General features: G+C 40.5%; 1 protein-coding gene across 5 annotated transcripts; it reads right to left on the minus strand.

Annotated features, from left to right (window-relative positions):
- Positions 1–106,837: 106,837 nt before the first annotated feature.
- Positions 106,838–231,595, minus strand: LOC139566991 (spectrin beta chain, non-erythrocytic 1-like). Of its 5 annotated transcripts, XM_071388404.1 has the most exons (37): positions 231,477–231,581; positions 208,398–208,613; positions 198,672–198,761; positions 186,442–186,593; positions 168,861–169,034; positions 167,461–167,555; positions 167,080–167,160; positions 166,518–166,633; positions 164,495–164,607; positions 164,039–164,226; positions 163,323–163,440; positions 162,626–162,784; positions 156,099–156,401; positions 154,409–154,562; positions 153,251–154,121; positions 149,107–149,244; positions 141,285–142,041; positions 140,617–140,819; positions 137,174–137,264; positions 136,558–136,704; positions 133,118–133,381; positions 132,611–132,835; positions 132,034–132,123; positions 130,011–130,289; positions 128,348–128,478; positions 127,854–128,058; positions 127,103–127,477; positions 124,709–124,953; positions 124,275–124,413; positions 123,135–123,219; positions 119,483–119,679; positions 118,872–118,972; positions 112,798–112,852; positions 109,325–109,539; positions 108,986–109,159; positions 108,671–108,713; positions 106,838–108,255 (listed from the first exon to the last, which is right to left on the minus strand). In XM_071388404.1, exons 2-37 carry the CDS (start codon positions 208,546–208,548, stop codon positions 108,037–108,039), a joined length of 7,143 nt encoding a protein of 2,380 aa, XP_071244505.1. In that variant the 5' UTR covers positions 208,549–208,613; positions 231,477–231,581; the 3' UTR covers positions 106,838–108,036. The 5 variants fall into 5 exon arrangements, 4 of the variants coding, with proteins under 4 accessions (XP_071244505.1, XP_071244501.1, XP_071244502.1 ...); XM_071388400.1 differs by lacking the exon at positions 198,672–198,761 and having other exon boundaries at positions 231,477–231,595; XM_071388401.1 differs by lacking the exons at positions 208,398–208,613; positions 231,477–231,581 and having other exon boundaries at positions 198,672–199,108.
- Between the last annotated feature and the right edge of the window lie 43,020 nt (positions 231,596–274,615).

The following is a 274,615-nucleotide window of genomic DNA, read 5'->3' on the forward strand; positions in this document are numbered from 1 at the left end:
TATTTTTGTAACCCTTCGCCTGTTTTTCTGGCTTCGGTAAAAAATGTCAGAAGTTAGCAGATTCATTCAATTCAAAACAACTATCATTTTGACCACTAAACCAAAGAGTTTGACAAAAATATATTGGATTAAAACTTCCTCTAACTTCTCTGCTTGTCAAATGCGGAGAAGGTTTATTCAGTATGGAACTTACGTTACAGCAGTTTTACTAAATTCACTACCATGTGTTTTATAAACTTTCCCAAACAACTGCCGTTTTGACCCCTTTCCCAACTATTTACAGAAAAAAATGTTTGCTATATAAAATCTTCCCCTACTCGTCTGCTTTTCAAGCACGAAGTCGGATTTCAAATCGGGGCTACCAATCTGTAACTAGAGCTATTTTTGTAACCCTTCGCCTGTTTTTCTGGCTTCGGTAGAAAATGTCAGAAGTTAGCAGATTCATTAAATTCAAAACAACTATCATTTTGACCACTAAACCAAAGAGTTTGACAAAAGTATATTGGATTCAAACTTCCTCTACTTCTCTGCTTGTCAAATGCGGAGAAGGTTTATTCAGTATGGAACTTACGTTACAGCAGTTTTACTAAATGCACTACCATGTGTTTTATAAACTTTCCCAAACAACTGCCGTTTTGACCCCTTTCCCAACATATTTACAGAAAAAAATGTTTGCTATATAAAATCTTCCCCTACTCGTCTGCTTTTCAAGCACGAAGTCGGATTTCAAATCGGGGCTACCAATCTGTAACTAGAGCTATTTTTGTAACCCTTCGCCTGTTTTTCTGGCTTCGGTAGAAAATGTCAGAAGTTAGCAGATTCATTCAATTCAAAACAACTATCATTTTGACCACTAAACCAAAGAGTTTGACAAAAATATATTGGATTAAAACTTCCTCTACTTCTCTGCTTGTCAAATGCGGAGAAGGTTTATTCAGTATGGAACTTACGTTACAGCAGTTTTACTAAATGCACTACCATCGTGTTTTATAAACTTTCCCAAACAACTGCCGTTTTGACCCCTTTCCCAACATTTTACAGAAAAAAATGTTTGCTATATAAAATCTTCCCCTACTCGTCTGCTTTTCAAGCACGAAGTCGGATTTCAAATCGGGGCTACCAATCTGTAACTAGAGCTATTTTTGTAACCCATCGCCTGTTTTTCTGGCTTCGGTAAAACATGTCAGAAGTTAGCAGATTCATTCAATTCAAAACAACTATCATTTTGACCACTAAACCAAAGAGTTTGACAAAAGTATATTGGATTCAAACTTCCTCTACTTCTCTGCTTGTCAAATGCGGAGAAGGTTTATTCAGTATGGAACTTACGTTACAGCAGTTTTACTAAATGCACTACCATGTGTTTTATAAACTTTCCCAAACAACTGCCGTTTTGACCCCTTTCCCAACATATTTACAGAAAAAAATGTTTGCTATATAAAATCTTCCCCTACTCGTCTGCTTTTCAAGCACGAAGTCGGATTTCAAATCGGGGCTACCAATCTGTAACTAGAGCTATTTTTGTAACCCTTCGCCTGTTTTTCTGGCTTCGGTAGAAAATGTCAGAAGTTAGCAGATTCATTAAATTCAAAACAACTATCATTTTGACCACTAAACCAAAGAGTTTGACAAAAGTATATTGGATTCAAACTTCCTCTACTTCTCTGCTTGTCAAATGCGGAGAAGGTTTATTCAGTATGGAACTTACGTTACAGCAGTTTTACTAAATGCACTACCATGTGTTTTATAAACTTTCCCAAACAACTGCCGTTTTGACCCCTTTCCCAACTATTTACAGAAAAAAATGTTTGCTATATAAAATCTTCCCCTACTCGTCTGCTTTTCAAGCACGAAGTCGGATTTCAAATCGGGGCTACCAATCTGTAACTAGAGCTATTTTTGTAACCCTTCGCCTGTTTTTCTGGCTTCGGTAGAAAATGTCAGAAGTTAGCAGATTCATTAAATTCAAAACAACTATCATTTTGACCACTAAACCAAAGAGTTTGACAAAAATATATTGGATTAAAACTTCCTCTACTTCTCTGCTTGTCAAATGCGGAGAAGGTTTATTCAGTATGGAACTTACGTTACAGCAGTTTTACTAAATGCACTACCATCGTGTTTTATAAACTTTCCCAAACAACTGCCGTTTTGACCCCTTTCCCAACATTTTACAGAAAAAAATGTTTGCTATATAAAATCTTCCCCTACTCGTCTGCTTTTCAAGCACGAAGTCGGATTTCAAATCGGGGCTACCAATCTGTAACTAGAGCTATTTTTGTAACCCTTCGCCTGTTTTTCTGGCTTCGGTAGAAACATGTCAGAAGTTAGCAGATTCATTAAATTCAAAACAACTATCATTTTGACCACTAAACCAAAGAGTTTGACAAAAATATATTGGATTAAAACTTCCTCTACTTCTCTGCTTGTCAAATGCGGAGAAGGTTTATTCAGTATGGAACTTACGTTACAGCAGTTTTACTAAATGCACTACCATCGTGTTTTATAAACTTTCCCAAACAACTGCCGTTTTGACCCCTTTCCCAACATTTTACAGAAAAAAATGTTTGCTATATAAAATCTTCCCCTACTCGTCTGCTTTTCAAGCACGAAGTCGGATTTCAAATCGGGGCTACCAATCTGTAACTAGAGCTATTTTTGTAACCCATCGCCTGTTTTTCTGGCTTCGGTAAAACATGTCAGAAGTTAGCAGATTCATTAAATTCAAAACAACTATCATTTTGACCACTAAACCAAAGAGTTTGACAAAAGTATATTGGATTCAAACTTCCTCTACTTCTCTGCTTGTCAAATGCGGAGAAGGTTTATTCAGTATGGAACTTACGTTACAGCAGTTTTACTAAATGCACTACCATGTGTTTTATAAACTTTCCCAAACAACTGCCGTTTTGACCCCTTTCCCAACTATTTACAGAAAAAAATGTTTGCTATATAAAATCTTCCCCTACTCGTCTGCTTTTCAAGCACGAAGTCGGATTTCAAATCGGGGCTACCAATCTGTAACTAGAGCTATTTTTGTAACCCTTCGCCTGTTTTTCTGGCTTCGGTAGAAAATGTCAGAAGTTAGCAGATTCATTAAATTCAAAACAACTATCATTTTGACCACTAAACCAAAGAGTTTGACAAAAGTATATTGGATTCAAACTTCCTCTACTTCTCTGCTTGTCAAATGCGGAGAAGGTTTATTCAGTATGGAACTTACGTTACAGCAGTTTTACTAAATGCACTACCATGTGTTTTATAAACTTTCCCAAACAACTGCCGTTTTGACCCCTTTCCCAACATATTTACAGAAAAAAATGTTTGCTATATAAAATCTTCCCCTACTCGTCTGCTTTTCAAGCACGAAGTCGGATTTCAAATCGGGGCTACCAATCTGTAACTAGAGCTATTTTTGTAACCCATCGCCTGTTTTTCTGGCTTCGGTAAAACATGTCAGAAGTTAGCAGATTCATTCAATTCAAAACAACTATCATTTTGACCACTAAACCAAAGAGTTTGACAAAAATATATTGGATTAAAACTTCCTCTACTTCTCTGCTTGTCAAATGCGGAGAAGGTTTATTCAGTATGGAACTTACGTTACAGCAGTTTTACTAAATGCACTACCATCGTGTTTTATAAACTTTCCCAAACAACTGCCGTTTTGACCCCTTTCCCAACATTTTACAGAAAAAAATGTTTGCTATATAAAATCTTCCCCTACTCGTCTGCTTTTCAAGCACGAAGTCGGATTTCAAATCGGGGCTACCAATCTGTAACTAGAGCTATTTTTGTAACCCTTCGCCTGTTTTTCTGGCTTCGGTAGAAAATGTCAGAAGTTAGCAGATTCATTAAATTCAAAACAACTATCATTTTGACCACTAAACCAAAGAGTTTGACAAAAGTATATTGGATTCAAACTTCCTCTACTTCTCTGCTTGTCAAATGCGGAGAAGGTTTATTCAGTATGGAACTTACGTTACAGCAGTTTTACTAAATGCACTACCATGTGTTTTATAAACTTTCCCAAACAACTGCCGTTTTGACCCCTTTCCCAACTATTTACAGAAAAAAATGTTTGCTATATAAAATCTTCCCCTACTCGTCTGCTTTTCAAGCACGAAGTCGGATTTCAAATCGGGGCTACCAATCTGTAACTAGAGCTATTTTTGTAACCCTTCGCCTGTTTTTCTGGCTTCGGTAGAAAATGTCAGAAGTTAGCAGATTCATTAAATTCAAAACAACTATCATTTTGACCACTAAACCAAAGAGTTTGACAAAAATATATTGGATTAAAACTTCCTCTACTTCTCTGCTTGTCAAATGCGGAGAAGGTTTATTCAGTATGGAACTTACGTTACAGCAGTTTTACTAAATGCACTACCATCGTGTTTTATAAACTTTCCCAAACAACTGCCGTTTTGACCCCTTTCCCAACATTTTACAGAAAAAAATGTTTGCTATATAAAATCTTCCCCTACTCGTCTGCTTTTGAAGCACGAAGTCGGATTTCAAATCGGGGCTACCAATCTGTAACTAGAGCTATTTTTGTAACCCATCGCCTGTTTTTCTGGCTTCGGTAAAACATGTCAGAAGTTAGCAGATTCATTCAATTCAAAACAACTATCATTTTGACCACTAAACCAAAGAGTTTGACAAAAATATATTGGATTAAAACTTCCTCTACTTCTCTGCTTGTCAAATGCGGAGAAGGTTTATTCAGTATGGAACTTACGTTACAGCAGTTTTACTAAATGCACTACCATGTGTTTTATAAACTTTCCCAAACAACTGCCGTTTTGACCCCTTTCCCAACATTTTACAGAAAAAAATGTTTGCTATATAAAATCTTCCCCTACTCGTCTGCTTTTCAAGCACGAAGTCGGATTTCAAATCGGGGCTACCAATCTGTAACTAGAGCTATTTTTGTAACCCTTCGCCTGTTTTTCTGGCTTCGGTAGAAAATGTCAGAAGTTAGCAGATTCATTAAATTCAAAACAACTATCATTTTGACCACTAAACCAAAGAGTTTGACAAAAGTATATTGGATTCAAACTTCCTCTACTTCTCTGCTTGTCAAATGCGGAGAAGGTTTATTCAGTATGGAACTTACGTTACAGCAGTTTTACTAAATGCACTACCATCGTGTTTTATAAACTTTCCCAAACAACTGCCGTTTTGACCCCTTTCCCAACTATTTTACAGAAAAAAATGTTTGCTATATAAAATCTTCCCCTACTCGTCTGCTTTTCAAGCACGAAGTCGGATTTCAAATCGGGGCTACCAATCTGTAACTAGAGCTATTTTTGTAACCCATCGCCTGTTTTTCTGGCTTCGGTAAAACATGTCAGAAGTTAGCAGATTCATTAAATTCAAAACAACTATCATTTTGACCACTAAACCAAAGAGTTTGACAAAAGTATATTGGATTAAAACTTCCTCTACTTCTCTGCTTGTCAAATGCGGAGAAGGTTTATTCAGTATGGAACTTACGTTACAGCAGTTTTACTAAATGCACTACCATGTGTTTTATAAACTTTCCCAAACAACTGCCGTTTTGACCCCTTTCCCAACTATTTACAGAAAAAAATGTTTGCTATATAAAATCTTCCCCTACTCGTCTGCTTTTCAAGCACGAAGTCGGATTTCAAATCGGGGCTACCAATCTGTAACTAGAGCTATTTTTGTAACCCTTCGCCTGTTTTTCTGGCTTCGGTAGAAAATGTCAGAAGTTAGCAGATTCATTCAATTCAAAACAACTATCATTTTGACCACTAAACCAAAGAGTTTGACAAAAATATATTGGATTAAAACTTCCTCTACTTCTCTGCTTGTCAAATGCGGAGAAGGTTTATTCAGTATGGAACTTACGTTACAGCAGTTTTACTAAATGCACTACCATCGTGTTTTATAAACTTTCCCAAACAACTGCCGTTTTGACCCCTTTCCCAACATTTTACAGAAAAAAATGTTTGCTATATAAAATCTTCCCCTACTCGTCTGCTTTTCAAGCACGAAGTCGGATTTCAAATCGGGGCTACCAATCTGTAACTAGAGCTATTTTTGTAACCCATCGCCTGTTTTTCTGGCTTCGGTAAAACATGTCAGAAGTTAGCAGATTCATTAAATTCAAAACAACTATCATTTTGACCACTAAACCAAAGAGTTTGACAAAAATATATTGGATTAAAACTTCCTCTACTTCTCTGCTTGTCAAATGCGGAGAAGGTTTATTCAGTATGGAACTTACGTTACAGCAGTTTTACTAAATGCACTACCATCGTGTTTTATAAACTTTCCCAAACAACTGCCGTTTTGACCCCTTTCCCAACATTTTACAGAAAAAAATGTTTGCTATATAAAATCTTCCCCTACTCGTCTGCTTTTCAAGCACGAAGTCGGATTTCAAATCGGGGCTACCAATCTGTAACTAGAGCTATTTTTGTAACCCTTCGCCTGTTTTTCTGGCTTCGGTAGAAAATGTCAGAAGTTAGCAGATTCATTAAATTCAAAACAACTATCATTTTGACCACTAAACCAAAGAGTTTGACAAAAGTATATTGGATTCAAACTTCCTCTACTTCTCTGCTTGTCAAATGCGGAGAAGGTTTATTCAGTATGGAACTTACGTTACAGCAGTTTTACTAAATGCACTACCATGTGTTTTATAAACTTTCCCAAACAACTGCCGTTTTGACCCCTTTCCCAACATATTTACAGAAAAAAATGTTTGCTATATAAAATCTTCCCCTACTCGTCTGCTTTTCAAGCACGAAGTCGGATTTCAAATCGGGGCTACCAATCTGTAACTAGAGCTATTTTTGTAACCCTTCGCCTGTTTTTCTGGCTTCGGTAGAAAATGTCAGAAGTTAGCAGATTCATTAAATTCAAAACAACTATCATTTTGACCACTAAACCAAAGAGTTTGACAAAAGTATATTGGATTCAAACTTCCTCTACTTCTCTGCTTGTCAAATGCGGAGAAGGTTTATTCAGTATGGAACTTACGTTACAGCAGTTTTACTAAATGCACTACCATGTGTTTTATAAACTTTCCCAAACAACTGCCGTTTTGACCCCTTTCCCAACTATTTACAGAAAAAAATGTTTGCTATATAAAATCTTCCCCTACTCGTCTGCTTTTCAAGCACGAAGTCGGATTTCAAATCGGGGCTACCAATCTGTAACTAGAGCTATTTTTGTAACCCTTCGCCTGTTTTTCTGGCTTCGGTAGAAACATGTCAGAAGTTAGCAGATTCATTCAATTCAAAACAACTATCATTTTGACCACTAAACCAAAGAGTTTGACAAAAATATATTGGATTAAAACTTCCTCTACTTCTCTGCTTGTCAAATGCGGAGAAGGTTTATTCAGTATGGAACTTACGTTACAGCAGTTTTACTAAATGCACTACCTCGTGTTTTATAAACTTTCCCAAACAACTGCCGTTTTGACCCCTTTCCCAACATTTTACAGAAAAAAATGTTTGCTATATAAAATCTTCCCCTACTCGTCTGCTTTTCAAGCACGAAGTCGGATTTCAAATCGGGGCTACCAATCTGTAACTAGAGCTATTTTTGTAACCCTTCGCCTGTTTTTCTGGCTTCGGTAGAAAATGTCAGAAGTTAGCAGATTCATTAAATTCAAAACAACTATCATTTTGACCACTAAACCAAAGAGTTTGACAAAAGTATATTGGATTCAAACTTCCTCTACTTCTCTGCTTGTCAAATGCGGAGAAGGTTTATTCAGTATGGAACTTACGTTACAGCAGTTTTACTAAATGCACTACCATGTGTTTTATAAACTTTCCCAAACAACTGCCGTTTTGACCCCTTTCCCAACTATTTACAGAAAAAAATGTTTGCTATATAAAATCTTCCCCTACTCGTCTGCTTTTCAAGCACGAAGTCGGATTTCAAATCGGGGCTACCAATCTGTAACTAGAGCTATTTTTGTAACCCTTCGCCTGTTTTTCTGGCTTCGGTAGAAAATGTCAGAAGTTAGCAGATTCATTCAATTCAAAACAACTATCATTTTGACCACTAAACCAAAGAGTTTGACAAAAATATATTGGATTAAAACTTCCTCTACTTCTCTGCTTGTCAAATGCGGAGAAGGTTTATTCAGTATGGAACTTACGTTACAGCAGTTTTACTAAATGCACTACCATCGTGTTTTATAAACTTTCCCAAACAACTGCCGTTTTGACCCCTTTCCCAACATTTTACAGAAAAAAATGTTTGCTATATAAAATCTTCCCCTACTCGTCTGCTTTTCAAGCACGAAGTCGGATTTCAAATCGGGGCTACCAATCTGTAACTAGAGCTATTTTTGTAACCCATCGCCTGTTTTTCTGGCTTCGGTAAAACATGTCAGAAGTTAGCAGATTCATTAAATTCAAAACAACTATCATTTTGACCACTAAACCAAAGAGTTTGACAAAAATATATTGGATTAAAACTTCCTCTACTTCTCTGCTTGTCAAATGCGGAGAAGGTTTATTCAGTATGGAACTTACGTTACAGCAGTTTTACTAAATGCACTACCATCGTGTTTTATAAACTTTCCCAAACAACTGCCGTTTTGACCCCTTTCCCAACATTTTACAGAAAAAAATGTTTGCTATATAAAATCTTCCCCTACTCGTCTGCTTTTCAAGCACGAAGTCGGATTTCAAATCGGGGCTACCAATCTGTAACTAGAGCTATTTTTGTAACCCTTCGCCTGTTTTTCTGGCTTCGGTAGAAAATGTCAGAAGTTAGCAGATTCATTAAATTCAAAACAACTATCATTTTGACCACTAAACCAAAGAGTTTGACAAAAGTATATTGGATTCAAACTTCCTCTACTTCTCTGCTTGTCAAATGCGGAGAAGGTTTATTCAGTATGGAACTTACGTTACAGCAGTTTTACTAAATGCACTACCATGTGTTTTATAAACTTTCCCAAACAACTGCCGTTTTGACCCCTTTCCCAACTATTTTACAGAAAAAAATGTTTGCTATATAAAATCTTCCCCTACTCGTCTGCTTTTCAAGCACGAAGTCGGATTTCAAATCGGGGCTACCAATCTGTAACTAGAGCTATTTTTGTAACCCTTCGCCTGTTTTTCTGGCTTCGGTAAAACATGTCAGAAGTTAGCAGATTCATTAAATTCAAAACAACTATCATTTTGACCACTAAACCAAAGAGTTTGACAAAAGTATATTGGATTCAAACTTCCTCTACTTCTCTGCTTGTCAAATGCGGAGAAGGTTTATTCAGTATGGAACTTACGTTACAGCAGTTTTACTAAATGCACTACCATGTGTTTTATAAACTTTCCCAAACAACTGCCGTTTTGACCCCTTTCCCAACTATTTACAGAAAAAAATGTTTGCTATATAAAATCTTCCCCTACTCGTCTGCTTTTCAAGCACGAAGTCGGATTTCAAATCGGGGCTACCAATCTGTAACTAGAGCTATTTTTGTAACCCTTCGCCTGTTTTTCTGGCTTCGGTAGAAAATGTCAGAAGTTAGCAGATTCATTAAATTCAAAACAACTATCATTTTGACCACTAAACCAAAGAGTTTGACAAAAATATATTGGATTAAAACTTCCTCTACTTCTCTGCTTGTCAAATGCGGAGAAGGTTTATTCAGTATGGAACTTACGTTACAGCAGTTTTACTAAATGCACTACCATCGTGTTTTATAAACTTTCCCAAACAACTGCCGTTTTGACCCCTTTCCCAACATTTTACAGAAAAAAATGTTTGCTATATAAAATCTTCCCCTACTCGTCTGCTTTTCAAGCACGAAGTCGGATTTCAAATCGGGGCTACCAATCTGTAACTAGAGCTATTTTTGTAACCCATCGCCTGTTTTTCTGGCTTCGGTAAAACATGTCAGAAGTTAGCAGATTCATTAAATTCAAAACAACTATCATTTTGACCACTAAACCAAAGAGTTTGACAAAAGTATATTGGATTAAAACTTCCTCTACTTCTCTGCTTGTCAAATGCGGAGAAGGTTTATTCAGTATGGAACTTACGTTACAGCAGTTTTACTAAATGCACTACCATCGTGTTTTATAAACTTTCCCAAACAACTGCCGTTTTGACCCCTTTCCCAACATTTTACAGAAAAAAATGTTTGCTATATAAAATCTTCCCCTACTCGTCTGCTTTTCAAGCACGAAGTCGGATTTCAAATCGGGGCTACCAATCTGTAACTAGAGCTATTTTTGTAACCCTTCGCCTGTTTTTCTGGCTTCGGTAGAAAATGTCAGAAGTTAGCAGATTCATTAAATTCAAAACAACTATCATTTTGACCACTAAACCAAAGAGTTTGACAAAAGTATATTGGATTCAAACTTCCTCTACTTCTCTGCTTGTCAAATGCGGAGAAGGTTTATTCAGTATGGAACTTACGTTACAGCAGTTTTACTAAATGCACTACCATGTGTTTTATAAACTTTCCCAAACAACTGCCGTTTTGACCCCTTTCCCAACTATTTTACAGAAAAAAATGTTTGCTATATAAAATCTTCCCCTACTCGTCTGCTTTTCAAGCACGAAGTCGGATTTCAAATCGGGGCTACCAATCTGTAACTAGAGCTATTTTTGTAACCCTTCGCCTGTTTTTCTGGCTTCGGTAGAAACATGTCAGAAGTTAGCAGATTCATTCAATTCAAAACAACTATCATTTTGACCACTAAACCAAAGAGTTTGACAAAAATATATTGGATTAAAACTTCCTCTACTTCTCTGCTTGTCAAATGCGGAGAAGGTTTATTCAGTATGGAACTTACGTTACAGCAGTTTTACTAAATGCACTACCATGTGTTTTATAAACTTTCCCAAACAACTGCCGTTTTGACCCCTTTCCCAACATTTTACAGAAAAAAATGTTTGCTATATAAAATCTTCCCCTACTCGTCTGCTTTTCAAGCACGAAGTCGGATTTCAAATCGGGGCTACCAATCTGTAACTAGAGCTATTTTTGTAACCCTTCGCCTGTTTTTCTGGCTTCGGTAGAAAATGTCAGAAGTTAGCAGATTCATTAAATTCAAAACAACTATCATTTTGACCACTAAACCAAAGAGTTTGACAAAAGTATATTGGATTCAAACTTCCTCTACTTCTCTGCTTGTCAAATGCGGAGAAGGTTTATTCAGTATGGAACTTACGTTACAGCAGTTTTACTAAATGCACTACCATGTGTTTTATAAACTTTCCCAAACAACTGCCGTTTTGACCCCTTTCCCAACTATTTACAGAAAAAAATGTTTGCTATATAAAATCTTCCCCTACTCGTCTGCTTTTCAAGCACGAAGTCGGATTTCAAATCGGGGCTACCAATCTGTAACTAGAGCTATTTTTGTAACCCTTCGCCTGTTTTTCTGGCTTCGGTAGAAAATGTCAGAAGTTAGCAGATTCATTAAATTCAAAACAACTATCATTTTGACCACTAAACCAAAGAGTTTGACAAAAATATATTGGATTAAAACTTCCTCTACTTCTCTGCTTGTCAAATGCGGAGAAGGTTTATTCAGTATGGAACTTACGTTACAGCAGTTTTACTAAATGCACTACCTCGTGTTTTATAAACTTTCCCAAACAACTGCCGTTTTGACCCCTTTCCCAACATTTTACAGAAAAAAATGTTTGCTATATAAAATCTTCCCCTACTCGTCTGCTTTTCAAGCACGAAGTCGGATTTCAAATCGGGGCTACCAATCTGTAACTAGAGCTATTTTTGTAACCCTTCGCCTGTTTTTCTGGCTTCGGTAGAAACATGTCAGAAGTTAGCAGATTCATTAAATTCAAAACAACTATCATTTTGACCACTAAACCAAAGAGTTTGACAAAAGTATATTGGATTCAAACTTCCTCTACTTCTCTGCTTGTCAAATGCGGAGAAGGTTTATTCAGTATGGAACTTACGTTACAGCAGTTTTACTAAATGCACTACCATGTGTTTTATAAACTTTCCCAAACAACTGCCGTTTTGACCCCTTTCCCAACTATTTTACAGAAAAAAATGTTTGCTATATAAAATCTTCCCCTACTCGTCTGCTTTTCAAGCACGAAGTCGGATTTCAAATCGGGGCTACCAATCTGTAACTAGAGCTATTTTTGTAACCCTTCGCCTGTTTTTCTGGCTTCGGTAGAAAATGTCAGAAGTTAGCAGATTCATTAAATTCAAAACAACTATCATTTTGACCACTAAACCAAAGAGTTTGACAAAAGTATATTGGATTAAAACTTCCTCTACTTCTCTGCTTGTCAAATGCGGAGAAGGTTTATTCAGTATGGAACTTACGTTACAGCAGTTTTACTAAATGCACTACCATGTGTTTTATAAACTTTCCCAAACAACTGCCGTTTTGACCCCTTTCCCAACATTTTACAGAAAAAAATGTTTGCTATATAAAATCTTCCCCTACTCGTCTGCTTTTCAAGCACGAAGTCGGATTTCAAATCGGGGCTACCAATCTGTAACTAGAGCTATTTTTGTAACCCTTCGCCTGTTTTTCTGGCTTCGGTAGAAAATGTCAGAAGTTAGCAGATTCATTAAATTCAAAACAACTATCATTTTGACCACTAAACCAAAGAGTTTGACAAAAGTATATTGGATTCAAACTTCCTCTACTTCTCTGCTTGTCAAATGCGGAGAAGGTTTATTCAGTATGGAACTTACGTTACAGCAGTTTTACTAAATGCACTACCATGTGTTTTATAAACTTTCCCAAACAACTGCCGTTTTGACCCCTTTCCCAACTATTTACAGAAAAAAATGTTTGCTATATAAAATCTTCCCCTACTCGTCTGCTTTTCAAGCACGAAGTCGGATTTCAAATCGGGGCTACCAATCTGTAACTAGAGCTATTTTTGTAACCCTTCGCCTGTTTTTCTGGCTTCGGTAGAAAATGTCAGAAGTTAGCAGATTCATTAAATTCAAAACAACTATCATTTTGACCACTAAACCAAAGAGTTTGACAAAAGTATATTGGATTAAAACTTCCTCTACTTCTCTGCTTGTCAAATGCGGAGAAGGTTTATTCAGTATGGAACTTACGTTACAGCAGTTTTACTAAATGCACTACCATGTGTTTTATAAACTTTCCCAAACAACTGCCGTTTTGACCCCTTTCCCAACTATTTACAGAAAAAAATGTTTGCTATATAAAATCTTCCCCTACTCGTCTGCTTTTCAAGCACGAAGTCGGATTTCAAATCGGGGCTACCAATCTGTAACTAGAGCTATTTTTGTAACCCTTCGCCTGTTTTTCTGGCTTCGGTAGAAAATGTCAGAAGTTAGCAGATTCATTCAATTCAAAACAACTATCATTTTGACCACTAAACCAAAGAGTTTGACAAAAATATATTGGATTAAAACTTCCTCTACTTCTCTGCTTGTCAAATGCGGAGAAGGTTTATTCAGTATGGAACTTACGTTACAGCAGTTTTACTAAATGCACTACCATGTGTTTTATAAACTTTCCCAAACAACTGCCGTTTTGACCCCTTTCCCAACATTTTACAGAAAAAAATGTTTGCTATATAAAATCTTCCCCTACTCGTCTGCTTTTCAAGCACGAAGTCGGATTTCAAATCGGGGCTACCAATCTGTAACTAGAGCTATTTTTGTAACCCTTCGCCTGTTTTTCTGGCTTCGGTAAAACATGTCAGAAGTTAGCAGATTCATTCAATTCAAAACAACTATCATTTTGACCACTAAACCAAAGAGTTTGACAAAAGTATATTGGATTAAAACTTCCTCTACTTCTCTGCTTGTCAAATGCGGAGAAGGTTTATTCAGTATGGAACTTACGTTACAGCAGTTTTACTAAATGCACTACCATGTGTTTTATAAACTTTCCCAAACAACTGCCGTTTTGACCCCTTTCCCAACATTTTACAGAAAAAAATGTTTGCTATATAAAATCTTCCCCTACTCTTCTGCTTTTCAAGCAACAAGTCGGATTTCAAATCGGGTCTACCAATCTGTAACTAGAGCTATTTTTGTAACCCTTCGCCTGTTTTTCTGGCTTCGGTAAAAATGTCAGAAGTTAGCAGATTCATTAAATTCAAAACAACTATCATTTTGACCACTAAACCAAAGAGTTTGACAAAAGTATATTGGATTCAAACTTCCTCTACTTCTCTGCTTGTCAAATGCGGAGAAGGTTTATTCAGTATGGAACTTACGTTACAGCAGTTTTACTAAATGCACTACCATGTGTTTTATAAACTTTCCCAAACAACTGCCGTTTTGACCCCTTTCCCAACATATTTACAGAAAAAAATGTTTGCTATATAAAATCTTCCCCTACTCGTCTGCTTTTCAAGCACGAAGTCGGATTTCAAATCGGGGCTACCAATCTGTAACTAGAGCTATTTTTGTAACCCTTCGCCTGTTTTTCTGGCTTCGGTAGAAAATGTCAGAAGTTAGCAGATTCATTAAATTCAAAACAACTATCATTTTGACCACTAAACCAAAGAGTTTGACAAAAGTATATTGGATTCAAACTTCCTCTACTTCTCTGCTTGTCAAATGCGGAGAAGGTTTATTCAGTATGGAACTTACGTTACAGCAGTTTTACTAAATGCACTACCATGTGTTTTATAAACTTTCCCAAACAACTGCCGTTTTGACCCCTTTCCCAACTATTTACAGAAAAAAATGTTTGCTATATAAAATCTTCCCCTACTCGTCTGCTTTTCAAGCACGAAGTCGGATTTCAAATCGGGGCTACCAATCTGTAACTAGAGCTATTTTTGTAACCCTTCGCCTGTTTTTCTGGCTTCGGTAGAAAATGTCAGAAGTTAGCAGATTCATTCAATTCAAAACAACTATCATTTTGACCACTAAACCAAAGAGTTTGACAAAAATATATTGGATTAAAACTTCCTCTACTTCTCTGCTTGTCAAATGCGGAGAAGGTTTATTCAGTATGGAACTTACGTTACAGCAGTTTTACTAAATGCACTACCTCGTGTTTTATAAACTTTCCCAAACAACTGCCGTTTTGACCCCTTTCCCAACATTTTACAGAAAAAAATGTTTGCTATATAAAATCTTCCCCTACTCGTCTGCTTTTCAAGCACGAAGTCGGATTTCAAATCGGGGCTACCAATCTGTAACTAGAGCTATTTTTGTAACCCTTCGCCTGTTTTTCTGGCTTCGGTAGAAAATGTCAGAAGTTAGCAGATTCATTAAATTCAAAACAACTATCATTTTGACCACTAAACCAAAGAGTTTGACAAAAGTATATTGGATTCAAACTTCCTCTACTTCTCTGCTTGTCAAATGTGGAGAAGGTTTATTCAGTATGGAACTTACGTTACAGCAGTTTTACTAAATGCACTACCATGTGTTTTATAAACTTTCCCAAACAACTGCCGTTTTGACCCCTTTCCCAACTATTTACAGAAAAAAATGTTTGCTATATAAAATCTTCCCCTACTCGTCTGCTTTTCAAGCACGAAGTCGGATTTCAAATCGGGGCTACCAATCTGTAACTAGAGCTATTTTTGTAACCCTTCGCCTGTTTTTCTGGCTTCGGTAGAAAATGTCAGAAGTTAGCAGATTCATTCAATTCAAAACAACTATCATTTTGACCACTAAACCAAAGAGTTTGACAAAAATATATTGGATTAAAACTTCCTCTACTTCTCTGCTTGTCAAATGCGGAGAAGGTTTATTCAGTATGGAACTTACGTTACAGCAGTTTTACTAAATGCACTACCATCGTGTTTTATAAACTTTCCCAAACAACTGCCGTTTTGACCCCTTTCCCAACATTTTACAGAAAAAAATGTTTGCTATATAAAATCTTCCCCTACTCGTCTGCTTTTCAAGCACGAAGTCGGATTTCAAATCGGGGCTACCAATCTGTAACTAGAGCTATTTTTGTAACCCATCGCCTGTTTTTCTGGCTTCGGTAAAACATGTCAGAAGTTAGCAGATTCATTCAATTCAAAACAACTATCATTTTGACCACTAAACCAAAGAGTTTGACAAAAGTATATTGGATTAAAACTTCCTCTACTTCTCTGCTTGTCAAATGCGGAGAAGGTTTATTCAGTATGGAACTTACGTTACAGCAGTTTTACTAAATGCACTACCATGTGTTTTATAAACTTTCCCAAACAACTGCCGTTTTGACCCCTTTCCCAACATTTTACAGAAAAAAATGTTTGCTATATAAAATCTTCCCCTACTCGTCTGCTTTTCAAGCACGAAGTCGGATTTCAAATCGGGGCTACCAATCTGTAACTAGAGCTATTTTTGTAACCCTTCGCCTGTTTTTCTGGCTTCGGTAGAAAATGTCAGAAGTTAGCAGATTCATTAAATTCAAAACAACTATCATTTTGACCACTAAACCAAAGAGTTTGACAAAAGTATATTGGATTCAAACTTCCTCTACTTCTCTGCTTGTCAAATGCGGAGAAGGTTTATTCAGTATGGAACTTACGTTACAGCAGTTTTACTAAATGCACTACCATGTGTTTTATAAACTTTCCCAAACAACTGCCGTTTTGACCCCTTTCCCAACTATTTTACAGAAAAAAATGTTTGCTATATAAAATCTTCCCCTACTCGTCTGCTTTTCAAGCACGAAGTCGGATTTCAAATCGGGGCTACCAATCTGTAACTAGAGCTATTTTTGTAACCCATCGCCTGTTTTTCTGGCTTCGGTAAAACATGTCAGAAGTTAGCAGATTCATTAAATTCAAAACAACTATCATTTTGACCACTAAACCAAAGAGTTTGACAAAAGTATATTGGATTCAAACTTCCTCTACTTCTCTGCTTGTCAAATGCGGAGAAGGTTTATTCAGTATGGAACTTACGTTACAGCAGTTTTACTAAATGCACTACCATGTGTTTTATAAACTTTCCCAAACAACTGCCGTTTTGACCCCTTTCCCAACATATTTACAGAAAAAAATGTTTGCTATATAAAATCTTCCCCTACTCGTCTGCTTTTCAAGCACGAAGTCGGATTTCAAATCGGGGCTACCAATCTGTAACTAGAGCTATTTTTGTAACCCTTCGCCTGTTTTTCTGGCTTCGGTAGAAAATGTCAGAAGTTAGCAGATTCATTAAATTCAAAACAACTATCATTTTGACCACTAAACCAAAGAGTTTGACAAAAGTATATTGGATTCAAACTTCCTCTACTTCTCTGCTTGTCAAATGCGGAGAAGGTTTATTCAGTATGGAACTTACGTTACAGCAGTTTTACTAAATGCACTACCATGTGTTTTATAAACTTTCCCAAACAACTGCCGTTTTGACCCCTTTCCCAACTATTTACAGAAAAAAATGTTTGCTATATAAAATCTTCCCCTACTCGTCTGCTTTTCAAGCACGAAGTCGGATTTCAAATCGGGGCTACCAATCTGTAACTAGAGCTATTTTTGTAACCCTTCGCCTGTTTTTCTGGCTTCGGTAGAAAATGTCAGAAGTTAGCAGATTCATTCAATTCAAAACAACTATCATTTTGACCACTAAACCAAAGAGTTTGACAAAAATATATTGGATTAAAACTTCCTCTACTTCTCTGCTTGTCAAATGCGGAGAAGGTTTATTCAGTATGGAACTTACGTTACAGCAGTTTTACTAAATGCACTACCTCGTGTTTTATAAACTTTCCCAAACAACTGCCGTTTTGACCCCTTTCCCAACATTTTACAGAAAAAAATGTTTGCTATATAAAATCTTCCCCTACTCGTCTGCTTTTCAAGCACGAAGTCGGATTTCAAATCGGGGCTACCAATCTGTAACTAGAGCTATTTTTGTAACCCATCGCCTGTTTTTCTGGCTTCGGTAAAACATGTCAGAAGTTAGCAGATTCATTCAATTCAAAACAACTATCATTTTGACCACTAAACCAAAGAGTTTGACAAAAATATATTGGATTAAAACTTCCTCTACTTCTCTGCTTGTCAAATGCGGAGAAGGTTTATTCAGTATGGAACTTACGTTACAGCAGTTTTACTAAATGCACTACCATCGTGTTTTATAAACTTTCCCAAACAACTGCCGTTTTGACCCCTTTCCCAACATTTTACAGAAAAAAATGTTTGCTATATAAAATCTTCCCCTACTCGTCTGCTTTTCAAGCACGAAGTCGGATTTCAAATCGGGGCTACCAATCTGTAACTAGAGCTATTTTTGTAACCCTTCGCCTGTTTTTCTGGCTTCGGTAGAAAATGTCAGAAGTTAGCAGATTCATTAAATTCAAAACAACTATCATTTTGACCACTAAACCAAAGAGTTTGACAAAAGTATATTGGATTCAAACTTCCTCTACTTCTCTGCTTGTCAAATGCGGAGAAGGTTTATTCAGTATGGAACTTACGTTACAGCAGTTTTACTAAATGCACTACCATGTGTTTTATAAACTTTCCCAAACAACTGCCGTTTTGACCCCTTTCCCAACTATTTTACAGAAAAAAATGTTTGCTATATAAAATCTTCCCCTACTCGTCTGCTTTTCAAGCACGAAGTCGGATTTCAAATCGGGGCTACCAATCTGTAACTAGAGCTATTTTTGTAACCCATCGCCTGTTTTTCTGGCTTCGGTAAAACATGTCAGAAGTTAGCAGATTCATTAAATTCAAAACAACTATCATTTTGACCACTAAACCAAAGAGTTTGACAAAAGTATATTGGATTCAAACTTCCTCTACTTCTCTGCTTGTCAAATGCGGAGAAGGTTTATTCAGTATGGAACTTACGTTACAGCAGTTTTACTAAATGCACTACCATGTGTTTTATAAACTTTCCCAAACAACTGCCGTTTTGACCCCTTTCCCAACTATTTACAGAAAAAAATGTTTGCTATATAAAATCTTCCCCTACTCGTCTGCTTTTCAAGCACGAAGTCGGATTTCAAATCGGGGCTACCAATCTGTAACTAGAGCTATTTTTGTAACCCTTCGCCTGTTTTTCTGGCTTCGGTAGAAAATGTCAGAAGTTAGCAGATTCATTAAATTCAAAACAACTATCATTTTGACCACTAAACCAAAGAGTTTGACAAAAGTATATTGGATTCAAACTTCCTCTACTTCTCTGCTTGTCAAATGCGGAGAAGGTTTATTCAGTATGGAACTTACGTTACAGCAGTTTTACTAAATGCACTACCATGTGTTTTATAAACTTTCCCAAACAACTGCCGTTTTGACCCCTTTCCCAACTATTTACAGAAAAAAATGTTTGCTATATAAAATCTTCCCCTACTCGTCTGCTTTTCAAGCACGAAGTCGGATTTCAAATCGGGGCTACCAATCTGTAACTAGAGCTATTTTTGTAACCCTTCGCCTGTTTTTCTGGCTTCGGTAGAAAATGTCAGAAGTTAGCAGATTCATTCAATTCAAAACAACTATCATTTTGACCACTAAACCAAAGAGTTTGACAAAAATATATTGGATTAAAACTTCCTCTACTTCTCTGCTTGTCAAATGCGGAGAAGGTTTATTCAGTATGGAACTTACGTTACAGCAGTTTTACTAAATGCACTACCATCGTGTTTTATAAACTTTCCCAAACAACTGCCGTTTTGACCCCTTTCCCAACATTTTACAGAAAAAAATGTTTGCTATATAAAATCTTCCCCTACTCGTCTGCTTTTCAAGCACGAAGTCGGATTTCAAATCGGGGCTACCAATCTGTAACTAGAGCTATTTTTGTAACCCATCGCCTGTTTTTCTGGCTTCGGTAAAACATGTCAGAAGTTAGCAGATTCATTCAATTCAAAACAACTATCATTTTGACCACTAAACCAAAGAGTTTGACAAAAGTATATTGGATTAAAACTTCCTCTACTTCTCTGCTTGTCAAATGCGGAGAAGGTTTATTCAGTATGGAACTTACGTTACAGCAGTTTTACTAAATGCACTACCATGTGTTTTATAAACTTTCCCAAACAACTGCCGTTTTGACCCCTTTCCCAACATTTTACAGAAAAAAATGTTTGCTATATAAAATCTTCCCCTACTCGTCTGCTTTTCAAGCACGAAGTCGGATTTCAAATCGGGGCTACCAATCTGTAACTAGAGCTATTTTTGTAACCCTTCGCCTGTTTTTCTGGCTTCGGTAAAACATGTCAGAAGTTAGCAGATTCATTCAATTCAAAACAACTATCATTTTGACCACTAAACCAAAGAGTTTGACAAAAATATATTGGATTAAAACTTCCTCTACTTCTCTGCTTGTCAAATGCGGAGAAGGTTTATTCAGTATGGAACTTACGTTACAGCAGTTTTACTAAATGCACTACCATCGTGTTTTATAAACTTTCCCAAACAACTGCCGTTTTGACCCCTTTCCCAACTATTTTACAGAAAAAAATGTTTGCTATATAAAATCTTCCCCTACTCGTCTGCTTTTCAAGCACGAAGTCGGATTTCAAATCGGGGCTACCAATCTGTAACTAGAGCTATTTTTGTAACCCTTCGCCTGTTTTTCTGGCTTCGGTAGAAAATGTCAGAAGTTAGCAGATTCATTAAATTCAAAACAACTATCATTTTGACCACTAAACCAAAGAGTTTGACAAAAGTATATTGGATTCAAACTTCCTCTACTTCTCTGCTTGTCAAATGCGGAGAAGGTTTATTCAGTATGGAACTTACGTTACAGCAGTTTTACTAAATGCACTACCATGTGTTTTATAAACTTTCCCAAACAACTGCCGTTTTGACCCCTTTCCCAACTATTTTACAGAAAAAAATGTTTGCTATATAAAATCTTCCCCTACTCGTCTGCTTTTCAAGCACGAAGTCGGATTTCAAATCGGGGCTACCAATCTGTAACTAGAGCTATTTTTGTAACCCATCGCCTGTTTTTCTGGCTTCGGTAAAACATGTCAGAAGTTAGCAGATTCATTAAATTCAAAACAACTATCATTTTGACCACTAAACCAAAGAGTTTGACAAAAGTATATTGGATTCAAACTTCCTCTACTTCTCTGCTTGTCAAATGCGGAGAAGGTTTATTCAGTATGGAACTTACGTTACAGCAGTTTTACTAAATGCACTACCATGTGTTTTATAAACTTTCCCAAACAACTGCCGTTTTGACCCCTTTCCCAACTATTTACAGAAAAAAATGTTTGCTATATAAAATCTTCCCCTACTCGTCTGCTTTTCAAGCACGAAGTCGGATTTCAAATCGGGGCTACCAATCTGTAACTAGAGCTATTTTTGTAACCCTTCGCCTGTTTTTCTGGCTTCGGTAGAAAATGTCAGAAGTTAGCAGATTCATTAAATTCAAAACAACTATCATTTTGACCACTAAACCAAAGAGTTTGACAAAAGTATATTGGATTCAAACTTCCTCTACTTCTCTGCTTGTCAAATGCGGAGAAGGTTTATTCAGTATGGAACTTACGTTACAGCAGTTTTACTAAATGCACTACCATGTGTTTTATAAACTTTCCCAAACAACTGCCGTTTTGACCCCTTTCCCAACTATTTACAGAAAAAAATGTTTGCTATATAAAATCTTCCCCTACTCGTCTGCTTTTCAAGCACGAAGTCGGATTTCAAATCGGGGCTACCAATCTGTAACTAGAGCTATTTTTGTAACCCTTCGCCTGTTTTTCTGGCTTCGGTAGAAAATGTCAGAAGTTAGCAGATTCATTCAATTCAAAACAACTATCATTTTGACCACTAAACCAAAGAGTTTGACAAAAATATATTGGATTAAAACTTCCTCTACTTCTCTGCTTGTCAAATGCGGAGAAGGTTTATTCAGTATGGAACTTACGTTACAGCAGTTTTACTAAATGCACTACCATCGTGTTTTATAAACTTTCCCAAACAACTGCCGTTTTGACCCCTTTCCCAACATTTTACAGAAAAAAATGTTTGCTATATAAAATCTTCCCCTACTCGTCTGCTTTTCAAGCACGAAGTCGGATTTCAAATCGGGGCTACCAATCTGTAACTAGAGCTATTTTTGTAACCCATCGCCTGTTTTTCTGGCTTCGGTAAAACATGTCAGAAGTTAGCAGATTCATTCAATTCAAAACAACTATCATTTTGACCACTAAACCAAAGAGTTTGACAAAAATATATTGGATTAAAACTTCCTCTACTTCTCTGCTTGTCAAATGCGGAGAAGGTTTATTCAGTATGGAACTTACGTTACAGCAGTTTTACTAAATGCACTACCTCGTGTTTTATAAACTTTCCCAAACAACTGCCGTTTTGACCCCTTTCCCAACATTTTACAGAATAAAATGTTTGCTATATAAAATCTTCCCCTACTCGTCTGCTTTTGAAGCACGAAGTCGGATTTCAAATCGGGGCTACCAATCTGTAACTAGAGCTATTTTTGTAACCCATCGCCTGTTTTTCTGGCTTCGGTAAAACATGTCAGAAGTTAGCAGATTCATTAAATTCAAAACAACTATCATTTTGACCACTAAACCAAAGAGTTTGACAAAAATATATTGGATTAAAACTTCCTCTACTTCTCTGCTTGTCAAATGCGGAGAAGGTTTATTCAGTATGGAACTTAAGTTACAGCAGTTTTACTAAATGCACTACCATCGTGTTTTATAAACTTTCCCAAACAACTGCCGTTTTGACCCCTTTCCCAACATTTTACAGAAAAAAATGTTTGCTATATAAAATCTTCCCCTACTCGTCTGCTTTTCAAGCACGAAGTCGGATTTCAAATCGGGGCTACCAATCTGTAACTAGAGCTATTTTTGTAACCCTTCGCCTGTTTTTCTGGCTTCGGTAGAAAATGTCAGAAGTTAGCAGATTCATTAAATTCAAAACAACTATCATTTTGACCACTAAACCAAAGAGTTTGACAAAAGTATATTGGATTCAAACTTCCTCTACTTCTCTGCTTGTCAAATGTGGAGAAGGTTTATTCAGTATGGAACTTACGTTACAGCAGTTTTACTAAATGCACTACCATGTGTTTTATAAACTTTCCCAAACAACTGCCGTTTTGACCCCTTTCCCAACTATTTACAGAAAAAAATGTTTGCTATATAAAATCTTCCCCTACTCGTCTGCTTTTCAAGCACGAAGTCGGATTTCAAATCGGGGCTACCAATCTGTAACTAGAGCTATTTTTGTAACCCTTCGCCTGTTTTTCTGGCTTCGGTAGAAAATGTCAGAAGTTAGCAGATTCATTCAATTCAAAACAACTATCATTTTGACCACTAAACCAAAGAGTTTGACAAAAATATATTGGATTAAAACTTCCTCTACTTCTCTGCTTGTCAAATGCGGAGAAGGTTTATTCAGTATGGAACTTACGTTACAGCAGTTTTACTAAATGCACTACCATGTGTTTTATAAACTTTCCCAAACAACTGCCGTTTTGACCCCTTTCCCAACATTTTACAGAAAAAAATGTTTGCTATATAAAATCTTCCCCTACTCGTCTGCTTTTCAAGCACGAAGTCGGATTTCAAATCGGGGCTACCAATCTGTAACTAGAGCTATTTTTGTAACCCTTCGCCTGTTTTTCTGGCTTCGGTAGAAACATGTCAGAAGTTAGCAGATTCATTAAATTCAAAACAACTATCATTTTGACCACTAAACCAAAGAGTTTGACAAAAGTATATTGGATTCAAACTTCCTCTACTTCTCTGCTTGTCAAATGCGGAGAAGGTTTATTCAGTATGGAACTTACGTTACAGCAGTTTTACTAAATGCACTACCATGTGTTTTATAAACTTTCCCAAACAACTGCCGTTTTGACCCCTTTCCCAACTATTTTACAGAAAAAAATGTTTGCTATATAAAATCTTCCCCTACTCGTCTGCTTTTCAAGCACGAAGTCGGATTTCAAATCGGGGCTACCAATCTGTAACTAGAGCTATTTTTGTAACCCATCGCCTGTTTTTCTGGCTTCGGTAAAACATGTCAGAAGTTAGCAGATTCATTAAATTCAAAACAACTATCATTTTGACCACTAAACCAAAGAGTTTGACAAAAGTATATTGGATTCAAACTTCCTCTACTTCTCTGCTTGTCAAATGCGGAGAAGGTTTATTCAGTATGGAACTTACGTTACAGCAGTTTTACTAAATGCACTACCATGTGTTTTATAAACTTTCCCAAACAACTGCCGTTTTGACCCCTTTCCCAACTATTTACAGAAAAAAATGTTTGCTATATAAAATCTTCCCCTACTCGTCTGCTTTTCAAGCACGAAGTCGGATTTCAAATCGGGGCTACCAATCTGTAACTAGAGCTATTTTTGTAACCCTTCGCCTGTTTTTCTGGCTTCGGTAGAAAATGTCAGAAGTTAGCAGATTCATTAAATTCAAAACAACTATCATTTTGACCACTAAACCAAAGAGTTTGACAAAAGTATATTGGATTCAAACTTCCTCTACTTCTCTGCTTGTCAAATGCGGAGAAGGTTTATTCAGTATGGAACTTACGTTACAGCAGTTTTACTAAATGCACTACCATGTGTTTTATAAACTTTCCCAAACAACTGCCGTTTTGACCCCTTTCCCAACTATTTACAGAAAAAAATGTTTGCTATATAAAATCTTCCCCTACTCGTCTGCTTTTCAAGCACGAAGTCGGATTTCAAATCGGGGCTACCAATCTGTAACTAGAGCTATTTTTGTAACCCTTCGCCTGTTTTTCTGGCTTCGGTAGAAAATGTCAGAAGTTAGCAGATTCATTCAATTCAAAACAACTATCATTTTGACCACTAAACCAAAGAGTTTGACAAAAATATATTGGATTAAAACTTCCTCTACTTCTCTGCTTGTCAAATGCGGAGAAGGTTTATTCAGTATGGAACTTACGTTACAGCAGTTTTACTAAATGCACTACCATCGTGTTTTATAAACTTTCCCAAACAACTGCCGTTTTGACCCCTTTCCCAACATTTTACAGAAAAAAATGTTTGCTATATAAAATCTTCCCCTACTCGTCTGCTTTTCAAGCACGAAGTCGGATTTCAAATCGGGGCTACCAATCTGTAACTAGAGCTATTTTTGTAACCCATCGCCTGTTTTTCTGGCTTCGGTAAAACATGTCAGAAGTTAGCAGATTCATTAAATTCAAAACAACTATCATTTTGACCACTAAACCAAAGAGTTTGACAAAAATATATTGGATTAAAACTTCCTCTACTTCTCTGCTTGTCAAATGCGGAGAAGGTTTATTCAGTATGGAACTTACGTTACAGCAGTTTTACTAAATGCACTACCATCGTGTTTTATAAACTTTCCCAAACAACTGCCGTTTTGACCCCTTTCCCAACATTTTACAGAAAAAAATGTTTGCTATATAAAATCTTCCCCTACTCGTCTGCTTTTCAAGCACGAAGTCGGATTTCAAATCGGGGCTACCAATCTGTAACTAGAGCTATTTTTGTAACCCATCGCCTGTTTTTCTGGCTTCGGTAAAACATGTCAGAAGTTAGCAGATTCATTAAATTCAAAACAACTATCATTTTGACCACTAAACCAAAGAGTTTGACAAAAATATATTGGATTAAAACTTCCTCTACTTCTCTGCTTGTCAAATGCGGAGAAGGTTTATTCAGTATGGAACTTACGTTACAGCAGTTTTACTAAATGCACTACCATCGTGTTTTATAAACTTTCCCAAACAACTGCCGTTTTGACCCCTTTCCCAACATTTTACAGAAAAAAATGTTTGCTATATAAAATCTTCCCCTACTCGTCTGCTTTTCAAGCACGAAGTCGGATTTCAAATCGGGGCTACCAATCTGTAACTAGAGCTATTTTTGTAACCCTTCGCCTGTTTTTCTGGCTTCGGTAGAAAATGTCAGAAGTTAGCAGATTCATTAAATTCAAAACAACTATCATTTTGACCACTAAACCAAAGAGTTTGACAAAAGTATATTGGATTCAAACTTCCTCTACTTCTCTGCTTGTCAAATGCGGAGAAGGTTTATTCAGTATGGAACTTACGTTACAGCAGTTTTACTAAATGCACTACCATGTGTTTTATAAACTTTCCCAAACAACTGCCGTTTTGACCCCTTTCCCAACTATTTACAGAAAAAAATGTTTGCTATATAAAATCTTCCCCTACTCGTCTGCTTTTCAAGCACGAAGTCGGATTTCAAATCGGGGCTACCAATCTGTAACTAGAGCTATTTTTGTAACCCTTCGCCTGTTTTTCTGGCTTCGGTAGAAAATGTCAGAAGTTAGCAGATTCATTCAATTCAAAACAACTATCATTTTGACCACTAAACCAAAGAGTTTGACAAAAATATATTGGATTAAAACTTCCTCTACTTCTCTGCTTGTCAAATGCGGAGAAGGTTTATTCAGTATGGAACTTACGTTACAGCAGTTTTACTAAATGCACTACCATCGTGTTTTATAAACTTTCCCAAACAACTGCCGTTTTGACCCCTTTCCCAACATTTTACAGAAAAAAATGTTTGCTATATAAAATCTTCCCCTACTCGTCTGCTTTTCAAGCACGAAGTCGGATTTCAAATCGGGGCTACCAATCTGTAACTAGAGCTATTTTTGTAACCCTTCGCCTGTTTTTCTGGCTTCGGTAGAAACATGTCAGAAGTTAGCAGATTCATTAAATTCAAAACAACTATCATTTTGACCACTAAACCAAAGAGTTTGACAAAAGTATATTGGATTCAAACTTCCTCTACTTCTCTGCTTGTCAAATGTGGAGAAGGTTTATTCAGTATGGAACTTACGTTACAGCAGTTTTACTAAATGCACTACCATGTGTTTTATAAACTTTCCCAAACAACTGCCGTTTTGACCCCTTTCCCAACTATTTTACAGAAAAAAATGTTTGCTATATAAAATCTTCCCCTACTCGTCTGCTTTTCAAGCACGAAGTCGGATTTCAAATCGGGGCTACCAATCTGTAACTAGAGCTATTTTTGTAACCCTTCGCCTGTTTTTCTGGCTTCGGTAGAAAATGTCAGAAGTTAGCAGATTCATTCAATTCAAAACAACTATCATTTTGACCACTAAACCAAAGAGTTTGACAAAAGTATATTGGATTAAAACTTCCTCTACTTCTCTGCTTGTCAAATGCGGAGAAGGTTTATTCAGTATGGAACTTACGTTACAGCAGTTTTACTAAATGCACTACCATGTGTTTTATAAACTTTCCCAAACAACTGCCGTTTTGACCCCTTTCCCAACTATTTACAGAAAAAAATGTTTGCTATATAAAATCTTCCCCTACTCGTCTGCTTTTGAAGCACGAAGTCGGATTTCAAATCGGGGCTACCAATCTGTAACTAGAGCTATTTTTGTAACCCTTCGCCTGTTTTTCTGGCTTCGGTAGAAAATGTCAGAAGTTAGCAGATTCATTCAATTCAAAACAACTATCATTTTGACCACTAAACCAAAGAGTTTGACAAAAATATATTGGATTAAAACTTCCTCTACTTCTCTGCTTGTCAAATGCGGAGAAGGTTTATTCAGTATGGAACTTACGTTACAGCAGTTTTACTAAATGCACTACCTCGTGTTTTATAAACTTTCCCAAACAACTGCCGTTTTGACCCCTTTCCCAACATTTTACAGAATAAAATGTTTGCTATATAAAATCTTCCCCTACTCGTCTGCTTTTGAAGCACGAAGTCGGATTTCAAATCGGGGCTACCAATCTGTAACTAGAGCTATTTTTGTAACCCATCGCCTGTTTTTCTGGCTTCGGTAAAACATGTCAGAAGTTAGCAGATTCATTAAATTCAAAACAACTATCATTTTGACCACTAAACCAAAGAGTTTGACAAAAATATATTGGATTAAAACTTCCTCTACTTCTCTGCTTGTCAAATGCGGAGAAGGTTTATTCAGTATGGAACTTACGTTACAGCAGTTTTACTAAATGCACTACCTCGTGTTTTATAAACTTTCCCAAACAACTGCCGTTTTGACCCCTTTCCCAACATTTTACAGAATAAAATGTTTGCTATATAAAATCTTCCCCTACTCGTCTGCTTTTCAAGCACGAAGTCGGATTTCAAATCGGGGCTACCAATCTGTAACTAGAGCTATTTTTGTAACCCATCGCCTGTTTTTCTGGCTTCGGTAAAACATGTCAGAAGTTAGCAGATTCATTAAATTCAAAACAACTATCATTTTGACCACTAAACCAAAGAGTTTGACAAAAGTATATTGGATTAAAACTTCCTCTACTTCTCTGCTTGTCAAATGCGGAGAAGGTTTATTCAGTATGGAACTTACGTTACAGCAGTTTTACTAAATGCACTACCATCGTGTTTTATAAACTTTCCCAAACAACTGCCGTTTTGACCCCTTTCCCAACATTTTACAGAAAAAAATGTTTGCTATATAAAATCTTCCCCTACTCGTCTGCTTTTCAAGCACGAAGTCGGATTTCAAATCGGGGCTACCAATCTGTAACTAGAGCTATTTTTGTAACCCTTCGCCTGTTTTTCTGGCTTCGGTAGAAAATGTCAGAAGTTAGCAGATTCATTAAATTCAAAACAACTATCATTTTGACCACTAAACCAAAGAGTTTGACAAAAGTATATTGGATTCAAACTTCCTCTACTTCTCTGCTTGTCAAATGTGGAGAAGGTTTATTCAGTATGGAACTTACGTTACAGCAGTTTTACTAAATGCACTACCATGTGTTTTATAAACTTTCCCAAACAACTGCCGTTTTGACCCCTTTCCCAACTATTTTACAGAAAAAAATGTTTGCTATATAAAATCTTCCCCTACTCGTCTGCTTTTCAAGCACGAAGTCGGATTTCAAATCGGGGCTACCAATCTGTAACTAGAGCTATTTTTGTAACCCTTCGCCTGTTTTTCTGGCTTCGGTAGAAAATGTCAGAAGTTAGCAGATTCATTAAATTCAAAACAACTATCATTTTGACCACTAAACCAAAGAGTTTGACAAAAGTATATTGGATTCAAACTTCCTCTACTTCTCTGCTTGTCAAATGTGGAGAAGGTTTATTCAGTATGGAACTTACGTTACAGCAGTTTTACTAAATGCACTACCATGTGTTTTATAAACTTTCCCAAACAACTGCCGTTTTGACCCCTTTCCCAACTATTTTACAGAAAAAAATGTTTGCTATATAAAATCTTCCCCTACTCGTCTGCTTTTCAAGCACGAAGTCGGATTTCAAATCGGGGCTACCAATCTGTAACTAGAGCTATTTTTGTAACCCTTCGCCTGTTTTTCTGGCTTCGGTAGAAAATGTCAGAAGTTAGCAGATTCATTCAATTCAAAACAACTATCATTTTGACCACTAAACCAAAGAGTTTGACAAAAGTATATTGGATTAAAACTTCCTCTACTTCTCTGCTTGTCAAATGCGGAGAAGGTTTATTCAGTATGGAACTTACGTTACAGCAGTTTTACTAAATGCACTACCATGTGTTTTATAAACTTTCCCAAACAACTGCCGTTTTGACCCCTTTCCCAACTATTTACAGAAAAAAATGTTTGCTATATAAAATCTTCCCCTACTCGTCTGCTTTTGAAGCACGAAGTCGGATTTCAAATCGGGGCTACCAATCTGTAACTAGAGCTATTTTTGTAACCCTTCGCCTGTTTTTCTGGCTTCGGTAGAAAATGTCAGAAGTTAGCAGATTCATTCAATTCAAAACAACTATCATTTTGACCACTAAACCAAAGAGTTTGACAAAAATATATTGGATTAAAACTTCCTCTACTTCTCTGCTTGTCAAATGCGGAGAAGGTTTATTCAGTATGGAACTTACGTTACAGCAGTTTTACTAAATGCACTACCTCGTGTTTTATAAACTTTCCCAAACAACTGCCGTTTTGACCCCTTTCCCAACATTTTACAGAATAAAATGTTTGCTATATAAAATCTTCCCCTACTCGTCTGCTTTTCAAGCACGAAGTCGGATTTCAAATCGGGGCTACCAATCTGTAACTAGAGCTATTTTTGTAACCCATCGCCTGTTTTTCTGGCTTCGGTAAAACATGTCAGAAGTTAGCAGATTCATTAAATTCAAAACAACTATCATTTTGACCACTAAACCAAAGAGTTTGACAAAAATATATTGGATTAAAACTTCCTCTACTTCTCTGCTTGTCAAATGCGGAGAAGGTTTATTCAGTATGGAACTTAAGTTACAGCAGTTTTACTAAATGCACTACCATCGTGTTTTATAAACTTTCCCAAACAACTGCCGTTTTGACCCCTTTCCCAACATTTTACAGAAAAAAATGTTTGCTATATAAAATCTTCCCCTACTCGTCTGCTTTTCAAGCACGAAGTCGGATTTCAAATCGGGGCTACCAATCTGTAACTAGAGCTATTTTTGTAACCCTTCGCCTGTTTTTCTGGCTTCGGTAGAAAATGTCAGAAGTTAGCAGATTCATTAAATTCAAAACAACTATCATTTTGACCACTAAACCAAAGAGTTTGACAAAAGTATATTGGATTCAAACTTCCTCTACTTCTCTGCTTGTCAAATGCGGAGAAGGTTTATTCAGTATGGAACTTACGTTACAGCAGTTTTACTAAATGCACTACCATGTGTTTTATAAACTTTCCCAAACAACTGCCGTTTTGACCCCTTTCCCAACTATTTACAGAAAAAAATGTTTGCTATATAAAATCTTCCCCTACTCGTCTGCTTTTCAAGCACGAAGTCGGATTTCAAATCGGGGCTACCAATCTGTAACTAGAGCTATTTTTGTAACCCTTCGCCTGTTTTTCTGGCTTCGGTAGAAAATGTCAGAAGTTAGCAGATTCATTAAATTCAAAACAACTATCATTTTGACCACTAAACCAAAGAGTTTGACAAAAGTATATTGGATTCAAACTTCCTCTACTTCTCTGCTTGTCAAATGCGGAGAAGGTTTATTCAGTATGGAACTTACGTTACAGCAGTTTTACTAAATGCACTACCATGTGTTTTATAAACTTTCCCAAACAACTGCCGTTTTGACCCCTTTCCCAACTATTTACAGAAAAAAATGTTTGCTATATAAAATCTTCCCCTACTCGTCTGCTTTTCAAGCACGAAGTCGGATTTCAAATCGGGGCTACCAATCTGTAACTAGAGCTATTTTTGTAACCCTTCGCCTGTTTTTCTGGCTTCGGTAGAAAATGTCAGAAGTTAGCAGATTCATTAAATTCAAAACAACTATCATTTTGACCACTAAACCAAAGAGTTTGACAAAAATATATTGGATTAAAACTTCCTCTACTTCTCTGCTTGTCAAATGCGGAGAAGGTTTATTCAGTATGGAACTTACGTTACAGCAGTTTTACTAAATGCACTACCTCGTGTTTTATAAACTTTCCCAAACAACTGCCGTTTTGACCCCTTTCCCAACTATTTACAGAAAAAAATGTTTGCTATATAAAATCTTCCCCTACTCGTCTGCTTTTCAAGCACGAAGTCGGATTTCAAATCGGGGCTACCAATCTGTAACTAGAGCTATTTTTGTAACCCTTCGCCTGTTTTTCTGGCTTCGGTAGAAACATGTCAGAAGTTAGCAGATTCATTAAATTCAAAACAACTATCATTTTGACCACTAAACCAAAGAGTTTGACAAAAGTATATTGGATTCAAACTTCCTCTACTTCTCTGCTTGTCAAATGCGGAGAAGGTTTATTCAGTATGGAACTTACGTTACAGCAGTTTTACTAAATGCACTACCGTGTGTTTTATAAACTTTCCCAAACAACTGCCGTTTTGACCCCTTTCCCAACTATTTACAGAAAAAAATGTTTGCTATATAAAATCTTCCCCTACTCGTCTGCTTTTCAAGCACGAAGTCGGATTTCAAATCGGGGCTACCAATCTGTAACTAGAGCTATTTTTGTAACCCTTCGCCTGTTTTTCTGGCTTCGGTAGAAAATGTCAGAAGTTAGCAGATTCATTAAATTCAAAACAACTATCATTTTGACCACTAAACCAAAGAGTTTGACAAAAGTATATTGGATTCAAACTTCCTCTACTTCTCTGCTTGTCAAATGCGGAGAAGGTTTATTCAGTATGGAACTTACGTTACAGCAGTTTTACTAAATGCACTACCATGTGTTTTATAAACTTTCCCAAACAACTGCCGTTTTGACCCCTTTCCCAACTATTTACAGAAAAAAATGTTTGCTATATAAAATCTTCCCCTACTCGTCTGCTTTTCAAGCACGAAGTCGGATTTCAAATCGGGGCTACCAATCTGTAACTAGAGCTATTTTTGTAACCCTTCGCCTGTTTTTCTGGCTTCGGTAGAAAATGTCAGAAGTTAGCAGATTCATTAAATTCAAAACAACTATCATTTTGACCACTAAACCAAAGAGTTTGACAAAAGTATATTGGATTCAAACTTCCTCTACTTCTCTGCTTGTCAAATGCGGAGAAGGTTTATTCAGTATGGAACTTACGTTACAGCAGTTTTACTAAATGCACTACCATGTGTTTTATAAACTTTCCCAAACAACTGCCGTTTTGACCCCTTTCCCAACTATTTACAGAAAAAAATGTTTGCTATATAAAATCTTCCCCTACTCGTCTGCTTTTCAAGCACGAAGTCGGATTTCAAATCGGGGCTACCAATCTGTAACTAGAGCTATTTTTGTAACCCTTCGCCTGTTTTTCTGGCTTCGGTAGAAAATGTCAGAAGTTAGCAGATTCATTAAATTCAAAACAACTATCATTTTGACCACTAAACCAAAGAGTTTGACAAAAATATATTGGATTAAAACTTCCTCTACTTCTCTGCTTGTCAAATGCGGAGAAGGTTTATTCAGTATGGAACTTACGTTACAGCAGTTTTACTAAATGCACTACCATCGTGTTTTATAAACTTTCCCAAACAACTGCCGTTTTGACCCCTTTCCCAACTATTTACAGAAAAAAATGTTTGCTATATAAAATCTTCCACTACTCGTCTGCTTTTCAAGCACGAAGTCGGATTTCAAATCGGGGCTACCAATCTGTAACTAGAGCTATTTTTGTAACCCTTCGCCTGTTTTTCTGGCTTCGGTAGAAAATGTCAGAAGTTAGCAGATTCATTAAATTCAAAACAACTATCATTTTGACCACTAAACCAAAGAGTTTGACAAAAGTATATTGGATTCAAACTTCCTCTACTTCTCTGCTTGTCAAATGCGGAGAAGGTTTATTCAGTATGGAACTTACGTTACAGCAGTTTTACTAAATGCACTACCATGTGTTTTATAAACTTTCCCAAACAACTGCCGTTTTGACCCCTTTCCCAACTATTTTACAGAAAAAAATGTTTGCTATATAAAATCTTCCCCTACTCGTCTGCTTTTCAAGCACGAAGTCGGATTTCAAATCGGGGCTACCAATCTGTAACTAGAGCTATTTTTGTAACCCTTCGCCTGTTTTTCTGGCTTCGGTAGAAAATGTCAGAAGTTAGCAGATTCATTAAATTCAAAACAACTATCATTTTGACCACTAAACCAAAGAGTTTGACAAAAGTATATTGGATTCAAACTTCCTCTACTTCTCTGCTTGTCAAATGCGGAGAAGGTTTATTCAGTATGGAACTTACGTTACAGCAGTTTTACTAAATGCACTACCATGTGTTTTATAAACTTTCCCAAACAACTGCCGTTTTGACCCCTTTCCCAACTATTTACAGAAAAAAATGTTTGCTATATAAAATCTTCCCCTACTCGTCTGCTTTTCAAGCACGAAGTCGGATTTCAAATCGGGGCTACCAATCTGTAACTAGAGCTATTTTTGTAACCCTTCGCCTGTTTTTCTGGCTTCGGTAGAAAATGTCAGAAGTTAGCAGATTCATTAAATTCAAAACAACTATCATTTTGACCACTAAACCAAAGAGTTTGACAAAAATATATTGGATTAAAACTTCCTCTACTTCTCTGCTTGTCAAATGCGGAGAAGGTTTATTCAGTATGGAACTTACGTTACAGCAGTTTTACTAAATGCACTACCATCGTGTTTTATAAACTTTCCCAAACAACTGCCGTTTTGACCCCTTTCCCAACTATTTACAGAAAAAAATGTTTGCTATATAAAATCTTCCCCTACTCGTCTGCTTTTCAAGCACGAAGTCGGATTTCAAATCGGGGCTACCAATCTGTAACTAGAGCTATTTTTGTAACCCTTCGCCTGTTTTTCTGGCTTCGGTAGAAAATGTCAGAAGTTAGCAGATTCATTAAATTCAAAACAACTATCATTTTGACCACTAAACCAAAGAGTTTGACAAAAATATATTGGATTAAAACTTCCTCTACTTCTCTGCTTGTCAAATGCGGAGAAGGTTTATTCAGTATGGAACTTACGTTACAGCAGTTTTACTAAATGCACTACCATCGTGTTTTATAAACTTTCCCAAACAACTGCCGTTTTGACCCCTTTCCCAACATTTTACAGAAAAAAATGTTTGCTATATAAAATCTTCCCCTACTCGTCTGCTTTTCAAGCACGAAGTCGGATTTCAAATCGGGGCTACCAATCTGTAACTAGAGCTATTTTTGTAACCCATCGCCTGTTTTTCTGGCTTCGGTAAAACATGTCAGAAGTTAGCAGATTCATTAAATTCAAAACAACTATCATTTTGACCACTAAACCAAAGAGTTTGACAAAAGTATATTGGATTCAAACTTCCTCTACTTCTCTGCTTGTCAAATGCGGAGAAGGTTTATTCAGTATGGAACTTACGTTACAGCAGTTTTACTAAATGCACTACCATGTGTTTTATAAACTTTCCCAAACAACTGCCGTTTTGACCCCTTTCCCAACTATTTACAGAAAAAAATGTTTGCTATATAAAATCTTCCCCTACTCGTCTGCTTTTCAAGCACGAAGTCGGATTTCAAATCGGGGCTACCAATCTGTAACTAGAGCTATTTTTGTAACCCTTCGCCTGTTTTTCTGGCTTCGGTAGAAAATGTCAGAAGTTAGCAGATTCATTAAATTCAAAACAACTATCATTTTGACCACTAAACCAAAGAGTTTGACAAAAGTATATTGGATTCAAACTTCCTCTACTTCTCTGCTTGTCAAATGCGGAGAAGGTTTATTCAGTATGGAACTTACGTTACAGCAGTTTTACTAAATGCACTACCATGTGTTTTATAAACTTTCCCAAACAACTGCCGTTTTGACCCCTTTCCCAACTATTTACAGAAAAAAATGTTTGCTATATAAAATCTTCCCCTACTCGTCTGCTTTTCAAGCACGAAGTCGGATTTCAAATCGGGGCTACCAATCTGTAACTAGAGCTATTTTTGTAACCCTTCGCCTGTTTTTCTGGCTTCGGTAGAAAATGTCAGAAGTTAGCAGATTCATTAAATTCAAAACAACTATCATTTTGACCACTAAACCAAAGAGTTTGACAAAAGTATATTGGATTAAAACTTCCTCTACTTCTCTGCTTGTCAAATGCGGAGAAGGTTTATTCAGTATGGAACTTACGTTACAGCAGTTTTACTAAATGCACTACCATCGTGTTTTATAAACTTTCCCAAACAACTGCCGTTTTGACCCCTTTCCCAACTATTTACAGAAAAAAATGTTTGCTATATAAAATCTTCCCCTACTCGTCTGCTTTTCAAGCACGAAGTCGGATTTCAAATCGGGGCTACCAATCTGTAACTAGAGCTATTTTTGTAACCCTTCGCCTGTTTTTCTGGCTTCGGTAGAAAATGTCAGAAGTTAGCAGATTCATTAAATTCAAAACAACTATCATTTTGACCACTAAACCAAAGAGTTTGACAAAAATATATTGGATTAAAACTTCCTCTACTTCTCTGCTTGTCAAATGCGGAGAAGGTTTATTCAGTATGGAACTTACGTTACAGCAGTTTTACTAAATGCACTACCTCGTGTTTTATAAACTTTCCCAAACAACTGCCGTTTTGACCCCTTTCCCAACATTTTACAGAAAAAAATGTTTGCTATATAAAATCTTCCCCTACTCGTCTGCTTTTCAAGCACGAAGTCGGATTTCAAATCGGGGCTACCAATCTGTAACTAGAGCTATTTTTGTAACCCATCGCCTGTTTTTCTGGCTTCGGTAAAACATGTCAGAAGTTAGCAGATTCATTAAATTCAAAACAACTATCATTTTGACCACTAAACCAAAGAGTTTGACAAAAGTATATTGGATTCAAACTTCCTCTACTTCTCTGCTTGTCAAATGCGGAGAAGGTTTATTCAGTATGGAACTTACGTTACAGCAGTTTTACTAAATGCACTACCATGTGTTTTATAAACTTTCCCAAACAACTGCCGTTTTGACCCCTTTCCCAACATTTTACAGAAAAAAATGTTTGCTATATAAAATCTTCCCCTACTCGTCTGCTTTTCAAGCACGAAGTCGGATTTCAAATCGGGGCTACCAATCTGTAACTAGAGCTATTTTTGTAACCCTTCGCCTGTTTTTCTGGCTTCGGTAGAAAATGTCAGAAGTTAGCAGATTCATTAAATTCAAAACAACTATCATTTTGACCACTAAACCAAAGAGTTTGACAAAAGTATATTGGATTAAAACTTCCTCTACTTCTCTGCTTGTCAAATGCGGAGAAGGTTTATTCAGTATGGAACTTACGTTACAGCAGTTTTACTAAATGCACTACCATGTGTTTTATAAACTTTCCCAAACAACTGCCGTTTTGACCCCTTTCCCAACTATTTTACAGAAAAAAATGTTTGCTATATAAAATCTTCCCCTACTCGTCTGCTTTTCAAGCACGAAGTCGGATTTCAAATCGGGGCTACCAATCTGTAACTAGAGCTATTTTTGTAACCCTTCGCCTGTTTTTCTGGCTTCGGTAGAAAATGTCAGAAGTTAGCAGATTCATTAAATTCAAAACAACTATCATTTTGACCACTAAACCAAAGAGTTTGACAAAAATATATTGGATTAAAACTTCCTCTACTTCTCTGCTTGTCAAATGCGGAGAAGGTTTATTCAGTATGGAACTTACGTTACAGCAGTTTTACTAAATGCACTACCTCGTGTTTTATAAACTTTCCCAAACAACTGCCGTTTTGACCCCTTTCCCAACATTTTACAGAAAAAAATGTTTGCTATATAAAATCTTCCCCTACTCGTCTGCTTTTCAAGCACGAAGTCGGATTTCAAATCGGGGCTACCAATCTGTAACTAGAGCTATTTTTGTAACCCTTCGCCTGTTTTTCTGGCTTCGGTAGAAAATGTCAGAAGTTAGCAGATTCATTAAATTCAAAACAACTATCATTTTGACCACTAAACCAAAGAGTTTGACAAAAGTATATTGGATTCAAACTTCCTCTACTTCTCTGCTTGTCAAATGCGGAGAAGGTTTATTCAGTATGGAACTTACGTTACAGCAGTTTTACTAAATGCACTACCATGTGTTTTATAAACTTTCCCAAACAACTGCCGTTTTGACCCCTTTCCCAACTATTTACAGAAAAAAATGTTTGCTATATAAAATCTTCCCCTACTCGTCTGCTTTTCAAGCACGAAGTCGGATTTCAAATCGGGGCTACCAATCTGTAACTAGAGCTATTTTTGTAACCCTTCGCCTGTTTTTCTGGCTTCGGTAGAAAATGTCAGAAGTTAGCAGATTCATTAAATTCAAAACAACTATCATTTTGACCACTAAACCAAAGAGTTTGACAAAAATATATTGGATTAAAACTTCCTCTACTTCTCTGCTTGTCAAATGCGGAGAAGGTTTATTCAGTATGGAACTTACGTTACAGCAGTTTTACTAAATGCACTACCTCGTGTTTTATAAACTTTCCCAAACAACTGCCGTTTTGACCCCTTTCCCAACATTTTACAGAAAAAAATGTTTGCTATATAAAATCTTCCCCTACTCGTCTGCTTTTCAAGCACGAAGTCGGATTTCAAATCGGGGCTACCAATCTGTAACTAGAGCTATTTTTGTAACCCATCGCCTGTTTTTCTGGCTTCGGTAAAACATGTCAGAAGTTAGCAGATTCATTAAATTCAAAACAACTATCATTTTGACCACTAAACCAAAGAGTTTGACAAAAGTATATTGGATTCAAACTTCCTCTACTTCTCTGCTTGTCAAATGCGGAGAAGGTTTATTCAGTATGGAACTTACGTTACAGCAGTTTTACTAAATGCACTACCATGTGTTTTATAAACTTTCCCAAACAACTGCCGTTTTGACCCCTTTCCCAACATTTTACAGAAAAAAATGTTTGCTATATAAAATCTTCCCCTACTCGTCTGCTTTTCAAGCACGAAGTCGGATTTCAAATCGGGGCTACCAATCTGTAACTAGAGCTATTTTTGTAACCCTTCGCCTGTTTTTCTGGCTTCGGTAGAAAATGTCAGAAGTTAGCAGATTCATTAAATTCAAAACAACTATCATTTTGACCACTAAACCAAAGAGTTTGACAAAAGTATATTGGATTCAAACTTCCTCTACTTCTCTGCTTGTCAAATGCGGAGAAGGTTTATTCAGTATGGAACTTACGTTACAGCAGTTTTACTAAATGCACTACCATGTGTTTTATAAACTTTCCCAAACAACTGCCGTTTTGACCCCTTTCCCAACATATTTACAGAAAAAAATGTTTGCTATATAAAATCTTCCCCTACTCGTCTGCTTTTCAAGCACGAAGTCGGATTTCAAATCGGGGCTACCAATCTGTAACTAGAGCTATTTTTGTAACCCTTCGCCTGTTTTTCTGGCTTCGGTAGAAAATGTCAGAAGTTAGCAGATTCATTAAATTCAAAACAACTATCATTTTGACCACTAAACCAAAGAGTTTGACAAAAATATATTGGATTAAAACTTCCTCTACTTCTCTGCTTGTCAAATGCGGAGAAGGTTTATTCAGTATGGAACTTACGTTACAGCAGTTTTACTAAATGCACTACCTCGTGTTTTATAAACTTTCCCAAACAACTGCCGTTTTGACCCCTTTCCCAACATTTTACAGAAAAAAATGTTTGCTATATAAAATCTTCCCCTACTCGTCTGCTTTTCAAGCACGAAGTCGGATTTCAAATCGGGGCTACCAATCTGTAACTAGAGCTATTTTTGTAACCCATCGCCTGTTTTTCTGGCTTCGGTAAAACATGTCAGAAGTTAGCAGATTCATTAAATTCAAAACAACTATCATTTTGACCACTAAACCAAAGAGTTTGACAAAAGTATATTGGATTCAAACTTCCTCTACTTCTCTGCTTGTCAAATGCGGAGAAGGTTTATTCAGTATGGAACTTACGTTACAGCAGTTTTACTAAATGCACTACCATGTGTTTTATAAACTTTCCCAAACAACTGCCGTTTTGACCCCTTTCCCAACATATTTACAGAAAAAAATGTTTGCTATATAAAATCTTCCCCTACTCGTCTGCTTTTCAAGCACGAAGTCGGATTTCAAATCGGGGCTACCAATCTGTAACTAGAGCTATTTTTGTAACCCTTCGCCTGTTTTTCTGGCTTCGGTAGAAAATGTCAGAAGTTAGCAGATTCATTAAATTCAAAACAACTATCATTTTGACCACTAAACCAAAGAGTTTGACAAAAGTATATTGGATTCAAACTTCCTCTACTTCTCTGCTTGTCAAATGCGGAGAAGGTTTATTCAGTATGGAACTTACGTTACAGCAGTTTTACTAAATGCACTACCATGTGTTTTATAAACTTTCCCAAACAACTGCCGTTTTGACCCCTTTCCCAACTATTTTACAGAAAAAAATGTTTGCTATATAAAATCTTCCCCTACTCGTCTGCTTTTCAAGCACGAAGTCGGATTTCAAATCGGGGCTACCAATCTGTAACTAGAGCTATTTTTGTAACCCTTCGCCTGTTTTTCTGGCTTCGGTAGAAAATGTCAGAAGTTAGCAGATTCATTAAATTCAAAACAACTATCATTTTGACCACTAAACCAAAGAGTTTGACAAAAATATATTGGATTAAAACTTCCTCTACTTCTCTGCTTGTCAAATGCGGAGAAGGTTTATTCAGTATGGAACTTACGTTACAGCAGTTTTACTAAATGCACTACCATCGTGTTTTATAAACTTTCCCAAACAACTGCCGTTTTGACCCCTTTCCCAACATTTTACAGAAAAAAATGTTTGCTATATAAAATCTTCCCCTACTCGTCTGCTTTTCAAGCACGAAGTCGGATTTCAAATCGGGGCTACCAATCTGTAACTAGAGCTATTTTTGTAACCCTTCGCCTGTTTTTCTGGCTTCGGTAGAAAATGTCAGAAGTTAGCAGATTCATTAAATTCAAAACAACTATCATTTTGACCACTAAACCAAAGAGTTTGACAAAAATATATTGGATTAAAACTTCCTCTACTTCTCTGCTTGTCAAATGCGGAGAAGGTTTATTCAGTATGGAACTTACGTTACAGCAGTTTTACTAAATGCACTACCTCGTGTTTTATAAACTTTCCCAAACAACTGCCGTTTTGACCCCTTTCCCAACATTTTACAGAAAAAAATGTTTGCTATATAAAATCTTCCCCTACTCGTCTGCTTTTCAAGCACGAAGTCGGATTTCAAATCGGGGCTACCAATCTGTAACTAGAGCTATTTTTGTAACCCATCGCCTGTTTTTCTGGCTTCGGTAAAACATGTCAGAAGTTAGCAGATTCATTAAATTCAAAACAACTATCATTTTGACCACTAAACCAAAGAGTTTGACAAAAGTATATTGGATTCAAACTTCCTCTACTTCTCTGCTTGTCAAATGCGGAGAAGGTTTATTCAGTATGGAACTTACGTTACAGCAGTTTTACTAAATGCACTACCATGTGTTTTATAAACTTTCCCAAACAACTGCCGTTTTGACCCCTTTCCCAACTATTTACAGAAAAAAATGTTTGCTATATAAAATCTTCCCCTACTCGTCTGCTTTTCAAGCACGAAGTCGGATTTCAAATCGGGGCTACCAATCTGTAACTAGAGCTATTTTTGTAACCCTTCGCCTGTTTTTCTGGCTTCGGTAGAAAATGTCAGAAGTTAGCAGATTCATTAAATTCAAAACAACTATCATTTTGACCACTAAACCAAAGAGTTTGACAAAAGTATATTGGATTCAAACTTCCTCTACTTCTCTGCTTGTCAAATGCGGAGAAGGTTTATTCAGTATGGAACTTACGTTACAGCAGTTTTACTAAATGCACTACCATGTGTTTTATAAACTTTCCCAAACAACTGCCGTTTTGACCCCTTTCCCAACTATTTACAGAAAAAAATGTTTGCTATATAAAATCTTCCCCTACTCGTCTGCTTTTCAAGCACGAAGTCGGATTTCAAATCGGGGCTACCAATCTGTAACTAGAGCTATTTTTGTAACCCATCGCCTGTTTTTCTGGCTTCGGTAAAACATGTCAGAAGTTAGCAGATTCATTAAATTCAAAACAACTATCATTTTGACCACTAAACCAAAGAGTTTGACAAAAGTATATTGGATTCAAACTTCCTCTACTTCTCTGCTTGTCAAATGCGGAGAAGGTTTATTCAGTATGGAACTTACGTTACAGCAGTTTTACTAAATGCACTACCATGTGTTTTATAAACTTTCCCAAACAACTGCCGTTTTGACCCCTTTCCCAACATTTTACAGAAAAAAATGTTTGCTATATAAAATCTTCCCCTACTCGTCTGCTTTTCAAGCACGAAGTCGGATTTCAAATCGGGGCTACCAATCTGTAACTAGAGCTATTTTTGTAACCCTTCGCCTGTTTTTCTGGCTTCGGTAGAAAATGTCAGAAGTTAGCAGATTCATTAAATTCAAAACAACTATCATTTTGACCACTAAACCAAAGAGTTTGACAAAAGTATATTGGATTAAAACTTCCTCTACTTCTCTGCTTGTCAAATGCGGAGAAGGTTTATTCAGTATGGAACTTACGTTACAGCAGTTTTACTAAATGCACTACCTCGTGTTTTATAAACTTTCCCAAACAACTGCCGTTTTGACCCCTTTCCCAACATTTTACAGAAAAAAATGTTTGCTATATAAAATCTTCCCCTACTCGTCTGCTTTTCAAGCACGAAGTCGGATTTCAAATCGGGGCTACCAATCTGTAACTAGAGCTATTTTTGTAACCCTTCGCCTGTTTTTCTGGCTTCGGTAGAAACATGTCAGAAGTTAGCAGATTCATTAAATTCAAAACAACTATCATTTTGACCACTAAACCAAAGAGTTTGACAAAAGTATATTGGATTAAAACTTCCTCTACTTCTCTGCTTGTCAAATGCGGAGAAGGTTTATTCAGTATGGAACTTACGTTACAGCAGTTTTACTAAATGCACTACCATGTGTTTTATAAACTTTCCCAAACAACTGCCGTTTTGACCCCTTTCCCAACATTTTACAGAAAAAAATGTTTGCTATATAAAATCTTCCCCTACTCGTCTGCTTTTCAAGCACGAAGTCGGATTTCAAATCGGGGCTACCAATCTGTAACTAGAGCTATTTTTGTAACCCTTCGCCTGTTTTTCTGGCTTCGGTAGAAAATGTCAGAAGTTAGCAGATTCATTCAATTCAAAACAACTATCATTTTGACCACTAAACCAAAGAGTTTGACAAAAATATATTGGATTAAAACTTCCTCTACTTCTCTGCTTGTCAAATGCGGAGAAGGTTTATTCAGTATGGAACTTACGTTACAGCAGTTTTACTAAATGCACTACCATGTGTTTTATAAACTTTCCCAAACAACTGCCGTTTTGACCCCTTTCCCAACATATTTACAGAAAAAAATGTTTGCTATATAAAATCTTCCCCTACTCGTCTGCTTTTCAAGCACGAAGTCGGATTTCAAATCGGGGCTACCAATCTGTAACTAGAGCTATTTTTGTAACCCTTCGCCTGTTTTTCTGGCTTCGGTAGAAAATGTCAGAAGTTAGCAGATTCATTCAATTCAAAACAACTATCATTTTGACCACTAAACCAAAGAGTTTGACAAAAATATATTGGATTAAAACTTCCTCTACTTCTCTGCTTGTCAAATGCGGAGAAGGTTTATTCAGTATGGAACTTAAGTTACAGCAGTTTTACTAAATGCACTACCTCGTGTTTTATAAACTTTCCCAAACAACTGCCGTTTTGACCCCTTTCCCAACATTTTACAGAATAAAATGTTTGCTATATAAAATCTTCCCCTACTCGTCTGCTTTTGAAGCACGAAGTCGGATTTCAAATCGGGGCTACCAATCTGTAACTAGAGCTATTTTTGTAACCCATCGCCTGTTTTTCTGGCTTCGGTAAAACATGTCAGAAGTTAGCAGATTCATTAAATTCAAAACAACTATCATTTTGACCACTAAACCAAAGAGTTTGACAAAAATATATTGGATTAAAACTTCCTCTACTTCTCTGCTTGTCAAATGCGGAGAAGGTTTATTCAGTATGGAACTTAAGTTACAGCAGTTTTACTAAATGCACTACCTCGTGTTTTATAAACTTTCCCAAACAACTGCCGTTTTGACCCCTTTCCCAACTATTTACAGAAAAAAATGTTTGCTATATAAAATCTTCCCCTACTCGTCTGCTTTTGAAGCACGAAGTCGGATTTCAAATCGGGGCTACCAATCTGTAACTAGAGCTATTTTTGTAACCCATCGCCTGTTTTTCTGGCTTCGGTAAAACATGTCAGAAGTTAGCAGATTCATTAAATTCAAAACAACTATCATTTTGACCACTAAACCAAAGAGTTTGACAAAAGTATATTGGATTAAAACTTCCTCTACTTCTCTGCTTGTCAAATGCGGAGAAGGTTTATTCAGTATGGAACTTACGTTACAGCAGTTTTACTAAATGCACTACCATCGTGTTTTATAAACTTTCCCAAACAACTGCCGTTTTGACCCCTTTCCCAACATTTTACAGAAAAAAATGTTTGCTATATAAAATCTTCCCCTACTCGTCTGCTTTTCAAGCACGAAGTCGGATTTCAAATCGGGGCTACCAATCTGTAACTAGAGCTATTTTTGTAACCCTTCGCCTGTTTTTCTGGCTTCGGTAGAAAATGTCAGAAGTTAGCAGATTCATTAAATTCAAAACAACTATCATTTTGACCACTAAACCAAAGAGTTTGACAAAAATATATTGGATTAAAACTTCCTCTACTTCTCTGCTTGTCAAATGCGGAGAAGGTTTATTCAGTATGGAACTTACGTTACAGCAGTTTTACTAAATGCACTACCATCGTGTTTTATAAACTTTCCCAAACAACTGCCGTTTTGACCCCTTTCCCAACATTTTACAGAAAAAAATGTTTGCTATATAAAATCTTCCCCTACTCGTCTGCTTTTCAAGCACGAAGTCGGATTTCAAATCGGGGCTACCAATCTGTAACTAGAGCTATTTTTGTAACCCTTCGCCTGTTTTTCTGGCTTCGGTAGAAAATGTCAGAAGTTAGCAGATTCATTAAATTCAAAACAACTATCATTTTGACCACTAAACCAAAGAGTTTGACAAAAATATATTGGATTAAAACTTCCTCTACTTCTCTGCTTGTCAAATGCGGAGAAGGTTTATTCAGTATGGAACTTACGTTACAGCAGTTTTACTAAATGCACTACCTCGTGTTTTATAAACTTTCCCAAACAACTGCCGTTTTGACCCCTTTCCCAACATTTTACAGAAAAAAATGTTTGCTATATAAAATCTTCCCCTACTCGTCTGCTTTTCAAGCACGAAGTCGGATTTCAAATCGGGGCTACCAATCTGTAACTAGAGCTATTTTTGTAACCCTTCGCCTGTTTTTCTGGCTTCGGTAGAAAATGTCAGAAGTTAGCAGATTCATTCAATTCAAAACAACTATCATTTTGACCACTAAACCAAAGAGTTTGACAAAAATATATTGGATTAAAACTTCCTCTACTTCTCTGCTTGTCAAATGCGGAGAAGGTTTATTCAGTATGGAACTTACGTTACAGCAGTTTTACTAAATGCACTACCATCGTGTTTTATAAACTTTCCCAAACAACTGCCGTTTTGACCCCTTTCCCAACATTTTACAGAAAAAAATGTTTGCTATATAAAATCTTCCCCTACTCGTCTGCTTTTCAAGCACGAAGTCGGATTTCAAATCGGGGCTACCAATCTGTAACTAGAGCTATTTTTGTAACCCATCGCCTGTTTTTCTGGCTTCGGTAAAACATGTCAGAAGTTAGCAGATTCATTCAATTCAAAACAACAATCATTTTGACCACTAAACCAAAGAGTTTGACAAAAGTATATTGGATTAAAACTTCCTCTACTTCTCTGCTTGTCAAATGCGGAGAAGGTTTATTCAGTATGGAACTTACGTTACAGCAGTTTTACTAAATGCACTACCATGTGTTTTATAAACTTTCCCAAACAACTGCCGTTTTGACCCCTTTCCCAACTATTTACAGAAAAAAATGTTTGCTATATAAAATCTTCCCCTACTCGTCTGCTTTTCAAGCACGAAGTCGGATTTCAAATCGGGGCTACCAATCTGTAACTAGAGCTATTTTTGTAACCCTTCGCCTGTTTTTCTGGCTTCGGTAGAAAATGTCAGAAGTTAGCAGATTCATTCAATTCAAAACAACTATCATTTTGACCACTAAACCAAAGAGTTTGACAAAAATATATTGGATTAAAACTTCCTCTACTTCTCTGCTTGTCAAATGCGGAGAAGGTTTATTCAGTATGGAACTTACGTTACAGCAGTTTTACTAAATGCACTACCTCGTGTTTTATAAACTTTCCCAAACAACTGCCGTTTTGACCCCTTTCCCAACATTTTACAGAAAAAAATGTTTGCTATATAAAATCTTCCCCTACTCGTCTGCTTTTCAAGCACGAAGTCGGATTTCAAATCGGGGCTACCAATCTGTAACTAGAGCTATTTTTGTAACCCTTCGCCTGTTTTTCTGGCTTCGGTAGAAACATGTCAGAAGTTAGCAGATTCATTAAATTCAAAACAACTATCATTTTGACCACTAAACCAAAGAGTTTGACAAAAATATATTGGATTAAAACTTCCTCTACTTCTCTGCTTGTCAAATGCGGAGAAGGTTTATTCAGTATGGAACTTACGTTACAGCAGTTTTACTAAATGCACTACCATCGTGTTTTATAAACTTTCCCAAACAACTGCCGTTTTGACCCCTTTCCCAACATTTTACAGAAAAAAATGTTTGCTATATAAAATCTTCCCCTACTCGTCTGCTTTTCAAGCACGAAGTCGGATTTCAAATCGGGGCTACCAATCTGTAACTAGAGCTATTTTTGTAACCCATCGCCTGTTTTTCTGGCTTCGGTAAAACATGTCAGAAGTTAGCAGATTCATTAAATTCAAAACAACTATCATTTTGACCACTAAACCAAAGAGTTTGACAAAAGTATATTGGATTCAAACTTCCTCTACTTCTCTGCTTGTCAAATGCGGAGAAGGTTTATTCAGTATGGAACTTACGTTACAGCAGTTTTACTAAATGCACTACCATGTGTTTTATAAACTTTCCCAAACAACTGCCGTTTTGACCCCTTTCCCAACATTTTACAGAAAAAAATGTTTGCTATATAAAATCTTCCCCTACTCGTCTGCTTTTGAAGCACGAAGTCGGATTTCAAATCGGGGCTACCAATCTGTAACTAGAGCTATTTTTGTAACCCATCGCCTGTTTTTCTGGCTTCGGTAAAACATGTCAGAAGTTAGCAGATTCATTAAATTCAAAACAACTATCATTTTGACCACTAAACCAAAGAGTTTGACAAAAGTATATTGGATTCAAACTTCCTCTACTTCTCTGCTTGTCAAATGCGGAGAAGGTTTATTCAGTATGGAACTTACGTTACAGCAGTTTTACTAAATGCACTACCATGTGTTTTATAAACTTTCCCAAACAACTGCCGTTTTGACCCCTTTCCCAACATATTTACAGAAAAAAATGTTTGCTATATAAAATCTTCCCCTACTCGTCTGCTTTTCAAGCACGAAGTCGGATTTCAAATCGGGGCTACCAATCTGTAACTAGAGCTATTTTTGTAACCCTTCGCCTGTTTTTCTGGCTTCGGTAGAAAATGTCAGAAGTTAGCAGATTCATTAAATTCAAAACAACTATCATTTTGACCACTAAACCAAAGAGTTTGACAAAAGTATATTGGATTCAAACTTCCTCTACTTCTCTGCTTGTCAAATGCGGAGAAGGTTTATTCAGTATGGAACTTACGTTACAGCAGTTTTACTAAATGCACTACCATGTGTTTTATAAACTTTCCCAAACAACTGCCGTTTTGACCCCTTTCCCAACTATTTACAGAAAAAAATGTTTGCTATATAAAATCTTCCCCTACTCGTCTGCTTTTCAAGCACGAAGTCGGATTTCAAATCGGGGCTACCAATCTGTAACTAGAGCTATTTTTGTAACCCTTCGCCTGTTTTTCTGGCTTCGGTAGAAAATGTCAGAAGTTAGCAGATTCATTAAATTCAAAACAACTATCATTTTGACCACTAAACCAAAGAGTTTGACAAAAATATATTGGATTAAAACTTCCTCTACTTCTCTGCTTGTCAAATGCGGAGAAGGTTTATTCAGTATGGAACTTACGTTACAGCAGTTTTACTAAATGCACTACCTCGTGTTTTATAAACTTTCCCAAACAACTGCCGTTTTGACCCCTTTCCCAACATTTTACAGAAAAAAATGTTTGCTATATAAAATCTTCCCCTACTCGTCTGCTTTTCAAGCACGAAGTCGGATTTCAAATCGGGGCTACCAATCTGTAACTAGAGCTATTTTTGTAACCCATCGCCTGTTTTTCTGGCTTCGGTAAAACATGTCAGAAGTTAGCAGATTCATTAAATTCAAAACAACTATCATTTTGACCACTAAACCAAAGAGTTTGACAAAAGTATATTGGATTCAAACTTCCTCTACTTCTCTGCTTGTCAAATGCGGAGAAGGTTTATTCAGTATGGAACTTACGTTACAGCAGTTTTACTAAATGCACTACCATGTGTTTTATAAACTTTCCCAAACAACTGCCGTTTTGACCCCTTTCCCAACTATTTACAGAAAAAAATGTTTGCTATATAAAATCTTCCCCTACTCGTCTGCTTTTCAAGCACGAAGTCGGATTTCAAATCGGGGCTACCAATCTGTAACTAGAGCTATTTTTGTAACCCTTCGCCTGTTTTTCTGGCTTCGGTAGAAAATGTCAGAAGTTAGCAGATTCATTCAATTCAAAACAACTATCATTTTGACCACTAAACCAAAGAGTTTGACAAAAATATATTGGATTAAAACTTCCTCTACTTCTCTGCTTGTCAAATGCGGAGAAGGTTTATTCAGTATGGAACTTAAGTTACAGCAGTTTTACTAAATGCACTACCTCGTGTTTTATAAACTTTCCCAAACAACTGCCGTTTTGACCCCTTTCCCAACATTTTACAGAATAAAATGTTTGCTATATAAAATCTTCCCCTACTCGTCTGCTTTTCAAGCACGAAGTCGGATTTCAAATCGGGGCTACCAATCTGTAACTAGAGCTATTTTTGTAACCCATCGCCTGTTTTTCTGGCTTCGGTAAAACATGTCAGAAGTTAGCAGATTCATTCAATTCAAAACAACAATCATTTTGACCACTAAACCAAAGAGTTTGACAAAAGTATATTGGATTAAAACTTCCTCTACTTCTCTGCTTGTCAAATGTGGAGAAGGTTTATTCAGTATGGAACTTACGTTACAGCAGTTTTACTAAATGCACTACCATGTGTTTTATAAACTTTCCCAAACAACTGCCGTTTTGACCCCTTTCCCAACTATTTACAGAAAAAAATGTTTGCTATATAAAATCTTCCCCTACTCGTCTGCTTTTCAAGCACGAAGTCGGATTTCAAATCGGGGCTACCAATCTGTAACTAGAGCTATTTTTGTAACCCTTCGCCTGTTTTTCTGGCTTCGGTAGAAAATGTCAGAAGTTAGCAGATTCATTCAATTCAAAACAACTATCATTTTGACCACTAAACCAAAGAGTTTGACAAAAATATATTGGATTAAAACTTCCTCTACTTCTCTGCTTGTCAAATGCGGAGAAGGTTTATTCAGTATGGAACTTAAGTTACAGCAGTTTTACTAAATGCACTACCTCGTGTTTTATAAACTTTCCCAAACAACTGCCGTTTTGACCCCTTTCCCAACATTTTACAGAATAAAATGTTTGCTATATAAAATCTTCCCCTACTCGTCTGCTTTTGAAGCACGAAGTCGGATTTCAAATCGGGGCTACCAATCTGTAACTAGAGCTATTTTTGTAACCCATCGCCTGTTTTTCTGGCTTCGGTAAAACATGTCAGAAGTTAGCAGATTCATTAAATTCAAAACAACTATCATTTTGACCACTAAACCAAAGAGTTTGACAAAAATATATTGGATTAAAACTTCCTCTACTTCTCTGCTTGTCAAATGCGGAGAAGGTTTATTCAGTATGGAACTTAAGTTACAGCAGTTTTACTAAATGCACTACCTCGTGTTTTATAAACTTTCCCAAACAACTGCCGTTTTGACCCCTTTCCCAACATTTTACAGAAAAAAATGTTTGCTATATAAAATCTTCCCCTACTCGTCTGCTTTTCAAGCACGAAGTCGGATTTCAAATCGGGGCTACCAATCTGTAACTAGAGCTATTTTTGTAACCCTTCGCCTGTTTTTCTGGCTTCGGTAGAAAATGTCAGAAGTTAGCAGATTCATTAAATTCAAAACAACTATCATTTTGACCACTAAACCAAAGAGTTTGACAAAAATATATTGGATTAAAACTTCCTCTACTTCTCTGCTTGTCAAATGCGGAGAAGGTTTATTCAGTATGGAACTTACGTTACAGCAGTTTTACTAAATGCACTACCTCGTGTTTTATAAACTTTCCCAAACAACTGCCGTTTTGACCCCTTTCCCAACATTTTACAGAAAAAAATGTTTGCTATATAAAATCTTCCCCTACTCGTCTGCTTTTCAAGCACGAAGTCGGATTTCAAATCGGGTCTACCAATCTGTAACTAGAGCTATTTTTGTAACCCTTCGCCTGTTTTTCTGGCTTCGGTAAAACATGTCAGAAGTTAGCAGATTCATTAAATTCAAAACAACTATCATTTTGACCACTAAACCAAAGAGTTTGACAAAAGTATATTGGATTCAAACTTCCTCTACTTCTCTGCTTGTCAAATGCGGAGAAGGTTTATTCAGTATGGAACTTACGTTACAGCAGTTTTACTAAATGCACTACCATGTGTTTTATAAACTTTCACAAACAACTGCCGTTTTGACCCCTTTCCCAACTTTTTACAGAAAACAATGTTTTCTATATAAAATCTACCCCTACTCTTCTGCTTTTCAAGCACGAAGTCGGATTTCAAATCGGGGCTACCAATCTGTAACTAGAGCTATTTTTGTAACCCATCGCCTGTTTTTCTGGCTTCGGTAAAACATGTCAGAAGTTAGCAGATTCATTAAATTCAAAACAACTATCATTTTGACCACTAAACCAAAGAGTTTGACAAAAGTATATTGGATTCAAACTTCCTCTACTTCTCTGCTTGTCAAATGCGGAGAAGGTTTATTCAGTATGGAACTTACGTTACAGCAGTTTTACTAAATGCACTACCATGTGTTTTATAAACTTTCCCAAACAACTGCCGTTTTGACCCCTTTCCCAATATTTTACAGAAAAAAATGTTTGCTATATAAAATCTTCCCCTACTCGTCTGCTTTTGAAGTACGAAGTCGGATTTCAAATCGGGGCTACCAATCTGTAACTAGAGCTATTTTTGTAACCCATCGCATGTCTTTCTGGCTTCGGTAAAACATGTCAGAAGTTAGCAGATTCATTAAATTCAAAACAACTATCATTTTGACCACTAAACCAAAGAGTTTGACAAAAGTATATTGGATTCAAACTTTCTCTACTTCTCTGCTTGTCAAATGCGGAGAAGGTTTATTCAGTATGGAACTTACTTTACAGCAGTTTTACTAAATGCACTACCATGTGTTTTTTTTACTTTCACAAACAACTGCCGTTTTGACCCCTTTCCCAACATTTTACAGAAAAAAATGTTTGCTATATAAAATCTTCCCCTACTCGTCTGCTTTTCAAGCACGAAGTCGGATTTCAAATCGGGGCTACCAATCTGTAACTAGAGCTATTTTTGTAACCCATCGCCTGTTTTTCTGGCTTCGGTAAAACATGTCAGAAGTTAGCAGATTCATTCAATTCAAAACAACTATCATTTTGACCACTAAACCAAAGAGTTTGACAAACGTATATTGGATTCAAACTTCCTCTACTTCTCTGCTTGTCAAATGCGGAGAAGGTTTATTCAGTATGGAACTTACGTTACAGCAGTTTTACTAAATGCACTACCATGTGTTTTATAAACTTTCCCAAACAACTGCCGTTTTGACCCCTTTCCCAACATTTTACAGAAAAAAATGTTTGCTATATAAAATCTTCCCCTACTCGTCTGCTTTTCAAGCACGAAGTCGGATTTCAAATCGGGGCTACCAATCTGTAACTAGAGCTATTTTTGTAACCCATCGCCTGTTTTTCTGGCTTCGGTAAAACATGTCAGAAGTTAGCAGATTCATTCAATTCAAAACAACTATCATTTTGACCACTAAACCAAAGAGTTTGACAAAAATATATTGGATTAAAACTTCCTCTACTTCTCTGCTTGTCAAATGCGGAGAAGGTTTATTCAGTATGGAACTTACGTTACAGCAGTTTTACTAAATGCACTACCTCGTGTTTTATAAACTTTCCCAAACAACTGCCGTTTTGACCCCTTTCCCAACATTTTACAGAATAAAATGTTTGCTATATAAAATCTTCCCCTACTCGTCTGCTTTTGAAGCACGAAGTCGGATTTCAAATCGGGGCTACCAATCTGTAACTAGAGCTATTTTTGTAACCCATCGCCTGTTTTTCTGGCTTCGGTAAAACATGTCAGAAGTTAGCAGATTCATTAAATTCAAAACAACTATCATTTTGACCACTAAACCAAAGAGTTTGACAAAAATATATTGGATTAAAACTTCCTCTACTTCTCTGCTTGTCAAATGCGGAGAAGGTTTATTCAGTATGGAACTTAAGTTACAGCAGTTTTACTAAATGCACTACCTCGTGTTTTATAAACTTTCCCAAACAACTGCCGTTTTGACCCCTTTCCCAACATTTTACAGAAAAAAATGTTTGCTATATAAAATCTTCCCCTACTCGTCTGCTTTTCAAGCACGAAGTCGGATTTCAAATCGGGGCTACCAATCTGTAACTAGAGCTATTTTTGTAACCCTTCGCCTGTTTTTCTGGCTTCGGTAGAAAATGTCAGAAGTTAGCAGATTCATTAAATTCAAAACAACTATCATTTTGACCACTAAACCAAAGAGTTTGACAAAAGTATATTGGATTCAAACTTCCTCTACTTCTCTGCTTGTCAAATGCGGAGAAGGTTTATTCAGTATGGAACTTACGTTACAGCAGTTTTACTAAATGCACTACCATGTGTTTTATAAACTTTCCCAAACAACTTCCGTTTTGACCCCTTTCCCAACTTTTTACAGAAAAAAATGTTTGCTATATAAAATCTTCCCCTACTCGTCTGCTTTTCAAGCACGAAGTCGGATTTCAAATCGGGGCTACCAATCTGTAACTAGAGCTATTTTTGTAACCCATCGCCTGTTTTTCTGGCTTCGGTAAAACATGTCAGAAGTTAGCAGATTCATTAAATTCAAAACAACTATCATTTTGACCACTAAACCAAAGAGTTTGACAAAAGTATATTGGATTCAAACTTCCTCTACTTCTCTGCTTGTCAAATGCGGAGAAGGTTTATTCAGTATGGAACTTACGTTACATCAGTTATAGTAAATGCACTACCATGTGTTTTATAAACTTTCCCAAACAACTGCCGTTTTGACCCCTTTCCCAATATTTTACAGAAAAAAATGTTTGCTATATAAAATCTTCCCCTACTCGTCTGCTTTTGAAGTACGAAGTCGGATTTCAAATCGGGGCTACCAATCTGTAACTAGAGCTATTTTTGTAACCCATCGCATGTCTTTCTGGCTTCGGTAAAACATGTCAGAAGTTAGCAGATTCATTAAATTCAAAACAACTATCATTTTGACCACTAAACCAAAGAGTTTGACAAAAGTATATTGGATTCAAACTTTCTCTACTTCTCTGCTTGTCAAATGCGGAGAAGGTTTATTCAGTATGGAACTTACGTTACAGCAGTTTTACTAAATGCACTACCATGTGTTTTTTTTACTTTCACAAACAACTGCCGTTTTGACCCCTTTCCCAACATTTTACAGAAAAAAATGTTTGCTATATAAAATCTTCCCCTACTCGTCTGCTTTTCAAGCACGAAGTCGGATTTCAAATCGGGGCTACCAATCTGTAACTAGAGCTATTTTTGTAACCCATCGCCTGTTTTTCTGGCTTCGGTAAAACATGTCAGAAGTTAGCAGATTCATTCAATTCAAAACAACTATCATTTTGACCACTAAACCAAAGAGTTTGACAAACGTATATTGGATTCAAACTTCCTCTACTTCTCTGCTTGTCAAATGCGGAGAAGGTTTATTCAGTATGGAACTTACGTTACAGCAGTTTTACTAAATGCACTACCATGTGTTTTATAAACTTTCCCAAACAACTGCCGTTTTGACCCCTTTCCCAACTATTTACAGAAAAAAATGTTTGCTATATAAAATCTTCCCCTACTCGTCTGCTTTTCAAGCACGAAGTCGGATTTCAAATCGGGGCTACCAATCTGTAACTAGAGCTATTTTTGTAACCCTTCGCCTGTTTTTCTGGCTTCGGTAGAAAATGTCAGAAGTTAGCAGATTCATTCAATTCAAAACAACTATCATTTTGACCACTAAACCAAAGAGTTTGACAAAAGTATATTGGATTCAAACTTCCTCTACTTCTCTGCTTGTCAAATGCGGAGAAGGTTTATTCAGTATGGAACTTACGTTACAGCAGTTTTACTAAATGCACTACCATGTGTTTTATAAACTTTCCCAAACAACTGCCGTTTTGACCCCTTTCCCAACTTTTTACAGAAAAAAATGTTTGCTATATAAAATCTTCCCCTACTCGTCTGCTTTTCAAGCACGAAGTCGGATTTCAAATCGGGGCTACCAATCTGTAACTAGAGCTATTTTTGTAACCCATCGCCTGTTTTTCTGGCTTCGGTAAAACATGTCAGAAGTTAGCAGATTCATTAAATTCAAAACAACTATCATTTTGACCACTAAACCAAAGAGTTTGACAAAAGTATATTGGATTCAAACTTCCTCTACTTCTCTGCTTGTCAAATGCGGAGAAGGTTTATTCAGTATGGAACTTACGTTACAGCAGTTATAGTAAATGCACTACCATGTGTTTTATAAACTTTCCCAAACAACTGCCGTTTTGACCCCTTTCCCAATATTTTACAGAAAAAAATGTTTGCTATATAAAATCTTCCCCTACTCGTCTGCTTTTGAAGTACGAAGTCGGATTTCAAATCGGGGCTACCAATCTGTAACTAGAGCTATTTTTGTAACCCATCGCATGTCTTTCTGGCTTCGGTAAAACATGTCAGAAGTTAGCAGATTCATTAAATTCAAAACAACTATCATTTTGACCACTAAACCAAAGAGTTTGACAAAAGTATATTGGATTCAAACTTTCTCTACTTCTCTGCTTGTCAAATGCGGAGAAGGTTTATTCAGTATGGAACTTACGTTACAGCAGTTTTACTAAATGCACTACCATGTGTTTTTTTTACTTTCACAAACAACTGCCGTTTTGACCCCTTTCCCAACATTTTACAGAAAAAAATGTTTGCTATATAAAATCTTCCCCTACTCGTCTGCTTTTCAAGCACGAAGTCGGATTTCAAATCGGGGCTACCAATCTGTAACTAGAGCTATTTTTGTAACCCATCGCCTGTTTTTCTGGCTTCGGTAAAACATGTCAGAAGTTAGCAGATTCATTCAATTCAAAACAACTATCATTTTGACCACTAAACCAAAGAGTTTGACAAAAGTATATTGGATTAAAACATCCTCTAACTTCTCTGCTTGTCAAATGTGGAGAAGGTTTATTCAGTATGGAACTTACGTTACAGCAGTTTTACTAAATGCACTACCATGTGTTTTATAAACTTTCCCAAACAACTGCCGTTTTGACCCCTTTCCCAACTATTTACAGAAAAAAATGTTTGCTATATAAAATCTTCCCCTACTCGTCTGCTTTTCAAGCACGAAGTCGGATTTCAAATCGGGGCTACCAATCTGTAACTAGAGCTATTTTTGTAACCCTTCGCCTGTTTTTCTGGCTTCGGTAGAAAATGTCAGAAGTTAGCAGATTCATTCAATTCAAAACAACTATCATTTTGACCACTAAACCAAAGAGTTTGACAAAAATATATTGGATTAAAACTTCCTCTACTTCTCTGCTTGTCAAATGCGGAGAAGGTTTATTCAGTATGGAACTTAAGTTACAGCAGTTTTACTAAATGCACTACCTCGTGTTTTATAAACTTTCCCAAACAACTGCCGTTTTGACCCCTTTCCCAACATTTTACAGAATAAAATGTTTGCTATATAAAATCTTCCCCTACTCGTCTGCTTTTGAAGCACGAAGTCGGATTTCAAATCGGGGCTACCAATCTGTAACTAGAGCTATTTTTGTAACCCATCGCCTGTTTTTCTGGCTTCGGTAAAACATGTCAGAAGTTAGCAGATTCATTAAATTCAAAACAACTATCATTTTGACCACTAAACCAAAGAGTTTGACAAAAATATATTGGATTAAAACTTCCTCTACTTCTCTGCTTGTCAAATGCGGAGAAGGTTTATTCAGTATGGAACTTAAGTTACAGCAGTTTTACTAAATGCACTACCTCGTGTTTTATAAACTTTCCCAAACAACTGCCGTTTTGACCCCTTTCCCAACATTTTACAGAATAAAATGTTTGCTATATAAAATCTTCCCCTACTCGTCTGCTTTTCAAGCACGAAGTCGGATTTCAAATCGGGGCTACCAATCTGTAACTAGAGCTATTTTTGTAACCCTTCGCCTGTTTTTCTGGCTTCGGTAGAAAATGTCAGAAGTTAGCAGATTCATTAAATTCAAAACAACTATCATTTTGACCACTAAACCAAAGAGTTTGACAAAAGTATATTGGATTCAAACTTCCTCTACTTCTCTGCTTGTCAAATGCGGAGAAGGTTTATTCAGTATGGAACTTACGTTACAGCAGTTTTACTAAATGCACTACCATGTGTTTTATAAACTTTCCCAAACAACTTCCGTTTTGACCCCTTTCCCAACTTTTTACAGAAAAAAATGTTTGCTATATAAAATCTTCCCCTACTCGTCTGCTTTTCAAGCACGAAGTCGGATTTCAAATCGGGGCTACCAATCTGTAACTAGAGCTATTTTTGTAACCCATCGCCTGTTTTTCTGGCTTCGGTAAAACATGTCAGAAGTTAGCAGATTCATTAAATTCAAAACAACTATCATTTTGACCACTAAACCAAAGAGTTTGACAAAAGTATATTGGATTCAAACTTTCTCTACTTCTCTGCTTGTCAAATGCGGAGAAGGTTTATTCAGTATGGAACTTACGTTACAGCAGTTTTACTAAATGCACTACCATGTGTTTTTTTTACTTTCACAAACAACTGCCGTTTTGACCCCTTTCCCAACATTTTACAGAAAAAAATGTTTGCTATATAAAATCTTCCCCTACTCGTCTGCTTTTCAAGCACGAAGTCGGATTTCAAATCGGGGCTACCAATCTGTAACTAGAGCTATTTTTGTAACCCATCGCCTGTTTTTCTGGCTTCGGTAAAACATGTCAGAAGTTAGCAGATTCATTCAATTCAAAACAACAATCATTTTGACCACTAAACCAAAGAGTTTGACAAAAGTATATTGGATTAAAACTTCCTCTACTTCTCTGCTTGTCAAATGTGGAGAAGGTTTATTCAGTATGGAACTTACGTTACAGCAGTTTTACTAAATGCACTACCATGTGTTTTATAAACTTTCCCAAACAACTGCCGTTTTGACCCCTTTCCCAACTATTTACAGAAAAAAATGTTTGCTATATAAAATCTTCCCCTACTCGTCTGCTTTTCAAGCACGAAGTCGGATTTCAAATCGGGGCTACCAATCTGTAACTAGAGCTATTTTTGTAACCCTTCGCCTGTTTTTCTGGCTTCGGTAGAAAATGTCAGAAGTTAGCAGATTCATTCAATTCAAAACAACTATCATTTTGACCACTAAACCAAAGAGTTTGACAAAAATATATTGGATTAAAACTTCCTCTACTTCTCTGCTTGTCAAATGCGGAGAAGGTTTATTCAGTATGGAACTTAAGTTACAGCAGTTTTACTAAATGCACTACCTCGTGTTTTATAAACTTTCCCAAACAACTGCCGTTTTGACCCCTTTCCCAACATTTTACAGAATAAAATGTTTGCTATATAAAATCTTCCCCTACTCGTCTGCTTTTGAAGCACGAAGTCGGATTTCAAATCGGGGCTACCAATCTGTAACTAGAGCTATTTTTGTAACCCATCGCCTGTTTTTCTGGCTTCGGTAAAACATGTCAGAAGTTAGCAGATTCATTAAATTCAAAACAACTATCATTTTGACCACTAAACCAAAGAGTTTGACAAAAATATATTGGATTAAAACTTCCTCTACTTCTCTGCTTGTCAAATGCGGAGAAGGTTTATTCAGTATGGAACTTAAGTTACAGCAGTTTTACTAAATGCACTACCTCGTGTTTTATAAACTTTCCCAAACAACTGCCGTTTTGACCCCTTTCCCAACATTTTACAGAAAAAAATGTTTGCTATATAAAATCTTCCCCTACTCGTCTGCTTTTCAAGCACGAAGTCGGATTTCAAATCGGGGCTACCAATCTGTAACTAGAGCTATTTTTGTAACCCTTCGCCTGTTTTTCTGGCTTCGGTAGAAAATGTCAGAAGTTAGCAGATTCATTAAATTCAAAACAACTATCATTTTGACCACTAAACCAAAGAGTTTGACAAAAGTATATTGGATTCAAACTTCCTCTACTTCTCTGCTTGTCAAATGCGGAGAAGGTTTATTCAGTATGGAACTTACGTTACAGCAGTTTTACTAAATGCACTACCATGTGTTTTATAAACTTTCCCAAACAACTTCCGTTTTGACCCCTTTCCCAACTTTTTACAGAAAAAAATGTTTGCTATATAAAATCTTCCCCTACTCGTCTGCTTTTCAAGCACGAAGTCGGATTTCAAATCGGGGCTACCAATCTGTAACTAGAGCTATTTTTGTAACCCTTCGCCTGTTTTTCTGGCTTCGGTAAAACATGTCAGAAGTTAGCAGATTCATTCAATTCAAAACAACAATCATTTTGACCACTAAACCAAAGAGTTTGACAAAAGTATATTGAATTAAAACTTCCTCTACTTCTCTGCTTGTCAAATGTGGAGAAGGTTTATTCAGTATGGAACTTACGTTACAGCAGTTTTACTAAATGCACTACCATGTGTTTTATAAACTTTCCCAAACAACTGCCGTTTTGACCCCTTTCCCAACTATTTACAGAAAAAAATGTTTGCTATATAAAATCTTCCCCTACTCGTCTGCTTTTCAAGCACGAAGTCGGATTTCAAATCGGGGCTACCAATCTGTAACTAGAGCTATTTTTGTAACCCTTCGCCTGTTTTTCTGGCTTCGGTAGAAAATGTCAGAAGTTAGCAGATTCATTCAATTCAAAACAACTATCATTTTGACCACTAAACCAAAGAGTTTGACAAAAATATATTGGATTAAAACTTCCTCTACTTCTCTGCTTGTCAAATGCGGAGAAGGTTTATTCAGTATGGAACTTAAGTTACAGCAGTTTTACTAAATGCACTACCTCGTGTTTTATAAACTTTCCCAAACAACTGCCGTTTTGACCCCTTTCCCAACATTTTACAGAATAAAATGTTTGCTATATAAAATCTTCCCCTACTCGTCTGCTTTTGAAGCACGAAGTCGGATTTCAAATCGGGGCTACCAATCTGTAACTAGAGCTATTTTTGTAACCCATCGCCTGTTTTTCTGGCTTCGGTAAAACATGTCAGAAGTTAGCAGATTCATTAAATTCAAAACAACTATCATTTTGACCACTAAACCAAAGAGTTTGACAAAAATATATTGGATTAAAACTTCCTCTACTTCTCTGCTTGTCAAATGCGGAGAAGGTTTATTCAGTATGGAACTTAAGTTACAGCAGTTTTACTAAATGCACTACCTCGTGTTTTATAAACTTTCCCAAACAACTGCCGTTTTGACCCCTTTCCCAACATTTTACAGAAAAAAATGTTTGCTATATAAAATCTTCCCCTACTCGTCTGCTTTTCAAGCACGAAGTCGGATTTCAAATCGGGGCTACCAATCTGTAACTAGAGCTATTTTTGTAACCCTTCGCCTGTTTTTCTGGCTTCGGTAGAAAATGTCAGAAGTTAGCAGATTCATTAAATTCAAAACAACTATCATTTTGACCACTAAACCAAAGAGTTTGACAAAAGTATATTGGATTCAAACTTCCTCTACTTCTCTGCTTGTCAAATGCGGAGAAGGTTTATTCAGTATGGAACTTACGTTACAGCAGTTTTACTAAATGCACTACCATGTGTTTTATAAACTTTCCCAAACAACTTCCGTTTTGACCCCTTTCCCAACTTTTTACAGAAAAAAATGTTTGCTATATAAAATCTTCCCCTACTCGTCTGCTTTTCAAGCACGAAGTCGGATTTCAAATCGGGGCTACCAATCTGTAACTAGAGCTATTTTTGTAACCCATCGCCTGTTTTTCTGGCTTCGGTAAAACATGTCAGAAGTTAGCAGATTCATTAAATTCAAAACAACTATCATTTTGACCACTAAACCAAAGAGTTTGACAAAAGTATATTGGATTCAAACTTCCTCTACTTCTCTGCTTGTCAAATGCGGAGAAGGTTTATTCAGTATGGAACTTACGTTACATCAGTTATAGTAAATGCACTACCATGTGTTTTATAAACTTTCCCAAACAACTGCCGTTTTGACCCCTTTCCCAATATTTTACAGAAAAAAATGTTTGCTATATAAAATCTTCCCCTACTCGTCTGCTTTTGAAGTACGAAGTCGGATTTCAAATCGGGGCTACCAATCTGTAACTAGAGCTATTTTTGTAACCCATCGCATGTCTTTCTGGCTTCGGTAAAACATGTCAGAAGTTAGCAGATTCATTAAATTCAAAACAACTATCATTTTGACCACTAAACCAAAGAGTTTGACAAAAGTATATTGGATTCAAACTTTCTCTACTTCTCTGCTTGTCAAATGCGGAGAAGGTTTATTCAGTATGGAACTTACGTTACAGCAGTTTTACTAAATGCACTACCATGTGTTTTTTTTACTTTCACAAACAACTGCCGTTTTGACCCCTTTCCCAACATTTTACAGAAAAAAATGTTTGCTATATAAAATCTTCCCCTACTCGTCTGCTTTTCAAGCACGAAGTCGGATTTCAAATCGGGGCTACCAATCTGTAACTAGAGCTATTTTTGTAACCCATCGCCTGTTTTTCTGGCTTCGGTAAAACATGTCAGAAGTTAGCAGATTCATTCAATTCAAAACAACTATCATTTTGACCACTAAACCAAAGAGTTTGACAAACGTATATTGGATTCAAACTTCCTCTACTTCTCTGCTTGTCAAATGCGGAGAAGGTTTATTCAGTATGGAACTTACGTTACAGCAGTTTTACTAAATGCACTACCATGTGTTTTATAAACTTTCCCAAACAACTGCCGTTTTGACCCCTTTCCCAACATTTTACAGAAAAAAATGTTTGCTATATAAAATCTTCCCCTACTCGTCTGCTTTTCAAGCACGAAGTCGGATTTCAAATCGGGGCTACCAATCTGTAACTAGAGCTATTTTTGTAACCCATCGCCTGTTTTTCTGGCTTCGGTAAAACATGTCAGAAGTTAGCAGATTCATTCAATTCAAAACAACTATCATTTTGACCACTAAACCAAAGAGTTTGACAAAAATATATTGGATTAAAACTTCCTCTACTTCTCTGCTTGTCAAATGCGGAGAAGGTTTATTCAGTATGGAACTTAAGTTACAGCAGTTTTACTAAATGCACTACCTCGTGTTTTATAAACTTTCCCAAACAACTGCCGTTTTGACCCCTTTCCCAACATTTTACAGAATAAAATGTTTGCTATATAAAATCTTCCCCTACTCGTCTGCTTTTGAAGCACGAAGTCGGATTTCAAATCGGGGCTACCAATCTGTAACTAGAGCTATTTTTGTAACCCATCGCCTGTTTTTCTGGCTTCGGTAAAACATGTCAGAAGTTAGCAGATTCATTAAATTCAAAACAACTATCATTTTGACCACTAAACCAAAGAGTTTGACAAAAATATATTGGATTAAAACTTCCTCTACTTCTCTGCTTGTCAAATGCGGAGAAGGTTTATTCAGTATGGAACTTAAGTTACAGCAGTTTTACTAAATGCACTACCTCGTGTTTTATAAACTTTCCCAAACAACTGCCGTTTTGACCCCTTTCCCAACATTTTACAGAAAAAAATGTTTGCTATATAAAATCTTCCCCTACTCGTCTGCTTTTCAAGCACGAAGTCGGATTTCAAATCGGGGCTACCAATCTGTAACTAGAGCTATTTTTGTAACCCTTCGCCTGTTTTTCTGGCTTCGGTAGAAAATGTCAGAAGTTAGCAGATTCATTAAATTCAAAACAACTATCATTTTGACCACTAAACCAAAGAGTTTGACAAAAGTATATTGGATTCAAACTTCCTCTACTTCTCTGCTTGTCAAATGCGGAGAAGGTTTATTCAGTATGGAACTTACGTTACAGCAGTTTTACTAAATGCACTACCATGTGTTTTATAAACTTTCCCAAACAACTTCCGTTTTGACCCCTTTCCCAACTTTTTACAGAAAAAAATGTTTGCTATATAAAATCTTCCCCTACTCGTCTGCTTTTCAAGCACGAAGTCGGATTTCAAATCGGGGCTACCAATCTGTAACTAGAGCTATTTTTGTAACCCATCGCCTGTTTTTCTGGCTTCGGTAAAACATGTCAGAAGTTAGCAGATTCATTAAATTCAAAACAACTATCATTTTGACCACTAAACCAAAGAGTTTGACAAAAGTATATTGGATTCAAACTTCCTCTACTTCTCTGCTTGTCAAATGCGGAGAAGGTTTATTCAGTATGGAACTTACGTTACATCAGTTATAGTAAATGCACTACCATGTGTTTTATAAACTTTCCCAAACAACTGCCGTTTTGACCCCTTTCCCAATATTTTACAGAAAAAAATGTTTGCTATATAAAATCTTCCCCTACTCGTCTGCTTTTGAAGTACGAAGTCGGATTTCAAATCGGGGCTACCAATCTGTAACTAGAGCTATTTTTGTAACCCATCGCATGTCTTTCTGGCTTCGGTAAAACATGTCAGAAGTTAGCAGATTCATTAAATTCAAAACAACTATCATTTTGACCACTAAACCAAAGAGTTTGACAAAAGTATATTGGATTCAAACTTTCTCTACTTCTCTGCTTGTCAAATGCGGAGAAGGTTTATTCAGTATGGAACTTACGTTACAGCAGTTTTACTAAATGCACTACCATGTGTTTTTTTTACTTTCACAAACAACTGCCGTTTTGACCCCTTTCCCAACATTTTACAGAAAAAAATGTTTGCTATATAAAATCTTCCCCTACTCGTCTGCTTTTCAAGCACGAAGTCGGATTTCAAATCGGGGCTACCAATCTGTAACTAGAGCTATTTTTGTAACCCATCGCCTGTTTTTCTGGCTTCGGTAAAACATGTCAGAAGTTAGCAGATTCATTCAATTCAAAACAACTATCATTTTGACCACTAAACCAAAGAGTTTGACAAACGTATATTGGATTCAAACTTCCTCTACTTCTCTGCTTGTCAAATGCGGAGAAGGTTTATTCAGTATGGAACTTACGTTACAGCAGTTTTACTAAATGCACTACCATGTGTTTTATAAACTTTCCCAAACAACTGCCGTTTTGACCCCTTTCCCAATTATTTACAGAAAAAAATGTTTGCTATATAAAATCTTCCCCTACTCGTCTGCTTTTCAAGCACGAAGTCGGATTTCAAATCGGGGCTACCAATCTGTAACTAGAGCTATTTTTGTAACCCTTCGCCTGTTTTTCTGGCTTCGGTAGAAAATGTCAGAAGTTAGCAGATTCATTCAATTCAAAACAACTATCATTTTGACCACTAAACCAAAGAGTTTGACAAAAATATATTGGATTAAAACTTCCTCTACTTCTCTGCTTGTCAAATGCGGAGAAGGTTTATTCAGTATGGAACTTACGTTACAGCAGTTATAGTAAATGCACTACCATGTGTTTTATAAACTTTCCCAAACAACTGCCGTTTTGACCCCTTTCCCAATATTTTACAGCAAAAAATGTTTGCTATATAAAATCTTCCCCTACTCGTCTGCTTTTGAAGTACGAAGTCGGATTTCAAATCGGGGCTACCAATCTGTAACTAGAGCTATTTTTGTAACCCATCGCATGTCTTTCTGGCTTCGGTAAAACATGTCAGAAGTTAGCAGATTCATTAAATTCAAAACAACTATAATTTTGACCACTAAACCAAAGAGTTTGACAAAAGTATATTGGATTCAAACTTTCTCTACTTCTCTGCTTGTCAAATGCGGAGAAGGTTTATTCAGTATGGAACTTACTTTACAGCAGTTTTACTAAATGCACTACCATGTGTTTTTTTTACTTTCACAAACAACTGCCGTTTTGACCCCTTTCCCAACATTTTACAGAAAAAAATGTTTGCTATATAAAATCTTCCCCTACTCGTCTGCTTTTCAAGCACGAAGTCGGATTTCAAATCGGGGCTACCAATCTGTAACTAGAGCTATTTTTGTAACCCATCGCCTGTTTTTCTGGCTTCGGTAAAACATGTCAGAAGTTAGCAGATTCATTCAATTCAAAACAACTATCATTTTGACCACTAAACCAAAGAGTTTGACAAAAATATATTGGATTAAAACTTCCTCTACTTCTCTGCTTGTCAAATGCGGAGAAGGTTTATTCAGTATGGAACTTAAGTTACAGCAGTTTTACTAAATGCACTACCTCGTGTTTTATAAACTTTCCCAAACAACTGCCGTTTTGACCCCTTTCCCAACATTTTACAGAATAAAATGTTTGCTATATAAAATCTTCCCCTACTCGTCTGCTTTTGAAGCACGAAGTCGGATTTCAAATCGGGGCTACCAATCTGTAACTAGAGCTATTTTTGTAACCCATCGCCTGTTTTTCTGGCTTCGGTAAAACATGTCAGAAGTTAGCAGATTCATTAAATTCAAAACAACTATCATTTTGACCACTAAACCAAAGAGTTTGACAAAAATATATTGGATTAAAACTTCCTCTACTTCTCTGCTTGTCAAATGCGGAGAAGGTTTATTCAGTATGGAACTTAAGTTACAGCAGTTTTACTAAATGCACTACCTCGTGTTTTATAAACTTTCCCAAACAACTGCCGTTTTGACCCCTTTCCCAACATTTTACAGAAAAAAATGTTTGCTATATAAAATCTTCCCCTACTCGTCTGCTTTTCAAGCACGAAGTCGGATTTCAAATCGGGGCTACCAATCTGTAACTAGAGCTATTTTTGTAACCCTTCGCCTGTTTTTCTGGCTTCGGTAGAAAATGTCAGAAGTTAGCAGATTCATTAAATTCAAAACAACTATCATTTTGACCACTAAACCAAAGAGTTTGACAAAAGTATATTGGATTCAAACTTCCTCTACTTCTCTGCTTGTCAAATGCGGAGAAGGTTTATTCAGTATGGAACTTACGTTACAGCAGTTTTACTAAATGCACTACCATGTGTTTTATAAACTTTCCCAAACAACTTCCGTTTTGACCCCTTTCCCAACTTTTTACAGAAAAAAATGTTTGCTATATAAAATCTTCCCCTACTCGTCTGCTTTTCAAGCACGAAGTCGGATTTCAAATCGGGGCTACCAATCTGTAACTAGAGCTATTTTTGTAACCCATCGCCTGTTTTTCTGGCTTCGGTAAAACATGTCAGAAGTTAGCAGATTCATTAAATTCAAAACAACTATCATTTTGACCACTAAACCAAAGAGTTTGACAAAAGTATATTGGATTCAAACTTCCTCTACTTCTCTGCTTGTCAAATGCGGAGAAGGTTTATTCAGTATGGAACTTACGTTACAGCAGTTATAGTAAATGCACTACCATGTGTTTTATAAACTTTCCCAAACAACTGCCGTTTTGACCCCTTTCCCAATATTTTACAGAAAAAAATGTTTGCTATATAAAATCTTCCCCTACTCGTCTGCTTTTGAAGTACGAAGTCGGATTTCAAATCGGGGCTACCAATCTGTAACTAGAGCTATTTTTGTAACCCATCGCATGTCTTTCTGGCTTCGGTAAAACATGTCAGAAGTTAGCAGATTCATTAAATTCAAAACAACTATCATTTTGACCACTAAACCAAAGAGTTTGACAAAAGTATATTGGATTCAAACTTTCTCTACTTCTCTGCTTGTCAAATGCGGAGAAGGTTTATTCAGTATGGAACTTACGTTACAGCAGTTTTACTAAATGCACTACCATGTGTTTTTTTTACTTTCACAAACAACTGCCGTTTTGACCCCTTTCCCAACATTTTACAGAAAAAAATGTTTGCTATATAAAATCTTCCCCTACTCGTCTGCTTTTCAAGCACGAAGTCGGATTTCAAATCGGGGCTACCAATCTGTAACTAGAGCTATTTTTGTAACCCATCGCCTGTTTTTCTGGCTTCGGTAAAACATGTCAGAAGTTAGCAGATTCATTCAATTCAAAACAACTATCATTTTGACCACTAAACCAAAGAGTTTGACAAACGTATATTGGATTCAAACTTCCTCTACTTCTCTGCTTGTCAAATGCGGAGAAGGTTTATTCAGTATGGAACTTACGTTACAGCAGTTTTACTAAATGCACTACCATGTGTTTTATAAACTTTCCCAAACAACTGCCGTTTTGACCCCTTTCCCAATTATTTACAGAAAAAAATGTTTGCTATATAAAATCTTCCCCTACTCGTCTGCTTTTCAAGCACGAAGTCGGATTTCAAATCGGGGCTACCAATCTGTAACTAGAGCTATTTTTGTAACCCTTCGCCTGTTTTTCTGGCTTCGGTAGAAAATGTCAGAAGTTAGCAGATTCATTCAATTCAAAACAACTATCATTTTGACCACTAAACCAAAGAGTTTGACAAAAATATATTGGATTAAAACTTCCTCTACTTCTCTGCTTGTCAAATGCGGAGAAGGTTTATTCAGTATGGAACTTACGTTACAGCAGTTATAGTAAATGCACTACCATGTGTTTTATAAACTTTCCCAAACAACTGCCGTTTTGACCCCTTTCCCAATATTTTACAGCAAAAAATGTTTGCTATATAAAATCTTCCCCTACTCGTCTGCTTTTGAAGTACGAAGTCGGATTTCAAATCGGGGCTACCAATCTGTAACTAGAGCTATTTTTGTAACCCATCGCATGTCTTTCTGGCTTCGGTAAAACATGTCAGAAGTTAGCAGATTCATTAAATTCAAAACAACTATAATTTTGACCACTAAACCAAAGAGTTTGACAAAAGTATATTGGATTCAAACTTTCTCTACTTCTCTGCTTGTCAAATGCGGAGAAGGTTTATTCAGTATGGAACTTACGTTACAGCAGTTTTACTAAATGCACTACCATGTGTTTTTTTTACTTTCACAAACAACTGCCGTTTTGACCCCTTTCCCAACATTTTACAGAAAAAAATGTTTGCTATATAAAATCTTCCCCTACTCGTCTGCTTTTCAAGCACGAAGTCGGATTTCAAATCGGGGCTACCAATCTGTAACTAGAGCTATTTTTGTAACCCATCGCCTGTTTTTCTGGCTTCGGTAAAACATGTCAGAAGTTAGCAGATTCATTCAATTCAAAACAACTATCATTTTGACCACTAAACCAAAGAGTTTGACAAACGTATATTGGATTCAAACTTTCTCTACTTCTCTGCTTGTCAAATGCGGAGAAGGTTTATTCAGTATGGAACTTACGTTACAGCAGTTTTACTAAATGCACTACCATGTGTTTTATAAACTTTCCCAAACAACTGCCGTTTTGACCCCTTTCCCAACTATTTACAGAAAAAAATGTTTGCTATATAAAATCTTCCCCTACTCGTCTGCTTTTCAAGCACGAAGTCGGATTTCAAATCGGGGCTACCAATCTGTAACTAGAGCTATTTTTGTAACCCTTCGCCTGTTTTTCTGGCTTCGGTAGAAAATGTCAGAAGTTAGCAGATTCATTCAATTCAAAACAACTATCATTTTGACCACTAAACCAAAGAGTTTGACAAAAGTATATTGGATTCAAACTTCCTCTACTTCTCTGCTTGTCAAATGCGGAGAAGGTTTATTCAGTATGGAACTTACGTTACAGCAGTTTTACTAAATGCACTACCATGTGTTTTATAAACTTTCCCAAACAACTTCCGTTTTGACCCCTTTCCCAACTTTTTACAGAAAAAAATGTTTGCTATATAAAATCTTCCCCTACTCGTCTGCTTTTCAAGCACGAAGTCGGATTTCAAATCGGGGCTACCAATCTGTAACTAGAGCTATTTTTGTAACCCATCGCCTGTTTTTCTGGCTTCGGTAAAACATGTCAGAAGTTAGCAGATTCATTAAATTCAAAACAACTATCATTTTGACCACTAAACCAAAGAGTTTGACAAAAGTATATTGGATTCAAACTTCCTCTACTTCTCTGCTTGTCAAATGCGGAGAAGGTTTATTCAGTATGGAACTTACGTTACATCAGTTATAGTAAATGCACTACCATGTGTTTTATAAACTTTCCCAAACAACTGCCGTTTTGACCCCTTTCCCAATATTTTACAGAAAAAAATGTTTGCTATATAAAATCTTCCCCTACTCGTCTGCTTTTGAAGTACGAAGTCGGATTTCAAATCGGGGCTACCAATCTGTAACTAGAGCTATTTTTGTAACCCATCGCATGTCTTTCTGGCTTCGGTAAAACATGTCAGAAGTTAGCAGATTCATTAAATTCAAAACAACTATCATTTTGACCACTAAACCAAAGAGTTTGACAAAAGTATATTGGATTCAAACTTTCTCTACTTCTCTGCTTGTCAAATGCGGAGAAGGTTTATTCAGTATGGAACTTACGTTACAGCAGTTTTACTAAATGCACTACCATGTGTTTTTTTTACTTTCACAAACAACTGCCGTTTTGACCCCTTTCCCAACATTTTACAGAAAAAAATGTTTGCTATATAAAATCTTCCCCTACTCGTCTGCTTTTCAAGCACGAAGTCGGATTTCAAATCGGGGCTACCAATCTGTAACTAGAGCTATTTTTGTAACCCATCGCCTGTTTTTCTGGCTTCGGTAAAACATGTCAGAAGTTAGCAGATTCATTCAATTCAAAACAACTATCATTTTGACCACTAAACCAAAGAGTTTGACAAACGTATATTGGATTCAAACTTCCTCTACTTCTCTGCTTGTCAAATGCGGAGAAGGTTTATTCAGTATGGAACTTACGTTACAGCAGTTTTACTAAATGCACTACCATGTGTTTTATAAACTTTCCCAAACAACTGCCGTTTTGACCCCTTTCCCAATTATTTACAGAAAAAAATGTTTGCTATATAAAATCTTCCCCTACTCGTCTGCTTTTCAAGCACGAAGTCGGATTTCAAATCGGGGCTACCAATCTGTAACTAGAGCTATTTTTGTAACCCTTCGCCTGTTTTTCTGGCTTCGGTAGAAAATGTCAGAAGTTAGCAGATTCATTCAATTCAAAACAACTATCATTTTGACCACTAAACCAAAGAGTTTGACAAAAATATATTGGATTAAAACTTCCTCTACTTCTCTGCTTGTCAAATGCGGAGAAGGTTTATTCAGTATGGAACTTACGTTACAGCAGTTATAGTAAATGCACTACCATGTGTTTTATAAACTTTCCCAAACAACTGCCGTTTTGACCCCTTTCCCAATATTTTACAGCAAAAAATGTTTGCTATATAAAATCTTCCCCTACTCGTCTGCTTTTGAAGTACGAAGTCGGATTTCAAATCGGGGCTACCAATCTGTAACTAGAGCTATTTTTGTAACCCATCGCATGTCTTTCTGGCTTCGGTAAAACATGTCAGAAGTTAGCAGATTCATTAAATTCAAAACAACTATAATTTTGACCACTAAACCAAAGAGTTTGACAAAAGTATATTGGATTCAAACTTTCTCTACTTCTCTGCTTGTCAAATGCGGAGAAGGTTTATTCAGTATGGAACTTACGTTACAGCAGTTTTACTAAATGCACTACCATGTGTTTTTTTTACTTTCACAAACAACTGCCGTTTTGACCCCTTTCCCAACATTTTACAGAAAAAAATGTTTGCTATATAAAATCTTCCCCTACTCGTCTGCTTTTCAAGCACGAAGTCGGATTTCAAATCGGGGCTACCAATCTGTAACTAGAGCTATTTTTGTAACCCATCGCCTGTTTTTCTGGCTTCGGTAAAACATGTCAGAAGTTAGCAGATTCATTCAATTCAAAACAACTATCATTTTGACCACTAAACCAAAGAGTTTGACAAACGTATATTGGATTCAAACTTCCTCTACTTCTCTGCTTGTCAAATGCGGAGAAGGTTTATTCAGTATGGAACTTACGTTACAGCAGTTTTACTAAATGCACTACCATGTGTTTTATAAACTTTCCCAAACAACTGCCGTTTTGACCCCTTTCCCAACTATTTACAGAAAAAAATGTTTGCTATATAAAATCTTCCCCTACTCGTCTGCTTTTCAAGCACGAAGTCGGATTTCAAATCGGGGCTACCAATCTGTAACTAGAGCTATTTTTGTAACCCTTCGCCTGTTTTTCTGGCTTCGGTAGAAAATGTCAGAAGTTAGCAGATTCATTAAATTCAAAACAACTATCATTTTGACCACTAAACCAAAGAGTTTGACAAAAATATATTGGATTCAAACTTCCTCTACTTCTCTGCTTGTCAAATGCGGAGAAGGTTTATTCAGTATGGAACTTACGTTACAGCAGTTTTACTAAATGCACTACCTCGTGTTTTATAAACTTTCCCAAACAACTGCCGTTTTGACCCCTTTCCCAACATTTTACAGAAAAAAATGTTTGCTATATAAAATCTTCCCCTACTCGTCTGCTTTTCAAGCACGAAGTCGGATTTCAAATCGGGGCTACCAATCTGTAACTAGAGCTATTTTTGTAACCCATCGCCTGTTTTTCTGGCTTCGGTAAAACATGTCAGAAGTTAGCAGATTCATTCAATTCAAAACAACTATCATTTTGACCACTAAACCAAAGAGTTTGACAAAAATATATTGGATTAAAACTTCCTCTACTTCTCTGCTTGTCAAATGCGGAGAAGGTTTATTCAGTATGGAACTTACGTTACAGCAGTTTTACTAAATGCACTACCTCGTGTTTTATAAACTTTCCCAAACAACTGCCGTTTTGACCCCTTTCCCAACATTTTACAGAAAAAAATGTTTGCTATATAAAATCTTCCCCTACTCGTCTGCTTTTCAAGCACGAAGTCGGATTTCAAATCGGGGCTACCAATCTGTAACTAGAGCTATTTTTGTAACCCATCGCCTGTTTTTCTGGCTTCGGTAAAACATGTCAGAAGTTAGCAGATTCATTCAATTCAAAACAACTATCATTTTGACCACTAAACCAAAGAGTTTGACAAAAGTATATTGGATTCAAACTTCCTCTACTTCTCTGCTTGTCAAATGCGGAGAAGGTTTATTCAGTATGGAACTTACGTTACAGCAGTTTTACTAAATGCACTACCATGTGTTTTATAAACTTTCCCAAACAACTGCCGTTTTGACCCCTTTCCCAACTATTTACAGAAAAAAATGTTTGCTATATAAAATCTTCCCCTACTCGTCTGCTTTTCAAGCACGAAGTCGGATTTCAAATCGGGGCTACCAATCTGTAACTAGAGCTATTTTTGTAACCCATCGCCTGTTTTTCTGGCTTCGGTAGAAAATGTCAGAAGTTAGCAGATTCATTCAATTCAAAACAACTATCATTTTGACCACTAAACCAAAGAGTTTGACAAAAATATATTGGATTAAAACTTCCTCTACTTCTCTGCTTGTCAAATGCGGAGAAGGTTTATTCAGTATGGAACTTACGTTACATCAGTTATAGTAAATGCACTACCATGTGTTTTATAAACTTTCCCAAACAACTGCCGTTTTGACCCCTTTCCCAATATTTTACAGAAAAAAATGTTTGCTATATAAAATCTTCCCCTACTCGTCTGCTTTTGAAGTACGAAGTCGGATTTCAAATCGGGGCTACCAATCTGTAACTAGAGCTATTTTTGTAACCCATCGCATGTCTTTCTGGCTTCGGTAAAACATGTCAGAAGTTAGCAGATTCATTAAATTCAAAACAACTATAATTTTGACCACTAAACCAAAGAGTTTGACAAAAGTATATTGGATTCAAACTTTCTCTACTTCTCTGCTTGTCAAATGCGGAGAAGGTTTATTCAGTATGGAACTTACGTTACAGCAGTTTTACTAAATGCACTACCATGTGTTTTTTTTACTTTCACAAACAACTGCCGTTTTGACCCCTTTCCCAACATTTTACAGAAAAAAATGTTTGCTATATAAAATCTTCCCCTACTCGTCTGCTTTTCAAGCACGAAGTCGGATTTCAAATCGGGGCTACCAATCTGTAACTAGAGCTATTTTTGTAACCCATCGCCTGTTTTTCTGGCTTCGGTAAAACATGTCAGAAGTTAGCAGATTCATTCAATTCAAAACAACTATCATTTTGACCACTAAACCAAAGAGTTTGACAAACGTATATTGGATTCAAACTTCCTCTACTTCTCTGCTTGTCAAATGCGGAGAAGGTTTATTCAGTATGGAACTTACGTTACAGCAGTTTTACTAAATGCACTACCATGTGTTTTATAAACTTTCCCAAACAACTGCCGTTTTGACCCCTTTCCCAACTATTTACAGAAAAAAATGTTTGCTATATAAAATCTTCCCCTACTCGTCTGCTTTTCAAGCACGAAGTCGGATTTCAAATCGGGGCTACCAATCTGTAACTAGAGCTATTTTTGTAACCCTTCGCCTGTTTTTCTGGCTTCGGTAGAAAATGTCAGAAGTTAGCAGATTCATTAAATTCAAAACAACTATCATTTTGACCACTAAACCAAAGAGTTTGACAAAAATATATTGGATTCAAACTTCCTCTACTTCTCTGCTTGTCAAATGCGGAGAAGGTTTATTCAGTATGGAACTTACGTTACAGCAGTTTTACTAAATGCACTACCTCGTGTTTTATAAACTTTCCCAAACAACTGCCGTTTTGACCCCTTTCCCAACATTTTACAGAAAAAAATGTTTGCTATATAAAATCTTCCCCTACTCGTCTGCTTTTCAAGCACGAAGTCGGATTTCAAATCGGGGCTACCAATCTGTAACTAGAGCTATTTTTGTAACCCATCGCCTGTTTTTCTGGCTTCGGTAAAACATGTCAGAAGTTAGCAGATTCATTCAATTCAAAACAACTATCATTTTGACCACTAAACCAAAGAGTTTGACAAAAGTATATTGGATTCAAACTTCCTCTCCTTCTCTGCTTGTCAAATGCGGAGAAGGTTTATTCAGTATGGAACTTACGTTACAGCAGTTTTACTAAATGCACTACCATGTGTTTTATAAACTTTCCCAAACAACTGCCGTTTTGACCCCTTTCCCAACTATTTACAGAAAAAAATGTTTGCTATATAAAATCTTCCCCTACTCGTCTGCTTTTGAAGCACGAAGTCGGATTTCAAATCGGGGCTACCAATCTGTAACTAGAGCTATTTTTGTAACCCATCGCCTGTTTTTCTGGCTTCGGTAAAACATGTCAGAAGTTAGCAGATTCATTAAATTCAAAACAACTATCATTTTGACCACTAAACCAAAGAGTTTGACAAAAGTATATTGGATTCAAACTTCCTCTACTTCTCTGCTTGTCAAATGCGGAGAAGGTTTATTCAGTATGGAACTTACGTTACATCAGTTATAGTAAATGCACTACCATGTGTTTTATAAACTTTCCCAAACAACTGCCGTTTTGACCCCTTTCCCAACATTTTACAGAAAAAAATGTTTGCTATATAAAATCTTCCCCTACTCGTCTGCTTTTCAAGCACGAAGTCGGATTTCAAATCGGGGCTACCAATCTGTAACTAGAGCTATTTTTGTAACCCATCGCCTGTTTTTCTGGCTTCGGTAAAACATGTCAGAAGTTAGCAGATTCATTCAATTCAAAACAACTATCATTTTGACCACTAAACCAAAGAGTTTGACAAAAGTATATTGGATTCAAACTTCCTCTACTTCTCTGCTTGTCAAATGCGGAGAAGGTTTATTCAGTATGGAACTTACGTTACAGCAGTTTTACTAAATGCACTACCATGTGTTTTATAAACTTTCCCAAACAACTGCCGTTTTGACCCCTTTCCCAACTATTTACAGAAAAAAATGTTTGCTATATAAAATCTTCCCCTACTCGTCTGCTTCTCAAGCACGAAGTCGGATTTCAAATCGGGGCTACCAATCTGTAACTAGAGCTATTTTTGTAACCCTTCGCCTGTTTTTCTGGCTTCGGTAGAAAATGTCAGAAGTTAGCAGATTCATTCAATTCAAAACAACTATCATTTTGACCACTAAACCAAAGAGTTTGACAAAAATATATTGGATTAAAACTTCCTCTACTTCTCTGCTTGTCAAATGCGGAGAAGGTTTATTCAGTATGGAACTTACGTTACAGCAGTTTTACTAAATGCACTACCATCGTGTTTTATAAACTTTCCCAAACAACTGCCGTTTTGACCCCTTTCCCAACATTTTACAGAAAAAAATGTTTGCTATATAAAATCTTCCCCTACTCGTCTGCTTTTCAAGCACGAAGTCGGATTTCAAATCGGGGCTACCAATCTGTAACTAGAGCTATTTTTGTAACCCATCGCCTGTTTTTCTGGCTTCGGTAAAACATGTCAGAAGTTAGCAGATTCATTCAATTCAAAACAACTATCATTTTGACCACTAAACCAAAGAGTTTGACAAAAGTATATTGGATTCAAACTTCCTCTCCTTCTCTGCTTGTCAAATGCGGAGAAGGTTTATTCAGTATGGAACTTACGTTACAGCAGTTTTACTAAATGCACTACCATGTGTTTTATAAACTTTCCCAAACAACTGCCGTTTTGACCCCTTTCCCAACTATTTACAGAAAAAAATGTTTGCTATATAAAATCTTCCCCTACTCGTCTGCTTTTCAAGCACGAAGTCGGATTTCAAATCGGGGCTACCAATCTGTAACTAGAGCTATTTTTGTAACCCATCGCCTGTTTTTCTGGCTTCGGTAAAACATGTCAGAAGTTAGCAGATTCATTAAATTCAAAACAACTATCATTTTGACCACTAAACCAAAGAGTTTGACAAAAGTATATTGGATTCAAACTTCCTCTACTTCTCTGCTTGTCAAATGCGGAGAAGGTTTATTCAGTATGGAACTTACGTTACATCAGTTATAGTAAATGCACTACCATGTGTTTTATAAACTTTCCCAAACAACTGCCGTTTTGACCCCTTTCACAATATTTTACAGAATAAAATGTTTGCTATATAAAATCTTCCCCTACTCGTCTGCTTTTCAAGCACGAAGTCGGATTTCAAATCGGGGCTACCAATCTGTAACTAGAGCTATTTTTGTAACCCATCGCCTGTTTTTCTGGCTTCGGTAAAACATGTCAGAAGTTAGCAGATTCATTCAATTCAAAACAACTATCATTTTGAATACTAAACCAAAGAGTTTGACAAAAGTATATTGGATTCAAAATTCCTCTACTTCTCTGCTTGTCAAATGCGGAGAAGGTTTATTCAGTATGGAACTTACGTTACAGCAGTTTTACTAAATGCACTACCATGTGTTTTATAAACTTTCCCAAACAACTGCCGTTTTGACCCCTTTCCCAACTATTTACAGAAAAAAATGTTTGCTATATAAAATCTTCCCCTACTCGTCTGCTTTTCAAGCACGAAGTCGGATTTCAAATCGGGGCTACCAATCTGTAACTAGAGCTATTTTTGTAACCCATCGCCTGTTTTTCTGGCTTCGGTAAAACATGTCAGAAGTTAGCAGATTCATTCAATTCAAAACAACTATCATTTTGACCACTAAACCAAAGAGTTTGACAAAAGTATATTGGATTCAAACTTCCTCTACTTCTCTGCTTGTCAAATGCGGAGAAGGTTTATTCAGTATGGAACTTACGTTACAGCAGTTTTACTAAATGCACTACCATGTGTTTTATAAACTTTCCCAAACAACTGCCGTTTTGACCCCTTTCCCAACTATTTACAGAAAAAAATGTTTGCTATATAAAATCTTCCCCTACTCGTCTGCTTTTGAAGCACGAAGTCGGATTTCAAATCGGGGCTACCAATCTGTAACTAGAGCTATTTTTGTAACCCATCGCCTGTTTTTCTGGCTTCGGTAAAACATGTCAGAAGTTAGCAGATTCATTAAATTCAAAACAACTATCATTTTGACCACTAAACCAAAGAGTTTGACAAAAGTATATTGGATTCAAACTTCCTCTACTTCTCTGCTTGTCAAATGCGGAGAAGGTTTATTCAGTATGGAACTTACGTTACATCAGTTATAGTAAATGCACTACCATGTGTTTTATAAACTTTCCCAAACAACTGCCGTTTTGACCCCTTTCCCAATATTTTACAGAAAAAAATGTTTGCTATATAAAATCTTCCCCTACTCGTCTGCTTTTCAAGCACGAAGTCGGATTTCAAATCGGGGCTACCAATCTGTAACTAGAGCTATTTTTGTAACCCATCGCCTGTTTTTCTGGCTTCGGTAAAACATGTCAGAAGTTAGCAGATTCATTCAATTCAAAACAACTATCATTTTGACCACTAAACCAAAGAGTTTGACAAAAGTATATTGGATTCAAACTTCCTCTACTTCTCTGCTTGTCAAATGCGGAGAAGGTTTATTCAGTATGGAACTTACGTTACAGCAGTTTTACTAAATGCACTACCATGTGTTTTATAAACTTTCCCAAACAACTGCCGTTTTGACCCCTTTCCCAACTATTTACAGAAAAAGATGTTTGCTATATAAAATCTTCCCCTACTCGTCTGCTTTTCAAGCACGAAGTCGGATTTCAAATCGGGGCTACCAATCTGTAACTAGAGCTATTTTTGTAACCCTTCGCCTGTTTTTCTGGCTTCGGTAGAAAATGTCAGAAGTTAGCAGATTCATTCAATTCAAAACAACTATCATTTTGACCACTAAACCAAAGAGTTTGACAAAAATATATTGGATTAAAACTTCCTCTACTTCTCTGCTTGTCAAATGCGGAGAAGGTTTATTCAGTATGGAACTTACGTTACAGCAGTTTTACTAAATGCACTACCATGTGTTTTATAAACTTTCCCAAACAACTGCCGTTTTGACCCCTTTCCCAACATTTTACAGAAAAAAATGTTTGTGATATAAAATCTACCCCTACTCTTCTGCTTTTCAAGCAACAAGTCGGATTTCAAATCGGGGCTACCAATCTGTAACTAGAGCTATTTTTGTAACCCATCGCCTGTTTTTCTGGCTTCGGTAAAACATGTCAGAAGTTAGCAGATTCATTCAATTCAAAACAACTATCATTTTGACCACTAAACCAAAGAGTTTGACAAAAGTATATTGGATTCAAACTTCCTCTCCTTCTCTGCTTGTCAAATGCGGAGAAGGTTTATTCAGTATGGAACTTACGTTACAGCAGTTTTACTAAATGCACTACCATGTGTTTTATAAACTTTCCCAAACAACTGCCGTTTTGACCCCTTTCCCAACTATTTACAGAAAAAAATGTTTGCTATATAAAATCTTCCCCTACTCGTCTGCTTTTGAAGCACGAAGTCGGATTTCAAATCGGGGCTACCAATCTGTAACTAGAGCTATTTTTGTAACCCATCGCCTGTTTTTCTGGCTTCGGTAAAACATGTCAGAAGTTAGCAGATTCATTAAATTCAAAACAACTATCATTTTGACCACTAAACCAAAGAGTTTGACAAAAGTATATTGGATTCAAACTTCCTCTACTTCTCTGCTTGTCAAATGCGGAGAAGGTTTATTCAGTATGGAACTTACGTTACATCAGTTATAGTAAATGCACTACCATGTGTTTTATAAACTTTCCCAAACAACTGCCGTTTTGACCCCTTTCACAATATTTTACAGAATAAAATGTTTGCTATATAAAATCTTCCCCTACTCGTCTGCTTTTCAAGCACGAAGTCGGATTTCAAATCGGGGCTACCAATCTGTAACTAGAGCTATTTTTGTAACCCATCGCCTGTTTTTCTGGCTTCGGTAAAACATGTCAGAAGTTAGCAGATTCATTCAATTCAAAACAACTATCATTTTGAATACTAAACCAAAGAGTTTGACAAAAGTATATTGGATTCAAAACTTCCTCTACTTCTCTGCTTGTCAAATGCGGAGAAGGTTTATTCAGTATGGAACTTACGTTACAGCAGTTTTACTAAATGCACTACCATGTGTTTTATAAACTTTCCCAAACAACTGCCGTTTTGACCCCTTTCCCAACATATTTACAGAAAAAAATGTTTGCTATATAAAATCTTCCCCTACTCGTCTGCTTTTCAAGCACGAAGTCGGATTTCAAATCGGGGCTACCAATCTGTAACTAGAGCTATTTTTGTAACCCATCGCCTGTTTTTCTGGCTTCGGTAAAACATGTCAGAAGTTAGCAGATTCATTAAATTCAAAACAACTATCATTTTGACCACTAAACCAAAGAGTTTGACAAAAGTATATTGGATTCAAACTTCCTCTACTTCTCTGCTTGTCAAATGCGGAGAAGGTTTATTCAGTATGGAACTTACGTTACATCAGTTATAGTAAATGCACTACCATGTGTTTTATAAACTTTCCCAAACAACTGCCGTTTTGACCCCTTTCCCAATATTTTACAGAAAAAAATGTTTGCTATATAAAATCTTCCCCTACTCGTCTGCTTTTGAAGCACGAAGTCGGATTTCAAATCGGGGCTACCAATCTGTAACTAGGCCAGCAGCATACCACCCTGCATACCACTGCTGGCTTGCTTCTGAAGCTAAGCAGGGTTGGTCCTGGTCAGTCCCTGGATGGGAGACCAGGTGCTGCTGGAAGTGGTGTTGGAGGGCCAGTAGGGGGCACTCTTTCCTCTGGTCTAAACAAAGATCCCAATGCCCCAGGGCAGTGATTGGGGACACTGCTCTGTGTAGGGTGCCGTCTTTCGGATGGGACGTTAAACGGGTGTCCTGACTCTCTGAGGTCATTAAAGATCCCATGGCACTTATCGTAAGAGTAGGGGTGTTAACCCCGGTGTCCTGGCTAAATTCCCAATCTGGCCCTCAACCATCACGGTCACCTAATAATCCCCAGTTTACAATTGGCTCATTCATCCCCCTCCTCTCCCCTGTAACTATTCCCCAGGTCGTTGCTGCAAATGAGAACGTGTTCTCAGTCAACTTACCTGGTAAAATAACGGTAAAATAAATAAAATAAAATAAATAAAAATAAAAAACTTCCTCTACTTCTCTGCTTGTCAAATGCGGAGAAGGTTTATTCAGTATGGAACTTAAGTTACAGCAGTTTTACTAAATGCACTACCTCGTGTTTTATAAACTTTCCCAAACAACTGCCGTTTTGACCCCTTTCCCAACATTTTACAGAAAAAAATGTTTGCTATATAAAATCTTCCCCTACTCGTCTGCTTTTGAAGCACGAAGTCGGATTTCAAATCGGGGCTACCAATCTGTAACTAGAGCTATTTTTGTAACCCATCGCCTGTTTTTCTGGCTTCGGTAAAACATGTCAGAAGTTTGCAGATTCATTAAATTCAAAACAACTATCATTTTGACCACTAAACCAAAGAGTTTGACAAAAGTATATTGGATTCAAACTTCCTCTACTTCTCTGCTTGTCAAATGCGGAGAAGGTTTATTCAGTATGGAACTTACGTTACAGCAGTTTTACTAAATGCACTACCATGTGTTTTATAAACTTTCCCAAACAACTGCCGTTTTGACCCCTTTCCCAACATTTTACAGAAAAAAATGTTTGCTATATAAAATCTTCCCCTACTCGTCTGCTTTTCAAGCACGAAGTCGGATTTCAAATCGGGGCTACCAATCTGTAACTAGAGCTATTTTTGTAACCCATCGCATGTCTTTCTGGCTTCGGTAAAACATGTCAGAAGTTAGCAGATTCATTAAATTCAAAACAACTATCATTTTGACCACTAAACCAAAGAGTTTGACAAAAGTATATTGGATTCAAACTTCCTCTACTTCTCTGCTTGTCAAATGCGGAGAAGGTTTATTCAGTATGGAACTTACGTTACAGCAGTTTTACTAAATGCACTACCATGTGTTTATTTTACTTTCACAAACAACTGCCGTTTTGACCCCTTTCCCAACATTTTACAGAAAAAAATGTTTGCTATATAAAATCTTCCCCTACTCGTCTGCTTTTCAAGCACGAAGTCGGATTTCAAATCGGGGCTACCAATCTGTAACTAGAGCTATTTTTGTAACCCATCGCATGTCTTTCTGGCTTCGGTAAAACATGTCAGAAGTTAGCAGATTCATTAAATTCAAAACAACTATCATTTTGACCACTAAACCAAAGAGTTTGACAAAAGTATATTGGATTCAAACTTCCTCTACTTCTCTGCTTGTCAAATGCGGAGAAGGTTTATTCAGTATGGAACTTACGTTACAGCAGTTTTACTAAATGCACTACCATGTGTTTTATAAACTTTCCCAAACAACTGCCGTTTTGACCCCTTTCCCAACTATTTACAGAAAAAAATGTTTGCTATATAAAATCTTCCCCTACTCGTCTGCTTTTCAAGCACGAAGTCGGATTTCAAATCGGGGCTACCAATCTGTAACTAGAGCTATTTTTGTAACCCTTCGCCTGTTTTTCTGGCTTCGGTAGAAAATGTCAGAAGTTAGCAGATTCATTCAATTCAAAACAACTATCATTTTGACCACTAAACCAAAGAGTTTGACAAAAATATATTGGATTAAAACTTCCTCTACTTCTCTGCTTGTCAAATGCGGAGAAGGTTTATTCAGTATGGAACTTACATTACAGCAGTTTTACTAAATGCACTACCTCGTGTTTTATAAACTTTCCCAAACAACTGCCGTTTTGACCCCTTTCCCAACATTTTACAGAAAAAAATGTTTGCTATATAAAATCTTCCCCTACTCGTCTGCTTTTGAAGCACGAAGTCGGATTTCAAATCGGGGCTACCAATCTGTAACTAGAGCTATTTTTGTAACCCATCGCCTGTTTTTCTGGCTTCGGTAAAACATGTCAGAAGTTAGCAGATTCATTCAATTCAAAACAACAATCATTTTGACCACTAAACCAAAGAGTTTGACAAAAGTATATTGGATTAAAACTTCCTCTACTTCTCTGCTTGTCAAATGCGGAGAAGGTTTATTCAGTATGGAACTTACGTTACAGCAGTTTTACTAAATGCACTACCATGTGTTTTATAAACTTTCCCAAACAACTGCCGTTTTGACCCCTTTCCCAATATTTTACAGAAAAAAATGTTTGCTATATAAAATCTTCCCCTACTCGTCTGCTTTTGAAGCACGAAGTCGGATTTCAAATCGGGGTTACCAATCTGTAACTAGAGCTATTTTTGTAACCCATCGCATGTCTTTCAGGCTTCGGTAAAACATGTAATTAGATGTTTAGGACCTTGTTTATGGAAAACTATTTATAACTCTATTTCACGGTTGCAACATGCTGAAATTGTCTTAGTGTTCCTGGCATCTCGACAACCAGTTTCAACTTACAAATTGCATCAAACATGTTTTAGACCTTGTTTATGGAAAAGTATTTATAACTCTACTTCACGGTTGCAACATGCTGAAATTGTCTCATAGTGTTACTACCACATTGACTACCCAGTACTGCACTAATTTCAACTTACAAATTGCATCAAACATGTTTTAGAACTTGTTTATGGAAAACTGTTTAAATCTCTATTTCACGGTTGCGCGATGCTGAAATTGTCTCAGATTGTTCCTACCATATCGACTACCCAGTACAGCACTAGTTTTTACTTAATAGATTGCATCAAACATGTATTAGTGCTTCTGTATAGAAAACTATTTATAACTATTTCACGGTTGCAACATGCTGAAATTGTCATATAGTGTTCCTACCATCTCGACTACCCAGTACTGCACCAATTTCTACATACAAATTGCATCAAACATGTTTTAGACCTTGTTTATGGAAAACTATTTATAACTCTATTTCACTGTTGCAACATGCTGAAATTGTCTCATAGTGTTCCTACCATATCGACTACCCAGTACTGCACTAATTTCAACTTACAAATTGCATCAAACATGTTTTAGAACTTGTTTATGGAAAACTGTTTAAATCTCTATTTCACGGTTGCGCGATGCTGAAATTGTCTCAGATTGTTCCTACCATATCGACTACCCAGTACAGCACTAGTTTTTACTTAATAGATTGCATCAAACATGTATTAGTGCTTCTGTATAGAAAACTATTTATAACTATTTCACGGTTGCAACATGCTGAAATTGTCATATAGTGTTCCTACCATCTCGACTACCCAGTACTGCACCAATTTCTACATACAAATTGCATCAAACATGTTTTAGACCTTGTTTATGGAAAACTATTTATAACTCTATTTCACTGTTGCAACATGCTGAAATTGTCTCATAGTGTTCCTACGATATCGACTACCCAGTACTGCACTAATTTCAACTTACAAATTGCATCAAACATGTTTTAGAACTTGTTTATGGAAAACTGTTTAAATCTCTATTTCAAGGTTGCACGATGCTGAAATTTATAACTCTATTTCACGGTTGCAACATGCTGAAATTGTCTTATAGTGTTACTACCACATCGACTACCCAGTACTGCACTAATTTCAACTTAGAAATTGCATCAAACATGTTTTAGAACTTGTTTATGGAAAACTGTTTAAATCTCTATTTCACGGTTGCACGATGCTGAAATTGTCTCAGATTGTTCCTACCATATCGACTACCCAGTACAGCACTAGTTTTTACTTAATAAATTGCATCAAACATGTATTAGTGCTTCTGTATAGAAAACTATTTATAACTATTTCACGGTTGCAACATGCTGAAATTGTCATATAGTGTTCCTACCATCTCGACTACCCAGTACTGCACCAATTTCTACATACAAATTGCATCAAACATGTTTTAGACCTTGTTTATGGAAAACTATTTATAACTCTATTTCACTGTTGCAACATGCTGAAATTGTCTCATAGTGTTCCTACCATATCGACTACCCAGTACTGCACTAATTTCAACTTACAAATTGCATCAAACATGTTTTAGAACTTGTTTATGGAAAACTGTTTAATTCTCTATTTCAAGGTTGCACGATGCTGAAATTTATAACTCTATTTCACGGTTGCAACATGCTGAAATTGTCTTATAGTGTTCCTACCATCTCGACTACCCAGTACTGCACAAATTTCTACTTACAAATTGCATCAAACATGTTTTAGACCTTGTTTATGGAAAATTGTTTATATCTCTATTTCACGGTTGCAACATGCTGAAAATGTCTCATAGTGTTCCTGCCTTATCGACTACCCAGTACTGCACTAGTTTGTACTTACTCTCCAAGTTTTCCTACCATCTCGCCTAGACAAAACTGCACCAATATCTACTTACAAATTTCATCAAACATGTTTTAGACCTTGTTCATGGAAAATTATTTCTAACTCTATTTCACCTTTGCAACATGCTGAAATTGTCTCATAGTGTTCCTACCATCTAAATTACCCAGTACTGCACTGAACCATATCAGGCCAATATGACAAACCTAAACATAGAAACACAGAACATAGACTATACCCACCCAGCTCACGTCCTGATCAACTAAATAAAGACTAAACAAAGGAAAATAAGGTCAGGAACGTGACAGGTTGCAACAGGCTGAAATTGTCTCATAGTGTTCCTACCATCTCGACTACACAGTACTGCACTAGTTTCTACTTAATAAATTGCATCAAACATGTATTAGTACTTCTGTATAGAAAACTATTTATAACTATTTCACGGTTGCAACATGCTGAAATTTTCATATAGTGTTCCTACCATCTCGACTACCCAGTACTGCACTAATTTCTACATACAAATTGCATCAAACATGTTTTAGACCTTGTTTATGGAAAACTATTTAGAACTCTATTTCACGGTTGCAACATGCTGAAATTGTCTCATAGTGTTCCTACCATCTCGACTACCCAGTACTGCACCAATTTCTACATACAAATTGCATCAAACATGTTTTAGACCTTGTTTATGGAAAACTATTTAGAACTCTATTTCACGGTTGCAACATGCTGAAATTGTCTCATAGTGTTCCTACCATCTCGACTACCCAGTGCTGCATTAATTTCTACTTACAAATTTCATCAAACATGTTTTAGACCTTGTTTACGGAAAACTATTTAGAACTCTATTTCACGGTTGCAACATGCTGAAATTGTCTCATAGTGTTCCTACCATCTAAATTACCCAGGACTGCACTAATTTCTACTTAGTAATTGCATTAAACGTGTTTTAGACCTTTATGGAAAACTATTTATAACTTTATTTCACGGTTGCAACATGCTGAAATTGTCTAATAGTGTTCCTACCATATCAACTACCCGGTACCGCACTAATATCTACATACAAATTGCATCAAACATGTTTTAGACCTTGTTTATGGAAAACTGTTTATAACTCTATTTCACGGTTGCAACATGCTGAAATTGTCTAATAGTGTTCCTGCCATATCGACTACCCAGTACTGCACTAGTTTTTACTTACTCTCATAGTGTTCCTACCATCTTGACTAAACAATACTGCACCAATTTCTACTTACAAATTGCATCAAACATGTTTTACACCTTGTTTATGGAAAAAATTTACATCTCTATTTCACGGTTGCACAACGCTGAAATTGTCTCATAGTGTTCCTGCCATATCGACTAGCCAGTACTGCACCAATTTCTACATACAAATTGCATCAAACATGTTTCAGACCTTGTTTAAAAATAACATGTTTATAACTCTATTTCATGGTTGCAACAGGCTGAAATTGTCTCATAGTGTTCCTACCATCTCGACTACACAGTACTGCACTAATTTCTACTTACTAATTACATCAGACATGTTTTAGACCTTGTTTATGGAAGGGATCTTTTATAAGACGTTTCTAGGCTGTACGATGTCACTAAGTCCCCATAGCAGAAAATACGCTTGGAATTCAAGCTTTCTGATTCGATTTCCAGCCTGTGAGATAATTTCAGTGTTGCAAGGCATTGGTTGTTCAGTGGTAGAATTCTCTACTGCCATTCTCGACTGACTCCTGGGTTCGATTCCTGTCTGATGCAACATTTTCCGAACACGGATTTTTGATAAGTATGCAAACCCCAGAGGTAGAAATCTGTGTTTTATTTGCAGACTTTCCAGAAATCTCTGGTCATGGTAGAATTCTCAACTGCCTCTTATAAAGTAGAAGTTTGCGGGAGACCGAAGATCATTTCCCCATTGGGGAGGAATAACTGATTATTAAGGCGTATCTAGGCTGTACAATGTCGCAACGTCCACACAGCAGAAAATATGCTTTGAATTCAAGCTAATGCTTTCTGATACGATTTCCAGCCTGTGGAATTCTCCCTCCCGATGGGGAGGAAGAACTGGTTATTAAGTAGTATATAGGCTGTAAGATGTCACAAAGTCCACACAGCAAAAATATGCTTTGAATTCAATCTAAAGCTTTCTGATACAATATCCGGCCTGTGAGGTCATTTCAGTGTTCCAAGGCAATGGTTATTCAGTGGTAGAATTCTGGACAGCCATGCGTGAGTCCCGGGTTTGATTCCCTTCTAATGCAGCATTTTTCGAAATACATTTTCGACAAGTATGCAAACCCCAGAGGTAGAAATCAGTGTTTGATTTGCAGGCTATCCAGAAATCTCTGGTCATGGTAGAATTCTCGACTGCCTCTTGTAAAGTAAACCTCTTGTAATTCCAAGTTTGCGAGAGACAGGAGTTTATTTCCACTATGGTGAGGAAGGGTTATTTTATAAGCAGTTTCTAGGATGTACGATGTCGCTAAGTCCACATAGCAGAACATACGCTTGGAATTCAAGCGAATAGTTTTTGATGCTATTTCCAGCCTGTGAGGTCATTTCAGTGTTGCAAGGCATTGGTTATTCAGTGGTAGAATTCTGGACTGCCATGCGTGAGGCCCGGGTTTGATTTCTGTCTAAAGCAGCATTTTTCGAACATGTCTTTTCGACAATTATGAAATATGAAATAACAATGTATATTGTTTTTCTTACATCTAGGTAGCCTAGTTGACAGGGTTTCCATACATAAGGGACATCTGGTACGGGAGCCGTATGATCGGTGAAGATTCTCCCATTGGAAATGTACGGTCCCTTACCTGACGTCCGCGGACGGCGTCGGGCCGAGGGCGCGGGGGAGCTCTTTCGGGAAGTCATCTCGGAAATCGTTTCGGACGTTCGGTCGCCGTTTTATAAAAATAACAAATTTTTGACTTGCACTCCGCATTCTCGAAAATTCCCACAAGGCAGAAAATAAATCATATTGCAGGCGCACGAACACGGGGCAAACGAGCGCGGCCTTTTCTCCTAAACGGAAAATATTTCAAAGACGAAACTCGGCGAGCGTAGGTTTGGAGTAAAGGGAAGTTGGCCCCGAACAAGATGGCGTCGAGGCTTCGGCGCTTTTTGAGTTATGGCCATTTTGCTGGGATCAAAGGTCAAAAACGAAAAGTAGGGTGCAATTTGACCGCTTCACATCAAAGTACATAAGCATACGGTGTCAGGAAAAAAAAAACTGCCGTTTATCTATCGTAATTTAAGAGAAATAGTACATTGTCCCTTTGGTGATGTTCACGAAGAGGATTTTTTTTCTTCTAAAAAATCACAGATCCAGTTGCAGTTTGTTCACACGAACATTTTTAAAGTGGGTCTCGAAGCTCTGCGAGAATTCTGTGATTTTATGTGATTTTATGAAGTAACACACACTCATTTAACCCTCTGTTAATAAGTCAGTTCTTAACATAAAGACTTAAAGCTCAATATTATATAAGAGCCTACCCCAAGGAGGGTATGTGTTCACGTTCAGCTTCCTATGTCAACTGGAAGTACCTTAAAATGGTGCATAGGGTCAGGTTTGAAGGGTAATAAAGGTCAGATCTTTTCAAAACTTCACTTGTGTGATTAGACAACCCTCATGAACTGTAATCAGTCATTTTTCCCAACAGATGTCAAAGAAAAGCTCTCTCACACAAACACACACACACAAAAAGGAAGGATGGAGTGAAAAAGTACGGTGCTTAAAGACACACAAAGCCTGCAACGGTATTACTATTATCTCCAGGCCGTGCCGAGTTCAACGAGATGCCCCGCTTGACCGTAGCTCGTTCGGTCTGAGCGCAGCGACCGTTACAAGAAGACGGACCCAAATGACCTATTGACCTCATGTCAATTTTATTTGCTTTTGGGAGACAGAGAGAGAACCGTTAAGGTTAGAAGCACAATTTCACCTCAGGAATGTTCTTTAGGTCCTCCCGATCTGTGCAAGCCTAACCTTGACCTTGTGGCATTAACCCTTACCAGTTAAAAGCTGGTGTTTACATCAAACAATTTACAATGACATGTTGCCCCATAGGAATACATTGACTACACCTCTCAATTCAACCTGAAGCCTATGTGGGTTCTGAATGTCTTATGAACCTGTCTTTGATGTCAGTCCATCAGGCCACCATGAGGTCTACCTGTGTCGATTCTAAGCTTCCTGGAGCAACCGGAAGTGGTTAAATCACCCTAAAAGTGTTTGCAATACTCAACCTGCAGTTTGAGAGAAATAGTGCATTCAGCCCTATGTAAATCACTGAGTTCTTAACGTATAGACTTAAAACTCAGGATTCTGTAAAAGCCTACTCCAATGAGGATATGTGTTTACGTTCAGCTTCCTGTGCAAACCGGAAGTGCCATAATTGGTGTCAAAAGAGCTGTTTCGAAGGGTTAAAAAAGTCAAATCTTTCCAAAACTTCATATTTGTGATTAGGCAACCTTCCTGAACTGTAAATCAGTCATTAGTCCCATCAGATTTCAAAGAAAAATTTACACACCCAAACAGAAATGATGGAGGGACACACTGAGGGGCTAAGAGGCAGACAGTGCCTGTGGTAGTTACTTTTGTTCCAACTTTTAAAGAACCGTCAGACCTAGAGTTCTGAAAATTTACAAACCTGTTCTAGACCTCAGGTCGATTGTGCACGGTGAATTAGGTGGCTCTAGAAGGTTCTCGGATCGATAAAAAGCCTTGTGTATTTGCCATGTTTTCAAGTCATTTTGACCTCAACGAAACTGGCGACATTTAGAAAAGTCCCAGAGTCTCAAGACTAGGTGCATTGAAACCGGCTCGGCCCATAGAGACAAACCCCAACAAGCCTGTTCGATTTTGTATTTCTAAAGTATTTAAAGTATTTAAAGAATGCACGTTAAATTTGCAATATGATTCAACACATCATATTGCAAACGTAACAGTGTGTGTTACTTTTGCAATATGATGTGTTGAATCATATTGCAAACATAACAGTGTCTGTTACTTTTGCAATATGATGTGTTGAATCATATTGCAAATTTAACGTGCATTCTTAAAAATAAACCCTATGTGGGTTATGAATGTCTTATGAACCTGTCTTTGATAACAATCCATCAAGCCACTATGAGGTCTACCTGTGTTGATTCTAAGCTTCCTGGAGCAACCGGCAGTGGTTAAATCACCCTAAAAGTGTTTTGCCATACCCAACCAGCAGTTTGTGATATATAGTGCATGCAACCCTGTGTAAATCAGTCAGTTCTTAACGTATAGACTTAAAACTCAGGATTCTCTAAGAGCATACCCCGATCAGGATATCTCTTTACTTATAGCTTCCTGTGACAACCAGAAGGGCCTTAAGATGGTGTCATAGATGCTGTTTTGAAGGGTTAAAAGGTCAGAACTTTTCAAAACTTCATATATGTGATTAGACAACCCTCATGAACTGTAATCAGTCATTTCTCCCAACAGATGTCAAAGAAAAGCTCTCTCACACAAACATACACACACAAAAAGCAAGGATGGAGTGAAAAAGTACGGTGCTTAAAGACACACAAAGCCTGCAATGGCATTACTATTATCTCCAGGCCGTGCCGAGTTCAACGAGATGCCCCGCTTAACCGTAGCTTGCTCGGTCTGAGCGCAGCGACCGTTACAAGAAGACGGACACAAATGACCCTTTGACCTCAATGTCAATTTGATTTGCTTTTGGGAGACAGAGAGAGAACCGTTAAGGTTAGAAGCACAATTTTACCTCAGGAACACTCCTAAGGTCCTCCCGATCTGTGCAAGCCTAACCTTGACTCTGTGGCATTAACCCTTCACAGTTAAAAGAAGGTGTTTACATCAAACAGTATACAATGAAATGTAGCCCCATAGGAATACATTGAGTGCACCTCTAAATTCAACCTGAAGCCTATGTGGGTTATGAATGTCTTATGAACCTGTCTTTGATAACAATCCATCAGGCCACTATGAGGTCTACCTGTGTTGATTCTAAGCTTCCTGGAGCAACCGGAAGTGGTTAAATAACCCTAAAAGTGTTTTGCCATAGCCAACCAGCAGTTTGTGATTTATAGTGCATTCAACCCTGTGTAAATCAGTCAGTTCTTAACGTATAGACTTAAAACTCAGGATTCTCTAAGAGCATACCCCGATCAGCATATGTCTTTACCTATAGCTTCCTGTGCCAACCGGAAGTGCCTTAAAATGGGGTCATAGGTGCTGTTTAAAAGGGTTAAAAAAGTCAGATCTTTCCAAAACTTTAAGTGTGTGATTAGGCAACCTTCATGAACTGTAAATCAGTCATTTCTCGAAACAGATGTCAAAGAAAAGCTCACACACACACAAACAAGTCCAAACTGTTTGTGCACCTGGCATTATTTTTAGGTTACCAGATGCCCTGGTTGAAACTGCGTTTAGGGGGCATCCAGACTTCCAACCCGCTCTGGGAGCACTGTTCGACGGACAAAAATCAGTGGGTGTTGGCCTGAGTGATTTATGGAGGTTTTCCAAAAAAGTCAGAAAATATTCTGTTTTTTTTCTGAAAAATATTTTTTGTTTTTTATTCTCGAGTCAATGGCCTGAGTGATTTATGGAGTTTTTCCAAAAAACTCGAAAAATATTCTAAGTCCAAACTTTTCGTGCACCTGGTATTTTTTTTAGGTTACCAGATGCCCTGGATGAAATTGCGTTTAGGGGGCATCCGGACTTCCATACCCGCTCTGGGAGCACTATTCGACGGACAAAAATCAATGGGTGTTGGCCTGAGGGATTTATGGAGGTTTTCCAAAAAAGTCAGAAAATATTCTGTTTTTTTTTCTGAAAAATATTTTATGTTTTTTATTCTCGATTCAATGGCCTGAGTGATTTATGGAGTTTTTCCAAAAAACTCGAAAAATATTCTAAGTCCAAACTTTTAGGTTACCAGGTGCCCTGTTTCAAGACGGTTGAAATTGCGTTTAGGGGGCATCCAGACCTCCATACCCGCTCTGGGAGCACTATTCTACGGACAAAAATCAATGGGGGTTGGCCTGAGTGATTTATGGAGGTTTTCCAAAAAAGTCAAAAAATATTCTGTTTTATCTTCTGAAAAATATTTTATGTTTTTTCTTCTCGAGTCAATGGGGTCTGGCCTGAGTGATTTAAGGAGGTTTCCAAAAAAAGTAAAAAAAAAAAATATTTTTCATGTTTTCATGTCATTTTTCAAAACGGTTTAAAATGCTTTTAGGTGTCATCCAGACGTCCATGGGAGCACTATACTACGGCCCCAAATCAATGGGTGCTGGCCTGAGTGATTTATGGAGGTTTGGGGGGTGATAAGTACAAGTAAACATTTATAAAAAATGATGATAGTAAAATGTGACTAAAGTATTTTCATACAGTTCTTATACATGTGTAATTGACGTAAAAATCGAAAGAATTTCAAAAAACGGTCCAGAAAGCACTTTCTTAAATGGAATATATGTTTTTTCCACATTTTTAACATTTTTGACTTTTAACTTTTGACTTTTGACTTCCTATGAAATCACATTCCAAATGCACAAAACATATTCCTTAAGTCCAAGTAAACATTTATAAAAAATTATGATAGTAAAATGTGACAAAAGTATTTTCATACAGTTCTTATACATGTGTAATTGACATAAAAATCGAAAGAATTTCGAAAAACGGTCCAGAAAGCACTTTTTTAAAGGGGGTGATACGTTTTTTCCAAATATTTGACATTATTGACTTTTGACTTTTGACTTTTGACTTCCTATGAAATCACATTCCAAATGCACAAAACATATTCCTTAAGTCCAAATAAAAATTTCAAAAAAATTATGTTAATAAAATTTGACAAAAGTATTTTCATACAGTTCTTACACATGTGTAATTGACATAAAAATCGAAAGAATTTCGAAAAACGGTCCAGAAAGCACTTTTTTAAGGGGGTGATACGTTTTTGCCAAAATTTTCAAAATCTCAAAATTTGACTCTTGGGTTTTGATTTGCGTTACAGTAAGCCTATGAAAAATTAACATGGAACTCACTCGCCCACTATAGGAATTTTGGGGTGTTACACAGCTCATTTACAATATGGCATTTGCCATTAACTTTGGATGAAACACCGCCGCTTGCAATGTGAAATCCCACACAATCCCATCGTGTGTATGGTTCGCTCTCTGCCAATAAGTTGCCATGTTATTTTGTACAATTGGGGGGGGAGTTCCCTTACACTAGATAGCACAGCCACAAAGTCAAAATTGACTTGGCGATTAGAAATAGAAAAATTCAGAAATTCATGAAAAGAAAACATTTAGGGTTAGGGCTAGTCATAAGTTTAGCAGCAGTGGTGTAAACTACCTAAGTAAAAATACTTTAACTTCTTTAAGATAGGGGGCAGCATTTTCACTTTTTTATGAATTTCGTGCCCATAGGGAACTGCCTCCTACTCTGTCCCAGATGCTAATATATGCATATTATTATTACTATTGGATAGAAAACACTCTGTAGTTTCTAAAACTGTTTGAATGATGTCTGTGAGTATAACAGAACTCATATGGCAGGCAAAAACCTGAGAAAAAAATCAAAACAGGAAGTGAAAATCCCTGTAAAATATCCCTGTAAGATATGGATCTGTTTGCACTTCATACGCCTTCCACTAGATGTCAACAGTCAATAGAACGTGGAATGAAGCTTATGCTGTGTTGTGGGACCAGATGGGAGGGGAATGAGTCAGTGGTCTGGCAGATGGCCAGTTCCTGGTCACGCACTTTACTCATCGTGTCGTCTTGCGTTCCATTACTTATAGAGACTGAAAATAATTCTCCGGTTGGAACGTTATTGGATATAAATGATAACAACATCCTGAAGATTGCTTCTCTACTTAATTTGACCAGTTTATTCGACTTGTAATATAACTTTTAGAAGTTTTCGTCCGACGTTTGCCTGCATCTGTGCCAGCGTTTGGACACTGAACTACACATGCTAGCAAAATTAGCTAATTGGACATAAGTAATGGACATTATCGAATAAAACAATGATTTATTGTGGAACTAGGATTCCTGGCACTGCATTCTGATGAAGATAATCAAAGGTAGGGAATATTTATGATGTAATTTCGTATTTCTTTTGACTCCAACATGGCGGCTAATTTGGCTATTGTTCTGAGCTCCGTCTCAGATTATTGCATGGTGTGCTTTTTCGTAAAGTAAAAAAAAAAATCTGACACAGCGGTTGCATTAAGAAGAAGTGTATCTTTAATTATATGTAAAACATGTATCTTTCATCGAAGTTTATGATGAGTATTTCTGTTATTTGACGTAGCTCTCTGTAATTACTCCGGATATTTTGGAGGCATTTCTGAACATGGCGCCAATGTAAACCGAGATTTGTGGATATAAATATGCACATTATCGAACAAAACATAAATGTATTGTGTAACATGATGTCATATGAGTGTCATCTGATGTTCAAAGGTTAGTGATTCATTTTATCTCTATTTCTGGTTTTTGTCACTACTATCTTTTGCTGGGAAAATGGCTGTGTTTTTCTGTGGCTATGTACCGAGCTAACATAATTGTTTGGTGTGCTTTGCCCGTAAATCCTTTTTGAAATCAGACATATTGGCTGGATTCACAACATGTGTAGCTTTAATTTGGTGTCTTTCATGTGTGATTTCATGAAAGATTGATTTTTATAGTAATATATTTGAATTTGGCGCGCTACATTTATTCTGGATTTTGGCCAAGTGGGACGCTACCGTCCCACATATCCTAGAGAAGTTAAAGAACTACTTAAGTAGTTTTGTAGGGTATCTGTACTTTACTTAACTATTTATATTTAACTGTAACTTTTACTTCACTACATTCCTATAGAAAATAATGTACTTTTTACTCCAAACATTTTCCCTGACACCCAAAAGTACTTAGCAGGACAGGAAAATGGTCCAATTCACACACTTAAAGGAAAGGTTCACCCATTTTGAATGTTATATTGTTTTGTGCATCGCTGAGTGCATCTATTGCTCCCTGGGTCATTTCATGGTTTCATGTCTAGCTGAGTTATTGGCATTTAAGCAGGCAGACATCTGGCCGGTATGACGTAGCACTGTGATAAAGTTGCTCTCACTACACTGGAAAATGACATTTAGATCGCGAAAACGTCTATTCTACATGTCAGATTTCAATAGTCACCCATGTCATAACTCAGGAGGATGTCTTCTCTTGTGATATTCCTACCTCAAGATATTAGAACTTTAACTGAGGATCTAGCACATTTTTCCGATTTGTCTGCCTCTTCAGTCCAGGGTGCATTGCATGGTGCCGTTCCCAGAGATATTAGAGAAAGGTGATAGGAATCCAATAAATGAAGGAACGTATAACGTCCCACCCAGCAGACTGTTGACCAATTGCGTTCACATTGTTCACTCATGACTGCATGGCCAGGCACGACTCCAACACCATCATAACATTTGCCGATGACAAAACAGTGGTAGGCCTGATCACCGACAACAACGAGACAGCATATAGGGAGGAGGTCAGAGACCTGGCCATGTGGTGCCACAACCTCTCCCTCAACGTGATCAAGACAAAGGAGATGATTGTGGACTACAGGAAAAAGAGGACCGAACACGCCCCCATTCTCATCGACAGGGCTGCATTGGAGCAGGTTGAGAGCTTCGAGTTCCTTGGTGTCCACATCACCAACAAACTAACATGGTCCAAGCACACCATGACAGTCGTTAAGAGGGAACGACAAAACCTATTCCCCCTCAGGAGACTGAAAAGATTTGGCATGGGTCCTCAGATCCTCAAAAGGTTCTACAGCTGTACCATCGAGAGCATCCTGACTGGTTGCATCACTGCCTGGTATGGCAAGCGCTCGGCTTCCGACTGCAAGGTACTACAGAGGGTAGTGCGAATGGCCCAGTACATCACTGGGGCCAAGCTTCCTGCCATCCAGGACTTCTATACCAGGCGGTGTCAGAGGAAGGCCCTAAAAATGGTCAAAGACTCCAGCCACCCTAGTCATAGGCTGTTCTCTTTGTTACCACATGGCAAGCGGTACCGGAGCGCCAAGTCTAGGTCCAAGAGGCTTCTAAACAGCTTCTACTCCCAAGCCATAAGACTCCTGAACATCTAGTCAAATGGCTACCCAGACTATTTGCATTGCACACACCCCTCCCTTCTCCACACCACTGCCACTCTCTGTTGTCATCTATGCATAGTCACTTTAATTAACTCTACCTACATGTACATACTACCTCAACTAACCGGTGCCCTCACACATTGACTCTGTACCGGCACCCCCCTGTATATATTGTACATTTTTTACTGCTGCTCTTTAATTACTTGTTACTTTTCTTTTATTCTTATCTGTATTTTTTTCAACTGCATTGTTGGTTAGGGGCTTGTAAGTAAGCATTTCACTGTTGTATTCAGCGCATGTGACTAATACAATTTGATTTGATTTGACATTGTCATGCTGGGTCACACGGTTGCTATTCTAATCATCACAAAGTCAGTGTATACATCGATATTCCTCAAAAGTACGTAATGCCACGATTCCAAAGCTATACGATATTACAGATAGCAAGTTCATTATCTCACATCTTGGAAAGTATTGGTAATGTTTTATTTTATTTAAATTTTTATTTAACCTTTATTTAACCAGGAAGGGCTCACTGAGATTTAAAATCTATTTTTCAAGAGCGTCCTGGCCAAGATAGGCAGCACCAAGTCATTACAAAAATTACAGACAGACAACATGAAAAACTACAAGTAATCTAGTAAAAACCATTGCATTCACAAGAGTATAACAAAATCAAAAACAGCAAATTAAAAACATTGACAGGTCAGGGAATCAGCCTCAAAATCCTTCATCAGGGATTTAAAAACACCAATCGGGACAAGTTCTTCCAGTTTAAAATTATTTTGTAAGGTGTTCCAAGACGATGGCGCAGAGTACATAAAAGACCTTTTACCAAATTCAGTTCGGACATTTGGAACAGTTAGCAGGATAAAGTCTAGCGAACGAAGAGAGTACCCACCACATTTCTGATCAATAAAAATGCCCAAATAAAAAGGTAGTAAACCCAAAATGGCTTTATAAATAAAAGTATACCAGTGACTGAGCCTACGAGTGACTAGTGAAGGCCAGCCAACCCTGGTATACAAAGTGCAGTGGTGCGTAAGGGTTTTGCAGTTTAAAATAAATCTCAAAGTGCCATGGTAAAGAGTGTCAATTGATCTCAAACACTGAGCGGAAGCATTCATATATAAAATATCCCCATAGTCTAGTAAAGGCATAAATGTAGCTGATACTAGCCTCCTCCTCATGCACTTCATACGCCTTCCACTAGATGTCAACAGGCAGTGAGAGGTGGAATGGGGTGTCTAGCTTGATCTGAGGTCGAACAAGAGCTCTTGGAATGACGTGACCCCAAATTTCCTTTGTTCAGCAAGGCGCGGGAAGGAACCCTGGATTGCCTTCTGAAAAGCTTTCGGTATAGACGGCTATTATCTCCGGCTTTGATTTTATTTGATACATGTGATAATATCATCGTAAAGTATGTTTTTTCAATATAGTTTTATCAGATTATTGAACGTTTATCGGGAGTTTTGGCGTTTTCCGTTCTCTGCGTTTGGTGAAGATGGACAACTTCGCGCCACTTGGCTAGCTTTGGTTGCTAATTCGACAGGAGAAGAGGACATTCTAACACCAAACAACGATTATTCTGGACAAAGGACTCCTTGTACAACATTCTGATGGAAGCTCAGCAAAAGTAGGAACCATTTATGATGTTATTTCGTATTTCTGTGGAAAATGTTTAGTACTATTTTCCGCCCTCATTGCAGGCGTTGTCTCGTTATAACGTAAGCTGTATGTCGTACTAAAGTTATTTTTAGAATTCACGGCGATTGCATTAACTTCTTGGAACTATAGGGGGTGCTGTTCCGCATTAGCATATTTGGGTCTCCAAATTAAACTGCCTCGTGCTAAATTCTTGATCGTACAATATGCATATTATTGTTATTATTGGATAGAAAACACTTTCTAGTTTCTATAGCCGTTGGAATTTTGTCTCTGAGTGGTACAGAACAATATCTACAGCACTTTTCATGACAGGGGTCAGATTTCAGAAATTTTTACCCCTGATCTGGAGTCTGTTTTTAAGGCGACAGTGAATGCTATGAAGAAACCGACACTGCCTACGTCTTCCTCTGGGTGTCTGTACGTCATCACGTTTTGAATGGAGTCTATTGCACAATCCCAGCCACTATAAAACAAGAAAACGTAGAAGTACCGCTCTCTTCCTGCATGCGTCGTGCGCAAGATGGGCATCAGACCTGCCTCCTTCCAAATCGTTGTTTAGAGAGTGATATTTCTCCGGTCATGTTTTTAGTCGTTATAGTTGTTAAAAACATCATAATGTAGTTAATTTGAACCGTTTTATAGCAATTTATATCCGTTTAGTGCGATTTTGAGGAATTTCTTTGTTGTGCACTCTGAAACTTTGGACACGTTTTGGGGTCCCGTTCGATCGTTAGTGGATATTTCGAAGGACAGAGGACATCTATCGACCAAAAGAAGATTACAACATAGAAAGGATACATTGCCCAAGAATCTGATGGAAGAACAGCTCAAAGTAAGCAATATTTAATATGATAAATCGTTGTTCTGTCTAAATATTTTAAACGCATATTTCGCCATTTTGTTTGTTATCGCGTCACTTGGCGAACCCTGTATTGAAAAGTAAGGATAATTTTAAAAATGTAAGTCAGCGGTTGCATTAAGAACTAATTTGTCTTTCGATTCCTGTCAACCCTGTATTTTTTAGTCAAGTATATGATTAGCTTTCGATTAAACTAGATCACTCTGAAAGCTGACGTCCCTCATTTTGATGCTTGAGTTGCTACTATTTTCATTGTATAACCACGGTTTTGTATGGCTAAATATGCACATTTTCGAACAAACTGTATATGTATGTTGTAAAATGATGTTACAGGAGTGTCATCGGAAGAATTCTGAGAAGGTTAGTGAAAAAATTAATATATTTTGGCGGTGATTACGTTATAGCGCTCTTTGGCTGGAATCGATGCTCTGGTAACGTTTTCACATGTGGTATGCTAACTTATCGATTTATTGTGTTTTCGCTGTAAAACGCTTAGAAAATCTGAAATATTGTCTGGAATCACAAGATCTGGGTCTTTCCATTGCTATGCTTTGTCTATTCTTATGAAATGTTTTATTAAGAGTAAATTGGTCATACACGTTGCTCTCTATAGTAATTCTAGTCGTCTTGTGATGGTCGGTGCAATTGTAAACTGTGATTTCTACCTGAAATATGCACTTTTTTCTAACAAAACCTATCCTATACCATAAATATGTTATCAGACTGTCATCTGAAGAGGTTTTTTCTTGGTTAGTGGCTATCAATATCTTAGTTTAGCCGAATTGGTGATAGCACCTGAAGTAGTAAGAAACTGATGGAGTTAGAAAAGTGGTGTATTTTGCTAACGTGTTTAGCTAATAGATTTACATATTTTGTCTTCCCTGTAAAACATTTTAAAAATCTGAAATGGTGGCTTTATTCACAAGATCTGTATCTTTCATCTGGTGTCTTGGACTTGTGATTTAATGATATTTAGATGCTACTATCTACTTGTGAAGCTATGCTAGCTATGCTAATCAGTGTGTGGGGGGATGGGGGGTGATCCCGGACCCGGGGTAGAGGCTCGTTAGAGGTTAAGAACTAGTGTATCTTTCATTTGCTGTACAACATGTATTTTTTAGTAAAGTTTATGATGAGTTCTTTGATTAGATTAGGTGAGTGTCAGAAATATATCCGGATAATTTTGTGCAGTTTGGCTACGTATTCACATTGTAAAACCACGATTTGTACCGCTAAATATGCACATTTTCGAACAAAACATATATGTATTGTGTAACATGATGTTATAGGACTGTCATCTGATGAAGTTTGTCAAGGTTAGTGAAGAATTTTATATCTTTTGCTGGTTTTTTGCGATCGCGGTTGTGTGGTTGGCTATTGTGGTATGCTAATATAATGATATATTGTGTTTTCGCTGTAAAACACTTAAAAAATCTGAAATATTGGCTGGATTCACAAGATGTTTATCTTTCATTTGCTGTACACCATGTATTTTTCATAAATGTTTTATGATGAGTATTTAGGTATTTCACGTTGCTCTCTGTGGTTATTCTTGCTGCTTCGGTGCTATTTGTGATTGTAGCTGCAATGTAAAACTATGATTTATACCTGAAATATGCACATTTTTTGAACAAAACATAGATTTATTGTATAACATGTTATAAGACTGTCATCTGATGAAGTTGTTTCTTGGTTAGTGACTAATTCTATCTCTATTTGGGGGTTTTGTGCAAGCTACCTGTGCTGTGAAAGAAATGTCTGTGCTTTTTTGTATTTGGTGGTGAGCTAACATAAATATACGTGGTGTTTTCGCTGTAAAACATTTTAAAAATCGGACATGTTGGCTCGATTCACAAGATGTTTATCTTTCATTTGCTGTATTGGACTTGTTAATGTGTGAAAGTTAAATATTAAAAAAAATATTTTTTGAATTTCGCGCGCTGCCTTTTCAGTGGAATGTGGGGGGGGGGTTCGGGGCTAGACAGGTTAATAGCCTTCCAAAACTTTCTAGGGTCATTCAGGTTATCAGTGGTAACAGACATAAAATATTCAGACTTGGCCTTCCTGAGAAGAAAAGAGCACTTGTTTCATAACTGCCTAAAAATAAGCCAATCAGCATCAGAACAAGATTTCCTTGCTTTAGCCCAGGCTAGATTACGGTCGTGAATAATACAAGACAGCTCAGAAGAAAACCATGGATTATCCCGCCCTTTAACCCTGAACCTGCGGAATGGGGCATGTTTGTTTACTATTTGGAAAAAACCATCATGAAAGAATATCCAGGCAGTTTCCACATCAGGGAAAAGCTCAATCTTGCTCCAGTCAAAATAAAACAAATCATGAAAGAAAGCCTGCTCACTTCAAATTTCTCTTACGAATAAAACGTGGATTTGTCTTTGGAACCTTAGTATTTCTAACAGCAACAACAGCACAATGGTCACTTAAATCATTACAAAAAACACCAACTGCAGAATATTTATGTGGAAAATTTGTCAATATCAAATCAATCAGGGTAGATTTATCTGGGCATTTAAGATTTGGGTGAGTGGGTGAGTTAATCAACTGGGTAAGATTCATAGAATTACAAAACATTTTTAAATCATCAGACACCGGCTTTAACCAACACCAGTTGAGATCACCAATCAAGATCATTTCACTGTAAAGAAGTTTAGACATAAGGTGCGTCAAAGAAGAAAATGCATCACCGAGAGCAGAGGGGGGTCTATAACAGCCAATCACAGTTAATGAGAGGCCTTTGAAACCTCAATATTCAAAGCAAGAAATTCCAACTGTTTACAAATAGTTTCAGACTTTGCCACACTTACATGGAATTTAGATTTTACATATATAGCCACACCCCCACCTTTCTTAACCCGATCAGTGCGATAAACATTGTAACCACTTATCTTCTTGTCACTACAGGGGGTGCTGTTTCAACTTCGACATTTAGCGTTCCCAAATTAAACTGCCTCGTACTCAATTATTGCTCGTACAATATGCATATTATTATTACTATTGGATAGAAAACAATCTCTAGTTTCTAAAACCGTTTGAATTATATCTGTGGGTGAAACAGAACTCGACTTAGAGCAATTTTCCTATGTGTATGTCAGAATGCAGAATTTTACTGGCTGTTCTGAGACCTGTGTATTAATTTGCCTGTCCTCTATTGGTTGAGATGCACTGCATACGCCTTCCCCTGGGTGTCAGCGAATAGGGAGACTTGAAATGGACTTTCTGCGTAGTTCCCAAAGGTTATAAATTGATTGGAATCACGGTGGCCGTTCTTTTGGATCTTCGCTCGGGCGCAAAGAGGAGCTTGGCATGTCGTTGTAGAAGCTCTGGTTTTAGCTCCTTAGATAATTCCGGTCATGTTTTTATTCGATATAGGCTTTAAAGACATCATAATCTTGTTATTTTGAACCGAATTATTTCAGTTTATGTCAGTATATTGCGATTTTCGGGTATTTATTTCCTTGGCGCTGTAGGAACTTGGGTATCTCTCTCTTTCGTGCTAATGTTTACTGTTAATTGCAACTCTGAAGACAACGTTCTCCAACCTAGCAACGATTCTTTTGGACAAAGGACACCTAATCCTAAAATTCTGATGAGAGTTCATCGAAAAGTAAGAACTATTTATGCTGATAATTCATTGTTCTGTTGAAAAAAGTAAAATGCATGAGACGCCATTTCTTGCAGTGTAGCCTTGCGTTATCGGACCCTGTATTGCACAGTAAGGTTAATTTTAAAAATGTAATTCAGCGATTGCATTAAGAACTAATTTGTCTTTCAATTGCTGTCCACGCTGTATTTTTTTGTCAAGTTTATGATTATTTATTGATTAGACTAAGTCACTCTCCAAGATGGCGCCCGACATTTTCTGGCCAGTTTGGCTACTTTTCTCGTTGTATAACCACGATTTTTGTGGCTAAATATGCACATTTTCGAACAAACTATATATGTATGTTGTAATATGATGTTGATGTCATCGGAAGAATTCTGAGAAGGTTAGTGAAAAAAATTATATATTTTGGTGGTGATAACGCTATCGCTCTTTTTGCCTTGAATCAATGCTGGGGTAATGTTTGCACATGTGGTATGCTAATATAACGATTTATTGTGTTTTCGCTGTAAAACATTTAGAAAATCTGAAATATTGTCTGGATTCACAGGATCTGTGTCTTTCAATTACTGTACGCTGTGTATTTTTAAGAAATGTTTTATGATTAGTAATTAGGTAATACACGTTGCTCTCTGTAGTTATTGTAGTCGCTTTGGTGAGTTTTGTGATAGTGGCTGCAATGGTAAACTATGATTTATACCTGAAATATGCACATTTTTCTAACAAAACATATGCTATACAATAAATATGTTATCAGACTGTCATCTGATGAAGTTTTTTCTTGGTTAGTGGCTATTTATATCTTTATTTGGTCGAATTAGTGATGGCTACCTATGCAGGGAAAAATGGTGGACAAAAAAAAGTTGTGTCTTTTGCTATGGTGGTTAGCTAATAGAAATACATATTTTGTCTTCCCTGTAAAACATTTAAAAAATCGGAAATGATGGCTGGATTCACAAGATCTGTATCTTTCATTTGGTGTCTTGGACTTGTGATTTCATGAACATTTTATTTTATGATATCCCTGTAGCTTTAGGCTAGGCTATGCTAGTCAGCTTTTGTGATGGGGGGGATCCCGGATCCGGGTTTGGTAGCAGTGAAAGGTTATACAAATATCCTTATCAAAAATAGACTTGCTGAGCCAGGTTCCAGAAAACACAACTACATCAGCATCAGTTGATTTAGCCCAAATCCTAACCCCATCAATTTTTGACAACAGGCTGCGTACATTTAAATGAAAAATACCAAAACCAGATCTTGATTTAAAATCAGAGGGGGTTTGGAGACATTGCATATCAGGGCCAGGGTTAGGTTGCACGTTACCTGATATTAACAACAGAAGAATAACTAGGCACCTCTGTTTAATAACCTTGCACGGCTTCTCTTTTTTAAGAGACCTGCTGCAAGCGAATTCTACAAGTGAGTTTCCAGACAATACAAAACAGTAATTTAAAACCATTAGACTTTGGTAGTGACACATTCGTACTGTTCACATCATGCCACAAATGCATCGGCACTTGGACGAGTGGACCGAGTAAAAAAGAGCGAGTTCCTGCAGACAAAATGTCTAATGGACGGGAGAGCACATTGTCAGATGTACTCACCCGGCGACAATGTTCGTTTTTTGTGCGTTGCACAAAGCAATACCACGTAAATTGTCATTTTCTCTGCCAAAAAAAATAAGAGGCCAACGAAGGTAAGGGGAAAGAGGGACAGCGTGTATGTGAGTCAATGTGAGTGTTTGCGCGTGTGAGTAGATTGGGTGTTGAGGGTGATAGAGAGAACGGGTTGAGCTGCCACTGACAGCCAGGCGAAGAGCAAAAAGGAGCAGCTTGGACGAGACACTCCGCGGACGAAGGAGGAACTCAGGCCAACCAGAGATAGGGTTACTTTGGTTAACTTCAAGTAATGAAGTGCCGAGTTGAGGGAGACCCGTGATCTTTACACCAGCAAAAATAAAATAGTTTGCACTACACAACAACGAAGTTACGCAACCATAAATAAATAGATTATTAGTAGGTTAAAATGTACTAGTCACAGACAAACGACTTGACATTCTGCCATCTTGGAGATCATTACACCGGATCATGTTATACTTCTTTCTGACGAAATTCGTGCTATTGTTGGTTTTTTGAGCTAGCGCCCAATAGCCCAGAATGCACCGCACGGCCCATTGACGTAGCATGGGCAAGGTTTCCCATCTCCTCAGAAGTATATCTGCAGTTGTGAATGTCAGACTCCATTTTGTGAGGCACATCAATTTGCAGGTTGAACATGGGGAGATAGTGCAGTATGTTTAGTTGATTTTACAGCTAACCAGCTACTTTACATGCTGATATTGTCTTTGGTATTATTGTGTGTAGCTACATTTGCATTGTTGATTTTGTAGTCGACTTGAGCTGCAACATATTTTCACAGTGATTTTCCATGTTACTACCACCCTTATTATAATGCCAAAATGACATTTGTTCACAAAAAATATTGTTCTTACATATTAGTTTTATTTAACACTGTAAATTAAAGGAATGAGAGGTTTTGGGTGGATTTTTCCTTTAATATAATATGAATTCCTGCAGAATTAAGCAGTTCTTGCAGTAAAATGATTAACCAGATGTACATTTTGACACGGGAACAGGAGTGGAGAAATATTATTTCTTTCATTAGGCATCTTTGAAGAATGAATCCATAGTTAGGGACCATCTGTAAATGGGCTATCTTTATCAGCATGATAAAAGCTGATAGTATTTCAAACACATAAAATATGCTTACAAGCCGAACTGAAAGCTTGTCAGAAACATGTTGGGTCGTTTTCACAGCTTTTAATTCCCGTAAAACCGGTCAAACGGATGTCATTTGGAGATTTTGCACAGAAAATCTTTCGTATTTTTTTGTTTTTGATTTATTGCAGTTTCTCCCTGATCCTTAAACGCCTTTGCTGCAGGAGAGAAGCAGAGATAAGAGAGAGAACTTTACCGATGTCAACTAGATTGAAGCATTCATTCTATTGATGTATGACACATTTTCTGGTGAGCAAGGGTTTATTCAGAAATAATTCACATCTCTTTACTTTTTCAAAAATGTGTTGTGTTAGTCTGAATAAAAAATGTATTACATTTAGATTTTGTGTCACTGATCTACACACAATATCCCATAATGTCAAAATGGAATTATGTTTTTAGAAATGTTTACAAGTCAATAAAACATTTAAAACTGAAATGTATTGAGTCAATAAGTATTCAATCCATTTGTTATGGCAAGCCTACAAACTTGCTTAACAAGTCACATAAGTTGCATGGACTCACTCTGTGTGCAATACTAGTGTTTAACATGATTTGTAAATGACTACCCCATCTCTGTACCCCACACATACAATAATGTGTAAGGTCCTCAGTCGAGCAGTGCATTTCAAGTACAGATTCAACCACAAAAAACAGAGATGTTTTCCAATGGTTCGCAAAGAAGGGCAAAAAAAAGCTAACATTCAATATCCCTTTGAGCATGGTGCAGTTAATAATTACACTTTGGATGGTACACCCAGTCACTACAAAGATACAGGCGTCCTTCCTAACTCAGTTGCCGGTGAGGAAGGAAACCGCTCAGCGATTTCACCAGGAGGCCAATAGTGATTTTTAAACAGTTACAGAGATTAATGGCCGTGATAGAAGACAACTGAGGATGGATCAACAACATTGTAGTTACTCCACAATACTAACATAAATGACAGAGTGAAACGAAGGAAGTCTATACAGAATAAAGCTATTCGAAAACATGCATCCTGTTTGCGATAAGGCACTAAAGTAATCTGTCAAAAATGTGGTTAAGAAATTCACTTTTTGTCCTGAATACAAAGCGTTATGTTTGGGGAAAATCCAACACAACACCTCACTGAGTACCACTCTTCATATTTCCAAACATGGTGGTGGTTGCATCATGTTATGGATATGCTTGTCATTGGCAAGGACTATGGAGTTTTTTTAGGATACAAATAAACGGAACAGAGCTAAGCACATGCAAGTTGCTTACTCGAGTGATCTAGTTACAGTTTTGACTTAAATCGGCTTGAAAATACAGTTGAAGTTTACATACACTTAGGTTGGAGTCATTAAAACTAGTTTTTCAACCACTCCACAGATGTCTTGTTAACAAACTATAGTTTTGGGAAGTCAGTTAGGACATCTACTTTGTGCATGACACAAGTAATTGTTCCAACAATTGTTTACAGACAGATTATTTCACTTATAACTCACTGTATCACAATTCCAGTGGGTCAGAAGTTTACACTAAGTTGACTGTGCCTTTAAACAGCTTGGAAAATTCCAGAAAATTATGTAATGTCTTTAGAAGCTTCTGATAGGCTGATTGACATCATTTAAGTCAATTGGAGGTGTACCTGTGGATGTATTTCAAGGCCTACCTTCAAATTCACTGCCTCTTTGCTTGACATCATGGGGAAATCTAAAGAAATCAGCCAAGACCTCAGACAAAAAATTGTAGTCTGGTCTGGTTTATCCTTGGGAGCAATTTCCAAACGCCTGAAGGTACCACGTTGTACAAACAATAGCACGCAAATATAAACACCATGGGACCAAGCAGCTGTCATACTGCTCAGGAGGGAGACGTGTTCTGTCTCCTAGAGATGAACGTACTTTCGTGCGAAAAGTGCAAATCAATCCCAGAACAACAGCAAAGGACCTTGTGAAGATGCTGGAGGAAACGGGTACAAAAGTATCTATTTCCACAGTAAAACGAGTCCTATATCGACATAACCTGAAAGGCCGCTCAGCAAGGAAGAAGCCACTGCTCCAAAACAGCCATAAAAAAGCCAGAGTACGGTTTGCAACTGCACACGAGGACAAAGATTGTACTTTTTGGAGAAATGTCCTCTGGTCTGATGAAACAAAAATAGACCTGTTTGGCCATAATGACCGTCATTATGTTTGGAGGAAAAAGGGGGATGCTTGCAAGCCGAAGAACACCATCCCAACCGTGAAGCACGTGAGTGGCAGCATCATGTTGTGGGGGTGCTTTGCTGCAGGAGGGACTGGTGCACTTCACAAAATAGATTGCATCATGAGGGAGGAAAATTGTGGATATATTGAAGCAACATCTCAAGACATCAGTCAGGAAGTTAAAGCTTTGTCACAAAAGGGTCTTCCAAATGGACAATGACCCCAAGCATACTTCCAAAGTTGTGGTAAAATGGCTTAAGGACAACAAAGTTAAGGTATTGGAGTGGCCATCACAAAGCCCCGACCTCAATCCTATAGAGAATTTGGGGCAGAACTGAAAAAAACGTGTGCGATCAAGGAGGCCTACAAACCTGACTCAGTTGCACCAGCTCTGTCAGGAGGAATGGGCCAAAATTCACCAGACGTATTGTGGGAAGCTTGTGGAAGGCTACCCAAAACGTTTGACCCATGTTAAACAATTTAACGGCAATGCTACCAAATACTAATTGAGTGCACTTCTGACCCATTGGGAATGTGATGAAATAAATCATTCTCTCTACTATTATTCTGACATTTCACATTCTTAAAATAAAGTCATCCTAATTTTTACTCGGATTAAATGTCAGGAATTGTGAAAAACTGAGTTTAAATGTATTTGGCTAAGGTGTATGTAAACTTCTGACTTCAACTGTATATGGCAAGACTTGAAAATGACTGTCTAGTAATGATCAACAACCAACTTGACAGAGCTTGACATTTAAAAAAAAGAATAATTGGAAAATATTGTACAATCCAGGTGTGCAAAGTTCTTAGAGACTTACCCAGAAAGACTCACAGCTTTAGTTACTGCCAAAGGTGATTCTAACATGTATTGATTCAGAGAGCTGAATACTTGTGCAACAACTATATTTCAGTTATTTAATTTGTATTAATATTTAAAAAAAATATTGAATAGTTATCTAATCAAGATATAATAGTATTTTATTTTCCATAATAAAAATAAATGTAAATACATTTTTTCTTCCACTTTGACATTACAGAGTATTTTGTGTAGACTTTGACAAAAAAATGACAATTACATCCACTTGAATCCCACTTCGTAAGACAACAAAATGTGGAAAAAGTCAAAGGGTACGAACACTTTCTGAAGGCACTGTATGACAGAAGATAAGCTGCATGTAGCTAATTATAGACAAGTTGACGAACAAATAACCCATCTGCAACTGCCCTACTATATGTGATAAAGTAAAAATCTGAGGCCCACACCGCACCCTAACCCACAAACACAGAAAATGCACTGTAGAGATGCTGGAAAAATGTTTTGACGGGGTGCAGGATATTTTTTTTACCGCCACTAGGCTTTGTTTCTTATAATTTCCAACATTTTGATAGGCTATTAGGAATTGTGGGCTGTTGCGGGTTAACAAAAATATGACCCGCACATCACAATAAGGTGCTCTGTACTGAAGTTATAGACTAGGGCATTGAACTTTGAATGTGTATTTACAGTTACATTGATTGCACAGAGCCGACAGAGTAGACTTAAAGTACTCATTAGATTACAGCAAGGTTCAACATTTTCAAGCAGACGCGCTCCACTTTTCCAAAACCATAGATAGCACACAAACTCTAATGTTTAATCGCATTTTAATGACATCGCACATATTTGAGGGAGAGAGAGAGAAAAAAAGTCTACAGGTGCAGTTTCATACATCAGAAATCCGGGTCAATGTTCTATATATGCCCAAAGACCCAGGCATTGCAAAGCATTTCATTCCTATTACATAATTTATGATTGTACAGTAAGATGTTATTTTTCTCAATACAATAGATAAAGTGACAAAGAAATGCACACTATGTATCTATTAGCAGGATAACATAGCAAAAATTATAATGTGCATTGCTAGAGCCAACAAGCAAGCAACCTTTTTTTGCAGTAAATGCTGAATTTCCACATTTCCATTTAACATCAATGCTTTAAAGTGTTTGTTATACATACTCATTTTATAACCTGTAGCCAACTATTATTATTTGGAAACATATTATGATGCAAATCAAGAGGGACAAAAGTAAACAAACAAAGGAAAAAAAATTACTGGTCCATGATGTATATAAAACATTACTCCATGAGGGAATAATTTAAAGATATTCATCTTGTTTCAATTACAGGTGTATTATTAGGCTTATCTTGACCTAAAAAGAAATGCGCTTATTGATAATATTGGCTAGCTATGCCCTTTTGGAGCCTGATATTTTCTCGAGGTTGTTTGTTTTCAATTTAAACTCAAGTAGGAATCATAGTAAATTATGTTGAAAAGTTTCATAAAATTCTTTATTCAATATGTGTATGTCCAGTCACAAAAATGATTTATTTTGAAGTAATGTTGTCTCCCTTTTCAACAGAAAAAAAATGTAGGCCTGCCTCTTGAAGACACCCTCACAAAATTGAGGAAATGTTTAAATACTCAGACCCATTTTAACAAAACACAATGACAAGGAAAAAGCACAAAAACACACAAAACACATTTTTACAAGTAAATAATTAAGGTTAAAAAATAAAATGGTCCTCATGATATTTGATATTACCAAATCTATTTCATGATGGAACCTGCCAGATACACCTTGACACTAACAAAGTTCAAATGTTTCATTTACATTTGTATTTCAAGTTTCAATCGTTTTACCCAATTCAAGGAACATTAAAACACAGCATGTGGTATAGTTGAGCAGGAATATCATTGTGGCTGGACAGACAAAAATTAAAAAGAAGTAAAGAAAAAAACAATACTGCACTAATAAAAAACAGAATGTCTTCATTGCTGAGAAACTTTATAGTTTTTTCTTGCCAAAGAGGCTGAATCGCTTCTCCTTGTCCTTTTCCTTGTCTTTCTCCCGCTTGCCCGGGCTGGATTCGGTGGTGAGGGTGACGGTGGCGGGCAGGGTCTGGGCTCGGCTCGACGCCGGAGTGCTCTGGTTGCTGGGCGTAATCGATACCTTGTCAGGTGTCCCCGCATTCAGAATGGCCTGGATCCATGTGCTCATCTCCTCCTGTAAGGGGTCATTGAAAGGTCAGTTTCCTAAGCACTTTTTAGCTAATGTTGTGCTTTCTGTCTCAAAAAGAGAATGGCAATTGTAAAGATCTATGTTTATAAGTGAATGAAATTTGCCAAAGAAGTACTTTTCTTTTCTACAAGTGGACTGAGTCTGGGTCGTCATGAGATTTAAAGTGCCACATTAGCTAGGGAATTTTGGGGAAACTCACCCTAGAAGAATAGGTGAATGCAAGGTGGTGGAGGCCAGTTTAACAACTAGCCCAAGAATTAGGTTGGGTAGTCAAGACCAGGGCCTCTATACAAAAGTTGTCGTTCATTTGTTTTACAGTATACCCACTGTTTTGTTTTGGCCTACTGAAACAATCTTTAACACGATTACACAAAATGTTAAACAAAGGAAGCCAACTTACTTCTTCTTTGGCTTGGAAGAGATACTCATTTCCATCAGCAACTCTGAAAGAAAAATGAAAAAAAAATTGGTAACTTTATAAACATATATATTTCAGATTCAAAAGAGATTCGGATAGCAACATTTGCACAAAAAAAAACATTCTGAAGTGGCAGTCATTAAGCTGAACTGGTTTGAACAAAATGAACTAGAACATTAAGAAATCCGATTTAGACTGAAGCAGATAGCGTAATGAAGTGCAACTGAGAGGATCCACTTCTGGGGTGATTCCGTGAGAAGAACCATGAACACAACTCAAATTTTTATCATTTTTAACCTGAGTTTGAAGACATGCTTCTTTTTTTTGTAGTCCATGGCCACATCACACACAGCCCCCATTAGACTGATCGGAATCGCATTATGGTAGGGGATGCCTTGACCAGCACCCTTGTTGTCTTTGTAGAAGCCCATTTCCTGATTGTTGATAACGCAGTACACGTTATGCCAGGATCTGAAAAAGAGAGCCGAATGAGTCATTGTGAGCCTGGGATGTATTGTACAACACAAGTTAACTTCCTTAAAATAATATATTTTACATAAAAATAAACTGTATAATTAAATTACGTCTTCAAAACAATGCTATTTGGATTCTCTCTTTTGATCCAGTTCACCATACCTGCTTGAGGCCTTCTTGTTGTGTCCCTCCCATTCATGCTTGCGATGCAGGAAGCCCTCCAGCTGAGCTGCAGGCGAATCGTGGTTTTGGGTCAGCAACGTGGAGGACAGGCTGCCCTTGCCCTGCCGGCTGGCTGTGGGTGAGGGAATGGGGCTCGGGTCCTTTGAGTTCTGCTCCGCCACTCCATTCATGATCTCAACTCTATCCAAGCCATTCTATGTGTGAGAGAGAGAGAGAGCCCAATCATTTCCCCAATCATGCCTTAAAACTAGAGTATGCAACGCTAATAGCTCATTTTGGTTTCTGAATTGTATTTGGACAAAGAATGTTGTGACTGAGTAGGCCTCTTGTTGCCTCGGGCTGTGATTGAGCCCTAGACCTGTTGGAGTGTTGGAACACGCTGAGCCAGGAGCTTCTGTCTACATCCAAGGAGCCTGTGCGCATGGACTACTCGTCGGCTGTGAACGGAGAAGCGTAATAAGCCATGTAAGTCATTAGAGCAGCCTCGAATGATGCTGACATCTAAACTATAATTTCCCCTTCCAGAAATGAGCCCAATATAACATATTGGTCCATATTATTAGCAATAGGCATTATCACCTGATGTAGCTAACCTGATCAGTGGTGTAAAGTACTTAATTAAGTAAAAATACTTTAAAGTACTAAACTCTGCAAAAAAGAAATCTCCTCTCACTGTGAACTGCGTTTATTTTCAGCAAATTTAACATGTAAATATTTGTATGACCATAACATGTGACTAACAGAAATGGAATAATGTGTCCCTGAACAAAGGGGGGGGGGTCAAAATCAAAAGTAACAGTCAGTATCTGGTGTGGCCACCAGCTGCATTAAGTACTGCAGTACATCTCCTCTTCATGGACTGCACCCGATTTGACAGTTCTTGCTGTGAGATGTTACCCCACTCTTCCACCAAGGCACCTGCAAGTTCCCGGACATTTCTGGGGGGAATGGCCCTAGCCCTCACCCTCCGATCCAACACGTCCCAGATGTGCTCAATGGTATTGAGATCCGGGCTCTTCGCTGGCCATTGCAGAACACTGACATTCCTGTCTTGTAGGAAATCACGCACAGAACGAGCAGTACAGCTGGTGGCATTGTCATGCTGGAGGGTCATGTCAGGATGAGCCTGCAGAGGAAGGGTAGTCTGACCACACTCATTGGGTTGCCGGCCAGCCTGTCCTCTCACAGCCCTTTGTCTCCTGTTTCTAGGCCCACCCCTCTTATCGATGGCCAACCGGTGTACACGGGGAGGCGCCTCCTGAAGGTTCGACAGCGGGGCAGGGGATTCCAGTACCTGGTTGACTGGGAGGGTTATGGCCCGGAGTAGAGGTGCTGGGTCCCCGCTAGGGACATCCTGGACTGTCACACAGTACAGTCCAGGATGTACTGTCACACCGTGGTCTGTTTCACATGTCTCTGTGCTTGTTTCCACCCCCCCTCCAGGTGTCGCCCATCTTCCCCAGTGTACTTATACCTGTGTTCTGTCTGTTGCCAGTTTGTTTTGTTTGTCAAGCCTACCAGTGTTTTTCCTCTTGCTCCTGTCTTTTTCTAGTTCCTGTTTTCTAGTTTCCCCAGTTTTGACCATTCTGCCTACCCTGACCCTGAGCCTGTCTGCCATTCTGTAACTGGTCACACCCTCCTGGATTATTGACCTCTGCATACCCTGACCTTGAGACTACCTGCCGTTCTGTACTTGATGGACTCTGATCTGGATTACTGACCTCTGCCTGCCCTTGACTTGTCGTTTTGCCTGCCCCCTGTTCTAGTAATATACTTTTGTTACTTCGACACTGTCTGCATCTGGGTCTTCTCCTGAAATGTAATAAAATGCCTGGGTTACATGCATGGAAGTGTATTTGAGTTTTAAAATACATTCCAATTGTATTTCCTAATACATTCCAATAATGAACTATTTGTAGTAAAAATTAAAAATAATACATAATTTACTTTGGAATGTCTTTGAAAGTAATTAAATTACCCTAAATAGTATTTGAACCCTAGGCTGCACTGTAGCACCATACCAATGCTGTCTATTTGTATTTGTATTTATTATGGATCCCCATTATCTCTTCCTGGGGTCCAGCAAAATGAAGGCAGTTATACAATTTGAAAAACATTACAATACATTCACAGATTTCACAACACACTGTGTGCCCTCAGGCCCCTACTCCACCACTACCACATATCTACAATACAAAATTGATGTGTACGTGTGTGTATAGTGTGTATGTTATCATGTGTATGCATGTGTCTCTGTATATGTTTGTGTTGCTTCACAGTCCCCACTGTTCCATAAGGTGTATTTTTATCTGTTTTTTAAATCAAATTGTACTGCTTGCATCAGTTACTTGATGTGGAATAGAGTTCCATGTAGTCATGGCTCTATTTAGTACTGTGCACCTCCCATAGTCTGTTTTGGACTTGGGGACTGTGAAGAGACCTCTTGTGGCATGTCTTGTGGGGTATGCATGGGTGTCCGAGCTGTGTGCCAGTAGTTCAAACAGACAGCTTGGTGCATTCAAAATGTCAATACCTCTTATAAATACAAGTAATGATGAAGTCAATCTCTCCTCCTCTTTGAGCCAGGAGAGATTGACAAGCATATTATTGATGTGAGCTCTCTGTGTACATCCAAGGGCCAGCCGTGCTGCCCTGTTTTGAGCCAATTGCAATTTTTTTAAGTCCCTTTTTGTGGCACCGGACCACACGACTGAACAGTAGTCCAGGTACGACAAAACTAGGGCCAGTAGGACCTGCCTTGTTGATAGTGCTGTTAAGAAGGTAGAGCAGTAGCGCTTTATTATGGACAGACTTCTCCCCATCTTAGCTACTGTTGTATCAATATGTTTTGACAATGACAGTTTACAATCCAAGGTTACTCCAAGCAGTTTAGTCACCTCAACTTGCTAAATTTCCACATTATTTATTACAAGATTTAGTTGAGGTTTAGGGTTTAGTGAATGATTTGTCCCAAATACAATGCTTTTAGTTTTAGAAATATGTGACAGGCATGCACAAGCAGGAATTGCTGCTTCATTGTTCTACATATACTTGGGTCTTAGTTTGTCGTTAGTAGTTATTGAAGAAGTACTGTAATGACAGGGTAGCGCAGGACAAAATGCAGATTAACCTACATAAGAGGTGGCCTTGACACCAGTGGGGTCATGCACCAACATGAATTATTATTATAATTTGAAGGGGCATGGATGGGCCTTCACACCAAAATAATTGAATTTATATATTTTTTATACATACATAAAATATTTCAATATATTAATATTTCATTCTTCAGCTTTAATGCAATTATGTTTTCTGGGAAACACCTCAGATGCAAACAAGGCACCTTAGGTGAGATTTAACAATGTAATGCTCTGAGAAGTAAGGCCCTAGTCAGTCTATTGACCCTAAAAGCTGGCATATTTTTGGTGGTAAACTTTGGAGCAGTAACTTACCTGTGGAGAATCTTGGTCTGAGGGCAGTCCGTTCTGCAATCCGTTCTCTACCCCACTGTGGAGAATATAAAGTAGAAAGGGATAATCAGGAAGCAAGTCAACGAAGATAAGTAAGTGTCCATGAGCTACCTAACAACTTGTCTGTGGTGATTTTCATAGCTAACTTGATTTACTTGAAAGAGTCACAATTGTTTGATGAGTGCACATGTTGGTTCTTTGCCCTAGCACTACACAGATTATTCAAATAATCTAAGCTTAATGATGAGTTGACTATTTCAATCAACTGTGTGGTGCTTGGACAAAAACCAAAATGTGCACCCCTTGGGGTCCCCATGACAGAGTTTGGGAAACACTGAAATACGTAAAAGGAAGCACTTTGTTATTCTACGATTGGAATGAGTCTGGGAGTGGAATGAGTCTGGGTCTTTGAGATAAGTAACAAACTACATTAGCTATGATGACTTTGGGAAACACACCCTTGTCTGTTTCTTTACCAACACCGCTACTAGGGCGGTGACAGTTACAACATTTCGTCAGCCAGTGATTGTCAAGGAAATAACTGGTCTCACCGTAATTGACCATTCATATCCTGGCTTTCACACATAGCCTACCAATGCAGACCTTCAGAACATCTACATTTTAAAAAGTATAGTAAATCCATGTAATATAGCCTACACCTTCACAATAAATCCCTTATTTATTTTAGACAGGTCTAAAAAATCATGATATGAAGAAAATGTAGTCTATTTCAGAAGAACAGAATAACATACTCTGATATGTCCTTGTGTCACGTTCATTATAAGGATGAGACCAAGGCGCAGCGTGAGTAGAGTTCCACATATTTTAATAAACTGAAACTCGCCAATACAATACAATACAATACAATACAATACAATACAATACAATAAAGAACAACCGAAACGTGACGCTACTGGTATGCACTCAGGCATCTCAATGTAGACAAGATCCCACAAACACAAAAGGAAAATGGCTGCCTAAATATGATCCCCAATCAGAGACAACGATAAACAGCTGCCTCTGATTGGGAACCATATCAGGCCACCATAGACATACAAATTTACCTAGATAACCCACCCAAGTCACCATCACGCCCCAACCAACACAGAGAAAAAACAGCTTGGCTGTGGGCTACACTTGTTCATTTAACAGACAAGATTTGTTTAGAATTCTGTGACATTATTTTATATTATTTTATAGTATGAAGAACACAATTGAACAAAGCTGAATAAAATCGAAATATTTTTTCCAAACGATTTGAGGGAGTGCGCAAATTCGGCTATTCTGTATTGAGCGATTAGCAAAGAAATAGGTACTCCTATATGCTTCATTTAGAGTTATTAATGTAACTTTAGTTGTTCTAGAAACGTTGTGCTATATGTTTTGATGTTTAATACATTGTAAGGCTGCATGATGCGACTAATGATGATTTGAAAACAGTAGCATGAGCTCTGCTTTGTTTTTTGCACAGGCTGTAAACACTTCACTAGTCTTTCATTCACAATTTGACAAACACTTGATAATGCCTCGATTTCACTGTGGCATCCCCTTTGTGGCCGTAATGCACTCTAAAAAAATCCATGCCTTTTGCGGCCAGTGGCCGGAGTGCTGCGTTGTGCCCTTCTCCCTGAGTGCTGCATTGTGCCCTTCTCCCTGAGTGCTGCATTGTGCCCTTCTCCCTGAGTGACGAGCTTCAATGCCATACAACTCTCCTTCCGTGGCCTCCAACTGCTCTTAAATGCAAGTAAAACTAAATGCATACTCTTCAACCGATCGCTGCCAGCACCTGCCCGCCCATCCAGCATCACTACTCTGGACGGTTCTGACCTAGAATATGTGGACAACTACAAATACCTAGGTGTCTGGTTAGACTGTAAACTCTCTTTCCAGACCCATTTTAAGCATCTCCAATCCCAAATTAAATCTAGAATCTGCTTCCTATTTCGCAACAAAACATCCTTCACTCATGCTTCCAAACATACCCTCGTAAAACTGACTATCCTACCGATCCTCGACTTCGGTGATGTAATTTACAAAATAGCCTCCAACACTCTACTCAACAAATTGGATGTAGTCTATCACAGTGCCATCCGTTTTGTCACCAAAGCCCCATATACTACCCACCACTGCCACCTGTATGCTCTCGTTGGCTGGCCCTCGCTTCATACTCGTCGCCAAACCCACTGACTCCAGGTCATCTACAAGTCTTTGCTAGGTAAAGCCCCGCCTTATCTCAATTCACTGGTCACCATAGCAGCACCCACCAGCAAGCACGAGCTCCAGCAGGTATATTTCACTGGTCACCGCCAAAGCCAATTCAACCTTTGGCCGCCTTTCCTTCCAGTTCTCTGCTGCCAATGACTGGAACGAACTGCAAAAATCGCTGAAGCTGGAGACTCATATATCCTTCACTAACTTCAAACACCAGCTGTCAGAGCAGCTCACAGATCATTGCACCTGTACATAGCCCTTCTGTAAATAGCCCATCCAACTACCTCATCTCCATACTGTATTTATTTATTTATTTTGCTCCTTTGCACCCCAGTATCTCTACTTGCACATTCATCTTCTGCACATCTACCACTCCAGTGTTTATTTGCTATATTGTAATTACCTTGCCACTATGGCCTATTTTATTGCCTTACCTCCCTTATCTTACCTCATTTGCACACACTGTATATATACTTATTTTTTTTCCTACTGTATTATTGAATGTATGTTTGTTTATTCCATGTGTAACTCTGTGTTGTTGTATATCTGTATATCTCTGGCACCCCAATGGTGGAACAAACTCCCTCACGACGCCAGGTCAGCGGAGTCAATCACCACCTTCCGGAGACACCTGAAACCCCACCTCTTTAAGGAATACCTAGGATAGGATAAAGTAATCCTTCTAACCCCCCCCCCCCCTTAAAAGAGTTAGATGCACTATTGTAAAGTGGTTGTTCCACTGGATATCATAAGGTGAATGCACCAATTTGTAAGTCGCTCTGGATAAGAGCGTCTGCTAAATGACTTAAATGTAATGTAATGTAAATGTATATGTCGAACTGCTTTGCTTTATCTTGGCCAGGTCGCAGTTGTAAATGAGAAGTTGTTCTCAACTAGCCTACCTGGTTAAATAAAGGTTAAATAAAAAAATAAAAAATTGGAGGTGTACCTGTGGATGTATTTCAAGGCCTACCTTCAAACTCAGTGCCTCTTTGCTTGACATCATTGGAAAATCAAAAGAAATCAGCCAAGACCTCAGACAAGAAATTGTACTCCACAAGTCTGGTTCATCCTTGGGAGCAATTTCCAAATGCCTGAAGGTACCACGTTCATCTGTACAAACAATAGTATGCAAGTATAAACACCATGGGACCACGCAGCCGTCATACCGTTCAGGAGGAGACGCGTTCTGCCTCCTAGAGATGAACGTACTTTGGTGCGAAAAGTACAAATCAACAGCAAAGGACCTTGTGAAGATGCTGGAGGAAACAGGTACAAAAGTATCTATATCCACAGTAAAACAAGTCCTATATCGACATAACCTGAAAGGCCGCTCAGCAAGGAAGAAGCCACTGCTCCAAAACCGCCATAAAAAAGCCAGATTACGGTTTGCAACTGCACATGGGGACAAAGATGGTACTTTTTGGAGAAATGTTCTCTGGTCTGATGAAACAAAAATAGAACTGTTTGGCCATAATGACCATCGTTATGTTTGGAGGGAAAAGGGGGAGGCTTGCAAGCCGAAGAACACCATCCCAACCGTGAAGCATGGGGGTGGCAGCATCATGTTGTGGGGGTGCTTTGCTGAAGGAGGGACTGGTGCACTTCACAAAATAGATTGCATCATGAGGGAGGAAAATTGTGGATATATTGAAGCAACATCTCAAGACATCAGTCAGGAAGTTAAAGCTTTGTCACAAATGTGTCTTCCAAATGGACAATGACCCCAAGCATCCTTCCAGAGTTGTGGTAAAACAGGGCTGTCCCGCAAGCGGGACACCTGTTGACAGCTTCCGGTGAAATTGGAGTGCGCACAATTCAATTAAATAATCATAAAAATTATGGATATTAAACATTTAGGTACATACAAGTGTCTTATATCGGTTAAAAGCTTAAATTCTTGTAATCTAACTGTACTGTTTTACAATAGGCTTTACAGCGAAAGCATGTCATGCGATTGTTTGAGGATGGCGCCCCACATCAACATATTTTTCCACCGGCACAGGCTTCATAAAATCACAAATAGCGATGAAATATTCACTTACTTTTTTAAATCTTCCTCTTATTTGCGATCCAAAGGGTCCCAGCTACAACATGTAGTGTCGTTTTGTTAGATAAAATCCTTCTTTATATCCCAAAAAGTCTGTTTAGTTGGCGCCATCGATTTGAGTAATCCACTCGTTCAACATGCAGAGAAAGGAATCCAAAAAGCTGTCGCTAAACTTTGTTAAAACAAGTCAAAATACATTTCTATATAATCCTCAGGTACCCTAAAATGTAATTAAACTATAATATTTCATACGGAAAGCAGTATGTTCAATAGGAAAACGATATTAACAGATGCGCGTCCTCTTCGTCGCGAGTGCACAGACTGATTTCCAACTCTGAGTCCCAGTACTAAAACTCGTACTTCTTCCTCGTTTGGGAAGAAACAAGCCTGAAACCTTGAACAAAGACTGTTGATATCTAGTGGAAGCCATAGGAATTGCAATATGGGAGCTGAATTTGGATATGCCCCTATACTTTCCATTGTAAGAGCATAGGCTCTCAAAAAAAAAAGAATCTGGTTGGTTTTTCTTTGGATTTTCTACTCCCATATCTATTGTGTGGGAGTATATATGCATATACATTATTTTAACATTTCTACAAAATTCAAAGTGTTTTATATCTAATGGTACCAATGATATGCATATCCTGGCTTCTGGGCCTGAGTAACAGGCAGTTTACTTTGTGCACGTCAGTCAGACAGGAAGTGGAGAAAAATAGACCCTAGCCTGAAAAAGTGTTAATGACAACAATGTCAAGGTATTGGAGTGGCCATCACAAAGCCCTGACCTCAGTCCTATAGAGAATTTGTGGGCAGAACTGAAAAAGCGTGGGAGAGCAAGGAGGTCTTAAACCCTGACTCAGTAACACCAGCCCTGTCAGGAGGAATGGGCCAAAATGCAGCCCTTATTGTGGGAAGCTTGTGGAAGGCTACCCAAAACGTTTGACCCAAATTAAACAATTTAAAGGTAATGCTACCAAATACGAATTGAGTGTATGTAAACTTATGACCCACTGGGAATGTGATGAAATAAATAAAAGCTGAAATAATTAATTCTCTCTACTATTATTCTGACATTTCACATTCTTAAAATAAAGTGGTGATCGTAATTGACCTAAGACAGGGAATTTTTACTAGGATAAAATTTCAGGAATTGTGAAAAACTGAGTTTAAATGTATTTGGCTAAGGTGTATGTAAACTTCCGACTTCAACTGTACTAAATAATATATGTGTGATTTTTTTTAAATATAGAATGGACCATTATCATGCACCTGTCTCGAAACAGGGGCAGCGGGAAAAAATACAAGTCATCTATGCACTTAAATAACAAATGGAGGACGCTTTTCCCTTGGTTCATTTTCATGCCAGCCAGGTAGGCTATACTCCTGTTGAAAAGATAAACAATGTGGTTAATATTAGGAATGTTGAGAATTAAATATAGTAGGCCTAGCCTATGTAAAGCTGATGGGATCCTCCTCTTTTTAGTAGAGGCCATCACTCTGTTTTTTGGCGAAAATGCAAAGGCTATAGAAATGTTGCTCAACATGAGCTCATGGGCTCTCATGAAGTGTTTGATTAGATTTTCGAAGACATTTGCATTGATGTCAGCGTGATTACAGGGACAATAGAGTGCTGAGTAAAAGGCAGTTAGCAAGTTTGGTAGGCTACTAATGATCATAAGCAGCATCAGAGCTTACCGTGACAAAATGGTCACGTGGAATTTGCTGCATTCATGACTCGTGACCGCCGGTGTGGAGGGAATATGGTCACCGCAACAGCCCTAACCGTTACACTTACCTCTGCAGTGGTGAGTCCTGCACCGGTAAAGGCTCCGGCGAAGGGGGTTTTCTCCTTCTCTCTTCTTCCTCTTGCTGTCTTCTCACTTCCAATAACTCCAACTGGAAGAACAAGACACAACGGAACCTCAGTCTCATTTTACCACCTTTATCTGAGTAAATTTGGCAATGCCACCTTCAAAGAGTGATGGGTCACACATCAATTTTAAAGTTTGCTATTTACTTGGGACTTAAGACGTGAAAAATGGTAGCTCATTTAATTACATTGTAGTTTCTTTGGGATTCATTGGAACATGCAAAACGTTGTACCAATTATGTTGAATTCTTTGAACTTTGTATTATATTATTACTACCAAATTTTTCATGAAATATTGGGTAAATACTGTAATGACATGCAGTTAACACTAGGTGTCAATGTTAGTATGTGAACTTAAATAATTGACTAGCACAAGATAGCTGTTCACTAAACAATGTTTTATGAACATTACAAATACCCACTGGAATAGAACTGAAAAAGTAACTGTCTATGAGTAAGACTAATGTCTAAGAATAATTTTATCATAAACATTCGTGACACGTGACAGAAAAATTGCAACCCGCCAAAACACTCACCGTAGTCAACCTCTCCAGCGCTGAGAAGCGCTCCTCCCAAGTAGCGGCTGACTTCTCGAATGCCTCGTGCCTCTTGATCAGTTTCTCCACTTCGTCCACGCTCTGCCCCAACTCCCGGCCAAACAGGTATGGTTCCTGTCCCAGTAGCCACGCCTCTGCCACCCCTGCATCCCTCCCAAACTGGTGGACTTCCAAAACTAGACCATGCAGAGCAAAGAGAAGAAAGTCAGCAGGGAAAACTGGAGGAGAGAAGGCCCAACTGAAATTGTTTCCTTACAATGTTGTAGCTAACTTATGGCCTCTGCCATGGGGGAACAGGTAACCTGAGCACTCATGACTAATATCCACCCTCCCAAAACAGAAACACTCACTTTAGCCCACAAGCATTAGTTATCAGCAGAGCCAACATGGTCTCAGAGCATTTCGTATTATTCTGTATGTAAATCCGAGACAATCCATTTAGTATAATATTTCATGTGGTATGTATTAATTTGTTGATTTGCATCATCAATTTCATATATGTTACAAATGACAATTTCTATGATATGTTATGAATTGCAATTTGTACAATATATTACGAATTTGCAAAACATATTATATGTTACGAATTTGCAAAACGTACAATATGTTATGAATTGCAATTCATACAGTATGTTATGAATTTGCAAAACATACAATATGCTACGAATTTGTTAAACATACAATGCATTCGGAAAGTTTTCAGACCCCTTGAATACTTTTTGTTACGTTACAGCCTTATTCTAAAATCGGTAAAATATTTTTTTCTTCCCCTCATCAATCTACACATAATACCCCATAATGACAAAGCAAAAACAGGTTTTTCGATTTTTTTGTAAATGTATGAAAAATAAAACAAATACCTTATTTACATAAGTATTCAGACCATTTGCTGAGACTCGAAAATTAGCTCAGGTGCATCCTGTTTCCATTGATCATGTTTCTACAACTTGATTGGAGTCCAACTGTGGTAAATTAAATATTCCAGTCTGTGCAAGCAAAACAGTCCTGTAATTTAGCATCTGCTTCATCTGACCACTTTCTTTATAGACCTAGTCACTAGTGCTTCCTGCTTTAATTTTTGCTTGTAAGCAGGAATCAGGAGGACAGCATTATGGTCAGATTTGCCAAATGAAGGGCGAGGGAGAGCTTTGTAAGCGTCTCTGTGTGTGGAGTAAAGGTGATCTAGAATTTTTTTCCCTCTGGTTGCACATTTAACATGCTGATAGAAATGAGGTAAAACTGATTTAAGTTTCCCTGCATTAGAGTCCCCGGCCACTAGGTATTTTATACATAGATTCCAAATCAAATCAAATTATATTTGTCACATACACATGGTTAGCAGATGTTAATGCGAGTGTAGCGAAATGCTTGTGCATCTAGTTCCGACAATGCAGTAATAACCAACGAGTAATCTAACCTAACAATTTCACAGCAACTACCTTATACACACACAAGTGTAAAGGGATGAAGAATATGTACATAGAAATATATGAATGAGTGATGGTACAGAACGGCATAGGCAAGATGCAGTAGATGGTATTGAGTACTGGCCACCCCTCATAGCCTGGTTCCTCTCTAGGTTTCTTCCTAGGTTTTGGCCTTTCTAGGGAGTTTTTCCTAGCCACCGTGCTTCTACACCTGCATTGCTTGCTGTTTGGGGTTTTAGGCTGGGTTTTTTGTACAGCACTTCGAGATATTAGCTGATGTACGAAGGGCTATATAAAATAAACTTGATTGAGTACAGTATATACATATGAGATGAGTAATGTAGGGTATGTAAACATATAAAAGTGGCATTGTTTAAAGTGGCTAGTGATACATGTATTACATAAAGATGGCAAGATGCAGTAGATGGTATAGAGTACAGTATATATATATGAGATGAGTAATGTAGGGCATGTAAACATTATATTAAGTGGCATTGTTTAAAGTGGCTACTGATACATTTTTTACATACATTTTTCCATTATTAAAGTGGCTGGAGTTGAGTCAGTATGTTGGCAGCAGCCACTCAATGTTAGTGGTTGCTGTTTAACAGTCTGATGGCCTTGAGATAGAAGCTGCTTTTCAGTCTCTCGGTCCCTGCTTTGATGCACCTGTACTGACCTCGCCTTCTGGATGATAGCGGGGTGAACAGGCAGTGGCTCGGGTGGTTGTTGTCCTTGATGATCTTTATGGCCTTCCTGTGACATCGGGTGGTATAGGTGTTCTGGAGGGCAGATAGTTTGCCCCCGGTGATGCGTTGTGCAGACCTCACTACCCTCTGGAGAGCCTTACGGTTGTGGGTGGAGCAGTTGCCGTACCAGGCGGTGATACAGCCCGACAGGATGCTCTCGATTGTGCATCTGTAAAAGTGTGTGTGCTTTTGGTGACAAGCCGAATTTCTTCAGCCTCCTGAGGTTGAAGAGGCGCTGCTGCACCTTCTTCACCACGCAGTCTGTGTCGGTGTACCAATTCAGTTTGTCCGTGGTGTGTACGCCGAGGAACTTACTACCCTCTCCACTACTGTCCCGTCGATGAGGATAGGGGGGTGCTCCCTCTGCTGTTTCCTGAAGTCCACGATCATCTCCTTTGTTTTGTTGATGTTGAGTGTAAGGTTATTTTCCTGACACCACACTCCAAGGGCCATCACCTCCCTGTAGGCCGTCTAGTCGTTGTTGGTAATCAAGCCTACCACTGTAGTGTCGTCTGCAAGCTTGATGATTGAGTTGGAGGTGTGCATGGCCACATAGTCGTGGGTGAACAGGGAGTACAGGAGAGGGCTCAGAACGCAACCTTGTGGGGCCCCAGTGTTGACGATCAGCGGGGTGGAGATGTTGTTACCTACCCTCACCCTCACCACATGCAATGATGTGTATAAACCCTGGATTGGTTTTGCTATGTAATGGCCAATGTGAGGCTTTGAAGCCATTGGCCTCCATAGGAATGAATGGAAGTCTACAGTATTTCAATAAAACATTTCTAGGACAAAAAACATGTATTTAAGTATGTCTTTGTTATGGGGACAGTAACATTAGTACTCTACCCCCAAAATGTTTTTAAGTAATATATTTATATATATATTTTTATTTTCTCTTTCATGTTCAGTTCAGAAAATATATTTTTTAAGTAAGCATTAAGGTGTCTGTAATAGAATAGACTTGTCAAAAATGAATATAGACATACAAAATGTGATTTATATAGCTAAAATATTTTTTTAAATGGAGGGAGGAGGTACCAAAATGGCTGCTCGGTGGCTTCAAAACAGTGCCCTGTCAGTCATCTAGGGTTAATACATATTTTTTATTTATTTTTCCGTTATTTTACCAGGTAAGTTGACTGAGAACACGTTCTCATTTGCAGCAACGACCTGGGGAATAGTTACAGGGGAGAGGAGGGGGATGAATGAGCCAATTGTAAACTGGGGATTATTAGGTGACCGTGATGGTTGAGGGCCAGATTGGGAATTTAGCCAGGACACCGGGGTTAACACCCCTACTCTTACGATAAGTGATAAATTAATATGATTAATTGCATGTCATAATACATTGACAAATTATGTTGTAACAATGTTGATTGAATCAGTTTGGTGCCCAGTAGTGACAAGATTCCATCCAATAGCATGTGGGAAAGTATGAACAAAAATCCTTACTTAGTCTTAACCACTCCCGTCGGTCCTCCCACTTGTCAATCATGTCTTTCCTCCTGTCCATCAGCTGTAGTAATTTATCTTTGATCTAAACAGAGGACAGAGCAGCAAGTTATTATCTTTTAACATTGGGTATCATCACATACAAACAATGCAATACACTAAAACCTGAAGAGGCTACGATGCAGTATGGTCAATCCACAAAATGAGTGCCTTTGATATTTTAAGAAGAAATGGTGCCCTTTAATAAATCAGATTTTTATATCAATAAAGACGTGCTAAAGTGCGAAGATTCAGAACTTTGACGTCCCTCATTGCACCCTCTGTGACTTCCAGGAACCCACTTCACCCCAACATTTCTCCAGGTTTTCACCATCATTGTAAAGCCCTAGTTATTAGTTTTTTTTGACAAAGCCATTTCTGAAGATGATTATTTATTTAATATGATTAGTGATTCATTTTAAGGTAAAAAACAACCTGTCCCTCATTTGAAGGTCAACCCTGTTATGTGAACTGAACTCTCGTTTTAATATGGCGAAACTGTTCCTTAAAAAAAATACAAATCAAAAGAAACATTAAACATCTGAACAGTCAAATCATACTGTAAAAGCAGGTGAGATGGATCTACTCTTTTAGGGCATGTTCTGGTGTTTTGTGGTGAGAATCTGAGTGGGTCGAGCATAACATGTCAATCATGTTAAATATTTTTTATGAAACCTGCATTCAATTGCACCTCCCTGTTGCATATAACAAGCTTCAATTTCCCCTGTCATTTAATCCCAATTTCCCCTGGGATTTATAGTCAACCATGTTCTGGTCAACACTGTTACTTTATTTGGCAGTTAATAGGCACTTACTATTGTAGTTTTTTTCATTTAACCTCTTGAGATGTAAAAATATGTTTTTTATTAAGTTGAACATGTACTCTTTATGACACAATGTTAAAATTAGGTGAAATCAAAAGTTTATTTTCACCAATTTACACATCTCAAAAGGCACCAAATTGGTGGAACCACCCAATAACATCGGCCTGTCAAATTAATTCACCCAAATGGACCATTTCTTTGAGAAAGAGCAGTGGTCCTCAAATGGCTCATGAGCTGCCCTGCAGTAGCATAGCATTGGTTCGGCAATGGAACGTACCTCCTCTGATGCATAGTGCTTTCTGGCTAGCAGAGACTTGCCCAACTCAATGCAGGCGGTGAAGCTGTCATTGCGGGCGTCGATCTCAGCCTTGATACCCTGGTGGTTGTTCATCAACAACTCCACGGAGGACACGTCCCTGTGCAGAGAAAAAAAATGCGCATGCACGCAGACAGGCACACACACACACACACACACACACACACACACACACACACACACACACACACACACACACACACACACACACACACACACACACACACACACACACACACACACACAGATCAGGATATCAGTATACAAACCTAAGATTGGAATAGGAATTTCAGTTTACAAACCTAAGATTGGAATAGGAATTTCAGTTTACCTCCTGAATTGACTGAATTGAAATTGAACTGACCCCCACCTAGCTAAGTACAATAATAATATACCTTGGATTCTCCTGGGCTTCGATGAGACGGATGACGTCCTCCATCCACAGCATGAGGTCGCGCACCATGCTGAAGAAGCGGAATTTGTCGCCCGTGTCCAGGAGGTGGACTCTGCGGATATCGCAGGCCTCCAGCAGGGTATTCCAGGCCTCCAGCACCTCGCTCTCCCTCCGCTGGATGTCGTCTGCCTTGTCGCCGGCGTAGGCCGACTGGAGGCGGACGGCATCCTCCTGCAGCTGCCTCACCTGAAGGTCCAAGCACAAGTCGCTTTAATGCATTTTATTCTACAATTACACTACCTTTTGCTGCCTGGTATTAACATGAAATTACAGGCTATGTGTATTTAACAGGTTAATAATTACTAGTGATGTGCATCGATATGGAAAATCTATATTGATATTGGTAAAAAAAAATTATAACCGATACCGATATCATAGCGGTTTTATGAATAACATTGTGTGATTGTTTCATTTTCTGTTCATTTCCATGGCTTTGTGAAGCTCAGACAACTGCTTTCTTATTGCCTATTGGGATTGCCTATTTGGATTGCCATCTGGGGGCCAGTTTGAATACAATGGGAAGCCAGTTGTTGACCCATCAGCAGGCAGTTAAGTACAGCGCATTCTGAAAGTATTCAGACCCTTTGACTTTTTCCACATTTCGTTACGTTACAGCCTTATTCTAAAATGGATTCAATACATTTACCTCAATCTACACACAATACCTGATAATGACAAAGCAAAAACAGGTTTCTAGAAATGTTTGCAAATTTATTAAAAACAAAAAACAGAAACACTTTATTTACATAAGTATTCAGACCCTTTGCTATGAGACTCAAAATTGAGCTCAGGTGCACCCTGTTTCCATTGATCATCCTTGAAATGTTTCTATAACTTGATTGGAATCCACCTGTGAAAAATTCATTTGATGGGACATGATTTGGAAAGGCACAGAACTGTCTTTATAAGGTCCCACAGTTGACAGTGCATGTCAGAGCAAAAACCAAGCCATGAGATCAAACAAATTGTTCTTAGAGCTCCAAGACAGGATTGTGTCGAGGCACAGATATGGGGAAGGGTACCAAAAAATGTCTGTAGAATTGAACACAGTGGCCTCCATCATTCTTAAATGGAAGAAGTTTATAACCACCAAGACTCTTCCTAGAGCTGGCCGCCCGGTCAAACTGAGCAATCGGGGGAGAAGAGCCTTGGTCAGGGAGGTGACCAAGAACTCGATGGTCACTCTGACAGAGCTCCAGAGTTCCTCTATGAAGATGGGAGAAGCTTTCAGAAGGACAACCATCTCTGCAGCACTCCACCAATCAAGCCTTTATGGTAGAGTGGCCAGACGGAAGTCACTCCTCAGTAAAAGGAACATGACAGCCCGCTTGGAGTTTGCCAAAAGGCACCTAAAGACTCTCAGACCATGAGAAACAAGATTCTCTGATCTGATGAAAATAAGATTGAAGTCTTTGGCCTGAATGCCAAGTGTCACGTCTGGAGGAAACCTGGCACCATCCCTACAGTGAAGCATGGTGGTGGCAGCATCATGCTGTGGGGATGTTTTTCAGTGGCAGGGACTGGGAGACTAGTCAGGATCAAGGGAACGCTGAACGGAGCAAAGTACAGAGAGATCCTTGATGAAAACCTGTTCCAGAGCGCTCAGGACCTCAGACTGGGCGAAGGTTCACCTTCCAACAGGACAATGACCCTAAGCACACAACTACGACAGCACAGGAGTGGCTTCGGGACGAGTCTCTGAATGTGCTTTTGAGTGGTCCAGCCAGAGCCCGGACTTGAACCCGATCGAACATCTCTGGAGAGACCTGAAAATAGCTGTGCAGCAATGCTCCCCATCCAACCTGACAGAGCTTGAGAGGATTTGCAGAGCAGAATAGGAGAAACCCCCTAAATACAGGTGTGCCTAGCCTGCAGCGCCATACCCAAGAAGACACGAGGCTGTAATCGCTGCCAAAGGTGCTTCAACAAAGGACTGAGTCAAGGGTCTGAATACTTATATAAAATGTAATATTTCTATTTTCTAAAAACCAGTTTTTGCTTTGTCATTATGGGGCATTGTGTGTAGATTGATGAGGGAAAAAAAATATTTAATCCATTTTAGAATAAGACTGTAACGTAACAAAATGTGGAAAAAGTCAAGGGGTCCGAATACTTTCCGAATGCACTGTATGCTAAGTTGAGAGCCTGTGAGAGGGTTTTGTGTCTGCAAGAACAGTCATGTTTCCTATTTTACATAATAGTGTAGGTTATCAATATCAATATTACATTGAATGATCGATATTGGTGCCCACTACTAATAATAACATGAGATTTCATTTTCCGCAGTGCAGTGATCTGGTGAAGTGAGCTACAGGGAGATATTAGCTATATCTACCTGTGTTCCCAGGGCCTGGATGTCATGCTCGAAGGTGGTGTGCATCCGCTGCAATGTCTCCACCGTGTTCTGGTCACGTCCCAACTCCTCGGGAAGCTTCTTGTGTTTGTCCAGGATGCGGCCCAGGATCTCCTTGGCGTCGTGGTAGAACTTGTGTAGCTCGTAGGAGGCGGCCAGGATCTGCGTGCGCGTGTCGATGAGCTCCAGCAGGTCAGCCCAGGCCTCGTTGAGGCCGTCCTTCCACTCAGCCACCGTGGCGGCATCTGCGTGGCCCGCATTAATCAGCTCGTCGGACAGGCGGTTGAAGGCATCCACACGCTCCTGGCCGATGTTGCCTGTGTCGCGGGCAAACTCCCGGAAGCGCTCCTGGAGCATCTGTGGATGGATAGATGGATGGAGAGGAGGAGAATGAGGACCTTTAACACAAATATACATTGTACTGCCCTGTCTTACCTACTAAAAGGTAATGGTGGTATCAAATGGGCAGTACTGAAATCAGTCTACGGCCGTGTTACAGACTGTTTGCAAAGCAGTCACACACCAAAGCACACAACACCTGGATAAGTGTTAAACATGTCAACCATATCAATATGATATTGAGATATGATACCCAACTGCAATGCAGCATTCAATTATTGGTACATTTGTGCAATGTGCTGCTTTTTAGATGATCTGGACTGCAGACAGTTTTTCCTCCCTGACAGCACCAGGAGTGAAAGGGTAGGGTTTGAAGTCAGGTGACGTAGCTTACAGTGACATGCTCGTAGTCCTGTCCCAGCTCGTGAGATCCGGCCACCACCTCCCGCTCGGCAATCCACTGCTCCAAGTCGTCAACCTCGCGGTTGAGCTGGAACAGGCGGAACCTCTCATCCAGTTTGCCCCGCCTCTCCTCAGACAGGTCCTTCATGCCGGCATAGAGCTTGTCCACCTGAGACTGACGCATGCCTATCCTCTCACTGCCCACACAAACAGAAATCAAGACTTCAATGATCAGTGGATGGGTTTATCAAGAGTAATCTTTTTTGTTTTTTGCAAAAAATCAAGGCTTTCGTTAGTGAAATCAGGTCTGTTAGGGTTAAGATGAAACAAAAATATGCATACACACCACACTCTGGTCTACTGAATGCTCCACTCATAGAAATACTGTTTCTAGATCGGACATTCATATTCAGGTCAACGTTCCTTGACGGGTGGCAATAAGTGACATTCTACTTCAATGGCTTCACTCTGGGCTCTCTCACTGACCTCTCTGGATGTCCTGCAGCTGTCAGGCCTCTGCTGGTCTTGGAGAGCTGATGGACTGTCTCAGCGTAGTCCTCCACCGACTGTTCCACAATCTGGTGCTTCTTCAGCATGGCTACAGAGCTCTGCTCATCCTAAGAGGGAAAGACACTTGTTTTTAGCACTTTTGGGAATTCTATGTTAGAAGCAACATTATCAATACAGACACACACAGACAAAATTCCTCACAATAGGGCACACCCATGGCAAAAATATTATTTGTACAGCACCAAAACACTGTCAATAACACCAAGGCATTCCATGCTTTTCTTAACTCCTGTTCTGAACATTTGGGATTTACTATGCAATCTGATAAACGTCAAATCAATTTTCTTGATCTTCTGATCTTGTGTGAAAATAATGTTCTATACACTAATCTTTACAGGAAACCTACTGATCGTAACAGTTTGTTGAGGGCTGATAGTTGTCACCCACTTCCCTTGAAAAATAGTTTGCCCTACAGCCAATTCTGTCGAATCAAAAGAATTAGCAAAAAACTATCAGATTTCGACAGAAATATGGCTGAGACGCAAGGAAAGTTCAAGGAGAGGGGGTACAAAAATTATCTGATTAATATTGCCATTGAGAAAATTCAAAACAAAACATGACCTTTTTCAAGGGCAGTCTCGCAAAAAGACGCATTCTTGCATTCTAACTACCCGCTATTCAAAGCTCTCTGAACAAATTAAGGGAATCGTTCACAAACATTGGCACATTCTAAAATCCGATGACAGTCTCGGTAATGTGTTTTCGGACCTTCCCTTGGTCGTATTCTTGCGGGGCAGAAATCTCAGAGACCAATTGGTACACTCTGATTTACCACCCCAAGATATTACAGAACAACGTCTATTTGCGCCCCTACTGGATGGAAATTACAAGTGTAATGGCTGTGCTCAATGCAATGGCACTTATAAATGCAGATCCTTCAAACACCCACAAACAGGGAAATCGATCCCAATCAAAGGCAGTTATTTATCTTATAACTTGTCCTTGTGGTAAAAATGATGTGGGTAAAACAAAGCGCAAATTAAAAGTACGTATCTCAGAGCATCGTAGCACCATTAGGTGCAAAAACTTGACTTACCCAGTTGCGGCCCACTTTTTGGAGGCAGGCCACTCGATTTCGTCTCTGCGTTATATTGGCATCGAACATGTCAACCTCCCTAGGAGAGGGGGTGACCTTGATGATTTATTGTTAAAACGAGAGGCTGCCTGGATCTTTAACTTAAAGACCCTTGCTACCTTCGGTCTCAACGTAGACTTTGATCTGAAGCCATTCTTGTGATTATTGTGACTTTTCCATTGTAATTGTTTGTAAGCTTGTGTAGTCTAAAATGAATCTATGATCGTATGCTATCCATTTGTTTTTTGTATGCTGTTTTTTGTATGCTGTTCTTTTTATGCCATTTTAATATTTGAGAATTAACCAATGATATTAGGCCACTTTTGGCCATGATTACAGACACCTGTGTGTCTTTTGACACTATATAAACGAGTCATCCCGCAGTGTTTGTGATTATACCCTGATGAAGACAGCTTTGCTGTCGAAAACGTTGGATATTACATTTTTGCATCTGAGCTCCTAGAGTGTGCGGCTCTCCTTTATTTTCAAATAACACCCTAGTACCTTGGCCTTCTCCTCCGACATCATGTACAACTCCTGCTCGCTCATCCAGGCCTCAGCCTCGGCGGCATCAAAGTAGTACTTTTGGGCGTTGTGGGACTGCTCCAGTCGGGCGTGACGCTTCTCTGTCTCCTCAATCATCAGACCCCACAGCTGTTGCAGGTCGGCCAGGTGCTGGCGAATGGCCTCCACGGCAAGGCTGTCCTCCATCAGAAGGCTCTCGCTCCGCTCGAAAATGTCATCGAAGCGGGGCTGGTGTCCCTGAATCTCCTTCTGCAAAGTCTGAGAAGGGGATACAATACTTTTATTGCACATTTCCATGGAAATTAATTTTGTAATGTTAGCAATACATTAAAATACTAGATACACAAAACCAAGAGCACAATACAGTAGATACACTTCAAGTAAGTAAGTAAGCCTTGCCTGAACGGCTCAAAGGGCAGGAGCCCTATTTCTGTACTGTACACCCCCTGGAGAGGACACAAATCTGTCGTAGCCTATATCTCAATTAAAACTCAATAAGACAGTGATAGTCTTTGCTATGTATGATATCATTCAATATATTTGTTTAAATAACTTGGTAGGAATAGGATAACAGATCTAGGCAGGCACTATCCAGCCACCTTATCACCAAAATGATCAGCCTCATTGCTTTTAAAAGTTTTGTTGATGCGAGTGGTTGTATTAGGTTGGGATCTATCGCATCCCACAACTCTCCCAGACTATGTTAGGAATATTTATTTATTGCACAGAAGGACAAGTTGACCAATAGAATAGATCAACTTTTGTACTATGGGGGATAGTAGATTGACATAGGCTATAGTAGATTGACATAGGCTAGTGCTTTTGCTGTTCGTTAGGCCTAGTCATCTCGTTGGCTGACAAAAAGCAGGCTAAATGTGGACATATTCAATATGCGCCTCGGAATTCACAGTTGTGTCACCGTCTGTCATCATTCACTTGTAGCCTACGTCTTGCCTGAGAAGGACCCAATCACGTGATGGGCATTGGCTACATCTGAGAGACCCATGTGAGTGAGAGGTGCTACAGAGCTCGGCAGCCGGGAGAAGGGAATTATAAATCGCCTATTATATTCAGCCCAGGGGCACAACTGCCACTTTTTCAATTGTATTCCTCATACTGTAAAATAATGTCACGGAATTGTAAGTAAATCGTGTCTGCTAAATTAACTAGTGTAGCCCACAGCCATAGCCATATCAGGGCCTAACATAAGAACAACTGAGAGTATGCTATTCTGTTCTTCTGAAATAGACTACATTTTCTTTATATCATGTTTCTTTAGACGTGTCTAAAATACATAATGGATTTATTGTGATGGTGTAGGCTATATTAAATGGATTTATTAGACTTTATAAAATGTAGATGTTCCAAAAGGTCTGCATCAGTGGCTTGTAGGCTATGCCTGGAAGCCAGGAGATGCTAAACGTGTTTATGCTAATTACCAGGCAATTACCAGTGAGACCAGCAGTTATTTGCTTGACAATCACTGGCTGACAAAATTTAATGAACAACACAGCCCTAAACACTGACACTAGCAATTATAATTTTGCTTATAAATCAGTGCATAAACGTATTCACAACAATAGAATGGTGCTTATTTTGGGCCTAAGTGTGACTTCCTTGTAAAGTGACATTGTCACGATCGTCGTAATAACATTCGGACCAAAGCACAGCGTGATATGGGTTCCACATGTTTATTGAATGAAACGCACAAAAACAATAAAGAACAAACGAAATGTGACGTAAATGAAGTGCTCACAGGTAACTGCACATAAACAAGATCCCACAAAACACAGTGGGGAATGGCTGACTAAATATGATACCCAATCAGAGACAACAATAAACAGCTGCCTCTGATTGGGAACCATACCAGGCCAACATAGAAATAAACAACCTAGATTACCCACCCTAGTCACACCCCGACCTAACCAAAATAGAGAATGAAAAAGCTCTCTATGGACAGGGCGTGACAGACATGTTCAGTACATGAGAAAAATACACATACCTGATTTTTCTTGATAAGCAGTTGAACGGTCTGTAGGTTGTGACCATGCTCTGTGGAGGTTGCAATTGGCATCCTCTCTTCGACCCAAAGCTAAAATGGACAAGCCAAATAGATTATTAAGTGCATTGAATGAAAATACCAGAACAAATAAAGCCTCAGTAGAACATGTGCATGCATGCCCACACACAAACGTTTGTTTTACTATCCTTGTGGAGACCAAACAATTGAATCCCATTCAAAATCCTATTTTCCCTAACCTAACCTTAACCTAAAAAAAATGCCTGAAACTAGATGCCCTACATACTGGTCTTGACGAGAACAAAGACATTTGTTGAGGGAGATTCCCTTCTGTACCGTTCAACCAATCCAGTAAATGTGGGGGAGTTAAGATGGAGTGTCGCCTTGTTAACGTCCCAAAGTTGCGTCACAGGCTCTCTTTACATTTCCCCTGAAAACCAAAATGTCTCCACTTGTCTGAATTTTCCTTGTTTTACTATTGGAAAACCAAAAACACACAAACAAACAAACACACACACAGTACGCCCCCAGGAGGCAGCTCAATCAACTGTCAACTTACTATCTCGTCCTCCACGTCGCGGTTGAACTGGTGGATCTCGCGGGAGGCCACCAGGAAGTTCTTTCTCTTCCTCAGCGGGTCGAGCAGCTCTTTGAACTTGTGCTCCACCATCTGTCTCTGGCAATCCACCTCCTCTGTGACATTCCCTTCCTGGCTGAGGACCAGTGCCTGGCTCTGCAGCTGCACCACCTCCCTCTGACGGACCTCCACCTGGTTCTCCAATATCTAGGGGCCACCAGGGAGAGGGGGGAGAACATTTTGAACACTATGTTTCCCCTAGATGATGTTCTTGGCGTTGCCCAGGCCACTAAGTCCACATCCATGGTTTCGTATCCAAGATTTTCAGATCAGACCAATTGATGCCATACATTTTGTATTGTTTAAAACCAATTAAAGCCAACTTATTTCAATTATTATTAGTATTAATATTTGGCATTATTATTTTATTAATGCCAACATGATTTATCAATTTGATTACAACGACGCATGCTCCACCATGTACAGTACCTGCTGCTTCTTGAGCAGGATGTTGACGCTGGTCAGGTCTTTGCCATAGTCATCCGATTGAATCTGGCCCTCCAGGCCACCCAGCCACTTGTCCAAGTCAGCACAGCTCTGTGTTAACAGCTCGGCCTTGTTGGCGTCAAACAGGCACTGGGCTTTGGTCTGGGTGGTGGACTCCAACACTTCCCACATCTTCTGGAGGGCTGAGAGCTTCTCCTTGACCACCGACTCTGTCTCAGGCTTCTCCAACACCAGCTGCATCCCATCCTGGAGAGGAAAGAATTAGAATCACCTTTATTCGCCATGTACATTTTACAAGTACCAGGAATTTGACCTAGTGAAGTGGTGCTGCCATGCCTTACAGTAACAAAATATGCAGTATAAAATAGAAAAGGTAAAGTTTATGGATAATCTTTGTGTTTCTGCAGTTGTTGAAACACATTTTATGGTAGTGAAACACATTTAGTGCGGTGGGCAGGTACAGTCGGTTAGTTATGGTGGGGTAACCCCATGAGTTTTGGAGTGGGTATAATAGGGCAGTTAGTGAGTATAGGGTAGTCATAACCAGTTGGGGAGTTATTGTGGGTACATACACTCAATAGACAGTTTATTAGGTACACCCATCTAGTACCGGGTTGGACCCCCCTTTGCCTCCTGAACAGCCTGAATTCTTTGGGCCATTCTACAAGGTGTTGGAAACATTCCACATGGATGTTGGTCCATGCTGACGCGGTGGCATCACGCAGTTGCATCACGCAGTTGCTGCAGATTGGACGGCGGTACATTCATGCTGCGAACAGCCCATTCCGTCTCATCCCAAAGATGCTCTATTGGGTTGGGGTCTGGGGACTGCGCAGGCCACTCAAGTAAACTGAACTCGCTGTCATGTTCCAAGCGATGTTCTTCCACTCCTCAATTGTACAGTGTTGGTCATCTCGTGCCCACTGGAGCCATTTCTTCTTGTTTTTAGCTGATAGGAGTGGAACCCGGTGTGTTCGTCTGCTGCAATAGCCCATCCGCTACAAGGATCAACGAGTTGTGCGTTCCGAGATGCCGTTCTGCACACCACTGTTGTATTGTGCCGTTATTTGTCTGTTTGTGCCCCAACTGTTAGCTTGCACGATTCTGGCCATTCTCCTTCGACCTCTCTCGAAGCTATACAAGCTATTTTCGCTATACAAGCTATCCATTTTCGTGAACGGGGTGGTGTACCTAATAAGAAGTGAGTTGAATATTTTACATAAAGTAATGCTAAAGGAAATTGTGACAGTTTACCGTTATGTGCTCTGCCTGTACTTAAAACTTCTTGTCAATAGGGGGGGCGCTATTTTCACTTTGGAAAAAATCGTGCCCAATTTAAACGGCCTCATACTCTATTCTAGATCATACAATATGCATATTATTATTACTATTGGATAGAAAACACTCAAGTTTCTAAAACTGTTTGAATTATATCTGTGAGTAAACCAGAACTCATTTGGCAGCAAACTTACAGACAGGAAGTGAAAATTCTGAAAATGGGGCTCTGTTTCAGGGCCTGCCTATTCAATTGCCTTATATTTATCGATATGCATGCACTTCATACGCCTTCCACTAGATGTCAACAGGCAGTGGAAGGTGGAATGGGGTGTCTAGCTTGATCTGAGGTCGAATGAGAGCTTTTGGAGTGGCAGGTCAGGAATTTCCTTTGTCTACCAAGGCGTGAGGCGGAACTCGACATTAGCTTCTGAAAAGCTTTCGGTTTACACGGCGAATATCTCCGGCTCTGATTTTATTTGATACATGTGATAATAACATCGTAACGTAGGTTTTTTCAACCGAGTTTTATCAGTTTATTCAACGTTTATTGGGACTTTTGGAGTTTTCCATTCTTTGCGTCAAGAGAGAATGGGAACGTTACCAACCTTGGCTAGCATTGTGGCGCGAATTCGACAGAAGAAAAGGACATTCTAAAACCAAACAACGATTTATTCTGGACCAAGGACTCCTTGTACAACATTCTGATGGAAGCTCAGCAAAAGTAAGAACAATTTATGATGTTATTTCGTATTTCTGTGTAAATTGTTGAGTCCTATTCTGCGCCGTTTTGGTGAGTGCTGTCTCACAATAACGCAAGCTGTATGTTATGGTAAAGTTATTTTTAAAAATCTAACACAGCGGTTGCATTAAGAACCAGTGTATCTTTCATTTGCCATACAACAAGTATTTTTATGTAAAGTTTATGATGAGTTCTTTGGTCAGATTAGGTGAGTGTCCAAAATATCTCTGGAGATTCTGGTGAATCGATGCTACGTATTCACAATGTATAATCAGGATTTGTAGCTCTAAATATGCACATTTTCGAACAAAACATAATTGTATTGTATAACATGATGTTATAAGACTGTCATCTGATGAATTTGTTCAAGGTTAGTGATTCATTTTATCTCTATTTTGTCGGTTTTGTGCAAGCTATTTTTGCGGGGAGTAAATTGCGTTGTGTGTTTGGCTACTGTAGTGTGCTGAGTATTAAGTAAAGGTTTTAAACAAATGTGGTTCTTAAATGGCTCTTCCTTAGCTCTTAAAGTTCCTTGGAGAATTCTTGCTCGATAAAAAACTTTAAGTGTGGGGTTCTTGATGTGGCATCTATGGTTCTTCAGAATTCTAAAAGGTTCTTGAAACGTAACGAAGCCTGCAGATGTGTCCCTTTCATAGCACACAGAAAATTGGCCAGTGTTGATTTTTCAGTGTAACATATTTTAGTGTTGACACTGTAAAGAGTTAAATTAACACTCAGTGGTGTAAAAGAACCCCACTGTTGGTGTTAATAACCAGAGTTTAAAAAAAACACAGTTATCATTATCATATTTCCCAGCATGCTCTACTGCAGGTCGATTTTTGAAATTGTTTGTTTCAATATATATTTTTTTGCATGTACATTGATTAATTAATCGTATGCTACTCAGAAATAAATAACATAAATTTTCTAAACTATTCAAATATGTTACTTGGACTTATTGTACCCGTTACTGAAATTGTTGTTCAATTCTAGATGTTTAAGGTAGTCTCATACCTTAGTCTTCCCAACCCTGGAAGTCATTCTGAATGCAGGTTGCGGGTGAATAAAAATTCTAAATGTTGGATATCTCCACTCCAATAGGAGTTACACCACTTTGCAAGCCAGCATAATGTGGCTTGCAGGTCTGATGTGGCCTGTAAACTATGAATTTCAGGCCACTGTATAAGGGTAAAACTAGGCCCTCAAAAGAAGAACTTATAAAATATGTATTTTATTCTTAAAATAATGTAATTTTAATGACAACATACACTTAAGAATACTTAAGTCTCGATAACTGATCACGCTAATTTCATGTAATTGGAGGCGCTTATTAACTTGTGTTCATTCATGTAATACCCAATGCAAAATCATCAAGACAGAGTGAATCTTATTTTGGTTTGCTAACCTTCTCAATTTTGTCCAGCCACTCCTTGTTGGACTGCAGCTCGGCCATGAAGGCCTGATGCTTGAGCCATTTGCTGTGGAGGTTCCTGGCCTCGTCGTACGACATGTCCTGGGCCATGAGCATCTTCTCATTGATCCACAGGGACAGCTGCGCACACACACACACACACACACACACACACACACACACACACACACACACACACACACACACACACACACACACACACACACACACACACACACACACACACACACACACACACACACACACACACACACACACACACACACACACACACACACACACACACACACACACACACACACACACACACACACACACACACAGGTAGCTAGGTCATTGTATTTGACTGCCTTAGACTGTGAAAGCAGTCTGTCACTATGCATACATTGCCACACAACGTATTAAATATAAAACAGTGCAAGTAAGTATTCATAGTATCGGGACTGATACCAATGTTAGACTGTTATGAATGATTTCTCACATCCAGATTAAGCATATTCCTGGAATAATAAGCACTTTCAATGGAGAATCTCTATTTTAAAGGAGTAGGCTTAATCTGGGTCCGGGAAAGACATGTTAGGCAGCAGACCTCCTGGCAATCCTGTAGGAACTTCTGAAGGTCCCGGTTATCCTTCAGCCTCATCAGTAGCTCCAGAGCAGCTTCGCGGTTCTTCTTATGCCTGTGCAAATGTTGGGTAAACAGATTTGATCATGGATAATAGATCCCATGTTAATTGTGACTACCACAAGCAAGCTACCAGTTGTGTGTACCATATATACAGTTGAAGTCGTAAGTTTACATACACCTTAGCCAAATACATTTAAACTCAGTTTCACAATTCCTGAAATTTAATCTGAGTAAAAATTCCCTGTTTTAGTTCAGTTAGGATCACCACTTTATTTTAAGAATGTGAAATGTCAGAATAATAGTAGAGAGAATTATTTACTGAGTGTATGTGGGTCAGAAGTTCACATACACTCAATTAGTATTTGGTAGCATTGCCGTTAAAATGTTTAACTTGGGTCAAACATTTTGGGTATTCGTCTACAAGCTTCCCACAATAAGTTGGGTGAATTTTGGCACATTCCTCCTGACAGAGCTGGTGCAACTGAGTCAGGTATGTAGGCCTCCTTGCTCGCACACGCTTTTTCAGTTCTGCCCACACATTTTCTATAGGATTGAGGTCGGGGCTTTGTGATGGCCACTCCAATACCTTGACTTTCATGTCCTTAAGCCATTTTGCCACAACTTTGGAAGTATGCTTGGGGTCATATTTGCGACGAAGCTTTAACTTCCTGTCTGATGTCTTGAGATGTTGCTTCAATATATCCAGATAATGTTCCTTCATGATGCCATCGATTTTGTGAAGTGCACCAGTCCCTCCTGCAGCAAAGCACCCACACAACCTATCCCTCAACGTAACCAAGACTAAGGAGATGATTGTGGACTACAGGAAAAGGAGGACCGACCATGCCCCCATTCTCATCGACGGGGCTGTAGTGGAGCAGGTTGAGAGCTTCAAGTTCCTTGGTGTCCACATCAACAACAAACTAGAATGGTCCAAAGACACCAAGACAGTCGTGAAGAGGGCACGACAAAGCCTATTCCCCCTCAGGAAACTAAAAAGATTTGGCATGGGTCCTGTGATCCTCAAAAGGTTCGACAGTTGCAACATCGAGAGCATCCTGACTGGTTGCATCACTGCCTAGTACGGCAATTGCTCGGCCTCTGACCTCAACGCACTACAGAGGGTAGTGTGTACGGCCCAGTACATCACTGGGGCTAAACTGCCTGCCATCCAGGACCTCTACACCAGGCGGTGTCAGAGGAAGGCCCTAAAAATTGTCAAAGACCCCAGCCACCCCAGTCATAGACTATTCTCTCTACTACCGCATGGCAAGCGGTACCGGAGTGCCAAGTCTAGGACAAAAAGGCTTCTCAACAGTTTTTACCCCCAAGCCATAAGACTCCTGAACAAGTAATCAAATGGCTACCCGGACTATTTGCATTGTGTGCCCCCCCCAACCCCTCTTTTTACACTGCTGCTACACTCTGTTTATCATATATGCATAGTCACTTTAACTATACATTCATGTACATACTACCTCAATTGGGCCTACCAACCAGTGCTCCCGCACATTGGCTAACCGTGCTATCTGCATTGTGTCCCCACCCACCACCCGCCAACCCCTCTTTTACGCTACTGCTGCTCTCTGTTCATCATATATGCATAGTCACTTTAACCATATCTACATGTACATACTACCTCAATCAGCCTGACTAACCGGTGTCTGTATGTAGCCTCACTACTTTTATAGCCTCGCTACTGTATATAGCCTGTCTTTTTAACTGTTGTTTTATTTCTTTACCTACCCATTGTTCACCTAATACCTTTTTTGCACTATTGGTTAGTAAGTAAGCATTTCACTGTAAGGTCTACTACACCTGTTGTATTCGGCGCACGTGACAAATAAACTTTGATTTGATGCTGCCACCCACGTGCTTCACGGTTGGGATGGTGTTCTTCGGCTTGCAAGCCTCCCCCATTTTCCTCCAAACATAATGATGGTCATTATGGCCAAATAGTTATATTTTTGTTTCTTCAGACCAGAGGATATTTCTCCAAAAAGTACGATCTTTGTCCCCATGTGCAGTTGCAAACCATAGTCTGGCTTTTTTATGGTGGTTTTGGAGCAGTGGCTTCTTCCTTGCTGAGCGGCCTTTCAGGTTATTTCGATATAGGACTCGTTTTACTGTGGATATAGATACTTTTGTACCTGTTTCCTCTAGTATCTTCACAAGGTCCTTTGCTGTTGTTCTGGGATTGATTTGCACTTTTCGCACCAAAGTAAGTTAATCTCTAGGAGACAGAACGCGTCTCCTTCCTGAGCGGTATGACGGCTGTGTGGTCCCATGGTGTTTATACTTGCGTATTATTGTTTGTACAGTTGAACGTGGTACCTTCAGGCGTTTGGAAATTGCTCACAAGGATGAACCAGACTTGTGGAGGTCTACAATTTTTTGTCTAAGGTCTTGGCTGATTTTTTTAGAAATTAGATTTTTTTTTCTTTTTTCGATGATGTCAAGCAAAGACACACTGAGTTTGAAGGTAGGCCTTGAAATACATCCACAGGTACATCTCCAATTGACTCAAATTATGCCAATTAGCCTATCAGAAGCTTCTAAAGCCATGACATAATTTTCTGGAATTTTCCAAGCTGTTTAAAGGCACAGTCAACTTAGTGTAAACTTCTGACCCACTGGAATTATGATACAGTGAATTATAAGTGAAATAATCTGTCTGTAAACAATTGTTGAAAAAATTACTTGTCATGCACAAAGTAGATGTCCTAACCAACTTTCCAAAACTATAGTTTGTTAACACGAAATTTGTGGAGTGGTTGAAAAATGAGTTTTAATGACTCCAACCGAAGTGTATGTAAACTTCCAACTTCAACCGTAGTACATTTCTGGAGATAAAAAAAAAAAAAATGTACATCATGATACACAATACCAAGTAAATGCAAAGATCAATATCAAGTGTTGTACTGGCATTTGTGGTAGCTGTAAACCTAATAGCTGGGTGGTCATATATCTAACCATTGGTTGTATTCTGGGTAGTCTTTTTCGCAGTAAAGCTGTGCACGTAGCCTTACTGGTTAAGCATTTTGGGCCAGTAACTGAAAGGTTGCTGGTTTGAATCCCCAAGGTGGAAAAATCTGCTGCTCTGCCCTTGAGCAAGACAATTAACCCGGGCGCTGATGATGTCGATTAAGGCAGCCCCCCCGCACCTCTCTGATTCAGAGTGGTTGGGTTAAATACGGAAAACACATTTTAGTTGAATGCATTCAGTTGTGCAACTGACTAGGTATCCCATTACCAGTTAGATTGCTTTATCATATTAATGTGGTTCCTGGGGCATTAAATACTCCAACAGGTGTGGGATCTAATCTGCGCAGCAGAGTAACCGCAAAAATTACGACCTGTCCACCAGTGTCATTTGTAACTATATAGCAGAAGAGGCTTCTAACCTGTCATCAACAGACGTCGCTCTCTCCTGGATGCGGTCGGCGTTGATGTTGGCATCACTCGCCAGCCGCCTGCCAGCCTCCACCACACCGTTTATCTTCTCTTCGTTGGCGTCCATGGTGGTCATGAAGTCCTCCTGCTGCTTGATGGCTCCTTCGGCCCCCTCAAGCATAGTGGACATCTCTGTATGGGCCAGCATGTACTCCTAAGATTAGGGTTATTAAAAAGAGAGAGTAAGTGGGATTATTAGAAAATCCTGTGACTGAGACTGGATATCCAGGTTGGGGTCAATTCCATTTCAAATCAGTTAGGGAGTAAACTGAAATTCTTGAATTGACTGAACTGAAACAGAATATAGAACCCAACCATGCTGGAATTCAATCTAAAGCACATTGAACACTTTCTGAAATTTACTTTTTTGATTGGCAAAGCAGCATGTTGCGCATGAAAAATGACACATTTTTACCACATCCCTGCCTAGTAAAATTAGGTAATAACAGCTAAAAGAGGACTTTAAAATAAACTGTTACCAAAAATCTAATTTTGAATGAGTGGAATCAGTGAAATGAAATAATAGTGAAACGGAACCATTCACTTTGGATTCCTAGGCTAAGATTTTTCCACTCTTGGAATAGAATTTAAACTCAAATGAATCGACCAATCAACGTACCTGGTTGTTGAGGAAGGCCTCGGCCTGCGTGGTGTCCCTGAGAAACAGCTGGTAGGCGTGGGACTGGAACAGCAGGTTCTGCCGGTTCTCCCACATCTTGTGCAGCTCATTCCAGCCCGTGTCCAGGGCCTGTAGCCGCTGCCTCAGGAACATGTACTGGGCATCGGTCTGGCCCTGGGTCACCATCTCGCCCATGTCGCGCATCTTCTGGTAGTCCTCCTCGTAGTTGCGGATCTCGTTCTTGAAGCCCTCGTGCTGCGCTAGCAGCTTCTCTGCCTCGGCCAGCGTGTTGGGAGTCTCCTCCGAGGCGACGGCTGTCTGTGTGCGCGACAGCCACGACTGGAAGTCATCCAGCTCGCGCAGGAACTGCTGCAGCTTGCTGGCCTCACCAAGGGACTCCTCGCGATTACGCAGTGTGGCCTTCATCTCCTCCCACACGGCGGTGATCTCGGCCAGGCGGTCCTTGATGGCCTTGGCCTGGTCCGGGTGCTCGCCGGCCAGCCGCTCTGCCTCGCCGCGCAGGTCGCCCAGCTTGTCCTCGATGGCAGCCAGGTCACGCTCCATGCCAGTGAGTTTACGCTGCAGCGCCATGACACCCGTCAGGTCGTTGCCCAGCTCCTGGGTGGACTCGATGACCTTTGTCTTCTCGCGGATCCATGACTTGGTTTCGTTGCAGTCCAGGTGGTAGTTCTGCACACCCAGCGCCGAGATTAGAGACTCCTTCTTCTGGTCCGCCAGATCCCGGAACTGGCTCCATCTGAGGAACAAATTAATAAATAGAAATATGGTAATTTAGCAGACACTTTTATCCAGTTGACAGACAGTGGCACATATTTCAATATTTGTGGCCCGTACGGGAATCAAACCAACCATAACCATGTTGTTGCCAGACCAAGGCTCAAATTGACTGAACTAGCCAATTAATTTGATGATAACCAATATTATTGTCCAGCTCAATTCAAAGGATACAGTGATATCCAACACACAATAACACAATTTTGAGTCAATAGGTATTATTAACTCACCATGAGAAAAGTAAAGGTCAGGCATATTTAAAATCACATAACTGCTTAACTACATGATAATAACCTAATCATCTTTTGGTTTCTTCATTTGGCATCAGGTACAGTGCCTTGTAAAAGTTTTTTTCCTATTTTGTAGCATTACAACCTGTAATTTAAATGTATTTTTACTTGGATTTAATGCAATGGATATAAACAAAATAGTCCAAATCAGTGAAGTGAAAAGAAAATATTTTATTGTTTCAAAAAATTCTAAAAAATAAAGAAGTGGTGCATGCATATGTATTCACCCCCTTTGCTATGAAGCACCTCAATAAGATCTGGTGCAACCAATTACCTTCAGAAGTCACATAATTAGATAAGTCCACCTGTGTGCAATATAAGTGTCACATGATCTGTCACATGATCTCAGTATATATGCACACCTGTTCTGAAAGGCCCCAGAGTCTGCAACACCACTAAGCAAGGGGCACCACCAAGCAAGCGGCACCATGAAGACCAAGGCGCTCTCCAAACAGGTCAGGGACGGTCACGATCGTTGGAAGCATACTCGGACCAACGTGCAGCGTCATCTGGGATCCAGATCTTTTATTAGAAATAAGTGAACCACACAACAAAACAATAAAAACTAAACGAAACGTGACGACGATAGAGTGCTAACATGCAACTACACACAAACAATATCCCACAAAACACAGGTGGTAAAAGCTATCTAAATATGATCCCCAATTAGAGACAATGATTACCAGCTGCCTCTAATTGGGAATCATACAAAATCACCAACATAGAAAAACAAAACTAGAACCTCTCATAGAAATAATAAACTAGACTAACCCCCAGTCACGCCCTGACCTACTCTACCATAGAAAATAAGGGCTCTCTATGGTCAGGATGTGACAGTACCCCCCCCAAAGGTGCGGACCCCGGCCGCAAAATCGTGCGTGGCTCTGGTGCGGGACAAAGAACCCGCTCAGCTCGCGGATCCACCATCTTTGGCGGCGGCTCTGGTGCGGGCCGAAGAACCCGCTCATCCCGTGGATCCAGCCATGGACCCAGGCTGAACACTGTGCCTGGACTGGACCTAGATGCCGAGGAAGGCTCCTGCCATGGAGCGGGACTGGACGCCGTGTTTGGACTGGACATCGGCGCAGAGGAAGGCTCCTGCCTTGGAGCTGGACTGGACGCTGTTCTCGGACTGGGCATCGGCGCAGAGGAAGGCTCCGGACCGTGGACCGTCTCAGGAGGTTCCGGACAGTGGACCGTCTCAGGAGGTTCCGGACAGTGGACCGTCTCAGGAGGTTCCGGACAGTGGACCGTCTCAGGAGGTTCCGGACCAGGCACCGTCGCCGGAAGCTCTGGACTGGGGAGGCGCACTGGAGGCCTGATGCGTGGGGCCGGCACAGGTGGCACCGGGCTGGTGACACGCACCTCAGGGTGAGTGCGAGGAGCAGGCACAGGATGTACCTGACTTGGAAGGCGCACTTGAGGGAGAGTGCAAGGAGCAGGCACAGGACGCACCGGACTGGGGACACGCACTTCAGGGAGAGTGCGAGGAGCAGGCACAGGACGTACCGGGCTGTGGAGGAGTACTGGAGACCTGGTGCGTATAGCCTGCATCAATGGTACCGGTTCGATGACACACCTCGCACAGCAAGTGCGAGAAGCTGGCACAGGACGTACTGGGCTGTGAAGGCGCACTGGAGACCTGGTGCGTATAGCCGGCATCAATTGTACCGGACCTATGACACACTTAGCACGGTGAGTACGAGGAGCTGGCACAGGACGTACTGGGCTGTGGAGGCGCACTGGAGACCTGGTGCGTAAAGCCGACACACATGGCACTAGACAAATGACACGCTCCTCAAGATGAGTGTGGAGAGCTGGCACAGGACTTACTGGGCTGTGGATGCGTACTGGAGACCTGATGCGTGGATCCGGCACAGATTTCACCAGACTAATAACACGCTCCTCAGGACAAGTACGGAGAGCTGACTCAGGTGGCATTAAACTGATTACACGCTCCTTAGGGCAACTGTCATGCATCTTCCACCAACTCAACAACTCTCTCCGCTCTTTCTCCTCCAATACCCCCATCCACTCTCTGACTATCTCTTTTCACTCTCCTCCAGTTTTTCCCTCTTCTCCCAGACTGGCTCTGGTTCACTCCTCGGCTCCGCCGACCACCCCATGTTCCCCCTCCCCCCCCCAAAAAATTGGGCTGTCTTTTGGGCTATCTCTGTGGCCGCGAACCCCGGCGTCGTCGCTGTCCTCCGTTTTCTCCTTGCGTCTCCCGCCAAGGAAGGCGATCCTGTCCTGACAGGATTTCCACCCAAGTCCAGGATCCCTTCCCATCCAGAATCTCCTCCCAAGTCCATGTTACCCTCTCCTCCTGGGCACGCTGCTTAGTCCTGTTGTGGTGGGATATTCTGTCACGATCGTTGGAAGCATACTCGGACCAACGTGCAGCGTGATCTGGGTTCCACATCTTTTATTAGAAATAAGTGAACCACACAACAAAACAATAAAGACTAAACGAAACGTGATGACAATGGACTGCTAACATGCAACTACACATAAACAATATCCCACAAAACACAGGTGGAAAAAAGCTACGTAAATATGATCCCCAATTAGAGACAACGATTACCCCACATAGAAATAATAAACTAGACTAACCCCCAGTCACGCCCTGACCTACCATAGAAAATAAAGGCTCTCTATGGTCAGAACATGACAGGGACAACGTTGTGGGTAAGTACAGATCAGGGTTGGGTTGTAAAAAAATATCTGAAACTTTGAACATCCCATGGAGCACCATTAAATCCATTATTAAAACATTTAAAGAATATAGCACCACAACAAACCTGCCAAGAGAGTGCCGCCCACCAAAACTCACAGACCAGGCAAGGAGGGCATTACATCAGCGAGGCAACAGAGACCAAAGATAACCCAAAAGGAGCTGCAAAGCTCTACAGCGGAGATTGGAGTATCTGTCCATAGGACCCCTTTAAGCCGTACATTCCACAGAGCTGGGCTTTACGGAAGAGTGGCCAGAAAAAAAGCCATTGCTTAAAGAAAAAAATAAGCAAACACATGCCTTTGGTGTTCGCCAAAAGGCATGTGGGAGACTCCCTAAACATATGGAAGAAGGAACTCTGGCAGATGAGACAAAAATGTAGGTTTTTGGCTATCAAGGAAAACACTATGTCTGGCGCAAATCCAACACCTCTCATCCCGAGAACACCATCCGAGAACTCATCCCGAGAACACCATCCGATGTTTTTCATCGGCAGGGACTGGGAAACTGGTCAGAATTGAAGGAATGATGGATGGCTCCAAATACAGGGAAATTCTTGAGGGAAACCTGTTTCAGTCTTCCAGAGATTTGAGACTGGGACGGAGGTTCACCTTCCAGCAGGACAATGGCCCTAAGCATACTGCTAAAGCAACACTCGAGTGGTTTAAGGGGAAAAATGGAAATGTCTTGGAATGGCCTAGTCAAAGCCCAGACCTCAATCCAATTGAGAATCCGTGGTATGACTTAGAATTGCTGTACATCAGCGGAACCCATTCAACTTGAAGGAGCCGGAGCAGTTTTGCCTTGAAGAATGGGCAAAAATCCCAGTGGCTAGATGTGCCAAGCTTATAGAGACATACCCCAAGAGACTTGCAGCTGTAACTGAGTGGTAGGCAAAGTGGTAGGCATGTTGTGTAGATCAAATGATACAAACCCCGAAAAATCTATTTTATTTCCAGGTTATAAGGCAACAAAATAGGAAAAATACCAAGGGGTGTGAATACTATCGCAAGGCACTGTAGTTGCCAATCATATTGAATGGCATTAAATCAGAACCTGAAAGTGCTAACTTCAACCATAAATGTTGTGAATACGAGGGACATTAGTGATGCGCGGGTTGACTCCTAACCTGTGGTAATATCCGTTGAGCGGGAAGATTTAGGGTCATGAAATATTGTGTGGATGAAGGGCAGATGGGTGGCAGCGAGTGGTGAACTTCATCAACAACTACGCAGAGGATAATGCAATAGTATTACCAGGACGCCACCCAGGACACAAACACTTTGGTGGAAAGCTGCTGCCATCCCATGTGACAAAAGCAGCAGTGTGGCGTCTCTACAAGGAATCGATGACAAAACCCGGTATGTAAATCATAAACACGTTTTGATTATTTAATTGACCTCCAACATGATTGGCACTACTTTTATTGATGTCACATTATTTCTGTCGCTGGGGGCCCCTACTGAACCAGCAAACAGTCTGGACCTTCACATCCTGATCACAAGTTTGCCCCCGACTGGTGCTTCGGCCTCATCAAGCAGCGCTTCAGAAAGACCAGAGTGATCACTTTGTCTGAGATTGCTGGTATTGTGAAGGATAGCACTGTGACAGGGGTCAACATCCAACATTCCAGCTGGTTGGACTGGAAGATGATACGGTGCTGGTGGAAAGCAATGGATGGCAACAACACATGACTCCGCACTTCAGGCCGCTGCCACAGATCAAGCAGTACCAGCACTTCAGGTGAAAATCATTTTCATTGCATTGTATGAGGTTATTCTTCTTATCTAAACTTGGGGAGGTGAATTGATGTTGTGCATGGTTGTAATGTCTTCTGTTTTTTATTTTTTATTCCCTGTTTTACAGCTTCGATGCTCTGGAGCCTGGTGTTGTCGTCGCCAAGGTGCGTTCGGACTGTCAGGACCAGGTTTCAGCTGCTGCGCAACACTGACATTCTTCCTCCCATAGATGGTATGCCTGTACAAGCACCACCTGGACTGGACACAGCTAGACAAACTTATCTTTTTGAGAAGATCAGGGAGTTTTGTGACATAGAGGCTATGGACATCACATGCACTGCACCAAAGTCAAGGGCAGGACAGAAACAGGCTCTCCGAATATAGATTCCCTTGTTAATGTGTGGTTCGGAGGGACCAGTCATCAGCACTATCTGCAGTGCCTCTATTCAAATGACTCTCTCCTAATACGTTGCTGCTACAATTTTTAAAAAACTTTTTCCACCACTGGATGTGGCTGGGGATTATAGCATTTCTTTCACATGACCCATCAATTTAGATTTTTTTAAAGATTTTGTCTGGGTAAGCGTCATCTAATATTTATAAAATAGTTTTATCTGGACACTCTGTTAACCTTTAGAATTGTTCCTTATTGTAGTCGACTACCACGTTTAGATGTAATCTTTACTGCACTACTCACTGTTTAGCACATGACCTCACATGTTAATCCTTAAAGAGATGGGTGGGGCTGGCTTAAGAGGGTGTGAACAATGCTGAATGAGTGTAGACAAGGAGAGCTCTCCAGTAGGTACCAAAACATTCAAAGACCCTTTTCTCAAAAGTGAGTTTACAAGTATCAACTTTCAAAGCAGAAGTACTTTCCCATTGTTCTTCAAAAATAGTGTATAATATACCATTTTGTAGCTCTGATTCTCTACTTTTATCCAATGTAAAAAAAAAAAAACAAGACCGATTTGAGCCAGTCAGTCACAAATATGCACCCAAGCCAAATTGAAATGTTATCAGAAAGATGTTGGGTTGTTTTCATATATTTATATTTCCTTACAACCGGTCAAACTGACGTCATTTGAACATTTTGCACATAAAATCTTTTACGTTATTTTATAGTTATTGTATTTTCTCCCCGGTCCCTAAACGTCTTTGCACCGTGAAAGAAGCAGAGATCACTCAGAAAACTTCACTGAAGTTTTCACAACTACATTGAAGCATTCATTCCATTGATTTATGACATTATTCTGGTGAGCAAGGGTTTATTTAGTCTTCTAGGGCAACATATAATGACAGAAGAGAAGCTGCATGTATCTAATTCTAGACAAGTTGACAAACAAATATAATTTCCAACATTTTGGTAGGCTAAGTAGAAACATATCTAAATGTTCTATATTAGTGGGTTAGGGTCAACAGTGGGACTCAGAGTTTCACTTTATCACATATAGTCGGGCAACTGCGGATGGGTTATTAGCAATTGCGGCAGGGTGAGGGTGAACAAACAGCTGATCCACGTTCCACTGAGGGACATATCAGCTACAGATGTAGGATCTTAATTTGAGCCTGTTTGCTACTGCAGGAAAATAATCCTACAGCAACAGGAAATGTGGATTATAATTACTGGAAATTTTTTGTAGGGGTTGATACATTTTTAATTAGGGCAAATCAAGTCTGAACATTTTAAGTGGAAGTTAAACTTTAGAAGCCGTGATTTTTGATTATACATTTTTTACCCCCTTTGTTGTGATATCCAATTGGTAGTTACGATCTTGTCTCATCACTGCAACTCCCCCAACAGACTCGGGAGAGGTGAAGGTCGAGAGCCATGCGTCTTCCAAGCCGCACTGCTTCTTGACACACTGCTCACTTAACCCGGAAGCCAGCCGCCAATGTGTCAGAGGAAACACTTTCCAACTGACGACCGAAGTTAGCTTGCAGGCGCCCGACCCGCCAAAAGGAGTCCCTAGAGCACGATGAGCCAAGGAAATCCCACCTGCCAAGTCCCCTAACCCGGACGACGTTGGGCCAATTGGCGCCGGCCCATTGGGCTCCCGTTCACGGCCGGCTGTAACACAGCCTGGGATCGAACCTGAGGCTGTAGTAGCGCAGTGCCTTAGACCGCTGCACCACTCAGGAGGCCCCCTTGAAGCCATGTTAAACCTCGAATACACTACAAGTTTGCATTTCCTGCAACAGATGCAACGGCATCTGTATGACAGGAGATAGTGTGACGTCTGTCTGTGAATGGCTCAACTTGCCTGTTGTTGAGCTTATCTTGCTGGGATTTGATGTTCTTCTCACTGGGGTGTCCATTGTGTATCAGCTGCCTGGCGATCTGGTTCACAACAGCGACGCGTGACGCCTGGTTGTTCATCTCAGGCTCCAGGCTCTCGAACCTGGGAAAGAGAGAGCATGCCATGTCATGACCAATCAGTTCCACTTCAAAACAAACCATTTTCTCTTCAAAACTAATTTTAAGATAGCATACGGACATTGATGTCTTGGCCACGTTCAGGCCAATGTTGTGGAACGCTGCAGATAGAACTGTCATGAATAGAGCTGACATGATTCCTTCTACTACCTATAGCACCCAATGTCACAGGAAGGCCAAAAAGATCATCAAGGACAACAACCACCCGAGCCACTGCCTGTTCACCCCACTACCATCCAGAAGGCGAGGTCAGTACAGTTGCATCAAAACTGGAACTTAGAAACTGAAAAACAGCTTCTATCTCAAGGCCATCAGACTGTTAAATAGCCATCACTAGCACAGAGAGGCTGCTGCCTACATACACAGACTTGAAATCATTGGCCACTTTAATAAATGGAACACGAGTCACTTTTAATAATGTCTCTTTAATAATGTTTACATATCTTGCACTACTCATCTCATATGTATATACTGTATTCTATACTATCTACTGTATCTTAGTCTATGCTGCTCTGACATTGCTCGTCCATATATTTATATATTCTTAATTCCATTCCTTTACTTAGATTTATGTGTATTAGGTATTTGTTTTGACATTTTTAGATACTAATTGTTAGATATTGCTGCACTGTCGGAACTAGAAGCACAAGCATTTCGCTACACCTGCAATAACATCTGCTAAACACGTGTATGTGACCAATAAAATTGGATTTGATTAGATACATGTCAGAGGCATGTTTGTTCCACATACCATATTTTTATCTGAACGTTCCACAACGTTGTACCCTGATGAATGCACCTCAGACGTATTCCCCTGTTTGGGGATTAACCTAATTTTCTCCTTGTATTATCTGTCTTCTTCTGTCTGTTTCAAAAATCTATTTCATAATTTTCTTTTTAACTTCTTATGGCTGGGGGCAGTATTGAGTAGCTTGGATGAATAAGGTGCCCAGAGTAAACTGCCTGCTACTCAGGCCCAGAAGCTAAGGTATGCATATTATTAGTAGATTTGGATAGAAAACACTCTGAAGTTTCTAAAACTGTTTGAATGATGTCTGCGAGTATAACAGAACTCATATGGCAGGCAATAACCTGAGAAAAAATCCAACCAGGAAGTGGGAAATCTGAGGTTTGTATGTTTTCAAGTCTTTGCCTATCCAATATACGGGGGGTCATATTTTAGAACCTTGTTTTTAGAACCTTGTTTCAGGCTTCTACTGTGAAGGAGGAGAGAATAAGAGCTGATTGAGTAAGAGGTCTGGCAGAATGCCATGAGCTCAGTCAGGCGCGCGCCCGTGAGAGGTAGCTGCGTTCCTTTTCCTTTCTAAAGACAAAGGAATTCTCCGGTTGAAACATTATTGAAGATTTATGTTAAAAACATCCTAAAGATTGATTTTATACATCGTTTGACATGTTTCTACGAACTGTAATGGAACATTTTGACTTTTCATCTGACCTGCGCCTCGTGAATTTGGATTTGTGAACTAAACGTGCGAACAAAAATGAGGTATTTGGACATAAATGGACTTTATCTAACAAAACAAACATTTACTGTGGAACTGGGATTCCTGGGAGTGCATTCTGATGAAGGTCATCAAAGGTAAGTGAATATTTATAATGCTATTTCTGACTTCTGTTGACTCCACAACATGGCGGGTATCTGTATGGCTTTTTTGGGCTCTGAGCGCTGTACTCAGATTATTGCATGGTGTGCTTTTTCCGTAAAGTATTTTTGAAATCTGACACAGCGGTTGCATTAAGGAGTTTACATTTACATTTTAGTCATTTAGCAGACGCTCTTATCCAGAGCGACTTACAGTAGAGTGCATACATTTTATTACATTTTTACATACTGAGACAAGGATATCCCTACCGGCCAAACCCTCCCTACCGGCCAAACCCTCCCTAACCCGGACGATGCTATGCCAATTGTGCGTCGCCCCACGGATCTCCCGGTTGCGGCCGGCTGCGACAGAGCCTGGGCGCGAACCCAGCCCAGCCTGGGCGTGAACCCAGAGACTCTGGTGGCGCAGCTAGCACTGCGATGCAGTGCCCTAGACCACTGCGCCACCCGGGAGACCCGGTTTATCTAAAGTTCCCTGCATAACACGTGTATCTTTTATCAATGTTCATTATGAGTATTTATTAGTATTTAGTTCAGAAGTTCCAAAACATCCTTTGATTTTGCAGAGAGCCACATCAATTTACAGGAATACTCATAATAAACATTGCTAAAAGATACAACTGTTATGCATGGAATTTTAGATGCACTTCTCCTTAATGCAACCGCTGTGTCAGATTTCAAAAAAGCTTTACGGAAAAAGCAAACCATGCAATAATCTGAGTCGGCGCTCAGAGCCCAATCAAGACACAAATATATCCGCCATATTAGTCAACAAAAGTCATAAATAGCATTATAAATCTTCACTTACCTTAGCTGATCTTCGGCAGAATGCACTCCCAGGACTCCCACTTCCACAAGAAATGTTCGTTTTGTTCAGTAATGTCCATCATTTATGTCCAAATAGTTACTTTTGTTAGCGCGTTTGGTAAACAAATCCAAAGTCACGGATGCGAAAATACTGCCCCCTACCCCAAAGAAGTTAAAATGGTGTATAATACTTGAATGTTTGAGGAATTTTTATTATGAGATTTCTGTTGTTTGAATTTGGCGCCCTGCACTTTCACTGGCTGTTGTCATATCGATCCCGTTAACGGGATTTCAGCCGTAAGAAGTTTTAAGGTGAATTTCAGTTTCTAGAAAGGAACCTAACAAATAGGGCACCTAACGCCCAGTAGGAGGAGCTGTTGCATTATAACTCATTTGTATATTTACAGTTTTTCTCAATCGCGTAAAACAGTTTTTTGGAACTGTGGTCAAACGTGCCTATAGCAGAACATCAGTGATCAAATGCTCAAATACATTTGCAGATCTTCTGATCATTTTCTTTTCATTCTACTTGGATTGCATCTCTTGGATTGCATCTCTCTTTTGCTAAACCTGAAATACAACTGCCATCAATGAATACAAAATTCACAGTGAAGTGTTTTGTTCACATAAGAGAATTTTGCAAATCTGTCCATTGTTTCCAGAAATCAGTAAATACTAGTGCACAAAAGTGTAAAATGGCTCTATCAGTGTAAATTCACGTAAAATATAACAGAGTTTGGGCACGTGCCCCAGGGTAAAAAAAGTCAGAGTCAAGGCTAGTAATAGGGGTCAAGGCTAGTAATAGGGGTGGCACACATCTAAAGTGTTATTTATATTTACAATTACCTTCTTCAAATGGATGACTCATTTACTTAGCTGTTATCAATAGCTCTTATCAAGTTGTAAATTACATTGCATGGGGAATGGTGTTATTTTTATAGGAAGAAAATTCAGTAGATACTTTTTCCACTTGGAACTAATAGGTTCGCTAGACCTTATTAATTGCTTCCTCGTGTGTAAAGGTGGTGGAATGATTAGGAAATGAAGTCAAGGTCAGAATACGGCGTATGTGTAGACACAACTCTGCCACACTTTAACTTATTCGCCAAAATAAATAGCAGGTGAATAGCACGCTATTCTCATTCTTAAATTCAAGGTCAGAATACACATTTAGAGAAAAGTGCATAAAAAAGGAATTACGTTCCATTTTCACACACTTAACTCGGGTCGGAATCGGGCCTTTAATGTTTTGCAAATGGCCAGAGTTACGTGCCTTCTGTACAGTGTTTTGAAAATCAACAACATTGTTCCAAAAACTGCTTGCATGTGTGTTATTTCACGTCTTCACTATTATTCTACAATGTAGAAAATAGTAAAAATAAAGAAAACCCCTGGAATGAGTAGGTGTGTCCAAACTTTTGACTGGAACTGTATGGAAAGTATTTGAGTGGCACACTAAGCTAAATCAGGCCTAAAGGTGTAGGCGCTAGGGGTCGACTATGACTTCAGCATGCATTTATATATATATGGGTTCTCTCACCTGTGCTGAATGACCTCTAGGTCTTCCAGCTTCTCTGGGATCTCCATACTGTTGAGCCACTGCTCCTTCTCGTCGATCCACACCTCGCAGGCGTCCGCCTCGCTGAACATCTTGTAGAGGGCCAGGGCGTCCTGCAGTGCCTGCTTTCTCAACCGGGTCAGCTCGGCCACCTCCTTGTAGCGCTCCTCTATGCCTGCCAGGCGGCCCTTGACCTCTTCCGACTGGACCTGCTCCTCAGGCAAGGCGCCCGCCTGCTCATGGAGCGCATCGATCACCGGCCGATAGCTGGCCACCTCGGCGGTGGCGTCCTTGTGTTTGCGCACCAGGGCCTGTGTGGAGAACTCGTCATGGCCCACCTCGCCGCTGGACACGATGCGCAGGGCATCCAGGGTCCAGGCGTCGGCGTCATCTGCGTCCGCCTGGAACTGGTGCAGGGCACACGCTTCCTCCAGATGGGCCTTCCTCACGGCTGCCAGCTCCTCCAACGCTGCCCACTGTGCCCGCAGGTTGGTGATGCGTTCACGGATCTTGGCAGCGCCGAAGTGGCCGCCGTCGGCCATGGCCTGGCCCTCAGTGATGGTGTGCTGCAGGTGACCTGCACGGCCACTCATCTCGTCCTCCAGGGCGCGGTGCTGGCTCAGCAGGCGCACAGTGCCCGTCAGGTCCTTGCCGCTCTCGTCCAACGACAGGATCTGCTCCTTCTCACGGATCCAGCCCTCCTCCTCGGCCATCTCCCATAAGAACTTCCAGAGGCGGTGGGACTCCTCCAGGCGGGCCCGTCGCTCGGCAGCCAACTGGGTCAGTTCCTGATAGCAGAACTCCATGTGTGCCACGCGGTCGCGTATTACCTGAGGGTCACAGGGCTTGTAAACTGTAGAGGAGACAGAACAGAGGCCCAGTTAGCATCTTGCAGCACCCACAGATTTACATTGTACTGTATTGACTTACATGTTATGATATCATTCCGTTGATTATTCCTTTTATGTTTATTTTTCCATTTGCTTGTGTATATCTTGCAAAATGCTATGCTATACAACTGAACCGTAAAATTGTGTGTTGACATGTATTATCATCATCAGTTAATAATACAAACACAAGTGATAACAATATGATTCACAATTAGAATAATAGCAGTCGGAATGTTTAGGTCATTCTTACCATCGCCGTCGATGGCAAACTTCTGAGCATTGTTGTTGACAGCTTTGACTCGGTCGGCCTGGATGCCGATGTCAGCCTCCACCAGGGCATGTTTCTGCAAGAGATCCTCCACTCCGAGCAGATGCTTCCCATAGTCCTGGGACAGTAGCATCATCTGTGTGGCAGAGACATAAAGGAAAGACATACAGGCATGTGTGTTAGCAACATACAGGCACCTTCAATTACACTGGCCTTAGTTCGTCAGTTGCCAATATGAATCGTTTACTTGTTGTGCACTTTGAAACGCAATATGAGTATTTATTTCAAGGTGAGGAGAGGAAACTTTGAAACTTTTATAATTTAGATGAAGTGTCAAAATCAATCCAAATCAACCACTACTGTAAGGTTCTGTATTTATTTTCTTAGTCAACCTTGTGTTCTGTTTCGTTGGGTTCTTGAAGCCCTGTTTCTTTGTGTTCTTGAACATAGCCCTGTCTTTCATTTTTGTTCATTGATTTCACCTGGTCTCATCAGCTCCTTATTTAGTTCAGTTCATTCTGTTTGTGCCTTTGTGAGGTATTGTTTGTTTTGACTCTACTAAGCCTTTTCCTAGCTTGTTTGTGAGAACCAGTTATAGCCTTCAGTCCTAGTTTTGATTCACCTGCCTGTTTGCCTACCTGTGTAAGACCATTGCCTCCCTGTGTATGACCATTGCCTGCCTGTGACCACTGCTTTCTGTGAAGGTGAAAACCACCTGCCACGCTCTGCGTGTGAATCTATACCTTTTTCTCCCTGAGTATTCATTACAACTACCATCAACTCCCTTGTGACTCCTGTAAACCTAAGAGGATTCGATAGGTGGAAGCGATATGCGAGAATTCCACCCAGCCAATCAAAAAGGCAAGATGATACTTAGTGGCAACCCAATCCTCTTGTATCTACAGGAGGGCCTAGGATGAGGTTCAGGTGTGCCGATTTGGAATTATTCAGCATTGGACTGACATACGCCAGTTAGTTTCACCATTGATACTTGGTTAAAATTATTATTTAGAAGAGGGATGGGACATTAGGGTAATATTATCTGACAAGGTAACATGATATGACACCCCCTACCGGAAATTTCACATTTTAAATGTGTTCATGTGTTAGTGAATTTTTATTTATTTAACCTTCATTTAACTAGGCAAGTCAGTTAAGAACAAATTCTTATTTACAATGATGGCCTACCAAAAGACCTCCTGCGGGGGCAGGGTCTAGGATACTTTTTTTTTTTTTAACATATACATATAGGACAAAACACACATCACGACAAGAGACAACACGACACTACATAAAGAGAGGCCTAAGACAACAACATAGCAAGGCAGCAACACATGACAACACAGCATGGTAGCGACATGACAACAACATGGTAGCAGCACAAAACATGATTTCAAACATTATTGGGCACAGACAACAGCACAAAGGGCAAGAAGGTAGAGACAACAATACATCACGCAAACATGCTACAACTGTCAGTAGTGTCCATGATTGAGTCTTTGAATGAAGAGATTGAAGAGTAAGAGTGAAAGCAGGGTAGATGAGGTAGAATGCATTTTGAACAATTCAATTTCTGTTAAAATAAAAAATTAAATGTGCAATTATAAATGTTGTCTTGCCAACACAGTTTTAACAGATACATTTTCGGAAGGGTCCTCTCTCCCTCTCTTACCTTCATCTCGTCCATCCAGTCCATGATGTAAAGCATCTCCTGGAAGACCCTCTGCAGACCCAAGTTCATCTCCAGGCGCTGGCGCCTCGCCTTCAGAAGCTCCAGCAGGTACTCCCACAGCCGGATCACATTGTCCTTGCGTGCTGCGATTCGTTTGATGTCGTGGTATTTCTCTGCCTCCAGCTCCTTAGCGACGGACACCACGGCCTGCACACGCTCCTCGTAAGCCGTAATGTCCGTCTCGATGGCCTCATGCTTCTTGGTGGCCGCGTCCACCGCTGGAAGGTCGAAGCCAAAGTTGTCCTGCGAGATAGAAGTGATGGGAATGGAATAGATTAAAATACAATAAAATACAGTATATCCTAACAGTATTATATTGTATGGTTGGCAACATACTGGCATACAAGGAAGAAATACTCTCTATTTCTGTAAAGTTAATTGGGCTGCAGGGGCAGTATTGAGTAGCTTGGATAAAAGGTGCCCATTTCAAACGGCCTCGTACTCAATTCTTGCTCGTACAATATGCATATTATTATTACTATTGGATAGAAAACACTCTCAAGTTTCTAAAACCGTTTGAATTATATCTGTGAGTAAAACAGAACTCATTTTGCAGCAAACTTCCTGTCAGAAAGTGAAAAATCTTAAATCGAGGCTCTGTTCCAGGGCCTGCCTATAAATGTGCTTGATATCTATTAGTATACATGCACTTCATATGCCTTCCACTAGATGTCAATAGGCTGTGAGAGGTGAAATGGGGTTTCTAGGTATTTCTATGGTCAAAAGATAGAGCTTGGAATGACATGACCCCAGAATTCCTTTGTTCAGGAAGCGCATAAAGGTCACCAGTATTGGCTTCTGAAAAGCATTCGTTATAGACGTCTTATATCTCCGGCTTTGATTTTATTTGATAAATGTGATAATATCATCGTAAAGTATGTTTTTTCAATATAGTTTTATTAGATTATTGAAATTTTTTCGGGAGTTTAGGCATGTTGCGTTCTTTGCGTTTGGTGACGAAGGAGAGCTTAGCGCCACTTGGCTAGTTTTGCTTGCTAATTCGAGAGGGAAAAATGCCATTCTAAAACCAAACAACGATTGTTCTGGATAAAGGACCCCTTGTACAACATTCTGATGGAAGATCATCAAAAGTAGGACCCATTTATGATGTTATTTCATATATCTGTCGAACATGTTTACTATTAGTTTGCGCCCAGATTTTGGGCGATCTCTCGCTATAACGTAAGCTGCATGTCGTACTGAAGTTATGTTTAGAATTCTAACACGGCGATTGCATTAAGAACTAGTGTATCTATCATTTCCTATACAACATGTATTTTTTAGTAAAGTTTATGAATAGTTATTTGGTCAGAATAGGTGAGTGTCAGAAACATATACGGAGATTCTGGAAAATAATTGCTACATGGTCACATTGTTTAACCACGGATTTCAGCTCTAAATATGCACATTTTCGAACAAACCATATATGTATTGTGTAATATGATGTTATAGGACTGTCATCTGATGAAGTTTATGAAGGTTAGTGAAAAAATGTATATCTTTTGCTGGTTTATTTGCCATCGCTAACGTTGAATTGAATGAATGGGGTTGTGTGGTAGGCTATTGTAGTAAGCTAATATAATGCTATATTGTGTTTTCGCTGTAAAACACTTAAAGAATCGGAAATATTGGCTGGATTCACAAGATGTTTGTCTTTCATTTGCTGTACACCATGTATTTTTCATAAATGTTTTATGATTGTCACACCCTGGCCTTAGTATTCTTTGTTTTCTTTATGTTTTTTAGTTAGGTCAGGGTGTGACATGGGGAATGTATGTGTGTTTGTAGTGTCTAGTGTAGTTGTCTAGTTATGTCTATGGCTGCCTAGATTGGTTCTCAATTAGAGGCAGCTGTGGTTCATTGTCTCTGATTGAGAGCCATATTTAAGGCAGTCATAGGCATTGGGGCTTTGTGGGTAATTGTCTGTGTCTATGTTGCATGTTTGCACTTAGTCTTTGATAGCTTCACGTTCGTCTGTTTGTTGTTTTGTTTCGTTGTCCTTCTTCTAATAAAGAGAAGATGTATTTTCCACACGCTGCGCCTTGGTCCTCTCTCTCTCCCATTGACGATCGTGACAGAATTACCCACCAGAATCGGACCAAGCGGCGTGTCAAGCGGCAACAGGACCCACCTACACAGGATTTCTGGACATGGGAGGACGAATTGGATGGTAAGGGACCTTGGGCTCAACCAGGAGAATATCGCCGCCCCAAAGCTGAGCTGGAGGCAGCGAAAGCAGAGAGGCGGCGATATGAGGATGCAGCACGGAAGCAAGGCTGGAAGCCCGCGAGTACAACCCAAAATTTTCTTGGGGGGGGAGCTAAAAGGGAGTGTGGCGAAGTCAGGTAGGAGACCTGCGCATACTCCCTGTACTTACCGTGGAGAGCGAGAGTACGGGCAGACACCGTGTTACGCAGTAAAGCGCATGGTGTCTCCTGTACGCGTGCATAGCCCGGTTCGGTACATTCCAGCTCCACGTATCGGCCGGGCTAGATTGAGCGTTGAGCCGGATGTCATGAAGCCGGCCCAACGCATCTGGCCACCAGTGCGTCTCCTCGGGCCGGCTTACATGGCACCAGCCTTACAAATGGTGTCCCCGGTTCGCCAGCATAGCCCAGTGCGGGCTATTCCACCTCGCCGCACTGGCAGGGCTACGGGGACCATTCAACCTGGTAAGGTTGGGCAGGCTCAGTGCTCAAGGGAGCCAGTACGCCTGCACGGTCCGGTATTTCCGGCGCCACCTCCCCGCCCCAGCCCAGTACCACCAGTGCCTACACCACGCACCAGGCTTCCAGTGCGTCTCCAGAGCCCTGTTCCTCCTCCACGCACTCTCCCTGTGGTGCGTGTCTCCAGTCCAGTGCCTCCAGTTCCGGCACCACGCATCAAGCCTCCTGTGTGTCTCCAGAGTCCTGTACGCACTGTTCATTCTCCCCGTACTCGCCCTGATGTGCGTGCCCTCAGCCCGGTACCACCAGTGCCGGTACCACGCACCAGGCCTATAGTACGCCTTGAGAGTCCAGTGTGCCCTGTTGCTGCTCCCCGCACTAGCCTGAAGGTGCGTGTCCTTAGCCCGGTACCTCCAGTTCCGGCACCACGCACCAGGCCTATAGTGCGTCTCAGCCGGCCAGAGTCTGCTCTACTGCCCAGCGGTGCCTGAACTGCCCGTCTGCCCAGCGGCGTCTGAACTGTCCGTCTGCCAAGCGCCGCATGAACTGCCCGTCTGGACTGAGCCTTCAAAGCCGCCCGTCTGCCATGAGCCTTCAAAGCCGCCCGTCTGCCATGAGCCTTCAAAGCCGCCCGTCTGCCATGAGCCTTCAGAGCCGTCCGTCTGCCATGAGCCTTCAGAGCCTTCCGCCAGACAGGAGCCGCCAGAGCCTTCCGCCAGACAGGAGCCGCCAGAGCCTTCCGCCAGACAGGAGCAGCCAGAGCCTTCCGCCAGACAGGAGCAGCCAGAGCCTTCCGCCAGACAGGAGCAGCCCGAGCCTTCCGCCAGACAGGAGCAGCCCGAGCCTTCCGCCAGACAGGACCAGCCCGAGCCTTCCGCCAGACAGGACCAGCCCGAGCCGTCCGCCAGCCATGACCAGCCAGAGCCGTCCGCCAGCCATGACCAGCCAGAGCCGTCCGCCAGCCATGACCAGCCAGAGCCGTCCGCCAGCCATGACCAGCCAGAGCCGTCAGCCAGCCATGACCAGCCAGAGCCGTCCCTCAGTCCGGAGCTGCCGCCCCTCAGTCCGGAGCTGCCGCCCCTCAGTCCGGAGCTGCCGCCCCTCAGTCCGGAGCTGCCGCCCCTCAGTCCGGAGCTGCCGCCCCTCATTCCGGTGTTGCCGCCCCTCATTCCGGTGTTGCCCCTCAGTCCGGTGCTGCCCCCTAATCCAGTGGGGTTAATTTGGAGGGTGGCCATTTGGAGGAGGCTACCAAAGCGGGTATTGACAATGGTGGAGTGGGGGCCACGTCCCGCACCCGAGCCGCCGCCATGATGGGGCCCACCCCGGACCCTCCCCTTTCTATGTCAGTTTGTGCGGTCGGAGTCCGCACCTTTGGGGGGGGGGGTACTGTCACGCCCTGGCCTTAGTATTCTTTGTTTTCTTTATGTTTTTTAGTTAGGTCAGGGTGTGACATGGGGAATGTATGTGTGTTTGTAGTGTCTAGTGTAGTTGTCTAGTTATGTCTATGGCTGCCTAGATTGGTTCTCAATTAGAGGCAGCTGTGGTTCATTGTCTCTGATTGAGAGCCATATTTAAGGCAGTCATAGGCATTGGGGTTTTGTGGGTAATTGTCTGTGTCTATGTTGCATGTTTGCACTTAGTCTTTGATAGCTTCACGTTCGTCTGTTTGTTGTTTTGTTTCGTTGTCCTTCTTCTAATAAAGAGAAGATGTATTTTCCACACGCTGCGCCTTGGTCCTCTCTCTCTCCCATTGACGATCGTGACAATGATGAGTATTTAGGTATTTCAATTTGGTCTCTGTAATTGTTCTAGCTGCTTCGGTGCTATTTCCGATTGTAGCTGCAATGTAAAACTATGATTTATACCTCAAATATGCACATTTTTCGAACAAAACATAGATTTATTGTATAACATGTTATAAGACTGTCATCTGATGAAGTTGTTTCTTGGTTAGTTTGGTTGGTTTTGTGCATGCTACCTGTGCTGTGAAAAATGTCTGTGCTTTTTTGTATTTGGTGGTGAGCTAACATAAATATACGTGGTGTTTTCGCTGTAAAACATTTAAAAAATCGGACATGTTGGCTGGATTCACAAGATGTTTATCTTTCATTTGCTGTATTGGACTTTTTAATGTGTGAAAGTTAAATATTTCTAAAAAATATATTTTGAATTTCGCGCCCTGCACTTGGATGGGCTGTTGTCATAAGTGTACCGACACCGGCCTGCAGCCATAACAGGTTAACGTCTTTACAATTTGACAATGACATATAAAATACTATGCTTCCTTTAAAAGGGGCAATCAGCAGCTGCTATTTTTGGATTTATACATTGATGTACCCATTGATTCTTGAAGAATATAACTTAGAAATGCCTCATGAGGGGCCTCTCGAGTGGTGCAGTGGTCTGCGTCACTACAGATCTGGGTTCGATGCCGGCCGCGACCGGGAGACTCACGAGGTGGCGCACAATTGGGTTAGGGGAGGGTTTGGCCATCTGGGATTTCCTTGTCTTATCAAAAAACTATAAACAAAAAAAATGTTATGCCTCGTGACATTATTTCAACTGTCACACCACATCAGAACCCAAAATATAAGCTTGTTTTGCTCCATTGTAAATGTAAACAAACACTGTATAGCCTCAAAACATGGTTAAGGATCCACCCCTTTTTTCAATTTTCGCCTAAAATGACAGACCCAAATCTAACTGCCTGTAGCTCAGGCCCTGAAGCAAGGATATGCATATTCTTGGTACCAGTTGAAGAATGTGAAAGGAATGTAGGATAATATAACACAATAGATCTGGTAAAAGATAATACAAAGAAAAAACCAACCGTTCTTTTGTATTTTTTTGTACCATCATCTTTGAAATGCAAGAGAAAGGCCATAATGTATTGTTCCAGCGCAGGTGCAATTTAGATTTTGGCCACTAGATGGCAGCAGTGTATGTGCAAAGTTTGACTGATCCAATGAACCATTGCATTTCTGTTCAACATTTTGTATCAAGACTGCCCAAATGTGCCTAATTTATTTCTTAATAACGTTTCATGTTCAAAATTGTGCACTCTCCTCAAACAAGTATGGTATTATTTCACTGGAATAGCTACTGTAAATTGGACAGTGCAGTTAGATTAACAAGAATGTAAGCTTTCTGCCAATATCAGATATGTCTATGTCCTGGGAAATGTTCTTGTTACTTAGCTCAACCGTCCCGTGGAAGGGACACCACCAATCCCGAAGAAGATTTATTAACGATAATTTGTGATATCATGGATGGTCAAGCCTTGCATCCATAGCTCTGTCTATGAATTTGAGAGTGGTTACATTTTCCCGGCCCATCCCTCAGGATATTGCCAAAACAGAGGCGGGGTGTCCGCTTTGTTATTGTTTCAACTTCAGATTGGCCCTGATTTCATTTTGACAAAAGTAGGAAAGCAAATGAGATGTACCGTTTACATCTGCAGCACTTCATCTTAATGTGCACAGAGATGCTGCCATACCAGTGTATTACACTGAATCTGTGTGTCCACCAAGTGGTGCAAAACTGTGAGAAAACAATAGCTGAGACATTTGTATTAACAATGATGTGGTAAAGTACTGTATTTTGTGTAAATAGGAGGTAAAGTGTCACAATTGCTTTTTATAATTATTCTTTGTGTGAGTGTGTGTGTGTCTATGGCTGTGCGACAAGCCGTTGGATTTCATTTAGCCAGTTGTCCCTCATGGCTACTTTGAGTGTTTGTGTGAGTATGTGCATACATATGCATGTGTGTTCTTCTATTTGTGCGCAAGCGTTTGTTTTTACCTGTGAGACGAGGCGCTGGTTCTCACTCAGCCAGGTCTCCCTCATGGCAGCCTTGCGGTCAAAGCGGCGAGCCAGCTGCTCCAGTTTCTCCTGTCGAATCAGCTCTGTCCTCAGAGCCAGCTCCCGCTCATGCTCTGCCTTCTCCAGTCTCTCCCAGGTCTACCATAGACAAAGTTAAACACACAATATTAACTCAGGTATATCATATGGACAAGACAGACCAACATGAACATCGGACGTTATTTGTCTGTTCATTTCTAGACTATTCTACATGTTGAATTGCCACCATTTTCCACCAGTCTGTCTTGTACTACACACTATGCCAATGGTGGATTAAACTCTTTCATAATCTCACAGTTTTATGTCCGGATGCAAAATGTATGAGTTGGCTGTAATAATTATACCATAGGAAAACGCCTACTTACTAATAATAATACTACCACACACCAAAGAAAGACTACCAAACACCCTGACACAGACAAACAGGAGAGAGAGATAGTGAACAACTTGATGTTTCATGAAGACAAAACATTGGTCAAGGAGTAGGGTAACTTTGTCCCTAGACCCTGATCTTGAGTCAGTTTGGCATTTTCTCCGCTAATGGTAAAGGTTAGGATTGGGGGAAGGGAAACTGATCCTTAATCTGTACCTAGGGAAACGTCACCCTAAAGCATTCGTCAGAGACTACAGGCATCACCTTGTTAATGTCAGAGATGAGTTTGCCCTCCCTGGGCATGTAGACTTTCTGATTGTTGGCCCTCATCTTGCTCTGGATGGTAAACAGAAGCACCTCCAGGTTGCCCTTCTCAGTAAACCTGATCGATAAAAAGAGAAATGGTTTTGGGGGAGTGAAAATGTTGACAGCGTATAAAAAGGCTAATGTCTGAACACATCATATTACTTCAAGTTTGCAGGGTTGCACTTATTTCAAAGCGTTTTTGGAATGCAACAGTCATGTCTTATTTCTGCATCGTTACATACTGAACATGCATACTTTATCACTTCAATTCATGGACATAGCAGAACAAAAATTTTGAAGAACATTCCACTACAAGCAGGAGAGAGGCGTGCACCCAGAATGTTGTGCCATTCATTTAACATTAGGACTTGACATTTTTGCTTTAGGTAGTGACATACATTTTTCATAGAAATATTGGTTCAGAAGTTTGGAACAAAGAATTTGTGATGTTCAGGGAATGTCACAGGAACAGTAACCAAAAAAGGGGTCAAGGAATGGCAAGGTAACTGGACAATGTTATACCTTGAGTAAATATTATTAGACATTTACAAATATTCTTAAGAGGGTCTTAAAAGCTGAAGATTGCCCATCTTGTCAGATCTCCATAAGTGCATAGGGGTTGCATTGGGGTATAGGAGCTGATTTGGGATTGGGTGCTGGCGGGGGTTACTCACTTAGGGGGTTTCTCGACCGTGCGATATGTGTTGAAGGCTTGAAGCTGCTGCTGCACCCCGTTTAAAGAGTTGGCAAACTTGCGATTGTTGAGGATGATGATGGTCTGCTCGATCCACTCCAGCAGGTCTGAGGCCAGAGACTCGTACTTCTCAATCATCTTCTCTGTCTCAATGGCATTGTCTAGTACCTAGCGGAACAAAGAGTATTTGTTTTCTTTCTTTTAGTTTGGCCTTCCTGAAGTGCCAGATTGACAGTTTGCACTTTTGGCACTATTCCATTGGTTTCATTATGCCCTAAAAGCTCAATCAAGTACAGCTTGAAAGTTTTTATACTATTTGAATCCAAATCTGAAAAGCTCTTACTCTGCCCCGAACAACTGAGGCAACTTGTTGACAACAACCCAACAAACAAACATGGAATTTGAGATAATAAATTAAGAATAAACACTGAGTCACCTTCCCAATACGTTTCCCCTCCACTTTCAGGGCCTTCATTTTGGAGAAGTAGTGGTAGTATGTCACCACGTATGTGATGACAGACTTCTCATCGGGGTGGTCCACACTGATATCTGTGAAGCAAAAATTACATTTCTGATTGGTTAATACAATTTGTAAGTCATAGTGACAATGATTTGGAACATTACAAAAATATTAAAAGAAGATCTCCTTTTGTATTTCATTATTTTGTATGACAGGGCAGTGGGAAGGTAAAGCAGGTAGAAAGTGGAAAATGGCAGACATGGCTCAAATCCCCATCACCAGGGGGTATATGTAGTCTGGAGTCTGCAGCGCTATCACGAGACCAGACTCTGGCCCCTACAGTATTTTATACATTCCAGTTAAGAATTATTACTTTTTTATTACGTTTATTTGGATAACAAAAACATAAGTAACAGTACAGTCGTAGCCAAAAGTTCTGAGAATGACACAAATATTAATTTCTACAAAGTTTGCTGCTTCAGTGTCTTTAGATATTTTTGTCAGATGTTACTATGGAATACTGAAGTATAATTACAAGCATTTCATAAGTGTCAAAGGCTTTTATTGACAATTACATGAAGTTGATGCAAAGAGTCAATATTTGCAGTGTTGACCCTTCTTTTTCAAGACCTCTGCAATCCGCCCTGGCATGCTGTCAATTAACTTCTGGGCCACATCCTGACTGATGGCAGCCCATTCTTGCATAATCAATGCTTGGAGTTTGTCAGAATTTGTGGGTTTTTGTTTGTCCACCCGCCTCTTGAGGATTGACCACAAGTTCTCAATGGGATTAAGGTCTGGGGAGATTCCTGGCCATGGATCCAAAATATCGATGTTTTGTTCCCCGAGCCAACAGCAACAATGCTGGAAAAGGCATTGTCCGTCACCAAACTGTTCCTGGATGGTTGGGAAAAGTTGCTCTCAGAGGATGTGTTGGTACCATTCTTTATTCATGGCTGTGTTCTTAGGCAAAATTGTGAGTGAGCTCACTCCCTTGGCTGAGAAGCAACCTCACACATGAATGGTCTCAGGATGCTTTACTGTTGGCATGACACATGACTGATGGTAGCGCTCACCTTGTCTTCTCCAGACAAGCTTTTTTCCGGATGCCCCAAACAATCAGAAAGGGGATTCATCAGAGAAAATGACTTTACCCCAGTCCTCAGCAGTACAATCCCTGTACCTTTTGCAGAATATCAGTCTGTCCCTGATGTTTTTCTTGGAGAGAAGTGACTTCTTTGCTGCCCTTCTTGACACCAGGCCATCCTCCAAAAGTCTTTGCCTCACTGTGCGTGCAGATGCACTCACACCTGCCTGCTGCCATTCCTGAGCAAGCTCTGTACTGGTGGTGCCCCGACCCCTCAGCTGAATCAACTTTAGGAGACGGTCCTGGCGCTTGCTGGACTTTCTTGGGCGCCCTGAAGCCCAAGAAGTGGTTGATTTAGGTGCAATCTTACTGGCAGCAATATCCTTGCCTGTGAAGCCCTTTTTGTGCAAAGCAATGATGACGGCACGTGTTTCCTTGAAGGTAACCATGGTTCATAGAGGAAGAACAATGATTCCAAGCACCACCCTCCTTTTGAAGCTTCCAGTCTGTTATTCAAACTCAATCAGCATGACAGAGTGATCTCCAGCCTTGTCCTCGTCAACACTCACACCTGTGTTAACGAGAGAATCACTGACATGTTGTCAGCTGGTCCTTTTGTGGCAGGGCTGAAATGCAGTGGAAATGTTTTTGGGGGGATTCAGTTCATTTGCATGGCAAAGAGGGACTTTGCAATTAATTGCAATTCATCTGATCACTCTTCATAACATTCTGGAGTATATGCAAATTGCCATCATACAAACTGAGGCAGCAGACTTTGTGAAAATTAATATTTGTGTCATTCTCAAAACTGTTGGCCACGACTGTACACTGAGAAATGATGCGTTGCACCAGATGTATCTATTTTCCATATGCACTCCTCTATTACATAGAAGAGCATAGTCCAGAACTCACCCTCTGGGTCCAGGAGCTTGGTAAGCCCCAGATGCTGCTCAGCCAAATTGAAGGCATTCTGCAGGTTGTGGTGGGCATTGGACTTTTTCAGCTTGTCAAAGTCAATCAGGTCTGGCCTTTACACGAGACAAAGCATCATACAACAGCACCAGTCACACAGTATACCACCAAAGAATCAGAAGGTAAATACCCAGATGTCATTTACCTGTTGAAATGTTAGTTATGTTCCAATATCTCAAAGATTCAACACAATTATACCAAATGACGTACAGTAATGGATCAATAAATCCCAAAGACACCAAAAAGTAGTTATTTTAACATTACTCTATTGTAAATAAGAAAATAAATCGTCATAAATGCGGGGGGTTGGAGGTGGGATAAAAAAAAGATATATTGGGTCATTACATGTGACCATATAAAGTAAATAGCAGACTGTGACATAAATCACAAAGGATAATTGGTCTGAATTACATGAGAAAAATTATCTGAAATATGTTAGGAACGTTGTAAAATGTGACCCACAAGGGCATGAAGGATAGTTGATCAAACAGACTCTTGTTACCTGTGCTTATGGATGAGGGCATTGAATGCCATGCCGTCTCGCCAACTGGTGCTGAAGTTGTGAATGTTCACGTTTGGATAGCTATAAAGAACAAAACAGAGAACAACAGATATTACGATGTGTTCAATGTTCAAATTCATTCCCAAAGCAATTTCTATATAATTCAAGATGTGGATCTTCTTCTGGAATTTCTTTAATGACTTATTCTGAAAGTAAATGAAAATGTCACAATGGTGTTGCTGTCTAAATAAATGTATATCTTAAGGAGGATTGTTTCAGTCAAGTGGTGGAACTGAGAGCTGTAATATAGATGACCCAAGTCTAACTATTTCAAATCTCTAAGAAACGTGTCTGAAAGCAAGGTGACAGTCAATCACTCACCCAGCAGTCTTCATCTGGCACCAGAGGAGCAGGGCATCCTTGGCTGATCTCTTCTCTTTGTTGTCTCCATCAGTCTCAACACTAATGTCCTGGATCTGTCACACAGACAATGATACAACAGCACCCGTGAACAGTCTCAAATCAAAAATCGAATTTTATTTGGCACATTCGCCAAATATAACAGTTGTAGACTTTACTGTAAAATGCCTATTTACGAGCCCTTTCCCAACAATGGCGAGTTAAAAAGTAAGAAAATGTGATAAAAAAAGAAATAATAGTAATACATTAAAATAACAATTACACAGCTATGTACAAGGAGTACTGGTACCGAGTCAATGTGCTGGGGGTACAAGGTAGTTGAGGGGATTGAGGTAATATGTAAATGTGGGTAGGGGTAAAAGTGAGTAGGCGATCAGGATAGATAATAAACAGAGTAGTGGCAGCGTGTGGGAAGAGTGTGAAACAGTGTGAATGTGTGTGAGTGTGTGTATGTGTATGTTGAGAGTGTCAGTGTAGTATGTGTGAGTGTGTGGGTAGAGTCCAGTGAATGTGCATAGAGCCAAAGCAAGAGAGTCAGTGCAACAACAAAAAAAGGGAGTCAATGCAAATAGTCCGGGTAGCCATTTGATTAACTGATCAGCAGTCTGATGGCTTGGGGATAGAAGCTGTTCAGGAGCCTTTTGGTCCCAGACTTGGCACTCCGTTACCACTTTTCGGAGAGAACAGTCTATGACATGGGTGACTGGAGTCTTTGGCTTCCTCTGACACCGCCTGGTATAGTGGTCCTGGGCTTTATGCATTACCCGCTGTAGCGCCTTGCGATCTGATGCCAAGCAGTTGCCATACCAAGTGGTGTGCTCTCATACATTGCCTTACATATCTTATTCATGTTATAACAATCTTTATGTAAATAATTGACTGTGTAATATGTGTGCTGATAAGTACAAGTTAGTATTAGATCACTGTTATAAAGGATGAGGCCCTACAGTAAATACGCTTTTGACGCTCTGTTGGATTGAAATCAGCATACTGGCCAACTCTCCTCATGGAGAGCAACTGGGTTTGTTGCTCACATACCAATAACAACATACCTGATTCAGATAATCGGGACCCTGCTGTACACAATAGGTCTCCAGGATAATAATAGAACACTGGCTAAGTGAGCGTTCAAACCAGACAAATGGATGCACAAAAAACACAGCAATTCAATGGTTTTCAATGGGAGCAGTGCTTTGGGGGAGGCCCTCGGGTTGTGTTGCGCTGTCCGTTATATATGTTGCAAAGACTTATCCATCACCCAATTGAAAACCTAGAAAAGCATTTGTAGCAAATCATTTCTCCCCACCACACCTCTGCATCAGACATACGTTTCATGCGTTTTGGTTTGAAGACTCTCTTACCTGGAACCTGAGAATGATGGTCCAGATGAGGCCCAGGGTGAGGCGGTGGTTGCCGTCGACGATGTCATGTGAGCCCATGTTTTCCAGGTGGACCCTCTGCTCCTTGAGGAACTGCAGGGCCTTGTCCACATTCTCCAGGCAGTGGATACGCATCCGTCCCCTGGTGGGCTTGGGCTGGGGAGACAGGACAGGACACCGAACACGTCAGCTACAAGAGTTTCACACTCTTGAGAGTGGCCGTAGCTTAAAAAAATAAGTTGGTGACACTATTTCTTGTTATAAGCATGTACAGTATGAGCCCTTAACACTGTCTAATTATAAGTCTTCCCCAAAACATTATAGGATCATACATGCCCATGGCATCATAATGCATTATACTTGTTGGCCTAAAGTTAAAAAGGATAGTTCACCCATATTACAGAAAATTACACATTGCTTTCCAGTCTATGGACAAGGTATGACAGCCAGCCATGCTTTGGTTTAGTTTTCCTGTCACTGTTTTAGCATTTGTGGCATAAATCCCATACAAGTCATGGTAGCGATATTAGCATTTTTCGCACATCAAGTCCAAATCATCCAAAAGTATCTGAAATTTATTGTGAGGATAATATCTGTCCCATGACTTGAATGGGAATTGTGCCACAAATGCTAACACGTTAGCATGTGGAAACAGTGCCAGTGAAACTAAACCAAAGCATGGATTGCTGTCATACACTTTTTTTTACATTTTACAGACGCTCTTATCCAGAGCGACTTCATACTTTTAAATATTTTTTTTCATACTGGTCCCTCATAGGAATCTAACCCACAACCCTGGCGCTGCAAGCACCATGCTCTATCAACCAGCTCTACCAACATAGTTACACAGGACTGGAGTTACACTCCATACCTTTTCCATAGACTGCTTACAGGGTAAGGAAACCAATATGTCATTTAGTAATTTGGGTGAACTAACTATTATTCCCATGCCATTAAAAAGCGTGTTCATACTGATATGTAGTTCTGTTTTTGTTTGTATATTACATGACCAAAAGTATGTGGACACCTGCTCGTCAAACATCTCATTCCAAAATCATTGGCCTTAATATGGAGTTGGTCCCCACTTTGCTGCTATAACAGCCTCCACTCTTTTGGGAAGGCTTTCCACTAGATGTTGGAACATTGCTCCGGGGACTTGCTTCCATTCAGCCACAAGAGTATTAGTGAGGTCGGGCACTGATGTTGGGCTATTAGGCCTGGCTCGCAGTCGGCTATTCAATTCATCCCAAAGATGTTCAATAGGGTTGAGGTCAGGACTCTCAACAAACCATTTCTGTATGGACCTCGCTTTGTGCACGGGCACATTGTCATGCTGAAACAGGAAAGGGCCTTCCCCAAACTGTTGCCACAAAGTTGGAAGCACAGAATCGTCTAGAATGTCATTGTATGCTGTAGCGTTAAGATTTCCCTTCAGTGGAACTAAGGGGCCTAGCCTGAACCAGGAAAAACAGCCCCTGACCACTCCTCCACTAAACTTTACATTTGGCACTATGCATTGGAGCAGATAGCGTTCTCCTGGCATCCACCAAACCCAGATTAGTCCGTCGGACTGCCAGATGGTGAAGTGTGATTCATCACTCCAGAGAAAGCGTTTCCACTGCTCCAGAGTCCAATGTCGGTGAGCTTTACAGTACTTCAGCCGACGCTTGGCATTGCGCATGGTGATCTTAGGCTTGTGTGCGGCTGCTCGGCCATGGAAACCCATTTCATTAAGCTTCCGACAAACAGTTCTTGTGCTGACATTGCTTTCAGAGGCAGTTTGGTACTCGTTAGTGAGTTTTGCAATGGAAGACAGACGATTTTTACACCCTATGCGCGTCAGCACTCGCCAGTCCTGTTCTATGAGCTTGTGTGGCCTATCACTTCTCGGCTGAGCCGTTGTTGCTCCTAGACATTTCCACTTCACAATAACAGCACTTACAGTTGACCGGGGCAGCTGTAGCAGGGCAGAAATGTGATAAACTGACTTGTTGGAAAGATGGCATCCTATGACGGTGCCACGTTGAAAGTCACTGAGCTCTTCAGTACGGCCATTCTACTGCCAATGTTGTCTATGGAGACTGCATGGCTGTGTGATACATTTTATATACCTGTCAGCAACGGGTGTGGCTGAAATAGCCGAATCCCCTCATTTGAAGTGGTGTCCACATACTTTTGTATATACTGTATAGTGTATCACACTTTTACAATTGCCTGGTAGTCTACATGAAATCAAAAGTGCACTCATGGTTGCAAATTCAACCTGACAAAAAAAGTCCTAAAAGTGCAAACTTAAAGCTAATTCAAGCTCACCTCAAATACATTCAAGTTTAAGTATATGACATGTATTTGAAGGGTTTTATTTACACAACATGCCACTTCTTCACTCTCCTAAAAGCAGAGGATGCAGCTGACTATGTTAATCTGATGAAAGTGAATGAGTAACCTGGCAATAAAGCAGCCCTCTGCCCTCTGATGTGCGTGGAGACTTTACTCTGAGGTGTGGTTTTGGAGGAGCAGAAGAGGGGGGACAGGCCTTTGTGCAGGCAGGGGGAAGTCAACCCTATTCAATCAAAACCGCAAAAAATTGGAAGCAGGCACTTTTGGATTGAAGTACTCAGCAAAATAAAAAAAGGCAATAGTGTAAAACAAAAACATAACTGCTTATTTAATTTAAAATACAGCACTGTACATGCCTAGTTTTTCACTGTGTTGAAAGAAGAAAATGTATCCCCGAAAACGGATGATGGTTTGGATTGAAGAATTAAAAAATGTACTTACTGTATCTTAACACCATTTCATTGACACCCAAGTGAGAGTGAAAGCAAAATCCCTATTCAACTCCTATTGCTGAGTCAGTCAGCACAATACACTGCTGACCTCTAAGGCATGTGTGTTTGTCTCTATCTCTGTGTGTGTACATGTATGCCTGAGTGTGTGTCTCTGTGGAGACCCACTGGCATGCTGTGTGGTGGCGCAGCTCTTTGAGATGCAGATTTATACTCTGTAGGAGCGCCAGCTGAGTAGCAATGACATAAGCACTTTTCTACCAGACCATGAGATCATGTACAGGAAGCATCATTCCTACAGAATCTACAGGTTCACTTTACTTAATCATTGCTGAAAGATGACGTACAAAATGTGGGGAGACCATGGCTTGCATTTTATTTGCAATGTATGTACGTACACACACAGCTGGGTATTCTACATTTTAGCAGACGTTCTTATCCAGAGCAACTAGGGATAAGTGCCATGCTCAAGGGCACATCAACAGATTTTTCACCTAGTTGGCTCAGGGATTCGAACCAGTGACCTTTCGGTTACAGGTCCAATGCTCTTAACCGCTGGTAAGCACATTCTGTATGTATAGTATCTTGAATTATGTCATAAAAAAAGTGCTAGGTAGTGACAAAAAGATATTCAGTGCTTATGAGCAGTGATGTACTGGTAAAAACATAGGTGGGTAAACTCTTATAGCTGTAAATAAAGTAGTAGTCCCTATATTTTCAATACATTTTCCCGCAGTAAGTGGGTAAATGCTCGCACAAAATAAAAAAGGTCTGTAAATGACATTTAGGTGTATTTACCCTCCACTACACCACTACTTCTCAGTGCTTATTAATACATGACTTGTGTATGATCTATTTACTGGTTTCCATATCATGATACCTGAAGACACACATAACAGGGTCAGAAGAACATTGGTATGGGGCCTATGCAAGTCGAATCATCCTCCTATGTGTTGCACAATATCCTGGTAACCTAATATGGTACCAGACCTGGGTTCAAATAGTATTTACAATCTTTCAAATACCTGGAGTTTTTGCTTGAGCCTGCCTGCAGTGCCAGATGGGCGGGGTTTGCAGTTTTGGGACTATTCCATTGTTAACATTGCGCCAAGAAAGCTCAGTCAAGCGCAGCTTAAGTATTTGAACAATTCCAAATACTATTTGGTCCCATGCCTCTACCTGGCAAATAGCTGTTACCTGCTATGCCTAAACTCAAATCGAGTTACACATTGACCAGGAAAGTGACAAATTAAACCCGGCACAAGGCGTGCCCAGAGGAAGTAATTCATGTCTTGTAGTTCCTTTTTCACAATAGGAAAAGCAAAAATAAGAGTTGGGGATTACAACAGCCAATTACCTTAATACAATACAATACAAAAGAAAAAGCCCTTTGAGTTTTGAACATCAACTGCTGTTCGTAATTGCACACATGGATTAACCCAATAGCCACATGGCATAACGCCCACAAAGTCAACTCTGGACCTCAAAGTCAGTTCCACTGTCACACCCTGATCTGTTTCACCTGTCCTTGTTATTGTCTCCACCCCCTCCAGGTGTCGCTTGTTATCCCCAGTGTATTTATCCCTGTGTTTCCTGTCTCTCTGTGCCAGTTTGTCTTGTATGTTCCAAGTCAACCAGCCTTTTTCCCGTACTCCTGCCTTTCCTATTCTCCTTTTTCTAGTCCTCCCGGTTTTGACCCTTGCCTGTTCTGGACTCTGTACCCGCCTGCCTGACTATTATGCCTGCCTTGACCTTGAGCCTGTCTGCCACTCTGTACCTCCTGGACTCTGAACTGGTTTTGACCTTTTGCCTGTCCACGACCATTCTCTTGCCTACTCCTTTTTGGATTATTAAACATCGTAAACTCCAACCATCTGCATCTGGGTCTCACCTTGTGTCATGATATCCACTACATTTTTTTTCATTGTTCCCCTCTAATCAGGGACTGATTTAGACCAGGGACACCAGGTGTGTACAATACATTCAGGTAGAACAGAAAACCAGCAGGCTCCGGACCTCATAGGGTAAGAGTTGCGTACCCCTGCAATAGAGTATCCTTGGTAGATTACATTATGGGATGTGCCTTGTTGGGTATTTTCTAATAGAGTGAGATATCTTATCGGGCGCCTTGTACATGATAACAAGCCTGGACCCTTTGATGATATATGGCTCTGACCGTGTGAATATCTTTTCCCGACATCAGCAACAACAAAAAAATCCCAGACAGCCCACCTGCTTCAATAACTGCACTTTAGTAATATACACTGAATGTACAAAACAGACTGACCAGGTGAATTCAGATGAAAGCTATGATCCCTTATTGATGTCACTTGTTAAATCCACTTAAATCAGTGTAGATGAAGGGGAGGAGACAGGTAAAATAAAGATTTTTAAGTATTGAGACATGAATTGCGTATGTGTGCCATTCAGATTTTGAATGGTGTCATGACGTTGCCTGCGTGGGTATAGCAAACCCCATCCCCCTCTCCCTGCCTCCACTCCTTCAACCCATGCTGTGATCACAGAGAGATGTCGTAAATTCCTGAGGATCTCCTCATGGCTAAACAGTATTAAGAGAGAGGGTAAACTTTCAGGACAAAGGAATTCTCTTCCACCTCACAGAACTTGAGGTACGAACATATTTCATATTCCTGCACAAGTAGGAATGATCGGTGGACAGTCCAGCTATTAACATGTCCATTGGTCACCACGTGGGAAAATCACGTGAGACTCTGGGACCACATTACCATACCGCTGTTTATATAATAACCTCAGATATGAGGTTTACATCTGTGTGTTGTATAAAAGGAATGAGTGAGCATGATACTGTTTGTATAATTGTGTAATATGATTTTGAACTGTTTAATGAAGGAAAATACAACTATTTGGTTGTATTTGAACTAAATCCAAGGACCGCCCCTGAGCCAGTTGGGTCAGAGACCATGGGACCACCCCTCTCTGCTATCTGAATAAAAGCCAACTTTAAGAAATTACCAATCCAGACCATGTTTCTCTCAATCACGAGAGGACAAAGGTTGAGACCATGTTATCCTCCAAGGAGGAGAACGAAGGTTGAGTAGAATTACTTTCTATACCACGTGGTTAAACTCTTAAGACGAATGAGAACAAGTCTTTGATATTGACTTCTAGTCTGCAGCTAGGAATTCGGTATCATTGAACGCGAAGAAAGACAACCGCCGAAACAATCATTCTATAACGAATGTCCCTCTGAACAATCCACAACCGAGACAGAACTTCACTCCAACCAAAACGAACTTCTCTCCAACGACCAAGGACACACACACTGGACGTAACTATATATATATTGATTGCAATTGTTCCCGAATGAGTGAGCGTTCATGTGTAAGGATTAGCATGTTAATTGTTATAGTTATGGACTCTGTAGTGAATTCTTAGTCGAACGCAACTTTCCCTTTGTCTAACAGCCGCCATGCCGGTTTAGCCCACTAGGGCATATTCCTTCCACCATTTCATGTAACTATTTTAAGTTTGTTTGTTTATGCATTTCTGTGAATTAATTAGTTAGTAATAAATAAATGATTTAAGACAATTGATGTATGGATGACTCATAGTGAAGACTGGGTTCGTGCAGATCAGCGATTTACGACGTTTGGAATGAGACTGACGTAAGGTAGAGTAAATGAATCATTAATGAGAGGACTATTGATCAGATATTAAAATATCTGAAAGGTTATATTGGGAAATAATAACCTTGTAATCTAATAACTTTCCCTGGTGCCCTCGAATTCATAGTTAATTAGTTACGCTATTACTCAAGTGATCGCGTAACCCCTAATTATAGGAATCTATGATAAAAACTATAAGTCTTCAATTTAACGGTACCAAAGACACGACATATATGACGCCCCCTGTGAAGGATCTAAGATAGAATTAGACTCTGCTGTGTAATTCCAAATATCAATTGTGCAAACAGAAATCGTACAAAACAGACTACTTTCTATAAAAATTGGTTGCGTGTGTATTCCTATTTGAAGAGGCTGCATTGCGCCTCCGGTCTTTTAGCGTCAGAGCAGTGAGTGGTAAATTCCAGATTTAGTACGTTAGGCCAAACGGTACTATTTCTGTCGGTCAATATTAACTTCTAGAGCCAATAAGGTTAGAAATTAGAAGATATTCGTTCGGTGACCGAGCCGAAGTATTTGTCTGCCTACCACATGGTGGACTGACTAAAGGCATAGCTATATTTATGTACCGTGTCGCTCCGGTCAACATAACGCTAGCAAAGTAGGCCGAATGGTTTAATGTGAGACGTCACTAGTAAACCTACGAAACCTAAACCTATTTTGTGCTTAAAGCGTGATATTTCTGAACAACATAGGGTAAGCACGAGGTGGGAAATCCACGAGGTGCAAGCTAAAATAGAGGGAATTTTTTTTTTCACGTTCTGTGCTGTTTAAATTCCTCAGCCTCGCGCGACGGAAGTCCCGCCCTTTGTACTTCCGTTTGATTTCAGCATTTCGCATCCTGGTGGTAAAGAACCGCAAGTACATCCCTTAAAAGAAGTGGCGAATATCCAAACGTGGATCACGGTTAAATAATCCAGCAATTTCAATTGTGTGGGTCTCATTCAATTTATTTATTTAAATTGTCGGACATACCTTTCTAGGTTCTTCCAATTAAATGAGACATCTTAAACTTCTCATATTAACCTAGATTAAGCACTTCTCAGGTTAATTCAAGTTTAATTCACAAATTGCCTATACAGGTTTGATTTATCATTAAATTGATCAATCAGTAAAATTTGGGTTTTTCAAAACCCAGTCAGTAATCCACTACTGACAGAAGCCCCGCCCCAGCGGGAATCCCATGTGGTTTCGGCCTTAGGGGGAAGTGTACCACAGTGTTGAATGTTCCAAACATTTGGTCTACTGTTACACTTATGATATCCAATCAACAGAGATTGTATGGATTATCGTCTCATTCAATTTAATAAGTTAAATTGTTGAACATAATTTAATGTTCTTCCAATCAAATGAGACACTTTTAAACTTATCATAACCTAGATGAAGCCACATCTCATGTTAATTAAAGTTTAATACCCAGATAGCCTACACGGGTAGGATTAATCATTGGCATTGATTAATTAATTCAATTTGCTTTTAAAAATTCATTCACGTCCAACTTCCACAGTACTGTCCAGTACTGATCGCTCATTAACGTCTATAAATAGATTAAACTTGTCTTTGCAGCTTCCAATATATTCCAAAACCAAATTTAGGAAAATTAGGAAAAACATTTTTCCTTTCAAAATGTTCTAATAATGTGCAAGCCATCAGAGGGGGTAATCCCCACCCGCCCGCTAATTAGTGAACCTCCAGCCGCAAATGTATTGATCTCTGACCTCAGCAGCGATACCAACACTAATTATGCCCTTAGTGGAAAAGCAGACAGCACTTTCCAAAATCAACCATCAGGCGCAAGCCTCGTAAAGGTTCTCTCCAGTCTAGCCCTGATGTCTTGCCACCCGAGATTGGCATCTGTCCAACACCGCAGTGCACAGCTGAAGCACGAGCAGGTGATGGTAGACATGGAGGGACAGGTGGAGAGAACCAGGAAACTAATGACAAATGCAGAAAATGGAAGAATTCTGCTAGCTATGGAGCTGCGCTTGAAAACTGAACAATTAAATAAAATTGCAAAAACGTATGACGATGAACAAGCACAAGCTCTTCAACAAAATCGTTTTCTACAGGAACAAAATCAAATGCTACTGGAACAACTCGATTTATACAAAACTAAACACGATGATGTCCACGCCAAACTAGATAAATCTGAAGAATTATCTACAAACAGGAGCGCTCAACTTGATAACATGCATGCAGTTATGTTGAACGTTACTCAAAATAACACGGTTCTACTCAAAACGCTGCAGACCAAAGACGATCAGTTAATGAACATAATGTCAAAGTTGGATGACAAATCAGCAGAACTCATTGAAGTCGCTGACCAAATGAATGATGAGAGAACTCAGGTGATGAAGATGGAAATATTGATTTCTAAGCAAGCAGCGGAAATCTCATCACTGAATCTCTCGCTCCGTACTCGAGACCTCTATTTGCAAACCATGACAGATAAGTTTGAGACCGAAAGGAGCAAGTGTGACACTCACGTGTCCAAAATCAGTACTCTAAGCGCTCAAGTGGACTCTGCGATGCAGCAGAATACCACCCTTAGGTACCATCTGGATGAAGTCCAGAATGGTCACGCTCTACAGCGCGACTACCAATCCAAGCAACCGGAGCCCTGTACTCACAGGAGTAAAGACGATAGGTTTCAGACCTTGCCTCCCTCAGTCTTCTCCTCTTGGCCATTCGGCACCGAGTAATATTGCACCTCTTGGCCAACAACAACAAGGCTTGGCTTCTTCTCTTGGCCTTTCGGCCCCAATCTCTCCACAGGATGAAGCCAACCCTCTCCGCCCGCTTGGCGCGGAATACCTTGACAAACTCGTCAAGTATTTCCCCACCTTTGACCCCGTTCCAGGTCAGCCAAACGATACTGAGACGTTCCTAACTGACATAGAGGACGCGTTGGATGGCTACCCGAACGCTACAGCTTCTGACAGGGTTTACCTGTTGAAGCGAACGTCAAATAGACACGTGACAAGGTTCATTCGTCTACAACAGCAACACGTGCTAAATGACTACGCTAAACTTGCCACAGCTTTGAAAGTAGAATTCAGTGGTTCTGCGACTCGCAAACACAATAGCTCACTGGCTAACACCGTTAAACAAGCTCGGAACGAACACCCACAAGCTTACTATCATAGGCTTCGTTCAGCTTACTTTGGCCTATTCACTGAAACAGGCATGGAAGACCTGTTACCTTTTAAACAAATGTTCCTGTCGAACATGTATCCTACCTTCATTACCTACTTGGGCCCTGCCGCCCACGTTGGCTTGCCTATCTTACAACTCAGAGAGCTTGCAAGCACAGCTTTTGAGGCATCAAAAGTTCACAACGCTAAGAGCCCTGACCACTCGGTTTTGAAGTGTGACCAGGAGCACTCACTCCAGCTAGAGGGTGCATTATCAGGTATTGGAGCATTGAGAGATGACGCACAACAACAGTTTCTACCACGAAACCATGATTCCAATAACCTCCGCGGTCGAAATAACTGTAAAGTACGTCGCAATCAACATGACTACCGCTACAATCGACCTGTTCGCTACGTTCCTGCACCTAACCCACACAAAGTCTCAGAGCACAAGGGTAACAAAGGGTTGAAGGACAATCAAAACGTAGACCAATGTTCTCCAGCAGTTCCACTACGGGAAGAACTAAAGCGAGAACAATTTGAGAAAAGGGTAAAAGATAAGTCACAAGGACTAGACGGGGAATTACCGGACACCAGGTCCGCAGGAATTAACACCCATAGCAAGGACGTTAAAGTTCAAATTTCTCCCGCTCTCATTCAAGACCCTATCCAGGGCCCGCTTGATCAAGAAACAAGCCCCCGGGCTTTGTCTATAGACTCTGATACAAAGGTTGCGAAGAAAAAGGTCAAACGCTTCGTTAAAGCCAAGCCCACTCAAAATCGTAAAAGTCGATCTGCTTCCACCTTGAACAGAATTGACACATCACGTCGTTGCGAACAATCACTCCACTTTGTGGGGAATATGTCCACTAAACACGAATCTAAACGCCCGTACCTGGAAACAGTCCTGGAGGACTGCTTAACTTGTCATGCGCTAATTGATTCGGGTGCGACAATATCACTCATCTCTCAAACATTGTTTGATGATCTCAAAAAGGCTTTGAAGCCAACTAAACGTTGGTTAAAAGTGGAACGATGCGACACTACACTTCGAGGGGTCACTCAGACTACCTCGCCTCTCACATTGAGAGTCATGCTGAAACTACACTTCAAGGACGTATCGCTCGTCCACCCTGTGTACGTTACTAGCCTCGAAACTGTACCCCTGCTACTTGGAGCAGACTTGATGGATCGGTTACTCCCATTGATGGATTGGAAAACCAACCAGGTATGGTCACAGGCCACCCTGCCTTCTCCACTGACCACACTGTCTTCCCCTAACGCTAGCTGCAACGCAGTCAGTCACGAGGGATATCTGTCAAAAGCACCCCTTTGGAAAAAGACGTTTAAAAACCTCTTGGGGCAGAATCCGATCCAAAGAGATATTACAATATCTCGACACATTCCATCAGCCAACCTGATTGACCATTCTTTTCATGATTTCGAGCCAGCTGTCTCTGTTAATAAGCAACTTCCCTCCTCCGTGCAGTCGTGCAATACGGTAGTTGAGATGAACTCCTCTTGCCCTTCAGACATTTCCGCAAGTACTGCGGCCGTCTCAGCAAGAAAAACATCGATGCGCAGAGTATACTCTGCTTCCGATGATACACCTTCCGCTTTGTTGGGGACTGTCAACCCTTACAATGACACTAATGGCGTCAGTCCAGCAACTGACCCGATGATTCCCACTGGTGAAACACTTTGCGATATCACAGACCGATATCCTCGTCTCAGTTCGCAGTTATTGAAGAGGTTGCCACACGCGGTGGGGACTGACATGCCTCGACAGCCACTGAGCGTTTTGAAGCACAAACACCAGGAGATTTGGTTGAAAGGTTACAGCCATTCTCATAACAACGCGGCCGCTGACAACTCGTACATCGGGTCCGATCTTTTCATTTGCGCCTCGGACACCAACACCACCCGCTGGTGGGGGGGTCCCGAGACACAAAGGGGGGGAATAGTAGCCCAGACCCATGATGAGCCTCATCGAGGCCGGTGGGGGGGTCAAGACTATGGACAACACCGTACGAGGCCGCCAGAGCATAAATCAAATCTAGTTGTAAACTCCCCTATGAGAACATTGAGGAGCAGACAGGCCCCTAGACGGGGATTATCTTAGAGCACATCTAAAAATAGTACTGAGGTGTACCACACTGGTCGTAAAGGAAGTCCAGTGGACTTGTCCACCTCCAAAACAAATGGCAATAATAATCATTCCTTGCCATGCGTAGGTTCAACTACAATACAACTAGTAAAATGCTCCAATCATGTGTTCCGGTAGTATAATATTTCAAAATAAATCGGTAGGATAACTGGTCCCTTTGAGCACCAGTACCAATACCAGCAACAGTCAGTCTAGCTACAATCAGTAAGGAGGTTAGAGACCTAACCAATCAAATTACCCTTGACAATAGCGACATAGGAGTCACTCAGAGTCCAACACAGGGAAGGGAATCTCCAGTGCACTCTTCCAATGGTTAACACACATGCCACTAATAAATAGAATCCTTCATTCAGGAGGAAAATTATTAGAATCAACAACCATGATCACACCACGTACGACGGGTCTAATACTTAAAGAGTACTTCCGTCGTGAGGTCAGCTCCTCCGTGGATAACATAGCTATGAAATAGACTTCATACCTATCACCACTACAATAGTGGAAGACACAGTGACTTAGTAAAAACTACTACAGACTCCCTCGACACCAATTCTGACTGACCTCCAGGCATCGACCTGAAAATTACCTGACTACGTCAGACTCATTCTGAACAAGTGGTAATCGGCCAGGATACTTGGTTTTCTTCCCTTGACATGCGCGCTTGTTAAGCATAAACGCACATGCACAACGGAACATCCAATTAGGATTTATGCTAGGATCACTTAAGGGTCCAAGCAAAATACCAGCCTTAGTAAAGTTGAACATTTACTTCTAGGCCTTTGTCTCTACAGCACTCACCAGTTTCCTTCCCAGAAGTCCATAGGTCATCCCTGTAGACTGCCCAAAACTAGTGCCTTACAGCTGTAAAGTTATCATATAGTTATCAACTTAGGATAGTGCCTAAGCAACACACCAAGTAGGAAAACCCTAGATATGGCATTAGAGACAATGCCAGAACATTGGACGTATATAGAATACAGTCCAATTAGATGATTTTTGTGTGAGAACTATATTTTGTATCTTTTTGTTTATGCTTTCATTCCTTTTCGGTTCAGTTCCTTTGACAGTTAGGAAGTGATAGAGCCATAAACAACTTCCCCATACAACATTCACTTAGTGCCACAACGCCGCTCATTGGGGAATGAATGTAATTATATATATATTTCATGAGTGTGTGTGCGTTGTTAACATCTGCCTAAGTTACTGCTCAGATCTTCCAGTCTGGACGACAACCAGACGACGGGTGCGGAACGGCGACCCCAAATCCGGACACCCACGGCCCATCCTTGTGGCGGCATGCCCGCTGTCAGAGAGCCTACCAAGGTAAACCACCAAGGGGGGGACCGCAACGGCGATCACCAACCAGGACATCCCCTGGCCCTCCCTGGGGTACTTTGCAGCTTCCAGGGAACCTACCAAGGTACATCACTAGAAGGGACCTCCACGGCGATCACCAACCGGACATCAACTGCCATCCTTGTGGTGGACTGCTCCGCTTTCAGAGAAGCCTACCAAGTTCAACCACCAGAGGGGACTGCAACGATGATCTACAAGCAGGACACCACGTGTTCATGATTTTATGTTGATTTGTAACTTGCAGGACAAACAAGATCCAAACCACCAGGGGGGGTATGTCATGACGTTGCCTGCGTGGGTATAGCAAACCCCATCCCCCTCTCCCTGCCTCCACTCCTTCAACCCATGCTGTGATCACAGAGAGATGTCGTAAATTCCTGAGGATCTCCTTATGGCTAAACAGTATTAAGAGAGAGGGTAAACTTTCAGGACAAAGGAATTCTCTTCCACCTCACAGAACTTGAGGTACGAACATATTTCATATTCCTGCACAAGTAGGAATGATCGGTGGACAGTCCAGCTATTAACATGTCCATTGGTCACCACGTGGGAAAATCACGTGAGACTGTGGGACCACATTACCATACCGCTGTTTATATAATAACCTCAGATATGAGGTTTACATCTGTGTGTTGTATAAAAGGAATGAGTGAGCATGATACTGTTTGTATAATTGTGTAATATGATTTTGAACTGTTTAATGAAGGAAAATACAACTATTTGGTTGTATTTGAACTAAATCCAAGGACCGCCCCTGAGCCAGTTGGGTCAGAGACCATGGGACCACCCCTCTCTGCTATCTGAATAAAAGCCAACTTTAAGAAATTACCAATCCAGACCATGTGTCTCTCAATCACGAGAGGACAAAGGTTGAGACCATGTTATCCTCCAAGGAGGAGAACGAAGGTTGAGTAGAATTACTTTCTATACCACGTGGTTAAACTCTTAAGACGAATGAGAACAAGTCTTTGATATTGACTTCTAGTCTGCAGCTAGGAATTCGGTATCATTGAACGCGAAGAAAGACAACCGCCGAAACAATCATTCTATAACGAATGTCCCTCTGAACAATCCACAACCGAGACAGAACTTCACTCCAACCAAAACGAACTTCTCTCCAACGACCAAGGACACACACACTGGACGTAACTATATATATATTGATTGCAATTGTTCCCGAATGAGTGAGCGTTCATGTGTAAGGATTAGCATGTTAATTGTTATAGTTATGGACTCTGTAGTGAATTCTTAGTCGAACGCAACTTTCCCTTTGTCTAACAGCCGCCATGCCGGTTTAGCCCACTAGGGCATATTCCTTCCACCATTTCATGTAACTATTTTAAGTTTGTTTGTTTATGCATTTCTGTGAATTAATTAGTTAGTAATAAATAAATGATTTAAGACAATTGATGTATGGATGACTCATAGTGAAGACTGGGTTCGTGCAGATCAGCGATTTACGACGTTTGGAATGAGACTGACGTAAGGTAGAGTAAATGAATCATTAATGAGAGGACTATTGATCAGATATTAAAATATCTGAAAGGTTATATTGGGAAATAATAACCTTGTAATCTAATAACTTTCCCTGGTGCCCTCGAATTCATAGTTAATTAGTTACGCTATTACTCAAGTGATCGCGTAACCCCTAATTATAGGAATCTATGATAAAAACTATAAGTCTTCAATTTAACGGTACCAAAGACACGACAATGGGAAAGACAAAATATTTAAGTGCCTTTGAACGGTCTATGGTAGTAGGTGCCAGGCACATCAGTTTGAGTGTGATAAGAATTGCAACACTGCTGGTTTTTTCATAATCAACTGTTTCGTGTGTATCGAGAATTGTCCACCACCCATAGGAGTAGTAATTGAATGCGAACTTCACAAAAAAAATGGAATTGTTAAAACCTTTCTAGCCTGTCTATCTATGGGAAACAGAGTTGACGTGTTATGCTCAACCCGCTCAGTTTTCCACCACAAAACACCAGAAAATTGCAAAAGAGTAGAACGAAATGACAAGCTTTTACACTGATTTGACTATTAGATGTTCAATCTTTCTTTAGGAAAAAATATTCAAAAAAATAAAAAGTTTCACCTCCTTAAAATGAGTGTTCAGTTCACGTAATAGGGGTGACCTTAAAATGAGGGACAGATGTAAACGAATCAGTAATCACAAGAAATAAATCATCTTCAGAAATGACAAACTAAGGCTTTACAATGATGGTGAAACTTGGAGAAATGTTGTCGTTAAGTGGATTCAAATCTTCCTAGAATTACACAGGGTTGACGGAGGGACATGTCAAAATGCTGAATTTTGGCACTTTAGTATGTCTTTATTCATATTAATTGAAGTATTCAGTTACTGTGTATTATAAATACTGTGTATTAACTTCTTGCAACTATAGGGGGTGCTGTTCCGCATTAGCATATTTTGGTCTCCAAATTAAACGGCCTATTGCTCAATTCTTGATCGTACAATATGCATATCCTTACTAATATTGGATAGAAAACACTGTCTAGTTTCTAAAACCGTTTTAATTATGTCTGTGGGTGACCCAGAACTCCCTCTACAGCAAAAATCCTGACATGACTTGCGAAGGTCTGAGAATTATCCTCTGATCTGGGTTCAGTTTTAAAGCCTGTGTATATCCTATGGCTGGAATTGAACTGCACCCGCCTTCCCCTGGATGTCAGTAACCAATGAGAAGTGGAATGGTCTGTCTGCGTAGCTGTCCGAGGTTATAAAGCCGGATGGAACGAGAGTACCTTTCTTTGTCTCGTTCGTCATGGCGCCTGGCAAGAAGTCAGGATGAAATTTTGGAACGCTCAGTTATCGACCAGAGATGTATCCGTCTGTAATTTAATTAAATATAGGTGTTAGAAACATCATAACGATGTTATTTGAAACCGATTTATATCAGTTTATGCGAGTATAGTGCTATTTTTCTGAATTTCCTTTGTATCTAGTTTGAGGATTTGGACATGTGTGTGCGACATAGCTAATGGTAGCAGCTAGTTCCAAAGGTGAAGAGGACGTTTTACAACAAAGCAACTATTCTTTTGAAGAAAAGACACATTGCCCAAGATACTGATGGAAGCTCGTCCAAAAGTAGGAACTATTTATGATGTTATTATGTATTTATGTGGAAAAATGTCATAGTGTTTGCGCGCCACTTTTGCAGGCACTGGTCTGGCTGCAACGCACACTATATGTCTAGTAACGTTAATTTTAAAAATCTAACATAGCGATTGCATTAAGAACTAATTTATCTTTCGATTGTTGTCCAACTTATATTTTTTAGTCAAGTTTATGAATAGTATTTTTATAAGAATAGGCGCTAATCCAAAATGGCGCCGGCCAGAATACATGCAATGTTTGTAGTGATTACATAGTATAACCACGATTTGTGCTGCTAAATATGCACATTTTCGAACAAAAGCTATATGCATTGTGTAATATGATGTTACAGGTCTGTCATCTGATGAAGTATATCAAGGTTAGTCAAATTATATATCTTTTGTTGGGTTGTTACGATCGCTAACATTTACAGCTGGTAAATGCGGTTGTGATTCTGGCTATTGTGGTACGCTCATATAATGCTATATTGTGTTTTCGCTGTAAAACACTTAGAAAATCTGAAATATTCTCTGGATTCACAAGATCTGTGTCTTTCGATTGCTGTAGGCTGTCTATTTTTCTGAAGTGTTTTAGGATGATTCTTTTGGTAATTGACGTCGGTCTCAGTAATTATTCCGGCTGCTTCCAACGCTATTTCAGATTGCAGCTGCAATGTAGAACTGTGATTTCTACCTGAAATATGCACTTTTTTCTAACAAAAACTATCCTATACCATGAATATGTTATCAGACTGTCATCTGAAGAGGTTTTTTCTTGGTTAGTGGCTATCAATATCTTAGTTTAGCCGAATTGGTGATAGCACCTGAAGTAGTAAGAAACTGATGGAGTTAGAAAAGTGCTGTATTTTGCTAACGTGTTTAGCTAATAGATTTACATATTTTGTCTTCCCTGTAAAACATTTTAAAAATCTGAAATGGTGGCTTTATTCACAAGATCTGTATCTTTCATCTGGTGTCTTGGACTTGTGATTTAATGATATTTAGATGCTACTATCTACTTGTGAAGCTATGCTAGCTATGCTAATCAGTGTGTGGGGGGGTGGGGGGTGATCCCGGACCCGGGGTAGAGGCTCGTTAGAGGTTAAAGGGCACTTCATTTAATATAACACGCTTTTAAAATGCAATATAGGTGCAAAACTGCTATTTAAAATATCAAAATGGACGCAAAAGGCACTCTTTTCGTGGAACGACCCTCAAGTATCTCAGAATAGAAGTTCTGATCTAGGATCAGGTCCTCCCTGTCCATGTAATCTTATTCATTGTGATCTAAAAGGCTAAACTGATCCATATAAGCCCGGGTAGCACGGTACTCACCAGTTTCTCCCCAGACAGCACCTCCAGCAGTTTGATGAGCATGCGTCCATCACTCAGGTCCCTGTACAGGTCCGTGATGCGGCAGGACACCCGGGAGAGGTGAGAGTTCACCCATTTGGTGAAGGTCTTCTTCTGCACCGCTTCGCGCTCATCTGGAGAGAAAATAAGACAGGGAATAAAATGAAGGAAGAAATAAAGAGAAGCTATGTCAAAGTGATATGTCATTCAATTAATTGGGATATGAAACAAGTGAATTCCTGATGACGGATAAGCAGATTTGGGGTAAAAAAAAAACATTTTAGCAGACATGCTTATCAAGAGAGACTTACAGGAGCAGTTAGGGTTAAGTGTGTTGCTCAAGGGCACATCGGCAGATTTTTTACATAGTCGGCTCAGGGTTTTGAACAAGTGACCTTTTGGTTACTGGCCCAACACTCTTAACTGCTAGGCTACCATGCTGACCTATGTTTGCCAAATTAGCAGTGTTGGGGAGCAGTGAACTACATGTAGTTCAACTAGTAATTAAACTACATTTTGCAGTAGCTTGGTGGTAGATCAACTAAATTAAAATCTTGGTAGTGTTTGCAATCGTTAATTGCTTTTTGACCATGTAGCCGTGTAGCTAACTACTGGAACTACACACTACTTTTTTGGCGAAAAGAGAAGAAAATATGGGTGGAATACTCAGTATTATATAATTTTTGGGGCATCAGACGTTCCTAAATCTCACTTGAAATATCGTTTTTGTGTTTGAGAGGGATCTGTTCTTGCAATTTGTAATCTATGACTTTTAAGATATAGATATTATAATTACTCCCAATATAAGCTTTGATGTAGTGAACTACTTTGTCAAAGTAGCTTTAGTTAAGGCTATGGAAGATAATAATGCTGGAACAAGACATTGAAGTATAGTTAACAGTTCACACTGTCCCTATACAGCCTGGTCTTTTAATTTCAAGTCTGAAATACTATAGAGTAGTGATCTAACTAATCAACTACTGTAATCATCCCCTGATTAACTGAATAAGGTGTTTTAGTGCTGGGCTAAAGCATATTTAAAATGTGTACTCCCTGGGTCCCCAAGGTTAGATTGAAAATGTCAATAAGCTTGTAAGACTGCCCTTCAGATGTAACACTTTTTACCTAAAGAAAATACTGTGTAGCTAAGTATTGTGGTAAATGATGGAACCCATGTGTTGTTATATACAGTAACAGTAATGATACTCATTGTATAATTGTGTCATATGAGAGGTTTTGGTCATTGTGGGTGATTGGCCCGCTTTGTCACATGCAACTCATCATCCTTTCATGATCCAGATATTAAAACAACTAGACTGGATTGGGACTGGTGGCCTTGCCTCTTCAGACCAATTGCAGAATTTCTTACGGCTTCCTCTCCTGGTCTCTGGTCATCTCCACTGAGATGAAGGAAATGGACAGGTGAACGCAAATGCTTGATAGGGGGTCGACCATATTGTTTGCCATCTGTTCTGGGTTCTCAGGACAGTGTGCATGAAAGTGAGGAGACAAGGGGAGAAAGCCACTGCAGACTAATGAGATACAGCCATAGCTTTAAAATGTAAAAAAAAAAGTGAAGGTGGGAATCCTGTTTATGTTCGGGGCCCTTGACAGGGACAATGCCCCACCCTCTGGCTCAGAGTTCATATCCATGAACACAAGGCGGGTTTATTTATAATCCTCCCCAATTTTCCTGTTATTGCATTCCTTATCCCTGCAAAGACGTAAGCATGTGATTTGATTGTTCGTTTGCCACATGGCGGAATGAGAGAGATGACCTTGCCGCATGCAGGGCTGGCTGCACCTTGCGATGAACTCCAAGGCCCTCTAGACTTTTTTGTTATGAGTGATTTATTTGACACGTTTGACGATCTTGCCGAAAGAATAACAATTGGAGAAGGTCGAACCTATTCCTCACATCCCCCCCATTCCTGCAACATGAAACATTATATCAACATATGAAATAAAAAGGTATCCTTTGACTATAAACACTATTGATTTGGAATCGACCGCTCAGTTAATACTGAACCCTGACCACAATTGTACTGTGTATGACATCACTAACTAGACTCAGAGCCAACCTCCTGCCTGCTGCCCTACCCCTCGGGGGTACAACCAGCTATCATCACAGACGCTGCTGAGGAGAGGACGGCTCATAATAATGGCAGGAAAGGAGCGAATGGAATGGCATAAACACATGGAAACCATGTGTTTGATCTATTTCATAAATTTCCACTTATTCTGCTCCAGCCATTACCACAAGCCCATCCTCGCCAATTAAGGTGCCACCAACCTCCTATGCATCCAAACCCATTTCTGTGGCATTATTGCAACATGGTAACATCACCACAAGCGTTACATAGAGGTACATGCTAGTGGGGATTTTTTAAGGAGTCTTCTGTGAGACAGGAGGACAAGACAGAGCTGGACAGAACAACAGTGTTCCTCTCCTCCATCACTGCCCTAGCTCAACTCCGGGGAGGGCTAGCTAGAGGAATGTTGCACTAGCATCTGGTCTTATCGTTAGGTAAACACACAGCTCCCGTACTATTAACACAGCTTGAAGAGTAAGTTTTAGCTGTTTAACAACAAAAAACTGATGCCAATGAAGACGATTTCAGGTCGTTCATTAAAACAAGGCTACGTCAGGTCGTTTGTCATTTTTCAAAGACCTCGGGCTGATGGCCCTTCGAGATACTGCTAAGACAAATACATAATTTATTATGTGAAATGACAACCATATTTTTAAAATGATTCCAATGTCATCTCAATGCCATTTTTAGCAGATGATCGCTTTAGGACCTTTATGCAATAGAGGAAGTTCAATTCAATCAATACTACTAATATTTTTGGGGGGGTTGAGTACCACCAATTGAGATTCTTAGTTTGTGCTATAAAATGGCTCTGTTGGTATAAAGAGGTTTTAGTATCAATCGTTATAGTAAGTAGCTAGGTTTCCATCCAATTGGGGACAGATTTGAATGTGAATATTCAAAAATATGCATAAAGAAAATATGCACATTTTCCCACCAGTGTGTGTTTCCGGAAAACAGACTTTTTTCGGATAAAAATCAGTGCGTGATGATCTAAAGTTCAATGTGATTCAAACTCTACAAATAGTTTTGTCACAAAATAGCAGTGACGTAAAGTACTTAAGTAAACATACTTTAAAGTACTATTTAAGTCGTTTTTTGGGGTATCTGTACTTTATTTTACTATTTATATTTGACAACTTTTACTTTTACTTCACTACATTCCTAAAGAAAATTATGTGTTTTTTACTCCATACATTTCCCCTGACAACCAAAAGTACTCGTTACATTTAGAATGGCTAGCAGAACAGGAAATTGGTCAAATTCAGGCACTTACTGTATCAAGAGAACATCCCTGGTCATCCCTATTGCCTCTGATCTGGCGGACTCACTAAACACAAATGCTTCGTTTATGTCTGAGTGTTGGAGTGTGCCCCTGGCTATCCGTAAATAAAAAAAGAAAATGGTGCCGTCTGGTTTGCTTAATATAAGTAATTTTAAATTATTTATACTTTTACTTTCAATACTTAAGTATATTTTAGCAATTACATTTACTTTTGATACTTACGTATATTTAAAACCAAATACTTTTGACTTTTACTCAAGTAGTATTTTACTGGATGACTTTCACTTTAGTAATTTTTTATTAAGGTATCTTTACTTTTACTCAAGTATGACATTTGGATACTTTTTCCACCACTGCAAAACAGCATATGTGCCTACTCTGGTCTTGGCACGTGCGCTCTAGCCAACAGCTCGTAAATACAGTGTGGGTAGGCTAGTCTAGATGAAGAGATTATTATAGATAAGGGTGAAAATATTTATATTTGTCAAACAGCAGTCAAGCGTCGATCATCGTGTCACCAGAATAAGACCCTCGATATTTATTGGAAAGGAGAATCAAGATCACTATGAACTTCACAGGGTGGTGAATGTGCACAAGTTATTTCATATTTAGCCTAATAAACTGCATGGTTTCCCAAGTTGTAGTTTTATTTTTATTTTTTATATATAGGTTTTACTGACACACAAATATCCCACCCTGTCTAGCGTATTTCGTTTTGTCGACATTTGGAGAGTTTAACAACAAATTTGATGTTTCCATCAGGCCTGTCGTGACATGTACTTTACTAGCATAAAAAGGTTGGATACAGGCCTGTCGTGACATGTATTTTACTAGCATAAAAAGGTTGGATAAAGGCCTGTCGTGACATGTACTTTACTAGCATAAAAAGGTTGGATGGCAACCTTTTTAGTGTCACTAAAAAACATGCAAAAGGTAATTGCATTGGAACGTACATTCATTGGAGGGTACATTCATTGTACTTTGTACATCGTACTTACCCCTATTTGACGCTGTTCTAATCCAAATTTCATCTATATGAGCGCATGGAATACACTTTGTTTCACTTTGCACTCTGTGTCAGTTTCTGTGTCTTAAGTAGAAATTGTCCACAAATATTGAATTGAATATTGAATATTGAATATTAAAAGTCAGTTATATTAATTGAAGTGCCCTTTAATATGGACCACATGGAAAATTCAATAAATCTGATTTATCTGATTTTTTAAAGACTTGCTATTAGTGATACATTTTATGCAGACAAAAACCTGTCCCTCTTTTAAGGTCAACTGAGGGAAATGTTTATCATTTTATACAGGAGTAATAAAGGCCTAGGCACTAATTTGGTGGGAATGTATTTTTATTCATTTTTTAAATATTCATTATCTCTTTATTGTGATTTATCAGGGGGTGCCAGCACCCTCAGCACCCCTACTTCCCGCGGCTATGCAAATTGAACCTAATTTGTGGAATAACCCATATATTCAAGTATATCCACTTATTTATCGGAGGCTATTCATGAATTTCTTACTATTGCACTGATTAATAGTGTCCTTTAGTCCTAATCGTGTTGGATATCACTCTCTTCCAGAGAAAATCATCCCAAGTTGTGACCTTGACTTGACCCACAGCTCTATTGTCTTTGGAGTTCAGGAACAAAGAAGCAAATCTAACCAGCTGGGATATGAGCAGTCTGGTCATCATGACTGACACAGAATAGAAACTATTGATTTATTGACGCATCTTGTATCTCTATCCTGGGGGCTAACTCTCCGGTTCCCAAAAGCAAATCTCTCATCTTATCTCAACAGGGATACACATTCATTCAAATTCCAGTTTGGTTTCTTTTCTCTCAATTTTTTCCTCTTTCCAGGTTTCGGCAGGAAAGGTAGATCTTGATTAGGGCACTACTCAGGAATTGCAGAGTTCACTTTGGATCACTACCCCACCCTTAGCTGGTAGGAAATACTTAACGTGGTGAAAGATTCCATTCTGCACCTCTAAAGCACTGTTCATGTTCAAAGCTAATTACCTATTGACAAGATTTACTCCTCTCATATTCTGCAGTCTGTATCTCAACCACTCTTGTGAGGGAAGTCGAATGATTGGCAGAGACTGAAAACAATCATTCAGAGGGACAACAATAACAACAGCCATTTTGTTTAGGCCTAGATATACATATTATATGATATAGCATTCATTGACAAACTAACAAATTAACAGACTAGAAATCAGTATCCAAGGTTGAAAAACAAAGGTGGAAGACTGGACATCTTAGTGAAGCAGTTCAAAGCTTGCTTCCTTCTTCCCTCACTGTTGAATCAACATCCTGTGGTGTGTGGCGGGCCAGAAGATTGAAATTCTTCCTGTGTGTAAGGGCTGGATTAATGGATGAGGTCACACTGCCATGTTTAGGGGTGACTAACCTCAGGAAAAATGCGTTGTCAAATCAACATCCAACTTTGGTTGATATTTGATTGAGTTGTCAGACAGGAAGTCAACTTCATGTAAAACCTGAAATGCTATTGTTGATTGTTGTTTGAAAACTAAATCGAAATTATACAAAAACTGTATGTGTTAATGATGTTTTGCCAACAAACCAGCAATGTTGATGTAATAACATTATGCTGACAAAACACATGGGAAAACAAGGAAAACATAAATACCAGCTACCGTACTTGACAAGATGTCTCTATTTCATAAAGTGGATAAAGTCCCTCCATTGATAGAAGGGTAAAACAGATCATCAATCAGATAAGTCATGGTGTTATGGCAGATGGACTGTTTGTTCTTTAATAAGGCCTCAGATTATCACACAGGCAACTACCAACAGCTATATATTTCAAATCAATGACTCAACATCAACATTTCCCCGGCAGTCAATGCCTGGTAAAAGGGAAAACAAAGCACTAAACAGAACATGGCTTTGTGTCCATTTACACACAGTTAAAACATTCACTACATTTCGGTATCACTCACTCTTATTTATGTCTTTGGATTATCTGACATGTTTTATCATTACTTAAAGTAAAGATGTGTTTGAAAACCTCAAGATCATTCTTACTATTTTCAAAAGTCATGATAGCACTATATTTTACAGTACAGTTTCCACTGGTATTTACCTGGTATTAACACATTTCATTGCTACCCATCCCGGATCCGGGTTTTCTGTCATTAAAAACCCTGACTAGCATAGCCTAGCCTAGCGCCAGAGGGTAATCATAAAATACACTGCTCAAAAAAATAAAGGGAACACTTAAACAACACAATGTAACTCCAAGTCAATCACACTTCTGTGAAATCAAACTGTCCACTTAGGAAGCAACACAGATTGACAATAAATTTCACATGCTGTTGTGCAAATGGAATAGACAAAAGGTGGAAATTATAGGCAATTAGCAAGACACCCCCAAAAAAGGAGTGATTCTGCAGGTGGTGACCACAGAGCACTTCTCAGTTCCTATGCTTCCTGGCTGATGTTTTGGTCACTTTTGAATGCTGGCGGTGCTCTCACTCTAGTGGTAGCATGAGACGGAGTCTACAACCCACACAAGTGGCTCAGGTAGTGCAGTTCATCCAGGATGGCACATCAATGCGAGCTGTGGCAAAAAGGTTTGCTGTGTCTGTCAGCGTAGTGTCCAGAGCATGGAGGCGCTACCAGGAGACAGGCCAGTACATCAGGAGACGTGGAGGAGGCCGTAGGAGGGCAACAACCCAGCAGCAGGACCGCTACCTCCGCCTTTGTGCAAGGAGGTGCACTGCCAGAGCCCTGCAAAATGACCTCCAGCAGGCCACAAATGTGCATGTGTCTGCTCAAACGGTCAGAAACAGACTCCATGTCAGGAGTACAACCAGCCTTAAATGTATTAGATAAAACAGAAAAATACATGAGACCTGACAATGCACTTTCAATTTCCTTTCGGTTGATACAGCCACGGGACAGCTGTACAAAATTATTTGCTAAATGTTTTTCACAGTTCATGTCTGTTTGTAAAAGGTCACTGGCACAATGACACCACGTGGTTATGCTGAAAATATAACACTTTTATGAACTATGAACCAGAGAGCTCTGCCTAATATCAGGTCATGCGATAGACTAGATTCCTGTCCAGGGGGTGTATTTGTACATTAAGCTGTCTCACGCTACAGAAACAGGAGATAGGCTCCTGTTCTATGACCAGTTCTGGGTCGAACAAGGCTACTACTTACTCTGGCTAAAATCAAGGGTCACGGGGATACAACCAATGGTAATCCTACTCCCCTTACACTAGGTCTGAAATTTTCAGTTGAACGTTACTGTTCCTAGATCAACATTTGTTATTTATTGAACCTTTATTTAACTACGCAAGTAAGTTAACTTCTTGCAACTATAGGGGGTGCTGTTCCGCATTAGCATATTTTGGTCTCCAAATTAAACGGCCTATTGCTCAATTCTTGATCGTACAATATGCATATCCTTACTAATATTGGATAGAAAACACTGTCTAGTTTCTAAAACCGTTTTAATTATGTCTGTGGGTGACCCAGAACTCCCTCTACAGCAAAAATCCTGACATGACTTGCGAAGGTCTGAGAATTATCCTCTGATCTGGGTTCAGTTTTAAAGCCTGTGTATATCCTATGGCTGGAATTGAACTGCACCCGCCTTCCCCTGGATGTCAGTAACCAATGAGAAGTGGAATGGTCTGTCTGCGTAGCTGTCCGAGGTTATAAAGCCGGATGGAACGAGAGTACCTTTCTTTGTCTCGTTCGTCATGGCGCCTGGCAAGAAGTCAGGATGAAATTTTGGAACGCTCAGTTATCGACCAGAGATGTATCCGTCTGTAATTTAATTAAATATAGGTGTTAGAAACATCATAACGATGTTATTTGAAACCGATTTATATCAGTTTATGCGAGTATAGTGCTATTTTTCTGAATTTCCTTTGTATCTAGTTTGAGGATTTGGACATGTGTGTGCGACATAGCTAATGGTAGCAGCTAGTTCCAAAGGTGAAGAGGACGTTTTACAACAAAGCAACTATTCTTTTGAAGAAAAGACACATTGCCCAAGATACTGATGGAAGCTCGTCCAAAAGTAGGAACTATTTATGATGTTATTATGTATTTATGTGGAAAAATGTCATAGTGTTTGCGCGCCACTTTTGCAGGCACTGGTCTGGCTGCAACGCACACTATATGTCTAGTAACGTTAATTTTAAAAATCTAACATAGCGATTGCATTAAGAACTAATTTATCTTTCGATTGTTGTCCAACTTATATTTTTTAGTCAAGTTTATGAATAGTATTTTTATAAGAATAGGCGCTAATCCAAAATGGCGCCGGCCAGAATACATGCAATGTTTGTAGTGATTACATAGTATAACCACGATTTGTGCTGCTAAATATGCACATTTTCGAACAAAAGCTATATGCATTGTGTAATATGATGTTACAGGTCTGTCATCTGATGAAGTATATCAAGGTTAGTCAAATTATATATCTTTTGTTGGGTTGTTACGATCGCTAACATTTACAGCTGGTAAATGCGGTTGTGATTCTGGCTATTGTGGTACGCTCATATAATGCTATATTGTGTTTTCGCTGTAAAACACTTAGAAAATCTGAAATATTCTCTGGATTCACAAGATCTGTGTCTTTCGATTGCTGTAGGCTGTCTATTTTTCTGAAGTGTTTTAGGATGATTCTTTTGGTAATTGACGTCGGTCTCAGTAATTATTCCGGCTGCTTCCAACGCTATTTCAGATTGCAGCTGCAATGTAGAACTGTGATTTCTACCTGAAATATGCACTTTTTTCTAACAAAAACTATCCTATACCATGAATATGTTATCAGACTGTCATCTGAAGAGGTTTTTTCTTGGTTAGTGGCTATCAATATCTTAGTTTAGCCGAATTGGTGATAGCACCTGAAGTAGTAAGAAACTGATGGAGTTAGAAAAGTGCTGTATTTTGCTAACGTGTTTAGCTAATAGATTTACATATTTTGTCTTCCCTGTAAAACATTTTAAAAATCTGAAATGGTGGCTTTATTCACAAGATCTGTATCTTTCATCTGGTGTCTTGGACTTGTGATTTAATGATATTTAGATGCTACTATCTACTTGTGAAGCTATGCTAGCTATGCTAATCAGTGTGTGGGGGGGTGGGGGGTGATCCCGGACCCGGGGTAGAGGCTCGTTAGAGGTTAACCTCTTGACGCTAGGGGTCAGATTATATATATTTTTTAAAATAACGTTCCCAAGGTAAACGGACTATTTATCAGCTCCAGAGCGTAGAATATGCATATAATTTACAGATTAGGATAGAAATCACTCCAAAGTTTCCAAAACGGTCAAAATATTGTCTGTGAGTATAACAAAACTGATTCTGCAGGCGAAAACCTGAGGAAATCTAACCCGGAAGTGATTTTTTATTTTATTTTTTTATCTGTGTTTCCTGGCCCGTCTTTCTTCCATTTAAAGGGGTATCAACCAGATTCTTTTTCCAATGGCTTCCTCGGGCTGTGACCATGCTTTAGACATAGTTTCAGGCTTTTATTTTGAAAAATGAGCGAGATTTTTCAAAACTAGTCAGGTGTCCTCTGATTAGTTCCTGCGCGCGAGAGGGTTAGCGCTCCATTTTCTTTCTCTCTTTTATTGAATAGGTTACGGTCCGGTTGAAATATTATTGATTATGTTTGTTAAAAACAACCTGAGGATTGATTATAAAAAACATTTGACATGTTTCTATGAACATTACGGATACTTTTGGGAATTTTCGTCGAACGGAACGGGGCTTTGGTTTTTTTGTTAAAAAAGTTAAAAGTAATATTTATCGAACAAAAATAACATTTGTTGTGTAACTGGGAGTCTCGTGAGTGCAAAAATCCGAAGATTATCAAAGGTAAGCGATGAATTTTATTGATTTTCTGACTTTCGTGACCATGCTAATTTGGGGCTAGCTGTTGTAGCATTGATTGATACACTCACAAAAGCTTGGATTGCTTTCGCTGCAAAGCATATTTTCAAAATCTGACACGATAGGTGGATTAACAACAAGCTAAGCTGTGTTTTGGTATATTTCACTTGTGATTGCATGATTATAAATATTGTTAGTAATATTTTGCGCCCTGCAATTCAGCGGTTGTTTAGGAAAATGATCCCGCTAAAGGGATCCGTAGCGCAGAGAAGTTAAAGAACAAATTCTTATTTACAATGACAACCTACCACAGCCAAACTCTCCCCTAACCCGGACGACGCTGGGCCAATTGTGTGCCGCCCTATGGGACACCCGATCACGGCCGGTTGTGATACAGCCCAGGATTGAACCAGGGTCTGTAGTGACGCCTCTAGCACTGCGATGCAGTGCCTTACACCGCTGCGCCACTCGGGAGCCTGTTACAGTAGTAGTGTTGCTCCACAATTTCAATTATCAGCACACCAGGTCAATCCATAAATGTAGTCATATCTTCACTCAATTTAAAAAATAAATATGACGAAGCATAACTATTTCAAGCTAGCAGTACATGACACAAGAATAGTAATCAATAACGTTGACTCTGATGTTTTATCAATTCAGTCATCCCATGACTTAGTAAAAGCCAATAGACCAGAGGGTGAAAGTTCAAGTCTATATCTCTGTCTTCCTTTTCATTCTGGCTGCTTTACAACATTGGACGAGGTTTCAGCAGTCAGTAAAATCTACACAAAGCTACATATTAACAAACGGCACACATTCATCCAGTCGTATCCACGTAGTTGTTGTGGCCAGTTTATACCATTCAAGTGAGCCAAACTGGACACATTCTGACCATTGCTGTAAATTTAAAGAGCTATTAATGAAAAGGGGACTTACATATAAAATGTATAGAAGAGACACATTCAACAACACAATAGTGCATTCAGACACAATTATTCATAGAGAGACTGAGTTACTGACTGATATTATCATGTGGCAAAGACCACATTCTCTTTGGGATGAGAGAAACCCCAACAAAGATGTCAACAAAAGACATCTACATGTCATCAAGGACAGCAGGACTATACATTTTTTTTACTATGATAATGGTTACATTAGCATGTTAATTTCTAATTTTTTCTGTTGCAGTCTAACCTGGGGTTCATCATAATGAAAATATGAAAATGAATGTAAAAAATGTATTTAGAAAATAAGTAATTTTATAGTAATTATACTAAACAAGAGTAAACAATATCACACAATATAACACAATGACATACTGTATAACTAATAGTAATATATGCCTTTTTATGTAAAAGGCCCTTATACTAACTGTGTAAAAACATGTTGTTAAGCGCTATCATTTCCTAGAATTTGGCTCCTTGAAAGTGTATTTGCATGGGATAGCTGGACAAAACAACCACTCCCACCTTCCCTGTCCCCTCTCATGCTATTGTTGTCCTGACTACCCACTAGGAACTAGCATGCATGCCGTTTAGATAGCATTGTGGATTGTGTGTTTGTAGACAGAGGGCCTTTTTCGAAAACAGCTATTTAGTATTTTATTGTCAACACTAAATTAATATCCCCCAAAAAAGACAGCCTTATTATCCAGTCTGAGTCATCCTTTTGTCAGATCATAGTCCTGCCATACTAAACGTGTCATACCCACCACTAACAGTTACCGTTTCCTTTAGGATTATCTAAGAAGTAAAAGAACAACAATGAAATATAATGCTCTTCATCCACATAACATTACCCTGATAAAGAACTGCCAAATTCAACACAGACGATCCAGAATTCTCTCTCTAGACTCCACCGTCTATATGCTGACAGAGCATATAGCATAGCAACACCTACAAAACAAAAGGCGCCTGCAGCCTCCAGCATTCACTTACCTTGAAGCTGTTTAAAGCGCCCTTCTAACATGTTGTAGTTGAAAGCCACCTGAGCAGAGTAACCAGAGTCCGGCTCTGTGAATTGTACATCTTTCCCACCCAACTCCCAGTCCATTTCCATAGTTCAACACTAAAACTGGGACCCGCTGAAAGAAAATTTCCCCTCAGAAAAAAACACAAGCACAGCAAGGCGAAAAACGTAGGGAAGTTAAGAAGGGATCCAATGGGCTCTTTTAGCCTCCTACCACCACCACCCTTGCTACACCACAAGCCCCAAAAAAGAATCCAGTAAAAGTAACAAAAGGAAGTAATATTCTCAAGGACACCACTCTTCCCAGAACAGCCACTGAATGAACAGGAGTGGAGAAGCTGGATCTGTGTCAGATAGGAGGCACAACATGCTTCTTCTTCTCTCTTGATTGTTCTGACTTCCCTCTCAACCCATTCAAAAGCAGCCTCCACCCCACCCCCTCTCACGCCCCTCTCCCTCTAGGTTGTGAGCTGCTCACCCATTCAGGAGTGCACACTTTTGAGTGGTATTGTGGTATTTCCCCCCCCCCAAAAATCACTGCACCTCATCCTCAACTGGCAGACAGTTAAGGAAGGTGTCCAATAAAAAAGTGAATGAAAGGGTTTTCCTCACACACAGCACACCTTTCATAAGTCTGCAGGGGAAAGTGGAGGAGGGGATGGGTTTAGAGAGGGAAGAGGCGTTTGTAATTTCGTCACTGGCTAGCCACGGCCTGGGAGCTCAGTGATGATGTCACCGCCTCATTTCCATGCAGTGGGGAGAAAGAGGGAGGACGTTGGGTCGTACCAAGCCTGAAGAGAGGAGGGGGTAGAGGGAAGCTAGCCAGGATACAACCCTGCCAATTCCCAGCATTGTTGTTCAGTCAGTGACAGAGGAAAAATCTGTCCATTCCAGAAATGTATAAATGCTGGTTTTAAATAATGTGAGCGACCAATGTCCTGTCAAAAAGTGACCATACATACATCCTGTTTCAGAGGTGACCTGAAAGCCTCCCCCTCTTTCTTCCTAATGGATGAATAGTCCGCATATTGGCCCGTGAATGGTTGCTTCCCAAACAAAGGAGGAGCACAATCAACCAGTTTCCACTAGGCAGAACATCACAAAACGAAAAGGATTCTGATTACAAATCAAACATAAATAGCCAAGGTACCTCAGCGAACACTGCCAGGGAAAGGACAGACATAGATTTCTCTCAAAGCAGAGACACTTTCTATAACAGTTAGTGTTTCATATTCTGAGCTAGTCATTAAAAAAGTGTGGTCACACAAACAAAGTAATTGTAAAGTCCAGATAATCCTAGTAAATACAACCAAATTTAATCCATACCATACAAGACTCTGACAAAATGTTTTCCATAATGATTCCCCCTTGGATTTAGCCACTGACTCAACCATGTTACCTTATATTCATGGCAGGCTCAGGAGTTCTCTGCCGCAGTGTATTTTTGCTACATACAGTAGCAGCACCATCAACAATATCCCTTTTGTCCTCCTCCTGTTCACGAGAAAGCCTTGTGGCGAAGGAGGAGGCCACAGATATGCTACCTTATATCTACTCCTCATGATGTTATGAATTCACGCTCATCTCAATACCACGATGTCTTGCCGTCATTTGTTTTCCAGCAACTGTGCGAAAAGACAAATCAAAATCATTACAACAATGGACACAGGGAATGAGAAAAGGCCAGAAAGGCCTCCCGGGTTGCGCAGTGGTCTAGGGCACTGCATCGCAGCGCTAGTTGTGCCACCAGAGACTCTGGGTTCGCGCCCAGGTCCTGTCGCAGCCGGCCGCGACCGGGAGGTCCGTGGGGCGACGCACATTTGGCCTAGCGTCGTCCGGGTTAGGGAGGGTTTGGCTGGTAGGGATATCCTTGTCTCATCGCGCTCCAGCGACTCCTGTGGCAGGCCGGGCGCAGTGCGCGCTAACCAAGATGTTTCCTCCGACACATTGGTGCGGCTGGCTTCCGGGTTGGAGGCGCGCTGTGTTAAGAAGCAGTGCGGCTTGGTTGGGTTGTGTTTCGGAGGACGCATGGCTTTCGACCTTCGTCTCTCCTGAGCCCGTACGGGAGTTGTAGCGATGAGACAAGATAGTAATTACTAACAATTGGATACCACGAAATTGGGGAGAAAAGGGGGTAAAAAAAAAGAAAAAAAAAGAAAGGACACCGTCTGTCTGTCTTTCTGCTGTCTGCCTGTCTGACTGTCTGTCCAACCTTAGATGCAGATCCCTAGATGACGGTAGCGTCCCACCTGGCCGACATCCGGTGAAATTGCAGAGCGCCAAATTCAAAATACAGAAATAGTCAAATTAAACATTTATAAAAATTCAAGTGTTATACATCGGCTTAAAGATTAACTGGATTCGCTGTGTCAGATTTCAAAAAGGCTTTACGGCGAAAGCATACCATGCGATTATCTGAGGACAGCGCTCCGCTTACAAAAGCATACAAACATTTTCAAGCCAAGTAGAGGAGTCACGAAAGTCAGAAATAGCACTGTAAATGGCACAAACACACGACAAATTAAAGTCTTCCTTGGTTTGGTCACAAGGTATCCACAAGGCCATCGCCTGCCGAAGGGCTATTCTTCCACAGCCTCCCTACCAGAGGTGGGACCAAGTTATTGTTTTACAAGTCACAAGTAAGTCTCAAGTCTTAGCACTCAAGTCCCAAGTCAAAACAGGTAAGTCTGAGTCAAGTCTCAAGTCAAGATTGACAAGTCTCAAGTCAAGTCTCAAGTCCTAAACTTTGAGTTTCGAGTCATAATGTTCTCTTCACCAAATGTAATACCAATTCATATTTTTAGCAGGAGTAAGAGTTAGTATATTACATTTACGCAAATCATGTTGCTTTTTAAAATATATTTATTACTTTCCAAATCAACTTTATATTTCATGGAAATACATGGGTAGCCATGAGGAAGACCCCCCCCCCATAGCAATCGACTATCGAGGATCGCTATGGGGCGCAATCGGGCGATGTAGGCTTGTACACAATCGCCCAACCTTAACACACACCCTCTCTGTGTGTGGATACAGTAGGCTAATGTATGTCAATGATTTTAGGAACAGCAGTAACATCAGGCAGGATTTAGGCTACCAAATGCCTAGCAAGTTGTAGCTCAATCTTGGGTGCAATGATCCCGTTCCCGCACTGACTGACTGTGTGGAGGCTCATTGATTTAACATTACGTTAGCCTACATGCTACACTAGCAAAGTTATAAACTATATAGCTGTCGGCTATATTAGCCACGACTTCCCGTTCTTTGTGCAACTTCAAATGTCGAACAAAGTTGGAAGTTGTTTCTTCCCGCATGTTTTGCAAGTTGCAATCCGTTTTTTGTTGATACAGCGTAGTCTTTATATCCGAAAATAATAATTTTGGGTATCATCTTTCCAAGGGCTCCGTCTGAATTCACCCGCCAACGTCCCTCTGCACTGGCACAATTTGATTGGCTGCTGTCTGATTCAAACTGTAATCCGTTAAATGAAGAGTTGATGAACTGCACACTTTTTTTAATAGCATCATTTTTTTTATTTGGGCTTGGGGAGAGTAGCAAGTCAGTTTGAGTTAAAAGGCTCAAGTCCAAGTTAAGTCACGAGTCATTGGTGTAAAAGTCAAAGTCGAGTTGCAAATCACCTCTGCTCCCTACTTTTCCATAACCTCTTTATTACAAGCCTCATCTAGTGCTTGGTTTTAAGTTAGATTCTTAGACAAGAAAAATACACACATCCTTCCACATGACTCACCTCATAGGAATTACTATGAAACAGAGAAAGGAAATAGGGTGGTGACATAGGGGTGTGGGTTTCTGGGTGGGTTTGTGTGATGGTCAACCTCTGTGATAATCAGACAAATTGAAAATACCAAAAAATTGAGAGTGAAATCTCTTTAAAATGTCAAATTGAGTTGTTCATAACAATTACACAGTCTTCCATTCCATTTCCTTGTGGCAAGGTTAATGTAGATATGCTTTTATTTGAGTTGGATGTGAAACAATAGTCTTTGCTGAGCTTATGACGTAGCCTCTTCTCAAACGTTTCACATGATGCTACAAAGAATGAGGTCAGAACAATTCATGGAGAATGGCCAAGCCCACAGATTTGCAGTAAGTGGAAAACGTATGCACCAAAATAAACCTTGCTTTTCTGACTTACCTTGAAATAGGACACCTGCATACAGATCTGCAATCTTAATTTGATCACTCCATTGTCGCAGAGAAGCAGGAACAAATTAAGATAGTGTTTGTGTGTGTGAAGAGTACAGTCGTGGCCAAAAGTTTTGAATGACACATATTAATTGCCACAAAGTTTGCTTCTTCAGTGTCTTTAGATATTTTTGTCAGATGTTACTATGGAATATTGAAGTATAATTACAAGCATTTCATAAGTGCCAAAGGCTTTTAATGACAATTACATGAAGATGATGCAAAGAGCCCATTTTTTTCAAGACCTCTGCAATCCGCCCTGGCATGCTGTCAATTAACTTCTGGGCCACATCCTGACTGATGGCAGCCCATTCTTGCATAATCAATGCTTGGAGTTTGCCAGAATTTGTGGGTTTTTGTTTGTCCACCCGCCTCTTGAGGATTGACCACAAGTTCTCAATGGGATTAAGGTCTGGGGAGTTTCCTGGCCATGGACCCAAAATATTGATGTTTTGTTCCCAGAGCCACTTAGTTATCACTTTTGCCTTATGGCAAGGTGCTCCATCATGCTGGAAAAGGCATTGTCCATCACCAAACTGTTCCTGGATGGTTGGGAGAAGTTGCTCTCAGAGTATGTGTTGGTACCATTCTTTATTCATGACTGTGTTCTTAGGCAAAATTGTGAGTGGGCCCACTCCCTTGGCTGAGAAGCAACCCCACACATGAATGGTCTCAGGATGCTGTACTGTTGGCATGACACAGGACTGATGGTAGCGCTCACCTTGTCTTCTCCGGACAAGCTTTTTTCCGGATGCCCCAAACAATCGGAAATGGGATTCATCAGAGAAAATGACTTTACCCCAGTCCTCAGCAGTACAATCTCTGTACCTTTTGCAGAATATCAGTCTGTCCCTGATGTTTTTCCTGGAGAGAAGTGGCTTCTTTGCTGCCCTTCTTGACACCAGGCCATCCTCCAAAAGTCTTTGCCTCACTGTGCATGCAGATGCACTCACACCTGCCTGCTGCCGTTCCTGAGCAAGCTCTGTACTGGTGGTGCCCCGAACCCACAGCTGAATCAACTTTAGGAGACGGTCCTGGTGCTTGCTGGACTTTCTTGGGCGCTCTGAAGCCTTCTTCACAACAATTGAACTGCTCTCCTTGAAGTTCTTGATGATCCAATAAATGGTTGATTTAGGTGCAATCTTACTGGCAGCAATATCCTTGCCTGTGAAGCCCTTTTTGTGCAAAGCAATGATGATGGCACGTGTTTCTTTGCAGGTAACCATGGTTGACAGAGGAAGAACAATGATTCCAAGCACCACCCTCCTTTTGAAAGTTCCAGTCTGTTATTCGAACTCAGCCAGCATGACAGAGTGATCTCCATCCTTGTCCTCGTCAACACTCACACCTGTGTTAACGAGAGAATCACTGACATGATGTCAGCTGGTCCTTTTGTGGCAGGGCTGAAATGCAGTGGAAATGTTTTTGGGGGATTCAGTTCATTTGCATGGCAAAGAGGGACTTTGCAATTGATTGCAATTCATCTGATAACTCTTCATAACATTCTGGAGTATATGAAAATTACCATCATACAAACTGAGGCAGCAGACTTTGTGAAAATATATATTTGTGTCATTCTCAAAACTTTTGGCCACGATTGTCAATGCTGCTTTCGCAACAGCTAATGGGGATCTTACAGTTTTTTCTGAATGTTTAGACACTAACAGTGATTCTTGAAGTACTATCTCTGAAACCATTAACACTTGTAGCCAATGCATTTACCAAGGGTGCCAAACTGAATGCACGTTCTCTGCTTTACACTCAGTTTGTAATTTAATAAACAACTTCTAGCAAAACTGTAAACATTGGTGTCTACATTGCTACACTATTTTGCCAATTGCCTTTCCACATTGACACGTGGAAACACTTTCAGATAATGAGTTCACTTACAAATCAGAGCTTGAGCACTATAAATAGACCACAGGTAAACATTTGGTTTGGACAACAATGGAGTCCAATATTGGACAAAGACTAAGAGGGGTGAGAACTAGAGGAGGACGAGGAGGTGAAGAAGTAAGAGGAGGAGGAGAAGGAAGAGTTGAAGTAGGATGGGGAAGAGGAAGAGGAGTCAGGAACATAATAACTGATGAAATCAGAGCGACTGTGGTTGACCATGTTGTCAACCATGGGATGAGCATGAGGGATGCCATGGGATGAGCATGAGGGAGAATGGGCAATGAGTTCAACCAAATCTGAGCCGCTATACTGTTGTTGTTGGATATTTCCAAATGACAACCGGTAAGTAACTGTAAGTGCTGTTGTCTTACTGGTACAGTAATATGTACTGTAACTTCCAAATGAGAAGGATCTATCACTAAAACCATTCAAATGTTTTTACAGAACTGCAAGAAAACCAGTATCTGGTTGAAGAGGTTGACTATTCACCTGAGAGCAGGAGCCCCACATTGTAAATATGATCATTGCAAATAACTGCATCAGACGCAGAGAACTGCAGGACCACATAATAGCAGATAACACTATATTCCAAAACGTCAGCGTTAGTCTCTTTACACTATCTTATCATTGGTACTGGATCTGGAAGTGTATGGTGCTACATCATATTGACTGATCCCTGCCTCTTCGTACTGTGCTACATTGTTTTGTCTTCTTTCTTTCAGAGAGTCATGGAGCTAGAAGCAGATGCAGTGCATCATGAGCTAATATATGTGGACGAGGCAGGTTTCAACCTTGCAAAAACAAGGAGCCGTGGCAGAAATATCATCATACACCGTGCCATCATCAACGTCTATCTTATGACAACTGAAGAGAGGATATGCCGAGAAAGAATGGTAAATTAGCCTGAAATGCAAAAATACAAAATATGCAGGTGCGACATATCAACTCTCTGGATCGATTCATACATTAGACCAGTCATCACAACACTAGCACCCTACCATATTTAGGCCTACTCAAGTCCCCAATAGAAAACATCTCTTAAGCTACACGGCTTCTATAAATTGAATTGCCTACTATATGTGCAGCCTACAAGCGACCTCTCGACGTAGACAACGTCCAATCTCAATCTCCCTCTCACATTCAAATCTCCACTAATGTGTGGCACTGGCAGAGGCTCAAATATAAACTGTTGCTAATCACAAAACGGCTGATACACTATGACCACAAAAGCACTTGAGGAAATAAACATTTGCCAAAAAAATTCACAACGTTACGTTAACAAAAGCGGGCGCACGGTTGGCTACTGGTCAGATTCGCAGACAATTGACCCACTGCGCTATTCATTGTGCTGAATCTCCACTAGCCTAGGCCTGTTTCTTTAGTGGAGAATCTGATGTTGCCTGTGACAGTCACCACAATAAGTGTCTTATCATGAAGTATAAACAGCCACAACCTTCCCAAATTCCCCCGATAGCAGGTGCAAGGGGAGAGAAAAGAGTCAACAAGGTAGGCTAAAACGAATGTAATTTTCACTAAACCTCATAATATTTTACCAGTCGGCCAGTGCTTCATAGGCCTAGGCTACCTTAAAACTAAGCTACAACAAAATAGTGTTGTGAATTTGACATGATTTGAAATGGATTAAATTGCAACAAATACAAAAATAACACTTTAGATTCATGTGTATATTTCTCCATTTACAGTGCCAGATTTTCCTATGCTTTTAAATAGCACTTCCGGTTGGAACAGAAATTTCTTGCAATTTTCTCAGGATGGAAAATTGGTAGAATCTCTGGAAAATATTAAACCTTACTTACAACTACATCTTTGTAAGATGAGCATTGTACTGTATTTCTCTCTCATGGTCATGCGGCTGGGTTGTCAAGAAATAAAAAATTGCCACCCCACGTCAGTACGTGAAGGAAAAGGTGATGTCTTTGCAATTCAGCTACACCTGTAAGAGGTCATAGCCAGCATTCTTTAATCTGGTGATCCACCTGAAGGAATTAAAATAATACAACTCAATCTGGCAACCCTGAAACGAATGAGACGACCTGCCATTCATTGTCAGGGGGCCTGATCCTGAACCAGATGGTACACATTAAAGTGGCAATATGTAACTTTTTTGGCGACCTGACCAAATTGACATAGAAATGTGAGTTATAGATTGATCATTCTACTTGAAAACAAGTCTAAGAAGCGGTAGATCTGTTCTATGTTCACTATTTCTATGCTTTCTGTTCTTAAGTTTTGTTTTTGCATCTTTTACTTTCGGTTTTGTACACCAGCTTCAAACAGCTGAAACAACAATATTTTTGGTTATGGAAAATATAATTTACAGTGGTTTAGAAGGCACAATGACTCTCTACACTATACTAGCTTATTTTGTCACATAAACTAAAATCAGGTGAACTATTAGAGTTTTAGCAACCAGGAAATGTCGGCTCGATTTCTGCATTCTGCATATTGCAACTTTAACAGAGTATGTTGGCTGCTCGTGTGTGTGGGGGGGGTTACAGAGTTACCAAGCCACTGGGAATGTAATGATGTCACTTCCTGTTTGAGTCATATGGGGCGAGATGATTCTCAGATGCAATAGTAACACCATTGCTGTAAACATCAAGCGGGCCCTCTTCAATCAAATGTTTTGAATTCCTGTTCCCGTTGACTTCATTCTCATTTTACAAAGTTTTATTGCAGAACAAAGTTTAATAGCAGAATGACCAGTTTTCGATTCAACCCAGGGTGCCTGGTTACTGGGTTGGATTTGAAGGGCCTCTAGTAGGTAGGTGTTCAAGTAGCCATTGAAGACTCTCTTGACTGTAGCAAGTGGAGGTGGGGGAGAGGCGTATGCTCTGCTGGGCAGGAATGCAGGAAAACACAATCATGTGAGAAGCAGGATGCTCATCGTAGTGCAGAGGGCTTTTTTTTTTCGAGTTCTGTAAACAGCTTGTGGTCTCCGGGCCAGAAAGAAGAGAAACCAAGGAACACTTTCTCATTTCTATTTTTGATCATTTTTTCTCTCTTGTCAAAACACTTTGTTTAATTGCAGGGCTGGTTCTGTGCAGGCATTTACCTATTGAAACTCTCTCTGTTCCAGTAAGCATAGGTGACTTTGCCATGGGGATTTTGTACATAATCTCTCATTTAAAACAGCTCAATGATAGAAAGTCACAACCATTCTACTATTACCGCCAACAATAATTGCTTACAAATGTGCACCAAATGATCACTTCTTATTTTCTAAGTTTAATTTCTCAACACACATTGATCTATATACAAATTAATGATGTGGTCGCCGAGCAGTTTCAAAGAGGTTTCTTCCATATCTTCCTGTATCCGTCTGCAAACATCTACTTTGAGCTTTTGCTTTGCCTGCCTAGGGGGCCAGGTGGGTGGGGTTTGCACTTTTGGGATAATTTTTATTGGTTTCATTGCATCAGGCAAGCACAGCTACAGTATTTTGAATAGTATTTGAACCGAAGTCTAGGTGTACATCATCATATGACCATTGCTATTCTATGAGGTTAAGTGAATGCAATGCCAACAACAGGAGTTATCCTGACACTCTCTCTTCTCTCTGCCTCACTCACCTGCCAGGGCCTTGATGCGCGAGCGCTCGAACAGGCGAGCCGAGCTGTTCTCGTTATCCCACTCGTCATCCCAGCGTTTGTTGACCGTGTCGCCGCTACTGTACTGCTGCGTGATCTCCATGTGTTCATATTCCGCGGCTACTGTCGTCATCCTGACCTTTCACCTTGGACCTGTTCACCGATTACACTTCCTCATCAGTGGCTTCTGATGAAGCCCTGCAATCACAGAGACAGAGAGAGACATGTTCACATACACGCCACATTCAGTTAGGAGAACAGGGCTGTATTAGGTGTAGGATGAAGTTGCCCCGAGATGCTGATCTCCGGTCAGTTTAGCATATTCCCCTCTAATGGTTTGTGGTTAGGGTTGTGGGAGGGGAAGCTGATTCTAGTTCTGTACCTGGGGTGAACTTCTCCCAGCAGTGGAATTACATATTGTAGATGGCGTTCCAAGTCGTCAATATGCTGTCATGCTGTGCATCTCAAAATATTGCTGTATCATATTAATGTGGTTGTGAGATCTGATCATCTGTGCAGCACGACTGCAGAAAAGATGACCTGGAACGCAACCATTGTATAAGGGCAGAACTATGGGGATATTTTGAGTAAGATCTCAGCCTGATTATCACGCTGTACTCTCGGTTAGTTGCCTAAACATGGTTCATAGGTAAACAAATGGAGCAATAGGACACAATGTCTATCTCTTGGTTTAATCACATTTTCCAAGTATGTCAAGGATTTAACACAATTAGATTTGTGAAAAGTGAGAAATTGAATGACAGACACTTTGTCATAATAGAAATGACATTATAGTGAAATGGAGACAACAGTGTTACAAATGTAAGTTGTGTTACCCCACTCAAAGTGAATTAGCCAACAATGTGTTGCTGATGCCTAAGGACAAAACTAATCAAGACACACAGTGCCATCTTCTGGTAAAACCCAAGACTCACTTCTACCAGAATGTTTTCTATCAAATATACCACAATCAATCAGGGTAGCCCTTTCCTGCAGTCAATGAGCAAAAACACACTCTTTGGCGTCATGGGTGGAAAGTTATTCATATTTTCACAATTTCATCATTAATAAAGATAATAAAAATTAAACAACGAAAATTCTGTGTTTCTATGTCAAACAGTTTTGTTATATTTCAGTCTTCTGTGATATATAAAGTTGATGGCAGCATTAGATTCAAAATATTATATTTCCATTTTTAAATATAGCTACCCTGAAAGTCCTGAGCTCTTTATTTAAAATAAATGTATTGACACCAGATGGTATCATGTTAGTCATCATTAATAGTGACAAGGAGAGGAACTGCTGTTTGACAAAGCGAGATATTGGTATATCAAACTCCCCAAAAACCTTACTCTTCCACAGGTATTTTCCCTCTCCTAGCTTTGCAGTCCTCTATTGTTGAGTGTGCTTCCCTTGGAATTCTCTCAACCAGCTTCACCTGGAATGCTTTTCCAACAGTCTTGAAGGAGTTCCCACATATTCTGAGCACTTGTTGGCTGATTTTTCTTCACTCAGCGGTCTAACTCATCCCAAACCATCTCAATTGGGTTGAGGTCGGGTGATTGTGGAGGCCAGGTCATCTGATGCAGCACCCCATCACTCTCCTTCTTGGTCAAATAGCCCTTACTCAGCCTGGAGGTGTGTTGGGTCATTCTCCTGTTGAAAGACAAATGATAGTCCCACTAAGCGCAAACCAGATGGGATGGAGTATCACTGCAGAATGCAGTGGTAGCCATGCTGTGCCTTGAATTCTAAATAAATCACTGACAGTGTCAACAGAAAAGCACCCCCACACCATCACACCTCCTCCAACATGCTTCACGGTGGGAACTACACATGGAGATCATCCGTTTACCTACTCTGCATCTCACGAAGACACGGCGGTTGGAACCAAAAATCTCACATTTGAACTCATTAGACCAAAGGACAGATTTCCACCGTTCAAATGTTCATTGCTCGTGTTTCTTGGCCCAAGCAAGTATCTTCTTTTTATTGGTGTCCTTTAGTAGTGGCTTTATTTGCAACAATTCGACCATGAAGGCCTGATTCACGCAGTCTCCTCTGAACAGTTGATTTTGAGATGTGTCTGTTATCTGATCTCTGTGAAGCATTTATTGGGGCTACAATCTGAGGTGCAGTTAACTCAAATGAACTTATCCTCTGCAGCAGAGGTAACTCTGGGTCTTCCTTTCCTGTGACGGTCCTCATGGGAACCAGTTTCATCATAGCGCTTGATGGTTTTTGCGACTGCACTTGAAGAAACTTTAAAAGTTCTTGATATTTTCCGGATTGACTGACCTTGTTTTAATGTTTTAAAGTAATTATGGACTGTCGTTTCTCTTTGCTTATTTGAGCTGCTCTTGCCTTAATATGGACTTGGTCTTTTACCAAATAGGGCTATCTTCTGTATACCACCCCTACCTTGTCACAACACAACTGATTGGCTAAAACGCATTAAGGAAAGAAATTCCACAAATTAACTTTTAACAAGGCACACCTGTTTATTGAATTGCGTTCCAGGTGACTACCTCATGAAGCTGGTTGAGAGAATACCAAGAGCGTGCAAAGCTGTCATCAAGGCAAGGGTGGCTACTTTGAAGAATATAAAATATATTTTGATTTGTTTAACACTTTTTTGGTTACTACATGATTCCATTTGTCTTATTTCATGGTTGTGATGTCTTCACTATTATTCTACAATGTAGAAAATAGTAAAAATAAAGAAACTCTCGAATGAGTAGGTGTATCCAAACTTTTGACTGCTACTGTATATAATAAATAAACAAATAATACTCCCATCCGATGCTTTTGAAAATAGGCCTCATACCCTAGAAGAAAGAATAATAAAGAATAAAATAAAGAGAGACGGAGAGCATCATTATCATCATCACCATCATCACAGCTCCTACAGTTGATTTGATTTGGAAGCAGCCGTACTTTGTTTCCCTAACCAGAGGCCTCCACAGTGACTACGGCTGCCTTTTACCCACTTCGCCATAGACAGGGCTAAGTGCTTATCATCAGCAGAAACTGCAACCAAAGGGCTCTCCTCTTCCTGTAAACATTAGTAGTTGTCTATAGATTGCCTCAGCCGTTTCCTCCTCGTCTGATACGTTGTGTATCCCCCTCTATCCCTCCCCTGACTAGGGATGAGTCCCAAATGGCACCCTTTTGCATATTACATATTTAGTGCCCTATGGGCCCTGGTCAAAAGTAATGCACTATAAAGGGAATAGAGTGAAGTTTGTGACGCACCTAGGACGCATGTTGACGTTTATTGTCATGTGTCTTGTCTTGGAGGCAGAACTGAGCGATTTCCGCTAGATAGGCCAGCTGCAAAGTCAAAATTGGCAATATTGTAACTATTGATGAAAACTAAAAGGAGCTTTTTGGTCTTCATTTAAGGTTAAGCATTAGCAGTGTGGTTAAGGTTAGGGTTAGGTTTAAAATCAGATTTTATGACTTTGTGGATGTACCAGCTAGTGATGACTCTGCAGAGCTGCCTACAGAACAAGATTCATGACGAAAAATGATAACCTACGCCTAGGACTGCCAAAGAGTATTCAACTCAGCCAATTTCATTAGCTGGTTAACAACACAGCTCATGTCTATATTTGACCAGTTATCTAAACATTACAATTCTCAAGTTCTCAGTCTTTGTTTTGTAAAAAAAAACTCAAATCATTTTAAAAGATGTAGTTCGCAACATATCATACACTTTGTTTTTAATGCAGGACATAACATATATGAGGTAGATGAGGTACTGTAGATGACATAGATGAGGTAGAACACAATTGTGGACAATCTTCAGGGACCCGTTTTGGCACATTGATCACTACATTCAAAACTACTGGCTAAAATTATGCAAATTACTTGAATAATATTGCTTTAAGACAATCATTGATAATACTTCTGCTCAACTGCACTGTATTGATCTTTTAGGTCTTCTTTAATAAAACATTTCCATCCATATTCTTTAATATTAATAGTTTTTCTGCTTTTATCCCTTTTTCTCCAATTGGTAGTTACAGTCTTGTCCCGTCGCTGCAACTACTGTACGGACTCCGGAGAAGCGAAGGTCGAGAGCCATGCGTCCTCCGAAACATGACCCTGCCAAGCCGTACTGCTTCTTGACACATTGCTCGCTTAACCCGGTAGCCAGCCACACCAATGTGTCAGAGGAAACACCGTGCAACTGGCGACTGAAGTCAGTTTGCAGGCGCCCGGCCTGCCACAAGGAGGCACTAGAGCGTGATGAGACAAGGACATCCTGTGCCAATTGTGCGCCGCCTCATGGGTTTCCCAGTCATGGCCGGCTGTAACACAGCCTGGGATCGAACCCGGGTCTGTAGTGCGCCACTCGGGTGGCCCCCATCCATATTCTTAATACAAAATAAATGTTCCGTTTTAATGGAATGATTTATTTATTTATTTTTTTTTTTTTTTTCACCTTTATTTAACCAGGTAGGCTAGTTGAGAACAAGTTCTCATTTGCAACTGCGACCTGGCCAAGATAAAGCATAGCAGTGTGAACAGACAACACAGAGTTACACATGGAGTAAACAATAAACAAGTCAATAACATGGTAGAAAAAAGGAGAATCTATATACAATGTGTGCAAAAGGCATGAGGTAGGCAATAAATCGAATAATTACAATTTAGTAGATTAACACTGGAGTGATAAATCATCAGATGATCATGTGCAAGAAGAGATACTGGTGTGCAAAAGAGCAGAAAAGTAAATAAATAAAAGCAGTATGGGGGGTGAGGTAGGTAAATTGGGTGGGTAGTTTACAGATGGACTATGTACAGCTGCAGCGATCGGTTAGCTGCTCGGATAGCAGATTTTTAAAGTTGTTGAGGGAGATAAAAGTCTCCAACTTCAGAGATTTTTGCAATTCGTTCCAGTCGCAGGCAGCAGAGAACTGGAAGGAAAGGCGTCCAAATGAGGTTTTAGCTTTAGGGATGATCAGTGAGATACACCTGCTGGAGCGCGTGCTGCGGGTGGGTGTAGCCATCGTGACCAGTGAACTGAGATAAGGCGGCACTTTACCTAGCATAGCCTTGTAGATGACCTGGAGCCAGTGGGTCTGACGACGAACATGTAGCGAGGGCCAGCCGACTAGGGCATACAGGTCGCAGTGGTGGGTCGTATAAGGTGCTTTAGTAACAAAACGAATGGCACTGTGATAAACTGCATCCAGTTTGCTGAGTAGAGTGTTGGAAGCTATTTTGTAGATGACATCGCCGAAGTCGAGGATCGGTAGGATAGTCAGTTTTACTAGGGTAAGTTTGGCGGCGTGAGTGAAGGAGGCTTTGTTGCGGAATAGAAAGCCGATTCTTGATTTGATTTTGGATTGGAGATGTTTGATATGAGTCTGGAAGGAGAGTTTGCAGTCTAGCCAGACACCTAGGTACTTATAGATGTCCACATATTCTAGTTCGGAACCGTCCAGGGTGGTGATGCTAGTCGGGCGTGCGGGTGCAGGCAGCGAACGGTTGAAAAGCATGCATTTGGTTTTACTAGCGTTTAAGAGCAGTTGGAGGCCACGGAAGGAGTGTTGTATGGCATTGAAGCTCGTTTGGAGGTTAGATAGCACAGTGTCCAAGGAAGGGCCGGAAGTATATAGAATGGTGTCGTCTGCGTAGAGGTGGATCAGGGAATCGCCCGCAGCAAGAGCAACATCATTGATGTATACAGAGAAAAGAGTCGGCCCGAGAATTGAACCCTGTGGTACCCCCATAGAGACTGCCAGAGGACCGGACAACATGCCCTCCGATTTGACACACTGAACTCTGTCTGCAAAGTAGTTGGTGAACCAGGCAAGGCAGTCATTAGAAAAACCGAGGCTACTGAGTCTGCCGATAAGAATATGGTGATTGACAGAGTCGAAAGCCTTGGCCAGGTCGATGAAGACGGCTGCACAGTAATGTCTTTTATCGATGGCGGTTATGATGTCGTTTAGTACCTTGAGCGTGGCTGAGGTGCACCCGTGACCGGCTCGGAAACCGGATTGCACAGCGGAGAAGGTACGGTGGGATTCGAGATGGTCAGTGATCTGTTTGTTGACTTGGCTTTCGAAGACCTTAGATAGGCAGGGCAGGATGGATATAGGTCTGTAACAGTTTGGGTCCAGGGTGTCTCCCCCTTTGAAGAGGGGGATGACCGCGGCAGCTTTCCAATCCTTGGGGATCTCAGATGATACGAAGGAGAGGTTGAACAGGCTGGTAATAGGGGGTGCGACAATGGCGGCGGACAGTTTCAGAAATAGGGGGTCCAGATTGTCAAGCCCAGCTGATTTGTATGGGTCCAGGTTTTCCAGCTCTTTCAGAACATCTGCTATCTGGATTTGGGTAAAGGAGAAGCTGGGGAGGCTTGGGCGAGTAGCAGCGGGGGGGGCGGGGCTGTTGGCCAAGGTTGGAGTCGCCAGGAGGAAGGCATGGCCAGCCATTGAGAAATGCTTGTTGAAGTCTTCGATTATCACGGATTTATCGGTGGTGACCGTGTTACCTAGCCTCAGTGCAGTGGGCAGCTGGGAGGAGGTGCTCTTGTTCTCCATGGACTTTACAGTATCCCAGAACTTTTTGGAGTTAGAGCTACAGGATGCGAATTTCTGCTTGAAAAAGCTGGCCTTTGCTTTCCTGACTGACTGCGTGTATTGGTTCCTGACTTCCCTGAACAGTTGCATATCGCGGGGGCTCTTCGATGCTATTGCAGTTCGCCACAGGATGTTTTTGTGCTGGTCGAGGGCAGTCAGGTCTGGAGTGAACCAAGGGCTATATCTGTTCTTGGTTCTGCATTTTTTGAACGGAGCATGCTTGTCTAATATGGTGAGGAAGTAACATTTAAAGAATGACCAGGCATCCTCAACTGACGGGATGAGGTCAATATCCTTCCAGGGTACCCGGGCCAGGTCGATTAGAAAGGCCTGCTCGCAGAAGTGTTCTAGGGAGCGTTTGACAGTGATGAGGGGTGGTCGTTTGACCGCGGACCCGTGGCGGATACAGGCAATGAGGCAGTGATCGCTGAGATCTTGATTGAAGACAGCAGAGGTGTATTTGGAGGGCAGGTTGGTCAGGATAATGTCTATTAGGGTGCCCATGTTTACGGATTTAGGGTTGTACCTGGTGGGTTCCTTGATGATTTGTGTGAGATTGAGGGCATCAAGCTTGGATTGTAGGACTGCCGGGGTGTTAAGCATATCCCAGTTTAGGTCACCTAACAGAACAAACTCTGAAGCTAGATGGGGGATTCAAGGGGAGATACATTTTGTTCATCATAAGAAGTCCTAGGATTCAGCGAAAGGTTCATTAGCAATTATGTATTAGTGGTCTTAACATTTACTGTATGTAAGAGGAGATATCAGCCCTCGAGGAAATGGAGGAGGAGATATGGGTTGGTATAGAGCTCTACAAATGGCATTTGTTTATTGTCCTGAAAGGAAAGAAGACCTAATAATGGTTCTCTAATGGAACTTGTAACATGAGCCCTCAAAACACTCCCTAACCCTGTGTAAAAATTAAGATATAAAAACAGACTTCCGTCAAACCTAAAGTATGGCAAATATCAAATGCATTGTTCATTTTACGATACAGGTATACTTTTTGCTGGGTGAGTTTAGGTCAAAGGTCGTTCTTCAGGTCAGGTCAGACTGTATGGGGTCAGCTAGTAGATTAATCTGTTCTTTCCTTGTAAGAAATTATTGAATTATAATTGAATTATGTGGTTAAAATGTTATTATTTGCAGTGTGTTCTTATGCCAATTACTGAATGGGTTTCTTAAATTCCTTGGTGTGTGTACTGATGTTTCCAGGCAAGTCAACATGTACTCCCTGCCCTCAATATAGCGTAAAATTCGCTATAAACCTTTCCATCTGCTAATTTCAGAGAGGAATAACATGAAACTACCCACTCGGCAAAAACTGGTTGAACCAACGTTTCCACGTCATGTTAAAAAAATTATCAAAGTGATGCCGTTGAATCAACGTGGAAAACTGATTGGATTTGCAAAAAGTCATCAAATTAAGGGAATTTCGTATTTTTTTTCACCCAACTTTAAATCCAATGACATGGTGACATGTTTTGTTGATTTGACGTTAAATTCACATTAGTTGACAACTCAACCAAATGTAAATCAAAAAAAGGCGTTGAACTGACGTCTGTGCCCAGCGGGTAGCCATCCTTTCTCTCATCCCACTAAATCTAGGGTTTGTTCAGGATAGGTGAATAATGTCATCTCTACACATCGCATTTCTATGAGCAACAGCGTGAACATTTCACCTCATTGAGCGTTTAAGTTCAGCGGTTAAGAACGTAGGTCCGGTAAACGAAAGGTCGCTGGTTTGAATCCCCAAGCCAACTAAGTGAAAAATCGGTCAAATGTACCATTTAGTAAGGAACTAAACCATAATTGCTCCTGTAAGTCACTCTGGATAAGAGCATCTGCTAAATGACTAAACTATAAATGTAATGATATTTCACTCACAGCCATAATTTCACCAACTATGGAACTGAGATCCACATTGATCAGAGATGGTGCAATCATGGAATATCAACCCAAAAATGTTTTCTTCTATTTATTTTTACAGATAGTGAGGCTTACGTTCGTTCATTTTCATCATGTTTACTTCACAGAATGAGAGCAGGCTACAAAAGATACATGCCAGTTACATTGCACCTCCATTGATGGGATACATCCTATTTACATACATTCCAAATACTGCGGATATGGGGTATATTCAGAATCTGAATGTCCCACCTGCCTCCTCCCCTAAGAAAAAGTATCATGATATTCACACCCTATTCAGATGGTATGTAAATCCAGTAAATATAAATCCGGGATACTCCAATGATATGTTACGTTTCATATGGTATGTATTCATTTGTGGATGTCCATCATCCATTCCGTATGATATGTTATGAATAACAATTCGTATGATATGTTATGAATGGCAATTCGTACAATATGTTACTAATTGCAATTTGTACAATATGTTACGAATTTGCTAAAGTTATGATATGTAAATGAATTCCAATTTGTTGCGGCTAACGTTATCTAGGAGTTAGGGGTTAAGGTTAAGGTTAATCCTATCCTTTTTTGCTCATGCAAAAAAACAGATATCTCTACTTTAAACAGAAGGATTTTGGTGGGGAATTTTTAAGTTATGCTAATTCGATTTCTGCAGGGGCACGGACATCGACTGTAGGGGATTAAATGGTTTTAAGGTTAGGGTAAGCTAACATGCTAAGTAGTTGCAAAGTAGCTAAAAAAGTAGCTAGAAAAGTTGCTAATTAGCTAACATGCTAAAGTTGTCCTTGATTAGATTTGAACATGCAACCTTTGGGTTGGTTCACGTTATATACGCCCACTCATCCATCTCGACCAACCACCCTACTTTTGGTTTTGCCTTAAGTAACCTTCTGTCTTTTGTAACCATTCCAAACTATTTGAGTGTCCCGAATTTACATTTACTATGTTACGTCTAGTCTATGAAACTAGACTGCTTCCACCCCCTCACTCTGAGCAATAGCAGAAATTGCAACAGCTTGGATACTAGCTTGGCAAATCACCATGGAGTGCTATACACCCAGCAACCTTTGTGCTATCTAACAGTTTGCGGTTGTGTGGACCCGTTCAGTCTGAAGCTATCGTTTACCATCTACTCTTCACAATGTCCGTCATGTAAAGCTGTCTGGACAAGAGGGGAATGATGGCCATACTTTCCTGATATAGCAACCGTCTGGCATCACTCACCATGACAGTGCTGCATGTTTCTAAACTAATGCTAAGCTGAGGGTATGCATGTGTAATGATGGGGCGGTGAGTCGGAAGCAGGTGAAACATTTTAATAAAACAACGACACTAACATAAGGCAGTACACCGATACACAAGAACAATACCAGCTGGTGAGTGAACATGGGAGAGTGACATATAAAGGGGAGGATATGATGAAGAGATGGAGTCCAGGTGTGAATCATAATGATCATAATTATGATAATGATTCACAGGTGCACGTAATGATGAGTGCCAGGTGTGCGTAATGATGAATCCCAGGACCGGTGGTTAGTACTCTGGCGACGTCATATGCCGGAGGGGAGGAGCAGGAGCAGATGTGACAGCATGTTTAAAATCCACATGGCAATCACAAAACACATGATTTACTTTGCAAGCAGGACATTCTACTAGAGCATACAATATGTACACGTTCCCCCTTTTGCAATGTATAAAGGTACCAGACAATCCTTGTTACGTCACACCTCCCCTTCCCAAACACACACACAACAAATCTGATTTTGTGTCTCCACACACCCACACAGACGCTGCTCTACACCTCGCATCGCATATTGGTGCTATGGTAACGGATTGCATCTATTGTTAAGCCCCCCTTCACTACCTCTGTTTAATGCGACAGCAGAGACATCATGCCACTCAGTCTTTGTGCATTCAAACATGTATGCTATCCAAGGCATGTAGTTTGCAGCTGACCATATTACTGTATGACTTGCTTTTTGTAACGCATCACTAGCATACCAGGCAATTATATTTGGGAGGGTCTCCTACTAACTGGACACACATGCATGGAATGTGTGTTAGCGCAAGTGCTTACTTCAGCAGTGCTACATCTTTTTAGCATGACACACATAGAACAAGGCCCTACAGAAGGCACTCATTTATATTCTACTGCATATGTGCTGTAAGAGATAAAATTGCTCAGAGTAGGATTTGAAACTCGATTGTTTATAAATTGTGTAGATTTGTGCCAAAACGAGGCACAGTTAAAAAAGAATTTCAATCAAATTGATTGAAGTCTAAGTACACTAACCAATTCATGTGGAGAGTGAGACTAGTAGTCACAGTATTACTATTGTCATTCTTTGTTCATCATATGCCCATCATTACAATCATATATCCTACTGTAGGCCTAGATCAAGGCAACAACACTTAACTAACGGAAAGACGGTATACTGTTAAAAGTCTCTTACACCAAGACAATGTGAGACGACAGTATCTACATTAAAACTGGGACTGAAACATCATGATGACGTACAGTAACAGCAATGTCTGCATCGCCCTCCATGTACTGTATCTCTGCCACTGGAGGGCGATGCTAGAGGAAGGCTTTATGGACCTTGCAGGGTGTAGTTGAAGTGACCTTCTAAAAGATCAAGGCTGAAACTGGACTTTTGGAAGCCCTCTCCACTGTAGTGTCGTCCGTAAACTTTGAGTCAAGTCTCATGTCCTAATAAGTCAAGTCTCATGTCCTAAACTTTGAGTTTTGAGTCCTAAACAAGTCATAATGTTCTCTTCACCAAATGTAATACAATTTCATATTTTTAGCAAGAGTAAGAGTTAGTATATTACATTTACGCAAATCATGAATGCTTTAAAAAATATATTTATTACTTTCCAAATCAACTTTATATTTCCAAGGAAATACATGGGTAGCCATGAGGAAGGGCCACATCGGTAAAGGGTAAAACAATTCAATTTGCGGGACAGAAAAAGGGCAGTTATTTGAAAATATATAGGTCCATTATAATTTCTACATACTTTCTAACTAGTTTTAGAAGTTCAAGTGTGGCCTGGAGTCCCAAAATAATAATTCCCCCACCTCCAAAAATCCTCACTCAAATCTCCCATGGGCCAGACTGAATGGGTTTGCGGGCCTGTGGGCCATATTTGCTACAACTTGATTAGAGTCCACCTGTGGTAAATTCAATTGACTGGACATGATTTAGAAAGACACACAATTGTCTATATAAGGTCCCACCGTTGACAGTGCATGTCAGAGCAAATATCAAGCCATGAGGTCGAAGGAATTGTCCGTAAAGCTCCGAGACAGGATTGTGTCGAGTCATAGATCTGGGGAAGGGTACCAAAACATTTCTGCAGCATTGAAGGTCCCCAAGAACACAGTGGCCTCCATGATCCTTAAATGGAAAAAGTTTGGAATCACAAAGACTCTTCCTAGAGCTGGCCGCCTGGCCAAACTGAGCAACTGGGGGACAAGGGACTTGCTCAGGGAGGTTACCAAGAACCCGATGGTCACTCGGACAGAGCTCCAGAGTGCCTTTGTGGAGATGGCAGAACCTGCACCAATCAGGCCATTATGGTAGAGTGGCCAGACGGAAGCCACTCCTCAGTAAAAGGCACATAACAGCCTGCTTAGAGTTCGTCAAAAGGCACCTAAAGGACTCTCAGACCATGAGAAACAAGATTCTCTGGTCTGATGAAACCAAGATTGAACTCTTTGGCCTGAATGTCAAGCGTCACATCTGGAGGAAACCAGGCACCGCTCATCCCCTGGCCAATACCATCCCTACGGTGAAGCATGGTGGTTTTTCAGCGGCAGGCATTAGTACAATGACTGGGAAAGTCTACAGGAACAACTAGCAAACTCTCTCTAACTTCTTTCATACTGGACGCAGATACATAAAAACGATATCCACAAGTTCATCTGACTCTGGGGACGAAGATAAAATCTTATGTGTGTGAACTATCCCTTTAAGGAGATGGATTGGGGCTAAGGCCCTGCGACAGACTAGCATCCTGTCCAGCAGGTGTACTTGTACATCAATCTGCATCCTGCTGCAGAAACAGTAGGTAGGCTCCTGCGCCTATGGGCCGTTCTGGCTCAGACAAGGCTTACTTACTTAATAAGCTGGAAAGTGAGGATACCATGCATTTCATTTAACCTTTGTGTGTCTTCCTCCACATATTCTTGTTTGTATGTCTTCATGAAAATTTGCCAACGAATATCTAAGGGACTTGAACAAATACATGAAAAACGAATTAAGCATCTATCTATACGTTAGAACAACCTCATTTAAAGTTCTGACCTACATAAAAAAAAATCTAACTAGCCGGCAGTCGTTTCCGCTGTCTGTCAGCCCCCGTAGTAAAACAATATGGTAAATATGTATTTGGAGGGTAGACCATTTCAATCTGAACATGACCCATGACAACTTTATGCAACAGGTGGAATTAAGAATCTAAGTTCTATAAGTGACTACCTGTTTGTCTTAGTCAAAATTGTAGGGCTATATATGTTTATGTAACCAGCCCCAGATCCTCACAACCATGCATGTGTGTCTGACGTCTTCTCAAGAAAAACAGATGAATAACTTGCGATCCAAACATTCACGCTAACAAGGCTGTGTACAAGTATCATGTGTTTATACAACTGAAAAGCGGTTTGACCTGGGGCAGATACCTCACTACGGGGTTAGAAGACACGCTTGAGTCAAGGCTGAAAAAAAAAGACAAACTGGCAATCCCCAATCCCACAGGTTTCTCCCGTAGACATAAATACATACACTACCGTTCAAAAGTTTGGGGTCACTTAGAAGTGTCCTTGTTTTTGAAAGAAATGCAAATTTTTTGTCCATTAAAATAACACCAAATTGATCAGAAATACAGTGTAGACATTGTTAATGTTGTAAATGACTATTTTAGCTGGAAACAGCTGATTTTTTTTATGGAATATCTACATAGGCGTACAGAGGCCCATTATCAGCAACCATCACTCCTGTGTTCCAATGGCACATTGTGTTAGTTAATCCAAGTTTATAATTTTAAAAGGCTAATTGATCATTAAAAAACCCTTTTGCAATTATGTTAGCACAGCTGAAAACTGTTGTCTGCTTCAAGAAGCAATAAACCTGGCCTTCTTTAGACTAGTTGAGTATCTGGAGCGTCAGCATTTGCGGATTCGATTACAGGCTCAAAATGGCCAGAAACAAAGACCTTTCTTCTGAAACTCATCAGTCTCTTCTTGGTCAGAGAAATGAAGGCTATTTCATGCGAGAAATTGCCAAGAAACTGAAAATCTCATACAACGCTGTGTACTACTCCCTTCACAGAACAGTGCAAACTGGTCCTAACCAGAATAGAAAGAGGAGTGTGAGGCCCCGGTGCACAACTGAGCAAGAGTACAAGTACATTAGAGTGTCTAGTTTGAGAAACAGACGCCTCACAAGTCCTCAACTGGCAGCTTCATTAAATAATACCTGCAAAACACCAGTCTCAACATCAACAGTGAAGAGGCGACTCCGGGATGCTGGTCTTCTAGGCAGAGTTCCCCTGTCCAGTGTCTGTGTTCTTTTGCCCATCTTAATCTTTTATTTTTATTGGCCAGTCTGAGATATGTATTTTTCTTTGCAACTCTGCCTAGAAGGTCAATTAACCTTTTAAAATTATAAACTTGGATTAGCTAACACAACGTGCCATTGGAACACAGGAGTGATGGTTGCTGATAATGGGCCTCTGTACGCCTATGTAGATATTCCATAAAAAGATCTATCAACTGTTTCCAGCTACAATAGTCATTTACAACATTAACAATGTCTACACTGTATTTCTGATCAATTTGATGTTATCTTAATTGTCACGACTTCCGGCCGAAGTCGGTTCCTCTCCTTGTTCGGGCGGCGTTCGGCGGTTGACATCACCAGTCTTCTAGCCATCGCCGATCCACCTTTCATTTTACATTTTGTTTTGTTTTCCCACACACCTGGTTTTTCATTTCCCTCATTAGTTGTTGTGTATTTAACCCTCTGTTCCCCCCATGTCTGTGTGTGTAATTGTTTATTGTCAGGTTGGCACGCTTCCGGCTGGTTTGCGCCGGGTTCTGTTTTATTACCCGTGCTTTGTGGCAGCCGGTACTTTGTACATGGTTGTGGTACTTTGTGCTGCCTCACTTGTTCATTGGGCATTTGTGACGCAATTGCGTTCTGTTATAATAATTGCCTCAGTAAAGTGCTTTGTCCACTCATCTCTGCTCTCCTGCGCCTGACTTCTATGCACCAGCTACACCCACCGTTGACATTAACGGACAAGATTTTTTGCTTTTCCTTCAAAAACAAGGACATTTCTAAGTGACCACAAACTTTTGAACAGTAGTGTAGATCGAATCACTTTCTAAAAACCTGTTTTCGCTTTGTCATTATGAGGTATTGTGTGTAGATAACAAAATGTGGGAAAAGTAATATGGTCTGAATACTTTCCGAATGCACTGTATCTCCTCTGAATTTCACTAGCATACTTTCAAAACACGGGAGTCTGCTGTGAAGGTCTGGTTGTCATTATACTCTCTCTCTCTCACTCTTATCAGATACTTACTAATCTAGGCCTCATACCCCATTTCTGCCAACCTAAGGCCCCTATGACTACTACTTACCCATTGCTCTTGCTGTCCCTCTTTTGCCATAGTACAATTGTGTGTGTGAGGCACTTCAAGGAATCAGGGATTATCTATTCAGCACATTAATCATATGATAAATGGGGCACACCATTTCAAGAAGTAGATATATGAATATCTGCAGTGGCAGGTACTGAAATTGTTTGAGAGAATAAAGGGAGCCAAGGTGGATGCTGTCCTTCAGCTGTGTTAGCAGCTACAAGCCACATGACATGGAAACTGCACCAGTGGAACTCCAGGTCACGATTTCCTGCTTTCATGGCACCAAGAGACATGGGAAATGGGGGAACACAAGTGATATGAGGTTCATGACACGGGAAATGCATCCTCTTAGAATAACCTCATCTTTTCCAGAGACTCTTCAACAACTTTCCCCTCCAGGCAAGAGTGATAGACCATGGATAGCTCTGGTCCAGGGCGTTAGTGCTTTTAGGATGTGCACTAACGCCGTTAGACAAGAGCTAGACCACAGACAACAAACAAAAAAGCTGTCATTACAGCTGTAGCACAAATGAAAGCACAAAAAGACACCATTTCCAAGAGACTAGCCCAGCTGCAAAACTAAATTTTGAATGACATGACAAGCCATTGCAAATGAGCTAAAGTTGAACAAGAGTTAGACACATCATTAACTATTTGGTTCTGTACGAGCACTGCTACCAAATGAGATTGATTGATTATACAGTATTATATCAATATGTATATTAATCATACAGCCAACATTCAAGACAACTTCTTACTGCAGGGTCAGTCAGAGGAGTGAAATCTCGGTGTGCAGCCCAGCTGTGCACCCTTGGGCAGGACACTCCATCTGAATTCCTTCAGTTCTCTTGGTTCTAAGCCAGCTGTGCAAATGGCTAATGTGTCAAAACAGTAAGTGATCTGAATAAAATACAACTGGGAGCCCGTATCAGCAATGCAAGAAAACCGTGTCGCCGTGTAACTCATCCTCACCAAAAACAATACGTAGTATTAATGCTTTTAAGGTGCTATAGGCCCCAACCGAGGTTAGGAAGGACAAAACATCAACCCAACACAGTCTTTGCTGTGCTTCTACCTCACAGGACAGATATTGAATTAGGGCACTTAGGGAGAAATCATGGAAACAAATGTGTGTCAAGTATCCAGGGGAGGAGAATTGGGAAAGAGTAAAACTATTTGGGACTACTGCTGCTGCGCATGGTTCTCGCCCACTCCCAAGGGGTCTTTGTCATTTCCGCTTGTTCTGTTTGGGCTTAGATAACAGAGAGTACAGTATGCTATCAGCTATTTGGCTTCAGTTATGCTAAACATACCCCCAGTCCAAACATTGGCGTATGTTATGTTCTATTTTCCTTGATCTACTGTTGTTTCCTAAATACTCATAGTATCACTAAATGGATGAAAAGATGGAACTGAATAACACAATGAAAATGACTAAACTATTACTACCAATTTCAAAGGGGGTGACACTCTAGACCCAAACTGTTATACACCTATATCCATCCTGCCCTGCCTTTCTAAAGTCTTCGAAAGCCAAGTTAACCTGTCTCGCCCCCCGTTCCGCTAGCGGAACTCCTCCCACATTCCACTGAAAAGGCAGAGCGCGAAATTCAAAAAATATTTTTTTAGAAATATTTAACTTTCACACATTAACAAGTCCAATACAGCAAATGAAAGATACACATCTTGTGAATCCAGCCAACATGTCCGATTTTTTAAATGTTTTACAGTGAAAACACTATATATATTTATGTTAGCTCACCAACAAATAGAAAAAAGCACAGACATTTTTCACAGCACAGGTAGCATGCACAAAATCAACCAAACTAAAACTAGAACAAACCAAAGAAACCAAGAAACAACTTAATCAGATGACAGTCTTATAACATGTTATACAATAAATCTATGTTTTGTTCGAAAAATGTGCATATTTCAGGTATAAATCATAGTTTACATTGCGGCTACAATCAGAAATTGCACCGAAAGCAGCCAGAATTATTACAGACACCAACGTGACATACCGAAATACTCATCATAAAACATTTCTGAAAAATACATGGTGTATAGCAAATTAAAGACAAAGATCTTGTGAATACAGCCAATATTTCAGATTTTCTAAGTGTTTTACAGCGAAAACACAATATAGCATTATATTAGCTTACTACAATAGCCTACCACATTCATTCATCAAGGCACGTTAGCGATAGCAATAGGCACGTTAGCGTTAGCGAATAAACCAGCAAAAGATATTAAATTTCACTAACCTTCATAAACCTTCCTCAGATGACAGTCCTGTAACATCAGGTTATACATACACTTATGTTTTGTTCGAAAATGTGCATATTTAGAGCTGAAATCCGTGGTTATACAACGTAGCATAACGTAGCAATCTTTTTTCCCAGAATGTGCAGATATTTCTATTAGACTCTCACCTATTCTGACCAAATAGCTATTCATAAACATTACAAAAAAACACATGTTGTATAGGAAACGATAGATCCATTAGTTCTTAATGCAATCGCAGTGTTAGAATTCTAAAAATATCTTCATTACGACATAAGACTTAGTTATGGTAAGGGAATAACCAAAACCTGAGCGCAAAGCTACTTGTACACAGTTCGACAGATATATGAAATAGCATCACAAAATGGTTCCTACTTTTGCTGATCTTCTATCAGAATGTTGTACAATGGGTCCTTTGTCCAGAACCGTCGTTGTTTTGGATTCAGAACGTTCTTTTTCCCTCTTGAATTAGCAAGCACACTGGCCATGCAGCGCTAAGCTCTCCAACGTCAACAAAGTCGAACAACGCAACACGCCGAACGTCCCGAATAAAGTTCAATAATCTAATGAAACTATATTGAAAAAACATACTTTAGGATGATATTGTAACATGTATCAAATAAATTCAAAGCCGGAGCTCATATTCGCCCATAACGACAGGTTTCCAGTAGGCAATAACAGGTCCCCCCACGCGCCTTGCAGACAACAGAAAATGGGGGACACGTTGTTCCAAGAGGGCTCATTCAACGTCAGACAGAGATAATCAACTCCTTTTTCCTCTCACTTCCTCTTGACATCCAGGGGAAGGTGTATGACGTGCACGTATAGTCATACGTATCATGCCCATTTATAGGCAGCGACTTGAACACAGCATCGATTTCAGACTTTCCACTTCCTGGTCACAAAGTGTGCTGCCAAATGAGTTGTGTTTGACCCACAGACAAAATTCAAACGGTTTTAGAAACTAGAGAGTGTTTTCTATCCAATAGTAATAATAATATGCATATTGTACGAGCAAGAATTGAGTACGAGGCTGTTTAAATTTTGAACGACTTTCCCCAAAAGTGAAAACAGCACCCCCTATCCTCAACAGGTTTTAATAAACAGATCACTGACCATTTCGAATCCCACTGTACCTTCTCCGCTGTGCAATCCAGTTTCCGAGCTGGTCACAGGTGCACCTCAGCCACGCTCAAGGTACTAAACGATGTCATAACCGCCATCGATAAAAGACAGTACTGTGCAGCCGCCTTTCTTATCGGCAGACTCAACAGCCTTGGTTTCTCAAATGACTGCCTCACCTGGTTCAACAACTACTTCTCAGACAGAGTTCAGTGTGTCAAATCGGAGGGCCTGTTGTCCGAATCTCTGGCAGTCTCTATGGGGGTACCACAGGGTTCAATTCTCGGGCCGACTATTTTCTCTGTATATATCAATGATGTTGCTCTTGCTGCAGGTGATTCCCTAATCCACCTCTACGCAGACGACCCCATTCTGTATACATCTGGCCCTTCTTTGGACACGGTGTTAACTAACCTCCAAACGAGCTTCAGTGCCATACAACACTCCTTCTGTGGCCTCCAACTGCTCTTAAACGCTAGTAAAACCAAATGCATGCTTTTCAACCATTCGCTGCCCGCACCCTCCCGCCTGACTAGCATCACTACTCTGGACGGTTCTGACTTAGAATATGTGGACAACTACCAAATACCTAGGTGTCTGGTTAGACTGTAAACTCTCCTTCCAGACTCACATTAAACATCTCCAATCCCAAATTAAATCTAGAATCGGCTTCCTATTTCGCAACAAAGCATCCTTCACTCATGCTGCCAAACATACCCTCGTAAAACTGACCATCCTACCAATCCTCAACTTCGGCGATGTCATTTACAAAATAGCCTCCAACACTATACTCAACAAACTGGATGCAGTCTATCACAGTGCCATCCGTTTTATCACCAAAGCCCCTTATACCACCCACCACTGCGACCTGTATGCACTAGTCGGCTGGCCCTCGCTACATATTCGTCGCCAGACCCACTGGCTCCAGGTCATTTATAAGTCTATGCGAGGTAAAGCTCCACCTTATCTCAGCTCACTGGTCACGATAACAACACCCACCCATAGCACACGTTCCAGCAGGTATATCTCACTGGTCATCCCCAAAGCCAACACCTTCTTTGGCCGCCTTTCCTTCCAGTTCTCTGCTGCAAATGACTGGAACTAATTGCAAAAATCGCTGAAGCTGGAGACTAATATTTCCCTCACTAACTTTAAATATCAGCTATCTGAGCAGCTAACCGATCGCTGCAGCTGTACATAGCCCATCTGTAAATAGCCCACCCAATCTACCTACCTCATCCCCATATTGTTTTTATTTACTTTTCTGCTCTTTTGCGCCCCAGTATTTCTACTTGCACATCATCATCTGCTCATCTATCACTCCTTTGCTAATTTGCCAAACTGTAGTTACTTCGCTACTATGGCCTATTTATTGCCTTACCTCCTCATGCCATTTGCACACACTGTATATAGACTTTCTTTTTTTCTATTGTGTTATTGACTGTACGCTTGTTTATTCCATGTGTAACTCTGTGTTGTTGTTTGTGTCGCACTGCTTTGCTTTATCTTGGCCAGGTCGCAGTTGTAAATGAGAACTTGTTCTCAACTAGCTTACCTGGTTAAATAAAGGTGAAATAAAAATAAATAAAATAACAAATAAATTACATCAGCTTAAATGGCCTAGTCTTTGTCTTGCACATTTGTCTTGCACTGGGGAGGCTGCAAGACAAATGGCTCAGTCTCTAGGCATTCTCAGACTTTGGTCCCTAAAACAAGAGTGTCATTTCCTTTTAGCCTAAAAGACACAGCTGTGGAAACTTGCTTGCAATGGCTGCGATGTTTGATGGTCCTACTGAAGGGGAGATGGCCCAAGCATGTCCAAGTTGGCTGACCACTCCCAAAACAATGTACATACCATCGACCAAACCATTTTTTTTTGCACATTTACATTTTAGTCAACACTCATATCCAGAGCGACTTACAGGAGCAATTATGCTCAAGGGCACATCAGCCGATTTTTCACCTAGTCGGCTCAGAGATTCAAACCAGCAATCTTTCGGTTACTGGCCCAATGCTCTTAAACTGCTAGGCTACCAGCCACATGCGCACACATGCATGATAACATGCACACACACACACAGCGAGGCCGTGTGGTCCTCACCTGTAAAACCCCAGTGGTGGCAGCTGTTCCACACCCTTCCACCCCCCCTCCTCTTTTACTGACCATTGCCTGCCCTGATAGAAAACAGGATGCCACCCTCTCCACCACCTATTTCACTATAACACATGCTGTTGTGTCAATTTCAAATACCAGCCCCAAACACACCAGGCATCAGTTTATGTGATGACATTCATTGTCTTTTTAATAATTGATTCTTAAGATGCCTCTCAGACCGGACTTATAAAATATGAGATATCTATCTCAAACAAATAGAAGATTTTAAAAGCAGTTTGGAGTTAAAATGGCTGGTTGCTTACAGTATCTGTGCAGTTTGAGCATGACTGTTTTATCAGTCATTTGACTGGATGAGCAGATAATGTAAGAAGAGTTTAGGGAAAATGGAGCCTGAAGGTCAGAGAAATTCAATTCAAGGCAGAATTCTGAAAATAATCTCTCCTTAACACAACTGATTTATTTATTTTGAAACCATCAGGGCACATATAAATAACTGTTCCACTGCTCGCTGAACAGATGATACTCATTGAAAGGGCTACCTTGGTTTTATGCACCTGCTACACAGTGAACTCAATTGACATGAGAAGCTAATGCAGTCATGCGCTCAAAGGCTGTTAATGAAACAAGGTTGGTGTAACTGCACAGAGACTGAGAGGGGAAGGCAGACACTAGGTCTGCATACAGAAAATGGTCTTAAGAAAAGAGCCTGATCCATCAAGCAAAACCTAATAGGGAAATGCACCAGAGTGCCAAACTTAAATGCCACTATGCCATAGAAAGCCTGATCAAACACACTTCCGGAGAACCATTAAAACCCCAAATAACTTGAACCAAACATATCCCTCAAGCCTTGTTGTTTAGAAAAAGTATTGATTCAGTAATATCAAGTCCCATAGAATACCCACAGTGTAACTAAATTGCAGGTCTTTAGAGTTATTAAAAATCCTTTAAATCCTATGCCACCTTTAACCGTGCATGTGTTCCTTTGATTTTCACAATGGATATTTCACAACTTCAGTTCCCACTGTGGCTGACATAACTTTTGTTAGGTAGGATAGATAGGCCTACCAGGTAAGCTAACATGCCACCACTGGAACTAGGAAGTTATTGACTTCATTCATTGGACTGGTTGCTTGAAAAATAGATGCTTGTAGTAACTTCGGCCTATAGCTTCACTACCATGGAACCGAGTATTTGGCTCAGCAGAATCCCTTTGTTTAACTTACTCATCTCCCTCATTGCTCCCATTTTAAATGTTGTTTGAGTCCTTCTGTGACTAGGACATTGAGGACTCGACTCGACCAGGTCGCATTAGTGCTGCAACGCTGGACTGGTTTTATGCTGAAGAGTCCTCTGCATCACGACAAGAAGGCCACATGTAGCATCAACCGCAAAGATGTACAGTCCACCAAATAAAAACTATATTGGAGACACAAACAACATGTTGATGAGATACATGTAAAGTATTTGGTCATTAGCACATACTAAAGAAAACCATGTAGGTGATGCTTCATGTCTTTGAAGTTATGTTTTGAGGAGGAGCCGAACACTTGCGTATTGCTAGTTACTGTATCATCATCGCATCAAGCAATGACAGATTTTAGCTGCCAATGTAACATTAGCCAACAGCGGCCATTTCAACTACCGATACACTTCACCTAAAAGGAGTAATGTTGTCTATATCAATAACCCAAAATCATCTATCATTACCAACTACGCACCACGTAAAACAAGGACCATAAAATAGTGGATTTGTTGTTATTGTGCACGACCTAACACTCACATCCTGTTAATGCCACAGTTAGCCTGTCTTTTGAACTGTACAGAATAAACAAACCAGCTAATCATTGCCCTAGCAGCATCACCACGGGCTACCTTCCGCGCAGCGCCACAGATCCGCACGACCACGCCTGTTTGCGTCCATTCTACTGTACTGTTATTCCACCCATAATAGAAGTCACAGAACAACATGGAAATTGATATCAGACACTATACAAATGAAATATTATCCAAATTGCGCATAATGTATAAGATAGGCTTTTAAATAAAGGTATTTCTGATATGAGCAGTAGGCCTACAACATCAACATGTCTAATGATTTTAATAGCATAGGATTATAAAAAAACAAAGACCGACTAAAACATAATTTCAATCGTATGTCTATATATGTGATTCACGATTTCATATTTTCTTAATTTCACAATTTCCCATCACCTCACAGTAAATGTAGGTAACCTATTTGCTTTGTAGCCAACCCGTGGAACGGAGAGTGTCTAACCTCGGCCCTAATTACATTATAACTGGCAATGTGATGAGATAAACTCGTCTGTTTGAAACAACACATTTATTTGACTTACCAATAAAATAATAAGGAACGAACTTCACTGCCTGGAGAGTCCGCAACGGGCAAACGAGAGGCTGGGCAATAAGAGCTGGGAATCCGCACTGCCGCCCACAGTCCACCAAAAACTGTAACGCTGCACTGAATTTCGAAGGGGCGGGATTATAGAGACTGAAGTAAGCCTATCAGAGGCTACACTAAATACAACAATTGGAATATTTGTTATAGATTATATTAAAAACATAAATTAAATATGACATAGTCTAGCCTACATCAACATACAGTTGAAGTTGGAAGTTTACATACACTTAGGTTGCAGTCATTTAAAACTTGTTTTTCAACCACTCCACAAATATGTTGTTAACAAACTATAGTTTTGGCAAATCGGTTAGGACATCTACTTTGTACATGACATAGGTAATTTTTCAAACAATTGTTTACAGACAGATTATTTCACTTATAATTCACTGTATCATAATTCCAGTGGGTCAGAATTTTAACTACACTAAATTGACTGTGCCTTTAAACAGCTTGGAAAATTCCAGAAAATGATGTCATGGATTTAGAAGCTTCATAGGCTAATTGACATAATTTGTGTCAATCGGAGATGTACCTATGGATGTATTACAAGGTCTACCTTCAAACTCACTGCCTCTTTGCTTGACATCATGGGGAAATCAAAAGAAATCAGCCAAGACCTCAGACAAAACATTTGTAGACCTCCAAGTCTGGTTCATCCTTGGGAGCAATTTCCAAATGCCTGAAGGTACCACGTTAATCTATACAAACAATAGTTTGCAAGTATAAACACCATGGGACCACGCAGCTGTCATACCTCTCAGGAAGGAGACACGTTCTGTCTCCTAGAGATGAACATACTTTGGTGCGAAAAGTGCAAATCGATCCCAGAACAACAGCAAAGGACCTTGTGAAGATGCTGGAGGAAACAGGTACTAAAGTATCTATATTCACAGTAAAACGAGTCCTATATCGACATAACCTGAAAGGCTGCTCTGCAAGGAAGAAGCCACTGCTCCAAAACCGCCATAAAAAAGACAGACTACGGTTTGCAACTGCACATGGGGACAAATATTGTGCTTTTTGGAGAAATGTCCTCTTGTCTGATGAAACAAAAATAGAACTGTTTGGCCATAATGACCATCGTTATGTTTGGAGGAAAAAGGGGGAGGCTTGCAAGCTGAAGAACACCATCCCAACTGTGAAGCACAGGGGTGGCAGCATCATGTTGAGGGGGTGCTTTGCTGCAGGAGGGACTGGTGCACTTCACAAAATAGATGGCATCATGAGGAAAGAAAATTATGTGGATATAATGAAGCAACATCTCAAGACATCAGTCAGGAAGTTAAAGCTTGGTCGCAAATGGGTCTTCCAATTGGACAATGACCCCAAGCATACTTTCAAAGTTGTGGTGAAATGGCTTAAGGACAACAAAGTCAAGGTATTGGAGTGGCGATCACAAAGACGTGAACTCAATCTCAATTTTCTACACTACAATTGTACATGTGAAAAGTTTACCTGAAATATTCTCATTTCAGTCATTGCTTGTAGATGGACAGGGTATGTCATGATTCTGACAGGCCCTCATTTCGTTCATCCATTGTGAACACTTATCAATAGTGCATTGCAGCCATATACAGGAGGTCATAATGGATCTTCAGAAGGAACTCTGATCTACAGTCCCTTCAGAAAGTATTCATACCCCTTAACTTATGTTTTTGTGTTACAGCCTGAAATCAAAATTGATTAAATCCGATTTTTTTTCTCTCACCCATCTATACACAATATCCCATATTCACAAAGTGAAAACATGTTTTTTGACATTTTAGTAAATTTCTTGAAAATGAAATACAGAAATATCTCATATACATACAGTAGGTATTCACACCCCCGAGTCAATAGTTTGTAGAATCACCTTTGGTGGCGATTACAGCTGAGCTTTGCACACCTAGATTGTGCAATATTTGCCCATTATTCTATTGAAAATTCTTCAAGCTCTGTCAAGTTTATTGTTGTTCATTGCTAGACAGCCATTTTCAAGTCGATTTAAGACAAAACTATAACTAGGTCACTCAGGAACATTCAATGTCAATTGGTAAGCAACTCCAGTGTAGATTTGGCCCTGTGTTTTAGGTTATTGTCCTGCTGAAAGATGATTTCACCTGCTAGTGTCTGTTGGAAAGCAGACTGAACCAGGTTTTCCTCTAGGATTTTGCCTGTGTTTATAGCTGTATTCAGTCTCTTTTTTTCCTAAAAAACTCTCTAGTCCTTGCCAATGACCAGCATACCCATAACATGAAACAGCTACCACCATGCTTGAAAATATGAAGAATCACCATTGGCCTTATGGTGAAATCCCTGAGCAGTTTCTTTCCTCTCCAGCAACTGAGTTAGGATGGACGCCTGTACACCATCCAAAGTATAATTCATAACTTGCTCAAAGGGATATTCAGCGTCTGCTTTTTCTATTATTACACATTTTGTGTCTTTCTTTGTGAGGCATTGAAAATTGAGGGACCTTACAATTATCTGTATGTGTGGGGTACAGAGATGGGGTAGTCATTGAACACTGAATGAGTCCATGCAACTTATTATGCAATGTGTTAAGCACATTTTTACTACTGAACTTATTTAGGCTTGCCATAACAAAGGGGTTGAATACTTATTTACTCAAGACATTTCAAGTATTCATTTTTTTCTTAATTTCAAAAATATATAAATTCCACTTTGACATTATGGAGTATTGTGTGTAGATCAGTGACACAAAATCTAAAATTAAAACATTTTAAATTCAGGCTGTAACACAACAAAATGTGGAAAACGTAAAGGGGTGTGATTACTTTCTGAAGGCACTGTACTTTAGGGTGAAGATGGGCATCAATAGAAAATGGGAACTGGGAACTGAACCAGCAGCTGGAGAGCTGCTGATCTCTTAATCCCAGGTACAAACCACCAACTTTGTGCCCTTGAGCAAGGCACTTCACACCAAAATTGCTCTCCATCCAGGTGCGCTGACCCTGGGCCTCTCAACATGTGTGTGTGTCTGGGGTATTGGGGAAAAGGTATACATTAATCTTCTAACCAAATGTACAATAAAATACTTATTCCTCTATTCTATACAAGTGTACTGAAACCTGATATAGATCCATCACCTGATGCAGATCCATCATTCTATCTAAATGCAGAAAACTGGTGTGGGCTTCATCATGAGGACTATGAAAAGCGATTAGATAGCTCACAAAAGCTGTATTCTCTAGTTTCAACGTGCTCTTTTTTTCATAAATTGGGTTCTGGCAAAGTATATTCAATTTGCTAAATGTTGTAAATATAGTCTGTTAATTTTAACACTCCAGTACATCAGTCACAATCTATAGCCCCAATAGCCACAGTAGTCACATTTTAATTAGTTTTTCAGACAAACATTCTAAAGTCAAACAACCTTAAACTTTGGATAGTGCCGGCATAAGCGACATCAAATCAAATCAATTTATATAGCCCTTCTTACATCAGCTGATATCTCAAAGTGCTGTACAGAAACCCAGCCTAAAACCCCAAACAGCAAGCAATGCAGGTGTAGAAGCACGGTGGCTAGGGAAAACTCCCTAGAAAGTCCAAAACCTAGGAAGAAACCTAGAGATGAACCAGGCTGTGCCGGGTGGAGAACAGAACATGGCCAAGATGTTCAAATGTTCATAAATGACAAGCATGGTCAAATAATAATAATCACAGTAGTTGTCGAGGGTGCAACAGGTCAGCACCTCAGGAGTAAATGTCAGTTGGCTTTTCATAGCCGATCATTGAAAGTATCTCTACCGCTCCTGCTGTCTCTAGAGAGTTGAAAACAGCAGGTCTGGGACAGGTAGCACGTCCGGTGAACAGGCCAGGGTTCCATAGCTGCAGGTAGAACAGTTGAAACTGGAGCAGCAGCACGGCCAGGTGGACTGGGGACAGCAAGGCGTCATCATGCGTCATCATGCCAGGTGGTCCTAGGGCTCAGGTCCCCCGAGATAGAGAAAGAAAGAGAGAATTAGAGAGAGCATACTTAAATTCACACAGGACACTGGAGAAATACTCCACATATAACAGATTGACCCTAGCCCCCCGACACAAACTACTGCAGCATAAATACTGGAGGCTGAGACAGGAGGGGTCAGGAGACACTGTGGCCGCATCCAATGATAACCCCGGACAGGGCCAAACAGGCAGGATATAACCCCACCCACTTTGCCAAAGCACAGCCCCCACACCACTAGAGGGATATCTTCAACCACCAACTTACCATCCTGAGACAAGGCCGAGTATACCCCACAAAGATCTCCGCCACGGCACAACCCAAGGGGGAGCGCCAACCCAGACAGGAAGACCACTCAAGTGACTCAACCCACTCAAGTGACGCACCCCTCCTAGGGACGGCATGGAAGAGCACCAGTAAGCCAGTGACTCGGCCCCTGTAATAGTGTTAGAGGCAGAGAATCCCAGTGGAGAGAGGGGAACCAGCTAGGCAGAGACAGTAAGGGCGGTTCGTTGCTCCAGTGCCTTTCCGTTCACCTTCACACTCCTGGGCCAGACTACACTCAATCATATGACCTACTGAAGAGATGAGTCTTCAATAAAGACTTCAAGGTTGAGACCGAGTCTGTGTCTCTCACATGGGTAGGCAGACCATTCCATAAAAATGGCGCTCTATAGGAGAAAGCCCTGCCTCCAGCTGTTTGCTTAGAAATTCTAGGGACAATTAGGAGGCCTGTGTCGTGACCGTAGCATAAGTGTAGGTATGTATGGCAGGACCAAATCGGAAAGATAGGTAGGAGCAAGCCCATTTAATGCTTTGTAGGTTAGCAGTAAAAACCTTGAAATCAGCCCTTGCCTTAACAGGAAGCCAGAAGACATCAGCAGTCGCTTAGGGCCCCCGGCCACTAGGTGGCCCTCAACCCAACATTTCTGAGCTCCTATTTTGTTTTTAAAACTCAGTCAGGGTCTCAATTTACTATTGAGCGTAAGAATAGTAGAATACACCAGGTGCAATTTTGAAATTTGGTTGTGTAACATTTGGAAGCTTTTCTGGGCACGTGCCCAGGGCCCTGATCTCCAGTGTGGCCCCATTGATTTTGTTAGTCATTCTCACTCAAATATCATACTAACAGGGCAAAAGTCATGGCAAAATTTGTAAAATTGCAGAAAACTTGCTTTAAAATTACAACATTTTCTCTATGCCCCATGGCAAAATGTGTATAATTGCAGGACATTTGCTTTAAAAAAAAAAAAATCTCTCCGCCATCAAGAGGGGAGCCACTAAAATGTTTTGCTGCTAGGTAGGGAGGGGGGGGACCAACCAAATCTTGCTTAGGGCACCCAAAAAGCTAGCACCGTCCCTGATTTGGGGTTAGAATTGGGTATGACAGTTGTACATAACTTATACTGTAATTTTTGTTGTTGTTGAAAATACCATTTAAACAGCAGTTACTTTTGCAGGTTGAACCTTTTATTATTTGAATCTTTATCTTCAGATGACTTCTGGCCAAAAATGGAACACAATTGCAAACGATGTCTACTCAGATCTTTACTAAATGCAGCCCCCAAAGGGTTAAAATGCCATCAGTGCCATCAGTTGTTAGGCTCGCTATTTGGGCTGGGACTTGAACCTCCACCTGTTGACTGTTGGAACCCTGCCTTTGCAACAGTCCCCTCGCTGTCCGCATGCATAGCTCTCCGACCCTCCGCAGCCCTGTCAGGGACTGAGGAGATCCCCTCAACCCCTCTCTGGGGTATAACCTCCTCCCTACGTGTCACAGGAGTGTAGAAGCTGTAGAAGCTGTGAAACATCTGGCTGGAGGGATGGGTTGTCGAGTGGCGGGCTATGGCCTTGGGGCCTTTAGCTCTGGGGCCCACCTCTCCGGAGTGGACCCTGCCATCATTGAAAACCTGCTGCTGGGGAGAGGTTACCTCTTTCCCCCCTCTTCCTCCCCGCACTGCTGGCGAACATGACCCCTCGGAGTTGAGGTACATGCTCTCCCCGCCGGGAGACCACGGCACAGCTTCGCTCCACACTAAAGCTTCGTGTTGCTGGAGAAAGGGGAAACAGACATGAGCATAACTGGAGGGAAGCAGAGGGTGGGGAGGGGGAAGGGAGGGAGGAAGAGATGGGGGAATGCAGCTGTGGCTGAGAGTTGAGTTCATCGCATGGTTCAAACCCTGTCCAAAGTTGACTCCCCGATCGATCAAAGAAAAATTCTGAAAACGTTTGAAGGCTAATATTAATTTGCTTTGAATACCATTTCGTTGTATTTCTACATTCTGAGAATTCTTAAAATACCTTTACGGAATAACATTTGTAACATTGCAAAATTACATTTGATTTTGGAAAAATACTATACATTCCAGGCCATTACTAATACACATGATTTAACACTGAACCCATGGGCTGGTCTCCCAGACACAGATTAATCCTAGTCCTGGACAAAAAAAATGCTTTCAATAGAGACTAGGCTTAATCTGAGTCTGGGAAACCTGCCCTATGAGTTTCCAGGAACACGATTGAAGAAGATTTTATTAAATGTTAGCTGCAGAGGATAGAAAGCAGCAAAATTACTCTGCTGAGAAATTGTATAAATCTTACCATTCCTTGGTATGGTTGGTCCTGTAATTTCCTTGAATCATATTGGTGAATGAAAGACATGTGCTCCAGCAACACTTTTGGGCTCCCAATAGAGCTCAGTATGGGAACTGTGAACCATAAGCCATGAAGTAAAATGTCACTCACTGCAGTTAGTTACGTTTTATTGCACAGATCACTTTTTAGATGCAACTAAGCAATACAAATCTATTTGTTCTAATCCATACACTCCTTCAACCACAAGTGCTGACCTGACATAATAGCAATGCCTTGATTTGAATCGAATGCAAGTGAATATAAAGAATAGAGGCTTAATTGTATAACACAAACAATCAATAAAGTGCTTGCGCAAACACACACACAGACAGACACACACAGCTCACCGGTTTCCTGAAGCAGGCACTCTGTTGTTGTTCCTCCCATGTCTGACCAGGGCGTGTGTTTGTTGAATGGCCTTGTAGTCTTGTCTCTGAGCGCTGTGCTTTCTGTAAGGTGCTTGGGTGCTCACATCGTGACACGATGTATCGGGCCACCAGTGACACTGTTATAAGTCTCATGGAGAGAAAATGAATTATCATGGAATGAAATGTAACTAAACTGGCAGTTATTTTGTTTGTCCGCGGCATGTAACTAAACTGGTCATTGCAGAATTGTTGCAATTATGAATAACATTTCATGGAACATACCTGCTCAGCCATTGTTCTCTCTGTCTCCATGTGAGTAATGGGTCCACTCATGAACTTGACAATGGTTTTTATGAACTTGACATTGTATACATTTGTGGGGTATTGTGTATTTTAAGCTGATCATATTCATTGGGATCTCTCTTAGCATATGAATGGACTTTATCAGGGTCCAATCTGTCAGGTATCTTCTCATCAAATATCCTGTATGTATTTGAGCTAAGACAGAGGGAAAGAGGCAATATACTTAAAGTTTGCAACAACAAATACATGGCTGTTGTTGCAATAAGTCATAGCCTAACAAATAGAAACAATTCGCATGGAACTGTATGGCATTGGGTTGTAAATAATCGTCTGCCATAGAAACCTTTAAAAACAACAACACAAATTTAAAATAATTTAAATATTCATTAAAATACCTGGTGGAATACTTGCAAGCGTGCACACAATAATTGTGAAGAAAGTTTATTGAATCAATATGCACTCAATCATTAATCATAAGTCTTCTGAACATTGATCTTTTTATTTTTATTTTTTTATTTCACCTTTATTTAACCAGGTAGGCTAGTTGAGAACAAGTTCTCATTTGCAACTGCGACCTGGCCAAGATAAAGCATAGCAGTGTGAACAGACAACACAGAGTTACACATGGAGTAAACAATAAACAAGTCAATAACATGGTAGAAAAAAAGAGAATCTATCTACAATGTGTGCAAAAGGCATGAGGTAGGCAATAAATCGAATAATTACAATTTAGCAGATTAACACTGGAGTGATAAATCATCAGATGATCATGTGCAAGAAGAGATATTGGTACTGGTGTGCAAAAGAGCAGAAAAGTAAATAAATAAAAGCAGTATGGGGGGTGAGGTAGGTAAATTGGGTGGGTAGTTTACAGATGGACTATGTACAGCTGCAGCGATCGGTTAGCTGCTCGGATAGCAGATTTTTAAAGTTGTTGAGGGAGATAAAAGTCTCCAACTTCAGAGATTTTTGCAATTCGTTCCAGTCGCAGGCAGCAGAGAACTGGAAGGAAAGGCGTCCAAATGAGGTTTTAGCTTTAGGGATGATCAGTGAGATACACCTGCTGGAGCGCGTGCTGCGGGTGGGTGTAGCCATCGTGACCAGTGAACTGAGATAAGGCGGCACTTTACCTAGCATAGCCTTGTAGATGACCTGGAGCCAGTGGGTCTGACGACGAACATGTAGCGAGGGCCAGCCGACTAGGGCATACAGGTCGCAGTGGTGGGTCGTATAAGGTGCTTTAGTAACAAAACGAATGGCACTGTGATAAACTGCATCCAGTTTGCTGAGATCTAGGCCTTTTACAATCGGAAATACTACGGAGGTAAAGACAGTTTCAAGTTGGATATTCAACGGATATTCACGCTTTCAAACCTCAATAGCTTTAAAACCACTTGAGCTACAGACTCCAAATAAGTGTCAATATGTTGGAAAACTTTAGCACAACATTGCACAGGTCATATTTTCACGATTTGGACATTCATTCACTTTCCAAAGCTAATAAACATGTGGAAATGTAAGCAGCTTTTTGTATTCCGAGTTGAATTAGTTAGGGAGCGTAAACAAAGTAAACTTTTTTTGCTTCAAAGACCCATTTTGCTTCAATATATCCACATAATTGTCCTACCTCATGATGCCATCTATTTTGTGAAGTGCACCAGTCCCTCCTGCAGCAAAGCACCCCCACAACATGATGCTGCCACCCCTGTGCTTCACAGTTGGGATTGTGTTCTTTGGCTTGCAAGCCTCCCCCTTTTTCCTCCAAACATAACGATGGTCATTATGGCCAAACAGTTCTATTTTTGTTTCATCAGACAAGAGGACATTTCTCCAAAAAGCACAATATTTGTCCCCAAGTGCAGTTGCAAACCGTAGTCTGGCTTTTTTTATGGCGGTTTTGGAGCAGTGGCTTCTTCCTTGCTGAGCGGCCTTTCAGGTTATGTCGATATAGGACTCGTTTTACTGTGAGATATAGATACTTTAGTACCTGTTTCCTCTAACATCTTCACAAGGTCCTTTGCTGTTGTTCTGGGATTGATTTGCACTTTTCGCACCAAAGTACATTCATCTCTAGGAAACAGAACACATCTCCTTCCTGAGCGGTTTGTACAGATTAATGTGGTACCTTCAGGCGTTTGAAAATTGCTCCCAAGGATGAACCAGACTTGTGGAGGTCTACAAATGTTTTTTTCAGGTGAACTTGAGTAACTACAATGCTGTCATGAGTTTCTTGAATGTGAACCAGAACCACTGGAAGTTCATTGTGAGTAAAATCCTTTTTCCAAAATACATTTTTGTGAAGGGGTATGAGGGTTGTGATATGGGTCATTTAATAGTAAAATCATTTAAGGGATCAATACATTTCTATATTGCTTCCCCAGTATCTGCATGAACCATCAGGCCCAGTGTTTTTGGTTGACCTGCTGGACAGAAAGAGAAGGAGGAATCGGAACACGCTGCATTCAAAATCAGGTCTTAATTATTCCATTGTACTGGATCTAATACATATTAACATTTTACATACATTAATAAGTGTAATCATTTTTTTATGACATACTGTGAAAAACTCTCTTGGCTGCTGGCTCTGTCACTTTCAGACATGCGCAGAGCAGACTGAACGGGGAAGGATAGCTCTTGACTTGAACCACAGAAAGAGAGAGAGTAATCCAAAAGGCACAGACACACCCCTTGGCTTTCAATTGGCACCCTTGACCTGTGTATTCTCTCCCGATTGGCTCTGTGGTGCTTAGTCAATGGGAACTCTGTTGCCGGCCCCGTCATAACGTTTTTACACAGTCTGGCAGTCTGACTCAAGTGCCAGAGGTATGAGGAGAGACATCCTCCTTTGCATTTATGGGAACAAATATTTCCTAACACTTTGGATCCTATTCTTGGACAGTTAGAAGACACAATGCATCAATAATTACTGTCCATGAGTAACCTCAACCTTGTGGGTCTGTGGGTGTTTGGGCCAATAAAGTGCCAACTCAATTCTACCACTGACTAGTCTCTCATGCCCCTATGAACGGGGACACAGGGCAATAGTTTTTAATCTAAACCAGACCTTTCTTACTGGAGTACACTAACCCCTAATTGGGGCTCTTTTCTTGACACACAGTAGAAGTTTACCAGATAAGAAGTCAAGAAGATCAAAAACTAGATTGTTGTAAGGGTGCATTATGTCCTGTGCTGGCCCCATTGTCATATCCATTCTGGATTCTGAGTGGTAAAATCATATCTGGAAAATGCCTCTATGTATGTGTACACTGTATGTGGGAATGTCCGTCCTACATGTAGTGTTGGTACATTGAATATTCCTCAACTGCATATATCATAAATTGTTATTGCAAATAGAAGTATTATGTTCAACAACTGACATTTTCAGATATTATTTTGACAAACACACTTTAACACACTTTGGTGCTTACAATTCATTCTCTATTGTAATAGATTTGGTGGGCATTGTCATCTGTGATCTTAGTGATATGACTTTCTTTAAGCACGTACTGACGAAACTGTCACTTAATATTTTTTTCTTAAAGTCTACAAACGCTCTACATTTATTCACTCTGTGATAGGGTTGGATCCTATATGCTACTTTTATTATTGTCCTTTAAATGGTTCAGTGCCTATAATTTAGGCTGTGTGTAGAATGGGGCATAAAGGAAATGACCTCTACTAGATTATAGTGATAAGGAAAACAGCATACAATTTTGGCCTGTGTATTCATTTGCCTATAACTAATCAGAATTCCATTATGCTTACATAAAAAAGAGAATACTTCAAAATGAGAAGATCCTGCCATGGAAAAGACGACTGGGTGGACATAAAGTGGAAAGGAGGGGAAATAACTCACACCATGCATCAGGACACCTTCAGCTGCGGGGTCTTTGTAATGCAGGTTTGATAGTTATATTTTCAATAATGAATGGTTAGCTGTTATGTGACAATTAGGTCAAAAACTCTATTTTATTTTTTGCTGTAGATGGCCAAGGAAGTTGCACAGAACTTCCCCAACATCCCCTCCCAAATTGATAGAGAACCTTCACAAAAACACATGGAGCAACTGCAAAAAGAAATGGCTGAGGATATACTAAAAATGTCTGGTACGTAATGACATTTAATTCAATGTAAATTGAATGGAAAAATGTATGTAAAATCATGTGAGATGAAAATGGACAAACTACAGGGTGTGCAATGTGTAGGCCCACTGAGTGGACATTCTGAACCTTGTTTGAAGTCATGACCAAGGAGCTATTGAAATTTTACATTTGGAAAAATTCATGTAAAAACGTGTGAGATGAACATTTACAAACAAAGGGTGTGCAATGTGTAGGCCCACTGAGTGGACATTCTGAACCTTGTTTGAAGTCACTAGGTCACATGACCAAGGAGCTATTGAAATTTAACATTTGGAAAAATTTATGTAAAATCATGTGAGATGAAAATGGACAAACTAAAGGGTGTGCAATGTGTAGGCCCACTGAAGGCCTAAAACTACTTCATCCTAATTTAAGCTAAATGCATCGGATCCAAAACAAATACTGGCATGAGCTAAAAGATTACAATATAATTAAATAAATGCATATCGAACAGGAATATATATTCAATGAAATTAATACAGCATTATTGATATTATTGATGCTTTTCTCTCTCTGTGCAGGGGATTAGACATATGAACTACAGTCACCAGCTGCCCAAGCCTCAAAACCAGAAACAGCTAATTACTAGACACTGGCTAAACGAAAAGACCTTACCTCTTCAGAGATACTGGTGTCCGTTTCCCGTGTTTGACATAGGAGCTCAGCCAAGATAACATGAAGTAAAAAGGCTGCACTGTTTTCCTACCTGCATCTCCATCCCGAATCTCCCCATTGCCAGCAAATTTAGCCTACTTTTAGGCTATTGTTTATATGTATTTCACAATATGTTGAGGTAAAAAATCTGAGTATAATGCTTGTATGGATGTCAACACCAATACATGTTCATATCACTGTCATCAATCGACTGCATCACAGTTATCTTACTTCCGGCGCCGACCGAGATGGCCGCCTCGCTTCGCGTTCCTTGGAAAATATGCAGTATTTTGTTTTTTTATGTGTTATTCCTTACATTGGTACCCCAGGTAATCTTAGGTTTCATTACATACAGTCGGGAGGAACTACTGAATATAAGAGCAACGTCAACTCACCATCGTTACGACCAGGAATATGACTATCCCAAAACGGATCCAGTGTTTTGCCTTCCACCCAATACAATGGATCTGATCCCAGCCGGCGACCCTATGCGCCGTAAAAGGGGCAAACGTAGCGGTCTCCTGGTCAGGCTTCGGAGACGGGCACATCGCGCTCCACTCCCTAGCATACTACTCGCCAATGTCCAGTCTCTTGACAATAAGGTTGATGAAATCCGAGCAAGGGTAACATTCCAGAGAGACATCAGAGATTGTAACGTTCTCTGCTTCACGGAAACATGGCTAACTCAAGAGACGCTAACGGAGTCGGTGCAGCCAGCTGGTTTCTTCACGCATCGCGCCGACAGAAACATACATCTTTCTGGTAAGAAGAGGGGCGGGGGTGTATGCCTTATGATTAACGAGACGTGGTGTGATCATAACAACATACAGGAACTCAAGTCATTCTATTCACCTGATCTAGAATTCCTCACAATCAAATGTCGACCGCATTATCTACCAAGGGAATTCTCTTCGATTATAATCACAGCCGTATATATTCCCCCCCAAGCAGACACATCGATGGCCCTGAACGAACTTTATCTGACTCTTTGTAAACTGGAAACCACACACCCTGAGGCTGCATTCATCGTAGCTGGGGATTTTAACAAGGCTAATCTGAAAACAAAACTCCCTAAATTCTATCAGCATATCGATTGTGCTACCAGGGCTGGTAAAACCTTGGATCATTGTTATACTAACTTCCGCGACGTATATAAGGCCCTCCCCCGCCCTCCTTTCGGAAAAGCTGACCACGACTCCATTTTGTTGCTTCCAGCCTACAAACAGAAACTAAAACAACAAGCTCCCTCGCTCAGGTCTGTTCAACGCTGGTCCGACCAATCTGATTCCACGCTTCAAGACTGCTTCGATCACGCGGATTGGAATATGTTCCGCATTGCGTCCAACAACAATATTGACGAATACGCTGATTCGGTGAGCGAGTTCATTAGAAAGTGCATTGACGATGTCGTACCCACAGCAACGATTAAAACATTCCCAAACCAGAAACTGTGGATTGAAGGCAGCATTCGCGTGAAACTGAAAGCGCGAACCACTGCTTTTAACCAGGGCAAGGTGACCGGAAACATGACCGAATACAAACAGTGTAGCTATTCTCTCCGCAAGGCAATCAAACAAGCTAAGTCCCAGTATAGAGACAAAATAGAGTCGCAATTCAACAGCTCAGACACAAGAGGTATGTGGCAGGGTCTACAGTCAATCACGGATTACAAAAAGAAAACCAGCCCCGTCGCGGACCAGGATGTCTTGCTCCCAGACAGGCTAAATAACTTTTTTGCTCGCTTTGAGGACAATACAGTGCCACTGACACGGCCCGCTACCAAAACCTGCGGGCTCTCCTTCACTGCAGCCGAGATGAGTAAAACATTTAAACGTGTTAACCCTCGCAAGGCTGCAGGCCCAGACGGCATTCCCAGCCGCGTCCTCAGAGCATGCGCAGACCAGCTGGCTGGTGTGTTTACGGACATATTCAATCAATCCTTATCCCAGTCTGCTGTTCCCACATGCTTCAAGAGGGCCACCATTGTTCCTGTTCCCAAGAAAGCTAAGGTAACTGAGCTAAACGACTACCGCCCCGTAGCACTCACTTCCGTCATCATGAAGTGCTTTGAGAGACTAGTCAAGGACCATATCACCTCCACCCTACCGGACACCCTAGACCCACTCCAATTTGCTTACCGACCCAATAGGTCCACAGACGACGCAATCGCAACCACACTGCACACTGCCCTAACCCATCTGGACAAGAGGAATACCTATGTGAGAATGCTGTTCATCGACTACAGCTCAGCATTTAACACCATAGTACCCTCCAAACTCGTAATCAAGCTCGAGACCCTGGGTCTCGACCCCGCCCTGTGCAACTGGGTCCTGGACTTCCTGACGGGCCGCCCCCCAGGTGGTGAGGGTAGGTAACAACATCTCCACCCCGCTGATCCTCAACACTGGGGCCCCACAAGGGTGCATTCTGAGCCCTCTCCTGTACTCCCTGTTCACCCACGACTGCGTGGCCATACACGCCTCCAACTCAATCATCAAGTTTGCGGATGACACTACAGTGGTAGGCTTGATTACCAACAACGACGAGACGGCCTACAGGGAGGAGGTGAGGGCCCTCGGAGTGTGGTGTCAGGAAAATAACCTCACACTCAACGTCAACAAAACAAAGGAGATGATTGTGTACTTCAGGAAACAGCAGAGGGAGCACCCCCCTATCCACATCGACGGGTCAGTAGTGGAGAAGGTGGAAAGTTTTAAGTTCCTCGGTGTACACATCACGGACAAACTGAATTGGTCCACCCACACAGACAGCGTTGTGAAGAAGGCGCAGCAGCGCCTCTTCAACCTCAGGAGGCTGAAGAAATTCGGCTTGTCACCAAAAGCACTCACAAACTTCTACAGATGCACAATCGAGAGCATCCTGTCGGGCTGTATCACCGCCTGGTACGGCAACTGCTCCGCCCACAACCGTAAGGCTCTCCAGAGGGTAGTGAGGTCTGCACAACGCATCACCGGGGGCAAACTACCTGCCCTCCAGGACACCTACACCACCCGATGTCACAGGAAGGCCATAAAGATCATCAAGGACAACAACCACCCAAGCCACTGCCTGTTCACCCCGCTATCATCCAGAAGGCGAGGTCAGTACAGGTGCATCAAAGCAGGGACCGAGAGACTGAAAAACAGCTTCTATCTCAAGGCCATCAGACTGTTAAACAGCCACCACTAACATTTAGCGGCCGCTGCCAACATACTGACTCAACTCCAGCCACTTTAATAATGGGAATTATGTAAAAATGTACCACTAGCCACTTTAAACAATGCCACTTAATATAATGTTTACATACCCTACATTACTCATCTCATATGTATATGTATATACTGTACTCTATATAATCTACTGCATCTTGCCATCTTTATGTAATACATGTATCACTAGCCACTTTAAACTATGCCACTTTATGTTTACATACCCTACATTACTCATCTCATATGTATATACTGTACTCTATACCATCTACTGCATCTTGCCTATGCCGTTCTGTACCATCACTCATTCATATATCTTTATGTACATATTCTTTATCCCTTTACACTTGTGTGTATAAGGTAGTAGTTGTGGAATTGATAGGTTAGATTACTTGTTGGTTATTACTGCATTGTCGGAACTAGAAGCACAAGCATTTCGCTACACTCGCATTAACATCTGCTAACCATGTGTATGTGACAAATAAAATTTGATTTGATTTGATTTGAGTTAAAAATGATTCCCTACCACCACCTATTTCTGTATGCTAGCTATGCTACCAGTTTATACGAACTGGAGTTAGCATTTAGCAGCCACTTTTTCTAAATCTGAAAAGGGACAACTTCTAAATGTTATGCAGCGAAAACAGCCAAATATATCAAAATCTTATTTTAGTAACCCCATTGTGGGCCTTTTACAATCAATCATGGCGGATTTGACAAATATCTACTTTGTTAGATCAGATTTGCTGAATGTACGCCAATCCAGCGTCTTTCTATCCCCCACGGTCTGCATTCCATTGACTTCTTTACGGCATCTATCCCCATTACCTCCCCAATCTCTTTCCAGGAGTTCAAACCAATTTTTGTGTCTTTGAAATTCGTACGCAATGTATCATAAATGTGTATTTAATTTGTGAACTTGTTCTGATAGCCTTTTGTCAAAGTTCTCCATGTTTGTTGTCAAGGAAGTGAGTTTGTGTTTCTGGATGTAGCACCCCCCACTTACCGTTAACCAATCAAACCAGTCAAGAGATTTGAGAGGCGCATGCCATTGCTGTGCTCGCAGTACAGAGCTCGATTTGGCCTCTAAAAACCTCCAAGAGGCTCTGCAATTGCGTCACATCCTCCATATGGAGCCTCTGGCCCCGCAATTTCGGATCTAGCATAAATCGCCTATTAGGCATACAGAAATAAATGCCTATAACAACGTATCTAACTGTTGGCATACAAAAGCTACATTCCTTGCCAAATTACGACAGTTTTATCACAAATTAAAAATGAACTGCTTGACTGACGTAGGGAAATATGTGTTGCAACAATGAGCTGCAGTTTTGAAATAATTGTGTCACGACTATTTTCTTCTTCGGGTACTTTACGGTTGTAGCTAGTTACCACAGCCACAAAGTCAAAATTGGCTATATTGTAAAAATTCATGAAAACAAAAAAATGTATGCTTTTGCATTAAACTTGTTGGTATTAATTTAATGTTAGGGTTAGGCATAAGGTTAGCAGTGTGGTTAAGGTTAGGGTTAAGTTTCAAGTGACGACCCAACTTTGCAAACTGCTTGTGCCATTTAGAATTGGTTAGCCTAGGCTATAACCCTCCTAAAGACAGACAGGTTCCACACTGAAAATATGCAAAAGCATTAGTTTGATAAAGAGAGAGTATTTTCATCAGAATCATTAAGCTTAGGCCTACTTACCAAACAGATGTTGTGACCGTAATTTTTCCTATGCAGTGTTCAATGTGGAATTGTTAATCCATTTAGAAAATTCCAAAGAACAGACAGAATAAACTAAATCGAATGTCTGTATATTGAAAAGATGACAGATTTTGATTTGTAAACAGGTTGGAACCGAATTTTTTTTCCAATCTCTTTGTTCTGAACAGAACTACTATTTTTTTCGTTCCATTCCACTGTGCCGACCTGTACCGGTTTATATCGTTCCTTTCTGTTCCTTTTAACCTGTGAAATCAATCGTTTTGTTTTTACAGTTGACTCATGAAATTACTTTACCAATCAGTGTGGATAGAGCAAGTAAGGTAGTTGTTTACCTGCGTGATGACAGACAAGTGTAGCCTATATGGCACAAGATGCAACTGAAATTTTGAGATGTGGAGAGAGCAAGAGAGGGTTGAGGAGGCTTGAAGCGCTGGGCATGTTGGTATGACATGCATTATCTGAATTAGTTCCACAGATTTACACCTAGGAGGAGCAGCTTCTATAGATGAACTTTGAATGTCATTTGAGATAGCTAGCTAACAAGCTTGTGTGTGCAGAGGTGCACCAGAATTAAAAACACGTCTTCACTTTTTGTAGTTAATAAATCCAAAGTGAAACGTGATAACTAGGCCTATAGTATCCTTAACTAGCATCGAAAAAGTGAATCCATTATTTTCTAGCTAATTAACAAACTCTAGCTAAATCTATCCCAATCTTCTGAATCACACTCGTAACGTCAGTACATTAGCTTATGCTAAGGAGGGAGGGTCAGGTTTTGTGGGACTAGAAAAAAATTGCTAAATGTAAAAGAAAGTTATTAACTGGTTCCCATGCTTTTAAAATAATGCTTATGTTCCAGAACAGCATGGATCACTTTCATTCCGTTTCTGTTTCTGTTTGTTGAAAAGTGTAGTTATTTTCCGGTTTTCGGTTACCTGAACCGGTTCCAACTTTTTTGTAACCTGAACAAAATTGTATTTCCACTCGCCAAATCACCAAATTGATCCCTGTTTCAAATGATCACTCATTCCTGACGCGAGATACGCATCACTTCTCACTGTTCTGTTATATTTTATTCTGTTATATTACATCAAGTTTTTTACTATAAAATAGGTGTGTCTTGACTGTGATATGGGCTCAGGACATAAGAGTGTCTTGTCTGCTAAATTAACAAAACAAGGCTGTACCATTGCACAGCCATAGGCTTGTACAAGGAAGGGCCACCTTTTTGAATATTGTGTTCCATAATATAACCAGTTGATATTATTGTTTCAATAAATTCATCTTAAATAGCACTTGTTTTTTTATTGACTGAATATAGAGTGTACAAAACATTAGGAACACCTTCCTAAAATTGAGTTAAATCCCCTTTTGCCCTCAGAACGGCCTCAATTCATCGGGGCATGGACTGTACAAGGTGTCGAAAGAGTTCCACAGGGATGCTGGCCCATGTTGACTCCAATGCTTCCCACAGTTGTGTCAAGTTGGCTGGATGTCCTTTGGGTGGTGGACCATTTTTGATACACACAGGAAACCCAGCAGCGTTACAGTTCTTGACACACTCAAACCGGTTTGCCTGGCACCTACTACCATACCCTCTTCACAGGCACCTAAATACTTGGTCTTGCCTATTCACCCTCTTAATGGCACACATACACAATCTATGTCTCAATTGTCTCAAGGCTTAAAAGCCCTTCTTTAACCTGTCTCCTCCGCTTTCAGCTACACTTATTCAAGTGGATTTAACAGGTGACATCAATAAGGGATCATAGGTTTCTCCTGGATTCACCTGGCCAGTTTATGTCACGGAAAGATTTCGCAATTAGGATTCGTTATCAGTAAAGGTTATGATAAATTAGGCATTGTTGCATACTGTTGGCATATAGATAAATGGACACACATTTGTTTCCAGTGCGGGCCTTGTGATCTAAAAATAGCTTTTTAAATAGACGTTGAATTGACATCTGTGTCCAGTGGGCCTGGGATTTGTCCCCCGGAAAAATCTAACAGCGGATATAAGGAGAGACGAGGCAAAACTAGCCAGTTATAGAATATTATTGTCAGGACCCGGTGCGAGAAACAGTCACTTAATAATTGGCAGAACCCAGAAGATGAGGCAGACACAGCAGTACTAGAGATGGTGGTTTAATGAAAAATGGATATCCTCCAAAATACAACTAAAAATCCACAAAGTGGTAAAAAACAGCAGGGAAAAACAAACCTCAAAAGACTACTCAAATAATAAACAAGAACAAAACCAGAGAACCTCTGGAAAATCCAACAAGAGAAAAGTCTATATAAAACAAGGCTTGGGCTGGGGCTGGGTGCTAACTTACAAACACTGAGCAAGGAACTAAGGAACACACAGGGTTTAAATACTAACAAGGGAATGACTTACAGGTGCAAACAATAATTGGAGCAAGAAAAACAAAAAGGTACAAAAAAGGTGCAAGGGGGACATCTAGTGAACAAAACCTAAACAGTCCTGGCCAAAACCTGACAGAATCCCCCCCCTAGGAACGGCTCCTGACGTTCCTACCAGCCTTCTCAGGGTGGAGGACCCTGAACTGACGAATGAGGTCAGGGTCCAGTATGTCCTTGGCAGGAACCCAGGAGCGCTCCTCGGGACCGTAGCCTTCCCAGTCCACCAGATACTGCCAGGACCGCTGCACCCGGCGGGAATCCAGTATCCGGTGGACGGTATAAGCCGACTGGCCTCCGATGACACGGGGCGGAGGGGGAGGTCTGCCTGCCGGGATAAGGGGAGAAAAAACAACAGGTTTTAATAAGGAAATGTGAAATGTGGGATTGATCTTAAGGGATCTGGGTAAGTGCAGGCGAAAAGTAACGGGATTGACTCTCCTGGCAATCTTAAAGGGACCGATGAATCTCTGGGACAGCTTGCGAGACTCCACCCTTAGCGGTAAGTCTTTTGTTGAGAGCCATACTCTCTGGCCGGGGTACAGGGTAGGACCGGGACGGCGACGTCTGTTGGCTTGTCGCTGGTACTGCTGTGAGGAACGCAGAAGATTAAGACGGGCCTTCTTCCAAGTAAGCCGACAGCGTCTGATGAACCTCGAGGCTGAAGGCACTCTGACTTCTGCCTCCTGGTCCGGGAACAATAGCGGAGCATAGCCAAACTGACACTCATGCGGAGACATACCAGTGGAGGAGGAGCACAAGGTGTTGTGCGCGTACTCGGCCCAAACAATGAAGGATGACCATGTGGACGGGTTGTTGGAAACCATACATCTGAGGGTGGTTTCCAGCTCCTGATTCATCCTCTCAGTTTGGCCGTTGGACTCCGGATGGTACCCTGAAGATAAACTGGCCGTGGCCCCTATGAGTTGGCAGAAGGCCTTCCAAAACCTTGAGGCGAACTGGGGACCTCTGTCGGAAACCATATCTTGCGGGATACCAAAGACTCGGAACACATGGTTAATCACCAACTCAGCTGTTTCCTTGGCAGAAGGTAATTTGGTCAAGGGAACAAACCTGGCCGCCTTAGAAAACCTGTCGATGATGACTAGGATAGTAGTATTACCATGGGACGGAGGAAGGCCAGTAATAAAGTCCAACGAGATATGGGACCAGGGTCGGTGGGGAATAGATAAAGGGTGAAGGAGTCCTTGAGGGCGGAGGTGAGAAGATTTGCCCTGGCAGCACACGGGACAGGCCTTGACGAAAGTGGCAACGTCTTCTTTTATGGTGGGCCACCAGAACTTACGCTGAATGAACTCCAAGGTGCGACCTACGCCCGGGTGACAGGTGAGGCGAGAGGAGTGCCCCCACAGAAGGACTTGGGATCTTGCTGCCTTGGGAACAAACAACCGATTAGCAGGACCTCCTCCAGGGCCCGGTTCGATGGCTTGAGCTTGTTTCACGGTATCCTCCACTTGCCACGAGATCGGAGCCACGATCTTAGCGGCCGGAAGGACAGTCATGTCAGTATCTTCTCGAATGGCAGGAGAGTAGATTCGTGACAAGGCGTCCGGTTTGAGATTCTTCGACCCGGGTCTATAGGTGAGGATAAACTGAAATCGGCTGAAGAAAAGAGACCATCGAGCTTGTCTGGAGTTCAACCGCTTCGCCTGCTGGATATACTCCAGATTTTTGTGGTCCGTAAGCACTTGAAACGGTTGAGAAGCCCCCTCGAGCCAGTGTCTCCATTCCTTCAATGCCATCTTAACTGCTAGGAGTTCACGATCCCCCACATCGTAATTCCTCTCGGCCGGGGTAAGCCGGTGAGAGAAGAAAGCGCAAGGATGAAGCTTCTTGTCTTCACCCCTCTGAGACAGGACAGCTCCAACCCCAACCTCTGATGCGTCTACCTCCACCACAAAAGGTTCATCCGCCGTTGGTAGTGTCAGGATGGGAGCAGAGAGGATGCGCTGCTTGAGTCCTTGGAAGGCCGTCTCAGTTTCTCTTCCCCACAGAAACCTTGTGTTGCCACCCTTGGTTACAGCTGAGAGAGGGGCTGCCACCGAGCTGAAGTTCTTGATGAACTTGCGGTAAAAGTTGGTGAAGCCCAGGAAACGCTGAACTTCCTTAACGGACTTGGGGGTGGGCCAATCCGCTACCGCCCCTACCTTCTTGGGGTCCATCTGGACTCGACCGGGTTCCACTATAAATCCCAGGAATTGTACTCGAGAGGAATGGAATTCACACTTTTCCGGCTTAACGTACAAATGGCTGTCTAGGAGGCGTTTGAGCACTTGTCTGACATGCTTGGTGTGTTCTTGAAGGGAGCTCGAAAAGATGAGGATGTCATCCAAGTAAACAAACACGAAAATGTTAAGCATATCCCTAAGCACATCGTTTATGAGCGCTTGGAACACAGCCGGGGCGTTGGTCAAGCCGAAGGGCATCACCAAGTATTCGTAGTGACCAGTAGGCGTGTTGAAAGCGGTCTTCCACTCGTCACCGGGTTTGATCCGCACAAGATGGTATGCGTTCCGCAGGTCAAGCTTAGTGAAGACCACTGCTTCCTGGAGCAGCTCAAAGGCTGTGGCCATAAGGGGTAGCGGGTAGCGGTTACGGACGGTTATGGCATTAAGTCCCCGGTAATCGATGCAAGGACGTAATCCCCCGTCTTTTTTGGCCACAAAGAAAAACCCTGCTCCCGCCGGCGAGGTGGATGGACGCATGAGGCCTGCTGCCAGAGAGTCCTTGATGTAGGTATCCATAGCAGCTCGTTCGGGAGGAGATAGGGAAAAGATCCGACCCCTGGGGGGGCAGGTGCCCGGAAACAGGTCGATGGGGCAATCGTAAGGTCTATGGGGTGGTAGTTTGGTTGCCCTCTGTTTGCTAAATACCGGTTTGAGGTCATGGTAACACTCGGGAACTCGGGACAGGTCGATGGATTCTAGAGACTCGGGAGGGGAACTCGGGGAACTTGGGAAGATACAAGTGGCTTGGCACGTAGGACCCCACTGCTTGATAGTGCCCACAGACCAGTCGATGTGAGGGTTATGGCTGTGAAGCCAGGGGTATCCAAGGACGAGAGGGAACTCGGAACACGAGGTCAGATGAAAGTTCATCACTTCCTGGTGTTGGGAAACTGAAAGTCGCAAGGGGGTAGTGACACGAGTGACAAGTCCAGATCCCAAAGGGCTTCCATCCAACGTAGTAACCCTTATGGGGTCACTTAGAGGTTCAGAGGGAACGCCATTCTCCTTCGCCCAGACACCATCCATGAAGTTACCTGCGGCTCCAGAGTCTACCAAGGCTTGAAGGGGAAGCTCGTGGTTGTCCCAGGAAAGGGTAACTGGAATGAGCAGGCGGGAGTTGGATGGATGGGAGGAGGTTATGTTTCCCGTTACAGTCCTCCCAGGCCTGCACGGGAGAGTGCGTTTTCCCTGGAGCCCGGAACACGTGGAGAGGAAATGGCCCGGTTTGCTGCAATATAGACAGCATCGCTCCCTCATCCGGCGGTCTCTCTCAGCCTGGGAGATGCGTCCAACCTGCATGGGTTCCGGTGGAGTCAGCGAGGATAAAGGTGGAGACTCGGAGCTGGAACCGATAGGAGCTAGGGTGAGAGATCTACGGTTGAGCTCTCTCTCTCTCAGACGCTGGTCTATGCGTGAAGCCAACTTGATCAGGGACTCGAGGTTGTCTGGTGGTTCCCGAGTGGCCAGTTCATCTTGGATGGTGTCGGAAAGACCCTTCAAAAAGCACACTGTGAGCGCCTCGTCGTTCCAGCCACTCGCTGCTGCCACCGTGTGGAACTGGATGGCATAGTCCGTCACGCTGCGCCGACCTTGGCGGAGAGTCAGGAGCTGTTTGGCTGAGTCAGGACCGCTGGTAGGACCGTGAAACACTCGCTTGAATTCTTCAGCAAAGGTAGAGTAGCTGGCACAGCAGGGACTTTGGGCATCCCACACAGCAGTAGCCCAGGCTAGGGCTTTTTCCGACAGCAGGGTGATGATATATGCTATCTTGGACCGGTCGGTGGGAAACGACGAGGGTTGCAGCTCGAAGGAGAGAGAACATTGGGTGAAAAACCCCTTACAAACACTCGGATCACCTGAGAACCGTTGGGGAGGCGGCAGACGAGGTTCAGCCAGGGGGTTAACTGCCACGGGCACTTGAATCTGATGAACTGGAGCAGAAGCGGTTGCAGGAGAAAGTTGATCAGAAATCTGCTTTATGGAAGTCATCATCTCCGACAGAAGTTGAGAATGTCCAGCCAGTAAGGCCTCTTGCTGAACCAGAGCAGCTTCGTGACGTTGGACAGTCCCCTCGTGGTGGGACAGCATGGGAAAAAAGTCCTGGGTACTGGCTGCCTCTGGGTTCATAATAATGGCTCAGTGTTTCTGTCAGGACCCGGTGCGAGAAACAGTCACTTAATAATTGGCAGAACCCAGAAGATGAGGCAGACACAGCAGTACTAGAGATGGTGGTTTAATGAAAAATGGATATCCTCCAAAATACAACTAAAAATCCACAAAGTGGTAAAAAACAGCAGGGAAAAACAAACCTCAAAAGACTACTCAAATAATAAACAAGAACAAAACCAGAGAACCTCTGGAAAATCCAACAAGAGAAAAGTCTATATAAAACAAGGCTTGGGCTGGGGCTGGGTGCTAACTTACAAACACTGAGCAAGGAACTAAGGAACACACAGGGTTTAAATACTAACAAGGGAATGACTTACAGGTGCAAACAATAATTGGAGCAAGAAAAACAAAAAGGTACAAAAAAGGTGCAAGGGGGACATCTAGTGAACAAAACCTAAACAGTCCTGGCCAAAACCTGACAATTATGTTGTAGAACAGCTGAGCTGATTCAAGACTGGACATTCAACTCACAGTTCATGGTGATGAAATGTTGAAACTAAGTTGCAAGATACTTTCGTAGCAAGGTGTTGTAGAACGAGTGTCTTAGGAAACACATTCCAGACACTGGCTCTTGCTATCTAGCTATAACTGATTTGACAGAGAAATATCAGCTAGAGAGGCTAGCCAGCTGCAGCTATCACCAAGCTATGCTAGCTAGCTGCTGTCAGCTTGGCTAAACAGCGCAGGCTTTTGCATACACATACAACTGAATTAGCAGATGGCAAGTCAGTCAGGAGGGGGGGGGGGGGAGTCCTCATCTTCAAAATGTAGTTCTCTCCATAGCAAAGCTAGCTTTGTTAACAGTCCATCTCAATGCCCCATTATTGACTATTGAATGTAACAAAACACATACCAGTCTACTGCACCCTTTTTTGTTGACATTTGAACATGGTTTATTGAATGGTTTACCCCATCCTCATGGTCAGTCTTCATGTCTTTCCAGGAGACTTGCAGAACAAACAAATCTTCTGCATGAGGTCAAAGCAGTGGTTGGTGAGACCTTTATTTACCTAGGCGAGTCAATTAAGAACAAATTCTTATTTACAATGACAGCCTAGGAACAGTGGGTTAACTGCCTTGTTCAGGGGCAGAATGACAGATTTGTACCTTTTTACCGATCTCGCAACCTTTCGGTTGCCCAACGCTCTTGCCACTAGGCTACCTGCCGCCAGAGTCACAGCCCCCCCAAACCTAACATCCCTGCCAACAGCGCCACAGAACCTCTCTGGGGGCTCCCATTTGGGGGCTCCCATTTGATGAGCAAAATAGAGGGAGCACAGGAGGAGGAAACCACGGCATTTGGATGGAGTCCTGTCATATTTGTCCGAGACGGACAAATCGGCATCGCTGACCTGGACAAGCTGCTGAATGGGCTGGGGTGCTGGCTGGTGGTGGTGACGCCCCTTGAGGAAGATCTAGACGTTGAAGAATGCAGAGGACCTCATCCATAGCCGTCCCCAGTTGCGCCAGCTGGTCGTGGGCGTTCAGAGTCATTTTGATACAATGGGAGTTTGCTGTTGTGGGACCTTTCACATCTTGTCTTGAGTCAACTTCTTTGTATCCCAGCAATATCTGTGAGAGAAAGAAGAAAACGCTATTACACATTCATGGGCAATCGTTGTGTACTGTCTGAATTCCTACTGTAGCAGCATAGTGTAGAATATGAGACATCTCACAGACACAGGTTAGCTAGCTCATTCCTTGATTCTCCAGTGTCATCATCAAAACATTTCTCCAGTTTTGCTCATAATGAGAGGCACTGAGGCTAGTTAGCTAGCTACAACGTTAGACCACAGTACATTTTAGGTATAGCAAACAACACAGCTCGCTAGCTTAACTTGGCTAGCTTGACTTGTAGTGGTTCTAACAAGCCGTGTTATGGCCAAACCGATCACAATTGTACTGAACAACACTGCCTCGGTTAAAAGAGAGATTATATTGCTAGCTAGCTACCGACAACCAAACAACACAACTGTCAGTGTCCATGCTAGCTGGGCTAACAACAAATGTAGAATTACTGATGCTTGCATTGGATATGCTCATGGAAGCAGAAAAACTTTTGTCGTCGACAGGTGCAGGTGTAGTACTGCTGGCAGTAGCAGTACTACCAGTAGAGCTGGTATGTCTCTCTATAGACGCAGGCCTTTTTTTTACCATTCATCAATTTTCGAGCAAATGGAATGAGCAGCAGCTACGTTTGGCTACATATGGACCATTAGAGGAATTCCCGCGAGAGCGTAACAGTTCATGTGATTGGATGTTAATCATTTGACTAGGCTACCTGTATTTGACATTGTGTTGTTATTTAGCTGAACACTAGATGGTTTTAAAAAAATTGGGCAGTGAAATCCAAGATGGCGTAGCAGTCGGACGTGTGTTTGTCTTGTCCCGTGTAAATAGTCCTCGTATTTTTCGTATACATTTCGTATATATTTTAATTTCACTTTCCATCTAGGAACTGAATATACATTCCTACATTCCGCCTCACCCAATGTGGTACGGACCTGCTATTTTTTATACTTTAGAACCGTAACCCCAATCAGAAGCTAGCCAGATAACTAGCTACTAGCTAGTAGTCAGTTAGCCACTGCTGCGGTCTTCACCCTTAACTCGGACACAGCCAGCTTCAGCTCGGGCCAATACCTGCCAGTCTGCAAGCGCGATATCAACCCAGAGCATATAGGACTGCTTTTTCTCTACCACATCACCGGATTCCTGACGCAAGCTCTGGACAATTACACCGTATCATCACAGCTAGCTAGCTGCAACCGAGTGGCTACTACTGGCTAACACCTCTGTCCCGAAGCAAGCACCAGTTAGCCTTGAGCTAGCCTCGAGCTAGGCCCATCTGCCGGCTAGCCGAAGAGGTCTACCAGCGAATTCTTGGGCTACAATACCTCTTTTGCCAATTGGACTGGACCTTTTTTTGCCGACACAGAGCCCTGCCAATCCATCACAACTGGTCTAAATCAGCTACAAGCTAATTTAGCCATTTTTTGCCGCTGCTAGCAGCTTTTACCTTCTGCACAGACACCAGCCCTGTTATTAGCCTGGATATTACTCACCAATTTACCAGCATCGGACTGTCTCTCGACAACAACGCCGGATTCCTGCCGTAATCCCTGAGCCACTACTTCTGATCCTCACAGCTAGCTTGCAGCTAGCGCAGCTAGCGCCACTGCCACGAAGCTAGCACCAGTTAGCAAACACAATTCTACAATTCACAACCTCTCTTTCGCCATCGCCATCCGGCTTGGATTCTCTGTCGACACGACCACGTCTGAGCAGACCCCCTCCGTCTGAGCAGACCACCCCCCGGGCTACTAACTTTAAACGCCGCGTGCTAGCTTAGTGGAGGCCTCCCTGCTCCATCTACGGCTGCCCCCTGGACACTATGATCACTTGGCTACATAGCTGATGCCTGCTTGACTGTCCATTAATTCACGGTACTCCATTCTGTTTATTTGTGTTTTATCTGTCGGCTCTGTGCTTTAACTCAGGATCTGTGTGTAGTTAATCCGACCCTCTCTGCCTAGTCGTCGCCATTTTTACCTGTTGTTGCTGTGTTAGACTAGCACCCTGTTATTGCTGCTGTTATCTTACCTGTTGTTTTAGCTAGCTCTCCCAATCAAGACCTGCAATCACTTTATGCCTTATTGTATGTCTCTCTCAAATATCAATATGCCTTGCATACTGTTGTTCAGGCTAGTTATCATTATCATTGTTTTGGTTTGCAATGGACCCCGTAGTTCCACTCTCCGTACCTCTGATACCTCCTTTGTCCCACCCCCCACACATGCGGTGACCTCACCCATTGAGACCAGCATGTCCAGAGATACAACCTCTCTTATCATCACCCAGTGCCTGGGCTTGCCTCCGCTGTACCCGTGCCCCACCATACCCCTGTCTGCACATTATGCCCAGAATCTATTCTACCACGCCCATAAATCTGCTCCTTTTATTCTTTGTCCCCAACGCTCTAGGCGACCAGTTTTGATAGCCTTTAGCCGCACCCTCATCCTACTACTCCTCTGTTCCTCGGGTGATGTGGAGGTAAACCCAGGCCCTGCATGTCCCCAGTCACCCTCATTTGTTGACTTCTGTGATCGAAAAAGCCTTGGCCTCATGCATGTCAACATCAGAAGCCTCCTCCCTAAGTTTGCCTTACTCACCGCTTTAGCACACTCTGCCAACCCTGATGTCCTTGCCGTGTCCGAATCCTGGCTTAGGAAGGCCACCAAAAATTCTGGGATTTCCATACCCAACTATAACACTTTCCGTCAAGATAGAACTGCCAAAGGGGGAGGAGTTGCAATCTACTGCAGAGATAGCCTGCAAAGTTCTGTCATACTTTCCAGGTCTATGCCCAAACAGTTCGAACTTCTAATTTTAAAAATTAATCTCTCCAGAAATAAGTCTCTCACTGTTGCCGCCTGCTACCGACCCCCCTCAGCTCCCAGCTGTGCCCTGGACACCATCTGTGAATTGATCGCTCCCCATCTAGCTTCAGAGTTTGTTCTGTTAGGTGACCTAAACTGGGATATGCTTAACACCCCGGCAGTCCTACAATCCAAGCTTGATGCCCTCAATCTCACACAAATCATCAAGGAACCCACCAGGTACAACCCTAAATCCGTAAACATGGGCACCCTAATAGACATTATCCTGACCAACCTGCCCTCCAAATACACCTCTGCTGTCTTCAATCAAGATCTCAGCGATCACTGCCTCATTGCCTGTATCTGCCACGGGTCCGCGGTCAAACGACCACCCCTCATCACTGTCAAACGCTCCCTAAAACACTTCTGCGAGCAGGCCTTTCTAATCGACCTGGCCCGGGTACCCTGGAAGGATATTGACCTCATCCCGTCAGTTGAGGATGCCTGGTCATTCTTTAAAAGTTACTTCCTCACCATATTAGACAAGCATGCTCCGTTCAAAAAATGCAGAACCAAGAACAGATATAGCCCTTGGTTCACTCCAGACCTGACTGCCCTCGACCAGCACAAAAACATCCTGTGGCGAACTGCAATAGCATCGAAGAGCCCCCGCGATATGCAACTGTTCAGGGAAGTCAGGAACCAATACACGCAGTCAGTCAGGAAAGCAAAGGCCAGCTTTTTCAAGCAGAAATTTGCATCCTGTAGCTCTAACTCCAAAAAGTTCTGGGATACTGTAAAGTCCATGGAAAACAAGAGCACCTCCTCCCAGCTGCCCACTGCACTGAGGCTAGGTAACACGGTCACCACTGATAAGTCCGTGATAATCGAAAACTTCAACAAACATTTCTCAATGGCTGGCCATGCCTTCCTCCTGGCGACTCCAACCTTGGCCAACAGCCCCGCCCCCCCCCCGCTGCTACTCGCCCAAGCCTCCCCAGCTTCTCCTTTACCCATATCCAGATAGCAGATGTTCTGAAAGAGCTGGAAAACCTGGACCCATACAAATCAGCTGGGCTTGACAATCTGGACCCCCTATTTCTGAAACTGTCCGCCGCCATTGTCGCACCCCCTATTACCAGCCTGTTCAACCTCTCCTTCGTATCATCTGAGATCCCCAAGGATTGGAAAGCTGCCGCGGTCATCCCCCTCTTCAAAGGGGGAGACACCCTGGACCCAAACTGTTACAGACCTATATCCATCCTGCCCTGCCTATCTAAGGTCTTCGAAAGCCAAGTCAACAAACAGATCACTGACCATCTCGAATCCCACCGTACCTTCTCCGCTGTGCAATCCGGTTTCCGAGCCGGTCACGGGTGCACCTCAGCCACGCTCAAGGTACTAAACGATATCATAACCGCCATCGATAAAAGACATTACTGTGCAGCCGTCTTCATCGACCTGGCCAAGGCTTTCGACTCTGTCAATCACCATATTCTTATCGGCAGACTCAGTAGCCTCGGTTTTTCTAATGACTGCCTTGCCTGGTTCACCAACTACTTTGCAGACAGAGTTCAGTGTGTCAAATCGGAGGGCATGTTGTCCGGTCCTCTGGCAGTCTCTATGGGGGTACCACAGGGTTAAATTCTCGGGCCGACTCTTTTCTCTGTATACATCAATGATGTTGCTCTTGCTGCGGGCGATTCCCTGATCCACCTCTACGCAGACGACACCATTCTATATACTTCCGGCCCTTCCTTGGACACTGTGCTATCTAACCTCCAAACGAGCTTCAATGCCATACAACACTCCTTCCGTGGCCTCCAACTGCTCTTAAACGCTAGTAAAACCAAATGCATGCTTTTCAACCGTTCGCTGCCTGCACCCGCACGCCCGACTAGCATCACCACCCTGGACGGTTCCGAACTAGAATATGTGGACATCTATAAGTACCTAGGTGTCTGGCTAGACTGCAAACTCTCCTTCCAGACTCATATCAAACATCTCCAATCCAAAATCAAATCAAGAATCGGCTTTCTATTCCGCAACAAAGCCTCCTTCACTCACGCCGCCAAACTTACCCTAGTAAAACTGACTATCCTACCGATCCTCGACTTCGGCGATGTCATCTACAAAATAGCTTCCAACACTCTACTCAGCAAACTGGATGCAGTTTATCACAGTGCCATTCGTTTTGTTACTAAAGCACCTTATACGACCCACCACTGCGACCTGTATGCCCTAGTCGGCTGGCCCTCGCTACATGTTCGTCGTCAGACCCACTGGCTCCAGGTCATCTACAAGGCTATGCTAGGTAAAGTGCCGCCTTATCTCAGTTCACTGGTCACGATGGCTACACCCACCCGCAGCACGCGCTCCAGCAGGTGTATCTCACTGATCATCCCTAAAGCCAAAACCTAATTTGGACGCCTTTCCTTCCAGTTCTCTGCTGCCTGCGACTGGAACGAATTGCAAAAATCTCTGAAGTTGGAGACTTTTATCTCCCTCAACAACTTTAAAAATCTGCTATCCGAGCAGCTAACCGATCGCTGCAGCTGTACATAGTCCATCTGTAAACTACCCACCCAATTTACCTACCTCACCCCCCATACTGCTTTTATTTATTTACTTTTCTGCTCTTTTGCACACCAGTATCTCTTCTTGCACATGATCATCTGATGATTTATCACTCCAGTGTTAATCTGCTAAATTGTAATTATTCGATTTATTGCCTACCTCATGCCTTTTGCACACATTGTATATAGATTCTCTTTTTTTTCTACCATGTTATTGACTTGTTTATTGTTTACTCCATGTGTAACTCTGTGTTGTCTGTTCACACTGCTATGCTTTATCTTGGCCAGGTCGCAGTTGCAAATGAGAACTTGTTCTCAACTAGCCTACCTGGTTAAATAAAGGTGAAATAAAAAAATAAAAAATAAAAAACAAGGCCACTCAGGCGAGAAAAAAACCTCACCCAAATGTATTGCTCCGACGGAAAATACTGTTTAAATGTGATGACATTTTTTTTGTTTTTAAATGTGAATCACATTTTTATTTGGCGTACCCCCGACGGCATTTTACTGGACTAAACAAAAAAGGCCAGGCAATGTATTAAACATAATCTATTTGACCCAGGTCTGGTGTCAATGCACTGACAGACACAACAATAAATATTGCCAGCTACATCTTGGCTGTAACAGGCCACATGTTTTGAGTCCCCAGCATAACGCAAACACAATGAGATCAATTCATGTTGGTGGTAATCATTTCATGGCTGCAAGCGATGAGCTAACACCAGAGGACCTATATTCCCTTTCCTGTCAGTCTGTATGCTAAATCCCTCATGCTGTATTCTAGTGAATCAAGAGGTTACTAAATGCATTATGTTTCACTGAGGGCCCATCACTCCATTCTTATTGGATGAGTGCAAGCAGGAAGGCGCACCAGTTGGCAGTCGGAAGCTTTTTTTCAAGGTAAGTTCATGTTGAGACTGCCGGGAAAACATCTTGCGTTGGAGGCTAGGATGGAGGAAATTGACTAACAACAAAAGAGAGATGCATGTATCATTGCCATGGAAGAGATGTCTCATTCTCTTTTGCGAGGGTACATTGATATTTCCCTACTGTTTTCCCTTTCAATGAAATACAAGTAATTCTACTAGTACACTAAACTATGCATTATCAAATTGAGCACAGAGAGTGTCTGAGCTTTGGGAATACAGGATTTAAAAAAGCCTAGAAAATACAGATGACCGACTAATTAAAAAAACATTGCTGCCTAGTTAACTCTGACACTGTTACACCTCAGTGCTGTCAAATATGTTGATTATTGTGCATTGTCCCTGACAAACTATATAAATAACTAAAATGTTATCAATACTGACATTGTAAATATGGGATACACACCAAAGTGTATGAAACAGAAAAAACACAAAGTTACAAATCTACTAAATAAAAATATAAGCGCAACATGTAAAGTGTTGGTCCCATGTGTAGTGTCTTAGCTCTTATTACTTATTTATATAATAAGAAAGACTCTGAATACAAGAAATTGAACTGGAGCTTCACATTTACTAAAATGAGTTAGTACCAGAATAACACAGAACAACACTGCGCATGACCATTTTTAAAGGGGACATCAGTAATTAACAGAACACCATGTTTCATAAGCTGAAATAAAAGATCCAAGAAAGGTTCCATATGCACAAAAATATTATTTCTCTCAAATGTGCACAAGTTTGTTAGTAAGCATTTCTCCCTTGTCAAGATAATCCATCCACCTGATAGGTGTGGCATATCAAGAAGCTGATTAAACAGCATGGTCATTACACAGGTGCACCTTGTGCTGGGGGAAATAAAAGGCCACTGTAAAATGTGCAGTTGTGTCATACAACACACTTTTTTTTAATTTAACCAGGAAAAGCCCATTGAGTCCCAGTCTCTTTTTCAAGGGAGTCCTGGCCAAGAAGGCAACAACAATCAATACATTACAGAATTAAAACATACACACTTACACACCATACACACTTACACACCTCTGTGACAGAGTCTCCTATCAATATTTTAAATTAATTCAGTGGCACTAACATATCTAGATGAAGCATGGATTGTAGACTATTTCATGCCTCTGGTTTACTGCCTTCTCATCTTGTACTACTGTACATGTCCTGGTGACTTTAAGTAGCTACCACCTAGCAGACTGGGTATGGTAGCTGCTTGTGGGGATTGAGACCAGACTACAGAGGGCTTTGTAGACGAACACACACAAATGGAGATTTCTGCGCATATAATGTCTCAACTTTTGAGGGAGCTTTCTGACACAGATGTCTCAACTTTTGAGGGAGCACGCAATTGGCATGCTGACTGCATAAATATGCACCAGAGCTGTTGCCATAGAATTTGATGTTAATTTTTCTACCCCTTTACCACCCCGGCGTTCCGCTAGCGGAACTCCTCCCACATTCCACTGAAAAGCCAGAGTGCAAAATTCAAAAAATATTTTTTAGAAATATTTAACTTTCACACATTAACATGTCCAATACAGCTAATGAAAGATACACATCTTGTGAATCCAGCCAACATGTCGGATTTTTTAAATGTTTTACAGGGAATACACAATATATATTTATGTTAGCTCACCAACAAATAGAAAAAAGCACAGACATTTTTCACAGCACAGGTAGCATGCACAAAATCAACCAAACTAACCTAGAACAAACCAAAGAAACCAAGAAACAACTTAATCAGATGACAGTCTTATAACATGTTATTCAATAAATCTATGTTTTGTTCGAAAAATGTGCATATTTCAGGTATAAATCATAGTTTACATTGCGGCTACAATCAGAAATTGCACCGAAAGCAGCCAGAATAATTACAGACACCAACGTGACATACCGAAATACTCATCATAAAACATTTCTGAAAAATACATGGTGTATAGCAAATGAAAGACAAAGATCTTGTGAATACAGCCAATATTTCCGATTTTTTAAGTGTTTTACAGCGAAAACACAATATAGCATTATATTAGCTTACTACAATAGCCTACCACACTACCGCATTCATTCATCAAGGCACGTTAGCGATAGCAATAGGCACGTTAGCGTTAGCGAATAAACCAGCAGAATATATTAAATTTCACTAACCTTCATAAACCTTCCTCAGATGACAGTCCTATAACATCAGGTTATCCATACACTTATGTTCTGTTCGAAAATGTGCATATTTAGAGCTGAAATCCGTGGTTATACAACGTAGCATAACGTAGCATAACGTGCTAACATAGCATCTTTTTCCCAGAATGTGCGGATATTTCTATTAGACTCTTACCTATTCTGACCAAATAGCTATTCATAAACATTACAAAAAAATACATGTTGTATAGGAAACGATAGATCCATTAGTTCTTAATGCAATCGCAGTGTTAGAATTCTAAAAATATCTTCATTAGGACATAAGACTTAGTTATGGTAAGGGAATAACCAAAACCTGAGCGCAAAGCTACTAGTACACAGTTCGACAGATATATATGAAATAGCATCACAAAATGGTTCCTACTTTTGCTGATCTTCTATCAGAATGTTGTACCTTTGGTCCTTTGTCCAGAACCGTCTTTGTTTGGATTCAGAACGTTCTTTTTCCCTCTTGAATTAGCAAGCACACTGGCCATGCGGCGCTAAGCTCTCCAACGTCAACAAAGTCAAACAACGCAACATGACTAACGTCCCGAATAAATTTCAATAATCTAATGAAACTATATTGAAAAAACATACTTTAGGATGATATTGTAACATGTATCAAATAAAATCAAAGCCGGAGATCATATTCGTCCATAACGACTGCTTTCCAGTAGGCAATAACAGGTCCCTCCACTCGTCTTGCAGAAAACAGAAAATGGGGGACACGTTGTTCCAAGAGGGCTCATTCAACGTCAGACAGAGATAATCAACTCATTTTTCCTCTCACTTCCTCTTGACATCCGGGTGAAGGTGTATGACGTGCACGTATAGTCATACATATAATGCCCATTTATAGGCAGACCCTTGAACACAGCATCGATTTCAGACTTTCCACTTCCTGGTCAGAAAGTGTGCTGCCAAATGAGCTGTGTTTTACCCACAGACAAAATTCAAACGGTTTTAGAAACTAGAGAGTGTTTTCTATCCAATAGTAATAATAATATGCATATTGTACGAGAAAGAATTGAGTACGAGGCCGTTTAAATTGGATACAATTTTCCCCCAAAGTGAAAACAGCGCCCTCTGGTCCTCATCAGGTTAACCCCTTGTGTTGTCTTAAGGGTCAAAAATGACCCACCACTATGTTTAATAGTAGAGAAAACACCCTAAATGATATTTTTTCTACTTGAAATTTGATGACAGTTAGAAAGAACAAGCCTGAGCTCCCCCCTGCACTCCTCGCAACAAGAGGGAGAGAGGCCTTCTCATCAAAGTTTGACTTCAGCCACCACCACCACTCTAGCTTCTTACCTCCCAAAAAGGAACAAGAATGTGGTCCTCCTGAGCACACTGCAAAAAATGGCTGAGATCAGTGATCGTGAGGACAAGAAGCCAGCCATTATCCTGGACTAAAACCACAGCAAAGGACGCGTGGAGAACCCGGACAAGGTAATTGGAACTTACAGCTGCAGGAGGATGACTGCCCACTGGCCCCTGGTCATCTTCCATAACATCATTGATGTGTCCTCATACAATGCCATCTTGATATGGAACAAGATCAACCCTACCTGAATGCCTGATAAGTGGAACAAGAGGAAGGTGTTCCTGGAGCAGCTGGGAAAGGCACTTGTAACTCCACACATTCAAAAGGAGCGCCTCCCTCGCACAGCAGCCTCTGCAACGCTTGTGAAAGCTGTTCAGGGGGCTGAATCTTGTCCTGATCCACCTGCGGTTGCAGCTGGGGCAGGCAAGAGGAGATGCCAATTCTGCCCTACAAAGAAGGACTGTAAAACAAATACTATGTGCTGCACATGTGAGAAATACAACTTCAAAGTCCATGCACACACATTTGCGTACTGATTGATTTATGTCCTTCATGTTTTTGTATCTATTATCTTATTTATTGTTGTTGTTTATACACCTTCTGGATGGGGGCAATGGTTCAAAAAACGGGAGAAGACTAGTATTTTGTAGCTGAATTCCTCATTGTACAGTATATAAGAATATAATTTTTTTGCCAAAACAGTTCAAGACTGTTATTGTTTCCCTTCAATAAAATGCATTCAAAACTACTTTCTGCACATTTCTTCTACTTTCTTAGGCTATACAAGTGCTATCACTTTCTTCCAAGATGGCGTAGCAGTCAGACGTCTTTGTCTTTATCTTGTCTTATGTATGTATATTTCTATATATTTTTCTTCGCATTCTTTTTAATATTTTTCCTAAACCTCAACTTCAAAATACTCTAATGCAAACCGCCTCACCCAATGTGGTGTGGATCAGTTTTTTTTCTAAAGTATTTCTATTTTCCTCCGAACTGGAATACCTCAACTGAAGCTAGCTAGCTAACTAGCTACCAGCTATCAGTCAGCTAACCACTGCTGGCGGTCATCAGCTAACCTTTAGCTCAGAAAGCTCTCGCCAGTTCGTACAACGCGTTTCAAACCAGAGCATACCGGACCTATTTTTCTCTCCATATCCCCGGATTCCTACCGCAAACTCTGAACCTTTTCATCTGGATCATCGCAGCTAGCTAACCGCAACCCGGGTTGACTACTCCTGGCTAACGTTTCCGTCCCGGAGCTAGCACCAACTAGCCTGGAGCTAGCCCATGCTAGACCCATCTCCCGGCTAAGGCTCCTGGGCTACTCCTGAAGCCCACTCCTACAATATCCGGACCCCTTCTACTGCCGGTACGGAGGACGGAACCCCGCTGATCCTTCACGACTGGAATACTGACATCTGCCCGAGGATCCCAACAGGCCCCTCAGGCACGACATCCCCTGAAGGCCCATTCTGCTAACCGCGGCCTGCTAGCTATCTAGAGCATATTGGACTGATAGCTGATCCATCGGTCAGTTTCTTGGACCACTATACCCATTTTGCCAACTGGACATGGACCCCTCTGCTACTTTGAACCCTACTAATTCCACGACTGGTCTATCGACGTCACCGCACGAGGAGGCGAAAACAGACTTTCCCCCATCTCGACGTCCCTCTAAGGCCCTTATGCTAGCTTGCTATCCCCGGCCTGCTAACTGCTAACCCTGGCCTGCTAACTGTCTGAATCGCTGTGTCCCCAGCCAGCCCAACCACTCACTGGACCCATAAGATCACTTGGCTATGCATGCCTCACCCTAATATCAATATGCCTTGTCCATTACTGTCCTGGTAAGTGATTACTGTCTTATTTCACTGTAGAGCCTCTAGCCCTGCTCAATATGCCTTAACCAACCATGTTGTTCCACCTCCCACATATGCGATGACATCACCTGGTTTAAACGTCTCTAGAGACTATATCTCTCTCATCATTACTCAATGCCTAGGTTTACCTCCAATGTACTCTCTTCCTACCATACCTTTGTCTGTACATTATGCCTTGAATCTATGCTATCGTGCCTAGAAACCTGCTCCCTTTACTCTTTGTTCCGAACGTCACTACCGATGAATCCACAATAATTGAGAATTTCAATAAGCATTTTTCTACAGCTGGCCATGCTTTTCACCTGGCTACCCCTACCCCGGTCAACAGCCCTGCGCTCCCCACAGCAAGTCGCCCAAACCTCCCCCACTTCTCCTTCACCCAAATCCAGATAGCTGATGTTCTGAAAGAGCTGCAAAATCTGTAACCCTACAAATAAGCCTGGCTAGACAATCTGGACCCTCTCTTTCTAAAATTATCAGCCGAAATTGTTGCAACCCCTTTTACTAGCCTATTCAACCTCTCTTTCATATCGTCTGAGATTCCCATAGATTGGAAAGCTGCCGCAGTTATCCCCCTCTTCAAAGGGTGAGACACTCTAGACCCAAACTGCTACAGACCAATATCTATTCTACCCTGCCTTTCTAAGGTCTATGAAAGCCAAGGTAACAAACAGATTACCGACCATTTCGAATCTCACCGTACCTTCTCCGCTATGCAATCTGGTTTCAGAGCTGGTCATGGGTGCACCTCAACCACACTCAAGGTCCTAAACGATATCATAACCGCCATCGATAAGAGACATTACTGTGCAGCCGTATTCATCGACCTGGCTAAGGCTTTCAAATCTGTCAATCACAACATTCTTATTGGCAGACTCAACAGCCTTGGTTTCTCAAATGACTGCCTCGCTTGGTTCACCAACTACTTCTCCGATAGAGTTCAGTGTGTCAAATCGGAGGGCCTGTTGTCCGGACCTCTGGCAGTCTCTATGGGGTTGCCACAGGGTTCAATTCTCGGGCCGACTCTCTTCTCTGTATGCATCAATGATGTCGCTCTCACTGCTGGTGATACTTTTGATCCACCTCTACGCTGACAACACCATTCTGTATACCTCTGGCCCTTCGTTGGACACTGTGTTAATCAACCTCTAGATGAGCTTCAATGTCATACAACTCTCCTTCTGTGGCCTCCAACTGCTCTTAAATGCAAGTAAAACTAAATGCATGCTCTTCAACCGATTGCTGCCCGCACCTGCCTGCCCGTCCAGCATCACTTTTCTGGACGGTTCTGACTTACAATATGTGGACAACTACAAATACCTAGGTGTCTGGTTAGAAATTAAATCTAGAATCGGCTTCCTATTTCGCAACAAAGCATCCTTCACTCATGCTGCCAAACATACCCTCGTAAAACTGATCATCCTACCGATCCTCGACTTCGGCGATGTCATTTACAAAATAGCCTCCAACACCCTACTCAACAAATTGGATGCAGTCTATCACAGTGCCATCCGTTTTGTCACCAAAGCCCCATATCCTACCCACCACTGCGACCTGTATGCTCTCGTTGGCTGGCCCTCGCTTCATACTCGTCGCCAAACCCACTGGCTCCAGGTCATCTACAAGTCTCTGCTAGGTAAAGCCCCGCCTTATCTCACCTCACTGGTCACCATAGCAGCACCCACCGTAGCACGCACTTCAGCAGGTATATCTCACTGGTCACCCCCAAAGCCAATTCTTCTTTTGGCCGCCTCTCCTTCCAGTTCTCTGCTGCCAATGACTGGAACGAACTGCAAAAATCTCTGAAGCTGGAGACTTACCTCCCTCACTAGCTTTAAGCACCAGCTGTCAGAGCAGCTCACAGATCACTGCACCTGTACATAGCTCATCTGTAAATAGCCCATCCAATCTACCTCATCCCCATACTGTATTTATTTATCTTGCTCCTTTGCACCCAGGTATCTCAACTTGCACATTCATCCTCTGCACATCCTACCATTCCAGTGTTTAATTGCTACATTGTAATTACTTTGCCATGGCCTATTTATTGCCTTACATCTCTTATCCTACCTCATTTGCACATGCTGTACATAGATTTTCCTACTGTATTATTGATTGTATGTTTGATTATTCCATGTGTAACTCTGTGTTGTTGTTTGTGTCGAACTGCTTTGCTTTATCTTGGCCAGGTCGCAGTTGCAAATGAGAACTTGTTCTCAACCAGCCTACCTGGTTAAATCAAGGTGAAATAAAAAAATCACATTCAAAAGTACCTTTAGCAATAATAATAATAAGCCTCTTCTTTAGTAAAGAAAACAATTATGACAGGTGTGTTGTAATAGAAATGAGTGGTGTCCACAGATTAAATGCAGTCTTTCTGCATTGTGAAGAGGGAAAACTCAGATTTTCACAAAGTTTGTGATTAATGACAGGTTGTTTCCTCATGCAAAATGGATTTAGGGTTCAAATTCAATTAAGCTGCTTTTTTTAGGGGTTTAGAAGGCGAGTCATTTTTTTACCCTTAGGACAAGCGGAGTATACAGAATTTTAAGACTACACAAGGGTTAAGCTGCCTCCAAAGTTGTTTTAGAGACTTTGACAGTACTGTACGTCCAACCGGCCTCACAACCGCACACCTCGTGTAACCACGCCAGCCCAGGACCTCCACACCCGGCTTCTTCACCTGCGGGATCATCTGAGACCAGCCACCTGGATTTTTAATTGTTGCGTTTATATTTTTGTTCAGTATACATTGACAAACTACTATAGCACATTTCTGAATCACAGACCACACACATACACAGATAATTTTAAATAGGTACTACATTCGGACACAGGCCATTATAGTATTATAAACAATGCATTAAGTGCATATATCTACCCAGTTTTTCAGGAAACCAAACCCTAACAAAAGAAAACAGGGAAAATGGAAAATAATTGCACTTGCTGGCTGCCAAGGGAGGGAAGTATTTAGCCAAATGAATCCTTTAAGAACATCCACCCTTGCTTGTTTACAAATCCCTATCTCGCATCTCTGAGTAGTTGGCAGAGGAAGATCTTTATTGGATGTCCATGACCTCTCATTCCCCTTTGCGTTTTCTATAGAGGTGAGAGTAAAAGCTTTGAAAACATACTCCTTCTCTCTCACTCTACCACATCCGCTGGTCAATGACCCTTTCTTCTGAAGTGTGCACTCATCCACTCACTCTCAAGGTTTTAAAAGCATTGGATTGGAGCAAGCAAGGGCAAAAGGGAGTTCCCTGAGATGAGAGGCTGGCACACGGAATATAGCTGCTCCCCAGTGCTTTATTTGTGCACCCAAATACACAATGAATTTGGGTGCAGCAATAATGCACTGGGGAGCAGCCATATTCTGTATGAGGCCATCTCATTCCTTTTTCTCAGTAATGTTCTTTAGTCCAGCACCGGTATTCGGTAGTTTAGGATTTGCATATCACCCTCCTTTTCTTCAAGGGGGAGTTTCTACCATACACCAGTCCATTCCTTTTAAATCCATGAGGGGGAGTTTGCGAGCGCACACTTTAGGGGATAGAGAATCAGGCCACAGCCTGTGACTAGGCATGGGGAGCTCTATTCTAGAGTATTCTATGGGGCAGGGATGATCAACTAGATTCAGACGCGTGCCAATTCCTTCTTGAGCGGATGGTCAGGGTGTCCGAACATAATAAACAATAATTTTTTGACTGCAAATTGATCGCAAGAAGCACAAACAGATATAACATTTGACTAAAACATAATCATTTCACACCTTTCTTACATTTGTATACACTTTATTTATTATTATTATTAAATTTTTTAACCGCATTGTTGGTTAGGGGCTCGTAAGTAAGTATTTCACTGTAAGGTCTACTACATCTGTTGTGTTCGGCGCATGTGACTAATTTGATTTGATTTGATCACATATCTCTATTATGTGTGGTAATACTTTCGAACAGATTTTCTAAATAATAATCACTTAGAGCTGATTTGCTGGGGGTTTTTTTACAGTCTTTTATATCCAACAATAAAACATTTATTTTTTTGCTCGAAAAAGCCACCATTTGGGGAACCCTGGCATTTGGTAATAGTCTGGTCATATGACGACACCTATTGGCAAAGTAGTGTATTGCATTTTCAATATACGAGTAAAGACAGAAAGTAAGTAAAATGTATGTCCTCTGTTAAGCTCTCACAAGTGTCATGATATTACAGTAGCTGCATGGTGTCAGTGACACTCTTGCCTGGTTTCAACCAAAGTAACTGCTCTGAGGTACGACTACATTTTATTACTATTTTTTGCACTGACTTTTGCAGAGGCTCGATGTACACTTACTGGACTTTAACCACACACTCACACATACTACACTGACACTCCAACACACACACACACACACACACACACACACACACACACACACACACACACACACACACACACACACACACACACACACACACACACACACACACACACACACACACACACACACACACACACACACATCTTGATGCCACACACACACACATTCACACTCTTCACATACGCTGCTGCTACTCTGTTTATTATCTACCGTCACTTTACCCCTACCTACATATACATATACATATTACCACAATTGCCTTGACTAACCCCGTACCCCTGCACATTGACTCGGTACCGGTACCCCCTGGATATAGCCTCATAATTGTTATTTGATTGTGTTATATTTGACCTTTTAGCAAATATTTCTTACTTTTTAAAAACTTTGCATTGTTGGCTAAGGGCTCAAAAGTAAGCATTTCACAGCAATGTCTACACTTGTTGTATGTGGCGCATGTGACAAATACAATTTGATACATGTAGCATACGCATCATTAAACACCTTACTTCAACCAACTCAAAAACTGTCTTTAAATGGTCATGTAAAATACAAATATTGATTGAGTGTTGTGATGCAGAGGGCTAAATTCCATTGAACCAGCATGGCAGTATTGACACAGTATCATGTAAAAATGACCACAACAGATTGTGGTGCTGTAAAAATAAAAAAAATAAACAGGTAGACGCGCCCCTCACGTTGCTGATTACAGTTTACAGAATAAGATGTGTGCAGCAGAGGAGGCTGGTTTGACTCCGTTCCATGAATCTTTTCCAGACATTTCAATGAGCCCCTCATCCTATAGCTCCTCCCACCAGCCTCTTCTGGTGTGCAGTAGTTTGTAAACCAAGACATTGCAATGGAATGGTTCATTGAATCGTGTCCTATCTAATGAATTGCATTGTCTATCTCAGAGTGGACTTACATTCCATTGACCTTGTCATGGGACCCCTGTACCTGGCTTACCACTGTCCCTTCTCTTGTGTTCTTCACCCAGCCATTAACACCCAGCCCCTTCCCCTGGTCTTCTGTGTATTGGAAACCACAGGACCAAAGGAAAGGAAGGGAAAAATGGCACAGGGGTGTAATGTTAGTGCACTAACTGGGGTTACCTTCTTATAAAGATAACACTGTACAATGTATCTTAGAATCAGAACCAAAGATTCTCTACACTGTATGTAGGCTATATGAAAATGCTAGCACACTTCAATTGATCAATACGTATGGAACACAAAATTTAAAAAGAACACAATTAAAAAGAAGAATAAAGTTAGATGAAAGAGGGGGAAATACTAACACATGTTGCAAATCAAAATGGAATGTGATGGTTTTTAAAATATATATTTTGTTCTACTTCTATTTTCAATTAGTATATATATATGCATTTTTTTAAATAGCCTTTTGCATGTTGAGGAAAATGTAAGTTAAGTTGCTTACCATTCTGAAGCACAAACACCTGTAAGAACAAAACAAACATTAAAAGAAATATGGGTAATTCATATCCACATTTCCCAGACTAATTATATCTTGCTTTATTGACTTGAAGCACTGATCTTGTATGCTTTCAGAGACTAGAAACTCTCGAGAATCCAAGGGGCCATACCGAGCCCTATTTGGTTCTCATT

This window comes from Salvelinus alpinus, unplaced genomic scaffold, assembly GCF_045679555.1.
Source record: "Salvelinus alpinus unplaced genomic scaffold, SLU_Salpinus.1 scaffold_40, whole genome shotgun sequence".
Lineage (NCBI taxonomy): Eukaryota > Metazoa > Chordata > Actinopteri > Salmoniformes > Salmonidae > Salvelinus > Salvelinus alpinus.

What these genes read in the sequence shown, in the direction of transcription:
- LOC139566991 (XM_071388404.1), bottom strand. Translation starts at nt 208,548, where the DNA reads ATGACGACAGTAGCCGCGGAATATGAACACATGGAGATCACGCAGCAG. An exon ending in GCGCTTTAAACAGCTTCAAG is followed by an intron (nt 186,594 to 198,671) that starts GTAAGTGAATGC and finishes TTTTCTCTCCAG; the next exon opens with ATGAGCGCGAAGCGGTGCAG. An exon ending in TGCTGTCTGGGGAGAAACTG is followed by an intron (nt 169,035 to 186,441) that starts GTGAGTACCGTG and finishes CTGTCTCCCCAG; the next exon opens with CCCAAGCCCACCAGGGGACG.